Source organism: Bubalus bubalis, chromosome 12, assembly GCF_019923935.1.
Source record: "Bubalus bubalis isolate 160015118507 breed Murrah chromosome 12, NDDB_SH_1, whole genome shotgun sequence".
Classification (NCBI taxonomy): domain Eukaryota; kingdom Metazoa; phylum Chordata; class Mammalia; order Artiodactyla; family Bovidae; genus Bubalus; species Bubalus bubalis.
In genome coordinates, this window is record NC_059168.1 from 86245862 (window position 1) to 86533321 (window position 287460).

General features: G+C 46.0%; 4 protein-coding genes and 1 long non-coding RNA gene across 14 annotated transcripts; 4 read left to right on the top strand and 1 right to left on the bottom strand.

Annotated features, from left to right (window-relative positions):
* Positions 1–26000: 26000 nt before the first annotated feature.
* Positions 26001–48829, top strand: PDIA6 (protein disulfide isomerase family A member 6). The gene is made up of 13 exons (XM_006073766.3): positions 26001–26155; positions 31115–31256; positions 34816–34873; positions 35320–35446; positions 37737–37843; positions 40010–40140; positions 40542–40656; positions 41393–41533; positions 42295–42379; positions 42501–42573; positions 46721–46879; positions 47612–47708; positions 48327–48829. Exons 1-13 carry the CDS (start codon positions 26137–26139, stop codon positions 48393–48395), a joined length of 1323 nt encoding a protein of 440 aa, XP_006073828.2. The 5' UTR covers positions 26001–26136; the 3' UTR covers positions 48396–48829.
* Positions 48830–49281: 452 nt separating this feature from the next.
* On the bottom strand, positions 49282–137998 carry ATP6V1C2 (ATPase H+ transporting V1 subunit C2). Of its 10 annotated transcripts, none has more exons than XM_025261558.3 (16): positions 137865–137998; positions 110064–110243; positions 108056–108207; positions 105484–105551; positions 77848–77933; positions 76721–76750; positions 69920–70014; positions 62864–62955; positions 61402–61500; positions 60757–60825; positions 58478–58570; positions 58268–58361; positions 55505–55642; positions 54571–54668; positions 49813–49945; positions 49282–49560 (listed from the first exon to the last, which is right to left on the bottom strand). In XM_025261558.3, exons 3-16 carry the CDS (start codon positions 108182–108184, stop codon positions 49471–49473), a joined length of 1314 nt encoding a protein of 437 aa, XP_025117343.1. In that variant the 5' UTR covers positions 108185–108207; positions 110064–110243; positions 137865–137998; the 3' UTR covers positions 49282–49470. The 10 variants fall into 10 exon arrangements, with proteins under 10 accessions (XP_025117343.1, XP_025117342.1, XP_025117341.1 ...); XM_025261557.3 differs by having other exon boundaries at positions 108056–108210; XM_025261556.3 differs by lacking the exons at positions 110064–110243; positions 137865–137998 and adding an exon at positions 109521–109613 and having other exon boundaries at positions 108056–108210.
* On the top strand, positions 108612–114657 carry LOC102412770. Its single transcript, XM_044926708.1, has 4 exons — positions 108612–108625; positions 109318–110037; positions 110426–110584; positions 114299–114657. The coding sequence occupies exons 1-3, from the start codon at positions 108612–108614 to the stop codon at positions 110487–110489; spliced, it is 798 nt and encodes a 265-aa protein (XP_044782643.1). The 3' UTR covers positions 110490–110584; positions 114299–114657.
* Positions 137999–138069: 71 nt separating the features above from the next.
* Positions 138070–232813, top strand: NOL10 (nucleolar protein 10). The gene is made up of 21 exons (XM_006073767.3): positions 138070–138263; positions 142700–142745; positions 144986–145084; positions 148099–148176; positions 149404–149441; positions 150472–150608; positions 151326–151391; positions 152862–152922; positions 154860–154945; positions 156788–156866; positions 158043–158192; positions 161095–161161; positions 169866–169918; positions 193994–194120; positions 197938–198017; positions 198213–198311; positions 199348–199437; positions 210850–211023; positions 211275–211522; positions 226012–226114; positions 231963–232813. Exons 1-21 carry the CDS (start codon positions 138198–138200, stop codon positions 232080–232082), a joined length of 2067 nt encoding a protein of 688 aa, XP_006073829.1. The 5' UTR covers positions 138070–138197; the 3' UTR covers positions 232083–232813.
* A 26968-nt stretch (positions 232814–259781) lies between these two features.
* On the top strand, positions 259782–273567 carry LOC123328623. The gene is made up of 2 exons (XR_006543582.2): positions 259782–260937; positions 273295–273567. It is a non-coding gene; the product is annotated as an uncharacterized LOC123328623 (long non-coding RNA).
* Positions 273568–287460: the final 13893 nt, after the last annotated feature.

Here is a 287460-nt window from a genome sequence, read left to right on the forward strand (position 1 = left end):
GAAAACCCGCCGTCTTTAGAAGGCAGAAAGATTTTTAAGTGGTGGTAGAGTTTATTGAGAACGGGGTTGTACCCTCTTAGAGTTGAGCTCTGCTCTTACGCAGCCCGTGTGCACAGCGTCAGGGGCGTTCCCAGGCTTGATGAAAGCTGGGTTCCACTGCCTGAGGCTGCAAGGGACATCTGAGGCCGGTGCACGCCCGGGGCCTGGGAGTACAGAAGCCAGGGTTTCCGTGGCCAGGACCCACACGGTCAGCAGAGGCCAAGTGGTTGAAAACCCTGGGCCTGGGAGTACAGAAGGCAGGGTTTCCATGGCCAGGACCCACACGGTCAGCAGAGGGCCAAGCAGTCAAAGAAGGAAACAGTGAGGGCAGCACAGAGCTCTGGAAACCCAATCCAGCAGGGACTCCGGATTTCATGCGGCAAACAGCAGGATACAGTGGAAGAAAGGCGCGAGGCAGATGAATCCCTCTTATCTGCAGGGATGACTTCAACCTCTCTGAGACTCTGCTTACTTCCCTGTGCAGCAGGGGTGATGATAATTCTGTGGATTAAGAAGACAGATGACAGTGGGGTGGGGGTGGAGGCACAGATTACATCCCTACCACGATACTTATTAAATGCAGTCTTGCAACATCACAGAAACTTTGAAGAACTGTGCGGGAGGCATACTCTTACCAACCTCCCCCCTCATCTTTCTGGCTCCAGTTTATTATCTCTCAGCTCCAAATCCACCCTGGCTGCCTGCCTCTGGGATGCCAGAGCTGGACCCTGGGAACCTTTGCCCTTGCCAGCAAGTGCGAGCTGAAGCCCTGCCCCTAGAGGACACTGGAGAGACACAGCAAAGCCACACAGGCTTCTCGCCCTGCTCCCAGGCGTGGTTTTCCCTCCCCAGGCACAGCCACCGACAGGACTGGTGTGCAGGCGTCCTGGTGGCACTGATGTCTCCAGCAAATCTCACCACTACCCAGCGCACCGCTTTCCCTTCCGGGGACTAGCTCCAGCCTGCTCTCTCAGCCCAACAGCCTGGCCCTGGACACCACTCTGGCCCCTAGGCCAGCAGTCTTTGTGTTTCTGCAGGGGCCACACCCTCTCCTAAAGGTCTGAGTCCCATCTCGGGGACTCCAGGTCTGTACTCCTTTCCTTGTTTACTGCCGTCAGCCCCGGGGTGGGGGTGGTGGGGCAGTTGCTCTCTGTACCTGCTAATGCTGTGTGTGTCTTAGAGGGAGCTTGTGCCCTACTAGTGGTTCAGTTCAGTTCAGTTGCTCAGTCGTGTCTGACTCTTTGCAACCCCATGGACTGCAGCACGCCAGGCCTCACTGTTCATCACCAACTCCCTGAGCTTACTCACACGTCCATCACGTCGGTGGTGCCGTCCAACCATCTCATTGTCATCCCCTTCTCCTCCCGCCTTCAATCTTTCCCAGCATCAGGATTTTTTCAAATAAGTCGGTTCTGTGCATCAGGTGGCCAAACTATTGGAGCTTCAGCTTCAGCATCAGTCCTTCCAATGAATATTTAAGGCTGATTTCCTTTAGAATGGACTGGTTGGATCTCCTTGCAGTCCAAGGGACTCTTAAGAGTCTTCTCCAATACCACAGTTCAAAAGCATCAAATTTTCAGCGCTCAGCTTTCTTTATAGTACAATTCTCACATCCATACATGACTACTTGAAAAACCATAGCTTTGACTAGACAGACCTTTGTTGGTAAAGTCTCTGCTTTTTAATATGCTATCTAGGTTGGTCATAGCTTTTCTTCCAAGGAGTAAGCATCTTAATTTCAGGGCTGCAGTCATCATCTGCAGTGATTTTAGAGCCCGCCAAGTTAAAATCTGTCCCTGTTTCCTTTGTTTCCCCATCTATTTGCCATGAAGAGATAGGACCAGATGCCATGATCTTAGTTTTCTGAATGTTGAGTTTTAAGACAACTTTTTCACTCTCCTCTTTCCCTTTCATCAAGAGACTCTTTAGTTCTTCTTTGCTTTCTGCCATAAGGGTGGTGTCATCTGTGTATCTGAGGTTATTGATAGTTCTCCCAGCAATCGTGATTCCATCTTGTGCTTCATCCAGCCTGGCATTTCACATGATGTACTCTGCATATAAATTAAATAAGCAGGGTGACAATATACAGCCTTGACGTACTCCTTTCCCGATTTGGAACCAGTCTGTTGTTCCATGTCCAGTTTTAATTGTTGCTTATTGACCTGAGTACAGATTTCTCAGGAGGCAGGTAAGGTGGTCTGGTATTCCCATCTCCTGAAGAATTTTCCACAGTTTGTTGTGATCCACACAATGTTGACATCCACACTATGTCAAAGGTTTAGACATAGTCAATAAAGCAGAAGTAGATGTTTTTCTGGAACTCTCTTGCTTTTTTGATGATCCAACAGATGTTGGCAATTTGATCTCTGGTTCCTCTGCCTTTTCTAAATCCAGCTTGAATATCTGGAAGTTCACGGTTCACATGCTGTTGAAGTCTGGCTTGGAGAATTTTAGCATTACTTTCCTAGTGTATGAGATGAGTGCAGTTGTGCAATAGTTTGAACATTCTTTGGCATTGCCTTTCTTTGGGATTGGAATTTCCAGTCCTGCGGCCGCTGCTGAGTTTTCCAGATTTGCTGGCATATTGAGTGCAGCACTTTCATAGCATCATCTTTTACGATTTGAAATATCTCAACTGGAATTCCATCACCTCCACTAGTTTTGTTCGTCGTGAAGCTTCCTAAGGCCCACTTGACTTCGCATTCCAGGATGCCTGGCTCTAAGTGAGTGATCACACCATCGTGTTTATCTGGGTCATGAAAATCTTTTTTGTCTAGTTCTTCTGTGTATTTTTGCCACCTCTTCTTAATATCTTATGCTTCTGTTAAGACCACACCATTTCTGTCCTTTATTGTGCCCATCTTTGCAGTCAGGCTTCCCTGTCCTTCACTGTCTCCTGGAGTTCACTCACATTCATGCCCATTGAGTCAATGTTGTTATCTAACCATCACATCCTCTGCCTCTTTCTTCTCCCTTTGCCTTCAACCTTCCCTAGCATCAGGCCCTTTTTTCAATGATACATAGTAGGTGCTCAATAAATATCTGAGGACTATTGACATTTTAGAGTTTATTAGAATCAGAGTCTGAAGGATATTGCTATTACTCTCCCAGTATTTTTTTTAAATCATATTTTAATAAATAACAACAACCTGAAAGAAGCCTTGTATCTGGTGAGTTTTCTTTTTAAAATTTAGCATCTTTGTTCTCCTTCCCTTTTGTGCTGGAAAATGCCATACGGTCAGTCTTGAAGCTGACTGAGATCATATTCTGCTTTAGTGAACTTCAGTGACCCTGTCTGACTTCCAGCATGGATAAGCCCCATCCTGCCAAGCCAGACCTCCACACAGGCCTGTCCAGAAGCAGGACTGGAAACTGGAAGGTTCTCTGAGCGCAGAGGCTGGTTTCTGAGCAGCTGCAGAAGTTGACATAGAAGACAGACAGTGGGTTGTGGCTAAGGCTTTGTTTCCCAACTTGTCACCTCTGTGTCCTTGGACCACACCCTTCCCCCGGTCAGTCAGAGGTGTTCTCCTGGAAATAGTCCATATTCTCCATCTGGTTTGGGTCAGCAGACTCTGTTTAGAGGGGAATGCACCCTGTAAAGAGATCACCTACAATCTTGCAAGGTTCCAACTGGGATATGTTTACTGCCAATTAAGCTGTTTTCTAATACAAACCAACATAATCATTAACAGAACAATCTTGATGGAATTAGCATTTGCTTAAACTCCTGGGAACTGTTGACAAGGTAAAAATCTACAAATGATTAAAGCAAATTGCTCAGAGCCTGCTTCCTGGGGTGGGGTGGGTGGCTGGCAGCGGGGCGGAGGGCGGGGGTCCATCCAGATCAGACTTCTGTGTGAGGTTTCCCCAGGGAGCTTTCTTGCGGGAGCCTTGGCCTGTGTGTCAGATCCCAGCAGAGATTGTCCCAAGGGGAGTCCATTCCTGCCTTCTCCAAACTGGGAGCTCAAGAGAAGCACATCCAAGTGCTGGGAGAGTGGCCAGCTTCGGCCAAAAGACCTTTCATGTGGACCTCAGTGCTCGCCTTCCTGTGATCCTTCTGGGCCTCTATTTTTCCTCTGTGAAATGGGTCTACTAATCCCTACCTTCCTCAAGCACAAGGATGAGTGGTCCGATATGCAAAGCGCCTGGCACGGAGTGGGCCTCCATCAGTGCTGCTCTCAGTTCATCATCTTTAGGGCCTGCGAAGGGGAGGGGTCTCGGCCACAGCCCACTGACCACCCAGCTGTCCGATCAGAAACTCCTCAGCCCTTCGCTTCTCCACAACCCCGTTCCGGAATGTAAGGTCATCAGGGCACTCTGTCTTGCTCTCAGCTGCCTCCCTGGCACCCAAAACTCAGATGCGCACCCAGGGACCTCCATAAACATTTGTGGAGTGAACGGGTGAGTGAAAGAGGCGCAGCTCTCAACACTAACCACCGTCTTAGCTAATACGCCTTTCACCTTGAGAATTTTCTAGACGGATTCAGATGACAGCCCTGGGCCCCTCCATTCCTGAAATCCATGCCAGCCTATCCACGTGGTCACCTTAACCTCTCCAGAGAAGCCTCTGCCCTTCCAGCGCCCTGGAGGTGATGACACCCATGCCGGCAGAGCAGGTCTGAGCTCCCTGCAGAGACCATCCCCGGACCTCTTGTCCTTCATTCAGTATCCTTCAGGGCCTCAGTGGAAACTCAGACAGAAGTCTAATTTTACACATGCCATTGCACAGATAGAGAAATGTAAAATAAAACAATGCACATGATTTCTGAGACATCTTCAAAGATGTCAAAGATTTTTCCAGTAGTCACGTACAGATTTGAGAGTTGGACTATAAAGAAAGCTGAGTGCCAAAGAATTGATGCTTTTGAACTGTGGTGTTGGAAACTACTCTTATGAGAACTTGGACTGCAAGGAGATCCAACCAGTCCATCCTAAAGGAGATCAGTCCTGAATATTCATTGGAAGGACTGATGCTGAAGCTGAAGCTCCAAAACTTTGGCCACCTGATGCGAAGAGCTGACTCATTGGAAAAGACCCTGATGCTGGGAAAGATTGAAGGCAGGAGGAGAAGGGGACGACAGAGGATGAGATGGTTGGATGGCATCACCAACTCAATGGACATGAGTTTGAGTAAGCTCCAGGAGTTGGTTATGGACAGGGAGGCCTGGCATGCTACAGTCCATGGGGTCACAAAGAGTCAGACACAACTGAGCAACTGAACTGAACTGAACTGAACTGAAAGATACTCCTTGTTTGTCCTGTTCTAGCTCGGGGAGGGGTTTTGCCCACACCTGTGTGTGCAGGGACTCAGGAAGCAGCATGGACTGCAGGAACTTGCCCACGTGGGCCTCCCAGGCTTCGAATCCCCTGTCTGCTCCACAGTAGCTGGGAGTCCTTGGGCAAATTACATAACCTCCCTGGGCCTGGGCTTCCTCGCCTGTAAGATAAGATAATAATAGAACCTCCTCACTAGGCTGCCGTGAGGATTAAATGAATCTATATTCGAAAGCGTTCCTTAAATCATGTGGGCTTTCTGTCCCAACCTCCCATGGCTTCATCTTATTTTTTTCTCCCCCCATTTTTATTTCTCTCTGATAACCCACTTTTTGTTTTTTTAATCTTGTCATATTGAATTATCTTTACACACTGCCTCAAACACTTTGGGGAGGTAAGCAGGGAGTAAATACAGAATATATGCTCTGTTCTCCTTTTCCTGTCTCTCTCCTTGGGTATTTAGTTAAGTCTTTATGAGAATGTCCCCCCCTCCCCCCCTCGCCCAGGGGAAGGGGGTTATACCCACCACGGGGGGAGGGGGCAGCATGTTGGTGGCAGAGTTCATGCAAATGGGAGAAGGGTAACAGAAGGGAGACAAAGGACAGAGCCAGGTCCTAAACCAGGCAGGCTGCCTCCAGAAGGTTCTCCTTCTCAGCCCCAAACTCAGGTAGAGTCCAGGATCTACTGTTTAAGAGAGGCAGGATTTCCTTGTTGTAAGAGGGACATATCATTATTAACCATTAATCATGTTTAAAGATGGGGAAATGGAGCCTCAGAGAGATCTTATCCTTTCTCTGTGCTCACAGCTTGCTAGTATGGGGGTGGAGGGGTGTGGCCTGGTGGGTGAGTCTTGGGTGGGTTTGCTGGGCCCTGCCTGCTACCCTGAGGGCTTCCTTGTTATATGGAGTAAGCTATTTCTTTCTTTTTTTTCTAATCCCCATAGAACTATATGGGAATAAAAAAGGCACAATATTAAGAAAACATTCTGCAGTTAGAGAGTGGTGATGGTTATACAACCTTGTGAATATAAGAAAAACTACTGACTTGGACACCTTTAAAACGTGGATGGTATGTCGTGTGAACTATATTTTAATTTTTTTAAAAGCCTAAAAAAAATTTTGTTTGAAACCTTGGAACCCCAAAGCCCCAGTTCTAGTCTAGACAAGGGTGCTGCCGGCCTGATGAGGGGACAGTGTCCACAGCTGCAGCTACAGGACCAAGAGAGCCTTCAAGCAGTGTGGCCATCTGTGATTGAACTTTAGGGGCCTCCGCTTAGCTCTGCTCCCTGGGAGGTACCCTCAGAAAAAGAGGGCTGGCTCCCCGCTTCCATTCCATTAGTGATCAAAGTAATTTTAGTTTAGCAAAGAGTTGTATCAGTGAATGTAATGATTCGATGAGTTCTTGATGCTGGGGAAGAGCTCAGTATTTGGGTACCAAAAAAGATGCAGCTCTACCTCCCTGAAGGCAGGAGATGGAGGTGTGTCTTCAGCTGAGCTCGCAAATGTGCCTTCTTTTCAGGCTCTAATTTGGGTCCCTGGGATTTAGGATGACCAAACACTGGTGAGAGAAGAGGCCCCACAGTGCCTGCCCCAGTCCCTCTGCAGGGATTTGGGTTTGTGGGACAGAAAGCTGACCCTTGGGCCAGAGTCTCCATTCCCCAAGGCAGAGCCACTGGTCCTGTTCAGAGTGATCCCTGAATTCAGTGTGGTTGATTTTGCTGACATAAACACCCAGCAGGAAGGGGAACAGGGCTTGGCCCCAGCTGATGCTGAGGTGTAGGTGATGGGTAAGGGGAGGAGGAGGTGGTGGATTCAGGGCTCACCCTGAACATCCTTTACTTCTAAGATGAGAGTTTGGGTTTTAGGGGGCTAAAGTTCCTTCTGGGGCTTCCTTGGTGGTTCAGCAGTAAAGAATCCACCTGCAATGCAGAAGACACAGGTTTGATCCCTGGGTGAGGAAGATGCCCTGGAGGAGGGCATGGCAACCCACTTCGGTATTCCTGCCTAAGGAATCTCATGGACAGAGCAGCCTGGCGGGCTACAGTCCACAGGGCTGCAAAGAGTCAGACACGACTGAAGCGACTAAGTACACATGCACACACAAGTTCCTTCTACAGAAAAGAAGACAATTTCTCCATCCTCCCACACAAGAAGGACTGGGGTCAAGAATCTGGGGAGTCCCTTCTAGTCTAGGCTAAGTTCCCATCCAGATGCCTCAGTCAGATTGGAAGTTTCTTAAACAGACAGGTCTTTCTCCTCCAGCCCTGCGGGCAAAATGAGGCCAACAGAGATGGGCGTCTCCTCACGTCCATGGTGGACACATCCCAGCAGCTGGCTCTCCCAGGGTGCTAGTTCCTGAGGTCCCTGCAACAAAGTTCCACAGACTGAGAGGCTTAAACAGCACAGGGTGATGGTCTCACACTTCTGGAGCTAGAAGTCCAAGGTCAAAGTGTTAGCAAGGTTGGTTCCTTCTGAGGGTCCCCCTTGACAAGCACACCAGTCACACTGAATTAGGGGCTCACCTCCTCTTGTACAACCTCATCTTAGATAATTACATCTACGATGACTCTGCTTCTTAACAAAGTCACATTCTAAGGCACTGGGGATTAGGGCTTCAGTGTATGAATTGCGGGCAGGGGACACAATCCAATCTGTAATACCTGCTTGTGAGTTCCTGTTCTCAGGTCCCAAATGTGCGGGATGGCGGGGCTGGCCTCTGAACAAGTGTTGCTGATAAGCTGGAAAGTCGTCTGTCCAAAGGCCAGATTTCAGATGTGGCTTCCTGACGTCACCCTGGCTCGTTGTGAGATCAAGGCCAGGCAATGCAGGAAGCCAGAGTTTGTTTCAGCTACTGTTGTCATGGTCCATACTGACAAACGACCACCGTCACCTCATGCAGAACTCCAATCAGTTCTGTCTCACAGAAAACAGGGCGGGGGAAACAGGCCAGGGATCAAGTAACACACTTCCCTTGCCTGGGTTCACAGGATGATCTCCGGCTGGAACCATACTTTACAGTTTGCAGGCTTGGCTGAAGCCCTTACTGGACTTGAGGGCTGAGACTGCGGTCCCCAAGAAAGGCGACACTCGGCGGGAACCCAGGCCAGTGCTCTGCACCATTGTCCTCGTGAAGTGAAGTGTTAGTCGCTCAGTCATGTCTAACTCTTTGCGACCCCATGAACTGTAGCCTCCCAGGCTTCTCTGTCCATGGGATTTCCCAGGCAAGAATACTGGAGTGGATTGCCATTTCCTTCTCCAGGGGATCTTCCTGACCCAGGGATGGAACCCCAGTCTCCTGCACTGCAGGAAGATTCTTTACCGAATGAGCTACAGGGAAGTCCATGTCCTCATGGGTCTGAGTCAAATTTTGTTTAGTCCAGAGCAAAATGTTTGCTTCACGAAAACATTAGCTCAATTTCGCGTCACACAGAAATGCACTAGAAGTCTTACCTCGGGCTCCCTGCCCACCTCCAGGCCTCCGAGGTGCAGACTCCAGCGCGTCCGCAGTGCCACCTGCTGGACGATACCAGCCTCAGGCTCCCCTTCCACCACCGGCATCCGGCCTGAGCCTCGGGCATCCAGAGAGCCGAGGGCGTGGGGCTGCAAGAAACGGCTCCAGGAATGAAGCCCAGACAGCGACGGTGGGAATTGGAATCGTGTGGATTCCCTGCGGTCCTGGACGGTCAGGAACCCAGGCCCTGGAGACTGACGGACTTGGGTGTGCCGCCCTCACCGTCCCGCCCTGTGACCCTGAACCTCTGCTGCCACCTCACGTCTAAAGGCAAGATGACGTTTGGTTCACAGGCTGGTTGGGAGGCCTGCAGGACATAATCCAGGTACAGTGTGAGGTGGCCACTGGCCCAGAACACGTGCTCAGTAAACACAAAAGTGACAGTGAAAGGGTGAGTCTCTAAGTCGTGTCTGAGTCTTTGGGACCTGATTGACTGTAGCCCACCAGGCTCCTCTGTCCACGGCATTCTCTAGGCAAGAATACTTGAGAGGGCTGCCATTTCCTTCTCCAGTGGATCTTCCAACCCAGGGATGAAACCTGAGTCTCCCACTTTGCAGGCAGATTCTTTACTGTCTGAGCCATCAGGGAAGCCCCAGTAAACACAGAAGTATAGCTAATTTCATAAAAATAAAATAAAGTTGCTCAGTTGTGTCTGACTCTGCGACTCCATGGACTATACAGTCCATGGAATTCCCCAGGCCAGAATACTGGAGTGAGAAGCCTTTCGCTCCTCCAGGGGATCTTCTCAACTCAGGGATCAAACCCAGGTCTCCCGCACTGCAGGCATAGTTTTTACCAGCTGAGCCACCAGGGAAGCCCAGTTTCATAAACACACACTCTAAAATTCATTCACTCAACAAATGTTTTCCGAGTGGCCACTGTGGCCCCAGGTGCTCAGTGTCCAAGAGAAAGGAAGTGTCCACCTCTCTGTGTTTATAACAGAAGGACCCAGCAGACTCCCCGAGGCCACAGAGCCCCAGTCCTTCATCCCATCAACACGTGGTCACTGAGCACCTGGGCGGTTCAGGCTCAACGAGACCCCACCCCTCAGAGCCCCATTCTGGAGGGGCCAGTGTGTGCCCAGGGCAGTACCCCAGGCTGTTACCTGCCAGGGGTGGGGAACTGTGCCCAGGTCCCCTAGGAGGGAGCAGAGACTTTGAGCAGAAAGAACACTAATCTAGAAGGTTCCAGAATGTTCTGTTTCCACTGAGAGTCTTTTCCTCTCAAAGCACGCTGCTGCAGGCAGCATCTGCGGCCCACATAGAAACAGCTTCCCCTTGATTCAGCTCAAGATTTCTACGTCTTTAATCTCTGCTCAGAAGTGGAGCCCGAATGGAAATGGAATTGCTGCCTCCTTTTGAGATCTCGCAGCTGCCGCCGCCAGAAAGTAAGATAAAAATGCATTGCAGATTTTTCTTCAGACCTGCCTTTTGCTTACTGTACAAGCTCTTGGGCTTTCATAACAATATTGAGAAAATTCATAATACCGGGCTTAAATCTTCTTCAGAAGTTTGGGGGTTGGGAGAGGGAAGAGGAATTAATTTTAGAATTCCGTGTCTATACGGCATCATCAAAAGATAAGTGAAATACAGAGACGCACTGGTGAGGGCTGGGAGAAAGGAGAATTCTCTACAACAAGTGCCCAAGGCTTCTGATAACCATTCTCCACCCTACTCCAGGATCCTGGTACCCAGAGTTCCACTCCCAGACACTTTGTAGCTTCTAGCCCTGAATATTCTCTGGTGGCTCAGATAGTAAAGAATCTGTCTGCAATGCAGGAGACCCAAGTTCGATCTCTGGGTTAGGAAGATCCCCTGGAGAAGGGAATGGCAACCCACTCCAGTATTCTTGCCTGGAGAATTCTATGGACAGAGGAGCCTGATGGGCTACAGTCCATGGGGTCTGAAGAGTTGGACACAACTAAGCAAATTTCACTACCCTGAGGACATGGTTTAACCTTTCCAGCCTTGATTTCATTATCTACTTCTAATCGTGGAAAGCTGGCTATGCGTGGGCACTTTGCCCAGGGGATGCTCGTGGTCCTGAGTCCCCGCCTTACCATGCAGCAGCTCCAAAGTCATGTACTGGGAGAAAGAGGGGTCTGTGCCAAGGACACGGGCATTCAGGAAACATCTGAGAAGGGGCTCAGGAAAGTCCCCAGCAGACTGCAGTTACCGCTTACTTGACAGAAGTCAGGAGGTGAGTCTTCCAAGGGCTCGTTGAGTCCTGGGGCCACTGTCCTTTTCTGTGACATTACTACCCAACTATAGCACTGATTGCAAACCCCCAGTGTGGTGGGGCCTGTGCAAACTGGGAGAAATAACAGCAAAGAAGCCCTGAGAACCTGCTTCCTGGACATCCTGCTCCCAGGAATCCCAAAGAAGGACAAGGAGGTGGCAGCTGTGTGGGGCAGGGGAAAGGAGGGGGCAGACAGTGAGTGGCAGAAGGAAGGAGACCCAGAAACTCCTCAGGCAGGATCCAGCCTGGACCAGACTGAGTCTGATGTCCACCCCTCCAGCAAAGCTGGCCTGCCCACCGGGCTGGGCGAGGTGGGTTGCAGCCTTGGGTGTGATCTGAAGGCTGCTTATTGCACCTGGATCAGCACTGGTGATGCATCCTGTTTATGGGCTATGGGGCTATAGGGAGGGCTGGCAGGGATTCATCTCCACCCTGTGTACAGAACTGTCACATAAAGCATCGTATTTGCAGCTGGAAGGTGAGAGGCTGTAGCCACGCTGCCAGAAGAGGCTTTCAGCCAGGAAGAAAGTGTCACCTTCTCTGGGCAGCGTAGCTGGTTTCAGTGTATGCTCACCACACCGAGTGACTCTGCAGAGGCGGGAGAGTCCTGGCAGAAAAGCCAGGCCAGGGGTTTCCATAGGTCGAGAGGGTGCCCTTTACATTGATGCTGTTATTGTTCAGTTGCTCAGTTGTGTTCGACTCTTTGCAACTCCAGGGAATGCGGCAATCCAGGCTTCCCTGTCCTTCACCATCTCTCGGAGTTTGCTCAGACTCATGTCCATTGAGTCGGTGATGCCATCCAACTATCTCATCCTCTGTCGCCCCACTGCCCTCCTCCCCTCAATCTTTCCCAGCATCAGGGTCTTTTCCAACAAGTCGGCACTTCACATCAGGTGGCCAAAGAATTGGAGCTTCAGCATCAGTCCTTTCAATGAATATTCAGGGTCGATTTCCTTTAGGATTGACTGGTTTGATCTTCTTGCTGTCCACCAAGGAACTCTCAAGAGTCTTCTCCAACACCACAGTTTGAAAACATCAATTTTTCAGTGCTTAGTCGCCTTTATGATCCAACTGTCACATCTGTGCATGACTACTGGAAAAACCATAGTTTTGACTAGACAGACCTTTGTCAGCCAAGTAACATCTCTGCTTTTTAATATGCTGTCTAGGTTGGTCATAGCTCTTCTTCCAAGGAGCAGACATCTTTTAATTTTGTGGCTGCAGTCACTGTCTGCGGTGATTTTGGTGCCTGAGAAAAGAAAATCTGTCACTGCTTCCATTTTTTCCCCATCTATTGGCCATGAAGTGATGGGACTGGATGCCATGATCTTAGTGTTTTAAATGTTAAATTTTAAGCCAGCTTTTTCACTCTTTTCTTTCACCTCATCAAGAGGCTCTTCAGTTCCTCTTTGCCTTCTGCCATAAGGGTGGTGTCATCTGCATATCTGAGGTTGTTGATATTTCTCCGGGGAATCTTGATTCCAGCTTGTGCGCCCTTTACATAGACTACAATATGAACAGGGCCCCTAAGATTGGGCAGGGCTGTGGCCCCAGCCACATGGGTCAAGGGAAGCCTTGTGGGGGGTGAGGGAGAGTGGTCACAGGGCCAATCAACTCAAAGCCTCTCTGTCCAGCTCACCATACTCTTCCTATTGCAGTAGATTCATCTCTGGCTCCAAGTATTAAGCTGAAATTAACCCAAGTGAACTGGAAATGAAAGGAATCCAGAAAGAAAGAGGTTGGTGGTGGGATTGTTTCAGCAGGGGCCTGAAGCAGAGCAGAGGTCCCCGCACTTCCCCAAGGGCCCTCGGAGTTAACATGGGAAGTGGGAAGGACCATGGCTCAGGGAAGGGCAGAGGCTGGTTGGCGCCAATGTAGGACAGAGTCCTCAGTGACCAGAAGAGGCTGAGAGGTTCACTGGGGGAGGAATGAATATTCTCCTAAAGAGCTGCTCTGAGTGGCTCGTGTCTGGAGGAGGCCACACCAGCCGGTCCATTTGCCTCTTGAACAGTCAGCCGATGGGGATCACCTTGGGGAGTGGACTCGAGCTCTCATCTGTGCTGTGAAGTCTGTCACTTCAGCTCAGGCTACATCCTGCATATTAACTTGAACTCTTTTTCTCCATTTAACTAAACTTAGATATCTTTCACAACATTTCTTTGCCTCCATGGGCTGGATTTGGGATTTCAGAGTGAGCTCATGGATACTCCTTCCAGAAAACAATCTGGAATAACCTACAGTCCCTTTGGAATATGCTCTCTGGGCCTATTGTTGTTCAGTCACTCAGTCGTGTCCAACTCTTTGCGACCCCATGGACTGCAGCACTCCAGACTTCCCTCTCCATCACCAACGCCCGGAGCTTGCTCAGACTCATGTGCGTTGAGTCAGTGATGCCATCCAACCATCTCGTCCTGTGTTTCCCCTTCTCCTGCCTTCAATCTTCCCCAGCATCAGGGTCTTTTCTGGGTCTGCGGAGGAGGAAATGAATGCACTCTCCAGCACGGGGGCCTAGCGCCACCTGGTGGTCTTTCTAATTATACCCAGGTGCGCAGGTCACCCTGCAGCCATGAAGGCCTTTGAACTTGACAGGGTAGCCACCCCGCCAATGACATTTGATTTGTGCCAACCATTTCACCCGGCCTCTAATTAAACAAGTCCGCAGTTAGACTTTTGAGGTTGTCTGCAAATGACATTCAATATTTAGCCCCAAGGACTTACAGGCAGGGTAGAAAAAAATGAGAAGTTCGTGAAACTACTTTCGACTTGTATCCTATTATTAATACCAGGTCACACCACTTGGGATGTACTATATAGTATTAATTTTTTAAAAAATTCTACAACCATTTTGTGACTAACACAACCAGATAGTATTATGTTTTAAAATTTTAAAGCATTAATTCTGTTAAAAGTAAACATGTAAAATTTTATCATAATCTTATAACCCTGCTTTAACATATCTCTGGGTTTAGTGGCTCCAAAAATGAAATAAAGAAGGGTCCTGGGCCTCTCTCAACCTCTGGAAGTCTCTGAAAAGCTCTGGAAAGTTCTGGGGAAGGATGGAATGGAAGAGAACCAGAGGAAGGGGAAGCAAGAAGGTACATGTAATAGTTCAGGCCTGAGAACCTGGGCTGAGCCTGGATCTGTGTGGATGGAGAGGAGAAATGCTGCTTAGTTTCCAAATTTGGCAGGATTTCGTGACTGATTCTGTGCTTCCCTGGTGGCTCAGATGGTAGAGAATCTATCTGCCTGCAATGCAAGAGACCCAGGTTCGATCCCTGGGTGGGGAAGATCCCCCTGGAGGAGTAAATGGCAAACCACTCCAGTATTCTTGCCTGGAGAATTCCATGGACAGAAGAACTTATCAGGCTACAGTCCATGGGGTCACAAAGAGTCAGACACATCTGAGCGATTAACGCTTTCTGTGAAAGAGGGAAAAAAAAAGTTTATCATCCCCTGTGCTGGCTAATGAGGGCAGATCTTGGCAATCATAGGACCTTTTGTTTGGAGAACAGAAAGTCAACATCCCTGGCGTTACAGCTCTTGGCAGAGTTACGAGTAGTATCAGACAGGGGAGGTGCGGGGGCGAGAACTTGAAGAAGCAGGACACTGCCAAACTGCTCAACCAGGAAAGGGAGTGGGGATGTGAAATGTGGACATTCCAGCGGTCCTAGGGGCTGCCCAGGGCGGGTCTCTGCAGGACAGTCCCTAGGTACCAGGGGGCCCAGAAGGCACCTGTATAGTTAGCTACAGGGAATTCTGAGACCTGCTGAGGTCAGTGCAGTAATGGAAACCTAGGCCCAGGAGAGGAGAGGAAGGCATCCAGGGTGAACCCTCAGTTTCTGCCTCCGATGACCTGAATTCTTGCTGCGGAGCCAGGTTGTTGGGAGGTGATACAATCAAATATCCCCAGGCCACGCCAACCTGTGAATCTAAGCACAGTTGTCCTGTTCACAAGCATGGAGGAGGGAGTCCCAGTTCACTGATCTTGGGACCCGGGCTCAGCAGCGTGCAGGGAATTTTCCCTGCAAATTTCCCCCGGGAGCCGCCTGTGCTGGGGGGACCACTGCCAGGCCCTGCAGAGCCAGGGCAGAAGGTCATTTTGCCTTTGTGCTCTTCCCAGAAGGAGGGGTTTCCTAGGAGCATGCTTGGGCCCCCTAGTTCTCAGAGGTCCTCGTAGGAATCAGACTAGGGGGAAAAACAGAGCAAGTCTTGATCAGGCTCAACATCAACCTCCCCGGCAGCGATCAAGTATAACCGTGGCTTTCTGCCAGCCCCCTTTCCTCCCAACTGCCGTCTAGGTGCGTGGGGAGCCTCCTATGTCCTGTGCACGTGAGAAGGCGACAGACAGAGCCTCAGTGATATCAGCCAGAAGTGGGGAGAGGGGACAGTGCCTGCTAGTTTTGGCCCAGATTAGCACAAACTAACCTGAGACTCTGGAGTGTTCTTACATCAGCCCCAGACAAGCCCCAAGGGGACGCAAAGCATAAGAACAGTCCATGGCTGATACTCAAGTTCCAGAGGGAGACTGGTCAGGGAGGAGATTCAGAAAGAGAAGCCCTTGTCTCTGTCCTCAGGAAGCTCTCCTGAGTCTTGCTAGAACAGCAAAATCTATAACTAAGGCTCACCCTCTGAAGTGGCCTCCCTGTTTTTCCGTTTCAGCTTTGCCTAGAAGCCGGGCCAGATCACGAACCATATGCACTGGGTCCATATCTGAGCCTCCTGTTTGATGTGTTATAGGTGTAGAGGGTGGAGCTATCTGCTGGTCTATGAAAGGCCTCCTTAGCAAAGACACCCAGATAAGGGGCCTGTGCTCAGTTGCCTCTGTTTGCTGAACTACACTGAAAACCGTTCATTATCACCCTTGGCTATGATCTTCAAAGCCACAGAAACACCCACAGTGGTGCAGAGGGAAAATGCTTGCTGACTCCCTGAGCCAGGCTTCTGCTTCCTGGATGTTTTCTTAAGGTAGTTCAGATATGCTGAGCAGGAGGTGACACCCAAGTGCACACCCAGAGCCTTCCCCCCAGGGGCATTGGGACTGGGCCTTCACTGACCTCTCTTTCTCTTCTTGCTGCCCCTTTGGCTTCCCGGTTATCATTCACTTATTCAACACTCACTTATTGGGGGCTTGCCTTGCAGCGACTGTACCCTGTCCAGTTCCATGACAAGTGACGGTTGATTGACTAAATCTTGCCCTCCACTTCTTACTTCTCACAGGGTAATGATAGAGATGGATGGAGGGAGCAAGATGAGGTGAGTTGGGGGTAGAAGAGGGGCGGGCATTGATACTTCTAACTGAGAGAAAACCGGGGGAAAGTTGGCAGATTTCAGCAAGGCTGTAAAGGATGGGCAACATTATGTTAAGTGAAATAAGCCAGACACAAAAGATCAAATGTTTTTACGATTCCATTTATCTGAGGTACCTAGACTAATCAGGGAGAAGGCAATGGCACCCCACTCCAGTACTCTTGCCTGGAAAATCCCATGGACGGAGGAGCCTGGTGGGCTGCAGTCCATGGGGTCGCTAAGAGTCAAACACGACTGAGCGACTTCCCTTTCACTTTTCAGTTTCACGCATTGGAGAAGGAAATGGCAACCCACTCCAGTGTTCTTGCCTGGAGAATCCCGGGGACGGGAGAGCCTGGTGGGCTGCCATCTATGGGGTCTCACAGAGTCAGACACGATTGTAGCAACTTAGCAGCAGCAGCAGCAGACTAATCAGATTCATAAGACAGAAAGTAGAAGGGTGTGTGCCAGAGGCTGGGGGAGAGCAGAATGGGGTTTATTATTTAACGGGTATAGAGTTTCAGTTTGGGAAGATGGAAGATGTTCCAGACATGATGGTGGTGATGGCACAACAATGTGAACGCCATTGAATTCTTAATGCCATTGAATCATATATCTAAAAATGGTTAAAATGGTAAATTTATATTGTGTATATTTTACTACAATTTTTAAAAAATCTTCCCCTCACTTATCCTAACTGAGAACAAGACCCTGCCCTGCTGTGCTCTGAGCCTCAGAATGAATGAGAAACTCAGAGGAGCATCCCTAGGAAGACCTTCGTGCCCCCTGCAGCAGTCTGCCCCGGTCCTCTCCTTCATACATCAGCCAAAATCTCCACCATGACAATGTTAAGCCCTGTGTTAGTCAAAGCAAAGCTAAGCTGTTGTGGCCACTCAATTTCAAAAAGCAACAGCTTAGAGCTATAGGATCTTTTTGGTCCCTGGTGGTTCAGAGGGTAAAGCGTCTGCTTGCAATGTGGGAGACCTGGGTTTGATCCTCGGGTCGGGAAGATCCCCTGGAGAAGGAAATGGCAACCCACTCCAGTACTCTTGCCTGGAGAATCCCATGGAAGGAGAAACCACTCCATGGGGTCGCAAAAGGATCAGACATGTCTGGGCAAGTGCACTTTGTCACTTTCACAGTAGCATAGTTCCACAGTAGCGGCACTGAGCCCCACGGTCATTCTGAACTCATATTCCTTCCAATCGCTGTCCCACACTCCCAAGGGTACTGAGGTGGTCCGCATGGTGGAAGTGGGGGTGCCCCACATCTAAGTAGCAGGTTAGAAGAGAGAAGGGAGTCCCAGGCTAAGTCACTGAGGCATCACCTGCTCTCTCACTCCATTGGCAAGGACTTGGTCAGGTACAAAGCAGCTGGGCAGGGCAGGCAGGCTGGGCAGCCACGTGTTAGTGTTAGTCGCTCAGTTGTGTCGGACTCTTTGCGATCCCATGGACCGTAGCCCATCGGGTTCCTCTGTCCATGGAATTCTCCAGGCAAGAATACTGGAGTGGGTTGCCATTCTTCTCCAAGGGATCTTCTGGACTCAGGGATCAAACCCAGATCTCCTGCATTGCAGGCAGATTCTTTACCATCTGAGCCACCAGGGAAGCCCTGGGCAGCCATGTATCCAGCTACAATTCTATTAAGATGAAGGGCGAATGGTACAGGTTTTGGTGCTGTGCTCAATAGCAATGTTTACCAACAGTAACTCTAAAACAAGAGTCACTGCACTGGCACTTTTTTTTTTTTAAGATTAATTTTAGCTGTGGTGGGTCTTTGTTGCTGTGCACAGGTTTTCTCTAGTTGCAGAGAGTGGGGTCTGTTCTCTGTTGTGGTGTGTGGACTTCTCATTGGTGTGGCTTCTCTTGTTGCGGTCTTCCCTATTGCTCAAATGGCAAAGAATCTGCCTGCAATGCAGGAGACTTGGGTTTGATCCCTGGGTCGGGAAGATTCTCTGGAGAAGGGAATGGCAATCCACTCCAGCATTCTTACCTGGAGAATCCCATGGACAGAGGAGCCAGGCTGGCTACAGTCTGTAGGGTACAAAGAGTCAGGCACAACTGAGCTACTAACACTACTATTGTTGCTGAGCACGCGCTCTAAGGCACTCAGGCTTCAGTAGTTTGGTGCATGGGCTTAGTTGCTCTGCAGCATGTGGGATGTTCCTGGACCAGGGATCAAACCAGTGTCCCTTGTACTGCAAGGTGGATTCTTAACCCCTGGACCACCAGGGAAGCCCCACCCTGGTACTTGAGGAGAGTTCTTTGCTCTGATCCAGAAGCACAAATAGGATGTCAGAATTAGTATCTGGAGATGCTTGGGCCCAGATGGACCCAGATGGAGGTATACAGCCATGACTCTATCCACTATGTCATGACAGTGTTACCATCAATGCTAAGGGTGCGGAAAGCAACTTGTTGCTAAAATAAAGTACTCACATCTGCAAACCGTTTACTATTTGCTGTAGAGAGTAACAAGGTTAGCCTTCCAACAGCATCACTATCACCCAAGAGAAACCCCATGGGCTTCCTGAGTGGGAGGGAAAGACGCAGTGAGTTTTAGCAGCCTGGAGTCGCCAGACGTGTGTTTGCACGTGTGAGTTTTACCCCCAGGAATATCAGCAGGGAACTTCCGGCATGAAGGCCTGAAAAGGCAACGAAGTCTACCAGTAGGCAGCAAGTTACAAGGGAAAAGAGATGAAGCTGAGACTCAAGGAGCTCGGGTTCTCATCTTTGATCTGCCACTAACCAAATCAAATGAGCATATTTCCTGAAAGCCTGTGATGCCCAGAAGCACACACCCAGACGTGTCCTTGGACAGATCACGTGACAGCCCCCCCTTGTTGGTCACATCCACTGCTGCTCCCATAAATGGAAGGTTGAAACTCAATACTGAATGCAAAAGATTGAAATTAAAACTCAATATCCTCCCCAAATCAATGATATCCGAATCTGTGATGTAAAACCTCACTCCTTGTGATCTTGGGGTGCGAAATGAATGGGACAAGAAGAAGAATTCACAGAGAAGAATCAGTCACTGACGCAGTCATCCTGCCAGGAATACAGCTTGAATCTAATCACAAGAAAACAACAGATAAGTCCAAATGGGGACAGTTTTATCAACATCAAGTGGGTCAGAGGGACTGTATTTTTTTTGAAATGCCAATGCTGTACAAGGCAAAGAAAAATCATGGGAATATTCCAGATTAAAAGAGGTTTAAGACATACGCTTGCTTAATCATGTCCAGCTCTTTGGGACTCTTTGGACTGTGGCCTACCAGGCTCCTCTGTCAATGGAATTTCCCAGGCAAGAATACTGGAGTGGGTTGCCATTCTCCTCCTCCAGGGGATCTTCCCAACCCAAGGATCAAACTAGCATCTTCTGTGACTTGTGTCTTCTGCACTGCAGCGGATTCTTTACCGGCTGAACAACAGGGGAAGCCTGTTCAAGACACAGCACAACTTAATTAAACACCTGACTGTAGACTAGATTCCATAAGTGAGGGTGGGGGATTTTTTTTTTTTTTAAAGAAACATTAATGGGCCAACAAAGGACATGCCCTTCTTTGCTCCCCGAGAGCACCTGCGGTCATCAGAGCTTCCACAGAGAGAGGATGATGGCATTTGTCACCTTCTAGATGCAGGCTGGCACCAGCCTCTCCTGGCCCACTGTGTCTGGGCCGCAGTTGTGCTGAGTCCAGCCCTTTTAAGAAAGATGGCCCTCCATGACCCGCGTGCTCTCTGTTCCTGAAGCATATACAACATCAGGACTGCATGAGAATTCTGGGGGCTATAAGTAGAGTAGACAACTAGGGCAACAAGGGATGAGGCTGGGGCCTCCACAGAGAAAGGCTTGGAGGGCCACGGGGGCCAGGCCTGAGCAATGAGATGCTCCTGAGAGCATCCAGAGCCCCAGGACAGCGTGGAGTGGAGTGCATGGCCTGGAGGCAGACCAGCTTGGCAGGATCTCCTGCTCCTCTCATCACCTGTGGGCCCTCAGGTGCAGCACTCCACCTCCCAACTTCAGTCTGCTCCAAGGAATACAGGGACATAGCTGTGACTTCATCCCAGGATGGCTGCCAGTCCAGAATGAGACAGTCCAAGTAAAGCAGTCACACAGCATCTGATGCAGGGCGTACGATCCCTGAATGATAGCCCTATTATCAAGGAATGTGAATTATCCTACTAGTAAAATGAAAATGGTGCATACATTTGAGGAAGGCACTGGGCATGACATGTGGTCAGCCAGCAGCTGGGCCACGTGAGGATGAGAGAGGACTAGGCGAGCCCCCTCCTCAGTGAGCTTGTGACCAGAGCAGAAGGCTCTGAGCCAGGGCTCCTTACTGGATGTTGGAACTGCAGAAGCTGGGTGAGAATCTATGTGGACTTTATATAAATTTTCTGCCACATGTTTCCTTACCCTCCCCAGGATGTTCTTCCCTATGGGAAAATGACCCATCACTGTTACCAACTGAATTGTGTCTCCTCAAATTCATAGGTGGAAGCCCTGTGCCCCAATGGGACTGTATTTGGAGATGGAGCCTTTAAGGAGGTAATGAAGATTAAATGAAGTCATAAGGGTGAGGTCCTAAGCCAATAGGACTGGTTGCCTAATGAGAGGGAGAGACACACAGAGGAAAGGCCCCTGGAGGACACGGAGAAGAGGTGGCCGTCGACAAGCTACGGAGAGAGTCCTCAGGAGAAACCAATCCTGCCGCACCTTGATCTTGACCTTCCAGCCTCCAGAAATGTGAGAAAATCAATTCCTGTTATTTAAACCACTCAGCCTATGGTACTTTGTTAGGACGGCCCTAGAAAACTAATTCAGTCCCCACTAGTTAAACTCATGGGACCTGCTTTGGTTCTACAAGTGTGAGGACTTACAAACAGAAGGTTTTAGAGCCTGTGTGTGGTTGAGCCAGAGATCAAATTGCCAGCATCTGCTGGGTTATAGAAAAAGCAGAGAATTCCAGAAGAACATCTACTTCTGCTTCATTGACTGTGCTAAAGCCTTTGACTGTGTGGATCACAACAAACTGTGGAAAATTCTTAAAGCAATAGGAATATCAGACCACGTTACCTGCTTCTGAGAAATCTGTACGCAGGTCAAGAAGCAACAGTTAGAACCAGACATGGAACAACACTGGCTCCTTTGAAGAAAAGCTATGACAAACCTAGACAGCATATTAAAAAACAGAGACTCTACTTTGCCGACAAAGGTCTGTCTAGTCAAAGCTATGGTTTTTCCAGAAGTTGTGTACATATGTGAGAGTTGGACCATAAAGATGGCTGAGCAACAAAGAATTGATGTTTTCAAACTGTAGTGTTGGAGCAGACTCTTGAGAGTCCCTTGGACTGCAAGGTGATCAAACCAGTCAGTCCTAAAGGAAATCAGTCCTGAATATTCATTAGAAGGGCTGACACTGAAGCTGAAGCTGCAGTCTTTTGCTCACCTGATGTGAAGAGCCAACACATTAGAGAAGATGTGTTGGGAACACACATCTTCCCTGTGTGTTCCCTGATGCTGGGAACGATTGAAGGCAGGAGGTGAAGGGGACAGAAGAGAATGAGACGATGGGATGGCGTTACCGACTCAATGGACATGAGTCTGAGCAAACTCTGGGAGATGGTGAAGGAGGGAAGCCTGGCATGCTGTAGTCCATAGGGCCACAAAGAGTCAGACACAACTGAGCAACTGAACAACAACATCAGAGGCCCCTGGAGAAGGGCATGACAACCCACTCTAGTATTCCTGCCTGGAGAATCCCATGGACAGAAGAGCCTGGTGGACTACAGTCCATTGGGTCTCAAAGAGTTGAACATGACTGAGCGACTAACACACACACTAGTGTCAAACAAGGAGAGGTGAGATGATATTCCAGTTTCTTCCTCGGGGCTTTCGTATCACTCACTTCTGAGCAAATGTAACCCATGTGAGAGGTACATATTCTCATCTAGCCCCACAGCCTTCCTCTCTTTTCTTTCCATGATAGAAAGATTGCTGCAGAGATTTGGGGTTGATGGAAAAGGGCAGACAAGCTGCAATCACGGTAGCTAAGCATCAAGGGCTGGAAATCATAGAAAATGAAATGAAAAATAAGTGTCCAGTTTGTTCATCAATATCACCACCCCCACTTTAAAAAGTTCTGAAGCAAGCACATACAAAGTTATCATCTATTATTTATTATTATAGTTATTATTAGCTATATGAAGCATGATGGGAATTTGAGTCACTAACTTTGCTCATTGTTCTATTAAAAAAAAATGAGGATTTCTGGACAGTTTTCTCTTGCTACTTAAATCATCTGTTTTATTCTTTTCTGGTTGGAGATCAAACCTTTGAGGACAGAACAAGAAGAGGAACCTGCTGTACTTCAGAAGATATGATGGCTGCCCTTTTTGTCTTTTCTGGGAACAATGGCCCAAAGCTGGTGTTTGATCAGCTTGGCTTCCAGCCAAGGTCAGCAAGAGTTTTTGCAACTGTCTCCAATCTCAGCCACCCAATGCTGGAAAGCTCCATCCTTAACTGCTGAGCACCTAAAGAGCCCTACAGAATGTCAGCCCAAAGTTCTAGAATTCAAGAAATTTAGTTTTGTAAAATGCTTTAATCTTTTGTTCTTAAAACTCATAGTTTTGATAAAAGTGTCACTGTTGAGACTGGTCCCAGTCGACCTGCTATGGAGGGCTGGTCAGGTTTCTCGATGCACCACGTATTTCCCCACTTCTGTGCTTTTGGTCATGAATCTGCCCTCGCCTGGAACATCTCCTTGCCATGCCAGGAACCCTCTTCCACATCAGACTCCTTCAAGCAGAGCAGATTGATGGCTCATTTCATGACCCCAGAGGACTCTCTGTATGTACCTTCACCGTAACTTTTTATTGACCTGCCTTCCACTTTGGACTGTGAGCTCCTTTGGGCAAGGAACAGCTCTTCATTACATTAGTACTCCCAGGACCTACCAATGTGCTGAAAATAAGGGGACAGTCAGTAAATATCTGTTGAGTGAATGAGTGAGTCAACAGTGAACTTTTCCTTTGTTTGCACCTGTAACCACCAGTGTCCACCCATCAGGATTTCAGAATGGCCCTAAACCAGGGACCTCTGTGTATCTCCTACCACTTTCCTTTCTGAAAGGGACCATTTATTATGATTCTCCTGCCCTGTCCCAACATTGTACACTGGGAGTTTTGGGGTAGAGAGGATAGTTCTTCTTTCTAATTCCTGAGCTCTACACCATGAGGACTCACCTCCTGACATGGGATTGACACATCATCCAGACACCCTAACTTTAGGCTTGCTATAATCATAAAACACAGGCTTCCCGGGTTGCTCAGTGGGTAAAGAATCTACCTGCAATGCAGGAGACGCAGGAGATGCCAGTTCAGTCCCTGAGTGGGGAAGATCCCCTGGAGGAGGACATGGCAACCCACTCCAGTATTCTTGCCTGGAGAATCCCATGGACAAAGGAGCTTGGTGGACTACAGTCCACGGGATCGCAAAGAGTCGGACACAACTGAAGCGAATGAACACGCACACACAAGCATAAAATATACACTGGGTTTCAAATATTTAGTATGAAAAAAAAATGTCAATAGCTCATCAATTATTTTTTCATGATTACATGTTAAAATGATAAAATTTGGAATATTTAGGGTTAAACTGTATTATTAAAATTAATCTCTTCTTTTTACCTTTTCAACATGGCTCCTAAATTTTTTTAAATTTCGTGTATGATCATGGCTGACGTTATATTTCTGTTGGACAGCCCTGTTCTAGAGCACTGTTTCTCTACTTGGTTTTTCATCATCACCCTCTCTGGCATGCTGCAGTTCATGGGGTCACAAAGAGTCACATACAACTTAGCGACTGAACAACAATAACCCCTAAGGAAAACTTTTAGATGTCTCTTCTCCTAATTTCTTCTCTCCCATGAAATTTCTGTTTCTGTACTGTGACCCTGGTAATATCTAAGATTTTCTCATTATTCTGTGCCAAAATTTAGTTTTGCCCCCCTGGGGCAGTATTTCCCATGTTGAAAGCACATGTTTTAGGGGATGGTGTCCTTGTAGGGTGTGAGGACCCAGAGTCCCTGAATCACCACAGGAAAAGCTGGGAGAAGGCAATGGCACCCCACTCCAGTACTCTTGCCTGGAAAATCCCATGGATGGACGAGCCTGGTAGGCCGTAGTCCATGGGGTCGCTAAGAGTTGGACACAACTGAGTGACTTCACTTTCACTTTTCACTTTCATGCATTGGAGAAGGAAATGGCAACCCACTCCAGTGTTCTTGCCTGGAGAATCCCAGGGACAGGGGAACCTGGTGGGCTGCCGTCTGTGGGGTCACACAGAGTTGGACATGACTGAAGCGACTTAGCAGCAGCAGCAATGAGAGTAAGAAACAAACCATTATGGTAGAATTTCAGAGTTTTCCCTAAAATTTACCCCAACACACCAAATCCTAGATTTTACAAAAGCATCAATAAACTCAAAGAGATCTCACAGAATCAAAATTCAGGAATCTACATGGCTCAGTCTACATATGATCTTAAAGTCTCACCATGTCAAACGGCCCCTAGCACCATCCCTTCATCTGGCTTTTGCTGCCAGCTTCCTCTTCCTGGTGTCAGTTCACCTCTCTGTGCCCTCATCACTCCCTTTGCTCTCTGTGCCTTGACAGACTTTCTTCTTCTTCCAGACTTAGCTCCAGTGCCACTTCCTCCAGGAAGCCCTACCAGCCTCCACTACTCCCATAAATGCTTTGGCCAAAATCAGAGCTGTTTCATGCACTAAGCATTACAGAGAAATAAACCATGGTGATAATACATTAGTAATACAAAACCAAAATGCTCGAGTCTGCTTTAAACGTTAAGAAAGGAAATCAGAGTGGAAAGATGCAGAGATCTTAGCCTGTAATGCTGAAAATATTTCACTTTTGCAAATGTTACAAAACACATGACCATGTAAAAACTCATTGCTAGGGTCCCTCCAGGGAGGAGGAAGTAAACCCTGCAAATGAGGAGTCCTGAGGCTTCACCCCGACAGGATTTCCACAGAGAACTGAGGGCCTGTCTGTGAAAAACTTTGCAGTCTTGTGCCCTGGTCGTGGGAACTTTTAAAGTAATTCAACAAAATGAATACTTGTTGAATTGTGTTCTATACAGTGTGTGCTTAGCAAGTGTTTTTTTATAACTGAATACTTGTTCAGGCACAACGAGTGAAAAAAATTAATATGTCATTTTTAGTAAGGTCGTAGATGCGCTGATGGCCCAAAGAAACTTTTACTCCCTGGGGACAAAGAGGGTGACGGGTGGAGGATTAGGGGGGTGGAGGGAAGCAAGGGATGAAGGAAGGAAAGGGACTGGTTAGAAGCGAGTGGGGAAAAGACAGAACCGTAAGGATCCGAGAGAAAAACAATACTAACTACTTTACTCCCAAAAAGAACAAGTACGGAAAAGCAGGGTTGTGGGTACGTGAGGCACAAGGGTGGGGGGCGGGGCGGACAGCTGGTCTGCCCCGCCCTCCAGCGAGTCCCTCCTTCCGCCCATCACCCCGCCCCCGCAAAAACCCAAACCGGTAACCTCTACCCGGCCGCCTCTCATTGGCTATGCAAATGAACGAAGTCTGCCCGGACCAATAAGCCGCGGCCACGGCTTGGCGAGCGTCTTCCGGCCCGCCTCTGCCGCCCCGCCCCGCGCTTACCTCGCGAGCCGAGGGCGGTACGAGGGGCGGCGGGGGCGCGGCGCGGCGGTGAGGCGGCTGCTGGCGTGTGTGGCGGCGCGGGCGCTCAGCATGGCTCGCCTGGTGCTTGGTAGGCTTGGGCCTCCTCGTCCGGGAGGCCGGGGGGTGAGGTGAGGGGAACAGCCTGAGAGGCCCGGGGAGCAAGCGGGCGCCTGGCCTTGCCCGGGCCCCGCGCTGGCGAGGAGGGTCGCGGGCCGGGTCCTCGCGGAGAATGCCGCAGAGGCAGCCCCGGCGGCGGTGGGGGAGCTCCGCGAGCTGAGACTGTCCTTGACCCGAGCTTCCCCTCCCCTGCCCCCACCCTGCGCTGGCCCTCCAGCAGACGTGTGGGGCGCGCGGGAAGGTGAGGGAGCCCTTGGCGGGGGGCGACCGCATCCCACCTGGGCTGGGGTTGGGGGTGGAGCGTGTGCGCGAGGGAGCCCCGAGGCTGATCGCGAACCCGGGGCGCTGGGGACGGCCCCGAGCCGGGGTCCGAGTGCCGGACGCCGGGCTCTTGTGAAGGGGCGGGCGGGGTGTGAGCGAAGGCCGGGAGCTGCGATCGAGCCCCCCGAGACCGACTATGGCTCGTCCCTGACCGTGGCTGGGTATTGGGATGGGGGTGGGGCACCTGGAAGGGGGACCTTGTTCTGGGCCTCGAGTGTTCGGGGGGAGTCACAGGCTCCTCATACTGCAGCTTGCCCTCACCACTTGTTTTATGGAATTCCCACTTGTAAAAAACCTGAAATATCAAAACCCAGTCCTGAAATCGATCAGAAGTTTCCTTCAAAGGCACCATACCTTCTTAAGGCGGGTTTCACGATGTAAGAGCACTTTAGATGTGATTGAACTTTTCAGAACTAAATCGAACCCAGACTACGGTAAATGTCTTAGCGACTTCAGTAGTGAGATGGAGGATCCCCTTCCTTCCCTGGGCCCTCTTGGTCCCAATCAAGGCGCTGTAACAGTGGGTACCTGAGCACGCTGGTCCAGAGAGCAAGGTATGAGTCCCAGCCTCGGTCCCCCGAATCTACTATCTGGGTGACTGGGAGCTAGTTACTTAACCACTCTGGGCTTGTACTCCCTAGCGTTGTTCTCGGGATTAAGGAGTTTGTATATATATATATTTACACCTAAAGAGAGAAAGCAAGATAGAAATATTTGCCATATTACTGTAGAGATAATAGATGAGGAGCGAAGAACTTAGTTTCTGTTTAGTTGCCTGCAAGTGAATTCAGACAGGGCTCTGAAAGCATCTATGATTCTTTCAGTTGACTCATTATTTTAAGGTAGTCAGCCTTTTGGGGCGCCCTCTAGGTTTCTAGATGACTTTTTTGGGACCATGTACTCTTGCTAGCAGGTGAGGTACAGAGAGGTTACTAATGTAGATTTATAGCATCCTTAACTACTGTTGGGGAATAATGGGAGGCCACAGATGGCAAAACCATCTGCTCACAAAGCTTCTAGATACTTGGATGTTCCAATTTCCCATTGGTGCTCGTTATCAGTGAGTGGAATGACCATGTAAATATTAGAAACAGATCATTATCGATCAACATTGACCTACTCTTATCATTTTAAGTGGCCCGAGTGTTTTTGTAGGAGGTAGTTACTGACTGCTGTTATTGCTGTTGGGTTTTGTACACCTTTTAATGCTTTTGGAGTAGCATGTTTGATTTCCTTTTGACCCTACTAGGTCTTACTGCCTCTTAAAGAATTTAGTTATTGAACCTTTATCAAGACATTTCCACTGATACCCATTATAGTGGGAGGGTGCTCTTGTGAGATCCAGGCCACTTTATAGAAAGTTACAAAAGTCCAGCACCATTACTAGAGGGAAAAAAAGCTGAAGTTTATGTTATATTGAGTGTCATTAGGCATGCCTATCTTCCTACCACATTCCTGAGGTGAACAATTAAACAAAATCACTGTTTATAGGATGTTTTAATGACTGTTTCACTCATTAATGACTCCAACCTTCTTGGAACAGCATGAAGAGGAGAGTGCCTTCTTCACTGTTCCTCCCGATTGACAGGAGAAGAGAAAGAACCCGATTCCCCTGCATGGTCTGTAGAACGCCCCTTCTGGGGTTTACTCCTGCAGGGTCCAGTCCTTTGGTTAAAATTTGGGGATGGGTACCTAGTTACTCTTTAGTTATGTGGCCTTAGGCAAGTTACCTTTTCTGTGTTTCCATTTCCTGGGCTAAAAATGGGCATGATGACACATACCACGTAGAGTAAATGAGTTAACGGTATGTAGTGTCTTATAAGTGTTATTCTTAGTTGAGATGTCAATTTTTGGAGGCTAGTTGAACAGATACATATATCACAATGGTAGCCATACCCCATCTCCCTTGTAAGATTTTTTCTTAGGGAAATAATCAAATTTATTTGAGAATAAATAGAATTTTTAGCATTAGCCTCTTACTAGAAAAAAATATGGAAACCATCGAATTATGTCAGTAGTGGATTAGGAACATGATACAGCCATTAAAAATGGTTACATGGGGGCTACTTAGTAGAAAACGTATTTTATTTTGAGTGAAAAAGGTTACAAAAAGGAATGTATAATAAGATGACATTTATATAAAATTTTAAATCTCTGTATGATGTAGAGAGATGTCAGCTACAATATCTACCAAAATATTAGTAATTCATTCTAAGCAGGACTGTTGATAGTTTTTTTTCTTGCTTTTTTTATTTTTGAAAATTTTGCAAGGAGCTCAATATATTGAATAAATAACAATTCATACAGGTTTTTTTCTTTAAAGAAGATAAATATATTTAAAATCCATAGAAGATTTTCCAAGACCAGTTTTATTCTCAAGCTTACTGACAATTAGGATGGTCTCTACTTAGGTTCTTGATTTACTTGCTTTAGTGAATGTGTCCATCTCTGATCTTTTCTGCAGCAAAGAAAAGATTATTAAGTGGCACCACCCAGTAGAAATATAATGCTAAATTTATGTGGTAACTTAAAATTTTCTGGTAGCCATATTTAAAAGACAAAAAGAAGTCGGTGAGATTAATTTTAATATATATTTATTTATCCATTATATCTAAAATATCTCGAGGAAATCAATATCAGAAATACTGAGATAATTTGCTCTTTTCCCCATCAAGTCTTTGAGATTCAGTGTGCTTTTTATACCTCCAGCACGCCTCCCTTTGGGGTAGCCCCATGTGGCTAGTGGCTGCTGTATTGACCTGCAGTTATAAAGGGAGCCTCTCTTTGGTTGGCTTGACCTCCGTCCACACTCACCCTTCCCCACCTCTTGAAATGGAAGAGGAGTTCATCCTGTGGCAAGATACCCCTCTCTCTGACTCTGGGTTTACTCCCCTCCTCGTAATTCAGGCATTTTGTTCCATTATTCCCTGTAGTAGTCTCTGCTGCTCCACATATTTCTTCCCTTCATGCTCATATCACTCCCATCCTTGAAAAGAAAACTTCCTTTTATCCCACATTGACTTGGTGTCTCCTGCTCTTTATAAGAAACCTATTTTAAAAGATACTGTATTATTGTCACCAGCTTGTTCCCTCCTGCTTTCTCTAACCTTGTGCAGCCTTACTGCTGCTTACTTTCGCTTCTCTACCACGACTGCCCAGGGCCCCTGGGGACCTCTCTGTCATTATATATCCAGTAGGCAGTTTTCAGCCGTGGCTTCTTGACCTCCCGGTAGCCTTTGTTACTGTAGTTCATTTCATCTTGCCCTCGGTTTATGTGAAACCACTCTCCTGATAATTCTCCATCCCCTGTTCACATTGCAGCCAGAAGACTCTATAGAAAGCAAATCTGATCATACCCATTGCATGATAACCTTTAGAGGCATCACATCACTGTTAGTAGAGTTTGCAGTGAAGTTCCTACAATGTGGTAGAGTTCACGGTGAAGTTCCTACAGGGCTAGTCGTATTTGTAATTCAGATGCGGTGTTCTCAAGCAGTGTGATTGATATTAATGGCCATGGCATACTAAACCTTTTTATCTTGAGAACTGAAAAGACAACATGGTTTAATTGATAGAGCTTGAAAATAGGAGTCAGAGCTGCTCCACCAGTTTTAGGTGTGGCTGTAGATGGGCCATTTAATCTCTATCTGCCTGTGTTTCCAAAATCAGGATGATTCTCACGTTCTAGTTAGTAGTGCTGTGAAAAATCAAGTGGATCCAATGTATTTGAAAGCGATTTGAAAATTCAGAATGTCTTAGTGGAGGATTGAGCAATAGAACAATTGACATCAGTATGCACTCCTTCTTGAAGTTTACCACTGGGTTATTTAAAAAGTTCCATGTGAAATCTAAATCCTGTCTACAAAGTAAGCATATGAAATTGTGACTAAGGTGGCATATGAGTAGCCAGAGAAATATATTTGGTCCACAGTGTGGCTAAATTGTTAACAATGAGGTAGACTGTCTGCCCTCCCTTTGTCAGTTCAGGTGAACATTCAGAGCTCATCCAGCAGCGCTGTGAGTGCCTGATGGATGATATGCCATGGATAACGTTAGTAGCAAGAAAGATGCTTAAAAAAAGATCATCGTCCCTAAGAGAGTCACAGTCTGGTCGAAGAGTCAAATAATTATTTTTCCCGTCAAAAAGCTTTTAATAAAAATAGCATGCTAATAATGCATTTGAATAACGCAAGAAATAGTGAGTGGATTATCCAGGGTTTCAGAGTTGGATGGAACGTCCCAGTTTTTCAGCACCCTTGCCCAGAAGATGGCAGTAATAGCCCTGCCTCGTAGAGTGTGGTTGTACAGAATGAAGGTGTTAGCATAGGGAAAGCACCAAGAATAGTATTTAAATCTGTTCCCAACACAGCTCCAAGAGATGAGGGTGTGGGCCTTCTGTTCCCTTCTTGTTTAGCACTGCCCCAGAGAGAGTAAAATCCCAGGAGCTCCAACAGTAGCCAGGCTGAAAGTGGGGGAGTGGAGGAAGGAGGGGGCTAGGAGAGAGCTGACCCAAGCTGTCCTCTGTGTGAAAGGCCTGGGTTAGTTGAAAAGAACTTTTCCAGTCAGAGCGTGAACCCTGCTATTGATGGTACGTTTCTTGTCATTCCAGGTCTGATGAGCTGTACCCTCTTCATAACAGTTAATGGTCTGTATTCGTCTAGTGATGATGTAATTGAATTAACCCCCTCAAACTTCAACCGAGAAGTTATTCAGAGTGACAGTTTGTGGCTTGTAGAGTTTTATGCTCCGTGGTAAGTAGTTATGAAATAGTTGTCAGTTGAACCATCTTGTTTACCTAATTTACTGATGGTTTAAAAGAGGTAGAGGACATATCCAGGTAATGCTAATGAAAAGAAGTCTCATAATGGTAAAAAGTAAAAGACATAAGAGGGAAAAAGTTGATTGATTCTTACAGGGTGCAGAGTTTGAGTCAGTTACGGAAAAATGCTGGAAGTAGCTAATAGTTGCAAGAAAGAAGGAATTTTAGGAAGACACACTTAGCTGGTCTTTAGGACAATGTAAGTGGGCTGAAGATAAATTCTTCTCTTGCTTTGCATCTACTTCTGGGGGGAAAAAAGAAACCTTCTGCAGTGAAGATACAACTGTGCAAGTCACTTAAATGTGGGCTTTTTTTTTTCCCCCAACAAATTTGTACTCCATTGTTACACGATTCGCTGTGGTTGAATCCGTGGATACAGGGGGCTGACTAGAAAGTTACATGTGGATTTTCGACTGCAGCAGGTCAGCAGCACCTGTAACTCTCCTTATTCAAGGGTCATCTACACAGTCAAAATACACAGTATTGCACTGCTCATTTATGTAGTTAAAATACTTACTGAAAACAAAACCAAAGCCCCAACAAATAAACGTGTGGAAACAGATCAGTGGAATCAGTGCAGAATAGGCATGAGACTGTCACTGCTACAAACTGCAGGTGACAAGCGCCTGGAGGAGGTGGAGCACCACCAGCTGTATCTGAGGCGCGCTGGGCGCTGACTGGAGGTCCAGAGTCCTCGGAGAGGCAGGGCAGCGAGTGGGATTCGTGCAGACCGTCCTTGCGCTGGCACTTTTTAGGCAATGCCTGATGAAAGGTTTTCCTTTATTGCTTTTCAGTTTTTTCTTTGGAAAAAGAAAACAGTTTTAGAAACTTAGTACCAGTTCAGTGTAGCAAATCATGGTAAAATCCTTTACTTTAAAAGTTTATGTTACTACATTATGAAAATACTGTTCATCTTCATACCTTTTTTTTTTTATTCCTTTTGTTTTTCTTTGTTATCCAAATAAGAATTCTGTATAGGTTTGTTCATTCATTTTAGTAAAGGTACAAATGGCAGTTCTACAGGCTTAATACTGTTGAATGCCTTTGTATGCAGCTTTTACAAGTTTGATATTTTTTGTCATTTATGGCATTAGTAATTTACCTTGCTTTGGGGGAGCTGCAGTATATGAAAATATACCTCATTTCAAAACAAAACCAGTCAGCATGCTTGAGAAGGTTCTGGATCAAGTAGTTAATTATTATTGTTAACTGGCAAAGTTTTGCTTCATAGTGTCCTGGATGAGAGAATGTCTCATTAGAGAGTGTGCTTTTAACTTCTCAGTGTGTTTGAACTTTGGCAGCTTGGTGAAGACTATGAGTTCCTCCTTAGAATAAAAGTTTTACATGCATAGAATAAAAGCTATGGGATCACAAAGGAAACCTGAAATATTGGAATAAGATTATTAAACTATCAAAGTAAATCTTGATATGGTTTTGTAGTCCTCATTTACAGAGACTATAAATACCAAGGTCCAGCAGCAGATTTTAACAGCTGCTAAGCTGCATCAGCCGTGTCCGACTCTGTGCAACCCTACAAACGGCAGCCCACCAGGCTCCCCCATCCCTGGGATTCTCCAGTCAAGAACACTGGAGTGGGTTGCCATTTCCTTCTCCAATGCATGAAAGTGAAAAGTGAACGTGAATTCGCTCAGTCGTGTCCGACTCTTAGCGACCCCATGGACTGCAGCCCACCAGGCTCCTCCGTCCCTGGGATTTTCCAGGCAAGAGTACTGGAGTGTGGTGCCATTGCCTTCTCCGATTTTAACAGCTAGCTACCATAATTCCGAAATGGTGATGAACGTAAATGATGTTGAAAGAAACTTGCACCAACTATAGTGGTGGTGAGAAAACAGCTGTGATTTTTATTTTTGACAGAGTCACAAGTACTAACCCACTATGATATGTTATTACTGTTTATTGAAAGAAATCCTAAATTTTAATTATAAGTTAATGAAAATAGAGGATTTCCCCCCCATCAAAGCTTACAGAGCCCTTAAGTTTTTGTCCACTAGCCCTTTGGAGATCCGTGGACCCCAGTGAAAAACCCCTGAGTTATAGGGTATGCTGCTATATTTATATTTGTGGCATTTTGATCTGTCTTTATATTGCTTAACATTGAAATTACAGGGTGTATGTACTCTGACAATCTCTGATTTAAGTCCTTCCTTCATTAGAACAAATTGAAATTAAAGAGGCACAAAGCCCTGTAAAATTTTGACTCCTCGATTTCCAAGTAGCTTACCTGAATAGCAAAATGTACTGTGTAGGGAGTGGGTAGAATCAGCATTTCAGGGCACTTCGCTAAAAGATCTTGACTTCTAAACTATTGGGTTATGCTTAGGCCCCCATGGGAGGTGATGTTACATACTGACTAAGAGCGTGGGGTCTGGAGCCAGGAAGACTGTCGGGCAGCTCCGTCACTGGGTGACATTGGAAGGGTTTCTTACCTTCTCAGGCTCTGTTTCATCATCTGTAGAATGAAAATGACCACAAAGCCTGCCTGCAGGGTGGCTGTGCTGATGAAATGAAATCCTGTGTGAAGAACGCGCTTCATGGTCCTGGCACGTGCATTGGCTCATTAGGTGCTTAGAGACCTAATTAGAAGAAAATTGACTGTTTAAAAAAGGAAATAGTCACCTGTAGTTAAACTAGCTATGCTGTCTTCATACATGGGCATTATACAGGGATGAAAATACAGCTGCCTGTAACCTGGATGACTGATAGGTTTTTGTATATATAATTTTTTTTAAAGCACTTGTCTGTGTGTTACATTTCACAGTAATTTTTCCCAACTAGTACCTAAAAGATGAAGAGTATTTTTCCTTGTGTGTCTCTGTCCCACTCTTGTTCTTTTAACACCACCTTGTGGTGTCAAGGCTTTTCACTCCTTAGCCTTACTGACTTGAGATTGCATGTGCATTTTAACTCCACAAGCTGCCATGGGAGCTACAGAACATTAAGACGCAGGCCCCACAGATCCAGGCTCTGAAACAGTCGTATCATCTATAAAGATGAAAATTCTGGACTATATCGGGGCTATCAAACCTTAATAGATTGAAGAATCACTAGTGGGACTCATTAAAGACAGGTTCCTGAACCCCTTCTCTAGGAACTCTGATTCCTTGGGGTCTCAGAATCTGCATTTTGCTTAGCATAGAACTCAGACCACACTTGAGGCACACTCGGCAAGGTAAACACTGATGTTCCCCCTCAGGGATGGAGTTACAAATGATAGTATTTGTTTAAACTGTTTAAATATAATTTAACTCAGCAGTAATTTGGAAGGTTTTTTATTATGATTTAAAAAAAAAAAAGATCATAGTGAAATCACAACAGTGAGCTCCTTCTGGTCACCAGTCATGTCTTTTTTTAGTGCTGTTCTCCCTGCAAGCCCCCACCCTCAGTCCATGGCACTCAGGAGATCACTGGGGAGTGTTTCTCGAATTGGAATCAAAGACTGACTGTTTCCTTGTGTTTTCATCCCCTGCAAGGTGTGGCCACTGCCAGAGGTTAACACCAGAATGGAAGAAAGCAGCAACTGCCTTGAAAGTGAGTTTCTGGGATGTTCGTGTTCACCTGTGTATGTTGAAATAAGTTTAAGCAAATGGGCTTAATGTACAGTAGGAGGTCAGTTTGCATGTTGAAGCCCAGTACTCTTGTTCTGCTTCCAAGATTATGTAGGGAACAAGGGGATACTGTACATTCTAATTTTGTCTTGTCCATTTTCGTTAATTCTGTTTCTCAGTGAAGTGGCATAATTGTGCTTAGTCGGGCTATTTCTGGGAGCAGCTGAGTTTCCTCACAGGCTGACTCACCTGTTGTCCAGCCCTCCATTTAGGATTGATTTCCCAGGCTACAGCTGTCATCAATTCTGTTGGCAAATAGGACCCTGCCCTTTATTATCTCCTCTCTGAGTTTGCATCATCAGATGATGGGTTCTTGTGGAGTCTGCTCTGGTTGAAAGAAAAACAGGTATTCCTTCTGTGTTTCCCCAGGATGTTGTCAAAGTTGGTGCAGTTGACGCAGACAAACATCAGTCCCTAGGGGGTCAGTATGGTGTTCAGGGATTTCCTACCATTAAGATTTTTGGATCCAACAAAAACAAACCAGAAGATTATCAGGGTAAGAACTTTTCCTAATTACTTCATGCCCTTGGTTGGAATTTTAATGAGAGGGTAGGACCAGATAGAGAACCTGGGATTCTGTAACCTGTTGGCCCTGCTGCCTGCAAGTTTCTCACCTGCCTTGTGCCTGAATTTCCTGATCTGTAATTTCCTGCATCATCTGAGTTGCTCAGAGATTAAACGTGTCAAACAGGTGAGAGGTTTTTTTTTATTATTATTGCTTATGCTAGCTTAGACCACATGGCCTTAGCAATGATAGAGTAGTGATGTTTTGTGCTTCCCTCTTTCTCGTTAGTTTTTTTTTTAAAAAAATACTAGTTACTCAATATTTTATCTGGAGAAGGAAATGACAGACCACCCCAGTATTCTTGCCTGGGGAATCTCATGAACAGAGGAACCTCACGGACTACAGTCCATGGGGTCGCAAAGAGTTGAACACAACTTAGCAACTAAACAACAAGAAGATATTTTACTCATTACTTACTATTTAATAAGTTTCTATAATTATATAGTATTTTTAAAGATCTGCAAGTGTTTTCTTGCTCCAATTGCTCATCCCTTCACTGTTAGGAGTTCGAGCATAAGACTGGGAAAAGAAAGCCCTGTAACTGGAAAGTCATTTTGAACTGTTGATATTACCATGGAGTGTTTTGCCCATGAATCTTCAAGTCTTGTAAATATATATAGTATTTGAATTATTGAAGCTATTATTTAGTCTTTTAAACTGTTGATAATGAAGGAGTCCTGCATGTTCTCCTTTTTATAGATGAGGTAGTTATATCTGCTGTAAGGTACTGAAGCAGCTGGAGAGGACTCTGGCTCCAGACTGTCAAGACTTAAATGTTACTTTAGTCAGCTGTTCTTTTATAGAGTCGCCTGTTATTTAAGATGTCACAAATAGGTATCCTATTGAAGATAGCTCTAAAACTCCATAAAACAAAGTTTCAATTTTCTTAGTAAACACCTGCTTTTCTGCTTTGGAATATAATTTTTTAATTTTGCTAATTTGTGAAAATTGAATGTTTAGAGCAGGGGTTAGCATTTGGTCTGCTGCTTGTTTTTGTAAATAAGTTTTCAAAACACTCATGCTTTTTCACTGGTGTTGTCTATGGCTACTTCCACAGTAAGACAGCAGAGTCAAGTGGCTACAACAAGCAGTGTGGCCTGCAAAGCCAAAAATAATGACTGTTTGATCTTCTGCAGGAAGCATTTGCTCGCCTTTGGTCAAGAATGAGAAAACCCTCTCTTTATCCCTAGTGTATTTCTTGATTTTCTGTACTTCTAGGTAGAGATTTTTGGGAGGGGCACTGACTCAGAAAGTGGGCTGTCTGCAGTAGATAAGGAGCAGAAGGCTGTTTTTATGTTGAGGTCTGCCTGCCTGCCTATCTTAGTAATCGGCATGCTTGGTCACTACATCTCAGCCAGGATGTAGTAGACGATGATCTGAACACACTCTTGAGTGCTGCTGTGCTGTATTTTCTTTCTAATGTCAGGTCTGAAGTGTTAGAAGTCTTTATCTCTTCCTGGGCAGTTTGATTGGAAAACTCTAATAAAGAAGAAAGAAAAAACTTTCTGAAGAGATTTTATTAGTTTTGCCTTTGAACTCTGATAATTTCAAGGCATATATTGTCCATTTTCTTCTGAGTAAATCAAGAGTCTCCTGACTTGTTCTTGAGCACATAGCTTTTGGTAAACGTCTCAAGGCTGTTGTCACTGTTGTAAATACAGGGATTGAAATTAAGAGCAAGTTCAGCTACAGAACCTCAAAGCCCAGAATAACTGTGTTTTAAACAAGGTAGAAGGAAGTAGGTTGCTTTCCAGTTTCTTAGCTTCAGATGCCTCGTATCCTCCTTTGTCCAGTCCTTTCTGTCCATTAATCTCATTTAAATAGTTTTTTCCATTCCCCTCATTTGGTACTTTGTGTTTAGAAATTTATCCTGCTCTGTTAACTAGATAACCTTTTTCATCTGTGTACATGTTACACATTCAGTAGACATTGCAGTGAACTATTCTCAATAGTAGATGGTATTTGAGGGTGAACGGAATGTCCTTGTTCACACTAATAACCTAAAACTGAAGAAGAGGAATTAGTTTTCCCAGGGTAAAGTTTAAGCAGGAAATGACATCCTAGAAGAAATTGGTCCTGTCTTAAAGACACTCGAGTTGTTAGGTCTATTTGAACACCAGATGAAGCTGACAGACATGTCTGTTCCAGTCTTTAGCTAGCATCAGATATAGACACTCAGCCTGCCCACTGCTCTTCACCTGATGCCCCTGTCTCCCTGCAGGTGGCAGAACTGGTGAAGCCATCGTGGACGCTGCCCTCAGTGCTCTACGCCAGCTTGTGAAAGACCGCCTTGGCGGCCGGGGCAGTGGCTACAGCTCTGGAAAACAAGTAAGGCTCTGTATAATGTCAGTTTTTAACGTGTGTCACGATCTTGAAGCCTGATTGTAAACTGGGCATGAAAGTGAAAGTCGCTCAGTTGTGTCCAGCTCTTGGCAAGCCCATACATTAGTGGGCTTGGAATTCCATGGAATTCCCCAGGCCAGAATACTGGAGTGGGTAGTTGTTCCCTTCTCCAGGGGATCTTCCCAACCCAGAGATCGAACCCAGGTCTCCCGCATTGCGAGCGGATTCTTTACCAGCTGAGCCACCAAGGAAACTCTGCAAAGAAGATGATTATTTTTAAAAGTGGTTTAAATTGGTGGACTTTGAGTTTGAAAAATAATAATAATAAGAGGAGGTTGAGTCAAGTGACTGCAGAGGGAGTCAGAGCTGCTCATGTGGCCCCCTGAGGTCTCTGCTTCTTGGGGCGTCCACCACAGCTGAGCTGCAGGCCAAGAACCAGGCCCCGCAATGGCTTCCTTAGCCCTGGGCCTAAGTAGAAGAGTTTGGAAGACAGCAAGAGAGAAAGAACTTCAGGCCCCAGAAGCTGAACTCTGGCCTCCATGGTGTTTGTAGTTCCAAAGTGGTGAGAGGGAGATATGCTCTTGTCCAGGTCAACTTTGGGCAAACACGGATGAAATTTGGATGGCCTCTTGGCCTGTGTCTGGGGCAGTCAGGCTGAAATCCCTGGACGTTTTATTCATACATAATTGGATAGAGAGCCAAGGTGGTACTAGTGGTCAAGAATGCCTGCCAGTGCAGGAGACATAAGAGATGTTGGTTCAATCCGTAAGTCAGGAAGATATCCTGGAGTAGGAAATGGCAACCTACTCCAGTATTCTTCCCTGGAAAATCCCATGGACAGAGAAGCAAGCCTGCTGGGGCCAGAAAGAGTCAGACACAACTGAGCATGCGTGCACACCACACATACACAGCTGGATAGGGAAGAAGATTCCTGTTCTCTAGATGGATATATTAGATCTCCTTGTATGAAATGTGGATTTTAACCATGATGTACTTATGTTTTTGTGAAAAGGCATTGAATTCTTCCTGATACATGCAGGCACATCTCATTGTATTGCACTTCTCAAATCATTGCATTTTTTACAAAGTGAAGATTTATGGCAACCCTGCATCAAGCAAGTCTGTCGGTGCCATTTTTTCAATAGCGTTTGCTCATCCTGTCACATTTTGGTAATTCTTGGAGTATTTCAAAAGTTTTTTGTTATAATTATGGTGATCTATGATCTTTGATGTTGCTATTACAAAGAAATTATGACTTGCTAGAGACTCAAATGAGGGTTAGCATTTTTTAGCACTAACATATTTTTGAATTAAGATATTTATTGTCTTTTAGACATAATGCTATTACACACTGAATAGACTACGGTATGAAAATTATAGGCTACAATATAGTGTGAACATAACTTTTATGTGCACCAGGAAACCCAAGAAATTCATGAGTTGCTTTATTGCGATGCTTGCTTTACTGCAGTGGTCTGGAACCAAATCAACAGGATCTCCAAGGTCTGCCTGCACACATAATAAAAACAGCCCTTCATTCCTAGGAGACCAGTAAGAGTAGCTTCTTTATACAGACCTAGCTTACCAGAGATTTCATGCCTTTTATCTCAAACTTAAGACATTTAATGAGCACAGGTTGTCTTTCCAACACGGATGGCTTTTCGTCCCGGCAACAGAAAGCATTATACCAATTCTGACTGCTTTATAGGTTTAGTATTAAAGAAGATGCTTTGAAAAGATAAGAGGGTTAAGTGTTGTTTTTAGCTTTCTCAAGTAGTAGGGACTTTATCTGAACTGTAGGTATCCAGGATGAACCAGTGTGGTTCTGAATGAGAACAATGTTACTAAGGTGGTTCTGTGAGCCACGCTGGGGTTTCTCTTAATGAAGGTAGCAAAAATAGAGTTCAGGTGCACGTTACATGTGATACTCAGTGTACTGGTAATTCTTTGAAAGTAAATACTGTTTGCCAGGTAAAAAGAATAATAATACTAAGGAATGTTCCCTATCTGAGTAAAATAGTTTTCACTTGAAAGAAGAATTCAAAACTTTATTAAGATGTAGAATTGATTATTGCTATATGTATATTTAGAATGGTGATAGTGTTCTTTTTGGCCAAGTTGTAACCTAAGGTTTAATGTCACAAATGACAGGGCAGAGGTGACAGTTCAAGTAAGAAGGACGTGATTGAGCTGACAGATGACAACTTTGACAAGAATGTCCTTGACAGTGAAGATGTTTGGATGGTTGAGTTTTATGCTCCCTGGTGTGGACACTGCAAAAAGTAAGTGCTTTGTACCAGATACGTTTTTAAGTCATAGTGCTTTTAGTCTGTTCACTTGGCTCACTTCTGAAGAGCTGAATCAGGTCATAGGTGATCCCCAAGATGTTCTCCCCCAAAGTTCCGGCTCTATGTGAATGTTAACCCTCAGCATTTGTGCCAGGTGTTTCCTCTGTCATGTTTTCAGAGATGAGCAGGGAGCTGGCATCCAGGTTGGGAGGGGCATGATGGATGAAGGATGGGGAAGTCAAGGTGGGAGGGTGGGGCGTCAAAGCTTTCATAAAGCTGCACACGGAGTGTTTCCCAAGTGTGATTTCACTGGACTGGATGGAAATGTGCGCAGCAGTTAAAGTATGTGTGCCTAGAGTTGGCATACCTTTTAAAGTGCAGGGTGTTTTCTGTAGCCTAGAGCCAGAATGGGCCGCGGCCGCTACAGAGGTGAAAGAGCAAACGAAAGGCAAAGTGAAACTCGCAGCTGTGGATGCCACTGGGAACCAGGTTCTCGCCAGCCGATACGGGGTGAGTGTGCTTGGGAGGCTGGTTTCTCTGTGAAACACGCTGCTTTCAACTGTCACTCCATCGTGTATTCCTGGCCTCCCTAGGAGGTGGGAGGGGAATTTAGCCATTTTGTAATGAAGAAATGAATTCATTCACTATCTTAACCAGTAAATCTGGGACTCAAGACTGTTGAGGTTTCTTGGTTTTGCTTTCAGCATTGCACTGCCTATGGGCTTAATGTGACCCCAGGCTTTCACAGGTTACTCATACAGCTTCTGAAGTTGGTCCCTTTGTTCTCGAGCACATATATTACTATATTGATGTATGTCCAGCGTTTGAATAAGATTTGGCTAAGCCTGGCAGTGAGACTGTTAATATCCCCTGACTAATAGACCATGCTGCCCCTTAGACACTGATGCAGACCAGGGAGTGTTTTTGTTACGTTAAATTACCTATAAAGTAGTTTGAGCCATAAAGATCATCTTACTTATTATTAAATATTAATTTGATTTCTACTCTGATATTTTATTTTGGGGGCTTCCCTGGTAGCTCAGTAGTAAAGAATTCACCTGCCAATGCAGGAGATGCAGGTTTGATCCCTGGGTTGGGAAGATCTCCTGGAGGAGGAAATGACAACCTACTCTAGTATTTTTGCCTGGGAAATACCACAGAGCCCAGTGGGCTACAGTCCATGGGGGTCGCAAAGAGTCAGACATGACTTTGCAACAAACAGCAACAAAATTTTAATTTTTAATAGATTAGGGGATTCCCTACAATCAAGATATTTCAGAAAGGTGAGTCTCCTGTGGATTACGACGGGGGACGCACGAGATCCGACATTGTTTCCCGGGCCCTCGATCTGTTTTCTGATAACGCTCCACCTCCTGAGCTGCTTGAGGTAAACCTTTTCATCTCCTGTAGTAAGGAGAGCTTTTCCAGTCTGATGAAAGACCACACTAAAGAAGTAAAGACATTTTCTGTCTTTGCCAGTTAGCTCTTTCTCTTTTTTAAATTGTTCTCTTCAGAGTGTTTTTGTACTTTCAGATGGGGAGAACTTGTCTTGTAAATTGGCAGCTTTTCATAACTTTCAGTACGAAAGTAATTGCACTGTAAGCAAAAGGTACCTTCGCTTCATTAAAATTAAATCCAGTCTTTCATTTATCATTCTCAAAATAATAGCTAACATTTATTGAGCACCTGGCCATGTGATGAGCACTGTTCCTTTATGTAGATTTTTCTCATTTAATTCTCCTATGAACACTTACAGGTGGATACCGTTTTTATCTCCATTTTGCATATGGGGAAGAAGCAAAGAAAGCCTCAAATCCATGAGAATATATAATACATGTTAATGTCTTTCTTACCTGTATAAACGACTAAACGTCAGAGCGAGGCTGTGCCCAGGCATCCTGATTTCAGAGACCATGTGTGCATACAAATGGCTCACCCCCACTGCAGATAGATGGCTAAGAGATAAAAACAGAATTCTCGTTTGTGTTTCTGTAGCACACACAGGAAGTATTATTTGGGAAGAGCCTTATCTAGCTCTTGAATTACTTTGCTCTTCAATAAGCATGACGGTGACCAGTCTGTTCAAGCAGACCTGTGGGTTCTGTGTCACATGGTCTTCCAACACCCATTGTGTTCTGGGCCCCGCAGATCATCAACGAGGACGTCGCCAAGAAGACGTGTGAGGAACATCAGCTCTGCGTCGTGGCCGTGCTGCCCCACATTCTTGACACGGGTATGGCCAATGGGGGCTCGCTCTCCATTAGTTCTGTGCTGCCTGCTCTGAGAACACTTAATGGAATTACTTTACCAACTCATTTCTTTTTACCTGTAAAATCTTTGTCTGTTTAAATCAGGAGCTGCAGGCAGAAATTCTTACTTGGAAGTTCTTCTGAAGTTGGCGGACAAATACAAGAAGAAAATGTGGGGGTGAGTTATCAAACTGTCCCAGGATCATTTGGAAAGGAGAGTGTAGTGCTGCCTGAAAGTGGTTCCCTCGGTGTTTCCTGTAGTCTGTGTTCCTCTGCTCACGTTGGTGTGTTTTTTGCTGTTCGTTGCTAAGTCGCATCCAACTTTGATCCCATGGACTGCAGTATGCCAGTCTTCCCTGTCCTTTGCCATCTCTCAGAGTTTGCTCAAACTCATGGCCATCAAGTCAGTGATGCCATCCAACCATCTCATCCTCTGTCATCCCCTTCTCCGCCTGCCTTCAGTCTTTCCCAGCATCAGGGTCTTTTCAGTGAGTCAGCTCTTCACATTAGGTGGCCAGGGTATTGGAAATTCACCTTCAGCATCAGTCCTTCCAATGAGTATTGAGGGTTGATTTCCTTTAGGATTGGCTGGTTTGATCTCCTTGCTGTCCAAGGAACTCTGAAGAATCTTCTCCAGCACCACAGTTTGAAAGCATCAGTTCTTTGGCACTCAGCCTTCTTTTGGTCCAACTCTCACATCTACATGACTACTGGAAAAAAACATAGCTTTGACAATATGGAATTTTTGTCAGCGAAGTGGTATCTCTCTTTTTTAATATACTGTCTAAGTTTGTCCTAGTTTTCCTTCCAAGGAGCAAGCGTCCTTTAATTTCATGGCTGAAGTCACATTTCACAGTGATTTTGGAGCCCAAGAAGATAAAATCTGTCACTGTTTACACTTTAAAGTGATGGGACCAGATGCCATGATCTTAAGTTTTTTGAATATTGAGTTTCAAGGTAGCGTTTTCACTCTTCTCTTTTACCCTCATCAAGAGGCTCTTTGGTTCCTCTTCACTTTCTGCCATTAAGAGTGGTATCTTAGGTATCTCCCTATCTAATGTTGATACTTCTTGCAATCTTGATTCCATCTTGGGATTCATCTAGCCGGCATTTCACATGATATACTTTGTGTTTAAGTTAAAGAAGCAGGGTGACAATATACAGCCTTGACATACTCCTTTCCTAATTTTGAAGCAGTCCTTTGTTCCATGTCTGGTCCTCACTGTTGCTTCTTACCTGCATACAAGTTTCTCAGGAGGCAGGTAAGGTGATCTGGTATTCCCATCTCTTTGAGAATTTTCCACAGTTTGTTGTGATCCACACAGTCAAAGGCTTTAATGTAGTCAATGAAGCAGAGGAAGTCCCTTGCTTTTTCTGTGATCCAACAGATGTTGGCAGTTTGATCTCTGGTTCTTCTGCCTTTTCCAAATCCAGCTGGTACGTGTGGAAGTTCTCGGTTCATGTACTGCCAAAGTCTGCCTGTGAAGGATTTTGAACATGACATTGGTGGCATGTGAAATGAGCACAGTTGTATGATGATTTGAACATTCTTTGTCACTGCCTTTTTTGGGATTGAAATGAAGACTGACCTTTTCTAGTCGTGTGGCCACTGCTGAGTTTTCCAAATTTGCTGGCATATTAAGTGCATCACTTTCACAGCATCATCTTTTAGGATTTGAAATAGCTCAGCTGGAATTCCATCATCTCCACTAGCTTTGTTCATAGTGATGCTTCCTAAGGCCCACTTGACTTCACACTCCAGGATGCCTGGCTCTAGATGAATGACCATACCCTTGTGGTTATCCAGGTCATTAAGGTTTTGTATAGTTCTTCTGTGTATTCGTGCCACATTGTCTTCATTCTGTTAGGTTCTTGCTGTTTCTGTCCTTTATTGTGCCCATCATTGTATGAAATATTCCCTTGGTATGTCCAGTTTTCTTCAAGAGATCTCTAGTCTTTCTCATTCTATTGTTTTCCTCTATTTCTTTGCAGTCTTCACTTAAGAAGGCTTTTTATCTCCCCCTTGCTATTCTCTGGAACTCTGCATTCAGTTGGGTTGTCTTTCCCTTTCTTCCTTGTCTTTTGCTTTGCTTCTTTTCTCAGCTATTTGTAAAGTCTCCTGAGACAATCACTTTGCCTTCTTGCATTTCTTTTTCTTAGGGATGGTCTTGGTCATCACCTTCTGTACAGTATTATATAGTACCTCCATCCATAATTCTTCAGGCACTCTGTCTACCAGATCTGATCTCTTGCATCTGTTCATCACCTCCACTGTATAATCATAAGTGATTTGGTTTAGATCATAGCCAAATGGCCTGGTGGTTTTCCCTACTTTCTTCAGTTTAAGTCTGAATTTTGTAATAAGGAGCTCATAATCTGAGCCAGTCCCTTCCAGTCTTGTTTTTGCTGACTGTATAGAGCTTCTCCATCTTTGGCCGCAAAGAAGACGATCAGTCTAATTTTGGTATTGACTATCTGGTGATGTCCATGTGTAGAGTTGTCTCTTGTGTTGTTGGAATGGGGTGTTTGCCATGACCAGTGTATTCTGACAAAACTGTTAGCCTTTGCCCTGCTTCAGTTTGTACTTCAAGGCCAAACTTGCCTGTTACTCCAGGTATCTCTTGACTTCCTACTTTTGCATTCCAATCCCCTGTGATGAAAAGGACATCTTTTTTGGGTGTTAGTTCTAGAAGGTTTTGTAGGTCTTTGTAGAACTGGTCCACTTCAGCTTCTTTGGCATTAGTGGTTAAGGCATAGACTTGGATTACTGTGATGTTGAATGATTTGCCTTGGAAATGAACCAACATCCTTCTGTTGTTTTTGAGATTGCATCCAAGTACTGCATTTTGAACTCTCTTGTTGACTATGATGGCTACTCCATTTCTTCTAAGGGGTCCTTGCCCATAGTAGTAGATATAATGTCATCTGAATTAAATTCACCCATTCCAGTCCATTTTAGTTCACTGATTCCTAAGATGGTTGATGTTCACTCTTGCCATCTCCTGCTTGACTGCATCCAGTTTACCTTGATTCATGGACCTAACACTCCAGGTGCCTATGCAATATTGTTCTTTATAGCATCAGACTCTACTTTCACCACCAGACACATCCACAACTGAGTATTGTTTCCACTTTGGCCCAGCCTCTTCATTCCTTCTGGAGCTATTTCTCCTCTCATCCCTGGTAGCATATTGGACACCTGCTGACCTGAGGGGCTCATCTTCCAGTGTTTTTTTAGTATATAAAAATAATTACCACCTAGGAAGAAACAAATCAACGCAAGTATCTTATTTTGTACCATGGTACACTTTTTCTTATAGGAATCATGTTCTAATGGTGGTTGGAGTCCTCGGCTAGCAAGCAAAAACAATTAGTAACAGAGCTGAATTCTAAATTCTAGCACAGCCTTGAAGGCTAGATAAAGACAGAAATAGAGGCATGTTTCTTTATCCTCTTCTGTGTGAGGGCCGGATGTTGGCAAATGTTTAGACCAAAGCTCGTCTCTTGTTTCCACTGTATAATCTTTCTGTTCTATGTACTCCGTCTCCGCTGCTGTCCCAGGTATCATGTGGATACAGGTCTCACACAGAGGCCTTGCACACCCTCTCTTAGTTTTGCGTGTGCTTGCAGGAGGCCGTGTGCCCAGGTTCCTTGCCCTTCACCCTTGTATGAGTAGAGGGAGCTGACTGTGGGCAGCCTTCTCATTGCAGTGGCTTTTCTTGTTGGGGAGCACGAGCCCTAGGGACATGGGCTTCAGTGGTTGCAGCATGTAGACTCAGTAGTTGTGACAATGGGCATAGTTGCTCTGTGGCATGTGGTATCTTCCCGTACCAGGGATTGAACCTGTGTTCATTGGCAGGCAGATTCTTATCTACTGTGCTACCCAGGAAGTCTGGTTGAGCATTTTTTACATGTGTGAATTATGACATATCCTTAACTTTTTTTTTTTAAAGAAAGTTGTTACGTGCCCAAAGAACATCAGTAACCCCAAATGATACTGATAGGATTTCAGGTAACAGAGAAAATTCATCAGGTTTATTGGACAGTAATTTGGGGACTGGGAGGAGAAACGGTCCTGTAGGTAGACCAGTCCATTTAGGGTTAGGGTGTAGCAAACAGGAGAGGAACCAAGGTTACTTAGGAGCACATCTGGAACATGTTATTTAAAAAACTCATCTTTAGTTTTTAATTTTTTTTTTTCTATACCCATCTCATTCTGTAAATGATTTGATGTGTAATCTTTTGCTCTTTAATTAATGTCTGCTAATAGGGTTCTAATTAATTCAAAAGGGATCTTTACCCTAAAAATCAATCCACTTTTCTAGGTGGCTGTGGACAGAAGCTGGAGCCCAATCTGAACTAGAGAACGCGCTGGGGATTGGAGGGTTTGGCTACCCTGCTATGGCAGCTATTAACGCACGCAAGATGAAATTTGCTCTCCTAAAGGGATCGTTCAGTGAGCAAGGCATTAATGAGTTTCTCAGGTAACGTCTTCCTTCTTTGAGTTGTTTTTGTTTTGTCAAACTGTTTACTTGGTTCTTTTGTGGTAATGGTTCCAAACTAGATTATGCTAGAGTATGCAATAAGTAGAGTAATTTTCTCTTTCACATTTCAGAGCATAAATGTACATAAATTAGAGCTTTGGAATCATCTTCCTGTGCAATGGAAGTCTTTTACTTAGCAAGTGGTCCTACCGCCTCTCTCCTCTCGGGCCCCTTTGCATCCTGTGCACTTGGCATTGAGCCATCCTGGGTACCAGCCTGCATGAGTCTGGTACCCACGGGGTCTGACTGACTGTGCTGAAGCCCTCTGTTCTGCCCATACAGCAGTTCAGGGAATGGTGGGAAAGTGACTCCCTGGCCCAGAACTTGGAGAGTGGCCGCACTTGAGAAACCTTGGGCTCTAAAGTTAGTGTGGAATTTTGTTAATCAAGTATTATTCTGGTCTAACCCATGTCTATATCAACTTTGATCATTTTCTCTTACTTGTATTTTGGCAAGATATGTTTGTGCTGTTTTTCAAATTACTGGTAGTAACGGGCTTTTATCTGCCGCCAAAGCCTTCCTCAGGAATTGCATTATATTGTCATACAGTGACATTGTTGTCCCTGATGGAAAAGATAGTTCGTGAAGTACTTCTCAGGAGCAAAGAGTAGTTTCTTCACTGGCACCAACTGTTCATTGTTAACACACATCTTCTCCTCATCTTCCCCTCAGGGAGCTATCTTTTGGGCGTGGATCTACGGCGCCTGTAGGTGGTGGTGCTTTCCCCACCATCAGCACCAGGGAGCCCTGGGATGGCAAGGATGGCGAGGTGAGTCCTGAGGGCAGCTGAGCCATGAGCAGGACTCGGGGCTTCCGTCCTGCCTCTGACTTTCCCGACCCAGCTTTGCTGCTTGTGACCCAAGACCCCTCCCTCAGACCTGAACTTTGACATGAGCCTAGCCTTGAAGTGTCAGTTTCTCGGGCCTGTAGGCCCTTCATCCCATCCTCCCTGTCGTTGGGTGCAGCACTGGATGTTCATGACTGAAACAGCCAGAGAAATTCACTGAGGTTGCTTTCCCACATTTAACCTGGAATTCAGTAACTTTGAGACAAGTGCAAAATTCAGGCTTTGAAATTAAATATATTCCAGTACATTTCTGCCCATCCTCCACAAAGGACAAGTTAAATCACTGATAGTTTTCTCTCTGTATTGATAGGCAGGGTTAAAAGCAGGAGCTGGGTGAGCAGAAGCTGTTGTGCTCAGAGCACTGCTGGAAGTGTACTGCTCTGTGACGTGAGATGTCAGACTTCAGCGTCATCCTCCCTGTGGTTCTACATAGACCTTGCAGGGCCTGACCATGTGAAGTGAGACGTCAGACTTCAGGGTCGCCTGCCTGTGGCTCTGTGTAGACCCTGCAGGGCCTGACCGTGGTTTTCTGTCCCACAGCTTCCTGTGGAAGATGACATTGACCTGAGTGACGTGGAGCTGGACGACCTGGAGAAAGATGAATTGTGAGAGGCTCCGCAAAGACTTCAGCTTTCTTTTCTTGGGAGCAGATTTTCCTGTGGTGAAGGAACGTCCTTTCCAGTCCAAGGAACCTACCAGTGGCCTTTTTAACCAAGAAGTAACCCTTGACTGGTCTTTTGAAAACACTGCAGCAGTGAACTTGTGCGTCTCAAGAAAACAATGAAAAATTCTATGAATTGTCGTAGCCAGTGAAATGAGTTGTATCCTGTCAAGTAATATTTTGAAGAAAACGGATGGGCTGTTGAAGCGTTTTTCCCTCCCTCTGACTTGCTGCTTGGATGTTCTTGGAGGCTGTTTCTTACATACAGGTTTTTTAATGTGACCCTTTTCATTTGAATATTAATAGCTTTTTTCCATTAAAGAATAAAACAATATTTTGGACAATGCCAATAAATGTATGAAATCAGTGTCCACATGGTAAATTCAGAGTGCGGTGTTTAGCCTGTACATTAATATTGTGAAGGGACAACCTTGACGTCTGTCCTCCCTATAACCTGCGGCTCACTTGACACCGTCTGGATGCCTGCTGCCACACAGGTCTTACCTGTGACCCACAAGGCCAGGTTCCAGCTATAAATGTGAAATGTAAAGCGAGCTTATATAGAAGGGTGAAAAACAGTGTGGATTGTCAAATGGGAACTGCCCTCCATGCCCAGTCTTTTGTCTCTGGGCCTCACCAGCAACTACTAGGGGAAAGAGCTGGGTATACACTTAGCCCAAGGTTTTTGATATGTTGTTATTAAACCCTCACAGCATGCCCTGTTAAGACATGAAGTACAGCAGCAGGCTACCAATTGATAGGAAGTCCCCATTCATGTAAGACATTCAGAAAACGGAACTTTTGAAATACGTTAGAATATAAGTGAAGAGACAATTCAAAGGACTGAGAACATTTCTTTACTGTGACTTACAAAAAATAAATACAACTGTCTCTAATCTTTGTGAGCAATTTCTCTAAAAATCTAAAATCTGTAGGATACTTAAATTGTTCTTGGGCTAGAGGAAAGAAGTGTCTGTAGTAGTTCACAGGAATACTCAAGTTTAGTGGTACCAGCTCATCTTTCTAGTCGAGAAGACTAAGGTCGATGTGGAAGTAGACATAAGGAAAGTAGTCTTGGTTGCTGAGTTGGAGTCCAGGGATCTCCACGGATGCCTGCAAAAGATGTCACGTTAGTGCATAAGCTCATCTCGTTTTGTTTCCGTGTGAGGAAAGCTCTCTAGGCATTGGCCGGAATTTCTGCCTGCCACAGTCCACCCCAACTCAACACAGTCTCTTGTTAACCTTTCACATTTGTGAAGTGTAGATTTTTCTAATAGTCTGGCAGGTACCGTTTTGGGGGAATAGCTTCATGTGGAGAGGCTGACCTTACTGTAAAAGGCAGCTTTCTCTGGATGATATACCTACATCCAATATACTTGCAGCTGCAACTTCATCCAGATGCCTGAAGACGGAGTTCAGAACCTGTCGTAAACGTTTGGTGCATGACTTCTTATGAGGCTGGAGGAGAACCGCCTGGAAGTTCACTGGCAGTCCATATCTGTGGAGGCAGACCAAATGTGTAACGGAGTTGCTGCAGTATGGGTAAAATGAACCTGGCAGTAAATCCTAGTAAGAGTGAAACATCCGCCAACACAACTTAGGAGAAGAAAACTCAGTTGAGCAGAATGTCAAGGGTCAGGAATGAGGCTAATTATTAGATCTTTCTGCACAGAAAAATCTCTAGAACATGCTCAACAGCTTCTGATGGTGACAGTCTTTGACTAAGAGCCAAGGGGTCCCTTGGGTATGTGTGATTGTCAGGTGGTAAGGGCTCAAGTTGAGGCGGTCCAAAAAACATTTTGACTCCAAAGCCTTTGTCTAAAATGCAGCTTAGTGGCTTTACTTTTCTCCACTGGAAGACCAGCGCACACAGATCTGGTTTATCAAGATTGTTCATTCCTTTTGCCGAGTTTTGGGTGGACAGAAAGGATTTTAAATGGACTTTGGATGCCAGTGTACATGTAAAAACCACTTGCTGGCAGCTTTTCCTATTGTGTTATCTCAACAAAGCATTTACACTGAGACTTCCTGCTGGTCCAGTGGATAAGAATCCGCCTGTCAGTGCAGGATACACGGATTCCACCCCTGGTCCAGGAACAGCCCACCTGCCACAGAGAAGCCCGTGGTCTAGAGCCGTGCTCGGCACCTACCGAGTAGCCCCTGCTCTCCACCGTTATAGCAAGCCCACGCACAGCAATGGAGACCCAGTGCAAACAAAAATGTTTACACTGAGTACTATATTAAGTAAATGTGCATTTTGTAACGGGTCAGTGTTTTAAATAAATATATATATACACTACCAGTGAGCAAATGCTTGGATATTCAATACTTACCCATGCTTCACGCCCGAGTCAGGCATGTGAAAGCTGGCCTTGAGATGCCCTTTTACTGCCTAACCTGTTAGTATTACTTTGGTTTTATTTCACAATCAAGACTCATAAATTAGCCCCTGACTTTCCTGGTCCTCATTTCTGGCTGTTAATGGTGCAAAGCGTTCACTCAAGTCCTGAGGTCTCCTAGTGGGTCTATAGAAAAGTACAATCAAAGGGCCATTTGTAATTGCCTCACTGTAACCAAGCGAGCCTTAGGACACTGAGCGAGCGGGGCCCCACCAGAGCCAAGAGGAGGAGGGCCACAGGGGCCGCTGATGCTGGCGGGGAACAGCAGGAGCCCCTGGGCTCGATGGGGTGAGAGGATGGCCCAGCAGACACCCTCGTTCCTTCTCTTGTCGTCCAAGCTCCGGCTACCCAGAGGACAATGAGCAGAAGGTCGTAGTGCTTCCGGGAGAGTCCCTGTCGCTTGAGTGAGCAGTGGCTCTCACCCTGCCTTCCCTCCCGAACGTCCCACCCCACTCCCCGTGCCCTGGGTAGAGACCCCACCGCACACCCACGGCCTCACCAGCACAGCTGACCCTGCCCACCGCAGGGAAGTCCAAGCACCAGACTTCAGACTTCTCAAAAGGTGACAGTCACTGATGCAGAGCCCAGGGCACATGTGTGTCTGGAGACAGCATTCCAGCTCACAGACGCAGTAGCCAGATCATCACTCTGCCACCCTCCAACTGGGCACCCCACCACGTTCATCGCCAGGTTGCTCTGGGAGGCTGTTTACCTTTCTCCTGAACCAAGAGGCCATCTGCTGAGCTCTGCTCCCCTGACCAGCTGTGAGCTCCTTGTTCACTGTGCTACCCGTGTCTGGTGAGTAACAGACACCCCCAGCTAGACACTGGCTACAGGAATGCTCCTTGCCCCTCGCCCAGCCTCGACACTCTGGACCCCTTCCTCATCCCACCTGCCTTTTTGTTTCAGGGCTGCCATTCTCCCTAGACCCTTCCAGTCCTCTCCCTGCTAGCTGTCCCTCCTGGTCAGTTCAAACACCTACTCCATCCTGCTCAGAACAGGCCTTCCAGGTCAGCTCTCCCACTCCTTTCTCCTCCAGCCACCACCAGGCTGCCCACTTCTGGACCACTCAGTACAGGAGCCTCCGTCCCCTCGAGGCCCCCTAATGGGGGCCCTCCACTTGTGCCCTCTGTACTAAGAAGGTCGCAGTCACCACCCCTGCCTGCTCACATGCCACCATCGTGCCCTTTTCACAAATTCCCCCAGCTCTCATCCCACCTATGAGAGCATCCAGGGTCCTATGTCACCGGAGCATCCTTCAGTTACTAGTTGCTCACGCCCAGTGGTCCCATTCCAGAAACACGTCAAGCCTCAACCGTCTGCTTCCTGACTCACCCATCTCTCCCTCCCCTAGCCTCTGACATCCCCATGGGCTTCTCTGCCCCGACTCCTTAGAGGCTGGGCTCCCCTTTGGTGTACCCTCTAAATGACCCTCTGTAGGTGAGCTCATCCAAACACATCAATCGTCATTGGTGATTCTCTAACATCCATTCTCCACCAAGTCCTCTCCCAAGATCCAGACTAATTAATTACCCAGCTACCTTGCTGGCTTCTCCAGTCTCATCACCATCCCACCACTCACCCAGGGCCCATTTCCATTTTCATCTTGGGTGATTTAAGCACCTGACAATGAACCAGCACTTCCTCCGCTGAGGGCTGGTCCACTTCTCTTTGATATGATTCAGCCCACAAACGTAGAGCACCTCCTCTCTATCCGACTCCAGGCTGGGTGACAGGCAGAGAGGCAAGTCACCCCGGCCCTCCCCTCCAGCTCCCAGAGTAGGGAAAAAGGACAGAACCAACTCTGAGGAAAGACAGAGCAGCAAGGGCCAATTGAGGGCAAAGGCCGAGGAGTCAGAGGAACAAGATAATAGGTGAACGGTAGCCATCTGCTCTAATCAAGTTGCTTTAACATCTGTTTTCTTAGCTTATGTGTGCCCCATACGATGGAATATGAAAAAGTCATGAAAAAAGATTGAGTATCTCTATGCATAGTGATGAGACTATAAGTAGATGAAAAAAAAATTGCAGAGCATCAAGTATAAATGACCCAACTTGGGAAAGAAGTCTTAAAACCATTAACTGGGATAATCCATGGGTGGTGTAACTGACAGGAACTTACTTTCCACAGTACCTATTTCTGAACTTGAATTTTTTTTTTTAACAGTAGTGATGTATTACAACTATTCAGGAGAAATAAAAGTATAGGTTTTAAGAATGTCATACATTGATAGTTTTGAATAGAATTGTTTTTGCATATACTTCCTTTTTATTGAGCTTAAACACAAAATTCGGGACCTCAGTGGACCATCTGGACCTCGCTCTTGAGCAAAATGGGCCTCCAGTAAGGATGGCAGGCTTTGCTGTACTGAGCCTGAGGACCAATGATTTTCAAGGTGAGCAGGGACAGACTGGGACTGTTGATGTCTGGAACACTCTGGGTTATCCTGAGTCTGCCCTTCAGCCCATTGTCACAATGCTTGCCATGACAGAGGTCTGAGATGTCTGAGAGAGGACGAGGAGCCATGTCAGACCCAGCTTGTGTTTAGACAAAACCACGTTGGGACCCATATGAAGGATGAGCTGGAGGCAGAGGACCAAGGAAGAGCCTTTGGCAACAGCTGGGAAGGAGATGGTGAAAGAGAGAAACAGAGAGAGAGAGAGCAAGGGTCAAGGCAGGATGGAGGCTTGTCAGGGGTGCCGTGATGTGGAGGAGGGGTAAGGCCGTAAGGATGAGGGGAGGGAGGCGTCCAAGGGGGCCCTGAAGTTTGGGGAGGAACCTGAAGCCATTGGCAGATACGAGGATCAGGAGGAAAGGACTGGGAAGGAAGATGAGCCAGGAGTCCAGGGGAAGCCTCTGGGGAAATGAATAGCAGGGGGCACCCAGGAAGCCTGGGCAAGGAAAAGAGAGCGGGGCACTCCACCAGGCAGGTGTGGGATGGGGTCCTGAGGACGCCTTCGGTGTACACAGGGAAGGGGCCCAGCAAGACCACCCAGAGGGGCCAAGGGGCCACTGGACCTGCAGGCCTGAGCAGACCAAGCTCTGGGAATGGGGGTGCAGTCAGCTACATGCAGTGCTGCCAAGACCCCCCCCAACCAACAGTTCAGGACACAGATGTTCAAATGGGCTTCAGTAAAAGTTTCCTGCTTGACTCCATTTTTGTAAACATTTTATAAAAATCATGCATATCTGCAAATTTAAAAAAACAAACTCAAAAAGCCTGAAGGATGCTAGGAACACCAGCGAGTTAGCAGTGTTTCCTCTTGGTGTTAAAGTTACAGGTGATTTTTCTTCATTCTTTGTGCTTACCTGTAGTTGCCAAGTTTTCCACAAAATAGTGAACCTATTTTGCATTTGTTAAAAAAGAGGTAAAGTAAGTTTTGTTGTTGTTGGTTTGTTTGGGTTTTATATTTTGTGCTGCCTCGAGGGCTAGGCCTCAAAACTCAAGGACGGAGACAGTGCTGGTGTTTCCTGCAGGAGCCACTGGGCCCTGGAGGGCTGCAGAGAGTGGGTGGGGGGAGCAAGACGCCAGCCTGGCAGGAGACTCAGGACTGAGGGAAGGTTTGTTGGAGTCAGGAATCCCTAAGCTTGTTGCCAAGAGCCAAGAATTGCAGAAGAGAGTAGGAAGGCCAGGGCTGTCCCAGAGCCTGGCAGGGTGGGGGTGTCCTGGTTGGAAGGAGGGTGGCAGAGCCCAGGTGGCCCCAGAGCATCCCGTCTACGCACCTGAGCACAGACTCCACAAACACTCTCAGTGCCTTGATGTGGATCCAGGCAACAAAGGCTTCGCTGAAGTGGACCTTGAGCCATCGCAGCAGCGGGCCCTGCAGAGGATAGGAGAGCGGTGACCCCTCCCAGCCACTCCACCCGACGCCTGGCCAACAGAGGGACGTGGGTTTTGGCAGAACGAGCCCCAAGCCGAGAAGAAATGCCCAGTGGCCCACAGAAGCAGTAGGTCGGTCAGACAAGGCCCAGGGCCAGGCCTGGGTGCGTGTTCTCCAGGGGCCGCCTGGTGCCGGGGTGGTTCGGTGGGCCAGCCCACCTGGCACACGCACGGGGCCACCGCCGACCAAGCTGCAGGGGGCTGGGTAGCCCCTGACCCAGGGCTTTCTGCAGGCAGCTGGCAGACTTCTCTGTCTGACACTGCACTGCCAAGGAGTCCCCCTTCTGCCAGGTCCTGGCATCATCCACCAGCCACCGCTTTCAGGGGTCTCCTCACGGCCCCCCTTCACGGGGCCGCAGCCCATCAGCCACAGCAGCTATCACTAATGCTGGCGTGGCTGTCTTCCACAGATGCCGGCAGAGGTCAGGGGTGGGTCCAGCTGGGGCACCCAGGGAAGACAGCTGAGATGCCCGACCACCACCAACCCCCCGGCCCCAGCCAGGATGTGCCCCGTCACCAGCTCCAGCCACCTCCAGCCAGAACCAAGGCACCCTGGCCAGCAAGCACCCATTACTGCTGGGGGAGCGGAGGGCAGCTCCCAAGAGGCCCTGCAGATCAGGAGGAAGCGTGATTCTGGGGGTCCTTGAATTTAAGACCTCGAAAGCCACAGTAGGTAACAGGAAAGGCGAAGATTTGTTTTCTCCCAAAGGTGCCTGCGCGGGCGGGTGAGGACGTGCGAGCCGGGGAACCCCAGGGCTCCCGGGGGGGGTTGCTTACCTCACCCTCGCCCTCATTCTCTCTCTCTCTGTCGCTCTGCCCCGCAGTGGGCCTATCGGGGTTCCCTAGCGGGGTTACCTTAACCTTGTGGTCCGGGAAGGTGGATGATCCCTTTTTAAGAGCAACACAGGAAGTTTGCTAAGGGCACAGAAATGATTTATTAATCTTTCAGCAAACAGGCAGCACAAAACAGAAATCATTCTCACGGCTTGAAAAGCACGTGCTTGGCGACTCAGGAATGCCGGCCCACCCTCTGGGGACTTGCGTGCTGGTTGGACTGGAGGGCATGATGATGCCCTTGGCCCGCTGGGGGTGAGATGGGGGGGTGGGTGGCAGAGGGCACCAAAGACCCGGGATTCCACATTCCAGGGGCAGAGTCCACAGCCCCTCCCTCAGCCTGGCCGGGAGCTTTCCCACACTGGCACCGACCAGCTCCACCTGCCGGGCTGTGTGGGCTCCGTCAGGGTGTCTCCCCCAAGGTCAGCCCACAATCGCCTCTTGGGCAATCGGAGTGCACTTAGGCATGTTGCAGGCAGGAGATGGGTCAAGCACCCTTTAACATCTTTCTGTGCAAACAGGGGCAAAGCCCAGGAAAATCCCGGCCTGTACTCTCAAAGGGGGCTGAAACCCGGGACCCAACCCGGCCCCTCCGGTTAACAAGTTAAAGACGGGGACGCAGGACACTGGTCCCACCTCAAAGAAGGCTAAAGGCGGGAAGAGATTCTTAAGCTGGGGTAGGGCTGACCCCAGCTGACCCTGCTCGCGGGCGCACCGCAAGAGCCTCACAAGGAACTAAATGTTTCAGTGTGTCTCCTTTGGGGCTCCGGTTCCCCCTCCAGGGAGACTGGGCAGGGCTCCCCAGGGCAGCCATGGGTGCAGAAGTCTACACCACATGAAAAAGCGCCAGTGAGCAACCTGAGATGGAGGTGCAGGCGTCAGGTTCGGTGTATCACTATGATCCCCAGGTGGGTCTGTGCCAGCTTGGAGATGGGTGCCAAAGGCCCCAGACACCCGTGAAAGGTGACACCATCGAGCGACGCCATGGGGGCTGGGGCCAGGACTGAGGCAAGCGGGGAGAGGCCTCAGCTAAAGAGAGGGCTCGAACGTCCTTGGGTTATTTTGGTTTGGGTGAGCTGGGGTAAAGGAGGACATCCTTCGGCCTCAGCTCCGGCTGGTGATCATCCTTTCTGCTGGTGAATGTGGTCTGAGACAAGGGGCTTAGGGCTCCAGCTCAGTCCTTAGCCTCAGGAAGGGGCGCCAAGCCCTGGTGCCTCGGCCGGAGCCCAGCAGATTATAGATCTAAGTGTGTGTTCCCTTGTGTGTGCCCGTGCCTTTCTCCTTGAGGGGCGTGTGTGCTAAGTCGCTCCAGTCGTGTCCGACTCTGTGCGACCCTGTGTACAGTAACCCGCCAGGCTCCTCAGTCCACGAGATTCTCCAGGCAAGAATACCGGAGCAGGTAGCTATGCCTGCCTCCAGGAGAGAGGGGCTGAAATCCCCCACAGGTACTTCTATGTCATCAGTTTTCGTTTCCTCCTCAAAGAAGGATGGGTCGATCCGGTGGGGATGGGGAGGCCCCATTATGGGGGGCTCTGAGCCTGGTTCTCACTTGGAGGCCATGTGTCTGCAGTCCCTCTGCAAAGGTCACTGACCTGAGAGGTCAGGTGGGACATGCAGAATGCCCAGCCCGAGGCCGGAGGAGGCCCTGGGCAAACACACGGCCCGTGGGAGGCACTCGCACGTCACCCAAACACACACATAGCCTCGTGTTTACACACTGGACCTCCCTCTCCTCCCTCCTCTCGATACTAGAGGCTGAACTGGAAGCTTCTCTGAGAACCCTCCCTGGTGGGGCAGGTGGGGGATGGGGACCTGAAAACATCCCACGGGGCTCAGGCTCACTCCGAGCTGGGGGTGGCCGTGTCCCGAATGTGCCCATTTTAGAGTCACAGCCGCACCGCTCACACGTCAACAATGAAAACCTGTTTTTCTCCCCCTTGAGCTCAGCTGTCCTCACACAGGAGAAGGTTCTGAGTGGCTGCTAAGCTGCTAAGTCGCTTCAGTCGTGTCCGACTCTGTGAGACCCCATAGACGGCAGCCCACCAGGCTCCACCGTCCCTGGGATTCTCCAGGCAAGAACACTGGAGTGGGTTGCCATTTCCTTCTCCGAGTGGCAGTGGTCGGAAGTTTCTGGGAGAAGCACCCACTCTTTGCTAAAAGCCTGGGGGAGGTAAATACAGGTGCTGGTGACTGGTCACGTCCCTCCTGGAGGTCACACAGGCCAGGGCTTCAGGTGACCGCTGGCTGCACTCTGCAAGGTGGTGGCCGCTCCTGGCACAAGTACTGCTGCCTGAAGCGCCAACAGCCTCGCCCAACCTCCAGCGGCTGGCGAGGTCCTCTCCCTGGGCTCGTGCTCGCTCGCCTCTCAGAGCCTCACTTTCTCATCCTCAGGACGGAGCCCGGAGTCCCTTCCCGGAGGGCAGGGACTGGCTCGGTGAGATCTGCCGCTGCAGGGCTCACGTGCCACCTCCGGGTTACCGTGCTTGTCACTGTCCCCCAGACCTGCTCCAGCAGCCTCAGGAGGACACGTCCCTGGGGGTATGCACCGGGGGGAGGGGGATGAAGGGCACTGGGGGGTGGGGACTGGGCAGGGCCCTTGTGCTCCAGGCCTGTGGTGCATGGGTGGGAGGTAGGGTGGGGTTGTGGTGGGGTGGAGGCCACCCAGAACCTTCCTGAGAACCCTCCCGGCCGGTATCATATACTCACATATTGTTGCTTCTTATCCGACAGCAATCGGGTCATCTCTTCCCTTTCCCTTTTAATTTCTTTTTCATCATAGTAAAATTCTCGTACAGTGAACCTTAAAACAAGCAAACGAGCGGCTGTGGCTAAGAAGCTTCCAGGCGGGCCAGAAATCACCCCCTCCAAGGGCAGACGAACCAACCTCTGGGAAAACCCACCAAGGCCGGCCCTTACTTATTCTCTCTGGCTTTGGTTTTGAAATCATCGATCACTTTTCGAAACAGAGTCACGGTGAAGAGGCCGCCCTCCTTGTCCTCAGCGATCAACCTGTTGGAGAGAAAGTCTTGTTCACTGGATGCACCACCAGGCTGCTGAGCTGGGTGGGAAAGAGTCCATCGTTTCTCCAGGGGCGGTGGGTTGCTGCCAGTGGGAGCCCGGTGGTCCAGGTGCAGCGGCCCTGGAAGGAGCGAGGGCACCAGACAAAGGACGACCCTTCCTGTGTCCTAACTCCAGGCAGTGTGTTGTGAGCAACCTAACTCCGACTCCTTTCAGTCACCCTCTAGGCTAGGGCTGCAGGGGCCTGCAGGTGATCTGAACACAGGCCCTGGAGGAAAATTCTGGAGACTTGCGCAGATCTGGGCTGGTGGTCCGGACATGAACCAGCCAAGACCCAGCTGATCACAGATCTCAATCACCTGGCATGCATAGCAAGTGCCCAGCTCTCGAATGCCACGGTGCAATGAAGCAGGGCAGAGTTCCCATTGGTAAAAACCATCCCACAATGGGCATTTCATGTCCAGTGTCACACTGTTCTAATTAGACATGGCCTCCCTGGCACACCCTGACGTAGGAGGGCTGTGGTCACTGGGACCCATGTTCTAAGGGCCTTGGCATCCTGCTGACCACATGACCTGACCATGGGCCCGGGCAGGGTCTCGGATCACCTTTCCTGCTTCTCCAAGCCACCCATCGGGGCTGACCCAGGATCCAGGAACCTGTCCACAGTCATCTCCAGAGGCTCACAGGTACCCCTTGACAATGAAGGGCCTGGGGGTTCTAATCGGAGAAGCCAAGCTGCCTCTGGTAGCAGGCTCTCCCTGCATGTGGCCATGGACAGCCAGCCCTGGAGAAAAGTGAACGTTCTGGCCAAACAGGCCAGTTTCGAAGGCAGCTCCTCTGCCAGCCTGCACCCCCTCCTCCACCTCCTGCAGGTACACTGCCCCCGGCTCACTCCTCCAGCCTCCCCTTGCAACCTCAGGCTGTGACTGTCCTGTTCCCTGCACCCTTCAGTTTAGCTCCTGATTGCTATCACTTGAGAGCCTGTGACCCAGGGAGAGCCAGCCCTGCAGCAGGTGCCAGGCCAGAGGCCTCTGGGCTGCGATGGGAGTGGACAGGGCTGCCCCCACGCTGAGCTCTATGTGCGTCCAAGTGTGTGTGTGTGTGTGTGTGCGCGCGCGCGCGCGCGCACGTGTGTTAATCGCTCAGTCTTATCTGATTCTTTTCGACCCCATGAACTGCAGCCCCCCAGGCTCCTCTGGCCATGGATTCTCCAGGCAACAATACTGGAGTGGGTTGCCATTCCCTTCTCCAGGGGATCTTCCCAATGCAGGGATCGAACCTGGGTCTTCTCCACTGCAGTTGGATTCTTTACCCTCTGAGCCACAAGATTCACTGTCAAATCATTTCAAATGACAAGCTATTTCAGACACAGGGAAAGGTATAGAGAATGACAAGTATCCATGTATCCCCCCTTCCCCCATCAAGCTTAAGACACAGAACAATTTTCAAGCAATTGAAGACCCACATGCCCTCCCAACCACATCCTGCAGCCCACCCCCAGGTCATTGCTGTGCTGTTCAGCATTTCTCATTCTCAAATACCCCGTGATCCGTGCCCCTGCATCTCTCAAGTCACATACCATCTGGTTCTGTCCATCTGGAGACCTTAAATAATAAATGCCTTCATGCTGTGTGTCCCCTTCTACAATTTTCTCTCCACTTCACATCGTACAGTGAGATCTATGCCTGCTCCTGCCTACAGTGCTAAATCCTTGGTTTTCCCCACTGGGTGGCACTCATGGGTTGAATATATTCGTCCATCCCTTCTAAGTCACTTTTCCAGCCCTAACTGGCCGCTCCTGCTCTGATGCCAGCAGGCCACATGCCGAGACTCTTCCTTCCCTGCTTGTGCTCTGCGGTCATCACGGCCAGGCCCTTGCTTGACCCGCAGGTGGGGAAAAATCCAGCCAAGATGAGCATGCGGAACAGAGTGCTGCTCAGGCCTTGCAAGTGCTGAGGGCCAGAAGGTAGTCAGGGTGGGCTTCCTGGAGGAGACGGCAAGGGAGCAGACTTCTGAAAGATGGAGGGAGTCTGGCCTGTGGCTGAGTGTGTGGCTATGAACGAACATGTGTGGAGGGCTGAGGGCCCTTGCACCTCTGGGATATGTTTGGTGGCTGGGTGTCTCAGAGTGCCCATACATGGCCCCCCAAACCCAGGACCTGAGGCCTCACTTACTTGGTTGACCGTGGGACCACCATGTCTGAGAGGGATTCATAGGTTTTTTGCCATTGTACGTAACTCGGCCTGCAAGAGTACAGAATCATTCAATGATTTTTGAAGACAAGGCTGTGAGGTGTCCTGAGTGTCTAGGAAATTGCATGCCCTTTACCCTGAGGGACTGGGGGGAGCAGGGCTGGGGGCCAGACAGCGCCCCAAACATCCCCCGAGGCCCTGCCATGGACACTGGAATGCTCACCTCCCTAGGAGGCCCCAGGCAGCAGGGAGGGGCCCATGGGAAGGACTCAGTGGAGACTCCCGCTGGGAGCTCTAATCCCAGGCCTGTGTGACCTTGGGCAGGCCAGCTGAGCTCTCCAGTTTTAGGACTAGGGAACAATAACAGCCCCCAGGCTTGTGTGAGATGCCTCCTATGTATGGCTTCTGACAACAGTGGACGGATGTCTGAGAAATGGCCGCTCCTGTCACTATGACCACCACAGTTCTATCAGCTGCTCCTGAAACCAACTCCACAGCTGCCATTTAGGGCCCCGGCATCTGGCCGTGGTGGGCTCTCCCTTCCTCTCCACTGAGCAGGACGATTTCCTTTGTGATCACCAACCCAGCCCCAAACCCCCAACCCCCCTCTCACTCTGGCCCGCTTACTTGGGGACAATGACCAGCAGTGTGATCAGGTACTCAGAATCCAGCACGAAGTCTTCTTTGCTCACAATGTCGCTCAGGGTCCGAGTGAAGAGGTTTCCCCTGGATTCACGGGGGACAAAGAGGTGGGGTCAGTAGAAAGGCACATGGAGGCACCCCGGGCACACCCATAACACCGAGGGCAGCGGGGGACAGGAAGGCTTGGGACACTCCCCAGGGAGGGGCGGGGACCCTGGGCCAAGTGTCCCCCGGCTCTGTGTCTGGGTGGCCAGAACTGCAGTGGCTGGCAGGACCCCAGGTGCCATCACCAGTCACCCGAGCTGAATTCAACACTTTGGCTGCCGGCGCTGCCCGGGCACAAGCCGCCGGCGGTTGGGAGGGGATCGCTGGTGGCAGGCCGTGTAAGTTACACAAGTGGCAACAGTGGCTGGACCAAGAAGCCACCTGGGCTGTGCTGGGCAAACCAGCCCTGATGAGGGTTCCGTTTCACATTACACGCCTTGTCGTCCAGCAGCCAGGAGACATTCACCTGAAATAGCTTTGCATGTGCGTCCAGTGGAGCCTAGTCTCATTGAGGTCATGGTATTTTCTAGAACAGGGACCAAGGGTGTTGTACCAGCAATTGGGCCAAAATTACAGTTCCTGAGATGCTCTGTAGTATCAGTGCATAGTTGTCCAGTTGCTCAGTCGTGTCCAACTGTTTGTGACCCCATGAACTGAAGCACTCCAGGCTTCCCTGTCCTTCACTATCTCTCGGAGTTTGCTCAAACTCATGTCCACCGAGTTGGTGATGCCATCCAACCATCTCATCCTCTGTCGTCCCCTTCTCCTCCTGCCCTCAATCTTTCCCAGCATCAGGGTCTTTTCCAGTGAGTCAGCTCTTCACATCACTCCAATATTCTTTCCCGGGAAATCTCATGGACAGAGGAGGCTGATGGGCTACAGTCCATGGGGTCACAAAGAGTCGGACATGACTGAGCCACTGATGGCACACACACGTAAGGCCTGAGTGTAGTAGGTACATAATAATGATAGAGCCAGGAATTCCCTGGTGGTTCCAATGGTTAGGACTCTGCACTTTCGCTGTAGTGGCCTGGGTTTAGTCCTTGGTCAGGGAACTAAGATCCCACAAGATGCAAGCTGTGGCCGAAAAAAAAAAAAAAAAAAAAAAAAACCCATTGCTCAAAAAAATTAACAGAAGAGGGAGGTAGACACCGACCCACTTCACCCTCAGCTCCTTCGTTCAGTGTATATGCTCAAAGGATCAACCACTGCGACTGCTGACCTCCCCACCCAGCACACAGCTCGTGAACATGCAGGAGTGCCTCTGGCCTTCCCACTCAGACACAGACAGACACAGACCTTGGCTCGGCCAATGATCTCAAACACATGGGTATAAGCCCAGCCTGGACCCCAACTCAGCCAGGCCCTGAGGCCGCTAGGAGCCCAGAGCCCGAATACTCACATGGATTTCTTCTCCAGATTTTCTAGGTTTGTCTTCAGAGTGTTGTAGGCAGCTGTTCGGGACTTCAGGTCTATCTCGATCTGTGCCAGTTGCTAGTTGGAAAAGCACAAGAGAGTTTAAAAAGTTGGTTTAACTTCTCAAAATTGCCGCAAATTGCTCCTGGTGCAGTTAAGGAAAAACTGCACCCTGCCCATTTGCTGGAATGGCTTACATTTTTCTTCCTTCTGCTCTCACAGACTGCCGGCAACCCAGCCCTACAGAGAGCCCCACGTTGCAGACAGGAGGCTTGAGATATAAATGGCTTTTCTAGCATTACTCAGTGAGTGGAGTCTTGTTCTTATCTCAAGCCCATCTCATACTCTCACAACCCTCCAGCCCCCACTCCACATGTCTGACTCTGTGATTCCATGGATTGCAGCAAGCCAGGCTTCCCTGTCCATCATCAACTCCTAGAGCTTACTCAAACTCATGTCCATCAAGTTGGTGATGCCATCCAACCATCTCATCCTCTGTCGTCTCCTTTTCCTCCTGCCTTCAATCTTTCCCAGCATCAGGGTCTTTTCAAATGAATCAGTTCTTTGCATCAGGTAGCCAAAGTATTGGAGTTTCAGCTTCAGCATCAGTCCTTCCAATGAATATTCAGGACTGATTTTCTTTAGGATGGACTGGTTGGATCTCCTTGCAGTCCAAGGGACTCTCAAGAGTCTTCTCCAACACCACAGTTCAAAAGCATCAATTCTTCAGCACTCAGCTTTCTTTAAGGTCCAACTCTCACATCCATACATGTCTACTAGAAAAACCACAGCCTTGATGAGACAGATCTTTGTCGGCAAAGTAATGTCTCTGCTTTTTTATTATGCTGTCTAGGTTGGTCATAGCTTCTCTTCCAAGGAGCAAGCGTCTTTTAATTTCATGGCTGCAGTCAATATCTGCAGTGATTTTGGAGCCCAAGAAAATAAAGTCGGTCACTGTTTCCATTACTTCCCCATCTATTTGCCATGAAGTGACGGGACCGGATGGCATGATCTTAGTTTTCTGAATGCTGAGTTTTAAGCCAGCTTTTTCACTCTCCTCTTTCACTTTCATCAAGAGATTCTTTACTTCTTCTTTGCTTTCTGCCATAAGGGTGGTGTCATCTGCACATCTGAGGTGACTGATATTTCTCCCAACAATCTTGATTCCAGCTTGTCGCATGATGTACTCTGCATATAAGTTAAATAAGCAGGGTGACAATATACACCTTGATGTACTCCCAGTTTGGGAAAGGAGTTCATCATATACAAACATCCAGAAGTACATCCAGCATATATTTTTATTTCTTCCCTGAAAAGGAATTGAAAAAATACAGTGGAGAAGGAAATGGCAACCCACTTCAGTATTCTTGACTGGAGAATCTTACGGACAGAGGAGCCTGGTGAGCCTCTGGGGTCCATGGGGTCACACAGAGTCGGACACAACTGAGTGACTAACACACACACACACACACTGCATATAAGTTAAATAAGCAGGGTGACAACATACAGCCTTGATGTACTCCTATCCCAATATGGAACTAGTCCGTTGTTCCATGTCCAGTTCCAACCGTTGCTTCTTGACAGGTGTCTCAGGAGGCAGGTCAGGTGGTCTGGTACTCCCATCTCTTGAAGAAGTTTCCACAGTCTGTCGTGATCCACACAGTCAAAGGCTTTGATGTAGTCAATGAAGCACAGGTATATGTTTTTCTGGAACTCTCTTGCTTTTTCCATGATCCAACGGATGTTGGCAATTTAATCTCTGGTTCCTCTGCCTTTTCTAAAACCAGCTTGAACATCTGAAAGTTCTCGGTTCACATACTGTTGAGGCCTAGCTTGAAGAATTTTGAGCATTACTTTGCCAGTGTGTGAGATGAGTGCAATTGTGCAGTAGTTTGAACATTCTTTGGCTTTGCCTTTCTTAGGGACTGGAATGAAAACGGATATTTTCCAGTCTTGTTGCCACTGCTGAGTTTTCCAAATTTGTTGGCATACTGAGTACAGCACTTTCACAGCATCATCTTTTAGGATTTGAAATAGCTCAGCTGGAATTCTAACACCTCCACTAGCTTTGTTCATAGTGATGCTTCCTAAGGCCCACCTGACTTCACATTCCAGGATGTCTGGCTCTAGGTGAGTGATCACAGCTTCGTGGTTATCTGGGTCATGAAGATCTTCTTTGTACAGTTCGTCTGAGTATTCTTGCCACATCTTCTTAATATCTTCTGTTTCTGTTAGGTCCATACCATTTCTGTCCTTTATTGAGCCCATCTTTGCATGAAATGTTCCCTTGGTATCTCTAATTTTCTTGAAGCGATCTCTAGTCTTTCCCATTCTATTGTTTTTCTCTATCTCTTTGCATTGATCACTGAGGAAGGCTTTCTTATCTCTCCTTGCTATTCTTTGGACCTCTGAATTCAGATGGATATATCTTTCCTTTTCTCCTTTGCCTTTAGCTTCTCTTCTTTTCTAAGCTATTTGTAAGGCCTCCTCAGACAACCATTTTGCCTTTTTGCATTTCTTTTTCTTGGAGATGATTTTAATCACCACCTCCTGTACAATGTCATGAACCTCCATCCATAGTTCTTCAGCCACTCTATCAGATCTAATCCCTTGAATCTATTTGTCACTTCCACTGTATAATTCTAAGATTTGATTTAGGTCATACCTGAATGGTCTAGTGGTTTTCCCTACTTACTTCAATTTCAGTATGAATTTCAATAAGGAGTTCATGATCTGAACCAGTCAGCTCCCGGTCTTGTTTTTGCTGACTGTATAGCGCCTCTCCATCTTCAGCCACAAAGAATATAATCAGTCTGATTTCGGTGTTGACCATCTGGTGATGTCCATGCATAGTCATCTCGTGTTGTTGGAAGAGGGTGTTTGCTATGACCAGTGCATTCTCTTGGCAGAACTCTATTAGCCTTTGCCTGCTTCATTCTGTACTCCAAGGCCAAATTTGCCTGTTACTCCAGGTACCTCTTGACTTCCTACTTTTGTATTCCAGTCCCCTATGATGAAACGGACATCTTTTTTTTCTGTGTTAGTTCTAGAAGGTCCTGTATGCCTTCATAGAACCATTCAACTTCAGCTTCTTCGGCACTGGTGGTTGGGGCATAGACTTGGATTACTGTGATATTGAATGGTTTGCCTTGGAAATGAATAGAGATCATTCTGTTGTTTTTGAGATTGCACCCAAGTACTGATTTTGGACTCTTGTGGACTATGAGGGCTACTCCATTTCTTCTAAGGGATTCTTGCCCACAGTAGTAGATATAATGGTCATCTGAGTTACATTCACCCATTCCAGTCCATTTTAGTTCACTGATTCCTAAAATGTCAACGTTCACTCTTGCCATCACTTTTGCCACTCCTGTTTGACCACTTCCAAATACCTTGATCCGTGGACCTAACATTCCAGATTCCTATGCAATATTGTTCTTTATAGAATTGGACCTTACTTATATCACCAGTCACATCCATTTCCTCATTCTTTCCTTCTGGAGTTATTTCTCCACTGATCTCCAGTAGCATATTGGGCACCTACCAACCTTTGCCTTTTCATACTATTCATGGGGTTCTCCAGGCAAGAATACTGAAGTGGTTTGCCATTCCCTTCTACAGTAGACCACGTTTTGTCAGAACTCTCCACCATGACCCATCCATCTTGGGTGGCCCTACATGGCATGGCTCATAGTTTCATTGAGTTAGACATGGCTATGATCTATGTGATCAGTTTGGTTAGTTTTCTGTGACTGTGGTTTTCATTCTTTCTGCCCTCTGATGGAGAAGGATAAGAGGCTTGTGTCCCTCTGTTGGAGGTCAATTCTGTCTGACCCTCATCCTGGCCCCTCTAAGTACCCGCTGTGGCTGAGCCCCGACCAATGCCCAGGTCTCTAGGCTCAGCTGTGCCCCAAGTAGCCCCTTCATGCTCTGCACAGGGAAGAAGGCTCTTTTCAGTTTGGAGAGAGGTCACCAGTCTGACCATAGGGAGATGTCTCTTGTTCTCAAAGTTTCAGGAGCACATCCGAGTTCCCCTCCTCAATGGGCAGGGAAATGAGACCACCGAGGCCAAGACCCGGTTCCCCAGGTGTCTGGCCTCAGGTGCCTACCTGCTCTGGCTGTATGACCTGGTGTCAGCTGAACCTCTCTGAGCTCAATGCCACGGAGCAGACTACCCAGGAAGACGAGTCCTTTCTCCAGCAGACTGAGCCCCTTGAGGGTGGGTCTGCAGCTGGGTCAACTCTGCAATTCTGGACAGAGTGGCTGGCACTTGGCGGTGCCTCAAGAACGTGTCCAGGACCAAATACTCCCAGCCTTGTTCCTTCTGGCCTCTGGCTGGCGTGCACTCCCCACCACTGAAGGCATGTGTGCCAGGCAGAGCCTTGAGATACCATGTACCTCCCTGCATAGGGACGCTTCAGGTGGTGGAGGTACCGGGGGCCAGTGCCCTGAGTGAGTGGACAAGAAGCAGGCTCCCACTAACCACTGTGGACACTCATATGGCGAAGAAAGAAACTTTGCTATTTACTGTAGGCTGCTGAGATCTAGAGGCTTTTTAACAACTTCGGTGTGGCCCAGCCCACAGAGATGGCCGCAGTCATGGGCTGGGTCCCCATCCCTGCTCCTTTTCATTAATGGAGGTGGGTGGGCTCAGCTTTCAGCTGGCAGGAGGGTCGGGGGCCCAGCCCTGCCCGTGTCAGCATGGGGCACCTCCCAGTGGGGAGACCTGCTTGGACACCCAAAAGACACTGGTCACTTTAGAAGGGAGTTTCTCCGACCAGGATATCTCTAGTTAACTGATTTTCATTTCCCACGAGGGGAACAGGCCCGAGCCAGTGCCAAGGGCATCACTCCAGTGCTCCTGGGGCAGACACAGAGTGAGGAAGCTGATACCTAGACCCTCTGCCCGGCCTGCCTCAAGGAGCTGACCCCATCAGTGAAGCCATCTCAGGGCTGCCTCGGAAAGCAGAGCCAGGCACACACCTGAGATCTTCATCCCCCTCCCAGGGCACTACTTCAGCCCCTGCAGGGCCCAGGGGATGCCATGCCACCTCTCAGCCAACCTCCCACCTGAAGTCAGGGAAGGTGATACCTGCCCACGAGGGTATATGGGAAGTAAAAGTTCTAGGCATATAGCGAGTACTTTCAAACCAGGGTTCACTTCCCCACTCTTGCTTTTCCGCCACAGTCACTCTCTGGGCCCCCCAGGGGAGAGAGAGAGGCCAGGTTCTATCCTCTACAACAGCTCCCCAATCAGATGATGCCCCGATGTGCTCCCGTGGCCTCCAATTTCTGCTCCATGAATGAAAGTATCAAAGTGAAGCCCTCTGGGGACATCAAGGGTGTCTCCCGGCGTGTTGACTGCTGTTGCCTCCCTGAGGGTGGGCACTGATGAACATTCTGAGGTTTAGCCCGATGGTTTATGACCACTGTCCGCAGTTCCCTCCATGACACATGGAGCCCCTCATATGTCTCCTGAGGCCCACCAGGTGGCTGGGCGGGTCAGGCGGAGGAGATGGGTCTCGGGATCCACTGCTCTGCAGGTCTCCTGCTGGCAGGCTGGTGACCCAGCCAGTGTCTCTGAGAACGAGGGTGGGCCTGCAGCCTCAGAAATCTGAGTGCGGCTCACTGGGCACCCCTTACATCACAGAGGCCCCAGCCCCTCCTGGGACAGTTGGGTCCTTCAAGGAGGAGCTCTGAGAGCACCTGTGCCAGGTATGGCATCCTGGGGGACATTGTGCACCTCCACCCCCAAGCTGGAACCACTTGGTGGTGTTCGGGGCTGGCCGCTCCCTGCCTGGCTGCTGCTGAGGCCAGGCTGAGGCAGGCAGCATGGGCAGAGCTGTGCTCGGCGTCCACGGGGGATGATGCTTGCTGGCATGGCTGTCCCGGGGACACAGGCAGTGATGAGCACTGGCTGGGTCACCAGCCTGCCAGCAGGAGACCTGCAGAGCAGTGGATCCCGAGACCCATCTCCTCTGCCTGACCCGCCCAGCCACACCTGGTGGGCCTCAGGAGACATATGAGGGGCTCCATGTGTCATGGAGGGAGATGCGGACAGCGGTCATAAACCATCGGGCTAAACCTCAGAATGTTCATCAGTGCCCACCCTCAGGGAGGCGATAGCAGTCAACACGCCGGGAGACACCCTTGATGTCCCCAGAGGGCTTCACTTTGATACTTTCATTCATGGAGCAGAAGTTGGAGGCCACGGCTCACTGAGAAGGCTGAATTGTGGGGCCAGGGCTTCCCGGCTCCCCAGTGTCATCAGGGTGGCACGCTGGGCAATGCCTTGCAGGAGTTAGGGCTCCTAAGCCCAACGCTCCACTGAAGCTGATAGTTTTTGTTACGTCAACAACCACCCTGGGGGTAGGGGTGTCAGGGAGGGGCTGACTTCTCCATCAGCATCTTTCAAAGGGGGGCACAGTGAACGGACTCCAGGGTCTGGGCTCAGAACACCAAGGGGCTCAGAGTGCCCCTGGAGGGGAGTGTCCTGTAAGATGAAGCCATCCTGTCGAGTGGTAGGTTTGGAAGAGGTATTCCGGCCTGGAGAATTCCATGGACTGTACAGTCCATGGGGTCGCAAAGAGTCGGACAAACTGAGCGACTCCCACTTTTCACTTTGGAAGAGGTACATATGGTTTCCCTGTGTTGAGATGGGAAAGAATCTGTCCACGATGCAGGAGACCCAGGTTCTATCCCTGGGTTGGGAAGATCCCTTGGAGAAGGGAATGGCAACCCACTCCAGTACTCTTGCCTGGAGAATCCCATAGACCGAGGAGCCTGGCGGGCAACAGTCCATGGGGTCGCAAAGAGTCAGACGTGACTGAGCAAGTAACTTTGGAAGAGGTATAGGGGGGCAGGTGGTCGTCAACCTGTTTCCAGGGTGCCCTGAACCCCACCCCGCCTTCTGCCTCTGGCATCCTGGAAAGTGCCTCCCTGCTTCACCAGGGTCCAAAGGCCATGTAGATTCACCCCAATGTCCCCAGACGATCAGGGTCACAGATGTGCGACCCCCCTGGAGAGAAGATCCTCCTCGTACCTTTGCCAGAATGTCCACGACGCTCACCAGTGGCTGCTTCGCGGGATACTTGGCTACGTCCCATTCAAAGTGGGTCACAAAGGACGTTAGGTCAACTGCAAGAGACAGACACATCTTAACAGACAGTGGGCTTCCCATCTCTCCTGAGACCCAGGCTCCATGCCCGGGCCAATGTCCCCACTTAAACCAAGGAATTAGAGAAACTGAAGGACAGACTCGGGGCTCCCTCCTCTCTGGGAGAGCAGAAGCTGGGTCAGCCACCAGCCAGGCCTGCAGGTAGCTCACAAGCCCCTCAGAAAAGCCCACCACCCGGGATGCTGTAAGGGTGAGCTCCTGTGCCCAGACTCAAACCCAGACAGCTGCCCCAGAGCTCTGTGTGAGAGGCCCTGCCTTTGCAGGAGGTGGACCCTGAGTTAGGAGAAACTCAGACACTGGGAGAATTCCCCGCCCTTTCCAGTAGGTTCGGCCATGCCCTGCCATGAGTTATTGGCTAGAAGTACCCCAAAGGCATGCCAGAGAGCCCCAAGCCACCCTCTGCAAACCACACAGCCTGTCACAGGTGCCAGCTGCCCAGCAGACAAGCAATCTTCCTGCCTCCCACACCCAGCATTAGACAGGCCAGTGCCATGCACGTCTGCTTTAATGAAGGCATTTTCAACATTAGCAAAATACTAGTGTTCGCGTATGTGGTTTTCGCCACTTGGCACAGATGTGCTTTTGTCAGGGTATCTCCTTTGTATAAAGTCTATAGTGAGAAGAACAAATCAGTGTCTTTTCAATGTTTCCTTTTTTCCCTCACTTCCTTCAAAAGCAAACTAAACCTCGCATCCCCGGGGTGTTTGCGATTGTCTCTAACAAGCTGAGGGCAGAGGAAGGGGCTTGGAGTTCAGTGCTGGGGGCGGTGGAGCACGGAAACATGTTAGTAACCATTCTGTTTGCCCCTCAGTCTCCCTACCTGAGCAGTGGGAGCACTGGGGGAAGTCTCTCGAGGGCCCACTCTCCTTAGGGGAGGGCCCGCACTCCTCTAAGGTGCTACCTGGGGGCCAACGGCAGGTTACACCTCAGTCAGTCACCCCTTCTGTGTATGGCATGCTAAGGGGGCCCCTGAATTCCTCCAAGCCAGCAAGAAGGGCCTGGATTCTCACCCCAGGTTAAGTGGACGCGAGCCTTTCCCAGCCTACCCTCACAGAGATGGAAAGGGACTGGCCACCATCCCTCGACATTCAGGCACCATGACCGAAGGCAGCTCGCTACCATGCCAGGGTTGGCAGGTCATAGCCTGCTCGCCCTCAGTCTCCTGGGGACTCTGGTCTAAGTTGATACCCCAGTGAGATGCATGATGCGATGAGGGCAGGACTGCGGGAGGAGGGGAGAGCCAGCACCCGCCTCCTGCCCTGGGGGCTGGGGGGCTCAGAGGGCTTTGAGGAGACCCTGTATTCACATGGGTCCTGAGGGGGCCAGAGAGTTTGCCATGTGGCCAGTGAAGGAGGGGGCTGGGTGTTGACCAGGTGGACTGGCCAACATCACTTTCTGGGCACGGGGAATCCCTGGGTCAAGCTGATGGGCTGGGGACATGGACGGGCTGGGGCTGTGGACGGAGTGGGGTCAGGTCACGTCTACACCTTCTCCTATGGCAATCAAGACTCCGGGCCCGTTTACTGAGCCCCTCATGTATGCCGGGAGTTGGACACGCATCCCTCTGACCCCAACAGCAGAGCTGAAAGCTCAGCAAAGCAGGTCCAGACACAAGCCTCCAGGGGCTGCGTAGCCAGGCAAGCACACCTGTGTCCTGAGCAGTCGTCTCAGGTTTGCAATAGAGAAGGAAAAGCTTGGGGGCCCAAGCCCTGTGGGTGGAGGCAGGAGGTCTGCTTAACAGGATGCAGGGATAGTGACCCCAGGGCAAAATGGAGCCTGGGGGGACACTTGGGTTTCCAGGTTGCATGGGGGCGTGAAAGAAGGGGACATTCACTCAGCCAGGCAGCCAGGAGGTGGCAGCCTGGGCCAGAGCAGAGGCGAGAGGAGACGGGCTCAGCTCGAGATGAGCCTGAGTCGGACAGTTGGGGTTGACGAGTCGCCACGGAGCAGATGGAAATGAAGTGGGGCTTGGGGGAGGGAAGAGGTCTGAGAGCAGAGCTGTTAGATGGGCCTTAACATAAGGAAGGCTTCCCTGGTGGCTCAGATGGTAAAAACGTCTGCCTACAATGTGGGAAACCCGGATTCAATCCCTGGGTCAGGAAGATCCCCTGGAGAAGGAAATGGCAACCCACTCCAGTACTCTTGCTTTGAAAATCCCATGGACAGAGGAGCCTGTTAGGCTACCAGTCCTTGGGAGTCACAAAGAGTCAGTCGGACACGACTGAGTGACTTCACTAACTCACTCAACATTAAGGATGACGATGCTGGTGATGACCTTCACAGCCAGCTGACCCTGGTTGGTGCTTCACCCTGGCCTGGAGGCATGAAATACTGGATTGGCCAGAAAGCTCTTTTGAGTTTTTCCATAAGAGGATACCAAAACGCTTGAACGAACTTTTTGGCCAACCCGATATTTCAGTTAATTTACTTTTCAACCCTGTTGGGGCTTATCATTATCTCCAGCTTAGAGATAAGGAAACTTTGGCACAGAGTAAGTCATGTAACCCCCACCAGAAAACGAGATGAGGAACGAGGAGCTGGGGGTGGGGGGTGCTCCTTCTCTGCCCCACCCTTGGGCAGGTGAGGCAGTGGTGGAGACAGCGGGGGGTGGGGTTGGGGGGACACAGGGAAGCTGTCATGGGTTGGCGCCTTCCTGAGAACCACACACGGATACATCTGGTCTCGGGACTTAGAGAGGTCCTTCAGATTCCAAGGGCTCCCCTTGTGGCTCAGCTGGTAAAGAATCCGCCTGCAATGCAGGAGACCTGGGTTCAATCCCTGGGTTGCGAAGATCCTCTGGAGAAGGGAAAGGCTACCCACTGCAGTGTTGTGGCCTGGAGAATTCCAGGGACTGTATAGTCCATGGGGTCGCAGGACACGACTGAGCGACTTTCACTTTCTGATTCCAGTGGTGTTGAGATTGCCTAGGGTACCCCGCAGGCACCAAAGGCGAGGTCCTGGCCCAGTGAACTAAGTGCCCTTAGAAGGAGGCACGAGAGAGCCGCCCTGACCCCCGCCCCATCCTGTGTGTGTGCTCCCACCAAGGAAGGGACGTGTGAGCACACGGCGGAGGAGGCAGGTTCTCACCAGGAGCCAACCCTGCCATCACCCTGACCCGGAATTTCCAGCCTCCAGAGATAAATGTCCGCGGTTTAAGCTCCAGTCTGGGTATTTTGATATGGTAGCCTGAGTTGACTCATATGGGATTTTGGTACTAATTTGATATCAATATGGATTAGGGGACTGCCACACTAGGGCAGGGAGATGACTTTGCAGGGAGGATCCAGGCCTGCGAGGAGCTGAATTAAGGCCTGGATGATGGCAGGGGCATGGTCAGTGGCAGAACCAAAGGTCACAAAGGACTTGTCCTGTGTCAGTGGTCACCCTTGATGCTGCTACTGAACCCTACTGTGGGCCAGGCACTGGACAGGCATGACGGTCACACAGCTCCCATGCTGTTCGCTCACTGCCTGGTGGGAGCCACCAACACGTCCCCACCACAACAGACCAGGGAACATCCCCCTAGGCCAATGCCAGGCAGATGTGTGCTCTGGCGATCCCCACCACTGTCCCCTCCAGACCTCGTGGGCACATCACACCACCCAAGCCAAGCCAACCCTAGCCCCTCACTCTCCCTCTCACGGCTGCCCTTGTCCTAAACATCAGGATGGAGACCAAGTCCTGAAAGCCTGCCCAACCCTCCCTTCCCTTGCCAGCCAGAGCCTGTGGACGCTGGCCAACTCCTTCTCACTAATGACGCTACACAACCATGGTTGATTCCCCTGCTCTTTCAGGCTCCTTGAGGGCAGTTGACTATCTCTGTGTCCCCAGAGCTCTGTGACAGTGTCCAGCAAGGGGCAAGCACTTCATATGAGAATCTTCCTAATAACCCTGATTACTGTCCTAACATTAGCCAGGTTGCTTAGAAGAGGTACCTTTCAGACAAGCTCTTATCTCCATGCATTTTTTACTAACTCTGGGCTTTCCAGCATTTAGCCCAAAGAGAATGAATGCATCCTCCTGTCCACTAGAACGCCTATAATTCCTCTATGACTCAGCCCCTCTCCTCGCGAAGGCTCCCAAGCCCTTGGTTTCCATGACAGCACATGAGGTACTGCGGGTCTGAATCCTGGACCGTGAGCTCCTAGAGGGCAATCATCTCCGGATGCCCAGAACCCAGCACAGTGCCTGGTGCTCAATGGCCAAGTGTGAGTATCTGATGAAAGAGGAGGGAAGATAAGGAGACGGTGACGAGCTCCCTGCAGAAGGCTCCAGAGACCTCTGGGTTGTGACTGTGACTTCCTCCTCCGACGTCACCTCTTCCCAGTTGGGAAGACCAGTTCCAGACACTGCACCTTGCCCCTCGCACATTGCCTTTGGTGAGAGTGTGGTCCGAGGACAGTTCTCAGCCTTAGAAAGTGGCAGCCCCGGATCCTCTGGGTGCTCCCAAACCACAGCCTTCTCTCTGCCTGCTTGTAACAACAGGCTCCCCTCCCCTCCTGTCCCCTGGCTGAAATCCCAGAAGCCTGGGCTCCAGGAAGCAGTGCATGCTTGGATCGAAGGCCTGTGAGGTCAGACCATGACCCAGGCAGGCTCACTTTGAATCAAAACACGCAGACGGCTGCCCTTGAGCAACAGTGATGTCATCCAAGAACCCAAACAAAGCCTTCCCGGCAGCAGAGGAACAAAGGACCGGTGACCACACTGACAGAGGCCAGACAGCCCGACGGACCATCAGGTGGTTCCAACCCTGAGCCTTCCAGGACCCCGGCCAGACCAGGGCATGTTTGCTCAGCTCTGCTGCAATCACACACGCCTGTATCCTTCCCGCTTCAAGCGCAGCAAGAGGAAACAAAAGGTGCCCAGGCCGAGAACTGTAAAGGGATTAAGTCCATAAAGGCAAGAAAACTAAGACCCAGGGAGGTGACTTGTCAAGGTTGCAAAGGGCCAAGGCTGACTGTTCCAAGGCCGGGGCTCCTGGCCCTCCAGGAAACATAGCCCAGAAGACCTGGGGGGTAACCTCAGAGAGATCAGATTAAAATCTCACCTGCTGGGGAAACCCTGAGTTCCTGCAGTTAATTCTGTCACTAGCTCCCTGGCTGCTCTCTAGAAGAAAAATAGTTCCTCGTCCATCCGAATAATATCAAGAAAGTTAAAAGTGTTAGTCACTCAGTCGTGTCTGATTCTTTGCCACCCCATGGACTGTAGCCCACCAGGCTCCTCTATCCATGGGATTCTCCAGGCAAGTGGGTTGACATTCCCTTTTCCAGGCGATCTTTCTGACCCAGGGCTCCACCCTGGGTCTCCTGCATTGCAGGCAGGCTATCAGGAAAGCCTGAGCCAAACTGTCTCAAAGGTGTCTTGACTGCAGTACTTTTCAGAGACTTTACTATGCTGCTGTGCATGATGAATGTTCAAGAGCGGGCCATGAACGCTGCCCAAGGGTCCTTGACTTTTGTTTGCACAGGGCTGGGTACCAGACCAGCTTTGGAAAGTCATGGGGACCTGACTCCCAGGAGGCCTAGAGATAATGAAACAGATGGAAACAAATAAGGCTGGATTCTCTCCTCCTGAGAGGAGACTGAGGATGGATACGATGTAATAATGACACCTAATTTTAACTGACGTGAATTTTGAATAGAATGTAAGCATTTTGATCATTATTGTCAAGTGAGCTCAAATTCTTGAATCCTCAGTTCAGTTCAGTCGCTTAGTCATGTCCTACTCTTTGCGACCCCATGGACTGCAGCACACAAGGCCTCCCTGTTCATCACCAACTCCCAGAGTTTACTCAAACTCATGTCCATTGAGTCGGTGATGCCATCCAACCATCTCATCCTCTGTCATCCCCTTCTCCTCCCGCCTTCAATCTTTCCCAGCATCAGGGTCTTTTCAAATGAGTCAGTTCTCAAATCCTCAAGACCAGGTTTCTCAGATAGAGAAGTAGTCCTAAGTCAGCATTTCCGTCTAGGGCCCTATGAGTTACCTGCTGGGAAATAAGATCAGTTCATCAACTCAACAAAACAATTTTTTGGATTAGCACACAGGTGAGGAATCTCAGTGTAATTAACAGATTGCATTTGGGAAGGCATTTTGGCGACTTCTGGTCTGCCAAGATTTGTATATGTCCTACCTAATGGGATTTGCTGGTTCTAATTCCACCAGTCTGAGCAGGTTGGAGAAAAACCAATGCAAACAACACCTTCTAACAGGGAAACCAGAAATGGCCTGTTTGAGCACAGAGGCTCTCCCAGGAAAGGCTCGAAGAGTGTATGAGAGACCCCCATTGAGGCCACACAAAGCTAAGCCTGGCATTTAAAGATGTCAGGGTCCACCCAACAGCCAGCCCTCGTAGGCAGGAGGATGCTGGGGACGGCCATCAAGGCAAGAAGCAAACCACAAGCAAAAAGATGCCAAAGTCAATACTGAACTCCAGGAGGCATGCGGTGCTGCTGGGGGAGGCAGGGGAGACGCGAGGAAGAGGGGGAAGGGAAGAAACAGTTGCTGTCTGTGTTACATGGACACTGTGACCAAGCCACGAGGTTGTCACTTGAGAAATCCGTCGTCACCTGGTCACTGTATCCCTACAACCAGACTGAGATTCCACCTTCCCAGGGGCACGCAGGAGTCACACTGAACACACACAGCAAACGACACACAACCTACTCTTTAAACACTTCATTTTTTCTTTCAAACCTGCAACGTTAGAGGATGGAGTCATTAGACTACAGTAACATACAAAACTAAGTTCTGATTTAGGAATATGAACATTTCCCTTTATCAATTTAATCAAGCAGATGTAACTAATGGTTTCCAAGATTCCCAGATGGGAGCTCCCTAATGGTCCAGTGGATCGGACTCTGCCCTTCCACCTCAGGGGGTACAGGTTCAATTTCTGGTTGGGGAACTAAGATCCTCCATGCCATGTGGCAATCAAAAAAAAAAGGTTCTGGGGGGGAAAAACATGAATATATATGTAATAAATTTATAATATTTATATATTTTAAATATATGTGTGTAATTATGCATAATATTATATTATTGTAATGTATAACATATGTATAATAATGTATAATATTAATAATATGTACTAAATGACATATTAAATATAGAATATATGCTTTCATTTTCAGTATACTAATGCATAGAGCCATGGGTTTAATTATCTCTACAGATATTGAAACATCTAATTCTAAGGTTCCCAAAGCCTCAGAGTTTTTGTCTTGCACATTTTAAGGGCACTCAAATTGTCTGTGCCCTAATACATAGACCAAAACATGCTTGGAATCTACAGCCTTATCCTATCAGCGTAGGAGACAGAAATTCCAAATGCAAACCCGCTACACAAAGTGTTTTTGGTCTAACCCTCATCTAATTACTGGGCACAGCTAAAGAATCCAGTTGGAGGCATTCCAGCCTCCTTTGGGGATAGGATTAAACTGGTTAGGGTGTGGGGATAGAAGCGAGGCTGACAGAGAAGGTGGGTGGGCCAACTAACCCCTAAACCCCATTGAATTCATTTTCATCTCAAATTTCACTGAGGAGTTCAGCTACAGGTAAGAAAAGCCAGGTGCTTTATAAATGAGACAGAAGGATTATAAGGGAGATTGGAATCTTCCAAACAGCGGTGCCACTGTGCTCTAAGCGGCGTGGACAGCCTCTGCCCAGCGTGTCAGTTTGGAGCCTCCGTGGTGTCATGTCATTTCAGCCCTCCTGTGTGTCCACAGCTGGGACCACGAATGGACTAGAATAAGTTGGGAAAGGACCATCATAAGCGCGCTTCAGGGACCTACCTCCGTTGGCCAGAAGGTTCTCCTGGACCTTTCCCTTGGCGTCTTCCATCACTTCCACCACGCTCTGGGCCATTCTCTTTATGAGACTTTTGGGAAGGAATACAAAGCCAGTTAAGAGCAGAAAACTACCCACAGAATGCTCTCCACTCTGCCGGGGCCACCCTTTGGGGAACAACTTGGCAATATGTACGAAGAAACATAAAACGGGAACCGGTAATTGAACCAGTATTTCCACTTCTGAGAAACCATCTTAAGGAAATAGGACAAACAGAAAAAGCTTTCTGAATAAAAAGATGCTCTTTGCAGCAATGTTGCTGACAGCAAGGAACTGGAAACCACCGGATGGTCTGACAATGGACGATTGTTTAAGTAAATGATAGTGTACCCAGCTGCGGAGAAGGCAATGGCACCCCACTCCAGTACTCTTGCCTGGAAAATCCCATGGACAGAGGAGCCTGGTGGGCTGCAGTCCATGGGGTCGCTAAGAGTCGGACAAGACAGAGCGATTTCACTTTCACTTTTCACTTTAATGCACTGGGGAAGGAAATGGCAACCCACTCCAGTGTCCTTGCCTGGAGAATCCCAGGGACGGGGGAGCCTGGTGGGCTGCCGTCTATGGGGTCGCACAGAGTTGGACACGACTGAAGCGACTTAGCAGCAGCAGCAGCAGCAGTGTACCCAGCTGAGGGATTATTAGCAGCCACTGAAAATAAGGTTTACAAAGAATTTCTAGAACAAGGCATGTATTATAATGTTACATGAAAAAAACCCACAAACTTATACAGACAGTATGGCTGCAGCTATGTGAAAATGTCCCTCCTACTTTACATATTTTCTATTATAATCCAGTATTGCTTTTATAGGGCTTCCCTGGTGGCTCAGTAGTAAAGAAACTGCCGGCCAATGCAGGAGAGGTAGGTTCGATCCTTGGGTCAGGAAGATCCCCTTGAGAAGAAAATGGCAACCCACTCCAGTATTCTTGCGTGGAAAAATCCATGGACAGAGGAGCATGGTGGGCTGTAATCCACAGGGTCAGAAAAGAGTCAAACATGACTTAGCGACTAAACAACAACAACAAATTGCTTTTGTAATTAGAAAATTAAAGCTCTTTAAGTCTTCAGAAAACATACTGAAGGCTCCAGAAAGTTTAAGAAAAGATAAGAAAGTAGGAGATGCAGAGACATTTCCATTTTCTGTGGCTCTGCCACATGTACGATTTTTGGCCAAATTTATTTAATCTCTGTGATCCATAGTTCCCTTCTTTGTAAAATGGGATGATATCCATTTTGAGGAATTGTTATAAATGTTAATAGAATAAATGGCAAAGAGTGTCCACTCCTGGAAGCCCATCAGTTAGAATTGCAGGAGGAAGCAAGCCAGTCACATCAAAGTCTCCGACGATCCACATCTTTGCCTCGGGCCCTCTCCTGGTTCTCCTGGCTCCCAGGAGGGAGCGGCTGTTGGCACGGAGGAGGAAGAGGTCACTGAATTCCAAGTGGAGGACGACTCCCCAGCTGTGGCAGGCACTGGCCATGTGGCCACTCAGAGGATGGCCCAGGGGCCTAGGGTCCAACACACAAAACTGAGGCAGAGGACACCAAAAGGCCCCAGGTTAAAGGAAGAGAGAGAGAGGAGGGAGGGAAAAAAAGAACAGACTAGTGGGGAAAGCAACTTGCTTTGGTATCTAACCATTATCTGTTTGGGGCCAAAAAACTGATGAATACAAGTATAAAGTAATTAACCAAAAATGAACAACCACGCTCTCCCACCCAAAACCATGTTTCATGCGCTTCACAGGTCAACATTTTCCTTTTGTTGACCAGGTGCCAATTTCTATATCACTGTTATTGAATCATCTCAAGAATTCTCGAAGATGGGTATCATTCCCTTTTCCAGATGGGGAGACTGAGGCCCAGAGTAGTATTAATAATTTGCCTCCCAACTATCCAGTCTGTCTGTGGGGCCCACAGCTCTGGGCCACCTGGGTTTAAAATCTCCACAGATGTTGGCATTTCTTAGGATAGTAGTTCTGCCTCTTCCTAATGATAGCTGGGGCAAGGGACTGAGCTAATCTCATCCTGTTTCCTCGGCAACAAGGCGATGACACCCCTCCTCTCACAGAGTTTGGAACAGTGCATGTAAAGAACCAGGCCCCGGGAGTGTGTGATAAATACCTTCAGGTGTGCAGCCTGATGGAAACATTCAGGCTCCCTGCCCTCTGGCTCCCCAGGCAATTCAAGAGGAGACGAGGAGGCCGTGAATCCTGTTCCCTCCCAGTTCCGGTGACCCAATTCCTCTCGCCTCCTACAGCCTACAGGTGTGACAACATCTGTCCTTCTACCTGGGTTTCTGCACCATTCCCTGTGATTCTCCAACAGTCCTCACGCACTCACATGCCCCTTCATGAAGAGTCTTTCCTCAAATTATCCTAATTGGAGTGTGTTTTCTGTTATTTTTTTACAATGTATTTATTTTTGGTTGCAGTGGGTCTTGGTGGCTGCGTGGGGGCTTTCTCCAGTTGTGGCGAGAGGGGCCTACTCCTCGTGGCAGGGTGCAGAGTTCTCATTGTGGTCGCTTCTCTTATTGTGGAGCCCGAGCTCTAGGCACACAGATTCAGACGGCCTGGTGCACAGGCTTAGTTGCTCTGCAGCACCTGGACTCCTCCCAGACCAGGGATTGAACCTGTGTCCCTTGTATAAGTAGGTGGATTCTTATCCACTGTACCACCAGGGAAGTCCCAATTCTGTTATTTGTTAGAACCCTGATTCTATCAACTCATTTGTTCATTCGCTCATTCATTTAGAAAATTCCAGATATTAACCAGCTATGTGCCAAGCACGGACTAGAGTGCTGTGAATGCAGATGCTGTGAACCATACAGCCCCTGCTCTCAGAGAACTTCTTTCTGATGCTGTCAAGGGTTCCTCTTTATCATGATTATAGTGACAATGCAGGTTGCTGTCTTTTATTATCATATCCTCAGTCATGCTTTGAGTATTGTCCTTACATGAGGGTTCTAACTCCAGCCCCAAGGGCAACCTTTTGGTGCATAGCAGCTGTTCAGGAAAGGTTTGTTGAATGAATAAATGAATGTCAGAGCACCTAAATAACACACGGGCCTCCTTCTCAGTAGACCTAAAAGGAGAACCCACTTGCCACTCTGTTAATGACTATTTGCTGTTTCCAATTCTAGCCTCTGCTGCTGCTGCTAAGTCGCTTCAGTCGTGTCCGACTCTGTGCGACCCCATGGACTGCAGCCCACCAGACTCCTCCATCCATGGGATTTTCCAGGCAAGAGTACTGGAGTGGCGTGCCATTGCCTTCTCCGAATTCTAGCCTCTATGAAGTTTTTAACCATAACAAGTATGGTGGCACACCTGCCCCCAGGCATGTACACCACCACGGAACATCTCAAAACAGCATGGTCCGACGAAGCTTAACTGCTGGAAGAATTGCTTGTTGCACCTAACAAAAATGTCCCTGACTTAGCTGTGATCATTAACCACAGGCATCAGTGAATTGAGTATTGCTAAATCAGAACACTTTTCTCATGGAAAGGAATATGAGAGTCTAGATGCTGTTTAAAATTTTTTTTTCATTATACAGTTTATTGTAAAAATTTAACATGTCATGTTAGAGCTTCCTCATTCCTTTCATTAACTGCATAATATTTCATTGCAAACTTGAGTCATAACTAATTTGCTCTATTGAACATTTGGGTTGCTTATGTTTTGATGGATTTTGCAACAAAACACACACTTTGCCCATTTGTACAGGCACATAAGCAGAGACATCTCTCTGTTCACAAAGGTCTATATAGACAAAGCTATGGTTTTTCCAGTAGTCTTGTATAGATGTGAGAGTGGACCATAAAGAAGGCTGAGCACCGGCATATTGATACTTTTGCACTGTGGTGCTGGAGAAGACTCTTGAGAGTCCCTTGGACAGCAAAGAGATCAAACCAGTCAATCCTAAAGGAAATCAGTCCTGAAGATTCACTGGAAGGACCAATGTGGAAGCTAAAGCTCCAATCCTTTGGCCACCTGATGTGGAGTCGACTCACTGGAAAAGACCCTGATGCTGGGAAAGATGGAGGGCAGGAGGAGAAGGGGACAACAGAGAATGAGATGGTTGGATGGCCTCATCTACACAATGGACATGAGTTTGGGCAACTTCCAGGAGACAGTGATGGACAGGGAAGCCTGGCATGCTGCAGTCCATGGGGTTGCAAAGAGTCAGATATGACTTAGCAACTGAACATATGTAGAATAAATGGCAAAAGAATAACTACTGGGATAAAGGGTGTGAGCACTTAACAATGTTAACCGATAAGGCCAAATTATCCTTCAAGTATACAGAGCCAATGTACTGTCAAGTGCCTACCTCTTAAACCCTTGCCAACATGACACATTATGTATCTTTTTAATCCCTGCCAATCTGACAGCTGAAAAATTCTGTCACTGTTGCTCTGACTTGCATGTTTGATCATCGGTGTGGCTGGACAGCTTTTGATAGGTTTATTGACTCTACAAATGACTATTTTCTTCTGTTAATGGAGTGTTCATATCTTTTGTTGGTTTTTCTACTGGTTTCTTCATTAAAAAAATTTATTTATAAGGGCTCTTAGGAGTTTCAGGGACTCAATTCTTGAGACACTGTTTTGAGCTAGGTAACATCCCCATTTTAAAGATGAAAAAATTAATACTTAGAGAGCTAAAAATCACCTTGTATGAGCTATAAGTGTCAGAGCAGAAATTGATCCTAAATCTACATGACTCTAAAGCCTTGCTCTTCAGTGGTAGTCTGGCTAAACTAAACTAAAGCTAAACACTGGCTCCTTCCTCTAAAATACTGGGCAAAAACTTATTCTAACCCATAAGGGAAGATATATGCTGCTGCTGCTGCTGCTGCTAAGTCGCTTCAGTTGTGTCCAACTCTGTGTGACCCTATAGACGGCAGCCCACCAGGCTCCCCCATCCCTGGGATTCTCCAGGCAAGAACACTGGAGTGGGTTGCCATTTCCTTCTCCAATGCGTGAAAAGTGAAAGTGAAGTCGCTCAGTCGTGTCCGACTCTTCGCGACCCCATGGACTGCAGCCCACCAGGCTCCTCCGTCCATGGGATTTTCCAGGCAAGAGTACTGGAGTGGGTTGCCATTGCCTTCTCCAAAGATGTATGAATCATATCTTAATTAAAAAAACAAACTGCAAACGGTATATAACTTGACTGGGGTGTTGGTTAAACTGACGTACCCAACAAAATTCATCAACCAGTTAATTCAAGATGTGCACATTTCACTCTATGTACATTTTACCGGATTAAAAAATTGTTTTGATCGCCAACAGGCACATGAGAAGCAAGTGAGCGTGAAAAGATGCCCAATATCACTAATTATTAGAAAAATGCAAATCAAAACTACAATGAGGTATCATCTCACACCAGTCAGCATGGCCATCGTTATAAAGTCTACAAAAGACTTCCCTGGTGGTCCAGTGACGAGGACTCCCTGCTTCCAATGTGGTGGGCCCTGGTTCGATCCCTGGTCAGGGAACTAAATTCTGTACGAGTTTTCATGCCACAACTAAAGACCCTACACGCTGCAGCTAAGACCCGTTGCAGCCAAGTAAATAAATAAAGACTGTGAACCAAAACTCCTGAAGTCCATACGCTCTAGAGCCCATATTCTACAACAGGAGAAGCCACCACAGTGAGAAGCTTGTGCACTGCAACGAGAGTAGCCCCACTTGCTGCGATTAGAGAAAGCTGCACACAGCAGTGAAGACCCCAGTACAGGCAAAAAATAAAATAAAATAAAAAAACAAAATTATAGTTACCATATGATCCTGCAATCCCACACCTGGGCATATATCTGGAGACAGTTCTAACTCAACATAGACACTCACCCCAATGTTTGCACTATTCAATAGCCAAGACATGGAAGCAACCTAAATGTCCATCAAAAGATGAATAGATAAAGGTGTGGTCCATATATATACTGGAATATTACTCAGCCATAAAAAAGAATGAAATAACGCCATTTGCAGCAACATGGATGGACCTAGAGATTATCATATTAAGTGAAGACAGAGAAAGACAAATATGATATAATATCACTTATATGTGGAACCTTTTTAAAAAAGTGATACAAATGAATTTCTTCACAAAACAGAAACCAACTCACAGACAGAAAACAAACCTATGCTTACCACAAGGGAGGAGGGAGTTGGGGAGGGATAAATTAGGAGTTTGGGACTAAGATATACACCCCTCTATATATAAAATTATAAACAACAAGGACCTAATATATAGCACAGGGAACTATATTAATACCTTGTAATAACATATAATGGAAAATAAACCAAATCACTTTTCTGTACACCTGATATGAACATAGTATTTTAAATTAAACTTCAATCTTAAAAAAAAGAAAGAAAATTTACAACAGATACTATCTGTTCAAGTCACCAGTAATGGGAAGATGAATAGCATGTGTCTCTTGATATGATGTACTGAGAAGAACACAACTTCACTTCTGGGGTATTCCTGCAAAAAGTGCATAATCTGTATCTCATCATGAGGAAACATCAGACGAGTTTAAATTAAGAAGCATTTTACAAAATAACTGACTTGTACTTGTCAAAGCAACTCAACGTAAAAGTCAGAGTCTGAATGACCATTCCAGTTTAAACAAGGCGAATAAGACATGACAATTAATTGTGAAAAACAGGGAGACAACTTAATGTTTACCATTATCTAAGAAAAATATGAGATTTTCTTTTGTTATTAAGGACACTATTGGCTAATTGGTGATATCCAACTAAATCAGTAAATTACAATAATACTGTATTCCTGATTTTGATCATTGTATTAAGGGACAATGTTAGTGGCAGTCCTTGTTTTTAGAAAATATAAAGTATTTAGAAGTAAAGGGACATTATATCTGCCAGGAGACTTCAGAAAAAGCAAGTGAGAGAAGATAAAGTAAATGTGGTAAAGAGAAATTCTTTGAATAGTCTTGCAATTTGGAAATTAGCTCAGAATAAAACATTAAACAATATTTAAGCATGTACAGTACCTAATTCCACTTTTAAAAATTATATGTCAGTATATACCTAAATGAGAATCCTGACACGATTCTGGTAATATGAAACTGTTAATACTGGTTCCCTTCAAGATGGTAAAGTGTCCTGCCTACAATGTGGAAGACCCAGGTTCGATCCCTAGGTGGGGAAGATCCTCTGGAGAAGGAAATAGCAACCCACTCCAGTACTCTTGCCTGGAAAATCCCATGGACAGAGGAGCCTGGCAGGCTACAGTCCATGGGGTCGCAAACAGTCAGACATGACTGAGCAACTAAACTTTCTTTCTTTCTTTTCTTTTTCAGGTGTACAATAACAGGGACTTTCCCTTTAAATGTTATTTCTGTAATGTCATGCTTGAAGTGATTAAGATGTATATTACTTTGGTAAGTAGAAAGCAAAAGAAAAATAAATAAACATAGCAGCATTATTTACAATTGCCAAAAAAACCAATCCAAGTGCTCATCAATGGATGCATAGATAAATAAAATGTAGTATTACTCATATAATGGAAAATTGCTGTTGTGGTTGGTCACTAAGTCGTGTCTGACTCTTTGCGACCCCATGGACTGTAGCCCACCAGGCTCCTCTGTCCATGGGACTTCCCAGGCAAGGATACTGGAATGGGTATTCATTTCCTAATCCAGGGGATCTTCCCCACCCAGGGATAGACCCTGCATCTCCTGCATAGCAGGTGAATTCTTTACTGCTGAGCCACCAGGGAAGCCCAATAGTGGAATATTATTCAGGCTTTAAAAGGAAGGAAAGTGTGCCACATGGTACAGCAAGGCTGAACCTTGAAGTCATTATGCTAGGTGAAATAAAAAGATAAACACGGTATGATTCTGTTTATATGAGGTAGTCAGCATCAAATTCACAGAAGCAGTAAGTAAAATGATAGTTTCCAGGAGGAGGGAATAAGGAGTTATATATAATGGATTAACAGAGTTTCGGTTTTGCAAGACTTCTGAAGTGGTGATGACGGTTGTACAGTGATGTGAATGTACTTAATGGACTGAACTATTTAAAAAATGATTAATATGGCTGTAAATAGGAGAGAATTCTAGGCATACAGAGGTGTCGCAAGCACCAGGAAACTGTCTCCCCACCTAGACAACAAGGACACTCGCCGAGTCTGTCTGATGTAGCCATTTCGGAACTCTGGAAACTACTGAAGGCCAGCAACTTCCAGGGGGAAGCTCAAACCATAAAACTACAGTTACTCTTGGTCACTTCCAGCTCTTAGCACAGTGGCAGCAAGCCCTCGGAACCCGCAGCCACAGGCAGGCATCTGTGTGTTCCTGGAGCAATTTGCACACAGTTTGGGGGAGCCAGGGTGGGCAAAGGACACTGTCCTCCAAATAGTGAAGAATCTGTGCTCTGATTGCTGCTTCTGATCCCAGAGGTGCAAACAAAGAGGGCGGGCACCCCTGTTGCAACCTCCCCACGTTGTGTTGTTGCAAGCCCCTCTCCCTCCAGGTGTGAGGCAGGGCAGGGAGGGAACTGAGAAGGAAGGGGGTCTTCAGGAGCTGAGCAGGCAGAATCCAGACACCTGGAACAGCAGAGATAAGAGTCGGGAGAGACGGAGTTGCCCGTGTCCAGGTGTATGACGGACACATCCTGTCCTCCCTTTCTGCAAACACTCTGGGGCACCCCTAGCACTGCTGATTTCTGGGCTCCAAGGGCACCCAGAGTTCCCACTGCCCCTTCAGGTGGATGGTGGCTCAAGAGCTGGGAGCACCGCCAGGCAGGTGTTCTGAGATTTCTGTGTCCACCAACTAACCCTCCTGCAACCTGGAACTCATCTGACTGACCAGCATGCAGGGTCCCAGGGCTCTTCCAGGCATGGGGCTGTGGGTGGGAGAAGGCTGGCCCCACTAGACAGAAGTGGAGAAGGCCGCTGATCCCCATGCACCCGAGCACACTCCCCCTCCCCGGGGCTCAAGCCCAGATGAGATGCTTCCTAAATAGCGTCTCCAGTACAGACCGTGCACAGCAGAGCATCCCTGCGGGCCACGCTTCCATCCAGGCGCTCGGCTGGGCCATCTGTACCTACCTGCCTCACCCCTGTTCTGAAGGAGGGACTGGGTCTCCTATACCCAGTTCCCTTGTAGGGACAGCGTGGCTATCAGGTTCCGAGGTAAGGAGCACAGGTCTACAGGGACATGAAAGAGAGGGTATCCACCCGACTCCAGGGTTTTCTGGATAATTCGGGCAGTGCAGGCTAGGGTTGGTCTAGTTTTCAGAAATGACCCCATGCCTGGGAGGAGAGGGCCAACGGGTAACAGGGAGGGCAGAGGCCATTTCCATAGCCTCTGACACAGAGGAAAACAGTGGCTCCATCTAGCGAGCTGTCCTGAGTCCTCATGTAACAGGAGGGAGGGGGACAGGGCACAACTTTCTGAAAGAATGACCTAGCCCAAGGGGACAACATAAACCGATTAGAACCAAATGGGTCCAAGATGGCAGACAAGCTGACTTTAATTAGACCTTGATCCTCAACAAGGTTTTTCCAGTAATCATGTATGGATATGAGAGTTGGACTATAAAGAAAGCTAGCACCAAAGAATTGATGCTTTTGAACTGTGGTGTTGGAGAAGACACTTAAAAGTCCCTTGGACTGCAAAGAGATCCAACCAGTCCATTCTAAAGGAGATCAGTCCTGAATATTCATTGGAAGGACTGATGCTGAAGCTAAACTCCAATACTTCGGCCACCTGATGGGAAGAACTGACTCATTTGAAAAGACCCTGATGCTGGGAAAGATTGAAGGTTGAGGAGAAGTGGATGACAGAGGATGAGATGATTGGATGGCATCACCAACTCAATGGACATGAGTTTGAGCAAGTTCTGGGAGTTGGTGATGGACAGGGAAGCCTGACAGGCTTCAGTCCGTGGGGTCACAAAGAGATGGATGTGATTGAGTGACTGAACTGACTCGCCCTCTGAGATAGCCCACACTCTGTCTGTGGAGTGTGCTTCTCTCCAAATCTGAATTAAATCCACTTCGTACCTATCACTTTATCTCTCACTGAATTTTTTCTGCAATGAGACATCAAGGATCTGAGCTTGATTAGGTCCTGAAAACCCAGGAACCATGGGTTTTGGCTGGGTTTGTGTCCCAGCCACATGGGTTGAAGTCCCAAACTAAAGCCCACTCAGAGGACACATGTAAGATTCACCTGGCTCCACAGGACAAAGGAGGGGAAGCCCCAGGAGCTGAGCAAACAGGCTCAGGGAGGCTAATAACTGCTCCGCCCCCTGCCTGCTTCCAGCCTCCCCACCCTGGTCCCTTCACTGCGGGCCGTACTAACCCTGCACCCTGCCTCTAAAGCAAGCCTCCCTCCTCCACACCAGCTGCTGTCAGCACACCAGGGGCTGTCGGGACCCTCTGTGGGAGACCCATACCCCACACCTCCCCATACACAGAGCTACTGCCTGCAGCCAGACTGAGGCCCTGGGGAGAGAGGCCTAGAAGCTCCCACTCAAGCGGGCCCCCGCTGCTGACTCAGGGCCCCCCCCCCCCCCCCCCCCCGGGGCACCTCACCCCCTCCTTTGTCTCTCCACTTCCTCCTCAGTCAAGGGACATGCCCCGCAGCAAAGTCATCAGGAAAATGTGAGCAGAGCAATTCAGAGACTTTGTTTTTAGAAACAAAAGATCCCCCGTGAGGCCTCTGGGAGGTCCCTGCTCTGGGGACTCTGGCCCCATTTATGGCTTACTGTGGATCCTGTCCTTGCTTCACAGAAACTCTGAGTTTCAATAATAGATGGATATTCCCATTTTAGAGCAATTCCATTCAGCAGAGTCACCCATCCCCTCCCCCACCACTCAAACCAGAACTTGCTCTAGCTTTGGGCACCTTGATTCTCCCACATCACAGCATAGACATTCTTTGTGTGTGTGTGTGAGTGTGTGTGTGTTAGTCACTCAGTTGTGTTGGACTCTGCGACCCCATGGACTGTAGCCCACCAGGCTCCTCTGTTCATGGAATTCTCCAAGCAGTAATACTGGAATGGGTAGCCATTCCCTTCTCCAGAAGCTTTTACTGACCCAGGGATCGAACCCAGGTCTCCTGCATTACAGGCAGATTCTTTACCATCTGAGCCATCAAGAAATTATTGGTCCTCTTCAAAAAGCCAACCTACCCTCGGAGAAAATTTGCCCTCTAGAGGAACATGGAGGGGGAAGGCTCCTCGTTCTGAATTGGTGCTAAAATGCTCTGAGGTCTTATAGGAGTAACTGGGCAGTTCTGCTAATACTTAGCTGATGATGTCTAAGTTCTGGAGAGTGCTACAAGTCAACCCACCAAGGGCTTCCCTAGTGGCTCAGTGCTAAAGAATCTGCCGGCCAACGCAAGAGACTGTTAGGTAGTTAGAATAGGAAACAGGAGTCCAGAATGGCCGTGGCTAAAAGACAAGGAAGTAAAAAGCCTGGAAAATAGAACAAAGGAAGGTCTGAAGACAGCAGTGAGGACCTCAGGTAGAACAAACAGCACTCCTGGCTAGCCCAATTTACATAGGGCAGGCCCAGGGTGGGAGGAAAAAACATATAAAAAGAGGAGCCAAAGGGCCAGGGACCCCCTCTCTTCTCTTTGAGCGTCTTTGGGTCGGCATGCCCTCGTGCCTCAAGGATGGATTTTCCTGCTATTTTCTAAATAAAATTGAGCTGTAACACGACCTGTAACACTGACCTGTCTAAGAGCTATAACACAGTCTGTTCGAGACCTGAGAGCTATAACACGGTCTGTCCGAGAGCTATGACACGCTGTGGGCTCTAACGTTCATGGCTTCAAATTTTTGTTGAGACAAGACAGAACCGAGGAGGAGAATGCACTCGCCTGACATCCATAGGCAGAGGGGCCTGACGATGTCTAAGTTCTGGAGAGTTTGCTACAAGTCAACCCACTAAGGGCTTCCCTAGTGGCTCAGTGCTAAACAATCTGCCAGCCAACGCAAGAGACGAAGGAGACTCAAGTTCGATCTCTGGTCTGGGAAGATCCCACATGTTGTGGCGCATCTAAGCCAGAGCGCCACAACTACTGAACCTGTGTCCTAGAGCCTGGGAGTCACAGCAGCTGAGCCCAAGCACTCCAGAGCTTGTGCTCCACAACAAGAGAAGCCACTGCAATGAGAAGCCCACGCTGCAACAAACAGCCCCCACTCTCAGCAACTAGACAGAAGCCCAGGCAGCAACGAAGGCCCAGCACAGGCAAAAACAAATAAATTCAAACTATTTTAGAAAGTCACCCATCAAGCAGCCCAGTCACCGTGCCCAACCACAGGGATCCCAGGACTCACAAGTGAAGAGTGTCACCAGAAGGGTGCAACCCACAGCCCTCCCAGAAGACGCCAGGGCGACAGCAGAAGGGCAGATCACAAATGGGAGGATAGAAGACTCAAAACTGCCTCTAAGTGTGCTTACTCAAGCTGGTGATTGAATAAATCCATATTCAAACAATCCCACATCATTTTCATTTTGCCAGGGAAATGAACAATGGTTTCTAAAGGCACTCAATTGACAAGGGTCTGATGAAACGACCTGTTCTTGCAACCTCTCTGGAAAACAATTTAGCAATATATACAAACAACTTTAAATATGTCTCCATCCCCTGAATCAGTAATTAAACAATTTAGCAATATATACAAACAACTTTAAATATGTCTCCATCCCCTGAATCAGTAATTCCACTTTCGGAAGTGCAATTTTAGGAGGTAACCAAAAATGAAGACAGAGGTTTATGCCAAGATGCTAATTAAGGTGGTAATTATAGTAGAATCATCTGTGCTTGATTACCATAAAAAATAAAATGAAACAAGCCCTCCTCCCCCATTAAAAATCCTTAACATTAGAGTCATGGGAGTATGACCATAACATAATCTGCCCACCCAGAATCACTGCATGGAGTCACAGCTGGAAGGGCCTTTAGGGACCAAGGTGAGGTAGGGACTTGCCTAAGATCGCACAGCTCCTTGGGAACTGACCAGGACAGAAACAAGGCCTCTAGGACAGCTTGATCCTCCCTGGGAGGGGACTGCAATGGGTACTAGGTTTTCTTTGAGACAACATTCTGGAATGTGATGGTGCAAAGGCTGGACTGGGCTTCTCAGGTGACTCGGTGGGTAAAGAATGCACCTGTAATGCAGGAGACACATGGTTCAATCCCTGGGTCAGGAAGGTCCCCTGGAGGAGGGCATGGCAACCCACTCCAGTATGCTTGTCTGGAGAATTCCCATGGACAGAGGAGCCTGGTGGGCTATAGTCCATGGGGTCGCAGAGTGGGACACGACTGAAGAGACTGAGCATGCATGCAATGGCTGGACTACCTTGTAAACACACTGGAGACGAATGAATTTCATACCTTAAGGGAGTGAATGTAACAGTGTGTGAATTATACCTCAATTAAAAAAAAAAAGTCTCAGCCTTGTTCTTGGCTTCCAGGGTAGAGACCCAGCCTGGAGAATGTCAAGGACTGGTTTGGCCCCTTATGCTGGATATCGTCACCTTCCCCAGAGTTCCTTGGCTCCACCCTCTTCTTTCCCATCACCACTATATTTTAGCTACCAGAAATCAGCCCAGGCCCGGCCCTGGGTCACTGTCCTAGGCAGGTCATGCTGTCTTTGTCCAGATTTCCTCCAGCACCCCACTCTGGGCTTTCTTTGCCTCTCCCAACCCAGCCTCCAGGTGTCCATCCCTCCTACGGCAGCCAGGGGGATCTCTAAAAATACACATCTTTGCATGCCATTGTATTGCTTAAACTCTACCAGTGATTTCCCAAGAAGTTCAAATATTGACGTTCATACTCCTTAGCAGAGTTTACAAGAACACCCCGCCCTGTCTGGCCTCCTTTTTCTCCATCCTCCTCCTCTCCCTTGCCCTTCCCAGGCCAGCCTTCTGGAGCCACTTGGATGCTACTAACTCTTTCTAACAGCCCAAGTGCCCCTTCCTCAAGGCAAGGCACCCCTAACAAGTACAGTTAGCATTGGCAAACACCCCCACCCAAAACTGGTTGCTTTCTGCACTCAGCAAAAAAACATACTGCGTCCGCTATGCACCAGGCACTGTTATGGGAAACAGTAGTGAACAAACAGACCACAGCTGCTGCCTTCATGGGGTGGACACCAGGAACCTCCCTCCTCCATATAAATGATCACAATGCAAAAGTGCTCTGGTCGCCACTAAGCAAAGAGATCTCTGAAAGTTCATTACTCCCGCTATCGTCAGCTGCTGCAAAATACAGGGGCTCTGAGAAAACACACAGATGACCAGCAGATCCTGGCTGCCCAGCTGGACAAGTGCCTGAGGATATGAAGCAGGACATCAGTCCAGCGCTCCTCAGAGCCACAGGGCTCCCTGTCTTTCCTGCTTCACTCATGTCCCACCTAGGATCCAGATGGCCTCTTTACTCCTTCACCTCATCTCCCAGAATGTGACCTTTCCAAAGAATGAGCATTTCTTTAAAAAAAAAAAAAAATCAGTATTCTTGAGAATTCCCTGGTCCAGTGACGAGGACTGCCTCCATACTTCCACATAAGGGGGAAAGGGTTCGATCCTTGGTTGGGGAACTAAGATTCTGCAAGCTGTGGCATGGTAAAAAAAAGTTAAAATAAAAATCAGTATTCCTTATTTATACAAAATAGTATTCAATGCAGCTGTTATTTCAAGCTTAGTCCAAGCAAGGAGGCCATGCCCTGGGACTCCATGATCTGATCTGGCCCTCCTCCAAGCCATACCCATCCCCCAGGGTCAGGAAGCGATGCAAAGGTTTAAGGGTCACAGTTTGGGTACCAAGATCCTAGCTGCCTCAAGGATTAAGTATTTACCCAAAAGAAATGAAAATTTGTCAATACAAAAATAGCACATAATACATGGGTACTCACAACTTAAACAGTCTAAAACTGGAAATCTTCCAATGGGTAAATAAATAGACTATGGTTTACCTATGAAATGCAATACTACTCAGCAGTAAAAAAAAAAAAAAAAAAAAAGGAAAGATTAATATACATACCGCAGCATAGAAAAATCTCAAATAATGAGGCAGAGTGGAAAAACCAAACCAAAAAAAGAATACTCACCATATTGTTCCACAAGTTCTAAAATATGTGTGTACTCTGACAGTGGTAGAAAGCAGATTAGTGTTGAAGGAGGAGATGCAAAGAGCTTCTAAGGGTAACAGATATGTTCACTACCTTGGCTGTGGCGATGGCTTCACTGGTGTATATACGTCAAAACTCATCATTCAAACTGTACAGCTTAAAAACCTGCCATTTATTGCACATCATTTATGTCTAAATAAAGCCACTTAAAAAAAAAAAAAGCCCACACTACATTGAGGCTGCATTTCTTACCTACCAGGTTTGTAATGATCCCAAAATTTGACAGCACACTTGATTAGAAAGATTGTAGGAAAATGGGGGACTCTTAATTCCACTGCTAACGGAAATTCAAAATGGTCAGAGAAATCTGATAATGTCCATTAAAATTACGGAGCCACCTGATCCAGGACCCAGCAATTTACTTTCGAGAATTCATCCTGGAGATACACATGCATAATTGTATGTGCAAAGGAATGATGCAGGAGCAAGATTATACCCTGCGGCACTGTTGGTAACAGGCCCCCTTCTCCATAAAAGTGAATAAGCCAAGTGTCCACCTCTAGGGCTGACTAATAAACCTCCCCCACGTCGAATGCATGGTAGTTTAAAACCAAGAAGGCTCTCTATACACTGATGGAGAAATCTCTCCCAGGATACACTATTAAGTGAAAAAGAACCAAGATGCTAAACATAGGGATTATGACTTTGTATTTGAAAGTATGTTAGTCACTCAGTCACGTCTGACTCTGTGCAACCCCATGGATCCCACAGGCCCATCAGGCTCCTCTGTCCATGGGATTCTCCAGGCAAGAATACTGGAGTGGGTTGCCATTTCCTTCTCCATTGTATTCGAAAAGGGAAAAAATAAAAATATATGCTGGAATTTGCCTCTACTTGCATAAAGAAGCATCAGAAATGTATCCAAGCAATTCATACAAGCAGCTTCCTAAGCAGGGGCTGGGGAGGGCTTGGATGGGCAGGGTTTAAGGGAGACTTCTCATGTAAAACCTTTTATATTGTTTTGCCTTTGATACATGTGAATGTATTACCTATTCAGAAAACAAAAACAACCTTGTTATAAAGGTTGTTTTAAATATAAATATCTATATTTATATTTAAAAGATATTTTATCTTTTAAATATAAATTTAGAATCCCTGGCCTTAATATTTCCTAGAAGTACGTTAGGATCCAATGGGCTAATAGCCATATAAATGCTATTGATAACACAGGTCCTCAAAGTCAGAAGCCCACCTGACTCAGGATTACAATGAGTACTTCCTTAAAATGCAGATTCCTAGTTCCTACCCTAAATGAACCTAATCAGCATCCCTGGAGGTGATGCCCCAGGACCCATAAATTTTTCAGGTTCCCCAGCGGATAGAACAGGTGCTAGAAGAGATGGCCCACTACCATGAGATGGACGTGTACCCAGTAAATATTGACTCAGCACCGGCTCTGTGCCAGGCTCCACTCTAGGAGATGCACACAGAAATCTGACTTAGGGCAGATATTCCATTAGACACACAAACAAGGAGAGTATTAAATAGTGGTGCTTTCCAGGTGGCGCTTGTGGCAAAGAACCTGTTTACCAATGCAGGAAGTTCGATCCCCAGATCAGGAAGTTCGACCCCCAGATCAGGAAGATCCCCTGGAGAAGGAAACAGCAACCCACTCCAGTATTCTTGCCTGCAGAATCCCACAGATAGAGGAGCCTAGTGGGCTACAGTCCATGGGGTCGCACAGAGTCAGGCACGACGGAAGTGACAGCATGCATGCACACGTGGAAGGCAGAGAATTAAAATAAAGGACCTAGAGGGACTCGGCCTCTGGAGGAGGTGACATTCTAACTGAGATGGGATGAGGTCAGGGTCCGTCCCCTCCCCCCCCGCCCCCCCGCACCGTCTTCAGTGTGGAGTGGCAGGTGGGGGCCTTGTAGGCTGGGGGAACGGGTTGTGCAAGACCAGATGGAGCCAGCATCACGGGAGGTGATTGGGCCAGTGAACCTTGAAGGGGACACCCAGGATCTGATAGTTAGGGGTCTGGGAGCCAGTCAAGTGTACGTGTTTTCTACTGTGGGCACTGGAAAACCACGAGGGGTCTTCCAGCAAAAAAAAAAAAAAAAAAAAAGTCACATATTGTTTTTTAAAAAAGATAACTGGGGCTGCTGTGTGGGCAGTGATGAAAAGCGAGCAGGAGACACATCAAGGGGTTGTTGCAAAAATGCAGAAGGCGTTGAAGGTGAACTGGAGGAAGGCAGAGCAGTGGATGGATACAGGACAGGTTTGGGAGGCGTAGGCCATGGGGCTCAGTCCTCACTGGGGTCTCAAGGGGATGGTCAGAGACGAGATGCCCAGACTGTTTGCTTGAACACAGGTGCCTGGACCCCAGGAGCCTTTGACTGAGGTGGGAGAGACCACAAAAGAGGAGAAAGGACATATATAAGCTGTCCATCGAGAATGACATGAAGCCAGTGCCCAAAAAAGAACCATTTAAAGCTGCTCCTGAAGCCCCTGAAAACAAGTCTCGTGAAGAGTGTGATGTGGACAGGGCCGGGCTGAGGTCTGGAGAACCGTTGCGTCATGGCTCCCAGGAGCTGGCCTGGGTCTAAAATGAAAGGACCTGGTGCTACATTTCCCCTCCAGAGAGTCACCCTGTGAGTTTCACAGTGTTGCCTGAGGCTGGCGCTCGCCTCCTACACAGAAATCAACAGCCCTCCTTCCCCGCAGGTGACTTCTGGCTTGGTGAGAGCTGCTGGGAGCTGGCTGGCGGGCTGTCAACGCAGCGACTGTCCCACCAGGGCCTGAAGGAGGAGACAGAGCCAGGGCAGGAAGGCAAGAAGTTAACAGCCATCTGCCCAGAAGAGAGAGAAGCAGACTGACCAGGTGAAGGCCTGATGCTCATCAGCTAAGTGGCTGAACTCTGAGAACATCAGGGTTCTCATCTAGAACATGGTGAGGATCTCATGAGGGAACACAGAAATGGTGGTGGTGGTTTAGTTGCTAAGTCGTGTCCGACTCTCACGACCCCATGGACTGTTGCCCACCAGGCTCCTCTGTCCATGGGATTCTCCAGGCAGGAACACTGGAGTGGGTTGTCATTTCCTTCTTCAAGGCATCTCCTCAACCCAGCGAGGGAACCTGCATCTCCTGCATTGGCAGGCAGATCCTTTACCACTGAGCCACCAGGGAAATGGAAGGCAACGAACACAGTGCCTGGCATATGGCATACAACAGGCAACCAAAGTGTTCAGTTCAGCTCAGTCGCTCAGTCGTGGCTGAGTCTTTGCAACCCCTGTGACCTCTAGCCTCCCTGTCCATCACCAACCCCCAGACTCTACCCAAACCCATGTCCATTGAGTCGGTGATGCCATCCAACCATTTCATCCTCTGTTGTCCCCTTCTCCTCCTGCCCTCAATCTTTCCCAGCATCAGGGTCTTTTCAAATGAGTCAGCTCTTCGCATCAGGTGGCCAAAGTATCGGAGTTTCAGCTTCAAGATGAGTCCTTCCAATGAACACCCAAGACTGATCTCCTTTAGGATGGACTGGTTGGATCTTTTTGCAGTCCAAGGGACTCTCAAGAGTCTTCTCCAACACCACAGTTCAAAAGCATCAATTCTTTGGCGCTCAGCTTTCTTTATAGTCCAACTCTCTCATCCATACATGACCACTGGAAATACCATAGCCTTGACTAGACGGACCTTTGTTGGCAAAGTAATGTCTCTGCTTTTTAATATGCTGTCTAGGTTGGTCATAACTTTCCTTCCAAGGAGTAAGCATCTTTTAATTTCATGGCTGCAATCACCATCTGCAGTGATTGATTTTGGAGCCCAGAAAAATAAAGTCAGCCATTGTTTCCACTGTTTCCCCATCTATTTCCCATGAAGTGACCGGACCAGATGCCATGATCTTAGTTTTCTGAATGTTGAGCTTTAAGCCAACTTTTTACTCTCTTCTTTCACTTTCATCAAGAGGCTCTTTAGTTTCTCTTCATAGTTTAGTTTCTGCCATAAGGGTGGTGTCATCTGCATATCTGAGGTTATTGAGATTTCTCCCGGCAATATTGATTCCAGCTTGTGCTTCATCCAGTCCAGCGTTTCTCATGATGTACTCTGAAAATAAGTTAAAAAAGCAGGGTGACAATATACAGCCTTGACGTACTCCTTTCCTGATTTGGAACCAGTCTGTTGTTCCGTGTCCAGTTCTAACTGTTGCTTCCTGACCTGCATACAGATTTCTCAAGAGGCAGGTCGGGTGGTCTGGTTTTCTTGAAGAATTTTCCACAGTTTATTGTGATCCACACAGTCAAAGGCTTTGGCATAGTCAATAAAGCACAAATAGATGTTTTTCTGGAACTCTCTTGCTTTTTCCATGATCCAGCGGATGTCGGCAATTTGATCTCTGGTTCCTCTGCCTTTTCTAAAACCAGCTTGAACATCAGGAAGTTCAGGGTTCATGTATTGCTGAAGCCTGGCTTGGAGAATTTTGAGCATTATTTTACTAGCATGTGAGATGAATGCAATTGTGAGGTAGTTTGAGCATTCTTTGGCATTGCCTTTCTTTGGGGTTGGAATGAAAACTGACCTTTTCCAGTCCTGTGGCCACTGCTGAGTTTTCCAAATTTGCTGGCATATTGAGGGCAGCACTTTCACAGCGTCATCTTTCAGGATTTGAAAGAGCTCAACTGGAGTTCCATCACCTCCACTAGCTTTGTTCATAGTGATATTTCCTAAGGCCCACTTGACTTCACATTCCAGGATGTCTGGCTTTAGGTGAGTGATCACACCATGGTGATTATCTGGGTCTTGAAGATCTTTTTTGTACAGTTCTTCTGTGTATTCTTGCCACCTCGTCTTAATATCTTCTGCTTCTGTTAGGTCCATACCATTTCTGTCCTTTATTGAGCCCATCTTTGCATGAAATGTTCCCTTGGTATCTCTAATTTTCTTGAAGAGATCTCTAGTCTTTCCCATTCTGTTGTTTTCCTCTATCTCTTTGCATTGATAGCTGAGGAAGGCTTTCTTATCTCTTCTTGCTATTCTTTAGAACTCTGCACTCAAATGGGTATATCTTTCCTTTTCTCCTTTGCTTTTTGCTTCCCTTCTTTTCACAGTTATATGTAAGGCCTCCCCAGACAGCCATTTTGCTTTTTTGCATTTCTTTTTCTTGGGGATGGTCTTGATTCCTGTCTCCTGTACAATGTCACATACCTCCGTCCATAGTTCATCAGGCACTCTGTCTATCAGATCTAGTCCCTTAAATCTATTTCTCACTTCCACTGTATAGTCATAAGGGATTTTATTTAGGTCATACCTGAATGGTCTAGTGGTTTTCCCCACTTTCTTCAATTTCAGTCTGAATTTGGCAATAAGGAGTTCATGATCCGAGCTACAGTCAGCTCCCAGTCTTTGTTTTGCTGACTGTATAGCGCTTCTCCATCTTTGGCTACAAAGAATATAATCAGTCTGATTTCGGTGTCAACCATCTGGTGATGTCCATGTGTAGAGTCTTCTCTTGTGTTGTTGGAAGAGGGTGTTTGCTATGACCAATGCGTTCTCTTGGCGGAACTCTATTAGACTTTGCCCTGCTTCATTCTGTACTCCAAAGCCAAATTTGCCTGTTACTCCAGGCAACAGACTTTGACTTCCTACTTTTGCATTCCAGTCCCCTATAATGAAAAGGACATCTTTTTTGGGTGTCAGTTCTAGAAGGTCTTGTAGGTCTTCATAGAACTGCTCAACTTCAGCTTCTTCAGCATTACTGGTTGGGGCATAGACTTGGATTACCATGATACTGAATGGTTTGCCTTGGAAACGAACAGAGATCATTCTATCATTTTTGAGATTGCATTCAAGTATTGCATTTCGGACTCTTTTGTTGACTATGATGGATACTCCATTTCTTCTAAGGTATTCCTGCCCACAGTAGTAGATATAATGGTCATCTGAGTTAAATTCACCCATTCCAGTCCATCTTAGTTCACTAATTCCTAGAATGTCGATATTCACTCTTGCCATCTCCTGTTTGACCACTTCCAATTTGCCTTGATTCATGGACCTAACATTCCTGGTTCCTGTGTAATATTGCTCAAAGCGTGGTGCCTAGCAAAACAGAGAAGTGACAACCAGCAGCATCCCCAGACACTTCTCTGGGGACTCAAGACCAGAACAATATAACAGAAGCACCAGAGAACATCACAGGGAGTCATAACCATCACAGACCTTTGTGATTCAGCAATAAGAGTAGCAAAGTGCACCAAGATTAGAAACATGGACAGTGGATATGGAAATCATTGATACTTTTGCACCAACAGATATATATCAACTCTATACAAGGAAAACTAGAGACAACATCCGTATAAGGCATCCATATAGGCACCCATATAACACGTAGAAAAAGCAGCAAAGAAAACTTCAAATTTCCAAAGATAGAAATAGCACTTATCTCCTTTTTTTATTCTCTAACGACAAAGCAACAAAAGTACAAAACAAAAACAGAAACAACAACAACAAAAAACTCAACAGTCTAGAAGTTTTATAAAGGTTAAAAAACTTGCAGAACACATAGAAAAAAATTGATAATGAAAATTCCACATGCCAACAATTATGTAATATGCTGAGAAAAATCCATTACCTTAAACATCACAGAATGAAACAAAAAGAACATAAATGAATGCAGCACATAAACCAGTTATGTTTGCAGAAAAGAGCAAGAAAACAAACCCAAACAAAGCAAGAGGAAGGAATGAAGATAAACGCAGAAATGTGAAAATTAGAAATCGTAAGAGTGTAAGATTGATTTTTAAAAATTGAGGGAAAAAAGCTGCTTCTCGTAAAGAGTGAGATAGGTAAACTGTTGGATGATAGCCTATCAAAGAAAACACCAAAAAAAAAGAGAGAGAGAGATTAGCAGAGACTATCACAAAACACGAAAATAGCTGATTCTATGCAAATAACTTGGAAAAGTCAACAATGTGGATTATTTTTGAGGAAAATGAAATTTACCAAAATTGATACACTTCTCCCAAAGAGGAAACTCGAGAATCATGGAAATTTGGAGGAACAGAACTACTCCTAAAAGTGCAGCAAGCCCCAATACCTCAGAGTGACGTATTTTAAACTTTCGAGAAACGGATCATCCCATCACCATTTAAAGCAGCAGTTCTCAGTCTCAGCACCGAGACCAGCAGCATCAGTATCACCTGAGAACTTGCAGAAATGCAGATTCTGAGGTCCCGCATCACAGCTACTGGATCAGAAATTCTGGAAGGAAAGCCCAGAATCTTCCATATGATTCTGACCCACACGACACTCTGAGAGCCCCTGTTCAAATGTGCTGCACCCAGGGTAGTCTCCAGCAGCACCAGTATCACTGGGGAGCTGGGAAAAAATGCAGAATCCTAGGCTCAGCCCAGACATGCTGAGTCGGACTCTGCGTTTTGTCAAGATCCCCAGGGGACTCACGTGTCTGAGAAGCACTGCCTTCAGCTCCGGGCTTCCCAGGTGGCGCTAGTGGTAAAAGAAACTGCCTATCAATGCAGGAGACCTAAGATATGGGGGTTCAATCCCTGGATTGGGAAGATTCCCTGAAGGAGGGCATGGCAACCCACTCCAGTATTCTTGCCTGGAGAATCTCATGGACTGAGGAGCCTAGTAGGCTACAGTCCATCCGGTTGCAAACAGCTGGACACAACTGAAGCGACTTAGCACGTCTACAACTCTAGGCCAGGGCTGTGCAATAGAAACAGAACTGAACCAGATGTATCATATAAAATTTCTAGTAGCCACATTTTAAAAAATAAAAGAAACTAAATTGATTTTTAAAATATATTTTATGGACTTCCCTGGTAGCTCAGTGGTAAAGCATCTGCCTGCCAATGTAGAAGACACAGGTTTGATCCTGAATTGGGAAGATCCCCTGGAGAAGGAAATGGCAACCCACTCCAGTATTCTTGCCTGAAAAATTCCTTGGACAGAGCAGCCTGGCAGGCTACAGTCCATGGGGTCGCAAAGAGTTGGACATGACTTAGTGACTAAACAACAAAACACAGATCAACAGACTGACCATTAATGGGCGAGTTGTTGAATTTGGATCAAAGGTCTATTCCCCTCTACTCCCCCAGCCCACCCAGTTCTTTCCAGAACCTTGTGTCTGGGCATGTTTCCTCATCTGGAACATGAAAGAGTTAGATTAGATCTCTAAAGACCTTGTCAGCTCTAATATTCCAGGATTCTTTCTTCTGTTCATTCATTCAGCTGGTTTTCAGGAGCTTACAGTCTAGCTGGGAAGACAGTCTTCCAATGACACCACAAGAAAATATACAAAGGCGCCATGGAGGGTGTTATGAAGGAGGGGACAGGTGTGCTCAGTGGTACTGGGTTGGGCAAGAAGCTCATTTGGGTTTTTCTGTACCATCTTACAGAAAAACCCAAATGAAATTTTTGGCCAGCCCAATACTAGTAGAGTCTGAAGGTGGGGGCTGAGGTTGGGAGAAGAGTCTGGGGGAGCTGAAAGGGGGGAAACAGGCAATAACAGGGAGAGTAGAATGTGGGGAAGGCTAGTCATTCCAGGGAGGAGGAAGTCGGCTCACATGCAGCAGGACGACCGAGCCCTGAGGAAAGCATAAACAGGCATTCAGCTGGTATTTGTCCAGCCAATCTAAGCTGCGTCAATGCAGATAATCTTGACCTGATATTCTTGCAAGGGCAGAGAAGGGAAGTTTGGGTAACATATATTGTTTGTCTCTGCTGCTGCTGCTGCTAAGTCGCTTCAGTCGTGTCCGACTCTGTGCGACCCCATAGACTGCAGCCCACCAGGCTCCACCATCCCTGGGATTCTCCAGGCAAGACCAATGGAGTGGGTTGCCATTTCCTTCTCCAATGCATGAAAGTGAAAAGTGGAAGTGAAGTCACTGAGTCGTGTCCAACTCTCAGTGACCCCATGGACTGCAACCTACCAGGCGCCTCTGTCCAAGGGATTTTCCAGGCAAGAGTACTGGAGTGGGGTGCCATTGCCTTCTCCGTGTTTGTCTCTAGAATGCCCTTTGAAGAGCTGAGTCTCTAAGACCTGCATCACTAAACACACATCCACACTTGGATATGGAAACTTTCATCAGCCAGCCCGCACAGTCAGCTTCACAGAACCACGTGGTTAAAGAAAATCCACCAGTGACTCTGCAGACCAGGTAATGCTCTCAGGGGCAGGTGACAGTCACCAAAGCACCAAAGAAACTCATGAGGTGCCTCTGACAGCCCAAGTGCCAGTGAAATGTAATATTTTAACCAGCACCACAAAACAGGCTAAGATACAGAGAAGAAGGAGGGCTCTTTCAAGGGGAAAATCATTTGGTTTCTCAAATGTTCATGAATCAAAATGTAAACACAGGGTAAATTACCAAAGACGGTACGGGGCAATCAATCAAAAATAAAAGGAAGGCTCCAGTAAGCAAGCAAAAGCTGCCTTCCAGCTACACGGAAAAACACTCTAGTGCCCCAGGTAAATAAATAATAAAAGGATGTGGAAACAGTACACCTTGAAAACTCCTGATCCTTCTTTGCTCTCCTAACCAGAAGCAGTGCTGACGGGTTCATGCTGCCTGGGTTACATTCCCGGCTAGGCTTTATTTATCTAATAACACTTGCGTCCTTCTGACTGAAGCTGATCTCTGTATTTTATCAGTGTTTCCCATTATTTTACCCCAAGCTCCAGCATTAACCCCCAAACAAAAGTTATCTGACCTCTAGACTGGATGAATGCTAGAAATAAGAATTTCAGGGTGTTCAGTCCACACCACTTTTCTTCTCCTGATAGGAAGGCTCTTGGGAATATGTACCCCCAAGGAAAAAAATACAACAAGGCACAGTGATTGTCATTCTGCCATACCTCACTCTGTTTGTATATTAAAAGAAAAAACTCTTTAATTCACTCAGGTGCTGTTTCACAATTACAGCTTTAATCTGCCTTGCTCATTATTTTCTTAAACACAAGTCATTTGTGTAACCAATAGGCACAGGATAAAACTCTAATGCTTACTGAAAAAAAAACCAAACCAAAAAACAAACAAAAAAGGAAAGTGGAAGTGATAATAATCTAAGGTCACAGAATTTTATGAGAGGTAGAAGGGGCTCTGGTGAATAAGGAAGAACTTAAAGACATGCACCTTTTTAAGGAAGAAAACTGGTAGCAAAGGTCTAGAAAAATTAAAATGTTGACTAGCTGTCATTTCTACAGCAGGCCTAGGGACAATTCACACTTTTCCTTTCTTTTTTTCTTTTTTAACAATTTACTCTCCTTAGGCCAATGCTGCTGCACCTTCACTGCACAGCATCCTGCTGTTTGTCAGGGCTGCCAATAAAAGGCATCGCCAGCCCAGGATAGGGGGCTAGGCTCCTCAGTATTTGTTAGACCCACCTCCCCATGGGGTGAAGCAGCCGTTGAAAGGAGCTGATATTAAGGGACCAACCCACTTGTTTCTTGGATGTCAGTGATTCTTAGAACACGTCCTGGGATTTGATCACTCTTGATTCAACATGATTTGACTCCCCTTCACTCTTCCCTGAAAGCACAGAGATGATCACTACTATCCCATTTTACAGATGAGGAAGGTGAAGGCTTTCTTTCTCGAGGACTGTGAGCTACAAACTGCCTGATGATTAGGATTGCCTTTTTGTGGTTAGTCCAACATCCCACACAGAGCAAGATGTTACTAACAAAGGGCTTCTTTTTCTTCTTAGGTGATGGGTGGCTGAACAGGAAATAGAACACAGAAAATGTAATTTCTAGCCCATGGCACCAAGCTACAGATCAGAAACCTCTAGTATGATCACTAGAAATCCTAGTTCTACAATTTCCATTAAAATGAATCAGAAAAGGCCATAGCATCCAAATCACCATTCCCCTGAGAAGGTAATAAAAGCACATGTCCACAGTCCCTGAACATAGGCAACTGTGGGTGGCTCAGTGGTAAAGATTCCACCTGCCAATGCTGGAGGCATGGGTTCGATCCCTGGGTCGCCAAGATCCCACGTGCCTGGGAGCAACTAAGCCCCCGTGCCACAAGTACCGAGCCTACCCGCTGCAAATACTGAAGAACCTGTGCTCCAAAACAAGAGAAGCCACGGTAATGAAAAGGTCTTGCACTGCAACTAGAGAACAGACCCCACAAGCTGCAAGTAGAGAAAAGCCCATGCAGCAGTTAAGACCCAACACAAGCAAAAATAAATAAAATTAAAAAAAAAAAAAGGAAACCCTCTACAGAGGATCAAGCAAACCTGGTCTCCCTTGGACATGCAGAGTGGTAGGTGTATGCCCTGGTCCCTGAAGACTCTTTTGTCACCTATTTCATTTGTATTTTTCTTAGAACCAAGTGCAAATGGTTGTTAAACCACAGAGTTTCATCTATACGAAGACAAGGTAGTATTATTATTTAAAACCTACCTGAAAGATAAATTATGGCAAATCCATCTGATGTAACATTACAGCGGACTAGTTAATGGTGAGATCCAAAGTATAACATACAAAGGGAAAAGCATGTAAAATGTGTGAATCCCATGGACAGAGAAGCCTGGTGGGCTACAGTCCATGGGGTCAAAAAGAGTTGGATGTCACTTAGTGAATTAACAACAATAATGATCTAAAATATTTCCCAATGATTATGTGCCAGATTTGTAATAATTTTTTAAAATAAATGATTTTAAGGTTCTAAAATAATTATCCCACTCCTACATGCACACAAAGAAGTACAAAAAAGGAGAGTCATTACAGCGTTGTTTACAATAGCAAAACACTAGAAAACTTAAATGTCCATCAATAGGAAAATTCAAATAAATTAGGTTACATTTAGTCAAGGTAATACAGCCATTTTTTTTTTTTAATAATTACGGGCTGACATGAAATTATCTCTAAGAAATGGGATTCAGGGCGGGGAAACAAGGCGCAGGATATATGCTATCATTTGTATAAAATTATTTTTAAGAATATGCTTATATTTATGGGTACAGGTACAGACTGTCTGTGGAAGGCTTTCCTAAAAATTATAATAATATTGCCTTAAAAGAGGGAAAATAAGAGGACAGGAAACTGGAAAACAGGTGAGAAGAAAGCAGATTTTACTGGACAGCTTTTCTTTGTAATTTGAATTTTTAATGATGTGCATGTGCATATGTTCCTACAAAAACCAACCCAAACCAAAAAAAAAAAAAAAAAAAAACCAAAAAGCTTTTGGCGGGGGTAAGCTGCATCATATTTTTCTAAGTGTTTCAGCACCTTATTCCATAGTCCTCTCAATGGCAGCCCCCTAAAAAAACATGCTGCCTGAGCAAGCAAATCTCCTCAAGGTCTCCAGCACCCTCACGAAGACCCACCCAGCTCTTCCTGTGACGTCCAGGGCCAGCCAAAGCAAAAGCACTGTGTCTTCTGACAACATTGGCACATTCTCACTTGTATGTAGTAAATAAGAAATATTTTACCTTTCAGCAAAGATATCAAGCTTCGCCAGCTCATCAGAGAGGCCGACAAGGGAATCCAAGGTCCCCACCTAGAAAGATGGGAGAGCAGTCAGGGGCTCAGACTTTGTAGCAGAGGGGTGGGGGAATGCCCTTTCAACTCCAGGGCAGGGAATTCTCTAACTTCCATCCTGGCTTAGTTTTCCTTGGTCAATGGTCAGACTGGAAACCGAGAAGGGATCTCAAGAGAAACCAGTGGATTTGGGAATATTATTGTTATTACTATTATTTTATTTTTTGGCCAAGAGGATAAACTGTCATTTCAGCCACAGGAAGGAGTGACTATGTGTCCTGGTCTCAGCTAACTTTCCCCTAAGAATGGAAGTCTGGGGGACTCCCCTAGCAGTCCAGTGCTAAGACTCCACACTTCCAATGTTGGGGGCGCAGGTCTGAACCCTGGTTGAGGAACTAAGATCCCACATAACCGAGTGGGATAAAATTTTTTTAAAAAAGACAGAAAAAGAGAAAGACAGTCTGCTCTTCAGGGGATTAATCCTCAGAGCTGAGGAAAAGATGTGACAAAAAGCCAATCAAGGAAGTTACCATTTCTGAAAGCCTTTCTCCTCCAAGTTAGTACAGCCGAGCCTTCTGTCTGGCCCTCTCTGCTGTTATTAACAATGACCTTTCTGGGGCAAGCCCAGCTTTTCCTCCCGCTCTCATTTAGGAAAGTCCTTTTCTTTTCAGGATAGATTACTTATGATGACCTGTTTCTTCATGTGGAAATTGTCCAAAATCGTGTTTAAAGGTCTACTCACTGAATCGGAAGGAAAAAGTTCATTTTCACATCATCAACCACTCATCAGACATTGAGAATTAATTAGGAAACCATGAAGTCTGGATATTCCTAGAAGTGTTATTCCTTTTCAAAGGACTTGATTTTAAGTAACTTTAGGCAGAAGTCATGTCTTTTTAAAAACTTTGTACCCTGGGGCTAATACAATGCCTCACACGTAGTGTAAGCAATGAGTGGATGCTTCATTTACTAAGCTTCACATATGTGACCATGGACAAACAATGGCAGGCTGGAAAAATTAGCAAGAAATGGGCTTAGAAGCCAATGTTGCTGCTTAACAGTTCCACAGCCCCAGTCTCCTTCCTCAGCCCGTCCTGATCTATAGTGTGGGAGTGGTGACGATGCACTTAAAGATGTTGTGTACAGGCCTCCAGTGTACTGGTCCATAAACTCTAGCAAATGCAGTAGCCTCATCAACAAGGATGCAGCTGTTTCGCCAGAGAGGCAAACTGAGGTTTAAAAGAGGATTATATAGCAATTCACTAGAAGAACTGCCTCTGGGAGCTTAGCAACATCCCTCCAGAACCTGGGGCTTCCCAGGTGTCGCTAGTGGTAAAGAACCTGCTTGCCAATGCAGGAGACACAAGAGATGCAGGTGCGATCCCTGGGTTGGGAAGATCCCCTGGAGGAGGACATGGCAACCCACTCCAGTATTCTTGCCTGGCAGGCTACAGTTCATGGGGTTGCAAAGAGTCGGGCAGGACTGACTGTTAGCACACACGCACTCCAAACCCCAAGAGATATTTGTAGGGCAGAAAGACTGCCTTACGCTTCTTCTCTTGGAGGAAGCATGGCAAATAGTCTACTCTTTTTGAAGTTAAGAAGACTACACAGGGACATCCCTGGTAGTCCAGTGACTAAGACTCCATGCTCCCAATGCAGGGGGCCTGGATTCAGTCCTTGGTCAGGGAACTAAGATCCCATTTGCCACATCTAAGAGTTTGCTCATTTGAAAAAGACCCTGATGCTGGGAAAGACTGAAGGCGGGAGGAGAAGGGGACAACAGAGGATGAGATGGTTGGATGGTATCACTGACTCAATGGACATGAGTTTGAGTAAACTCCGGGAGTTGGTGATGGACAGGGAAACCTGGCATGCTGCAGTCCATGGGGGTCGCAAAGAGTCGGACATGACTGAGCGACTGAACTGAAGAGTTTGCTAAAGATCCCACAGCGTAGCCAAATAAATAAATTTTTAAAGGATTACCAAATTTATTTTTTTTTACGATTTCACATATCTTGATCCTGTCATGTCTGTTTCATTTTAAAATCTCTTTCCGCCATCTACGCAGTTATCACTGAACCTCCTTCCTTCTCTCTCCACCAGAACCAGAGGGATGCTGGATTGCCCATCTTGCTCCCAGCCCAAGAACGCAATCAAGGATGAACATCTCCAAGCCTGCACATTTAAACCATGTTGGTTTTCTTAGATGTTGAAGACAGAAAGAATCTGAGAACAACTCCTGAGGACCCAAGTGTGTAAGACACCCTTTCTACCTTTTGAAGACACTGCTAGCCACGCCCTTGTCTCCTGCTTAGTCTGTCTATGGCTCTGTGTCCACAGTTAATTTGGAACTATTCGTGAAGCCCCCACCCAGGCCAGTCCCATCCGGACCCCCCTGTCCAGCCTCACACCCAGGCTGAACCTTAGCGTTGATGCCTTTGATATATTTTTTCTCCTTGGCTTTCCAGAACACACCCACCCCAGCCCATGACCTCCTTCCTCCTCCCCAGGAAATTGTACCTTGAAGTCAGGAATCGTGAATTTGGTGTTATAAGACAGGTTAGACTTGGAGGTCACTGTGTTCATCCTCTCCAGGGCTTGTAAATTTTCCTTATCTCTGGGGGCAGAAATTAACCAAAATTCCGACATGTTTCCAGTCTTCTTTGATCCAGCTACTAACCAGGACCACAGCAACACACACAAACAGAAACCGGAGGAAACAAGTGTCAAATATCTCTACCAGTTCACCACTCCCTTCCCTCAAAATTAATCCTCTCCGCTTTTCCCACTTCCCATTTGTTCCTTCTCTGACCTTCCAGTTTAGATTCTATAGCTCCAAGGACAGCCATGTGCCCCAGGCTTATCTCCACCTGGAAAGCCCTCGGGTCTTCACAAAGACTCCCAAAAATCCTCCTTCCCTCCGGTGATTCTGACTGGTTTTGAGGGGAGGAGGAGGAGGACTGCGGTTTCTGTCTCTCCTATTTCAGAGAAAGACCCGCACCGGATATCACAAAGTGGGAGACAGTAGCCTGGGTTTGGGCACCTCCTGGACTATTTCCCTCTCCTGGGATGCAGGATGGGGGGGGGGGGGTGCGTGGGGGTTGTGTGTGTGTGCAAGGATGCAGAAACCAGACAGGAGGCACTTCCATAAAGGGCAGCCTGGGCAAACCCAGATCTTAACCGATCAACCTTGACATTGAAGCTAGTTTTAAAAGACTTCAAGGGACTTCTCTGGTGGTCCCGTGGCTAAGATTCACGCTCCCAATGAAGGGGGATGGGGCAGGGGCCTGGTGAACTACACTGCATCTAAGACCCAGTACAGCCAAGTAAATATGGAAAAAAAAAAAAAAGACTCCAGAAAAATCTCTCTTTCTGTAAACTAAGGTTCGGGGGGAGGGAAAGAGAGGGGACTATTAAAGTCCTTTTTCCGCAAGACTAGGTGTCTATTCTGCAGAGGTGGGTAACATGCTGAGAGTCTGGTTGGAAGTTTCTGCCCAGCGTCTAAAGTCGATTCGTTCTGTTCATTCAAACGTGTACACACCCACACCTTTCTCCCCTCGGCTTGTTCTTCCCTTCCATCGCCTCCCAAAGCAGCTCTGGGGATGGCCACGAAAAACCCCAGGATAATAATAGCCAGAGTCCCATCGTGCAAGCTCTTCTGGTCGACCCCCGTCTCCCTCCACTCTAAGACAATCTTCACCCCTCCTAACCTCGAGCACACCGAACGCAGTTCCTTTCGCTTTCGATCGCTGATGGCCTGGGGACAAATTGGCCCCGAGGAGATGCCACCTGCCCTGGCCCCTGGGAGGGCACAGCAGAGGCGCCGGCTCCCGGGTTCCCACGGAGAAAACTCGTGGAGGGCGCGCGTGGGCCGAGGAGGAGCAGGGACCAAGGGGACGCGGGCAGCTCGCTCTGGTCCCCCGGGTCGCGACGCGCGCCCTCTCCCCTCGCCGCCTCGGGTCCCCGAGCCGCCGCGCGTCCTTACCCGGAGCCCGCGGGCCGCGCGAGCAGGCAGCGGGCGGGTACTGGGCCGAAGCTCACGGCCGGCTCTCGGGAGGCAGCGGCTTCTGCGCGGCGCCCCGCCCTGAGCTTTTATCTGAGCGGCAGGTGGCTCCCGCCCCTCCGGGTATTTGCATACCCGGCAGCCCGCCTCCAGCCGCCGCCGAGGCCGGGGGCGCGGGGCAGCTGGGGTCACCGTGCCGCGCGAGGGGGCGGCGGATCCGTTTCCTTCGTGTCTTGGCCAGATCCCCGAACCCCGATCGGCTTGGGCTGGGGACCGGCGGGATTCTGGAGAGCATCAGACGGGGGTCCCAACCCCGCGACGGAGCAGAGCGGAAGACCGGGAGAAACACGGGAGGCGCTGGGGACCCGGACACCTGCCCTCCCTGCGTCTCTCCACTCTCTACTCCATCCCTGGACAGCAACCGGGGACCGTGTCTCAAGGGGGATCACCAAGAGACAGAACTGACCTGTCTGTTGGTGTCTGGAAAGCGCCACGACAGGTTCGTATATGTTTTGGAACACTCACCTGGGCAGAGGAACAGTCTTGCTCTGGACGTGGGCGTGAGCTTGCACTCGGTTGCCAAGGAAACTGTCCACCGCAGGGCGCGCCCACCGGACTTGACCGCCTTTGTAATTGCAGTGACTATAGTAGGAATTTATCAATAAAACTACAGCGTAGTACCGCGGCTTGAGCTCATAATCCGTGCTGTTTGAAAACAAAAGAGGGAACCCCCAAAACTTAACATGTGAGTGTTTAAAGAAAAACAAAAACACCTCTAAGAATTCATTTTCTCTGGAGGCTAGGAGGAAACTATAGTGCACCCTTCTTTGTGGATGGTATTTTCAGTGGTTTCTGGGAAATATTAAAATCTCCAAATTATTTTTTAGGGGGGAGAGGATGTTGAAGAAATTTCAGTGTGTTCCTGAGTGTGGGCTCCCCCTTGCCACCTGAAGCTAGCCAGACTGGCCACCTGCTACAGGGAATGCTTTCAGACCACTGGAAAGAAGCCTAAGGCATAAGATCCCCAGATGCAGCAGGATGAAAAGGTGAGTTTTAAGGTCACAGCAGGTGGCCCTGCAATCCTATTGTGGAGCTGGGAATGGCAGGTCGGAACTCCCTGCAGCTGTCCACTGCATCATCGTGATTGGGACATGCGGGCACATTAGTCAGTCCTTGTGACATTTCCTCCCAAGGGAGGACACCTGAAACCAAGGATGAGGAAACCCAGTGTGTACAGGAAGGTAAAGTGGCAATTCCAGGGAAGGAGTGGCCTGGTTGGACATTGACGTGGGATCTCGTATTTTGGACTTTATCTGGAATGCCATTCTTTCCAGCCAGGGAAGACAGATGCCTTAGAGTCAGGCTCCCCTGGTGGCTCAAACAGTAAAGAATCTGCCTGCAATGCAAAAAACTTGGGTTCGGTCCCTGGGTCAGAAAAATCCCCTGAAGAAGGGAATGGCAACCCACTCCAGTATTCTTGCCTGGAGAATCCCATGGACAAAGGAGCCTGGTGGGCTTCAGTCCATGAGGTTGCAAAGAGTTGGACGTGACTGAGCAACTAACACACAGAGTTGGGAGCAGACCTCTTTTATGAACAACAGCATCAATGCCCACAGATGTTGCCGGAATAGCTGGTGTCATGTGACTGACAAGTGGCAATGCTGTGAGTGGAACTCAGGCCTCTGATCCAAACCCCATGTCCTTCCGACTGCTCCCAGAAAGCCTGCAGCCTGGTCCTCACTGTGAGAACCTGTGATTTCCATCTCAGTCCAGGTTTTCCCATCCTTCCTTGTTCAGAGACCTGGCTTCTCAGAGATTGGGCAGCGTGTTTAGAAGTGTCCCCAACTTTGCTTATGAATCCTTTTCTTTTTATAAATCTGATTTCCTCTTTTTTGGTGAAATAAAAGTCTGACATGAATTAACTCCAGGATATCTGATTAAGAAAAGAATAAGGACTGTAGTCTTGCTCATCTTACTCAGAATCTGCAATCTTTCTGGTCTTTTGCATTTTTTTTTTTAAAAAAAAACACTTAATTATTTAGTTATTGTTGGCTGTGCTGGGTCTTCGTTGCTGCGAAGGTTTTCTCTAGTTACAGAGAGCGGGGGCTATCCTTGGTTGTGGTGCTTGGGCTTTTCATTGCCATGGCTTCTCTTGTTGAGAGTACAGGCTCTAGAGCTCGAAGGCTATATTTCCACAATTTAAAAATAACCACTGTTAACATTCAAATTGCCTCTGTTTTTTTTTAAATGTATATTCATATATACAAATATGGGCTTTAGGACATGACTGAGGTTATATGTTATACATAAAGTTTGGCATCCTGCTATGGATTGCTTTTTGGAGATAAAAATACATTTATCAGTCTATGTTATCACTAATTTACCACACCAGAACTTGAGTCAGATACATTTGATTTCAAAGGCAAATAAAGAGATCTTGCTGAACAACTTACATCTTAAAGAAAAAAAAAGAGAGAGACTGAGAGAGCAGAAACAACTCTTGTCTTGCCCCAGGGCTTTTTGATTTGCAGTTTTCTAGACAGTATATGTACTTATCCATTTTGAATCAAGGTGTTATTTTCCTGTTTCCCTATAAAGTGAGATCACTCTTTAACAGAAAGAGAGAGGCATCAACCAAAAGTTGTAGAGCCTGATCCTTTAGGATATTGTGAAGTGAAAGTCGCTCAGTCGTGTCTGACGCTTCGTGACCCCATGGACTATACAGTCCATGGAATTCTCCAGGCCAGAATACTGGAGTGGGTAGCCTTTCCCTTCTCCAGAGGATCTTCCCAACCCAGGGAACAAACCCAGGTCTCCCGCATTGCAGGCAGATTCTTTACCAGCTGAGCCACCAGGGAAGCCCCCATTAGAATATTAGGAGAATACAAAACAGCATTCCCATCCCATACATCAATAGAACAAAAGTGGTTTCCTTCCATATATTAGCCTGAAGCAGCATTTAACACCCATGTTCAAATTCTCCACCCCCACTCCCAAAGTCTCTGAAAACTGCACTAAGTTGAAGTGCCTTGACCAACTTTTATAAAATATCCCCAGGTTACGAAAATAAAAACAGGTTTATAGACACAGTTCTGGAAGAACCCAGGTTGCAACCCAGGTTAAAGAATGCTATCTCTTCCTGGGAAAAAAAAGGCTGGGGAGGAAATGCCATCAGCCTTGAATCATCTCTAGCGTATTATGAATTTGGCTTTGGCTAAATATTCCAGAAGTATTTCTGCAGCTGTCACTGGCTGTGCACTGAGCCAGCTAAATCACGCAGAAGGGAACAGTCCCATCAGGTTCGGAAACTAGAAGGACAAGGCTGGTCTTTTTGGTCTGTTGTCCACTGGCCTCTCCCACACGGTGCCCTCTTCCTTACTGCATGGAGACAACCCTTCTCAAAGATGCATGATTCCACCTGCAATCGGCTTGGGTGGATTTTTTTAGACTTTGCTGAGAAGGATCCAGGGAAGTTTTTCTGAAGGGACAGGTCTCTAGAGGAGAAAAATGCAAGCCAAATTGTCCCTGGAGTGTCAGCTTGGTGTTGTAGGAAGAGATTAGGCTTTGGAATCAGATTATCTGATAAACCGCTTAACCTCGCTGAGCTACAGTGTTCCTATGTTTAAAAAGGAGGGCAATTATGCTTGCCTTTCAGGCCTGCTCTGAGGATGAGAGAAAATAGTGTTCGAAGCACCAAAGTCGGAGCCTGAGAACCAGCTGTGCTCAGTAAACGTTCCCTTCATCTCTCACTCCCTCTGCTTTCTTAGAAGGTCTCTAGGGGTTCATGTTTGGCATATTATTTGCCATTATGTTTGGCATATTATAAGAATCCCTTGTTATTGCCCAACATCTTTCTCTAGGGACTCAGAGTACTTTGATCTTCATTTTGTCATATAGCCAATACCCTTGTGATTTTAAGGACAGCATCATGATGGTGTTCATTTTTTTTCTTTGAAGAAAATAAGGCCAAGGAATTCTCATGATTCCTTTACTCAAGTACACAGAGATAAGTGTTCATTTCATTTAACAAGTTTTTTTTTAAATTTTTTTCTCCAGTATCTTCCAGCCTCCGTGGAGTTTGCAAAAATAAATCAGTTTTCAGACCCATGGTAGAGCAAAACAAGCACGGTAAACAGAATTTCGAGCTGTCCCAACTCATGAAGCTATGAATACAAAACACGGAGCAGGATGTGGCACATGCATAAAAATGAGATATAAACATTCAAGAAGTGCCATGATCCTCATTTTACAGATGAGGAAACAAGCCCAGGGAGATTAAGTGAGTCGACTGAGAGCACAGTCAATGGCAGGCCTGGGACCTGAACTTCATTCTTCTGAGTGTTACACAACAATATGTAAACGACTCCTCCAGCCCAGAGAAGCAGCTTCTAACACACTATGTGGAGTTCAATTCCTGGCTCTTCCACTCATCAGCCAAGTGAACTTGCACAGTTAGGGCTCAGGGGGCTGTAAAGTGGGGATAATAATCGTTCCTGTTTTATAACTTTTTTCTGAAGATTAAACAATAGGGCTCAGCGACTGGTCCCTACCAGTCATCGCTCAAGGTGTGCTCTGAGTATCAGCCACCTTAAAAGGCACCTCTCTCTTCTTCGCCTCTTTTTCTCCTTTTGTTTCTTATTTCCAAGTTCCTTTCCCCCACTACTGGGTTCTTTTGCAAGATCCTGATTCTGCCCAGTTGTAAACATGTGACCCATCTGTCACTCCTGCGTTCAGTCACTTCTAACATGTCTTTGATGCAGTTAATCCCGGAGGAAGGAAGGAGTGGCCAGTGCTTGAGGAGGAGTCTCCCGGCTCCAGCAAAGAGAACCCACCAGCGTTTCAAGCTCTGCCTTGGACTTGAGAGGATCTGACCTCAAGTCTCCAGTTCTGTCATGGATCAGCTGTGCCCTTTCCAAGTACAAGCTCCTGTAGTCAGGTTTCCTCACCTATAAAATGAGGACATCAAGGTCCTGTTGTTTTCCTTGTGTATGTGCTTCATTGCTCAGTCGTGCCCTAGTCTTTGCAACCCCCTGCTCTGTAGCCCGGAGAAGGCAATGGCGCCTCACTCCAGTACTCTTGCCTGGAAAATCCCATGGATGGAGGAGCCTGGAAGGCTGCAGTCCATGGGGTCACTGAGGGTCGGACATGACTGAGCGACTTCACTTTCACTTTCCACTTTCATGCATTGGAGAAGGAAATGGCAACCCACTCCAGTGTTCTTGCCTGAAGAATCCCAAGGACGGGGGAGCCTAGTGGGCTGCCGTCTATGGGGTCACACAGAGTCGGACAGGACTGAAGTGACTTAGCAGTAGCAGCAGCTCTGTAGCCCACCAGACTCCTCTGTTCATGGAATTTTCCAAGCAAGACTACTGGAGTGGGTTGCCATTCTCCTCTCCAGGGGATCTTCCCAATCCAGGGATGGAGCCCACATCTCTTTCATCTCCTGCACCGGCAGGTGAATTCTTTACCATTGGGCCACCAGAAGTTCAATAAAAATGGAAATAAAAATGGCCTGTGTGTGTGTGTGCGTGTTAGTCACTCAGTCATGTCTGACTCTTTGTGGCTCCATGGACTGTAGCCCACCAGGCTCCTCTGTCCATGGGATTCTCCAGGCAAGAATACTGGAGTGGGTTGCCATTCCTTTCTCCAGGGGATCTTCCCGACCCAGCAATCGAACCTGGGTCTCAGGCATTGCAGGCATGTTCTTTACCATTTGAGCCATGAGGGAAGCCCAAAAATGGCCTGGCCAAACATTCAAATGTTTAGATGTGGAAATAAGTAAACATCTGTTGCAACCCAAAAGGACTTTCCTAGCTTTATTACAACCTTTGAAAAACATGAAGTGAATGTTTTCTTGTGTTCCATTCTGTTCTTCATTCCTTCATTTCAGTAACTTCCTAATAGCCAATCCAAAGCAAACCTTACATGTTCTACTCTGTAGCACAGGGAACTCTATTCAGTCCTCAGTCCTCTGTAATGGCCTATATGGGAAAAGAATCTAAAAGAAAAGAGTGGGTATATGTATTGATATAACTGATTCAATTTGCTGTAAACCTGAAATGAATGCAACGTTGTAAATCAACTATACTCAAATAAAAATTTTAAAAATAAATAAAATATATCTACATCTGCCTACTTGTCTTCTTTGATTCTTCTACGTCATTATCATCTTTACTCTCATCTCCTGTAGCAGATGGAATAGTGTTCTCCCCAACAGAAATTCACATCCACCCTGAATGTCAGGTGCAGAAGTTTCGTGCTCGCTCAGTCATGTCCAGCTCTTTGTGCCCCATGGACTGTAGCTGTCAACTCTTCTGTCTATGGGATGGACACTATTTAGGAAAAGGGTCTTTGCAGATATAATCAGTTAAGGATATTGGGATGACATCATACTGGATTTATCATAAGAGAAGACACAGAGACACATGGGCAAGAAGACATGCAGATAGAGGCAGAGACTGGAATATTTCACCCCCAAACAGGCCACTTTGGCGTATTGATTACTTTGAATGAAAGGCAGTTGAGACACATCAGGGGCAAGAAGGACACTGATCTTGCTCTTTTTCCTGAAAGCAGGAGATAAAGCTCCCATATGAAAGTGTCCTCCTTGATCCAGGGGGAAGAAAGACTTGCTTATCACTAGAGATGGGCGGGGTTGGGGGTGGGGCTGGGGGGTGCTGGGGACTAAGATCTGTACCAACATCCTTGTTAAACTAACCCTTATCTTCCAAGGTTACTTCTTCACAATTTACTGCCCCTCAGTACAAGCCCCTTTGTCTTATCCATTTGTCACAGGTTCCTTGTGTGCTTGTCTGAAAGATGTAAAAGCTTCCTGCTCTGGTTTTAAAAAATTGTGTGCTTTTCTCCTGTTAATTTGTTCTGTGTCCATTTAATTCTTAGGCCCAGCCGGAGACCCAAGTAGGACTGAAGAGAGTTTTCCCCTCTTACAATTCTACTTTAAGTTTATGACCATGAACCCAAGTTGAGCCCCCTATGTGATGCCACTTCACACTCACCAAGAGAGCTATAATTTAAAAAAGGAAAACAGGTGCTGATGAGGATATGAGAGGAGTTGGGGCCCTCATACACTGTTGGTGGCAATAAAAAATGGCTCAGCCACCTTGGAAAACAGTTTGGTAGTTTCTTAAATATTAAATACATTTATCGGATGACCCAGCAACCTCACTCCCAGGTATACAGTGAAGAAATTCAAACTACATACACACAAAAACTTGGACACAAATGTGAACAGCATTAGCCATAATACCCCAAAACAATTCAAATTTCTATCGACTGATGAACAGGTAAATAAAATGTGGCATATTCACACAATGGAATATTATTTGGCAATGAAAATGAGCAAGGGTGGGGAGTTCCCTGGTGGACTAGGGGTTAGGATTCTGGGCTTTCATTTTTGTAGCCAGGGTTCAGTCCCAGGTCAGGGAACTGATAACCAGGCCAAAAACAAACAGGAAGGAGTGAGGCGCTGACACCCGCTTCAATATGGATGAACCTTGACAACACTGAAGCCAGTCACTGAAGACCATAAATTGTCATGATTCACTTCAGGTGAAATATCCAAAATAGGCCAATTCATTGAGGCAGAAAGCAGATGAGTAGTTGTCTAGGGTTTGGGGGAAAGCAAGGGGGTGGGGAAGAGTTAGAGGAAAATGGAAAGCGGCTGCTAAGAGTTTCTCTGAGGGATGACGCAAAGGTGAGACTGAGTGTGGCGATGATTGCACAACTGTGTAAAAACAAAATTGTAATTTAATGCGTGAATTGTATGCTATGTGAAATATTCCTCAGTAAAGCTGTTAAAATATAGAAACCACCACAAATACCATTTACCAAAAAAGTAACCGAAAACAAACAAGGCCGCTCAAGCGTGACCTGCCGGTGAAACCTTTCTAAATCCTTGTTTGGATTCCCACCCATTCCTCTCTCAGGGTTTTCAGAACTGTGGCCGCAGAGCCTGCCATCCGTCTGTCTGTCCTCATCGCTGGACTGGATCAGCAGCCTTCACTCTTGTCCGCATCTCCACCTTCACAAGGACGGCTGCCAGTAAAGGTCTGTGTAATGAGTGAATTCTCATAATCACCTTGATACATTCTGTAACAGAACAAACAGATAGCTAATAGTTTGATCAATAAATATTCATAGCCGTGAACCTTGGCTTCATCAGCATCTGATAAACATTGCTGAACCTGAGGTTCTGAGAAGCACGCTGTGCTTAATAATCTCAGAGGTCGAGTATGTCAGATTCCCGGAGTGCTTGAACTCTGTTTTGATCTCAGCACTGTGCAGCCAACATTTTGCTGGGTTGCTGGAGCAAGTTGCTGGGTTCGTGGCTGGAGTGGGAATGCACCGGCCCAGGTGCCCCCATCCCCTCTCCGGCCTTCAGTCTGCAGCCAGCTCTGGAGATGATTTAGTGCATCCAGACCCTGTATCTGAGTCACCAAGACTAGCACTGTGAGCTCTTCTTCCCGAACTGATCCTGGAGACCTGCGCCTGGCCAGCAGGTGACAGTGATGGAGGAAGTGGCTGGTCCTGCCTCCTCGTCCTGGCATTCCACTGAGAGCCTGCGGCCGGCCCCTTGGCTGGGCCTGTGGGGAGGACAGTGTAGGCGTTCCTCTGGTTCTACAGAGGAGGCTCCTGCCTGGCAGTTTTTAAAGGGAGGTTGTCAAGGTCCCTTTGACCATCTTCTCTCTCCATAGGTTTATCTGGTGACAGTGACACCGGGATGGTATCCATTTGGAAAATGAGCACTGCGCTCCTAAGGAGTTCTGAATAAGAATGTCACAGAGGAATGAGGGTCCCCAACACGCAACCGCCGTGAGGAGTAGCATGGATTTTCCGCGAGTCTCTGTGTTTTGGAAACCTGCTGAAGAGTCAACCAGACTGATGAAGCGACACACAAAGCGGGACTTGCCAGATATTAGTGAGACTGGCTGCTGAAATCCCTTGGGAGACTGCCATGGGTCTGGGTTGGGGGATGACCCTGAGCCACATGCCTGAGTTTGGGAGGCCCTTGGGGACCTTCATGTCTTCGGCCAGCCCATCTCATCCCACCTTGGGCCCTTGCTGCTTCTCTGTGCCTTGCTCTCCTCACTCCCCACCTGCCCAGGGTGCTCCAGGTCCTCACCCTGATCCCAGAGCCTGGAGGCAACTTGGCGACATCTTCCAGGACAAACACACTGGCTGCGTGTCAACCTGCCTCCTTTGTGCTGATACCCCACCTCGAGGACACCTGGGGGGGGAAACCGGTGCGGCCAGACCAGAGGCCTCTGTGTGTGTGGAGAAGCCCCTGTGGCGAAAGCTCCAACAGGCCAACGCCCTTTCCCCCTCCCAGGAAGGGACGGGGAAAGCAGAGACGCGTGGTCCTTGGAGATGGTGGAGTAGGTCAGGGAATGACCCCTGTCTGCCTGGTTGCCTGTGAAGGCAAAGCAAATCGACAGTGAGTATTTCCTGAATGAATGAATGAAGATGAATGAGTGAAATATCATCATCTAGCCCCTCCTCCGTGAGGGCCCAAGCATCTGACTTTGGTATGGTGGTTCTCTTCAGCTCGAGTGGGGTGTCTTGAGTGTCCCATGGACAATGTCCATTCCCGGCCTCCAAAGCTCCTCCACTCCAAGGACCTTCCATCTGTCTTTTCAGCTGCCCACTCCTGTGGCCGCACCCTGCGCCTTGTCATCACCTGAAACTGCCCCACCCCGGAAAGCTTAAATACCAGTATCCCACTCTCATACCCAGCTCCCACTGCACTGCCCTCAGCACGCCCACACACACACACACACACACACACACGTACACACCTCTGCCTTCCCCTGCTCGGTCACCTCCTCCCAATGTGGCTTCTTTTCATGCCAGGCAAACGGTCTGAACTGCCTTCTCATCAGCACCTCTGATGCTCTTACGTCCTACCCTTCCCGTGAATCCACCTCACCTCATTTCAGCAAAACCCTTGGTGCTCAGTGTCCCCCCACCCCCCGGGCAGTCCAGCAGTGCCCGAGAGGTGCCACCATGCTGCCCGGCTCCACACGTGGCCTCTTTGTCTGGTTGTCCCTTCCCTCCGTCACTCACCCATCGGTTCTTTCAACAGATAGGCACTGAGTGCTGACCGCAGGCCAGGACTGTTCAAGGTGCCAGGGACTGAGTGGTGAAAGCTAGTTCTGGCCCTGCTCTCATAGACCTCCCTGCTCGTGGGGAACACGGTAAATTGACCCAAGACCATTGTGGTGACTCAGCCAGGTCTGCCTTGCTGCTCGGCTGCAGTCTCTCCTGGAGGCTTTGCAGCCTTCATTCTGAAGATGACCTCATCCCCCACTCCCCAGGAAAGTGATACCCTCAGATGTCAATGTTGCTTCTAATTCTGCCAGTCTATGGATTTACCATCTTATGTAGTCCTTCACCCCATTGCTGCCTTGTTTTTCTTGTTTAGAGGATATGACAGTTCCCCCTTTTTGAGGCTGGCACCCCCTCCCCAGCTTATCACCAAAGCCTCCCCCATCTCCTCTGTCAGTTATCTCCTAGCTGTCTTTCATCATCCAGCACACCATCATTCTACGATCCTTCCCCTCAGCATGCAAACTCAGCCTTCTTTCTTTCTGTATTGTTGTTTTAATTGTTGGCCGTGCCTTGCAGCTTGTAGGATCTTAGTTCCCTGACTGGGGATTGAACCCAGGTCACCATGGTGAAAGTGTTGACTCTTAACCTCTGAACCACCAGGGAATTTCCTTAATCATTATCTCTCTTTAAACCTCCTTCCTTGGTCCTTGAGCCCTACTCCACTGCCCGCCCTGGACTCTCTCCCCTTCGTTCTAAATGTCCAGCACTGTGTTCACATCCTGACCACCAGGTACACCCGTGTTCCCCTGCCTGAGGAGGACGTACTGTGTGTACAAGCCTGTGCTCATGGCTAGGGGAACCACAGGGGACACAAGGCCCTGGCCTCAGGCAGCTTCCATTCTAGAGTGGAAAGCAGGTCAGATGCAAGTAAACAGGTAAATAAGAATAAGAAATTCACATTTTTTTTTTAAGTTCTTACAAAGAAGATCCAAAGGGGGAGTCAGACTGAGAGTAGCTGGGAAAACCCACTTCAAATAGGGTTCTCCGTGGAGAAGTGACAGGGCCTTGAAAGTTTAGAGTGGCCCAGATTCATGAGGGATGGAGACAGGAAGAGCCGCACCTGGTGGGAGGAACCTCCCAGCTGAGCATGTGTAGGTGGGCTCTGTTCCCTCCGCAGGCCGCCCCCATCTGGCTCTGTCCTCACCACTTCCTCGAACACAATCCTCCTCTCATTTTTCAGCCCAGGGAACAGGTGTGGTCATGTTTATTAGTGCTCCCCTATCTAGGTTGTTGTTCTGTCGCCAAGTCATATCCGACTCTTTGTGACCTGATGGACTACAGCACGCCAGGTTCCCCTATCCTTCACCATCCCCCAAAGTTTGCTCAAATTCATGTCCATTGAGTCAGTGGTGCCATCCAACCGTCTCACCCTCTGTCACCCCCTTCTCCTCCTGCTTTCATTCTTTCCCAACATCAGGATCTTTTCCAGTGAGTCAGCTCTTTGCATCAGGTGGCCAAAGTATTGGACAGCTTTAGCCTCAGTCCTCCCAAAGAATATTCAGGGTTGATTCCCTTTGGGATTGACTGGTTTGATCTCCTTGCTGTCCATGGGGCGCTCAAGAGTCTTGTCTAGCACCACAAATCGTTTAACACTCTCCTCTGGAATCACCCCTTGTTGGGACTTGCATGAGTCCATTGTCTTATGTGGTCACTCAGGCTCCTTCCTGTGTATCTTTTCTCTGACCTCCCTTTATTTTTGTTGTCTCCATTCATTACCCACTGCTGTCTTGAGGTACACTGGAGGTTAATGGCTTTTGAGGGCTCACAGAACCCTTTGATCCTTTGTTGATCTCTCCTCCCAGGAAAAATATGTGTATATTACCTGTACATAGGTTTCTTTTCATATGATATTATCCAGGGGTTTGCGGGCCCACCTAGACTCTTGGATTCCAGATTAAGAAGCCTTATCTATACACTTTCCCAGAGATATTTCATCCACTTCCACAGGAACTACTTGTTCTTCATAACTTTTAAAAATTCAAGTGTAGTGGAGAGGAAGGGATGAGTAGATAGAATACAGAGGATTTTTAAGATAGTGAAACTACTTTGTATTATATAATATTTTTGTAACATCTAATGGGAAAACTGAAATTTAAATTTGAGCCAACCCAATGTTATTACTCCAGTACTCTTGCCTGGAAAATCCCATGGATGGAGGAGCCTTGGTAGACTGCAGTCCATGGAGTTGCTGAGGGTCGGACACGACCGAGCGACTTCACTTTCACTTTTCACTTTCATGCATTGGGGAAGTAAATGGCAACCCACTCCAGTGTTCTTGCCTGGAGAATCCCAGGGCCAGGGGAGCCTGGTGGGAGGCTATCTATGGGGTTGCACAGAGTCGGACACGACTGAAGTGACTTAGCCGCAATGCTATTACAATGATGAATATATGTCATTATACATTTTTGTCCAAACCCATAGAATACCAAGAATGAAACCTAATAGAAACTACAAACTTTGGGTGGTAATGAAAATCAGATGACAATATAAATTGGGATCTGTTTCTGGACCCTCTTTTCTTTTCCATGATAGATTTGTTGGTTCTTCCTTCAGAAGCTCACCATCTTGATTACGGTGACTTTATAGTAGGCCTTTAAATAGTCTCTAACTTTGTGGCTTTTTAAAAGTGTTTTGAAAATAATTTTTGTACTGCTACACATTTTAGATTCAGCTTGTTAATTTCTACCAAAAAAAAAAAAAAAAAAGCCTGCTGATGTTTTGCATTGAATCTACAGATTAGTGTGGTGAGAATGAACATCTTCTCATTTATTTATCTCCCCAACTTTCCACCCCTCCCCCACCACCAGGACCTGCTCTTGTGTTATCTACCATCATCCCTGACCCTGAAACTGGGAGGCAACTTTAACCTTGCCCTCTCCCTTAGCCCAACGACAATCATGAAGGTCTGCTGATTTTTCTCTTTGTCCCTAGTGGTACCATGTGCAGGCCTTCCTCATTACTCACTCAGATAATTGCAATCACTGCTTAATAGCTGGACCCAGCAAATATAACTCACATATCGGCCTGAGAGGCTGCTTTTGCAAATCTGACCCCACCCATCTAGCTTGACACCCATTAGCTCAGGGTGAATTTCCAGTTGGCTTAACTTGATGTATACCAGTTCACTATCTGGTTCTTTTGTACCTTCTCAGCTGCATTTCCCAATATCCACTGCCCCTTCCTTTTCCTGAAAGCCTCCCCACCCCTTGAATGAGTTGGGGCCCCTTGTTGATGCACCCATCATGCCCGGTACATGGGACTGGGCACATAAGGCAGGGTCTCTTGCTCAAAAATTGTGAAGAATTTCAAGATGCAACAGAAGAGTTTTAAACCAGGTGTAAGTGAGGCTCTTGTGAGCACAGGGCTTTTCATGACTGTACTGGGCCTTTGCATATCCCATGCTTGTCAGTGTCTCTGTTTCTATGGAGCAGGAAGCCCTAGAGCTTTGAAGAGCCCGGGCAGGTCATCTGTGAAGTAAGTTGCTTTTTTCCAAAACCAGTGGCTTTTGTTCCTTTGTGATCACTTTGAATGCTCTTAGAACAGAGAACATTACTATTATAGTCTAGCTGCTTAATTCTGACAACTGAGTCAACAAATAATTACGTATGATGAGGCTTGCTGTGATCAGGGTATTTCGAGATGAAATGAGTTTGCTTGTGGTTGCATCGTCAGCCAGTGACCCCACTGCAAAGGTGGGGATGGTGATAAACCTTCAAGCACAGAAGTCACCAGTTTTGGGGTAGTATAACCAGCCTGTGCTCATTCTCAGTAAACATCTGTTCTTATGCAAAGGATTCTACACATGAAACTCAGGTTTTCCAGGTGCCTCGCCAATGTAGGAGGCGGGTTCGATCCCTGGGTTGGGAAAATCCCCTGGAGAAGGAAATGGCAACAGGCTCCAATATTCTTGCCTGAAAAATCCCATGGATAGAGGAGCCTGGCTGGCTACAGTCCATGGGATCACAAAAGAGACAGACACGACTTAGTGACTAAACAACAACAAATACATTAAACTTTCCAAAAAAGCTCCTTTAAATAGACTGGAAATGCATGCCCATGTGTATCTGATGTTATTTACACAAAGTGTTAAGTGTGTGATTGAAGGGGGAAATGTGCAGTGAGGTAGCATCCCACAGTCTGGGGCAAGGTATGGGGTGCTTGCTGTGATCTGGTTTGTTCTCAGGTCCTAGTGAGAGTCTTCATGGTGAAGTATAAGAAGCCTTCTAGTCTGACTTACTGCCACTTCCCCTGGCTTAGTTTCTCCTGCTCTGGATGCCTTTTCAGCTTGGACTGTGCTCTATGCAGTCTTTTATCTCTAATATGCATGAGGTCTGGAAATAGGTCCAGTAAATGGCTAATGAATGGCTAAACAATGGAAAGGGAGGAAAAAAAGAGGGAAAGAATCAGAGGGGAGATTTCAGGGTTGGATTATATTATCTTGTGGAAATAAGATAACTTATATTACCCCCTACCACCACCACCTAGAGCAGACAATAAAACAAAACACAGCATTGCATAATCTAAAGTTCAGCTTAAGTTTGTCCATAATGTAGATAATAACTCATTCCGGTTTAAGATAGCTAAATGCCCATATATGTAATACTAATGAAAACAAAAAAATTTTAAAACTAGCAGAAACAATAATAAATTTATATCGATAACATTTATGAAAGTTGTTTTCTTAATAACATGTATGTAACTTTGACTTTTTAAATTTAGTTGTTCATTTATTTATTCAACAGACATGGAGTGTTTATTATGTGTCTACCTAGGGAACAGATTTCCATGATCAAACATTGTATAATTCACCATTGTCCATTTGTGGATTTAACATAATTAAAAAGGAAATCTTTTTAATAGTAAAAATATTAAGTCTATTCCTCTCTCTCTCTTTCTTGCCCAAGCTATATAAAACGGACAAAAAGCATAACACAAGGCTATGTGAAAAAGCAGGGCAGCACCAATGTGCAAACTGCGTGTGCATTCCAGAAAACTTGAACGTTATCTCATAATATTGACTCTGGAATCTGTGTGCCAATTCAGCCCACAGAGAAAGACTTACATGGTAGTATCTTATTTTCATATAATAATGTCATCTGCAAAGCATTCATAGGTGTAATGTCACTTCAAATATGCCTTCTAGAACCCAACAACCTGAAGCAGACATATGGACAAATGCCTGAACACATAGTAGTAACTCAATAGCTACATTTTTTTTTGGCTGCACTGGGTCTTCACTGCTGCGCATGGGTTTTCTCTAGTTGTGGTGAGTGGGGGCTACTCTCCTGTTGAAGAGCTCGGGCTCTAGAGCATGCAGGTTTCAGTAGCTGTGGCACGTGGGCTTTAGTTGCCCCGCACCATGTGGAATCTTCCCAGACCAGGCATCAAACTCTTGTCCCTTGCACTGGCAGGAGGATTCTTAACCACTGGACCACCAGGAATGTCCCTCAATAGATATTTGCTGAATGAGTATATGAGTGAATGTGGTTACAGGACACAAATCAAGAGCAAAGTATTAAAAGAATACAAAAATTTTATAGGGAAGTCCTAAAGGCATTTCAATCCAATAGCTGAATACACGTGTACTTAATTTAGTTTCTCAAACTCTTGCTGTATCTCGGGAGGGATTCTCTTCTTCTCTGGGTGGGAAAGACAACCTGCCCATGCTGATTGCGATGATAATGATGGTGATGGTGACGACCATACAGGCTGCACATGGTTAGGCAGAATTCCCAGATGACCCAATGTCCTTCACCTTTGCATAATTCCCTCCTCTGTAAATATTATGTTACATCACATGACAAAAAGGTTTTGCAGATGTAATTAAGGTTACTAATCAATTGATCTTAAGATAGGGCTCACCCACTCACATGAGTCCTTCTCTGTTGGATGCAGAGGGGAAGTCTGAGACCTGCTTTGGCTGGCTTGAAAGACTACAAGCGTCTATTCCACGAGTTGCCCGTGGCGGGAGGGGGAGCTGAGGTCACAGGGGAAGAACCTGTGATCAGCTTCTGGGAGCTAGGAGTGGCCCCTGGCTGACAGCCAGCAAGGAAATAATAAGGGATCTCAGTTCTACAACTGCAGAACACTGAATTCTGCCAAAAGCAAGAATGATCTGGGAAGCCGCTTTCTCCCCAGAGCCTCCAGACCAGCCAGACTGGATGACACCATGGTTTCTGCCAGAGAACCAGCCATGCCATACTAGTCTTCTGGCATACAGAGCTGTGGGTCAATATTGATACTGTTTTAAGCCACTACATCCCCTGGAGAAGGGAATGGCTACCCACTCCAGCCTTCTGGCCTGGAGAATTCCATGGACAAAGGAGCCTGGCAGGCTACAGTCTATGGAGTCGCAAAAAGTCGGACATGCCTGAGCAAATTTCACTTCACTTTAAGCCACTACGTTTGTGGTAATTTCCTATTAGCAACAGAAAACCAGTCCAGTTGTTGATGATATTTTTAAGGTGTGGAAAATTCCTGTGCAGTTTACAGGGAAGCCTGAGCGATGATTTAGAGAAACAGGGAAATAGGTGGGCTTGGCACCCTGGGCTGGGCAAGGTGCGGCCAGCCACCAGGAACTTCAGTATTCTGAAATGGAGTCTGACAGGCGGGAAGAAGACCATGCCATCAGCAAGTGCCTGAAAGACAGAGCATTATCTTTGGGAATCACTTAGAATAACATCTTCCTCTTTCATTCAACAATTTATATTTGTTCTATTCTCAGTGTTGCATGTAATTACATATATGTATACCAGTCAGATGGATAAGGTCCCTGTTCTCAAGGGGCTTCCATGCTAGTGAGCATGGAGGAACCAGAGGATAAAAAAACTTTTATCAGTGTCTGAGAGCAAAGTCATTCCAGGTAATAAATGCAAGAAAGACAACAAAGCACATGAATGTGAAGGAGGCAGCCAGGTAGGGGTGGGACTGCTGGGGTCGAAGAAGGCATCCGGGGGTGGGGAGGGACATTTCAAATGAGATCCAGATGGTGCAAAGTGGCAAGATGGTAAGGTCAGAGCATTCAGGACAGAGAGAACAGCAAGTGCAAAAACCCTGAGGTCAGAAAAGCAAGTAAATAATGTGGCCAAGTCACCGGGGAGAAGGAGGTAGGCTGAAGACAGGCGGTGGAGGATCGCATCGGCATCAGGGAGGAGCTGGGATTTAAATATGCGTGCACTGGGTTCTAAGAAGGAGAAGGGAATCATCTGATGTGGTGTTTCTAAAAGGTTGTTCTCAGGGATAAGAGTCCGGGTAGGAGTGAGAGCAGGGAGGCCAGGGGAGAGAGGCATCAAGAGTTCTCATTCTTGGGCCTCCCTGGTAGCCCAGTGGTAAAGAATCCACCTGCCAATGTGGGAGACACGGGTTCAATCCCTGATTGGGGAAGATCCCGTACACCTCAGAGCAACTAAGCTTGTGCAGCAACTACTAAAGCCCTTGCACCCTAGAGCCTGTGCTCCACAAGAGGAGTCACTAAAAAAAAAAAAAGCATGCATACCACAACTAGAGAGTCGCCCCTGCTCAACGCAACTAGAGAAAAGCTCACGCAGCAGCAAAGACCCAGCCCAGTCACAAATCAATTAATCAATAAAAATAATTTTTTTTTAAAGTATTCTGGTCCTGGTGGATAGTTGGGAAATCTGTACACGAGCCTCCTGTAATGCTCATGGAGAGAAAACGAGGAAGCAGGCTCCAGAAGAAACAGTGAAGCTCTATGGACCTAGCAGGACGATTCTTAAAAGACAAGCAGGCAAGCAAATAAAACACTTTTATTCTGAAGTAATTTGAGGTGAATTTAACTCAGATGACCATTTTATCCACTACTGTGGACAGGAATCCCTTAGAAGAAATGGAGTAGCCATTATAGTCAACAAAAGAGTCCGAAATGCAGTACTTGGATGCAATCTCAAAAACAAAAAATGATCTCTGTTCGTTTCCAAGGCAAACCATTCAGTATCATGGTAATCCAAGTCTATGCCCCGACCAGTAACGCTGAAGAAGCTGAACAGTTCTATGCAGACCTACAAGACCTTTTAGAACACCCAAAAAGATGTCCTTTTCATTATAGGGGACTGGAATGCAAAAGTAGGAAGTCAAGAAACATCTGGAGTAACAGACAAATTTGGCCTTGGAGTACAGAATGAAGCAGGGCAAAAGCTAATAGAGTTCTGCCAAGAGAATGCACTGGTCATAGCAAACACCCTCTTCCAATAACACAAGAGAAGACTTTACACGTGGACATCACCAGATGGCCAACACCAAAATCAGACTGATTATATTCTTTGTAGCCAAAGATGGAGAAGCTCTATATGGTCAGCAAAAACAAGACCGGGAGCTGACTGTGGCTCAGATCATGAACTCCTTATTGACAAATTCAGGCTTAAGTTGAAGAAAGTGGGGAAAACCACTAGACCATTCAGGTATGACCTAAATCAAATCCCTTATGATTACACAGTGGAGTGAGAAATAGATTTAAGGGACTAGATCTGATAGACAGAGTGCCTGATGAACTATGGACGGAGGTTTGTGACATTGTACAGAAGACAGGGATCAAGACCATCCCCATGGAAAAGAAATGCAAAAAAGCAAAATGGCTGTCTGGGGAGGCCTTACAAATAGCTGTGAAAAGAAGAGAAGCGAAAAGCAAAGAAGAGAAGAAAAGATATACCCATTTGAATGCAGACCTACAAAGAATAGCAAGGAGAGATAAGAAAGCCTTCCTCAGTGATCAGTGCAAAGAAACAGAGGAAAAATAATAGAATGGGAAAGACTAGAGATCTCTTCAAGAAAATTAGAGATACCAAGGGAACATTTCATGCAAAGATGGGATCAATAAAGGACAGAAATGGCATGGACCTAACAGAAGCAGAAGATATTAAGAAGAAGTGGCAAGAATACACAGAAGAACTGTACAAAAAAGATCTTCATGACCCAGATAATCATGATGGTGTGATCACTCACCTAGAGCCAGACATCCGGGAATGTGAAGTCAAGTGGGCCTTAGAAAGCATCACTGCAAACAAAGCTACTGGAGGCGATGGAAATCCAGTTGAGCTATTTCAAATCCTAAAAGATGATGCTGTGAAAGTGCTGCACTCAATATGTCAGCAAATTTGGAACATTCAGCAGTGGCCACAGGACTGGAAGAGGTCAGTTTTCATTCCAATCGCTAAGAAAGGCAATGCCAAAAAATGCTCAAACTACCTCACAATTGCATTCATCTCATCTACTGGTAAAGTAACGCTCAAAATTCTCCAAGCCAGGCTTCAGCAACACATGAACTGTGAACTTCCAGATATTCAAGCTGGTTTTAGAAAAGGCAGAGGAACCAGAGATCAAATTGCCAACATCCCCTGGATCATCGAAAAAGCAAGAGAGTTCCAGAAAAACATCTATTTCTGCTTTATTGACTATGCCAAAGCCTTTCACTGTGTGGATCACAATAAACCGGAAACTTCTGAAAGAGATGGGAATACCAGACCACCTGACCTGCCTCTTAAGAAATCTGTATGCAGGTCAGGAAGCAACAGTTAGAACTGGACATGGAACAACAGACTGGTTCCAAATCGGGAAAGGAGCACATCAAGGCTGTATACTGTCACTCTGCTTTTTTAACTTATATGCAGAGTACATCATGAAAAACGCTAGACTGGATGAAGCACAAGCTGGAATCAAGATTGCCGGGAGAAATATCAATGACCTCAGATATGCAGATGACACCACTCTTATGGCAGAAGAAGAACTAAAGAGCCTCTTGCTGAAAGTCAAAGAGAAGAGTGAAAAAGTTGGCTTAAAGCTCAACATTCAGAAAACTAAGATCATGGCATCTGGTCCCATCACTTCATGGGAAATGGATGGGGAAACAGTGGCTGACTTTATTTTTTGGGGCTCCAAAATCACTGCAGATGGTGACTGCCACCATGAAATTAAAAGACGCTTACTCCTTGGAAGGAAAGTTATGACCAACCTAGATAGCATATTCAAAAGCAAAGACATTACTTTGCCAACAAAGGGCCATCTAGTCAAGGCTATGGTTTTTCCAGTGGTCATGTATGGATGTGAGAGTTGGACTATAAAGAAAACTGAGCGCCAAAGAATTGATGCTTTTGAACTGTGGTGTTAGAGAAGACTCTTGAGAGTTCCTTGGACAGCAAGGAGGTTCAACCAGTCCATCCTAAAGGAGATCAGTCCTGAGTGTTCATTGGAAGGACTGATGTTGAAGCTGAAACTCCAATACTTCGGCCACCTGATGTGAAGAGCTGACTAATTTGAAAAGACCCTGATGCTGGGAAAGATTGAGGGCAGGAGTAGGGGACAGAGGATGAGATGGTTGGATGGCATCCCCGATTCGATGGACATGAGTTTGAGTAAACTCTGGGAATTGGTGATGGACAGGGATGCCTGGCGTGCTGTGGCCATGGGGGTCTCAAAGAGTCGGACACGACTGTGTGACTGAACTGAAGACATTAAGGTTGGTGCAGTTTTTATTAAGTAAACTACATATTGCATTCACATTTTACCAGTTTTTTCACTAATGTCATTTTCTGTTCCAAGATCGAATCCAGGACACTGTCGTGTTGCATTTAGGACTTAATTCTTTCTAGTGTTTTATTTAAGGATGCACAAATGTAAACCCAGCTGTAAGTTTATTAGGCTTTTAGCTCTTGTATTACTGTACACCAAAACAAACGCATAAGTTATTTTCACGCAAAACTGAAAAAAAAATTAAAACCAATATAACTCTAATTAACTTACTATGATGATTATTTTTTTAAACGAAAATCAATTGCTGCTTTGGTAAATGAATATGCAGCACTGCTACGGCCTGAGGGCTTTCACATTCTCTGTCCCTACCCTATTTACTTCTTCCCACCACTGTTATTGATTTGATCAACTGCAAAACCTTATTTCACACAGCAAGCCATGACATATTGGGTTTTCAGTAGGCTCAGACTCGCCCCTACTCTATTTTTTCACACTATCGCCTCTCCTTCCAACCACTGAACTGAGACAATAAAAGCAGTGGCATGTGGAACCAGTGAACTGTAAACTTAAACACAAACCTGGTGATGGTATGAGCAGTAGTACTTTTCAGAAGATGCCAATCAGAGAATTAGATATGTTTATATCAACTGTTTAAAAGGTTATTGTTGAAATAGAAAACAAAAACAAAAACAAAAACAACACCCGAGATGCTATTTTACAAATACATCTGTAAGCCCTAGTTTAAGAAACACTGCAGTGAGGTTACACATAATGTATGATGAGGATCTAGATTATTTAAAGCCTCCTGGAGATGAAGGAGATTGAGTGGGAGTTACTGAGGTACATGGGGAGGGGGTGGAAGTAGTCAGAAGAGCAGGTGCAAAGACTTGAAGGAGGCGTGAGAGAAGGTCTCACATTTTTCTACTTTTTATTGGAGTTTAGCTGCTTTGCAGTGTTAATTTCTACTGTATGACAAAGCAAATCGGCTATCAGTTCAGTTCAGTCGCTCAGTCGTGTCCGACTCTGTGCAACCCCATGGACTGCAGCATGCCGGGCCTCCCTGTCCATCACCAACTCCCAGAGTTTACTCAAACTCATCTCCATTGAGTCAGTGATGCCATCGAATCGGCTATACATATACATATATTCCACCCTTTTTGGATTTCCTTCCCTTTTAGGTCACCAAAGAGCAATGAGTAAAGTTCCCCGTGCTATACAGTAGGCTCTAGTTAGCTGTCTATTTTATCCATCATATCTATAGTGTATGTGTGTCAGTCCCATTCGGGGGTCTCATATTTTTCAAGCTGTATGTATTTCAGCCTAGAGAGTCTAGGGAGTGAGGGTGCAGATAAGAGAGGTGCTGGGGAGGGGCCAGCACCAGGTGCGGTGGCTGGGAAAGTCAGAAGGGGGCAGCCAGGTTGTTCAGATGTGTTCTTCTAGGTTTGCAGAGAACTAAAAAGTTTTGAGGTGGAGTGTTAACGTGATTGGGTTTGCCTATTAGAGACATGACTTTGTCTCCTGTGAGAGTCAGATTTGAGGCACAAAGATCAGAACAAAAAGATTTTGTTGGGCCAGGTGGGAGAGGATGAGATTTGATCTCATCTCACAGTGAGAACACAGAAGAATGAATTCGACATCTGAAAGGTAGAATCAAAAGGATTTGGGTGTGAATGGGCTGTGGAAGTAAGGAATTGGGAGAGGGATCTTGAAGGCTGCTTGAAGGTTTCTGGAATGGCAACTAATAACACAGCATTTAAGGTTATTTAGAGTCTACAACTTGATTTTTTTTTTCCCCTTAAACTGTTTTGGTTCCCCAGCATTAATAACAACTAGTGCATAGTGCTTACTATGTCAGGAAGTGTTCTAAGCGCCCCGTATATATTTTATTGACTCTAAAAGCTCATTAACTATAAGATGCACCATTATCCCATGTACTATTAGAAGAAAAATTACTGTCAATTAAATATGCTTGACACACAAGACACATCCTGATTTCAAAGTAATAGATATCCTGGACTCAATGATTTATGGCATGCACTCATTTTATCTTTATGTCAAGCCCTCTGAGGTAGATTCTATAATTATCCTCATTGTTCAAATGAGGAAAACAGAGGCAGAGAGATTACAAAACTTGTTCTCTCCAGTCTCTATCCAGGTAGTCAGTGGTAGGGCCAGAATTTGGATCCAGGCAGTCTGGCTTTAAAGTCTGTGCTCTTAGCTCCAAGGATAGGTATTGAATAAAGCACTACATTCAAGTTCATCCCACTCTAATGACTGAATATTTGTGTTAGAGATGAAACTAGAAACACCTGAGAAGCAGCACCTGCTTTGTAGTTCCACCCTATAAAACACTGGATTGAACCCTCAGGCCAGTGACTGCGGGGAGGGCGCCATCCTGGCACGGAGGACCGAGAACACCTTGTTCTATCTGGCAGAAAACACTGCATTCCTTCAAGTGTGTTTCCTGACTCTAAGCTATGACATTTCTTGTTGGAGAGACAAGGTGTATAACTGGGCATGTTTGAAACAACCATCATCTGTCAGAGAGCTGTGCTGTTTTCAATATTCCAAAGGCCAAAAGGTAGGTTACAAATAACTAGGACTTTGGGTCAGGTTGAGGAGTGATCAACTGATACATTTTTAAATCAAGAAATCTTTACGAGAGTGTGCTATGTGCCAGGCACTGGGGTAGGAAATCCAGAGATGAATTAAGCCCCAGACTTGTCATCACATCTAGATAGAAGGGGTGGTCAGACAAGTACATTACAACCCACAGAGGTAATTGTGATGGACTGACTTCAAATCTTTCAAAGTAATCCAAGGATGAGGAAGTGGTAAGGGTGTAGCTGAAACATGATGGTTCATGTGTGAATTGTTGAAACTGGGTTTTACATATATGAGTTCAATACACTATTATACTTGTAAATACATAAAACAAAATCCCCTATGATAAATGAGGTAGAAAGAAAACAGGGTGAAGAACACGTTCAAAAGGACTCTACACCACATGGAAAAAACCTAAGGGTTCATCAAGAGATAAATTCTGTATGTGTGTATTTCCATCAACACGTACAGTAGAATATCATGCAGTCATAAAAAGAATGAAACCTTGCCATTGGCAGCAACATGGAAGAACTTGGGGGGCATTATGCTAAGTGAAATAAATCAGTCAGAGAAAGATAAATACGTATGATATTGCCTATATATGTATTATGTTTATTCTAAAAACTACAGCAAACTAGCTGTAATAAAAGAAGCAGAGAGAGAGAACAAACTACTGGTTATCAGTTATGCGGGACAATAAAGGGGTGGAGGAGTGGGAGGTACAAACCACTGGGTGTAAGATAGGCACAGGATGCATTTAAAACATGGGGAATATAACCAATATTTTGTAATAACTGTAAACTACAAATAATTATAAAAGTCAGTATTTCATAGTAACCTTTAAAAATTTAGAAATTAATTTTTTAATTTTTAAAAAGAAGCCTATCCCAAGTTTAAAGAAAGGAAGTTTTATGGGCTTTATTTTTTAAAAAATGACATTTTAATTAGCCTTGAGAGATTGTGACTTAAAAGGAAAACAGTGCCTGAAGGAAACTGCCAAGAATAGGCATCTAGCATAGCATGCCATCCACATTGATTATTTATTATTTGTAGGATTTTGTGTATTTTGGTAATAAAAATCTACTAAAAAAAAGGCGTTTATTCAGTACAGTGAAAGCATAGGAGAATGAGAAAAATATTCTACTCCAAGAATTCCTAAGTCCTCAGATCTAGGCAACAGTAAAGGCAGGTCTCTAAGTAACTGGATGATCAGCAGAGAAAGGTCGTGAACCTTCTGAAAATGATACGTAAGTGAGGGGCTGTGACTGTCAATACCGCCACACACCCATCTCATATGATATCACGTTCAAATCCACTTCATTCCTGATCACTTTTCCGTTTTTTTCTTAGGACATTTTTTTTTTTTTAAATATCCTTATTTAGTGGAATTGCCAGGAAGGAAAAAAATCTACCCTTCTAGGTTCCTTTGGCTGGTTTAAGAATTGAATTGACATAAGACAGACTAATATGAGAAAAATCAAATAAAAGTGTACTAACATGAAACCACTAGACCATTCAGGTATGACCTAAATCAAATCCCTTATGATTACACAGTGGAAGTGAGAAATAGATTTAAGGGCCTAGATCTGATAGATTGAGTGCCTGATGAACTATGGACGGAGGTTCGTGACATTTTACAGGAGACAGGGATCAAGACCATCCCCATGGAAAAGAAATGCAAAAAAGCAAAATGGCTGTCTGGGGAGGCCTTACAAATAGCTGTGAAAAGAGACGTGAAAAGGAAAGATATAAGCATCTGAATGCAGAGTTTCAAAGAATAGCAAGGAGAGATAAGAAAGCCCTCCTCAGTGATCAATGCAAAGAAATAGAGGGAAACAACAGAATGGGAAAGACTAGGGATCTCTTCAAGAAAATTAGACATACCAAGGGAACATTTCATGCAAAGATGGGCTCAATAAAGGACAGAAATGGCATGGACCTAACAGAAGCACAAAATATTAAGAGGAGATGGCAAGAATACACAGAACTGTACAAAATAGATCTTCACAACCCAGATAATCACGATGGTGTGATCACTGACCTAGGGCCAGACATCCTGGAATGTGAAGTCAAGTGGGCCTTAGAAAGCATCACTGCGAACAAAGCTAGTGGAGGTGATGGAATTCCAGTTGAGCTATTTCAAATCCTGAAAGATGATGCTGTGAAAGTGCTGTGCTCAATATGCCAGCAAATTTGGAAAACTCAGCAGTGGCCACAGGACTGGAAAAGGTCAGTTTTCATTCCAATCCCAAAGAAAGGCAATGCCAAAGAATGCTCAAACTACCACACAATTGCACTCATCTCACATGCTAGTAAAGTAATGCTCAAAATTTTCCAAGCCAGGCTTCAGCAGTACGTGAACCATGAACTTCCAGATGTTCAAGCTGGTTTTAGAAAAGGCAGAGGAACCAGAGATCAAATTGCCAACATCCGCTGTATCATCGAAAAAGCAAGAGAGTTCCAGAAAAACATCTATTTCTGCTTTATTGACTATGCCAAAGCCTTTGACTGTGTGGATCACAATAAACTGTGGAAAATTCTGAAAGAGATGGGAATACCAGACCACCTGACCTGCCTCTTGAGAAACCTATATGCAGGTCAGGAAGCAACAGTTAGAACTGGACATGGAACAACAGACTGGTTCCAAATAGGAAAAGGAGCATGTCAAGGCTGTATATTGTCACCCTGCTTATTTAACTTCTATGCAGAGTACATCATGAGAAATGCTGGACTGGAAGTAGCACAAGCTGGAATCAAGATTGCCTGGAGAAATCTCAATAACCTCAGATATGTAGATGACACCACCCTTATGGCAGAAAGTGAAGAGGAACTCAAAAGCCTCTTGATGAAAGTGAAAGAGGAGAGTGAAAAAGTTGGTTTAAAGCTCAACATTCAGAAAACGAAGATCATGGCATCTGGTCCCATCACTTCATGGCAAATAGATGGAGAAACAGTGGAAACAGTGTCAGATTATATTTTGGGGGGCTCTAAAATCACTGCAGACGATGATTGCAGCCATGAAATTAAAAGACGCTTACTCCTTGGAAGGAAAGTTATGACCAACCTAGATAGCATATTCAAAGGCAGAGATGTTACTTGCCAACAAAGGTCCATCTAGTCAAGGCTATGGTTTTTCCAGTAGTCATGTATGGATGTGCGAGTTGGACTGTGAAGAAAGCTGAGCACCAAAGAATTGATGCTTTTGAACTGTGGTGTTGGAGAAGACTTCTGAGAGTCCCTTGGACAGCAAGGAGATCCAACCAGTCCATTCTCAAGGAGATCAGTCCTGGTTGTTCTTTGGAAGGAATGATGCTAAAGCTGAAACTCCAGTACGTTGGCCACCTCATGTAAAGAGTTGACTCATTGGAAAAGACTCTGATGCTGGGAGGGATTGAGGGCAGGAGGAGAAGGGGATGACAGAGGATGAGATGGCTGGATGGCATCACCGACTTGATGGACGTGAATTTGGGTGAACTCCGGGAGTTGATGATGGACAGGGAGGCCTGGCATGCTGCAATTCATGGAGTTTCAAGGAGTCAGACACAACTGAGTGACTGAACTGAACTGAACATGAATACACGGGAGAAACTCAGGGAAACTATTCAGTTACTCAACGCAGCAAAAGTTGAAACCCTCACCTTAAATACCATCATTGCTGTTGCTGCTTAGTTGCTAAGTCCTGTCCAATTCTTTGGGACTCAATGGACTGTAACACACCAGGCTCCTCTGTCCATGGAATTTTCCAGGCAAGAATACTGCTTGTTGTTGTTCAGTCACTAAGTTGTGTCTGACTCTCTGTGACCCCATGGACTGCAACACACCAGATCTCCCTGTCCTTCACTATCTCCCAGAGTTTGCTCGAACTCCTGTCCACTGAGTCGGTGATGCCATCCAACCATTCCATCCCTGTCACCTCCTTCTCCTCCTGCAAGAATAGTATGAAAAGGCCAAAAGAACACTGGAGTGGGTTGCCATTTCCTACTCCAGAGGATCTTCCTGACCTAGGGACTGAACCCAAGTCTCCTGCATTGGCAGGTGGATTCTTTACCACTGAGCCATGTGGGGAGTCCAAATACAATATTTAGCTAAAGACAAAAAATTGTTTTGCACGCTGGTTTGAGACTTCAAAGGCCAGGAAGGCAACTGACATGGAGATTAAAAAGCAAATGTTTGGTAAACAAATAAATGCTTGCTGGGTTCCTCAGGGACAATAGGACACGGAGAAGAATTTTAACAGACTTTGGTAGGTTCCTCCTTGTCCACCACACCTAGTTCATACTGTAGTTATCTCTGGTGACAGCGCCCTTCCTAGAACAGGTCCTCTGGCTACATTCTACTAGACAGAGAAGGGGAAGGTCAAGTCTCTTTCCATGTCTTTTGGACTGTGATTGTTTTCAGATGGAAATAATGCACATGCAAAAGAGACATGTTGGGGTGGTGAATTTTACTCTTCTATGGATGAATGCCAAATCCATATGAAGGGACTTTCCTGGTCCCTGCGGTGGATAGGAATCCGCTTGCCAATGCAGGATTCCATTGGGGTCTGGGAAGATCCCACATGCTGCTGAGCAGCTAAGTCCACCCGTTGGCCGCATCCACTGAGCCTGCAAGCCCAGACTTCACAAGAGAAGGCACCGCAGGAACATCAAGCATCGCAGTGAAGCCCAAGCATCACAAAAGAGCGCCACCCCGACCCAACGCCCGCAAGTAGAGAAATCACATGCAGCAAAGAAGACCGATTGTAACCAATTGATAAATACTTTAAAAAAATCCAGATTAAAAAAAATCATTTAATTATTTAATTTTCATCTTTGGCTACTCCATGCAACACGCGGGACCTTAGTTCCCCGAGCAGGGACTGAACCCGTACCACCTCCAGAGGAAGCCCAGGATGGTCGGGGCAGTCCCCCCCAATTTTTATTTTTTAAATACATCTCCAAAAGCATTTATTTCTATGGGAAGATTGCAGAAACACCGGTGAGAACAGAATTTTACTTCCACTCCGCATTTGCTCACAGGTCTCCTTCTCTACCTGGCTTCACTGACTGGGAGCCACTCGCCCCATTCCCGAAGGCTTCCAGTCAGCCCGGCCAGCCACGCCCTCCGGGGTACCTCGACGCTTCGGCCCGGGCAGCGACCCTAAGAGCTTCCTTTGTCTTCCTGCCGTGAGGAGGGAGAGCGATTTCGGCCCTCCCCATCTTCACATGGCTCCCAGGACGCTGCCATCTCTCCGAAATCCTCACCGGATCATCTTCCCTAATTCCGTCATTTCCGGAATCGGCCATTTCCCGCCCCCTCCCAACTTCCCCGGCACCCGGAAGTGCGTAATCACCCAGCGCCGGCGCTGCACAGGCGCTCCGGGACGCTTACTTAAGTTTCTGATGCTTGCTCCGCGTGGAGAGGGTCCCGGACAGGAACGGGGATTGTTCCCTCCTCGGCGCCGCCATGCAGGTCTCCAGCCTCAACGAGGTGAAGATTTACAGTCTGAGCTGTGGCAAGTCCCTTCCCGAGGTGAGTCAGGTCGGGTCCTCCTCCTCGCGGATGCCCCTCTCTCGAGACTCCGCTCCGTCCCTGGCAGTTTCTGCTCGCCCCGGGCCGGCCCCGGTCCCGGGAAGGCTCAGAGGCGAGGAATGGTACCTGGGGAAGCTGATCGGTGCTGGGAGACGACGACCGTGCTGTTAGCGCGCCAGAAATTGGGCCTCGGGGTAATCAGGATGGATGAGTTTTTCTTGAACTATTTTGGGGGAAAGTTCTCTAGACAGAGGAAGTGTCCCTTTGGACTTGTATGGATGTTCAAAACCGCTGCTACAACCCAGGAGGAAAACGTGGACAGTTTGGTTGACAGATATTTCTCCCCCGTTTAAATGCCCCTCATCAGCTTCCCTGGTGGCTCAGACGGTGAAGGCTATGCCTACAATGCGGGAGATCCAGGTTTGATCCCTAGGTCCGGAAGATCCTTTAGAGAAGGGAAGGGCAACCCACTCCAGTGTTGTCTGAGGAATCCCACGAACTGAGGAACCTGGTGGGCTACAGTCCCTGGGGTCGCAAAAAGAGCCGGATAGGACTGAGCGACTAACACTTTGACATTTTTCAGCTGTTCTTGAACTTCTGTTATATGCCAAGTTCTAGAAATACAGCAGTGAAGGGAAATGCAGGCTTTGCAGCTGCAGAATTTATGACATGGACATATTTTTGAACCTTGCTGAAGTTAACTTGATATCATTGAGTCTTTAGACGTCAAAACTGGAAGGGGCTTGGAAAGTCAGCGGTTCTCTTCCAATCTTTTCATGTTAGAAATATGCAAAGTTCCAGGGAGGGGAAAAGTGACTTGTCCAGGGGTCACACACCTAGGCTCTGACGCTTCGATGTTATTTCTTAAGAGTGATGGTCAAGCCACTGTGGAAGCACTACCAGTGAGAAGAAAATTTGGCAGAAGGTCTTTTCCACTTGAGACTACTTGTTAGACAGTTGTTTTTAAAACATGGCCCTTCCTACATCCTGCTGTTGGTCTGAGTTCTGCCCTTGGAAATCAGAATCAATTTAGCTTTTTCTTGTGTCTGACCCTAAAAGGTTTGGAGCCAATGATCAGTTTCGTCTCAGAATTCAGGTTAAATAACTCCTCCAGCTGTCACACAGCACGATCCCTCTCAGTTTGTTCTTTTCCTCCGTGCATTTCCTGGGACGTGAGTACATGCAGGCAACCCTGAGCTAAGTGTTGGGATACGTGACAAACTGGTCAGATATGGTTTCCTGTTGGAGAAAAAGGTAATAAGTAAGCAAATAGAACAACTTCAGATACCAATAAGTGCTTTGAATGCTGAGTGTCTATAAGAGAGCTCTTGTGGATGAAGTGTTGAGAGAAAGTGGTTTGGACTAAAGCCTTGAGGGCGGTCTTCTCTACAAGAGGCAACCTTTGAGCAGAAACTTGGATAATGAAAAGGATGGAGTCTTGTGAAGATAAGGGGAAAGGAAGAGTTTTTTTGTGCTGAGAGAACAGGTGTCAATGACCCGCAATGGAATGCACTTGGCACATTGGAGACACAGAAGCATCACGGTGGTGGCTGTGGAATGCTCAATGGGGTGGGAGAGTGGGGGCAGATGAGACTGAAGAGATGGGCCTTGTAGGCTCAGGTAGAAAGTTAGGGTTTTATTCTTAATGCCTAAGGAAGGTATTGTTGGGTTTCAAACTGGCTACTCCGTGTCAGATTACTGCAGTTGGGGAGAGTGAGTGGGGATGAGTTAGATGGTCCAGCTGAGAGACTGATGCTTGGGCTAGGATGGTAGCAAAGGAGATACTAAGACTTGGTGGGGTAAAGGAGGTGTTTTGGAGATAGGCTAGTGGCGCTTGCTAGTGGGTTGAATAGCGGTAGGGAGTTGAGGTGAAGGGAAGGAAAGAATCCAGAGAGGACTCTTAGTGTTTGGATCTGAATGACTGGGGGCATGGTGTTGCTGATAGTTGAAATGGAGAATTGAGCACGTTGTGGGTCAGGGGGAAAGTAGTGGGCAAAAGAGATCAAGATTTTATTTCTTGGTATTGAAGTTTTGACGTTCTAATAAACATCAGATGGAAAAGTTGAGTAAACAGGTATGTGTATCCTGTCAATGGAATCGCTGAATCTTCTTTTAAAGTAAATCTGACTTATCAACAAATTGCCTATTTTGCTCTACCTACTTCAAATGTAAGATCCACTAGGGTTTCTTTTTTTTTTTCTCCCCCCAGTGATGGCAGGGTGCCTGTCTAGTGGGAGATTTAGGTCATCAGCATCTCCGGAGCTCTTTTGCTGGGTTTCGGGTTAAATTATTTGGCATTGGTAAAGTGCCATTCTCTATTAGCAGTGATTTTATAGAACACAAAGAGGATGCCCGGAATCAGTGACAACTGTCAGGTCTTTGGTGAACTTCTAAAACTTAGACTGATTCGTTCTTGTACCGGACAGACTCTGTCTAGTGTGCTGTCCTGGAGTGCTGTCAGTTTGTACAGAAACTCCAGAATGAATTGTCTTTCCTTCCTGTCATCCCTGTGGTACAGAATTTCTGGCCCTTTAAGGTCCCAGGCTCCCATTTAGAAGGCAGTCTCCATCCCCTTCTCTTTGCCCCATGGTCATGATGTATGAGCATCCCTTATAGCATGGGAATCAGCATTGGGCTTCCCTCATAGCTCAGTTGGTAAACTGAGCTCCTCCTGCAATGCAGGAGACCCCTGTTGGATTCCTGGGATGGGAAGATCCACTGGAGAAGGGATAGGCTACCCACTTCAGTATTCTTGGGCTTCCCTGGTGACTCAGCTGGTAAAGAATCTGCAATGTGGGAGACCTGGGTTCAATCCCTGGGTCGGGAAGATACCCTGGAGAAGGGAAAGGCTACCCATTCCAGTATTATGGACTGACTAGTCCATGGGGTCACAAAGAGTCAGACATGACTGAAAGACCTTCACCTTCACTTTTCATGATGTATGAGACCAGCTGTTGAGTGAACTGGCCTCTTCTTGAGCATAACTTCTGAGAAGAGGAACCTGAATACCCTGTTAAAGGAGAAGCCCTGGTAATATACCTCTGTTTTGCTTGTCTTTTGTTGTTGTTTAGTTGCTCAGTTGTTTCCAACTCTTTGTAACCCTGTGGACAGCAGCCCACCAGTCTCCTCTGTCCATGGGATTTTCCAGGCAAGAATGTGGGAATGGGTTGCCATTTCCTTCTCCAGGGGATCTTTCCGATCCAGGGATCGAACCCAAGTCTCCTGCATTGGCAGGTGGATTCTTTACCACTGAGCCACCAGGGAAGCCCTTTGCTTGCGTTAGTTTGATGTAAAAGAACATATCGAGTGCCCAGAAATACACCTTTAGTTGAAAGATTATTGCCTCAAATGAAATCAGAACAATATAATCACAAAGACTAGTATAAACCCACAAATCAGTGCTCTGAAGACAAAGGCAGGAGGAGAACTCTGGCTCGGACTCAGGCCCTTCAAAGAGTGACACGTGTTGCAGGGTCCACCTTTCCTCAGGTATCACACATCACAGCGAGTGTCTTTAGGAGTGGGTCTGCGTGACCACAGAGCCCTAAAGATTATAATGTCCGGTGTCTAACATGGGCTGTACGTTGGGTTTGTGCTTTTAGAAATGGTATCTGTTAATCTTTCTCTTGGTTTTCTTTGATTTCTTGAGCATATGTTTTTTTTAACCTTGTGATTATTGACATTTTGGGAGGGACAGTGCTTAGCGTACAGGCTGTCCTGTGCATTGTAGGAGGTTTGGCAGCATCCCTGACCTCTACCCACTAGATGCCAAGAGTGCCCACCCTGTCCCATTGTGCCAACCAGATACGCTTTAAGAATTACCAGATGCCCTTTGGAGGCAAAATTGCCCCTGGTTGAAAACCACTGCTTTAAGGTAATTGTACTTTATGGTGCTTCATCATTGGACCTGTTCATGCAGTGGAATTATATTGCTGGCTAAAATAAGGTATAGTAATCACAGAACAAAATGTGGTGTCTGTGAATATGAGTTTTAAAAGTATCATTTCTTTATCATCAAGTCTCAGCTATTTATCTAGTTTTTTGTTTTATAAAAAATATATTTATTTGAGACAGTTTGTCCATTTAATGTCTTGCTTTTTAAAATTTCACTTCAGGTGGTTCCATATATTAGTTATAACCCATACTATTTGAGGCTTACTCCTTTCCCTTAGGTTGATTAGATGAACTAGTTTTCTCTTGTGTAAAAATATGGTAGTTCTTAAAATATATTGTCTAGTATAGGAAAATGCATAGCAGGAAAAAATCTGTATTCCAGGATGTAACAGTAGGGTTAGGATTACAGAGTATTTTCCTTTTCTATGTTACATATTTCTTTAAGTTTCAGTTTTTAAATATGAGCATGTATTATTTTTTGTAAGCAGAGAGACAGTTCAAGTAAATGTGTTTTAAAATGAAGTCTCTTCACTTTCTTTAAGTGGCTTTCTGACAGGAAGAAGAGGGCACTTCAGAAGAAAGATGTCGGTGAGTATAATTTATTTTTTTTTCCCATTTCAGCCACATTTGTGATCCCTATTATAATGCTTTTACTCACTTATTATATTTAAGTGAAGGTTCAGAAAAACAGTGGAATTCGTGTGGTGGGAAATAAACATTCTTGCCCTTTCCCTCTGAAGAAAACTTGTGTTGTGGTAAATACAGTCACCTGTGGGCCTGGGGTTTGATTTTCACCAAGTCACACGGCAGTCAGTTAAACCTCTTACTGTTTCATGGATGATGGCAGAAGTCATAAGACGCCTGGGTCAGAGACAAGGACCCCTTGAGTCGTGTGGCACAGCAGATAGCCTGAACACCAGCATTCTTCCGTCACTTCCCTGCCCAGAGTCCCATGGGGGCACTCCGGGTGGCCTGGATGGGTGCTCTGCATGCAGTAGGTTTGTGCTGCGGCTGAGGACACTGAATATAGGGGTCCACTGCCTTTAAAGTAAGCGGTAAGCCAGCTGGCTCTTTGTCTAGAGGAGACTCACTCGTAAAGCTCCCCAGCTGCATAAATAATGCTGAGAAATGACTCAGGTTAACGGACTGGCCAGGGCCTTACACTCTTGCCACACCCACTGAAACAGTCCTAGAAGGACTAGCTGTCCTAACAGTTCTGTAATCGCTTTATTTTCCAGCATATTAAAATCTTTTTCCGTTTGTTAAATCCATCTGTCAGTTTTTGAGATGTAGAGACGTTGGACCTTTTTTTTCTGAACAAAGTGATTTTATATATACAGGACATATAAACATGAACCCTGAAAGATCATTGTAGAAGATTTTGATTCTTTAAGTTATGACAGCAGGGAAGATAGGCTTGTAAGATCGGTTTTTAACTTAAATCATTTCAGACAGACTTTTATTAAATTTTCTCTGTTACAACTTGTAATGTATGAAAAATGATTAACTTCCCATATATTTTGTTCAGGTTATTTTCTACAAATCAAAGACCTAAGATAATGAAGGGGTTTCTGGATGTGAGATAAATACCTCAAAGCAAGCATCTTGGAAAAGTAGGCTTTATATAGTATCTATAAAATTAGAAAATTAAGGACCTCCCTGGTGGTCTAGTGGTTAAGAATCCGCCTTGTAATGCAGAGGACGTGGGTTCAATCCCTGGTTCGGGAAGATCCCACATGCAGTGGAGCAACTAAGCCCCTTCGCCACAACCCTGAGCACGTGCGCCTAGAACTCGTTCTCCACAACAAGAGAAGTCACAGCAACGAGAAGCCTACACACGGCACCTAGGGAGTAGCCCTCTCTCGCCACAACTATAGAAAGCTGTGCTCAGCAAGGAAGACTCAGTGCAAACAAAAATGATAAATCATTTAATTTTTTTATAATTAGGAAATTAAAACTTTAAATCAAAGGAAAAGAGCAGTTGCTGCTTTCACAGTGCTTACTGATTCTGATTTCTTCTGTTTCTCTCTTTGCCACTCCAGTGTTCAAGTGTGTAAGCAAACAGACTCAGATTATTTAGAGGAAAAACGTAGTTCACTGACTACTTTCTAACCCATCTCAAAACTATCCCTGTCTTCCAGGCTGTGTGGCCCACTCCTCCTTAGCTGGTTCGAATCTTAGGTTCAGGTTTAGTGACCGAGGCAATGAGGGGCCGGACAGTCATACGCGGTCCTTGCAGAGGGCAGATACAGCAGCCAGCCAGAAGCCACACCCCCTTGTGTTTGGGAACCCGTTTTTGAGAGTCCATCTTAGTGTTTTAACCCAGAGAGATTGCTGTAAGTCTTCTCTAGCCTGAATCCTATTGGCTGCAGACCAGTGCTGCCAAGGAGAGGCAAAAGGCAGCTTGGTACCAGTTTCTTATATAAATTTTTAAAGATTTTAAAGGTTTAAGCTTATTAAGCCATGATCCATGATTGAATAATAGTAGTGGTTTAATCTTTATTCTGTCCCCTTTAATCCGGGGCTTGAAACTGGATGCTTAATGCACTATTACAAACATTTCCTGCCCCCCCCCACCCCCCCCACCCCCGCCCCATTAACGGTGATACTCTTTGCTTTTTGAAAAGTACAAATAAAATGGTGTAGAGAAATAAGGCAGGAGCTGGGAGAACATCTTGCTGTGTGGTGCGGCTGTGTTGGTGCCTTCCCAAGGCTGAGAGGCCCTGGGTTCTTGTTGTTTATAGGGACTGCTCCACACACTCTGTCTTCCTGCGACACAGAGTAAGCACGTGGCCATTAAACCAGTTATGTATTTTCTTTCTTTGCAGATGTCCGTAGGAGAATTGAACTTATTCAGGATTTTGAAATGCCTACTGTTTGTACCACTATTAAGGTATCAAAAGATGGGCAGTATATTTTAGCAACTGGTAAGCAGCGTTTTTGTTATAATTTAACATATGTTTCATACCAGGAAATGCTTTAGAGGAAAAGGGAAAATTATTCTAATATTTTATTATTATTAAATTTCAAACATACAGAAATACTGGAAAAATTGTACAGTGAACAGCCATTTACCTCTCACCTTGATGCTTCAATAGTTCGCTGTGTTTGCTTTATCACCTGTCTGTCTATCCATCTTTCTACCATCCATCTGTCCACCCTGTGTTTTGATGCTTTTCAGAGTAAGCTGCAGATATTAGTATCTTTCACCCCTAAATACCTCAGTGTGTATGTCATTAACTAGAGTTCAATATTTGTTTATGGCTTTTTTTTTACATTTGCCTAAGTAAATAATTTTGATGAGTTTGAACAAATGTATATACCTGTGTAGCCCAAACCGCCAGCAAGATCCAGAACTTTCCTTCCACCCAGAACATTCTCTTATGCACCTCACAGTCAGTCCCTGCCCCCACTCATGTGTAGCCAGGCACCTCTCTGTGATTTACTTTTTCCCCACAGACAAATTTAGCCTGTTTTAAATAGACTCTTTTATATAAATGCAATCATGTACTATGTATTCTTTTTGTGTAAGACTTATTTCACCTAGGACCTCGTATTTCAGATTCATTCATGTCATTATATGTGTGAATAGTTCTTTTTTTGTTGCTGTTACCAAGTGATATTTCCTTCGAGGAATATGCCACACTTTGTTTATTCTTCAGTTGATGGACATCTGAGCTATTTTCATTCTTTGGCTGTTATTGATAAAGCGTTATAAATCCTCTCATACAAGTCTGTTTTGAGGACGTTGCTGGGTCATAGGGTAGGTGTGTATTTAGTTTGATGAGAACCTACTAGGTATTTTTCCAGAGTAGTCAGATCATTTTATACTCCCGCCAACAAGGAGTGAGAGTTCCAGGAAAGGTCATTTTTATCATAATGATTTTCTCTATCATGTACTAGTATTTCTTATGCTACTAAGACCTTGTGTTAGCAATAATTCATCAGTATGAAAAAGCCATAAAATATAGGGAACTTTTAATGTATTGTCCTTTACAGCAACATTACTCAACCATTTTTGGTTGTGATTTTGCTCCATGTATTCTAGGTATTGTCCACTTACTTTTTATTGTTGTTTTTGGCTTAACATTCATCTATATCTCTTTTCCAACCACTTTCTTCTTTGACAGCTTTTATACATCTCATGCTGTTCTCTTTTGTTCTGTGTCGGTGGTTGTCTCATTACTAACACTATCCATGTGTTTTAGCCTCCAGTTTTATGTTCAGGATACAGACTACAATTGTAGATCATATATAACATATATGTTACGTAGAGAGTATGTATGTGTAGATATAGTGTACTATAATGTGTGTGCTCAGTCGCTCAGTCATGTCTGACTCTCTGTGACATTGTGGACTGGAGCCCCCCCAGGCTCCTTGGTCCATGGGATTTCCCGGGGAAGAATACTGCAGTGGGTTGCCAGTTCCTACTCCAGGGGATCTTCCTGACCCAGGGATCGAACCCTTATCTCTCACGTCTCCTACATTGGAAGGTGGGTTCTTTACCACTAGTGCCACCTGAGAAGCCCATGCTATGCTATGTACTATTTTTAAGTGAGATCTTGGGCTTTGATCCATGTCAGACAATACAGAACTACTTCATCGCTTTCTTTTAGAAGTATCCTCATTGGTTTATGAACTTCCCTGATGGTCCAGTAGTTAAGTCTCTTTGCTTCCACTTCATGGGGCATGAGTTTGATCCCAGCTTGGGGAACTAACTTCCCACATGCAGTAGGGCATGGCTAAGAAATTTTTAAATATAGAAATATCCTTACTGGTTTTAAAAAATCAGTCTTTTCCTGATTGCAAATGTGATAATCTTATAAAAAATGTAACAGAAATACACAGGAGAAAATTTGAAAGGCCCTAAAATGGTATTAAAATATACCAGGTGTCTCTGTGCTTACTCCGTCGTTTTTTTGTGCAGAGGACTAGCACTGTCCCAGTCGAGTTTTACGGAAGCCGGATCGTGTTAATATTACGAGCATCGCCCTGCAGGGCTCACCTCTCTTGCTGCACTCACTCTGCGTTTCACTTCATGCTGTGTTTTGACAGCTTCCATGTCAGTGGTTACAGGTCTTTGTTATCCTCTTTATAAGTCATATAATGATTTACCATCATTTACATAACTGTTTCCCTCTCAGTGAACATTTAATTTGCTTTCGTCTTTTGGCCATTTGTAAATAATGCTTCAGTGAACATTCTTCATGTCTTTGGTACACTTATGGGTGTGTTTCTGTAGAATAAATTTGTATGAATTGAAATAAAGATTTAAGATGTAAGAATATCACATATTTTACAAATACTGCCAGATTGTCCTTCAAAGAATTTGTAACAATTTAAACTTGTCACTGTACTTTCCTGGTGGCTCAAACAGTAAAGAATATGCCTGCAGTGCAGAAGACCCAGGTTCGATCCCTGAGTTGGGAAGATCCCCTGGAAAAGGGAATGGCAATCCACTCTAGTATTCTTGCCTAGAGAATGCCATGGACAGAGGAGCCTGGTGGGCTACAGTCCATGGGATTGCAAAGAGTTGGACGTGACTGAGCAACTAACGCTTTCAAACTTTCACTTTCATGCTTGTTACCAAAGTATGAGAGTAGCTTTTTTTTTTTAATATCCACCTAAATGCAAATATTAACCAATTTCTCATCTTGGCCATTTGATAGATAAAAACTAGTTTTTAAAAAACCTACTTTGTTAGAGTATTTGTGAAGTTTATTAGTTATTTGTATTTCATTTTCTGTGTCTTGCTTGTTTATATCCTTTGCTCATTTTTCCCTTCACATGTTGGAAAGGGCTGCTTTAAATTCTTTTTGTTTGGTAAGCTTATAATTATCCTACTTAACCTCTAAACAAAAAGTATAATCAACATATTTGCAGGATATTGGTAATAAAAAGTATGTCCTTAAGGTTTTACATCCCATCGAATTTTTTATAGGAACATATAAACCTCGAGTTCGATGTTATGACACCTACCAGTTATCCTTGAAGTTTGAAAGGTGTTTGGATTCAGAAGGTAAGAGATTATATTTGAATTCACGAAAATAGTTTTTATATTTGGGTACTTTTCTCCTTTTTAAGCTGGGCATGGCTTGTGTATTAGTTACAGTAAATGTGGCAGCTTTGAAAAGTTCATTTCATTACTCATAACTTTGTTGGTGAAGTCCGTGCTGGCTCGCCTGTGTTCTGTGCTCAGGACTGACATCACGGTGTCAGCGGGATGGGACTCTTCCACAGGCCTTAGGCAGGATCTTTTTTCAAACTTACAGGTGGTTGGCAGAACGCAGTTTGCTGTGGTTGTTGGGTTGAGGTCCCGCTTGCTGCTGGCTGTGAGCCGGGGGGCCACACTCAGCTTCTGGAGGCCCCTGTGTGCCTCCTCACCTGGTCTCTGCCTCCTTCAAGCCAGCAGCAGTTCCTTGTGCCCTGAATCTGCATCTTCTGCCTCCAGCTGGAGAAAACACTCACTGTTTTTAAAGGGCTTGGGAGAATTATAAATCTCAGCTTTGCCATAAAATGTGATGTACTCACAAGAGTGGTGTCTCCTCATGTTGACAGGGTCCACCCACACTCTCCAGAGCAGGGGACTGTACCCGGGGGAAGGTCAGTGGGGTCGTTCTTAGAATTCTGCCTGGTACCAGGGGCAGGTTGAGATGGGAAAGTTCATCTCCAACATGGAGATGGCCCCATGTTTGAGGTGAGGGAAAAGACGTTAATGGAATTTGTATTCTCCTAACTTGTTTCACTCTTTTATTTTAAAAAAAAGCAATACAGACGCCATGTGCTGCTAATAGTAACTGTTTTCACTCTTCAGTTTTGTTAACAGGTGTACCATGAATGAGTGAAAAGTTACTGTTACCTTTTTTCAAGCAAACATTTTTGAGCTTTTAATGTTTGTTATTTTACTTTGAACATCTCAGAAAAACTGTGGCAAAATTTACGAATCATTATGTTTTGTGAATTTATTATCTAATTTGCTTCAGTTCTGTAGAAAATGTAGCTGATCTGTACTAAGAAACTATAAAACGTTTAACTTTCCACTTGGTGTTTTTTTTTTCCCCCCACTTGGTGTTTTGAGGGCAATATTGTATGACATCTTTCTTCTTGTTTTATGTAGATGGCAAAAAAGGAAGCAAAACCCAGCGTTTGTGTATAATATTTGTGTTGAATTAGAATCTGCATCAATTTTATATTTTTATTAAAAATACTGATAATTATATTTTTCTTACTACTTCTTATTTTTCAGTTGTCACCTTTGAAACTTTGTCTGATGACTATTCAAAGGTATGTTTTATAGCATTGGTTTGTACTGCCTGTGCTCAAGAAATGAATGAGTGGAGTTTATTTCTATGATAAGTTTTTATGGTATTTCCATTGTTAAATTTAAAATAGCTATGCAGTAAAATAAGACCTATTCTTTGCTATTAATATCTGTTTAGTTTGTCTTGTGAATGTGACAACAGGGATGGAGATAGTCTTTGGCAAGTCTAGTATCAAAATAAGTTTTCCATAGCATGTATAAATAAGATGTGACCTATATTTTTAAGAATTGGTAGCTGTCATCTTTTTAGACCATCTTATATCCTAGATGTGTGATTTTCATTATTGCATTTAAAGTAGTATTGTTTGCCAGGTTGCTTTCAGTTACTTATTCATATGTGAAAAGTACAATGGCAGGTTGTTTGTTTAATATTCTTAACTGTGCGAGTAGGTGGTTGTGGTATATCCTGAAGCAGTTCAAGACACAGCTTATATGTTTACATTTGCTTTTTTTCATTTTTGGTGCCATTAATGCATCTTCCAGCTCTGTGGTCATTTTCAGCAGTTACAGGATTGTCAGTAGAAGTGCCTTATTAAATTCAAAATGAAAAATTTTTAGTGATGTCAGGTGTTACTGTGAAGGAAAATCGAAATTTCAGAGCTGGTGTGTTTTATATATAGTCTTCAGTTCTGGCAACTATGGAATACAGTTTCCATAGTCTGTGGCAGCTATTTATCATATGTTTCGGAATATTCAATTTTATGATAAATTTTCTCTAGATACTGATAAGTTTGCTTGTAAGTTTTTCAGTTACAAGGTAAAGTTTGCCAAAAAACCTATCTAGAATGCAGGAAGGCATTAAGTAACTAATGGAGAGGTTGATTCTTAACCTATTTCTTAGCCTTGATGGTGAGTTGTGTTTATACATGTGTGTTTACAGAGAGCAAGAAAAGACAAAATGAGAGTTTTTCTTGCTTTGCCAGTTTCAGAGATGATGAAATAAACACTTTATCTAGAAATCTAAGCAAACTAATTTTCTTGTTTCATTTTCAGATTGTCTTCCTGCATAATGACAGATACATCGAATTTCATTCACAGTCAGGTTTCTACTACAAAACCAGAATACCAAAGTTCGGGCGAGATTTCTCTTACCATTATCCGTCCTGTGACTTGTACTTTGTTGGCGCAAGGTATTGGGTCTCATCACCCTTTGTTTTCTCCTTTCCAGATTCCCAAACGATTTCTGTTCTTAAAATGGAGAAGAGGGATTAAAAGAAGAATAAGACATTATCCCTGCCTTCTGGTTGCTCAAAGGGTGTAGTTCCAAAGTGACTGGCTCATTTAAGGGTCACATCCTTGACTTTCATTGGCACGGGGCTTTAAATCTAGAGACATGGTAACCCATGTGGTGGTGGGAAGTCAGTATCTTAGCCCCATTGCATGCGTTGTAAAGCATTTTATTCTTAGATGCTACCTTCTTTATGATTATTCATTTTAGAAAATTGAGAAAACATGAAAAAGAATAAAGAAGAGAAAAGTCACCTATCCTATAATTATGCCACGCAGAGGAAGCCCTTATTAGTATATTACTGTTATTTCATTGTAGTCTTGTTCTTATATACACTTACAGATGCATTTTGGATCTCGTATTCTCCTGTTATTTGCAAATAATATTCTACTTAACAACTTCATAATTTTTCCTTGGCACATGGATGGTTAAAATCACTCTTATGCATGAACAAATTTACAAATAAGGTGATTATCTTTTAGGTTTAGAGTACATTTTTGTATCAGTTTTACAAAGGGAAGCAATGCCTTATGACAGATATATGTTTCTAAAAATTATACTTACTTGAAGAAAAGTTCCTTTAGTTTACTGGATTTTTAACTCTTTTATTGTTTGGCAGCTCTGAAGTTTATAGATTAAACTTGGAACAAGGACGGTACCTGAATCCTCTTCAGACGGATGCTGCGTGAGTGTTGTTATAAGAATCCTGCTGTATTTATTTCTGCCAGGAGGTGGAGCCAGACTCCCAATTTGTTGTCACACAGCCTGTGTTGCATTTAATCAGAGCTCTCTGGGCAGCTTAGGTAAAAGAGTAACATTAAATTTTCTCCTACACACACAAAAATCGCTGAAAGACCTAGTGATGTCTTAAAATTTAAAAAAAAAAATTGTTTTTTTGATCTACCCGAAAAGGTTTTAACTCAGCCCAGAAATTCAGTTATTGTTTTTTGCTGTGTTCTTTAAATTTTCATTCATGATTTAATTTTCTGATATTTTCTCTTGTAGGGAAATTTTTTTTTTTTGGAAGGGAAATTTTGAATTAACTCAGAGTACCATTTTTTTAAATTTTATTTTTTATGTTTTTGCTAGTGGACATTTAAGATTTTTTCACGTTTTCTTTTTATCATGTGTTACAGTCTTTACTTTTGTTTTATTCATAGAGAAATATTTTAGGAATGAATCTGTCATAATATTAATACTGAGTAGTAGCAACAGCAACACAGTAGTGAATGCGCTTACTATGTGCCAGGCTATATTCAGGATTTTGTATATATTTACTCATTTGAAGCTTATAGCAAAATTTTACAGTATAGGTACTATTATTACCACCATTTTACAAATAGTACAGCTGAGACTCAGAGAGGGTAAGTAGCTTGTTTAAGGTCACACAGCTAGTATGGAGTGGAAGCTGGATTACTTCTCATCTAGGTATATAAAGAGCTTGCTAGAATTTCCTTATTGCTTTGAAAGGGATTTTTTAAGGTTGGATGAACAGGTAATGATAAAAACCAGTAAACTCTCATTATCTTTTTTTTTTTTACATTGGTTTGAAGTATCAATTTTATTTTCTTAAATTGTAACACCATGATGCATCCTTGAATAATGAAAGAGTTATCTGCTCTTTACTTCCAGAATTTCCTGTTTATAATAGCAACTTATATTTATTGAGTATCTTATAAACTCTAGACATTGTGCTGAGCATTTTATAGTTTTTTCATTTAATCCTCATGATGACCATATGAAGTTGGTGAACACCGTTTTGCAGAGAAAAGAAAATTCAAGCCTAGCACGGTGGACTCAACAGGCTGGTCAAGCCTCCGGATTGGTGTTTGGTAGCCTGTGTTATTTTGCTTTGGGAGAAATTACTGAGAAATTTGTTCTTGTGGCAGTAGGATAGTGGTTTTGAAGCGAGCCCTTCCGTGTCTCACCCCCTGGCAGGTAGAGTGTCACCCCGCGGTCTGACACTCCAGGGAGCTTGTGCCCAGTACTGAACCGTGTGCTGCCTTGGTGCTTTTCATATGCAGATGATCCAGAATCTGCTGGCTGCCGCCTGCTCCGAAGCAGTGGGTGCCTGTTTGTTAAGGAAGTTTAGGGGAATGTCCCTCCCCCTAAAGCAGATGCTAAAACTCTCTCCCTTATCACTTTACTGTTTTAGGGAGAATAATGTTTGTGACATAAATTCAGTGCATGGCTTATTTGCCACAGGAACGATAGAGGTAAGCATACATTGACTTCATTTTGAAAAACATTTGCCCTGCATTTGCTAACAGAGTTTCATGTAAAGACAGGGTTACTTGGTTCCTAAGAGCATGGTGCTGATGGTGAGACAAGCCCCTGGTTTGCTTTTCATGTGATTGGTGGGTCACGTTCCTGGGAGACACAGCTGTGCTCTTGCTGCAGACTGTGCCCCTCGGGGCTGGATTTGGCCTTGGGGGTGGGGGGCCGTCATCACTGAGGGTGAGGTTGATAGTCCCCAGCTCGTGTGGCGACCACTCTTGCTCTTCACCAGCTCTCTGCTCTTTGTTAGTTTTATGACTGTATTCCTTTCCCTGAGGCTTATTTTTCTCATCAGTGAAATGAAGATGATAAAACTTACCTTGCCAGCTGTGTGGAGGCGCTGTGCTGGTGAAGATCACATGGAAGAATCTACATGAGAGTATTATAAACTAAGGGGACGTGGAGTGTGATTGGGACGTCCTGTAGAGTAGCACTCAGTTATGCACATTTTCATTTTATTTTATTTAATTTTTTTTTACGTTTTCATTTTAAACTACGTAACACCTTTGATTCAATGTCTTTCATATTTAGGAGTTTTTCTAGATTTGATTTTTTAAATTACAATATTGTTAAATACAGTAAAAAAAAAAAAAGGTAAATATGTCAAAAATGTATTGTTAACAAATGCCCTTCTGTACCTTCCAGTCATCAAGTCCTACACCAGAGGTGACTCTTTAATGGCTTGCAATATTCTTTTTTCGTTTTTGTTTTTCTTTGTATATGCAGGTATGCATATGTGTTAGTAACATGTTTTTGAATGTTGTTTACAAAATTGAGATTATGCTGTGGTTCTTCATTTGCCTTTTTTTTTTTTTTTAATGTAATGCTATATAATGTACATGTTTATACACTGATGCTTGTAATTACTTGTAAAACTAAGGTAAATGTTTAAAACTGGTGGATAAGATTCCATTGTGTAGATGTACTGTAGTTTATTAAACCAATTCATATGGATGAAATGTAGATTTCTTTACTCAAATTATTTTTAGGTTAAAAGATTAAGATTTGAAATGGATTGCCTAAGGTTCATTTAATGGAAATATATAAAACTATGTTGACTGTGTTATAAAAACTAGTATGCCAAAGTTAGGCCAGTGAAGCATTATCTCACTAATTATTTTTCTTGAGATTACCAAGGGGAAATTTTAAAGTAATTTCCTTGAAAAATTTGTTTATTTGAATAGAGTCCTTACAGAGCAAGCTAGGCTAGACATCAGGAAACATGCTGTGTAAGAGAAGTTGTGAATTAGAGCAGGCTTCTCTTTCACCAACTGTTAAGACCAGTCATGAGACTTATTGAAGGGGGCGCAGACCACCCAACTCAAAGGCTGGGTTCCTGAAATTCCTTGGGTTCCTTGATTACTGTGTGTGTGTGTACGCAGTCATATTCAACCCTTTGTGACCCTGTGGGGATTTGATATTTGATATGCATAGTCAGACCACTTTAAAATTCATTTTTACATTAGTTTTGATATTATATGTTGGATTTTGATTTCTTCTGTGACAGTCATTGTGGTACATATATTAAATATTTATCATTGATACAATAATATTTATATTTAAATTTTGCCAGTTACACCAAAATATCTTTCATAACTCCTCTCCCCGCTACCACACCAACCAAATCAAGGTCCAGTCAGGTATCATGCATTGCATTTTGGACCTTTTTTCCCTTAACCATCATTTTTTATTTTTCCTTTTTTAAATTATAAAAGAAATGCAGTTGAATAAAAGGTACAAGTAAAAAGTTGAAAATGTTAAGTTCTTAATCTGCACACGATAACCAGTAAGGCTTTTCATTTTCTTTTTAGGGAGTATTTTTCTAAAAATTTCCTAGTAGCAGCAGTAATTTACAATGATTGTTCTGTTTGTTTAGGGCCGAGTAGAGTGTTGGGACCCGAGGACTCGGGGCCGAGTTGGTGTGTTAGACTGTGCGTTGAGTAGCGTCACGGCTGATTCCGAGTAAGTGGAAGTGAGTTTAAATACTCACCAACTTCTGATTTAAACAGATGTATCACTGCTGAGATGTTGGGAAAGACTGACGGCCAAAGGAGAAAGGGGGTCGCAGAGCGCAGCACTGACTCAATGGTGCGAGTGTGAGCAAACTCGGGGAGACAGTGGGGGACAGAGGGGCCTGGCGTGCTGCGGTCCATGGGGTTGCAAAGAGTGGATTATGACTTAGTGACAGAAGAACAGCAACAACAGTGTCAATACTAAATTAAAAGCAGTTGCTGAAGGATGAAACTCTTAATCCGAGGTTGTGGTTTTGTGATTGTTTTATGGAAAAATCCTTTCCTGCGGAAGCTCAGTAAGTGGGGAAGCTAGTGGAATTCCTTGTTTATTTAGTTACCGTGGAACTGAGTTAAAACGTATACGCTGCAAGAATTTATATTTCCCATTCTGTAGGATCTGGTGGTGGAATCCAGGGAAACTGCACAGTTACCTATTGAGTGTTATTACATTTTCATAAGAAAAACAGTGAACTTATATGTATACTGGGAAGAAATCTGGATATGTTGTAGTGTTGAAAGTAGCTTTACCTGTCGATTTAGTTTTGGGTGATTTTATTTATGACTTTTTTATGCTTAGCTTTATTTTTTTCCAACACAAGTGTTATAAGCTGTCACCTCTGTTATTGGACATAGGTGACCTTCTGGAAGGAGAAGCCAATACAGTCAAAGAAATATGAGTTAAATATTGGCTAGGGGAGGACAGGCTTTGTTGTTTACAGGTGATGTATGTGATTGTGTGCCTGAGAAACCCAGTAGAATGAACTGAAAAACTATAAAAGCTAGTATGAGATTTAAATAAATTGGTTACAAAGTAAATGTACAAAATCAATGGCTTTAATGTTTAACAGCAAAGTCCATGTAGAAAGATACAGTGAAAACCAGTTCTCATTTATAACAAAAATTGTAAAATATTAAGGGTTAATCTTGATAAGTAACTATCTGAAGGACAACATTTTATTAATAAACAAACAGGTTTGAATAAATGAGGAAAAACAGTATCACCTCACCAAGAAATGGTTCTGGAGTTCAGTTTGAAAAGTCAGTGACGGAAGTCGATGCTAACGAGAGGACCTGATACTTCAGCGTAGTTGCAGGCTGAGGCTCTAGGTGGCGTAAGCGGCCTGAGGATGCCAGCAGTCAGCCGCCTGGACTCTAGGTTCTGGTCCAAGGTCATGGAGACAACAGCTGTTGAAATCAGGATTATGGCCCGCTTCTGACTCGTCATCTAGGACCCTTCCCACCCCAGAGTTACTCTTGGTTACTGAGTGAGAAGTATATTCTAGATTAATAGCTGTAAACATCCATTGTTCTGTTACTTTTAGAGATTCTAGGCTCTCATCTGGGGACTAGTCTTTTTTTTTTTTTTTAGCTTGACATCATTGACTTTAAAAGTGAAAATGGGTATACCCATGTTTGAATATAAAACTGTTTCCTCGTAAGCCAAAAAAGGGTCATTTCTGTAAATACCTCATTCTGGCTTAATCAAAATGAAAGATACTGTCATACTGGTCCTTTTCAGTTGGTTTTATATTTTCAGTAACTTTTATTGCTTGTTGTTACTTTAAGAATGTTTCTTACAGTTTTAAAAGAAGATAACCTGCAAATTTTTTCAGGTAGGTTACGTTTATAAATGAAGGTTAGTTTTCATTTTGACTTGGACAGTTTGGATACAGTTCTTTTAAATAGGAAATTAGAAATGTCATCCTCTCCATTAGAAGTGAAGAGTAATAATTTGTTCCTTGGAAGGAGATTTGACCATATATGCAAGGAACACAAATATTTTGCCTTTCAGAATAAACAGTTTGCCAACGATCTCTGCTTTGAAATTTAATGGTGCCTTGACCATGGCTGTTGGAACATCCACAGGGCAGGTAAATATGTTTCAGTTGGAAACTTCGCTCTTAAGTTACTGTTTCAGAGGTGTGTGTATCGCGGGAAACACCCACTCGTCTGTTCGCCGTGTGACCAGACACTGAGGCATTACTGTTTTGGCCAGCGCGGAGAGGGTACTCAGATTGCCGTGTTCCGTCAGGACCTTGAGAAGCTCTGCTTCTGGCCCCAATGGTGGGTCTGAGAGATTCTCAAGCTAGAAGCTGCAGTGGGGCTACGCCTCAGGTGTCCTCTTGACTTTGGTTTAGAACAGTGTTTTCTCGAGTATGTGGAACAGAGTTCTATGGAAAAACAAAAATTTGGGATTCTCCAGATTCCTATCTTTGAGGTTTATAGCGCATTGAAATCTATAGTGGAGGCTCTGAGAATCCCTGTAGACAAGAAATGTGCTGAGTCGGTGTTTCCAAAAGATATTTGTCCAAGGAGCTTTTTTTTTCCCACCCAGCACTGTCTCCCACATCCTGTGCAGGGAGTGGTCAGTGGGACATGCCTCAGCGAAAGCTGACTAGTCTGAGGAGTATGAATGAAATAGCTTCAGAGATTTAAATTCATCTTTCCCCCTTTCCTTCAAGGCAGAGCCCACACACTTAAGTCTGTCCAGACCTCAGCACAGGCGGGAGCCCTGCTTCCAGCAGAGTGCCTGTGTCATCTGTCACCTGGATCTGAGATCCAGCTTCCCCATGCCCCTCACCTATCAGGATAGAGCTCAGAAGAGAACCCTGCCCTCCACCCACCCCCCAAAGTCATAGCCTTGCCACCAGCGTCTGACTCTAATCTACCACCCCTGCCTTCATGATGATTCTTGTTCTTGTTTCTTTCAGCCACTGGGACAGTGCCTGGTACATACTAGGCCCTCAGTGCTTATATTTATTAAATTCATAAATGACACAAATTCTTGTGCACTTCTTTCTTTTGGTTCCTTCCTTAATATATCCAGGTAGTTCTCAATCTTAGTGTGCCTAAAAATTACTCTTAGGGTTGAATCCATAGAGCCATGCCCTGGAAGGGTAATTGAAGACATTTTTCTGGAGTATTTTTGCTGGCTGACACTTACTTTAGAGTCTTTGTACTCTGAGTGAGGATGTTCATTTTTAAAAGTTTCTTTGTAAGATGAAATATTTTATTTAAACAGAAATACCTTTTTTTTTTTCTTTTAGGTTTTATTGTATGATCTTCGATCTGATAAGCCATTGCTAGTTAAAGATCACCAATATGGGTTGCCCATTAAATCAGTTCACTTCCAGGATTCCTTAGATTTGATTTTGTCCGCTGACTCTCGAATTATCAAAATGTGGAATAAGAACTCAGTAAGTATTTTTTGTTGTTAAAATGACTTACTTGCCTATTTTCCTTATGTTCTTTTTCTTTCCAGTTGCTTTGTTTGAGTTATGTGGGTTCTTGAGAAAAAAATACTAAGTATCCATTCAGGCCCTTCCCTGAAAGTTAGTTATTTCCAGGTCCTCAAGGTCATTTTTTCCTGTTAATAACTTTTCCTCATTTGCTAGAACTGGCACGCATTTTTACATGTTCAGTTAGGTAGATATAAATCATTATTTTAAAAAAACTTGATCCATGAGAAACCCCCCAGATTTTGGGGCTCTTTTACAACCTTAGGAAACTTTTTATGAGCTACTACTAATCTTTCCAGGCTTCCCTGGTGGCTCAGTGATAAAGAATCCGCCTGCTAACACAGGAGATGCAGGCTCAATTCCTGGGTTGGGAAGATCCCCTGGAGATAGAAATGGCAACCCACTCCAGTATTCTTGCTTGGAAAATACCATGGACAGAGGAACCTGGTGGGCTATAGTCCATGGGGTCGCAAGAGTGGGACACAGCTGAGCACACACGCACTAATCTTCCCATATCAGTGTTCTTATGCATCTCAATTTCATACCCTTTCCTTGTGTCAACAAATAGATTTTAGATATGATACCTTTACAGGAATTTCTTACATGAAAAGTGAAAGTCGCTCAGTTGTGTCCGACTCTTTGCAACCCCATGGACTTTAGCCCACCAGGTTCCTCTGTCCATGGAATTCTCCAGGCAAGAATATGGGAGTGGGTAGCTGTTACCCTCTCCAGGGGATCTTCCCAACCCAGGGATCAAACCCAGGTCTTCTGCTTTGCAGGTGGATTCTTCATCATCTGAGCCACCAGGGAAGCCCAATTTCTTATATAGTGTTTTTCTTAAAAGCAATTTTTTCTTAAGAATATTTGATATTCTGTGCCCTTTTAAATGTCGTTTAAAAAGTAACAAAACCCTATGTTGTTGATTCTTGTGTTTGGAGAGAGTAGTAAAAGGTTAGTTCATCTACTGGGACAAAATTCATTCAGTGTAGCAATCGCTTTTAAGAGTCTTTGCATTTATTGATTTCAGACTTAGCATCTTTAAAGTGTTACTGTAAATAGAAAGATTCATTTTTGAGGTAAAGAGTGTGGGGGGCCTAGAGCCTCAGCATTAGTTGCTGGAGGGCAAGCGTGAGTCCTTCCTGTGGGGCTCCCCTACACAGGGCAGAGGGGCCACCAGCAGCCTTATCACAGATCAGCTGGTGATGGGAATCCCTGGCTGCTGGGACAGCTTGTCAGCTCTCAAAGTACTGACCTTACTCTCCTCCCTCTGTGTTTTCCTCTGGATCTTTGTGGAGACTGAGTTATCCCTGGGGCATGTCCTGTCTCTCAAGCCCCATCACTTTCTCTGGCCCTCCTGAGACTTCCTTACAGAGAAAAGGAAGGGCCTCTGGCTCTCATCAGTCCTCGGAAGAATTCCCCTGACACTTTATTGCCCAGGAGCCGACTGTCTCGCTTTGAGTTGGTAGGGTTTTGAGGGCTTTCTTGAAGATTCATGGTGTCTTAGGCCTGGATTTTTCTCTACTCTTTTCTGACAATCCAAACTAGTGTACTTTATTTTATTTTTATTTTATTTTTTTTTTATATTTTGTATTTTATTTTATTTTTATTTTATTTTTAAACTTTAGTGTACTTTAAAACAACATTTCTTTTTACCTCTGCAAATGCAGATTTTCCATGTTTGAAAGTTCCTAACACACTGGTAGAGTAAGTTTTCCATGGTCTGGCTCCCATTCTGCCTAAAGGTGATGAGTAACCAGTCGGAATGCCCCCTTCCCAGCCCTCCAGTGGGCATAGTTTTCCCCAATGTGGATTTCACGATTTCTTTTTTGTTCTGTGCTATTGTTATTCTGATTTCCCCTTCGTTTTTCCTCCTCTCTTTCCATTTTTCGTTTCATTGGAAACTTGAGACAAAAGGGAGGTAACTGTGTGAGCTTCACTGTCTGTCTTGAATTAGAACCTTGCTGCTGTTTTTCATGGAGCACGAAATTAGTTTTTTAATACCCCCCCTCCCCCGCCGCCATGGAGCCTCTAATAATGGGTTAATAAATGCAAAAGCTGGCAGACATTTTCAACATCAGTTCTTGAAGTCATGTTGTAGTTGCTACAGTAAGTTTTACCTTGGCGTTGTTGTAATGACTGAATACGCCCTCTTGACCAACACCCAAATTACTTGCTTTTGCTTGACTCACTCTCCTTGTTTATCTTTCTCATCATCCTTTCCCACTCCCATCTATTGTCTTCTTTTTTCTTTCACTTAATTTCTGTTAATTTCTTAAATTATGGCATATTTTCCCCTACATTTAAAATACAATATTTTACCCTTCACTGTATAATAACTAGCACCTTATGTATTTATAGCATTTTGTTAAATTATCTTATATTCATTATCTTATTTGATCCTCCTCAAATCCTAGCAATGCAGGATGGCAGATACCAGCCTCATATTACCATATTGACCACCTCTTCTTTGTTTCTTTGAGGACAAGTTTAACTAGGGTGTGTCTTCCAGATTGTGGACATTTTTAAGTTGACGTACAGTTTTATTTTAAACTTTACCCTTGCCTGTTGTGTAGACATTATCTTTAAAAGTTCGTATTTATTTTCCCAATAAAGTCAGCTCTCCCTACTGAGCCCCGGTTTCTTCCTCTCTAAAATGAGAGGATTTGATAAATTGATAAAAGAAATTCTCTAAGATTTTTTTTTTTAACCTTAAATTCTGTGATTTCTGTTAGGTGATTTTATTTTCTCACATAAGCAGGATATATGGAGTTATGTCTCCAGCTTACTTCCTGTATATCACATTGCCAAAAGTTGTCTTCCTTTAACTGTTTTAACAGTTCACTTTTGCTTACTTCTTTAGGGAAAAATATTTACTTCCTTGGAGCCAGAACATGACCTTAATGATGTCTGCCTCTACCCCAACTCAGGTATGCACTACGGAGCGGCAGGCCATTTTGTGAGATGAATGTAGGCTATGCTTTACAGGGTTTTAAACTCATTTCATTTCTTAAGACAGGGTTTGGCTCAGTTAAGACAGTTTTTAGATATTGTATTTACTTGAAAAATTAAGAACAGGAAGTGATGTGGATGCTTCAGAAAGTGACACGCTCAGTGACTCAGTCCTCAGCCAGCCTAGCTGTTAGGAGAAGCTGGTGGCAGTCTGTGGGTCGGTGGCAGGCGAGGTGCTATTTTAGTGTGCGCTTTAGCTCTTTTATGGGATTAGTAATTTTGTGTAGATTGAGGCTAGGGATGTGGAGGAGCCTGGAGTTGCCTGATGATACACAAGGCTGGCGAAGCCACGCGTCGAGTATATTCTGCGTTGCAGGCTCTTCTGTAAAGTACCTGGTAGATTTCGAGATTTAATAACACCTTCAAGCAAATCTGAAGAATTCTGGGGAAGGAGAGAAAATGAGAACACTTCTCACTCTCCCACAGGGTTGTGTCCTGAGGACGGACACAGACAGATATTTCTGATGGAGTGATACCAGGCAAAACAGGAGAAGTTCTGCTACGGAGGTGCACGCTGGCCCTGAGACGGCAAGAGAGCGAGGGGCTCCAGGCAGAGCAGCGAGAGGAGGGCGGAGGGGAGGTTCTCGTTGGCTCCGAGTGTGGGTGCTGGGTGAGAGACATGCTGGGCAAGATGAGCCCCATGTGCCAGAGTGCAGGGTCTGTGGGAGGAATGGGGTGGGAAGCAGGTGGTGCGTGGGGTGGGGGCCCTGGAGTGACCACGCTGAGTGCCTAGGTGCTGTCTGTGGTCAGGACCGATGCAGACCATGCTCACAGAAGGTGGTTCTGTCCACTGGGCAGAAGGTAGATCAGTTTTGAACTAAAATGAGTAGGAAGAGATACGTAGAGCTGAGATCGGCCGCACAGGAGAGAGGGCAGACTCGGAGAGAAAGATGGTGTTGTCTTCTTTGAGCATCTGAGTCTGAGGCGGCAGTGAGGCAGTGATGGTGTCTGGCAGGGGGTCTCCAACCTGCCTGCCCACCAATATCACCTGGGGGCTTTTTAAGAAGTACAAATTCCTCAGCTGCCGGGGTCCAGCCCCGGCTGATCCAGGGTCTTCGAAGGAGAGACGGCTAGGCGGCCTATTCAAATGTTAATTAGATATAATAAAGAGGAATAGAATGAGGATAGCTCAGTAGGAAAATTCAGTGGAGAAAAGAAGCTGAGTGGCTTGGTTTACGCGGAAAATCAATATAACCCGTGACACCAGGTTAGCTCTGACCACGGAGGCCGCAGGCGCCCTCTCGAATAGCGGAAGGTGCCCCACCTTAGACACCTTCTCGAGTGAGTCTTAGAAGCCCAGGCAAATAAATGGTCGCAGAGGACATCCACGCTCCAGATGGACACTCAGCTAGAAGTTAAAGGGAAGAATGACATGGGGAGACCAAGCGTTGGTGAGCAAGGCCCATAGCTTTATTTTCAACAGGGGCTTTTATACCCTAAGTTACACATAGAGGACAATAGGGGATGCAAATCAGCAGTCTTTGATGCTTATCAAAAACCAGGGTTTCTTTCCTGCAGATTTATCGTATACAAATGGTTTAGGTGATTTACATCATCTTCTGGCCAGAGGCCTATTAACATTTTATGACTCTTGACAAGGACTTATCAACAAAGACTTATTTTCTCTAAGAGTAATTATTTTAAGGTTTGGCGCCATCCTCCGAAGATAAGATTACGTTCCTATAGGGTGGATGTGTAATGGGTTTACAAAGGAAAGAATTTACTACCTTAAGGGTCTAAAGTTACTAACACCAAGGCCACTACTTATTTTTTCTACATACCAACTATATTAATTAATGCACATTCAAGGATACAATTCAAGGGATGTGAAAACTTGGCAACAAACATTGGCTCATCAATGAAATCTTTTACTAGCTTTATTCTGACAGTTTCTAATTCTCTGAGAGGCTCTAAGCTATTTGAATATCTTAAGCTTCCCGTGCCTCTGGAGGCTGGGAGACTGTAAACAATCGTATGCATAGCTGTAGGTGTCCGGGTAAACTTGTCAGGCGAGTTAGAGAGCCATCTGAGGGGTTTGGATTTAAACACTCCTAATTGCCCAGGAACTTTATTAATTGGAGCTATAAGTTAACTCTTTGACAGAGAGAGTGAGATGGTGGTGGGGGACAGCCCCCAGTAAAGTCAGAGGTGAGAGCACAAAGCAATAAAGTAGGCAGACTCTGGTTTTTTGGGGGGTAGATGCTCGAGAATATCCGGGGGGCACTCCCGAGGCTCGATCCCGCCTTTGCGTATGCCGAGCCCCCTTCCTCATGACCTTTGTCACGAGTGGAATGTCTCTCGCCGGCTCCCGGCACTCAGCCCCATACCAGGTGTGCAGACTCAGAGCATCTGGGGGAGAGCCCCGAAATAGGTTATTTTTCACCTGCTTCCCAAGTGGCTGTGGAGCCCCGCCCTGACCTACAGCCTCATCCTGGGAGCCACGTCCAGGGCACAGTAGGCAGCGTGGCCCAAGGAAAGCAGGTCTGCAGACATAAAATTTTAAGACATGTAAATAGAGGTCATTGCAGAAGAAGTGGCAGTGGAGGCAATTACCGATGGGGAAAGTGGAGAGACCGCAAGACAGCAGGACCTGAGTATGGAAAGGGAGATGAGAGGGAAGAGCCAGTGGAGAGGCCGACAGAGTGACAGTGAAGGAACCGGCAGCTATTGAAGTAGAGAGAAGTGATTGCCCGGGCATTGCTCAGTGAGCAGAGCATCGCAGAAGTGGAGGCAGGAAGGGGCAGGAAGGCCCTGTGCTGTGGGTCTGGATGTCGTAGTGCTTGTCACTTAATCCTCATAACGTGGGAGACTTAGTGACTCCCTTACCATTCCTTTCCTTCCTTCCCCCTTCCCTTCCCTTCCCCTCTCCTTTCCTTCTCTTTTACATCTTTGGAGGTGAGGAAACTGAGATACGTGCCCAGGGTTGGTCACCCGGCCGCTGTGTGGCAGAGGCTCCGTTGGAGCAAGCCTCCCCTGATCATGGAGCCTGTGCTCTTTCTTAAGTTACAGGGTACTCTCCTGAGAAAGACGAGAAACCCTGAACCTTTGTAATTAGCTTTTCATCTGTGATCGTTGGCAGAATTTTCTTATAATAGGAATGAGTCAAATTGTGATGAATTCAGAAATTAATGAAGGTGCTGGGTCCTAGGTTGAGATGCTGAGTGGTCTAAAATGGGGTTGGGACTAGGTACAAAGGTGAGTAAAATCGGGTGAAGCTGAAGTTAGAACAAGAGGTTAGTTGGATTGAAGGAGTGGGGGTATGAAGGGTACAGGTGGTGACGAAAGTTGTTGACCTGTGTTCTGACTGGTTTGTGCTCACCTGTGGCCACGGAGAACTTGCGGAGTAACTAATCTGAAATATGTGCTCTAAACATAAAATACACACCAGACTTCAGATGTACCAAAAAACAGGAAAGAATGTGAAGTAGATCATTAATTTTTATATTGATTACATATTAAAGTGAAAATATTTTAGACTTACTGGTTAATAAAAATATACTCAAATTTACCTGTTAAAAAATTTTTTTTTTAATGTGTCTACCAGAAGATTTTTAGTCACTTATGTGGCTTGCATGGTATTTCTGTTGGGCAGGGCTAGTCCAGACATGGAGGGCTTTGATAGTATAGAATACTGATAAGGTGCAAGGTGTTCAGAGTCAACTGCAGGCATGGAATGTGACTGTAATCTCACCAGAGTAGAAACCTTCTGGTACCAAAAATACCGTTACCCCATGTAAGAAAGCAGTCCTTTCCTAATAATACCTTTACTTTTTCACATTCCCCTGCTTGTCCACCAAATGCCTTTTTAAGCCCATTTATCTGAAACTAGTCTATCACCAAGTTTGTGGATTACATTTAGTAGTTGTGTTTTCCACTTCTTTCAATCAGGAATTCTCGCCCATCCTTTCTTCCCCTTCCTCCATGGCACTTGAGTTTTCTACATCAGGGTTGTAGTCTCGTAAGATGTTCTGCATCCTGGATTCCTGTGATTATTTTTCATGGTGTCCTTTACTTGTTCTTCCTGCCCCTGTATTTTTTATTGTTGTTGTTCTAAAATAGAAGTGAAATCTAACAGCCCAGTGCACTGTGGGTTAAATATTTGGGACAAGGGTGGTGCTCAGGGCTGACGGGTTCTCCATGTCATTTCCCATCCTTTTGGTCATCCCAGAACGAGCAAGGAGAAGCGTAATGGCTCTGCCTTGATGGCCAGCAGTTCTCTCTGTTACACAGGATGCTTTCCTGGCAGGTAGAACCTTTAAGATGGTGTTTTGGTCAGAAGAGTGCCTTTATTGTCAGGTAGCTTATAAGAGCTTAATCAAACACAAACACTAGCCAGATGATTTATTTCACAAGCTGGCGAGCCCAGAAAGGCAAGTCCCTCCATGGCGGTCTTGGGGTTCGAACCGAGCATGATTGGTTCACAGGTTTTGCTGTCTTTCCCTTGCTTTACTCTCCTGTCCCGTTCACATTGCTGGTTAGGTTTTTTTGCTTCATCACTATGAGCGTAAGCATTCTTTATTTTCTCACTACTCGTTTTGGAGTAATTGAAGCCAAATCATGATTGCTTGCTGTTCTGTCGTGTGTTTCTGATACTCAGACTGCTCAGAACATTGAGAAACGGTTCTGCCTTAGTGGCTGCCTCAGCTTCTAGTTGCTCGTGCAGAGTCTCCACGTCAGGTGCTGCCCTGCAGGTTGGGAAACTGAGGTCGCAGCCCCACGACCCCGGTCTGCAGTGCTTGCTGAGCCCCAGCCCGACCTGTGGAATCCAGAACCACTGGGAGAAGGAAAAGGAGATGTCCACGCAGAAAGGCTACTCAGGCTTCAGAATTGTACCAGTGATCCAGGCTGTTTTTCACTGCTTTTAGGCCTGCTGGAGGCGGTCTGTATCATCAGACCTGAAGTCGCCTTTTATTCTCTCAGTAGCCTCCCAGTAGCCTGCCTAGAAATAAGATGTGGCCCATCACTAACCTTGGCGCCATGTGTAGTAAAACGGCAGGCTCCCCACTTTCTGTAGGAGTTGACCGCACGAAAAGGCGTGTCCTGTCCTTTCCAGCACAGGGCAGTTCCGCACAGCTTGTCTGCTCTGAGCCGCTCCAGCTATGACCCGATGCCCTCCGTTTCCGGGCAGTGATTCTCAGATGTATCTGATGAAGTACCAGCCTTTTATGTTTTTTGTTTTGTTTTTAAATTTCCAATCCATTGCAGGTGGATACTTTTGTCAAATATCATAAAGGTGAATTAGTAGAAAAAGGGTTACACGTTTGGAACTCGCTGCAAGGTCGAGTTGCTATACAGGTTTCTAAATTCTTCAGTTTCTACACTCACCGGCAAGCTTGATGGCAGTTTTCAGACTGGCCTGGGAAGCACGCTTTGAGTCGTTCTGGCTTGAGCAATGTTTCTGATTTCGAGCTGTGACCTTCCTTGAGTCCTTCGCCCCCAAAGCCTGGACAGATGAGATTTGTTCTCTGCGTGTCTCTGGGGAGCACGTCGTGTCCTACGCTCTCTGTCCACGCTGGAGCTGTGTGCTCCTCCTCAGTGCTGACGATCTCTGCCTTCTCTTCCAAGGTTCCCATTTTTATTGTTGGTGCTGTTGTTCAGCTGCCCAGTCGTATCCAACTCTTGGTGGCCCTGTGGACTGCAGCACACTAGGCTTCCCCGTCCTTCACTATCTCTCAGAGTTTACGCAAACTCATGTCCATTGAGTCGGTGATGCCATCCAACCATCTCACCCTCTGTCGCCCCCTTGTAAGGAAATTTAAAGGAAAAGCCATAATCTCACAATCTCTTCACAAGTGTCATTACTCCTTCCATTAGAGGAATTCTTTTTGGGGGGCCACGCTGAGCGGCCTGTGGCATCTTAGTTTCCCAGCCAGGGATCGAACCTGCACTCCCTGCCTTGGAAGCGTGGAGTCTTAAACACCGGACCACCAGGGAATTCCCAGAAATTCTTGTCTTAAAAATCACTTTTTCGTGTGTTTTAAATTGTCACCATGTGTAATTGTCTTTTGCTTTTCAGTTTGACATTGTTATTAAATACATTTGTCATGTTACTGTATGGTGTTTATATCTGTGTGTTTTAATGATTTATTTGATCATGCAAGAAGTCTTTTCACTTTATCTTAGCTGTAGTTGGAGTTTTAGAGTCCCATGTTTCACGGGCTTTGGAATCAGTCCAGTATCAGCTGGCTCTGTGGTGACCTTGAGCAAACGGTCTTGCTTTCCCGAGCCACCTTCTCACCTGTGGAGGTAGAGTGCCTGGTCCGGTACTTCACTTTCTTCTCGCCTTTTACCTGTGATTGTCTTAATTTCTGCTGAACTAACTCCATCCCTGGGTTGACTTTCCTGCTTCCCTCTTGTTAGAAACTCCTCGTGTTCCCTGGGCTGTGTGAGGTTGCTTTCTCTTTTATAACTTGTTTTGGTCCTAACTGGCCCGACTCGGTTTCTTGGTAGGTCAGCTTGTGTTGTTGGCCATGTTTGGTCAGGGGAGGTCCTGCTTGTTGTAGGAGACAGTCTGCTGCGTCGGGCCTGGATTCTCCTGTGTGATCAGCGCCGGATGTGCTGTGTTTCCCTGTAAAGCGTTTGCTGTTGAGTGTTCAGGGTTGAGCCAGGGAGGCTGGGCTTAGGGGATGTCTTTGTTGGGAGCCTTCTTTCTGATTGTAAGATGTCTCTTCAGTCTCCAGACCTTCTTCTTTAACCCTGTCTAAAGGTCCGGGAGAAGTTCTGATGGTGCTGTTAGACGTGGGAAGCGCAGGTCAGTAGAGGTGTTTCTTCCTGTGTGAGCTTCAGTGAGCAGTTGTCTCCAGGGCCAGAAAAAGTTCCCACATGAAAGAGTTTGTGGAGGCTACAAGCTATGAGAAAGTGTCTGGTTTTTACTTGACTTTCATTTAGACGTACATTTCTTGCTTCCTCGAGTGAGTGTGTGTGTGTGTGTTGTGGTGAAGATTGTGTGTGTGTGTGTGTGTGTGTGTGTGTGTGTGTGTTGCTTCCTCGGCTGTGTGTATATGTTGTGGTGAAGGTTGTGTGTGTGTGTGTGTGTGTGTCTCTTGCTTCCTCGGCTGTGTGTGTATGTGTTGTGGTGAAGGTTGTGTGTGTGTGTGTGTGTGTTCTGGTGAAGGGTGTGTGTGTGTATGTTCTGGGGAAGGTTGGTTCCAACTCAGGACTTGCTCCCTCTTTGGACTTGATGTGTGTAACATGGCTTTGCCGGCAGAACGTTGAGCTCCTGCTCTCTATCAGTGAACCTCCTCTACCTCAACATCATATTTCTGTTAACAGCATTGAAGAGCATCCCTTTGGCAAGCTTTTGTGTTAACTGAAGAGCAGCGCAAAAGTACTTTTTAAATCACAGAATTACATCACCATCCTTAGCATTTGGTGTACTTAATTAGGATTGTGAGCTTCCGTGGCATCTCAGACAGTAAAGAAGCTGCCTGCCTTGCAGGAGACCTGGGTTTGATCCCTGGGTCGGGGGTCTGGTAATCCAAATGTGTGCTTTCTGTGGATTTTTCTGTTGTATTTTACAAATAGATTTTTTAAATGAAGGTAATGTAAGTTGATATGTAAAGGTATTTAAAAACAAGAGCTCTTGACTGAAATTTTGCTCTTAAGTTCTGTAGCTTGTAATGTTCTGAATGTTCTGCTCAGCACTTGTAACTCAGTACATATGAGCTTTATTTTTTGATCTGTAAATAAGGATGATAGTCCTTACGGCAGAGAGTTGTCGCGTCTTCACCAAGATAAAGTACGCAGAAGTGTTTTGTAAATTACCAAGGCCTGACCTCAGTTTTGCTTCGGTGCGTCGTTCTGGAGCAGGGCAGAGAGGCTCAGAGCTGCCACGAGAGCCCCTGCGGGGTGGGGTGGGGGGCGGGTTGGCTGTGTGGCAGAGACCTGAGCCCAGGGCTGAGCCGGCTGAGCGCCCCGGTTCTGTGCTGAAGTGCAGTGGATTCGTTACTGTTGCTCCTGGGGCTTGAGGGGAGCCATCACTGGATGCCACAGGCTGTCCCTCACTCCATTCTCGCGTTCTGAGAGCGCTGATCCCTGGACTAAATTATCAGCCACTCTCTGGGTGAATCATTTTGGTAAAGGCTGTCAGATTCTATCTGGATCTTTTCTAGTGTAGCTACACGTAGCATTCCTCTTAAGCCATTTTGTTTTCTATTAAGGTGTAAAGTTTAATTCAAACATGAGGAACTACTTTGCTATGACATTTTGTGGGAAATGCTTTACTTTGGTTCTTTGATTCCTGATTAACAGAAAGATACCTTTCTTAACTTTCATAATACATAATAGTGCATCGAATCTACCTTTTATTGGTGTGTCTGAAGATTAAAACTTAACCCTTAAAAATGGTGGCCCTTCTCTGTGGGAACCACTCAATCACTTAGCTGATACAGCCTGAGTGTTTTGCAGATGGGGAAGCTGGTCTTTCTGATACTTCAGATGCCCCATCCAGGAGGGTCAGGGACCACAGCCCACAGCCTGACTCGGAGGGTGCCTGGCTGCTGGTCTGGCTCTTCTCCTGTTCATCATGTTCTGAGCATTTCACTCATTTCAAAATATAAAGCAAGTAGGAAGAGTATTTTTCTTTTCCCTTATGTTTACCTTTTTCATTGTGTTTATTTTTAGGAATGCTTCTTACCGCCAATGAAGCCCCCAAGATGGGCATCTATTATATTCCGGTAAGTGATACAAAAAGGAATTATGGTAAAAATAGAACAAGGAAAGACACTGTATTTTTAAGCTGGCTGTGTCGAGGGACTTTGGGCCTGCATGTGGCTGTGTAAATTAGACACAATGGCTCACTTGTCAAATCACTGTGCTTCCTGGAGCCAATAAAGTAATAAATGTTTAACCATTCTTTTATGGGAAACTACTTAACATCCCATTAAAAGTCGTCAGTAGAAATTCATCTTTATTCTTCAGATTTACATTTGTTTTTTGTTTCAGAATGTTTCAGAAACTTCCGGCTATTAGTGATCAAGAGACCTAATCCTCTAAAATAAAAGTCTAGGACTCTTTCGGTCATCACATTGACTTTTAAAAATGGATTCTGTGTATAAGAAACCATCTTAGATTGCCACGATCCGTGATGGCATGCAGCTTACTATCTTGTCCCTTTTTTTTTCTCCTTCCTTAAAGCATTCTTCCATTACATATGCCAGACACTTCCCTACCTGTACCTAAACAGAAAAGCCTGTACTGCAAAGTTGGCCTTAGATTCTGGTCAGCACACATCTCCTTTTCTGAGATTTGCAGAGAAGAGCATGGGGAGTGTGGAAGATCAGATATTTGGGGGAGTAAACGCTCTGTGATCAACGTTAGCCTCCATTATGAAGATTCTTCATATTTATGATGGTTCTTTTGAAATAGTTCAACCGTGTGTATGTTTTGCCCCCGTCCCCCCCCAAAAAAAAGATATTCTGTTCATGTTGACTTTCTATGGCTTCAGGAACTTGATATGTTGTTGAAAGCACTTTGGGATGTTTCTTTTGGTTGATGGTGAAGAAGGTCATTCAAACAGCAGCTTTTCCATTTTCCTAAATTGTCATTTGTTCCTTTTCTCCCCAGCCTCTCAGAGATGCTGCTTCCGTCTTCCTGTTAGTTTATGTGTCTTTGTCTACATTCAATCGGTAACTGTTTATTGATTTTATCAGCTGTGTCAGGCCCAGTGCTGTGGGTTGACAGTGTAACAGTGGATAAGGTACTACCCGTTTCCTTGCAGAGCTCATTATTAGGAAGTAAAACAAGAAAGTAGACAGTTTCCGGTCAGCGTGATGAACACTCTTAACTGAAGTAAGGAGCCTGGAACTGGAAACTAGTGGGAAGTATGGCAGATACTTGGAGGATACTTGGCAGATACTTCCAGAGGAATTGATTTCCGAGGAGCAACTGGAAGGCTGGTTCTGTGTTCTAGATGAAGGGGGTGGGGTGCAGAATGGGAGAAGGGTCTTGGAAGTAAAGGGAACGTTGTCTGCCAAGATCCAGAAGAAGGTAACACACACGGCTGGGCATTTGCCCTTGAGGAACGAGGTAGCTCAGGCTGAAGGGGTACTCTGCAGCCAGGGTACGATGATCCTGTGGGCTGGGTGTGGTGGTGCAGCTGCAAGAGTGATAGGATCAGACCTGCATTTCTGAAGGATTATTAACTTCTGGCTGCCACCAGGAGAAGGGATTAGATCAAATCTAACCCAGAAGCAGCAAGAACAGGCTGTGGTGATCTGCAGGAGAGACAGGGTCCCTGTGTTACCCTTGCCAGACCTCCCCTTTAGAAAATGGGGCTTGGGAGGTTCTAGGGTAGTTTCAGAGAAGTCTGATCTGGCAGGCAGTGATTCCAGGGGGTTATCTTCCTTGAATAGCCAGGCAGTGTGTCCAGAGGCATCCGCCGATAAAGACTTGTGTCTGTCACAAGAAGAGCCTTCCCTCAGTCCAGCGCTGAGTCTTCTCACAGCGTCAGCCCATCTGGGCACGTCAGGAGAGGCCGACTAAATCAGCTTGCCCCTCTCCAAACTTCTCCTGGGAGAGGTCTCACTCTGTCTTCCTCTCAGGAGGGTGTTCTGCGGTTTGATCTTCAGCATCTTCAGCATCTGCCTACAAGTTCTTGATGTCTCGTGTCAAAGAGCCCTTCTTCGTGTAAGAAGTGTGTAGAATCCACCAGTGGGAGGGCAAACGAGCACTGAGTAGGGCGTGGAGGCCGGATCAGGAGTCTGCTCAGCTGATGAGGAGCCTCTGGCTGGGCATCCCTCGGTGTGGAACGAGGTGGGGCGGTTCTATTTTTGCAGGAAGGCCATTTCACCAGCTTGTGCAAAGATGGTGGCAGTGGAGGCAGAATTGGGACAATTGACAACAGTTGTAAGATAGGCTTGGTCATTGCCTGGATGTGGAGAGGAAGGGAGAGGAAAGAACCACAGGTGACAGCCGCTTTCTCCCTGGTGAATGTGTGGACACGGAGGTGACTGCTTGAATCCAGGAGGAGAAAGGGGATGATAGAACTGGAGGAGACCCCCGTTCACTTCTGTTTGTCTGGATCCATTTCTCAGGCTGGGTTTTTTTTGTTCCAAGCACTGGGAACTTCACACAAGAGGGGGCCCGTTGCTGGCCAGGTGGTGAGAAGCAGCTTTTTTGATCAGCGTTAGCTTATCTTAGAAGATCTTTTTAGTTTCAACTCTGTAGCTCAGATGTAACCAAGCGAAGTCAAAAAGCCACCCAGAAACTGCTCCCAAGTGGCTAAGCACATGTGGACGGTCAGTGCGGAGTTGTTCGTGCTCAGCTGAGCATTGTGTGGCAGCTTGTACCTAAGTGTTCCTCCCTAACCTATCTTTCTGCCCTGCTGCCTTGTACACCGTGAGGGTTTATGGCGCCGCTTGTCTTTACTTGGAACCTGTTCTCCGTGACACTCCTTCAGAGCAAAAGAGCCCAGGGGTCTGAAAGCCTGCCGTCTTTGCTAAGATTTTATCAAACTCACCAGGCTGACATTTTTCACAGAGATTTATTTGAGGCCTATAGAACCAGAGAAGTATGTGTTGAATATGCAATTCATGCCAAATATAGGCAGTTTGGACAACGATTTGTATTAACATCTTATAAACCAGTTATGAAAACCCTTTTTTTTCCCCCCTGCTTTGAGGCTGTGCTGAAAATGAAGACAGCTTAATGTTCTTTCAGCCTGTTAATTTTTGCCTGTGTACTCTATACCATCTTTCTTGGGCACTTGAAATCTTTTTAGAGTAAATGCACTTCCTGATTTATATAGTCTCTGCCACTTACTTATCCCAATAGCTAGCTAGTCTTTTACGACCAAATGGGTTTTCTCCAGCTCTTTCCCCATTTTCTCAGTGTTCTCTTTTTCTGTCTCTGAGAGACCAGGATCTATTCTTTAGTTTGTTTGCTTTTTAAATTCCAGGGCCTAATTCAGCTGAAGCTTTCAGGACTAATGCCAGAAACAGTTTTTCAAGTTTGGGTTCCTCTGATATATAATTTAATCGTAGGTTAGTTCTTCCTAATTAACACCTTTGGCAACTGCACGGACTCCAGAGGGAATCCAAGTCCTGTGGCACCCGGCCCAAACCTGCCAGGGTGCCGAGTACTGTTCCTGTTGAAAATGCTACTGGGCTCCAAGGCCCCATGGGTCAGTGAGCTCTGAGACCACACATGACGGACACGTGATGACTGGCATGCTTGATAATGTGTATGGATGCGTAAGGGCTTCCCAGGTGGCGCTAGTGGTAAAGGACTCACCTGCCAGTGTAGGAGATGTAAGAGACACAGGTTTTATCCCTGGGTCGGGGAGATCCCCTGGAGGAAGGCATGGCAACCCACTCCAGTATTCTTGCCTGGAGAATCCCGTGGACAGAGATGCCTGGAGGGCTACAGTCCATGGAGTCAAAGAGAGTTGGACCCGACTGAAGTAAGTTAGTGCGCGTACACACACACGTGAATGCGTAAACGTGAGAAAAAGAATAATTACTTGTTTATTAGGAAGCTATTTGAATTAGAAGAATAAAAGTCAATTAATTGAGGATGTATGATTTTTTTTTTTAAACACGTAAGTTTTTTAAATTTGGAAAGTACTCCTGGAACCAGAGTACCTGCACGTAGGGCAGAGTTAAACACAGAGTTAAACTTACTCACACCAGTGCTCCTGGTTTTTTTTAAGAAATAACACTGGAACTTACTCAGCATAATGCATGAAATGTACAGAACTCTTTGAAAAGAGAGATGACTGTGTATTAAGAAGCATAAAACCTCAAGGCCACTTGTTTCACTTAGTTGTAACACACAAGCACACATCCTCCCAGAGGCATTGCTGCTTGGGATGGGAGTGCTCAGTCACTCAGTCGTGTCCAACTCTGTGTGACTCCATGGACTGCCTAGCCAGCCAGACTCCTCTGTCATGGGGATTCTCCAGGCCGGAAAACTGGAGTGGATCACCATTTCTTTCTCCAGGGGATGGATCTTCCTGACCCAGGGATTGATCCCGCATCTCCTGTGTCTCCTGCGTTGCAGGAGGATTCTTCACCCACTGAGCCACCAGGGAAGGCATTACTGCTTGGAATGTTTTGGCATGATTTTCCAGAAGGCTCAAGGACATAGTTACATAGTGCTTCCTTGCAGTTACCTTCACCTCTTAAGATGGTAACATTTTTATGAGCTGTCTGTTTGGCAAATACATTATTTTAGTTTAGCATTAGATTTGACAGTACCTTACAGAGTATTTAGTGTCTCCTTTTTATATAGATACTTTCTTCCTCCTTTTAAAGTTTGGGGCTAGGGACTTGGTCTTCTATTTTGTCTCATGATTGCAGCGCACTTCTGGGGGCAAGATGGTGAAAGACTGGTCTCTCTCCCACAGTCTCTGGAGACGAGGCAGGCGGCAGAGAGAACTTTGGCCGACAGAGGTTCTGCTTTTCGTGCAGAGTCCATTGTGCAGGCAGACGTGCTTTCTCCCATAAAATAGATCTCTTCTGCAGATCACTTAGGCGGCGTTTAGCCCCCTCGGCCAGGCCATGCTGGCTTCTGGAAGCCACATTGTCCTGGTTGTCATCCTGTCGCCTAGGTAGCCTTTCCAGTCAGTCTGCTTTCGTGGCTTTTCCTGCTCTCGTGGCCCAGTGATTGAGCCTCGGCACTCTCCCTTTGGTGCCGGGGCTTAGTCCTTGTCTCTTTGTTCTCCCCTCAGGGAGCTCACTTGTCCCCCAGGCTCCGTAGGGACACCTGTGTGCTACGGACTTCCAAACTTCTGTCTCTAGCCTTTCCTTCCCCTCGGAGCTGCAGAGTCACATACCCACCAGTCTGCTGGGCCGTGGAGGTGGAGACCTCTCCACTAGATGTCTCATTGGTGCCCTCTAGTTATGTGTCCACAGCAGAATTCCTGGTCCCAGCTCCCCACCCGCCCTACTTCTCACTTCGTTGCTTACTCAGTTCCTCGGCCCAGAGCACAGGCACAACTGTGTTTCCTTGCCCGTCCTCTTCGCGTGTCCTTGTCCAGGCCATCTGAACCTCACATCAACTCTTTTTCCAGTATTGGTTCAAATCCAGCCATTTTTCAGTACTTCTGCTTCTGCCACGCATCTGGGTTACCTTAATGGCCTCTTACTGGATCCTTCCTCTTTCCCTTTGTCTCTCTTGCATTCTGTTTTTCATACAACAGCCAGGTTAATGTAAAATATAAAAATAGGACTTCCCTGGTGGTTCAGTGGTGAAGACTCCATGCTTCCACTGCAGGGGGTGCAGGCTCCACACCTGGTCAGTGAATTCCATATGCAGCCTAACGTGGCCAAGAATAGTGATGATAAAATATAAAAGCAACCAGTCAGAGTCTAGCACTCTTCTCCTTGGCAGCTTCCAAGGGCTTATCATTTTGCTCAATAACATCTTAGCTCCTATCATTAACTTAGAATGCCCTACAAAATGGAAAAGTTTAAAACACTGGAGACTCCGTTTTCTCTAACCATCAGAGAACAGATCTCTGAAAACCGTTTATCCATTTACAGAGATCGACAAGTGGTTAGAGCAAAAGACCAAATCCCTCGTCATCGCTGCCAGCAGCAGGGAATAACTTACAGGTCGTAAACTAATCCCAAACACAGAATTAGTAGAGAGGAAAATTAAAGTTAGAAACAGAGAGTCCATGCAGCTCTCCTTTGGATTCATCTGGTGCCAAGGGAACAAGCTGTGCTTGGCAGTTCTTCTTGGTGCTAAAGTCTCCCTGACACTTTCAGGTGAGTCCATTGTGTGTCTTATGTCGAGATGGCAAAAACTGTTGAAGAATAATTTTCAGAAAAAAGGAAAGTCATGATTTTCACATAGATCTCAAAAAAACATGTTAAAAATTTCATTCAACTTATTAAAGGAATCAGGCATGTGTCATCAAAGGTGAAGTCTAAAATAGCCCAGATTTACGTGGAATAAGGTGATACTGAGTTGGGAATGTACAAATGAATAGATTGGCTTTTCCGAAGGTATGGAGGGTTATCTGTCCATGACAGAATTCTTTCGCGTGACTGTTAGCAATTAATCTTGCATTGCTGTCAGTTACTTACAGTTCACACAGTTGTAAAATGTATCCCATGGAATCAGAATCAGGTAATCTTGAAAGGCATGCTCTTAGACCAGGAGTTTGGCAAACTAAACACCTAACTAAATGCCCACTCCCTTGGAACAGTGCAGCCATTCATTTATGATGTGTTGTCTACAGCAGCTTTCTGACCAAAAAGGTAGAGTTGAGTAATTATGATAGAAATACCCCGTGGTCTGCAAGCCCCGAAATCTTTAAGAAAAAGTTTGTGGACCCCCTACTCTTGATTATACATAACTTTCCATTGAAGCACAAAATCTTCCTTATATTTATTTACTTATTTATATATTTATATAAATAAAAAACATGAATAAATATGTAATGAATGTGTATTTTTCTTTATTATGATATAAAAAACATGGACACAGGGATATTGTTTCTTTTTTTCCCAGTTACATTCCCACCACCTAAAGCAGTGCCTTTTATGCTGTAGGCATTCGATTAATATGTGCTGAAAAATTAATAAAACATATATGAGATAATCAGATAACTGTAATTTGAAGATATGTTTTGACAGTGGCTGGTTGGCAGTGATTTTTAGCTCTTATACCACATTTGAATTTAGCATCTGCCTTTTTCTGCTACCATTAGTGAAGTTAAAAAGTTAAGAACATGACTCATAAGTGCTAGACTGTAATTTTTATACAGCAGGATAAGAATCAGTTCCTTTGCTCTGACAGTATGTTCTAATCAGAATGATCACAGAATCTTGGGGTCATGCAGTCCTTATGCATTTCTGAACTTCCCTGGTGGTTCAGATGGTAAAGCGTCTGCCTATAATGCAGGAGATCTGGATTCAATCCCTGGGCCGCAAAGATCTCCTGGAGAAGGAAATGGCAACCCACTCCAGTATTCTTGCCTGGAAAATCCCATGGATTGAGGAACCTGGTACGCTACAGTCCATGGGGTTGCAAAAAGTCGGACACGACTGAGCGACTTCACTTTCACTTTCAATCATTATGTTTGTGAAGGCTGACGGATTTCTAAAAGAAATGCCTCATCCAAAAGATGTATGACTGGTGCTGTTGTGAGATAAACTCTTTCCTAAAAAAATATAGAAGGAGATATGAAAGTAAGGACGTTGAGCTTTTGTTGTACCTCTTTTGAAATGTGTGGGGGAACTTTGTCTTTGCATCTAGGATCAGATCAGATCAGTCGCTCAGTCGTGTCCGACTCTTTGCGACCCCGTGAATCACAGCACGCCAGGCCTCCCTGTCCATCACCAACTCCCGGAGTTCACTGAGGGGCTATCGAGTCAGTGATGCCATCCAGCCATCTCATCCTCTGGCGTCCCCTTCTCCTCCTGCCCCCAATCCCTCCCAGCATCAGAGTCTTTTCCAATGAGTCAACTCTTCGCGTGAGGTGGCCAAAGTACTGGAGTTTCAGCTTTAGCATCATTCCTTCCAAAGAAATCCCAGGGCTGATCTCCTTCAGAATGGACTGGTTGGATCTCCTTGCAGTCCAAGGGACTCTCAAGAGTCTTCTCCAACACCACAGTTCAAAAGCATCAATTCTTCAGCGCTCAGCCTTCTTCACAGTCCAACTCTCACATCCATACATGACCACAGGAAAAACCATAGCCTTGACTAGACGAACCTTTGTTGGCAAAGTAGTGTCTCTGCTTTTCAATATACTATCTAGGTTGGTCATAACTTTCCTTCCAAGGAGTAAGCGTCTTTTAATTTCATGGCTGCAGTCACCATCTGTAGTGATTTTGGAGCCCAGAAAAATAAAGTCTGACACTGTTTCCACTGTTTGCCCATCTATTTCCCATGAAGTGATGGGACCGGATGCCATGATCTTCGTTTTCTGAATGTTGAGCTTTAAGCCAACTTTTTCACTTTCCACTTTAACTTTCACCAAGAGGCTTTTGAGTTCCTCTTCACTTTCTGCCATAAGGGTGGTGTCATCTGCATATCTGAGGTTATTGATATTTCTCCCGGCAATCTTGATTCCAGCTTGTGTTTCTTCCAGTCCAGCGTTTCTCATGATGTACTCTGCATATAAGTTAAATAAACAGGGTGACAATATACAGCCTTGACGTACTGCTTTTCCTATTTGGAACCAGTCTGTTCCATGTCCAGTTCTAACTGTTGCTTCCTGACCTGCATACAGATTTCTCAAGAGGCAGGTCAGGTGGTCTGGTATTCCCATCTCTTGAAGAATTTTCCACAGTTTATTGTGATCCATCTAGGATAGGATGGGCTTATGCATTATAATGATTGGAAATGCATCGTTTTTCTTCCTGTGCTTTTAGCTGGAGCTGCTGGAAGTGCCGTGCCTGCTGCTTTCTAAGATTTGGCTTCTAGTATGGACCATTGATCCAGTACGATTCAAAGCCGAGACTGACGGCTCTTATGTTTACTAATCTGATACCAGAGATTCCCCAGATGTGAGTTCTCTTTGACCCACTAGTATACGCTGAAATGGCCCTGAATATGTTAGTGTTCACATGGAATCCTAAAAGTGATGGATGACATTTTCCTCTCAGATGCTCATTTAAGCAGAGAGCTATTAGAGATAGTGACAGAAGTAGTTTTGTTAGAAATTCCTATTCTTTTTTTTTTTAATTGAGAAATTCCTATTTTCGAGTGCCAATTGCAGCATATTTTCTTGGTTTAAGGAGGCAGTACCAGATGTATCTGGGGAAATTTCTAGCATCAGAGGACATACAAGACAGAGCATGAACTGGACAGATAAATGCTGAAATGTTTTCCACAATAAATGGTTTCTCCACAGGCTGCAAAGGAACAGGGGAAGCTTTTGAAGCACAGAACACTAGAGCACGTCAGGAGCTTTGGGGTCATCTAGTCCAGCCCCTTAATTGATAGCTGAGAAACCGAGTCATTTGTTCAAGGTCAAATGACAAGCTAGTTCCAGAGCTGGATTGTGAAGGCATTTCGTCATTCCGAGTTGGTTATGGAAGGAATTTTAAAAATCATCTGACCTGAGTTTGAATTCCTGGATTGCCACTTAGGCGAATTTGGTGACTTCGAACAAGTTACTTATCCTGACTGAGCCTCTGTTTCTTGAGCTACAAAGGAAGAATGATTTTGTGAGACAGCTGTGTGCAGTAGACACTTAGTCATTTATCATGGTGCTTGCTGCCTGACAGACGTTCAGCTGATTATTGCTGTTGTACGTTTTTGCATTGAGTAAAATTTGATGGGTCCAGTGGCAAAGAGTATATTTAGCATTATATGAATGTGGGCTTTTATGTAGCTAGGAAGAATGTGGTATTGAACAAAATAAATATATACTGAAAAAGCTGTGACAAAATCACAGGTGTGAGTGAAGAAAATGATGTGAAAAATATGATTTGATACTGTTCGGTCTGTTACAGGTCATGTAAACTAGAGGTGGAGAGAGCACTACTGAATGCCATTGGTTTTGCTGTTATTGAAACAGAAAGCAGTGATGAAGTTTGGTTGCTTAAATTAAAAATCTGAGTTTTAAAACTAAAGTCCATTTCCCACATTCTATTATCAAAAGCACAGTATAGAAAATGGCCAATAAAGACAAGTAGAGAACTCACTCTTCCATTAACCAAAGTGAAAGTGAAAGTCGCTCAGTTGTGTCCAGCTGTTTGCGATCCCATGACTATACAGTCCCTGGAATTCTCCAGGCCAGAATACTGGAGTGGGTAGCCTTTCCCTTCTCCAGGGGGTCTTCCCAACCCAGGGATTGAACCCAGGTCTCCCACATGGCAGGCGGATTCTTCACCAGCTGAGCCGCAAGGGAAGCCCAAGAATACTGGCGTGGGTAGCCTATCCCTTCTCCAGTGGATCTTCCCGACCCAGGAATCAAACTGGGGTCTCCTGCATTGCAGGTGGATTCTTTGCCAACTGAGCTGTCAGGGAAGAGCAAACACATTTTAACATTTTGCTCTATTTTTTCCATTGTTTTTAATTGATAATGATCTAATACCTTGCTTTTTTCTCACTTCTTGTTTTTCTATGTTATTATAAACTCTTAGAGATCACTTATTATGTGTTTGAGATGAGGCATGCGATTTGAAAGGGACTGCTTGAGTGTTTTCTTCAAAAGATATTTGTTCCCAATATCTCTTATAGCATTGCCATACTGAGGATGGTTCTGGTAATTTAAGATAAGAGTTTTTGGTGACAAGGCCCCTGGCTGCAGGTTGCCCACTGTATCTGATGCTGGTCAACACCCGAGGCACATGTGCTTTTTTAGACTTACTGAAGGGCAACCTGAAGGATTTTCAGGTTTGACTTTAATTGCTGCTGTTCTGTGCTCTACTCAGTTGTGTCCAACTCTTTGCGACCCTGTGGACTGTAGCCCGCCAGTCAAGAAGTCTAGAGTAGGTTGCGTTTCCTCCTCCAGGGAATCTTCTGACCCAGGGATCAAAGCTGAGTCTCTTGGGTCTTCTCTGTTGGCAGGCAGATTGTTTTGCACTATCTTGTTAATCTTAGCTGCTTGACTTTAGAACCTGGTCTCTATGTAAGAAGTTAAACCAGTGAAATTACAGCTCAGAAGTATTAAATACAGTGGTCAGAGTAGAAGAAAGGAAAGAAATTTTAAATATAGTTAGCAAGTTCAGAATGAGTGAGATAGGGCTTTGCAATGGTATCTGTGAAAACGGGGTCGGGGGTTTTGTGCAGCTCTAACTCAAAGGAATAAATTAAGCAGGGTGTTGGCAGTGATTCCACATGTGAGGGGCTGGGGAAGGACAAGAGATACAGTGAAGGGGTGTTCTTGAGGTTGTTAATATGCTTGTTCATTGAGAAATATTTCACAGATAGAGGATTAGAGAAAGCTCAGAAAAAGAGTTCAGGAATTATGTTATCAGGCACCATCTAGAGAAGGCATGTTTATAGGATTTAGGAAAAGAATAAGTTGATAAAAGAAAGACACCCCATGGGAGGTAAAGAAAATGATGGCACATTAGACTAAGGAAGAAACTTTTCATTATTGAGTGTGTGGGAAGAGCTATCAGAATACATGAGGCAGTGGAAAAGGAAAGAGAAGACAAATGTGAATGAAAAACCTGATGCATTTTAAATTGAGTTCAACTCTGAGTTCAGAGATGGGTATTTTTTAGATGTCTCGATTCATGATAATGTAGATGGAACATACATTTAATTTTGTTCTCTAAGAAAAGCATTTAAAAGATAAAGCCAAGCCCATAGGAAAGATCTGCGGGGATAAGACATCTTATGGAAGGTGATAGACCTAACTTTATGGAGAAAAATAAGCGAGGCACTTATAGGCAGAACAGCAGGTTAGTGGCAGTTAATTCCAAGCTCCGTGTATTTTCATTACTTTTTCTAATTAACAGAAAAAGAGAGGGATGAAAAGCAGAGTGAACTTCTTTTCTAACTTACCCAGCCTCACAGCAGATCTCTTGTAATTGAATTTTCTCTTATGCATGAAATTGCTTTATAAGGTGTTGTGTTCTATTTGTAATCTTTCAGTTATATGTTCAAAATTGTGAAATAGGAAGTAAGGCATGAGTGTCAGGTGGCTAATAAAGCATTCTGTTTTAATACAAACAAGTTGTTTGTGTCTTTACAAGGGGGAAATGTGGACTTCCTATTTTAATCTAAACACTTTCAGGCAGTAACAGTATCTTTGGCATTTTTCTCAACAAAGGAAATCCTCTCCATTTCCCATCACATTTTATTGGGTCACCAGAATAGCAGACGCACAGAGAGCATTAATGTGTAACACTCAGGAAGTAATTTTCTGAACATCCTGTCACATTTTCAAAAGTTAATTTCAGTTCCGGCAAGGCAGAAATGAACATAATTTCCATATGGAAATATTTGACGCACGTATGACATTAACTTGATTCTGTTAATATGTTTTTAGATGATACTTGTTTTTGCTAAAACGGTTGCACACCTGGCATGCCTGTTTGCTTGAAAGCTTCCTATTCAGATGCTGGTTTAGTTTTGAATCAAATATTGACCAAAGATCATGCCTTTCCAGCTCTGGTGATTCCTTCCTTCTTGGTGCTCACCAGGTTCATCTCTTTACCATTCTTGTTTCGGGCAAAAGAGAGATGGGAACACTCTGGTACTCCAGGGGCCTGTTGGTATGGTCACCTAGACGGTGGTGGTAGAAGGTCGTGCTTACAGCCAGGGGTCGGTTTTGAGTTTCTGAGTTTGCCTGATAGTCTGAATCCTCTGGCACTTTCTTTGACAGATGTGCCTATTACCTACTGTGGAGTTGTTTTGTTTTGTTTTTTCTTTTTTAACCTTAAAAATAGAAGACAAGTTATACAGATAGGTAAGAAATTTGGGCTACATTCTTTTAAAAGGCCAGGCTAATACAGAAAACAGAAAGTTCTAAGACTTGGACTTGCTTTTACTTGGATTTGGTGTCCTCTCACATTCCAGGCAAGTTTGTCTTCCAGTGCACATGTGCCTGGATGTCAGCACGCTCAGGGCATGACTTTTGTGTGTTTTACTTTCTGCTCTATCCCTGGTGACGAGAACCGTGTCTGGTACTTCGTGGGCTCTCACTGAACACATGCTGATTTGAAGGAATGAGTATTTGACACTTCATTTAAAAAATTTTATTATGTGTATGTTTCAAATATGCATAAGAGTAAAGATGGATATAATGAGCCTCCATCTATCCATCTCCTTGCTTCAGTGTCATCTGCTTTTCCCCCATGCCCTTTTGGGTGGTGATTGTGGGATTGACTTGTGTTATTAGCAGTTTAAATTGCCTAGAAGGTAGTTTTGAAAATTGTTGTTGTTGCTGTTCAGTCACTCAGTCGTGTCTTTGTGACCCCATGGGCTGCAACATGCCAGGCTTCCCTGTCTTTCACTATCTTCTGGAGTTTGCTCAAACTCATGTGCATGAATCAGTGATGCCATCCAATCATCTCATCCTCTGCCACCCTCTTCTCCTACTTCAGTCTTTCCCAGCATCAGGGTCTTTTCCAGTGAGTAGGCTCTTTGCATCATGTGGCCACAATTACTAAATGGAGGGAATTCCTTGGTGGTCCAGTGGTTAGGACTCCATGCTTTCACTGCCAAGGGCCCAGGTTCATTCCTTGGTTGGGGAGCCAAGATCCCATGACTTCCCTGCATTGCACAGCAGATTCTTAACCACTGGACCACCAGGGAAGTCCCTGTACTGAATCTTGAAGGATGTGTAGGAATTAACCAGTGAAGGGATAGAAAGAAAGAGAGAGCTTTCTGCACACAGGAATTGAAATTAGAGCCTCAGATCTGTTAAGTGCACTGGGAAGGAGCTTAGGTTTTCCAGGGGTAGGGAGGGGCAAGAGATAAGTAAAACTGGAGAGATAAAAGGGCCTATCTCTAAACCTTTGTACAGTGTTTCTGGTTTTAGTTTAAAGTGGTGTGGCATGCTTTTGATGGGTTTTATTCAGGGGTGTGAGATCAGATATGGGGATAAGATTATTCTGCCTGTAGGAAGGGGTGACTTTGAAGCAGGGGTTATGCCTGTTAGTTGCTCAGTCCTGTCCAACTCTTTTCGACCCCATGGACTGCAGCCCTCCAGGGGATCTTCCCAACCCAGGGATCGAACCCAGGTCTCCTGCATTGCAGGCAGATTCTTGACCGTCTGAGCCACCAGGGAAGCAGGAGTTAGGATTGTAATTGATCAGGAAAAGTTCTGTGAGCTCCCTCTGAGATACTGGCAATGGGTGGTGAAGGAAGACACAGAAGAGGCAATAAGGAGGTAATACATTCTTAGGGCTTGGTGATCATTAGGTCATTGTTCAGTGGTTAAGTCATGTCTGACTTTTTGTGACCTTATGAACTGCAGCATGCTAGGCTTCCCTCTCTTTCACTGTCACCTGCAGTTTGCACAGATTCATGTCCGTTGCGTCGGTGATGCCATCCAGCCTTCTCATCCTCTGTTGCCCCCTTCTTCTCCTGCCCTCAATCTTTCCCAGCATCAGGGTCTTTTCCAGTGAGTTAGTTCTTTGCATCAGGTGGCCAAAGTATTGGAGCTTCAGCATCAGCATCAGTCTTTCCAATGACTATTCAGGGTTGATTTCCTTTAGGACTGACTGGTTTGATGTCCTTGCAGTCCAAGGGACTCTCAAGAGTCTTCTCCAGTACCGCAGTTCAAAACCATCAATTCTTAGACACTCAGCCTTCTTTATGGTCTAACTCTTACATCTGTTCATGGCTCCTAGAAAAACCATAGCTTTAGGATTGACTGGTTGGATCTTCTTGCAGTTCAAGGGACTATCAAGAGTCTTCTCCAGCACCACAATTCGAAAGCATCAATTCTATGGCACTCAGCCTTCTTAATGGTCCGACAACATCCGTACATGACTACTAGAAAAACCATAGCTTTGATTGTACAGATCTTTGTCAGCAAAGTGATACCTCTGGCTAGGCTTTTTAATACACTGGCTAGGCTTGTCATAGCTTTCCTTCCAAGGAGCAAGTGTCTTTTAATTTCATGGCTGCTGTCACTGTCCACGGTGATTTTAGAGTCCAAGAAAATAAAAATTGCCACTGTTTCCATTGTTTCCCCATTTGTTAGCCATGAAGTGATGGGACCGGATGCCATGTTCTTAGTTTTTTGAATATTGAGTTTTAACCCAGCTTTTTCACTCTCTCCTTTCACCTACATCAAGAAGGCTCTTTTTAGTACCACTTTGTTTTCTGCCATTAGAGTGGTATCATCTGCATTTCTGAGGTTGTTTCTCACAATGAAAGTTGTGAGTGAGTTAAGTTCTTGAATTTCCTGGAGAGAAAAAAAGAGCTTTTGTCTCTCGTAAAGGTCTCTTCTCAGTCAATATCACAAATCCACTAAGTTCACTAAGGGCCTCAACCCTGAATTATAGGCTGGACCCCTGCTTCTTCGTAAAGATCATCTGAAACAATTGATGTTTCAGTTTGATGTTGTGTGGCTTGTTGATCAGTTGGTAACTCCATCTGTATGTGTGCCTCTCTCCCTTTGGGAACGTTGTTTTACTTTAGGAAAAATGCTCTATTAAAAAAAAAAAATCAAACGTATAAACCGAAGAAGTCCTTCATCACTGCCGCTCCCACTACTGTTGTTAACAAGATGCTGCACATTGTCTTTCCCTCCAGGCCTGCCCTGCAAGCCCTGCCCCACACCAGCTGTGATTTTGCAGAATTGGCATCTCATGATGCATACTGTTCTGAGAGAGATTTTTGTCGTGTAATGGTATATCAATATTATTCTGATCAGATCAGATAAATATAAAGTAAACCCATTCTTTCTAATGGTTCCGCAATATTTCGTTACATAAACATGTCATAATTTATTTGCCTAGTTTCCTATTAATGGGAATTCACCACTCATTTCTTTGAGTTCTCTAAACCAGTGCCGTTCAGAAAAACTTCTGATGGAGGCATTCCAAGATCTGCTCTGTCCAACATGTCCGCAAATAGCCATGTGTGATTATTGAGCATTTAAAATGTGCTCAGTGTGCCTAAGGAACTGAATTTTACATTTTATTCCATCTTAGTTAAGTCTAAGTAGCCACATGTAGCTAGTGGCTACTGTATTGGACAACAGAGTCAAGTTAGGTCATCAAGCTGTTTGCTTGGATCACGTTACTTGGACCTTCATAAATTACAGTTTAATGCTTCTTTGATGTTTAACAGTCATATGAAGTTTCTTTTGTAAACCTGTTTTAAAGAAATACTGTCCAGTTAGAGTTCCTTAGAGAGAGATCTATGAAATGCTTCTCAAGTTTAGTTCTAAAAGAGAGCTTCTCTTTCCAGACATATCAGTATGCTTCTTTTATCAAGTAAATAATGTCCCTCTACCTTATTATACATCACTTTTTGCCTTGGTTGCCATGAGTCCGATTTTTGGAGTCCAGTTTTTGGTTCTGCTACAGGGGTGATCTTTTCCCTTTTATCACTCCCCCTACCAAACGACATAGCTTTCCTTTCATTCTGAGTTTGAAGATTTCATTATGTGTATGCTTTTCCTTGTAAAGCGCTTCTCTTTTTGAAAATGATTAGATTTATGTCAAGTTTTTGAAATCTATCCTAAGACTTCACTAAAAAAAAAAGATTAATACAATATACATACTGCATCCTTCCCACAACCTTGTACATACACACACATACCGTATATCCTAGTAGGGCCATTATGTTGTCATTTGTAGGAATCCGGTCTGTCATCATAGTGGGGAACACGCATATTTAAAATCTGAAATAGACTTTCCACCTGGGTTGTAGAAAATTACTTAAGTGCATTATGGTTGGTTACATTTTATTCAATTATGAATTGAACTTGGGTTCTTTTACCCTCTTTTGCTCTGTCAATATAATGCTCTACTTTGGCTTTCTTTGGGAATATATGGAAAATCTTCTTTTGCTTGAATTTAAAGTGCATTCTTCAGGATTTCCTAGTTCCACATTGCACCTTGTAGATAAATATTAACTGCTAAATGTTGGGGCAAAATATTTTTTGGACCCCCCCCCCCAAAAAAAATAGCAGTGTTGAGGAGTGTAACCTTAATTTTAAAACATTTTACTCTTCCTATGTCTCTGCCAAGTTTCTTCAGGATACCTTTAGATTTTACATGGACTTTAGAATTAGAAGGCATCAGAATATGCTGAAAAATTTTTAATAAATTCCTTTGCCTGTAAGGAAGTAGAATAGAACCAGGAAACTGCTGATGTGGTAACCAGGATAGCACACTAAAACCATCTGTGTAACTCCTGGCAGGAATAAAATGACAAAACAAGATCTTGGAGAGTGGGTGTTACCAGGTGTGTGATGAAAAAGATAAATACATTCTCAAATGATTAAATTGGCCAAGTGCCTTTAGCACCCATGGGGCTGTTGCGTGTATTCTTATGTGCAGACATAGCCGTCAAGGTTGAGCATTTTTAGCATAGTTAGGAAATTGGGACCGGAAAAGACTGGAAGCAGAGGATTTTAACATTGCTTGAAGTCTTTGGAGCTGTAGACTCTGGATGTGAACTTGAGGAAACTGTGTGGAATTTCAAGTGTAACCTGATAAACATCCAGTGATATTTGCTGCAGAGCCACAGTCAGGCTGTCTAGGATAGAATGAAGAGGGCAGCACATATAGAATGGAGAGGAGACCCTACGAGAGCATGTTCGTCCCATTGAACAGTGGACTTTGAAAAAGAGGGACCATGTTAAGATTCTTCCTTTTTTCTTGGGCATTGAAGGGAGATGGAAGCTGAGGACTTTTTCATACTATTTAATGACTGTTTGCAATTTTTGGAAAAAACAAAAATGAACAGTTTTTCATTCTAACTCAAATTAGAAATATTTAGGTTAAATATAGTACAGCTTTGAATACTTAAAAGAGAACTTGAAGATATTTGGTTTATGAAGGAATGTCGTGGTTTTGAATAAGATTTTTGCTCTCTTGAATTGGCTGTGGTTCACTTGAGAGTAATTCTTTTAGGCCCTTTTCCTCAATTTAGCCGGACTATTTGGTGTTCACTAAGCTTGCATGTTCTGAATATCACCAAGCTCAAAGTCAGTAGATCTCCAGTGGATATATGCATTTAGTTTTCAGTGCATATAAAAGATATGTTTACATTATACTATATTGTGTGCAAGAGCATTATGTCTAAAAAATGTACATATCTTAATTTTAAAATATTTTATTGCTGAAAAAGAGGGGGGCTTTCCTGGTGGCTCAGTGGTAAAGAATCCACCTGCCAATGCCAGAGATAAGGTTTGATCCCAGGGTCAGGAAGAATCCCCTTGAGAAGGAAATGGCAACCCACTCCAATTTTATTGCCCAGGAAATCCTGTGGATAGAGGAGCCTGGCGAGGCTACAGTCCATGAGATGCCAAGAAAGCAACTGAGCACGCACACTCATACTTAGTTGCTAAGTCGTGTCTGACTCTTTGTGACCCCCACGGACTGTAGCCTTGCCAGGCTTCTTGTTCATGTGATTTCCCAGGCAAGAAAAATGGAGTGGGTTGCCCTTTCCTTCTCCAGGGGATCTTCTTGATCCCAGGGATCAACAGCTCGTCATCTGACAACGCAGGGTTGTCATACACCTTCAGTTTCTAAAGAACATAGTATCAGAAAAGTGCAATAAAATGAGGTCTGTGCCTGTATTGGAGAATTCCCAGATAGGGACATTGGGAAGGCTCTCTTTGGGGATCTTTAGTTTTCTATAGAGAATCCACCAGTTTCTCACCAGGAGTGTTGGGGGTTTCGACTGGCAGGGATGGAAGCCCAGCAGCACAAGTGTGGCTCCTGGCCTTCCGGGAGTTTGTGTAGGCTGCCAGTTAGTTTGCTGATTCCAGCCCTACAGCTCAAGTCACCACTGCCGGGTATCCACTCACATGGAGCAGCTTTCCTTCACTCTCTCCAGGGAATGATCCTCTGGTTTCTTAAGGGGCCTCATCAACTCTGTCATCTCCCCTGTGTTCAGGCCCATCTTCCCAGATACATGGAGCCTGGGAGTGCTGGTCTCAAGGACTCTAAGGAAAGAATCTAGTCGCCTCTTTGTTATTACCTCTGTAATTTATACTGTGTTAAATCTGTTAACCACTGTATTTTCTTCTTTTGTTCTTTTTGTCCTTGCGGGTTATTATCTTTTATATTGATTTACTGTCATTTTAACTAGGCTTGGGAGGGAGAGGAGGTAATATATAGTTGGTGTGCCACTAAAGTGTTTGTCGGCTGATGGTGGTAGGGTGGCATAAGTGATCTTACTTTTTCCTTTTCACCTGGCCTTACTTTATGATCGAGCTTCCCTGGTGGCCCAGGGGTAAAGAATCTACCTGCCAATGCAGGAGATGTGGGTTCAATCCTTGGGTGGGGAAGATGCCCTGGAGAAGGAAATGGCAACCCACTCCATTGTTCTTGCCTGGGAAATCCCATGGACAGAGGAGCCTGGCAGGTTGTAGTCGGACACGACTTAGCAACTAAACAACAATTATTTTATTTTATTATCATTTTATCTCAGTGGCTAAACCTACTTTTCAAAAAACGGAATGAGAATTGAAACCATGGCAGACAATAATTTTTCTCCTTTTTAAAATTAATATTTTTAAATGTTAAAATTAAATCACTCTTTTGCTAATCTGATTTTTAGGAATGAGAGAACAAAGCACTACCAGTCAGGTACCTTTAAATGACTCATAATTACTCATGCAAATGCATGTAAACTTGGCTTTGCAATTAGGCAGCTCATTATGTTGCAAATGCAATTACCTGCTCAAATTCATGGTCACGCCCTTGGCTCACCCAGCTGTCTCTTGTCTTAGGCTTATTTATGATCGGGTATTAGTAATCCCCAGCTGTCAGAATTTGAACATACATGCTGGTGCTAGTGGTGTCATTCAGCTAATAATGGAGGGAAAGTTTGAAAAGGAAGCTTGCCTTTGAGTTTATGTATGCAGGGTTGGTCGTCGTAGTTGGCAAAATCCATTCCCCTTCTGAAGGTACAGGCTTTCCCTTTAGAAAAATCATCATTAATAGTGGTTAATGATATTTACAGTACAGTATACTCCATCATCTCTGATCTGCCATTCTGAAGTCCAAAAAGCTCTTAGTTGTTTTTTTGTTTTGTTTTGTTTTATTATAACTCATTGGCGGCAAAATCAGAAATGCTTCATTAGGACTCAAATCTGACATGTAATGGCAAGAGCCTTTCTAGTCTGTTTATCCAGATCACTAGCATGAAGATGTATGGATTTTGCCTCAGAAAACCTTTAATGTGTTTAGTTATGGACCACTGACCCAGACACCACTGAAGACTTTACATAAATGCAGTATACCTACTCTGTTACCTTTTGAAAATGCCTAAGGTTCTGAGTGAGTTTCAGATGCTTTTTGGCCCCAGCTGTTTCTAATAAAGAATATTGGCCTTACAGTGAGAGTAACAGAGTCCACATTAGATATGGGTTAAAATTCTAATAGGGGAAAACTTTAACTGATATATGTATTAGACCACTTGGGTATTTTACATACAGTTAGTTTCCCATTTTGATTCAGAGTTACTGTGAAAAAAGAAAGAAGTTATTTATTGTATGCTGATATAGTTCTACTAAATGGAGTAAACTAAAGTTTTTTAAACTGTTTTGTAGATAATTAGTTTAAAACTCAAGATAACAATTTCATATTTAATTGCTGTTCTATATTGTCAGTGACTTTTAGATTAATAGTAGGAAATACTCTCAGTGTTGTTATAAGTAAATGGAAAAAACTGTCATCTATAGTGAGTTAGTACAGTTGGTTCTTTGTCTCTAATATTGTCAATAATTGTTAATCACCCTTGATGTATTAAAACCATCCATCCAGTAATACTCAATGCTTAGTTCTGCCTTAGCCCAGCTTTAGGTGAGGCACAGTGGTTTTTCAAAAGAAGAGGAAGGGAAGGGATACCGTTTTCTGTTAACTCTCTGAGAATTTTACTATTCATTGCCTTTCCTCCCCACTCTTCATCATTTTTGTCCATTTCCAGAATATACGAGAATTTTGAGGTTTTAAACTAGGCGTATATGGTTAACCTCTTACAGGTAGCTTGTAATCATGCAGACAGATAATCTTGGGCACGTGGCATGTATTTTCATGTACCTTCAAATTGGTTCTTTTGCCCAAATGGATTAGAGCAAGCAGATACTTGGCTGCATTTGAGTCAAGGGCGTCCCATAGCAGGCCGATAAAGATTCTCTCCTCTTTTGGAGGACAGGTATTTCTGTTTAAATTGGTTGTCATTAAAATTGCCGAGAAACACCTCAGTATCCTTTATATCAGTTTGTTGAGTCAGTTTCCAGTTCTGTACTTTTACTGACCTGTGACTTTAGAAAATTCTTTATGAATAAACAGTGGAAGATCATTGACAGATCACTGAAGTTTAAAATAGAAGAATCTTCACCAAGTTTCTGAAGCAAAACTCTTACAGTGCATAAAAATGTAGATCATCAAAGAATAATCAGTTTTGACTGCAGTAGAGAATATAACAATATGATACTACAGAAAACCTAGAAACTTTTGAGATAGTAGTAATAGTATGTCGGTTGTTAAAAAAAAAAAGATGTTTTCTTCAAGTTGTGAGGCATGAATTTTAAGAATAAGTTAATTTATTTTAAAATCTTAGTTGAAGGATTAACATTTTATGAGTAAGGACAGTGAGGAGTTTTTACACATGAATTAATACTGTGGTCATTACAGATACATCAGAGCTGTGCATGATGTGGTTAAACCCTCTTTGTTGGTTAAGCTGACCACTGTTTTTGCAATTTATTGGGGGTAGACCTTTGTGGAAAGCTCTTATGTGGATAAAACCTCTAGTTAATGCCAGCTAAATCAGAAATTTCAACTTTGTTATCATCATTTTGATGTTTTTTTCTCTGAGTAGGAAGTAGGGAAACGTGATTAATAAAATCAGCCCATTAGACTTTCTTGTTTTTGATGGAACTATTTCCTCCTGTAAAATTTGATGGTCGTGAATTTGATGGCAGAGATTATTTACCTAGCCAGACTTGTCCCTAGAGAGGCAATCTGAAACAATTCCATTAGAATCCAGATAACGATCAAGAAACATAATAAAAAAGAACCACGTGAAAGTAAGTTCAGATCTGGTCTGATATTTTGATACTCCTACATCTCCTCCCCCAAGAATAGTCAGTAAACAGAGTAGTATCTTTTCATTGTCTTTGAACCTCATGTTTATGACTGATTTAAGGTTTAAATGTGAAACTATTGTGTATTTAAAAAATACTTTTACCAGACAAGACCCTTTAAGTCTTGTTTGGAAATCTTAAATGCATTCATATGTGTTTTATGTATGACTCGATTTATTTATGAAACACTTAACACCTGCTACTTGGCAGGCAATGTTCTAGGTACTGGAAATTAAGCACTTAAAACAGGTGAAGTTTGGACCCTCCCGTGAGAACCTACCTTGGATCTTACGTCCTGGAAAAGTGCTAATAGTGAATACACCTTGTTCCTCTCTGAAAGAGGAGACTGCCGACCTGGGTCATACAGCAGCACGTGGTAGAGCGGCACTTTCACAGATTTGTGACTGATGGAAAGCAGATTCCTCTGTAGCTCCGGTGCCTAAACTCTCACTCTCGGAAGATGCCCCGTAGTTGTCCCAGCTTGCTCACATGTTCATTCCAGCCGGAAGTCCTTTCAGATATACTTAGCCCAGCCCAGCCTGTTTCATCTGGCCCTCACTTGTCTTCCACATGGACTGAGTGCAATCTCAGTCCATTGCTATAAGCAGCTGAGTGTGTGTGCATGTGCATGCGTGTGCACACACATACACGCTGTCTGCTCCAGTTAGGTTTTTTTAACTCCTTGGGGGATAAGACCATGGTCGGGGACTTTGGTTTAGCACAGTGTTTTATATCTAGTAGTAATTAATATCAGTATTCGTTGCTTCAAGCAACTGTCCTAAAATTGCTTAATTTTAGAACAGTTTCTTTAAAGTGGTCTACACTGGATTTTTTTTTTAATGCCTTGCATTTCTTAAAAATTTGTCTTTTATGGTTAGTCAAACCACTTAGTATATCAAGACCTTTCCTTCTGTTTTTAAGAATTATATAGATTATGCTAGTAAGAAAATTCTCAGTGGTACTTTTTAATGGTCATTAAGAGTTGTTTTTCTTGTTCATGAGCCCCATAGCCTTTGGCAGGAGTGGTGGGATCACTCTCTTTCTAATCAGGCAAAATAATAAGACTAAATTAGTATGGTTATATCTAACATCTGCTTTTTTCTTTTTTTTAATGGTTGAAGAGGATATTAGGGGCCATTTTTCTTTGATGTTAACTCTCTTCCTCCTGCCTTCCTTTCTCTAAAAAGTTTAAGCGAAATTTAATAATTTCCACTATGAGTTTTGTTTTTTTTCCCCCCTGTTTAATTGATTACAGAATACACAGGCAGGTAGATCCATTTTGTAAGAGCCCAGAGGTCTCTCTTCTGAAAGCCTCTACCATGAGCTTGGCTTTCCCGCTGAGTGTTATTTCCTTTGGGATAAATGTTGACCTCAGTGGGTGAGGCATCTGGTGGGAAAGATTTGTATCAAGGGCAAAAAAGTGAAAAACAATCATTATTTTATGGAAGTAATTGGGTTACAAATTGAAGTATCCATATTTTATTACTTGGTTATAAATTCTCTTTAATCCTTTGTTTCTCAGCCTTTCGTTGGGACTAATTGTGGATCTTGGGCACCCCTTTTAGGTTAAATCTGAAGAATTCTATACACAGGATTTTAATTTTTTCATCAATTAAATGAAATGGACCATACAAGATAGAATGTAATTATCAAGTCATTAGTTGAAAACTCTTTAAGAAAGGGTGATTCTCCTTTTGTTTAGACTTTTGTTTGTCATGCATGACAAATTTAAAAAATCTGCTATGCCAAGTGTATGCCTTTGTAAATTCTATTTATGTTTTGAATGAGAGAAGTGGTGGAACTATGTAGATGGATGTTATTCTTAGTATCTGAATTATTATTTATTTTTCATAGTTCTCATGTAAGAATATTCATTAATATCATTGTATCCCAGACTGAGATTTTTTTTCCCTTGTAAGCCTAAGCTTCTTCCTGCTTTGTTTATTCTCTTACATTACAGACTTGATAATGCATTTTGCAGTTATTTCTCGGTACTTCTGATGGAATCAAGGATTTTAAAAGTATATTTATGGAAACTGGTTGTAAAATAACTGGCTCTTAGTTGATACGATGAGGGTATACACTTGCTAACTTTTCGTCAACCCGGCAGGTTTTGGGTCCTGCTCCCAGGTGGTGCTCCTTCTTGGACAACTTGACAGAAGAATTAGAAGAGAACCCAGAAAGCACAGTTTATGATGATTACAAATTTGTCACCAAGAAAGACCTTGAAAATTTAGGTAAAAGAAAATTATGATGAAATGTTTATAAAATTATTTCTACTTGTTTTGAATTTTGAACATCAAAAGTGATGGAGTAAAAAAAAAAAAGAAAAAAGTGATGGAGTCACATTTATCTGATGTTGCAGAGCTTCTCTTTCTGACAAATCAGGTATTAAACATAGTACATACAGTGTCTGCTTAGAAGATTCAGATAAGTTCAATCTACTGAAGTGTTTTTGTATGTTAAGTGAGGAACAATTTTTTAGCCTACCACCTGTGTATAGGAAAATACCAGTCCAGGAAGCAGTGACTTTCTTTCAAGTACTATTTGAATGTAATAAGATTGTGAGAAATCTCAGAGACTGCACGTAAATGATTTTTGTCTCTCTTGTAGGTTTGCTTATTAATAGACCTAATCCGCAACTTAGAAACCATGAGTTGAATCCTCAAATATGTAGAACCTTAACTGTTATTTGGGTTTAAAGAATACAAACCAAAAATGCTTCTTAATAATGGCCAACATTAAAACATTAAAATAGGGCTTACATGTGCCCATGCGGTATTCTGAATGTTTTATATATATTTTATTTAATCCTCACACCTGTGGTGTGGATATTACTATGATTTCGTTTTATAGGCAAAGAAACTCTGGCATGGAAAGATTAAAGTAACTTCCCAAAGGCTTCAGTGGTGGTAAATGTGAGGGTTAGAATTTAAATCTAGAGTCTGTGCTCTTAACTAGCCTCAGCCATACTGATACCCTGAAGAACATACTTGTCTTAGTTGACTAGCACTAGTTTGCAGGATGAGAGTAGGTTTTGTTAATCTTGTTCTCTTGGGAAAAGGCTGCATAGCAAATTATTGAGAATAGGAAAACAGGATCCATTCTCCGCAAGCCTAGGCAGCTTAGTTGTCTTAGTTGTCTTTAGAACAGAGAGATATACAATAGCAGTTGAAAGTTAAAAGAAAATAGACTCATGTAACAGATTAGATGAGAGTCTTAAACTTCATATTTAAACCATATAATTCAGGCAAAATTATTTTCTGCCAGCTACCACCAAAATAATTCCTTAAATTTTAATGTGTCTAAAAAGAAAAGAGTTGTGTTTAGCCTTTAGAAAAGTGACTTATGGATGAAATAAGGTAAAACAGATCTTTCTATGGAAATGCCTTCTTAAATATCTCCAGCATAATTTTTACAGTATGGTTGTGTGACACTCACCTACATTCTTATACTGGAGAATAAAAAGACATTTTTATTTTGTGAATTTTTAAAAACTACTGTGTTTAGTATATTTTGGGTGCTTTTTCAGTCTCTTGACTATGTTTATTTTGGCTGAGGAAGGCAGTTACAAAGATTTAAATACGTTTCGTTAAAATACATTCATGCTGCCAATTTTTTTCTTCAGATGCTTGTTTTTTTATGCATTTATTTGACTGCACAGAGTCTCAGTTGCAGCACACAGGATCTTTAGTTGTGGCATGTGAACTCTTAGTTGCAGCATGTGGGATCTTGTTCCCCAACCAGGGTTCACATCTGGGTCCCCTGCATTGAGAGCATGGAGTCTTAGCCACTGGACCATCAGGGAAGTTCCCACACTGCCTGTTTTTAAGGCTATGGAAATAGATATAATAATCAACAAAATAAATTATACTAGAAATCATCTTCATGTAGATTATTATCTTTTAATATAAATTAGCCATTGGTTATATTGGTTTAACATAAGTAGCTTGTGTTAAAGTAAAAATAAGGCCATGTAACTGACTTCTCTTATTTCTTAAGATTATAGCATTTGAAAACTTGCAAGTTCTGTCATTTCCTAGCTATGGCCTTTAGCAGGTCCCGTACCGTGCCATTTCCTAAAATGTGTTTCGTGGACCCCTGCTTCTGTAAGAAGTGCTAGGTGGGCAGCTTAGTGGCTAATACAGGCTTTAGAGAGGCTGACATGGGCTCACACCCCACCTCTACCACGTAATAGCTCTGTGACTTGACCAGTTTACTTAACTACATTGTGCCTTGGTTTCCTCGTCTATAAAATAATAATGACACCTACCCATTGAGTTGCTTAGAGAATGAATCAGATCATGCCTGAAAATTACTCAGTACAGTATTTAAACAATCCATAATGTTACCTATCAAGAGATTTGGGGCAAATAAGTTTGAGAAATGTTCAGTTTAACCAAGTTAATTCAGTTTCTCTACTGTGGACTTTGAGCCTTTAATGTCATTATACGCTGTAAATCACCAGGAGGGAGGAAACTTACTTAGTCACAGAACCTTGTCTTCCTCCAAAATCTGTTGGGACTAGTGTTGTCTGGAGCTAAGGATGAGAAAACCTGATGCCAGATCTCTCCTTAGAATTGTTTTAATATGAAAAACTTCCTGCTGGATTTTATTCATGACCTAACTTGGAATGGGAGTAATCCTGGGCCACAAATATAAGTTCTGTATACTTAATAGAGGAAATAAAAAACTATAAAACACATGTGCAGGTACCTCAGTGCAGATTGTTGTGCGTTTGGACATTTCATTAAGGCTCAGCCCGCCCCACTGCCCCTTTAAGTTTCCACTGTGTGAATTCAAACAATGGAGTTTTATCGACCTAACATTCTAGGAAAGTACTTTTCTGACCAAGGCTTATAATTACCTTATGAAATTATCCTAAATTTAGGTTTGCCTTTTCATGTTGTTCTATTTAGGTTTTGTACACCTATGTGATTTTTACCTAGACATTATTTGTAGCCCTGGAGGGTTGTTTATTTCTAAAATTTGGAAATCAGGGTAACGCTTTCCTTGGAACTTTAGTCACTTAGTATTATACCAACTAAAGCTGCTGTTCATGTGAATTATTTCATAGGCGATCTTATTCTGAAGATGAATATTCTCGTAACCTTTCTCTGTGTAAATATTTGCAGTTAATAATTTCTATGACATAGGCAGGGCATCCTTATGTGACCCCCAGCACCACTAATTGTAAATGAAATCTGCTAAATCTTGGGAACCCTGTGAAAGATACTCTTTAAAGCAGGGCTGCTAGACACTCATCGGCATTGGACTTTTCATTCATCCATATGCAGTATGTGTGTATATAGTACATGTGTTGGTATACATTTGCCAGTTATTCTGTTTTGGGGGAACACATACCCTTTCTACATTATTGTTGTGACACAGTTTTTCTTTTGTTTTTGGAAATTACGGGCCATCTCCTTCCCCCACCTCACTCCCGCCCCTACCCTGGCCCTGTTCTTGCTTGGCAATATGAAAGTTGACAACCTAGTGTTGAATCTCAGTATTATTTTTAGATTTAAAACTGGCTTATAAAATAAAAGGCTTCCCTGGTGGCTCAGAGGGTAAAGCGTCTGCCTGCAATGCAGGAGACCTGACTTGATCCCTGGGTCGGGAACATTCCCTGGAGAAGGAAATGGCAACCCACTCCAGTATCCTTGCCGGGAGAATCCCATGGACGGAGGAGCCTGGTGGGCTACAGTCCACAGGGTCGCAAAGAGTGACACGACTGAGTGACTTCACTTTCATGAAATGAAAAAAACCTGAGAACCAGTAGTATAGGAAGCCCTTCTTTACTAGTCTGTTATAGCTCATGAATACCTTTCCATCATTTTTATGCTTAGTACAATGTTACATTAAAAATATGTAAGATAATGTTGCTGAAGTAGATTAAAATTTTCTTTGCAGTTATTAAAGAAGATTAGTGGTTCTAATCCTTACATTTTTACTTAGAAGTGAAATTATAATCAAATTGTAGACCATGAAAAACTGCTGAATTTTAATCAGGATTTCATAAAGGTCTGCCCTCTTTTGGTTAACTTCCCCCAGGGCTCACACATCTCATTGGATCACCTTTTCTTCGGGCATATATGCATGGATTTTTCATGGATATAAGGCTCTACCATAAGGTAAGTATAAAGCTACAGTTACTTAAGGTGACTGACAATCACTTTGTGGCCATTTCTTCTCTACTTATGTATATTTTTATAAAACATACTTTAGATTTGTAAAATATCTATCCTTTGGCATAATATTCATGCTGTATATGAGACATGCTACTAAATATAGTTCTCTTGTGTTTCATTTTCTTCTACTTCAAAAAGGTGAAATTGATGGTAAATCCATTTGCTTATGAAGAATATAGGAAAGATAAGATCCGGCAGAAGATAGAAGAAACACGAGCACAAAGAGTGCAATTAAAGGTAAATATTAGAGTCAGCATTGAAACTACTAGAGAAAGGCTCTTCATTTTTATTTTACTATTCTGAGAAGCTTGCCATCCATTTCTTACTTTTCCCATTCTTAGTTTACATCATTCACTAATATTTTTGACATGTTTTATGTGTCGTGAGGGTGGATGTTCTAGTTCATCCTTATGGTAAAGGTAACAGTGTTGTGGCAAGTAATGCCAGGTGAGCTGATACTGTCAGTCCTACCAAGAAAATATGATGCTGCTTTCAAACAGGTGTTTTTAGACTTTGGAGTGCTGGGGCTTTGCTATTCCCCATTTCTTGGTGACACGTGGGAGTGCCTTAGGCTAGCTGCTTGGATCATGGGAAACAGTCATCAGACTATGCCAGGGCCCAGACAAGAATCAGGCCACACTAGTTCTATTATCAGAGAGAATTTAATGTAAAAGAATTGTTACCCGGGTATTAGAGAGATGAAGAGGCAAAAACACTGCAGTACTCATAAAGGAGGCGGTGGCTACAGGGAGCAGCTAACTCGCCAGGACCGGGCAGTAGGAGACAGGCGGGCCTAGAGACTCGGACCTCGGAGGAGGGTTGACAGCTGGCGGTGGGGCCCTCAAGGTAGGACGAGGCTGTTCCCGGGAGTGTGGGGGAGCCACAGACTGGACTCCCTTGCTCTGCTGAAGCCACGTCATTGCTGCCAGGAGACAGAACCATTGACGCATGACACCAGCCCTGCAGCCAGCAGAGGGGAAGCGGAAACCCCGTCTCCTCCTGCCTTCCCGGCCTGATCGAGATCGGCCACCAAGGGATATGATCGTTTCCAACTGTACATTTTGTAAAACACACACACACACTTTCAGTGCAGAGACTAGTAGCAAGCTTTTCCTTTTTCCAGATTATTAGGTGCAAGGAGTGAATATGTGTGTGTGTATTGGCCAGGGCAGTGTAGGACATAGAGTCCCTTTGTCCCTGCTCTTTGCTTTAACCTTCGAAGCTCAGTTGTAGGTATTGCAGTACAACTTTTTATTTTTTTCTCCTCCACTAGAAATTGCCAAAAGTTAACAAAGAGTTGGCACTTAAATTAATTGAGGAAGAGGAGGAGAAACAAAAATCTACCTGGAAAAAGAAAGTTAAGGTAAGATTTTATAAGGCAAAGATAATATTGATAAGTTATTTCTCTGTTTTCTTGATAGTAGATTATATTCTTTTACTTTGAAAATGTGTTTGGTTTTCCTTGTTCCCTCTGCTTATTAGATAGTATATGCTCAATATGGGAAGTTTGTAAAACAGATAAAGAGTATAAAGAAGAAAGTCACTCATGTACTTCTTTTTTTTTTTTCTTCACTCATGTACTTCTATCCAGAGAAAGGCATCATGAATAGTTTAGTGAATTTCCTTCCTGTCTTATTTATCTTAAAATTATAAACTGTAATAAGATACTACTATATATATATATATAAAATATTTATCTTGGGTCTGTAAAATGACACGTGGCTTCCCATTTTACTAAACAGTCTTTATAAATATTTTGAGAGCTGATTTTGAGAGCTGCATATTTTATCTTGTGGATATATTTTAAATAACCCTTTTATTGTTAAATAGTTTGTTTATTGTTTTTCTCTGTAGTCACTAGGTTTGTTTTTAACTGAAAAACTAACCAGCTTTTGTTTAGACTTGGCATTACTGGGCGCATGCACTCTAAGGAATAACTGCTTTCTACCTTCCATCCCTGATGTAAAATGGACAAAGGTCAGTCATAAATTAAGTAAGGGTCAGCTGGTGGTGTCAAGACAGGAGGCGGATTTTTTCTCATTTTCCCACAGAAGTGAGAGCTTCCTCGTTCCTCTCCGTGCTGTTTCCCCATCAGCTTAGATCAGGCAGGCAGATAAGTGGGCCGGACTCTTCTCTGGAATGAGTTGTAAAGATACCATCTCTCCTAAGAGCCTGCAGGACTTGCCTGAGTAGATGGCCAAACTGTGTATCTGGGCCAGCTGTGTCGAGCTGTCCAGAGAGTTTTGTTAGTGTTTATTCTTTCTCAGTTCTCTCTTTAGTTTTTTAACCAGGTAAGTGAATGGAGACAAGTGAGCTCTTCGTGTGTTTATTTTTGTACGACTCTCTTCAGGAGTGTCAGGGGGCTGCCACTGAAGAGTCTCGTGTCTGGTCCCCCTTGCTCAATAATTGTGGGTGTCATTGTGGGTGACCCTGAGCTTCACTGGGTCTAGCTTGTTCTTCTCTAAGATGAAGAGTAGGACTGCGGTGGGGACGGGGGGCCTTCTTGGTGCTGTGATTGTGTTTGTGGCTGTGTACCTTCCTAATTTCATCAGCGTATCACATGTATGTGTAGAGCTTTAAATGTTCAAAACTAAGTGCTTCCAGCTCCCTTGACGTTCTCTTTGGCATGCTCCCAGTGATTTTCTTGTTAACCCAGCCCGAGAATGGTTAGGGAGATAACTTGTCAGCTTTATAGGTCATTCCCCAAGCTTCACGGATACGATCTTTGGATTTACACGCCTGGAAGCTGCAGTGGGAAGGGAAAGGAGCTGGTTTACACCGCAGAGGTCTTCTTTCCTGTCTACAGTTTATGCATCTGAGTCCGTATGACATTCAGTGTTACAGAGAATATGACACAAATTACTGTTTAATTTTGATACTTTGTGCAGCATGGTTTACACAGTGTACGGGAGCCTTTCTTAAAGGTCTTATGATTATGAAGATGCGGGGGAAGCTCCCTTTCTCTCTGCCCACCCCCCGCCTTCTTCACACTTTTGCTGAGGTTAGAGACGGCTGAAGGAGATGGAGAACACAGTTGGTGTTTGCTGTGCCCAAGGGTGCAGGATGGTAGCAACAACCCCAAGAGCTGAAAACATGCAGTGTGACCTGTGGAGTCCATGGGAAAGTCATGGTTGTCTGTGCCTTTAAAACAGTTTATAGGGTTATCCTATAAAGAAGCATCCAGCTACGTGCTGTTCATACTGCAAGTGCAAAGAGGAAGAACCTGAGAAATCCCTCTCTTCTTCCATCAATTTCCCTTCAGCTGTTGGAAGCTGGAAGCATGGTGCTTATAAGTGGTGTGAACTCTAGAATACTGCTAGAAAGGGGTGTTTGTCATTGACTTTTCAGTGGCTTGCTGACCCAAGTCAGGTCTCATTATCGGAGTTCAGTTTCTTTCCAGAAATACTTAATTTAGGAAGATCCCCCAGAGAAGGAAATGGCAACCCACTCTAGTATTCTTGCCTGGGAAATCCCATGGACAGAATAGCTTGGCGGACCACAGTCCATGGGATCGCAAAGAGTCAGACACCGCTTAGCTACTAAATACTAAACAACAGCAACAACAAAAAGTCTGTTGTTAGAGAGCGTGTCTAATTTGTCATTTAACAGTTTTATCTAATTCAAATGACCTTGGAACTTCCCTGGTGGTCCAGTGGTTAGGACTTGGTGCTTTCACTGCTGGCACCTGCACTGCATCCTAGGGAATTAAGATCCTGCAAGGTGAGGCCAAAAATAAAACAACAAAAAATGACGACTTTAAAAACTGTTCCTGAATTAAGAAAAAAGTCCTTCATTACAACTGTAAAGAATACTTGAAAGAATTGTTAAATCCATCAGCACTTCATTAGTCTTGTCTTTGAACTCAGCTTTTCAGACCCTTAAGAGCCTGAATAGTTCTGGTAACTTCTGATTTAAAAGTCAGTACGGTGCAGTTATGGCCTGCTTTGACTCCAGCTGAAATTTCATGGAGGCAGACAATGAAATATGTTCCCAGATACTGCTCTCACTGATAACATAATTAAATTCTAAAAAGATGTTTACCATTCACTTCATGTTAGATCTCCAATGGCAAGTGACCCACCACATAATGTCGGGGAGCAATTATCTGGACTTTATCCAAACTTAGAAATGTGGTGGTGTTAATTCTAATTAAGAATCAATTCATTTATTCTTTCAGCTAATATATATTGAGCTCCCAGTAGGTACAGCACTTTGGGAGAGGCAAGCAAATGGTGATCCATTTGATCTATAAAGGTATGCGTTGTAGCTAAGCCACTTTCTTACAAGGGCCATTTCTTGCCCGTTGGCCTTTTCTGCCAAATTTTCACCATTGCCTTAAAGTCTTGTATGAAGGTACTTCTCTCGAATTCTGCAGCAGCCCAGCCAGGCACTGTCGTGCATGACATCCGTAGGCAAGGTATGTTCTGTGGTTCAGAGACCGTGGGAGAAGTATCCTACCAGCCTTAAGGATTCTTCCATACCAGCATCAGCTTAGATGTTAAGTAATTATTTATCTCCCCAGGGAAAAGACATAATTATGCATAGACCCTGGGTTGGATCAGATGAATTTAAACATCCAAAATGTTATGTTTTAAAGCTTTTCGGTACCAATTAAAGATTGTGTGGTTTCTGTTGTTGTTACAGTTCTGTACACAGAGTTTTGAAAACTAAGTATTTCTCCAAGGTTTGTTAGGAGTGTTGCCTGCCCTTCTATCCTTCTATTCACCCTCTTCTTTCCCCTCTCCCATTTTCAGCTCCCCTGACACTCTTGCCTTTTTAGTTCATTATTTTGGTCTAAAACTCTGTCCCTTACTGCTGGCCTATGGTGCTACTTCTTGATTTTCAAATGTCAGGAATTTTCTTTTCTTTCTTTTCTTTTTTTTTGTCTTTAAAAATTTATTTAAGCAATAAACTTGATCACCTCACAAGGACTCTTCAGTAACATAGCTCTCAGTTGTCTGAGAATATGGAGGCGTTGTCTTTTGATAACCTTTCCTCTCTTCTAACTTTGGGTAAGTCAGTATTCAGCATTTCAGTGAGTTCAGTTCAGTCGCTCAGTCTGACTCTGTGATCCCATGGACTGCAGCATGCCAGGCTTCCCTGTCTATCACCAACTCCCGGAGTTTACCCAAACTCATGTTCATCATGTCGGTGAGGCCATCCAACCATCTCATCCTCTGTCGTCCCCTTCTCTTCCTGCATGAGTCAGTTCTTCACATCAGGTGGCCAGAGTATTGGAGTTTCAGCTTCAGCATCAGTCCTTCCAGTGAATATTCAGGACTAATTTCCTTTAGGATGGACTGGTTGGATCTCGTTGCAGCCCAAGGGACTCTCAAGAGTCTTTTCCAATACCACAGTTCAAAAGCATCAATTCTTCAGTGTTCAGCTTTCTTTATAGTCCAACTCTCACATCCATACATGACTATTCAGCATTTGCTTTGTTACAAAAATGCAGATACTCTTTACATCTCCTCTTCCTCTCCCTGAGTGCTCTCTTGTGTTTGACTCTTTGCAACCCTCTGGACCGTTGCCTGCCAGACTCTTCTGTCCATGGAATTTCCCAGGCAAGAATACTGGAATGGATTGCCATTTCCTTCTCTAGGGGACCTTCCTGACCCAGGAATTGAACCCATGTCTCTTGTGTCTTCTGCGTTGGCAGGTGGGTTCTTCACCACATCTCCTACATGACCTTATTTGGTCTTATTTCCTGCACAACCTTAGTCGTCCCTGGACTTAGTAATTGACTTTTTGTTAGTTTTCTATGTACTTATCTGCCGGGGTCCAGCCCCGGCTGATCCAGGGTATTCGAAGCGGGGATGGTGTCGGCGACCTATTTAATTATTTATTCATCAAAGATATAAAGAGTAATAGAATGAGGATAGCTCAGTAGGAAAATTCAGTGGAGAAAAGAGGCTGAGTAGCTTGGTTTACGCGGGAGACCAATAAAACTTCAAGACAAGAAGTTTGCACCACTTACGTAGGCCGCAGGCGTCCTTCCGTTCTCCCGAAGGAGAGGAGACACTGAGGCCTCCCCGGTCGGATCTTAGAAGCCCAGGCATAATTAGCAAGCATGGTGGGTTCCGCGCTCCAGATGGAGACTCAGCTAGAATTTGGGAGAGAGAGTGACATGGGGAGACCAAGTTTCAGTGAACAAGGCCCGCACTTTATTTTCCAAAGTAGTTTTTATACCTTAAGGTATGCATAGAGGATAATGGGGGAAGGGGTGGAGTCATGCAAGGACAGCAGTTCCTGGTTCTAATCTAAGCCAGGCTTTCAAACTTATCATATGCAAAAGTTCAGGTGATTGACATCATCTTCTGGCCCGGAGGCCTGTTAACATTTTAAGAAACTTATTTTTCTCTAAAGGTGATTATTCCAAAGTCAGGCACCAGCCTCCCAAAAAGCATTGGACAAAGCTGCATTTTACATTTCTATACACCCATTATATCAATCAATACACTGCCAAGGACACAGTAGGTAAGGAGTATGGAGACTTAGCAGCAAACATTGGCCCAACAAGTGAAAAACCCTTCACCAATACAATTTCTAATCAATCTTTTAACTACTCAAAGGAATCTGTGTTTAGGCAGTTTAGAACATCTGCCTCTCACAGTTGGGAGGCTCTGAACAATCACATGTGGCCGGAAAAACCCATTCAGGCAGGTTAGAGGATTTCCAAAGGAGTTTGTAGGTTGAAACACTGTCACATCCAAGAATTATTAACTGGAGCTGTGAGCTAACTCTTTTTCCAGAGAGAGGTAGTGGGGGACAGCCCCCCATAAAGTCAGAGGTGTAGGTGAAAGCACAAAGCAGAAAGTAGGCAGACTCTGGTTTTGGGGGTAGATGCTCGAGAATTTCCAGGGGGACTCCTGAGGCTCGATCCCGCCTTTGCGTATGCCGAGCCTCCTTCCTCATGACCTTTGTCATGGGCGGAGTGCCTCACGCTGGCTCCCGGCAGTGATAGAATTCCAGTTGAGCTATTCCAGATCCTGAAAGATGATGCTGTGGAAAGTGCTGCACTCAATATGCAATATGTACTCAATATGCAATTTGCACTCAATATGCAATATGCACTCAATATGCAATATGCACTCAATATGCAATATGCCGGCTCCCGGCACTTATCAGTAGTCAATACTCAGTTCTTTGCCACTTGTCTAAATCTCATCTTTTCATAGTTACGTGAAGATCACCAGTTGTTATATAAAACTTGACTTTCCTGAAGAAGTCTCTTCTACATCATTCTGCTCAGCTCCATTCTGGAATGGTCCCCTTCAAATCCTGGTTCACAGCCAGCATCCTGGTGGTTCACTCCACCTCACCCCTGTGACGAACCCAGAATTATAAGGACCTGCAGTTTTCTGAAGGAGTGTTTCCAGCCCAGACAGACAAGCAGTCTGTATAAGGTGTAGTAAAGAGATCCTTACACCCCACAGTTCTCAGTAGCAACAACAGCAAATCATTCTTACATGCGGCTTTTCCTCAGGAAGTTCCTTTAGGTTTTCTCCTCCAATGTGAGAGTAAGGCAAGAAAGAGAAAGAGTCCAAGGAAGTCTCTGGACCGGCCCAGGGCCATTCTGGGGGCCATCTTCCACCAGAGATCTAGCCTCAATGCTGGCCACCTTGGGGCCTCCTCAGTCCAGGAACTCAGGTGCTGGGAAACAGTCTTGGGTAAAAACTGTACGTAGTTTTTGCCTGCTGGGATGCATAGTCCTTGGTTTAGATTTAAAAGAGCGGAAGACATAAAAAGCTGAGTGGAGGCCCTGAGGTGAGACAGGGCACCTCAGTCCTGTGTGCTGACCTGGCCAATCTGTTTGTTTGGAAACGCACCAAACGACAGTGTCTTTCAGCCTCTCTCTTCCGGTCAGACTCTGTTGCTCAGAGGGTGACGGCCTGGCTGCCAGCATTTCGAGGACTGGGAGCTGTCAGCAGGAGGGTGGGGATGTGGGGTGAGGCGGCATCTCCTCCTTGCCTGCCTCCCTGGGGGCCAGGTGCGTCCTCAGCGTGCCGTGGCCCCTGCCGGATGCGTCCCCCTCCGGAAGGGCCTCTGCTTGGGGATGCCGGGTGCTAGACCTTCCTCTCTTGCTTCTGCAGCCTCATTGCTCCCATCTCCTTTCCTGGCCTCCTCATCCTTAGGGATTTGTGTCCTTTTAAAGCCGCTCTTCTGTTCCTTAGGGATTCGTGTCCTTTTAAAGCCCTTCTTCTGTTGCTTTAGTGGTGTTTTAGCAGAGATTGGAAGGAGATGCTCCTGTTCAAACTGTCTTTACTCAGAAGTCAGCATCACCTTAATTTCATAGATACCATTGCGTTGCAAGTGTTGATCTGTTTTAAATGTGGAGTATTCCTCATGTATATTGCTGTGTTGGAGCACAGCATGGATAATGAGCATCCCCACTCAGATCTACCCAGAACACCCTTCTCTGAGGCTGGGTTACAGTGTGACAGTACCTTACGACGTTTCCCAGATTCCAGTGGCACGTGTTTGGCATACATACACGTATATTTATAGGGCAAACTGCTAACCAGACGTGTGTAAACTACTACAGGACATCACTAGCTACATCTCATCCTACTTTTTTTTTTAAGACAGCTGTGAAAACAACAATTAGACTAGGAAAACTCTCTGGGGGAAATATTTTTACAGCTTGGTTATAAGAGTTTTTACTTTATATTTGTTCATCCAAGGCATACTTGTCTTTGGGCAATGCAACTTGTTTTAAATTAAGGGAAAAAAGAGAATACTAGCCAACTTACTCTTTTTTTTTTTTTAAACATGTTTCTCTGTTATTTATTAAATGTGATAATACAGTAGGATGTAGAAAAGATTTCCCTTGGGATTTGTATATTTACATATGTATATGCATATACATTGGCTTCCCTTGTGGTTCAGACAGTAAAGCATCTGTCTGCCTGAAATGCGGGAGACCTGGGTTTGATATCTGGATTGGGAAGATCTCCAGGAGAAGGAAATGGCAACCCACTCTAGTACTGTTGCCTGGAAAATTCCTTTGATGGAGGTGCCTGGTAGGCTACAGTCAGTAGGATCACAAAGAGTCGTACGAGACTGAGCAACTTCACATACATATACGTTATACATTTTATATCTAAATATACATTTTATATACATATACATTACATTTTACATCTAAGTATATAAAACCTGACAATATATAACTATAAAACCTGAAAATATATACTTAGCAAATAGCTGTTCTTCTGGTCTTGGGCAGTATCACCTGCCCTGTGTTTACAGGTAACTCCAAAATGTATCCAGTGTAGCCCTCTCTTCTCTCCTGAGCCCTGGTGCGTGGTTTCAGATACCTGATGGCATCCATCAGAATCCAGGCATACACTGAGTTAACCAGTCTTAAATGGAACATAATTTTGTTTTTTTCTCTGTTTAACCTCTCTCATTCACTGGATTTTTCTAAAGACACTTTTTAATAACAGTTTTACATTCACAGCAAAAGCGAGAGGAAGGTACAGAGATTTCCCACATACCCCCTGTCCCCCACACGTGTGTTACGTCCAGCCCCAACCCACCTCGCTGTTAATATCCTCCACCAAGGGAGGATGTTTGTTACAGCTGATGAACCTACATTAATATGTGATAATCCCCTGAAGCCCACAGTTTACATTAGGGTTCACCCTTGGTGGTATTCATGCTGTGGTTTGAGACTCGTGTCCACTATTAGAAGGTAAAGATATTTTCGCTTCCTCCATACCCTCTGAGCTCCACCTTTTCATCCCTTCCCTGGACCCCTGGCACCCACTGAGCTTTTGCCTAAGTCCATTGTTTTACCTTTTCTTCAGTGTCATTTAGTTGAGATCGTAGCCTTTTCAGATTGGCTTCTTTTGCTTAGAAAGGGTCTCTCTCTGTCTTTTTGTAGCTTGATACCCTATTTCTTTTTAGCGCTAAATAATACTCTGTTGTCTGAATGTATCATGGTACACTTATGGCCACTGGGGGACGTCTTGGTTTCTTGGGTACATAATTTTTGCCCTTTATTCCACCCTATGTCTTTTTTTTTCTGATCGTCTCCAATGATAGATCCGAACTTAACGGTATTCCCCAGCTTTCTAGTCACTTTAACTAGACATTTGGTATAAATTTTTAACAGTATTTAAAAATTTTTTTTAAATACTATTTTTCAGTATTCCTCCTCCCATCTCCTCCATAGCGATATCTGTCAATTCTAGCTTACTCATGTATCTTTACCTTGGGTTCTAGTTGCCCTGATTCAGGCCCTGTCCTTGTTCCCATTTCCTCATGTGGCCTCTTTTGTCTTGCTCGTGTCTGAGTTCTGTCTCAGTAGCCCACCATGTACCATGCGGCTGCAGAATCACAAAGCAGCTTTCTTTGTTGTGAAATTCTTGACTCACTGTTCTGTTTGTCACCTTTCTCCTCCTTATCCTCTTTTTCCCTAGTCATTTCCCCTTACCTGCAGAGTGAGGTCACGGCATATTAAATCTTTTACAATCTGGCCTGATGAAAAATTGTTTTTTTCAAATTTTGCCACTATCCTTGCATTATCAGACTGCTCACCACTCCTCAGGAGGCTGGAAATGCTCTTCCCAAATTCCTATCTGTTGCAGAGTACCCTTCTTTCAAGCCTCCTCTCTGATGTGCTCCCCTCCCCCCTCCCCCTCCCCACTGAGATGTCTTTTGTTGGAATTACTTTTTACCCCTCTACTCCTAGAGTACTGTCATGTCTGCTTAGCATCCTTCATAAGGTGCCTTGTAGCATAGAGTCTGGTTTGTTTTTTACTCAAGTTGTGAATGAGTGAGTGCCTTGGGGTCAAGAACTAGGACATATCTCTTTGTTTCTAAATCTGTCTTGGAAATGATAATAGGGAAGCCTTCAGTGTGTCTCAAATATTAATTCAGCATATCACAGAATTTTAGTAAAGGTTAGTCAGATATTAGGTACATACAGGTAATAAATAGCCCAAGTTCCTTAGTGTCTCATGGTTTGCCAATTTTTTTGTGTAGTTCAATTCAGTTGCTCAATTGTGTCCAACTCTTTGTGACCCCATGGACTGCAGCACACCAGGCTTCCCTGTCCATCACCAGCTCCTGGAGCTTGCTTAAAAATCATGTCCGTCTAGTCAGTGATGCCGTCCAACCATCTCATCCTCTGTTACCCCTTCTCCTCCTGCTTTGAATCTTTCCCAGCACCACGGTCTTTTCCAGTGAGTCAGTTCTTCACATCAGGTGGCCAAAGTATTGGAGCTTCAGCTTCAGCATCAGTCCTTCCAATGAATATTCAGGACTGATTTCCTTTAGGATTGACTAGTTTGATCTCTTTCCAGTCCAAAAGACTCTCAAGAGTCTTCTCCAACACCAGTGTTCAAAAGCATCAATTCTTTGATGCTCAGCTTTCTTTATAGTCCAACTCTCATGTCCATACATGACTACTGGAAAAACCATAGCTTTGACTAGATGGACCCTTGGGCAATTTTTTGTGTAGTTGTTATACAAAAACAGCATTCTGACTCAACAGCTTAGAGCCGTATTTACTCTCAGTAGTGGAGAAGCAGAAAGTAAGATAAAGTCTGTTAGGTAGATTCAGGGGCCACCACAGACAGGTTCATTTTTTCCAGCCTGTTCCTTAGGCTGTGTGCAAACCCTGTCAGGCAGGTTAGTTTATCTTGTTTCCAAGCCTACTGCATATAAGGACAGTAGGAAGCCCGGAGTGTGTACAAGTATCATCTGTTTAAGTTTATGGTTGGGCTACAGTGATAGCTCAGTTGGTAAAGAACCCACCTGCAATGCCGGAGACCCTGGTTCGATTCCGGGGTCGGGAAGATCTGCTGGAGAAGGAATAGGCTATCCACTCCGTGTTCTTGGGCTTCCCTTGTGGCTCAGCTGGTAAAGAATCCTCTTGCAATGTGAGAAACCTGGGTTCAATCCCTGAGTTGGAAAGATCCCTTGGAGAAGGGAAAGGCTACCCCCTCCAGTATTCTGGCCTGGAGAATTCTATGGACTGTATAATCCATGGGGTCGCAAGGAGTCGGACATGACTGAGCGACTTTTCACTTCACTAAGTTTATAGTACATTTCTAGAAAATGTTCTGTTTAGAAGTGATACAAATAAAAAGGAATTCAGTGTCAGTCTTAAGCTATCCAAATGGGTCTCAATCTTAAAGCTTTATTATGTTGAAATCTCAGTGGTACACTGTATCCTTTGAGAACAATGCAGTGGCCTAGGGTGAAATTGATGAGGCTATCCTATAAGGGAAGGAAATATCCATTATGTTTCCAAGTAACTCAGGCTCAGTAAACTAACACTGTCAGCTTCCCACCCCATGTCAATACTTTTATTATTGGTGCATGCTTCCTCTCCCAGTTTTGGAATCTGAAGTTGACAGACTCGCTGATTCTCATTCAGCGTAGTAGCCATGCTTAGAAAGCCATGTTTCAAAACCATGTATTTCCTTGAGAAATGTTTTTACATCAAAAAAATGTTAACTAAAGAAAATTCTTTCCAACATATTAAGCATAAAGTTAGCCCAAAAGACTCATTCTTAGCTCATTGTGTGCAGCAGCCAAGTAATACATATTTGCTGTGAAACAGGTTAATAGGGTTTGATTGTGGGTAAGAAATAAGCAAGAAGGAAGGCCTGGAAACTGGTTAACAATTTCATAATAATTTAATAAATTGTGCCTTAAATAGCTTTTTAATAAATTGTTGAGTAAGATGTTTTTAAGCTATCTTCCTGGGCAGATTTTATTCTAATATTAACTTTAAATTTTGATATTCTTTTTGTTACAGAGCCTTCCTAATATTCTCACCGATGATCGATTTAAAGTTATGTTTGAGAACCCTGACTTCCAAGTAGACGAAGAGAGTGAAGAATTTAGGCTTTTGAATCCACTTGTTTCCAAAATTAGTGAAAAAAGGAAGAAGAAACTGAGACTCTTAGAACAACAGGAACTTCATGGAAAAGTAATGTACTGTTTATCATTTAGAATTTGTGTAATATTTAGTTTTCTGTATAGGTTAGAAGAGTCATTGAATAAAGCTGTAATTTGTTTGACCTTCAGCTTAGGAATATACCTTCTTTTATTAAAGACATTTTTTTCCAATGCATGCAATGTCTGATAGACTCTGATAGGCTAATGCTATTTAAAAGGAAATAACGGGTCAATGTTTTTGGCAGAGGGAAAGGAGCAGCTTCTTACTATTTTTATTTTCAGGAAGAGGAGGAAGAACCAGAAGGAAAACCAAGTGATGCAGAAAGTTCTGAGAGTTCAGATGATGAAAAAGACTGGGTCGCAGAGGTCAGGAAACAGCGCCGGCTTCTCCAACAGGAGGAAAAAGTGAAGAGGCAGGAACAGCTCCGGGAGGATCAACAGACGGTCCTCAAGCCGCAGTTCTATGAGATCAAAGCTGGCGAGGAATTCAGAAGCTTCAAAGATTCGGCCACAAAACAGAAGCTGATGAAGTGAGTAATGCTGCCCCGATGTTGGCTTGCTGGATGTCCAGCCTTGCTCTTCCTGGCTGGCCCTGTGCCCTCAAGGGGTCATCTTGATCTTTGGAGTTCATGTGACAGCTCAAGGCCAGAGGGCCGTGCACTGGTCCTTACTGTGGTGATTCTGAACCACTTTTTGAGGCCTAGTTTACATAGAGTAAGATGCAGGGTGTGGCCCCAGGAGTATTGGTAAATACGTACATTAGAGCACTTTGGTTCTGCAAAACCCACACTCTTAAAAATGATGATGGCAATTAAAGAGGTAACAGCTGCTTTGACAAAAAGTTATTTTAAAAATATTTCAGTTATGTTTACTCTCATTGTAGGTTATCTGAGTATTTAAAAGGTCATTTGGAAAATTTGCCAGAAATTTTTTTAGCTTTATGTAGGAAAACAAAGAGATCAGAAAGAGTGGTATTCTGGAATAGGTGAGTACACAGGGACAAAAAGTGGAATGGTGGTTGCCAGGGTTGGGGGCTGGGGAGACACCATTTAATGAGCTATGGGGTTTCCATTTGGAAGGATGAGAAAGTTCTAGAAATGGATAGTGATAATGGTTGCACAACAGTGTGAATGTTCACTGAAGAATAGTTAAAATGGTAAGTTTTATGGTTAAATATTTTACCACAGTAAAGATAAAAAAAATAAAAGTCATCGTTAAAAAGAAATGGTATTATTTGAACAGTCTCAGTTGTCAGGTGTCTAAGTAAGGAGTTAGGTATTTAAGCCCCCAGTGTTTATAAGCTCTAAGTCACATGAGAGTCACATGAAATTCTCTGCTTTGAGAATTTCTTGGCCAAGTGTTGATATACAGGATCTGGATGTGATAGAGTAGACAGTCTTGTAAGACGAGCCTAAAGGTCTGGGGGGCCAGAGGGAAAGGGCGGGGGGAGCCAGGCAAGGCAGATGAGGCGTCAGACGGGGGCTGTACCAGTTCTGTACCTGTGCTTACCTAACCCCCAGCTTCCTGGTTTAAAAATTGTGCTTTTTCAGACAGAAGAAGAGGGGAAAGGTGGGGAGGACATTGATAGATAGACTGAATTGTTTCTGGAATAGAGAGATGCCTGTTTATCTTTATTTTGCCAGTTTCTAGCAAATGTCTGAGACATGAAATGTTGAAGGAATCCTTCAACTTAGATCCAGGAGCATCTAGAAATTCTGGCTCTGCCTAACAGAAGATACATCAGTAGACAAACAATCTAGTAATAGGTTTAATATCTCATGAAGAGATTTTCTTTACCTACCAACCTCACTTTTTTTTTGGTAACAAGTTTCTTTAAATATAATTTACTTAACAGTCACATACATAAAGTATATAGCCCACTGGTTTTTGGTATAGTCACTGAGTTGGACAGCCACCACCAGAGTCAGTTTTAGAGCATTTCATCACAGCCCCACAAGCAGAGTTCCTTACCCCGTCCATCAGTCCCATTTACTCCACCTCATCTCACCCCAGGCAACCACTGATCTGTTCTCTAGCTCTATAGGTTTGTCTTTTGTGACATTTCATGTGAATGTTATCATATATGTGGCATCTTGTCCCACTGCCTTTACTTGGAATGATGTCTTTAATGTTCATCCATGTGGTAGCATGTGTGAGTATTCCATTCAGTTTTATTCCAGGGTATGGGTAACACTGTATTTTATTTGTCCATATATCAGTTGATGGGTATGCATGGTGTTTCAACTTTCAGTGCTGCCGTGAACATTCGTATATGTGTTTGCATGGACATATGCTTTCATTTCTCCTGGCTGCATACCTAGGAGTGGGACTGCTGGTCACACGGTAATGTTATGTCTAACCTTCTGAGAAACTGCCAAACTTTTTTCCAGAAAGACTGCTTCACTTTATGTCTCCATCAGCAGTGTGTGCAACCCCACTTTTTATGTAGCTGTCATTCTTAGATTTTTACCTGGAGTCCTAGTTAGAAGCAGAGGGAAGACTGCTTGTTTTCAGTATTCTGTTTCTATGGAGTGAATTTCTTTGTTAGATTATCTCGTGTTTTGTCTTGCATTATTTACTTTACCTCTAGCTCCTGAATCTGTATCTGGACCCGAGTAGGCACTTGATAAATCCTTGTGAGGGTGTGGATCTTCTATGCACTGACTCCTTGTCAGGCAGCCCTGGAAGTTACTCTTCCAAGATCTGCTGAAAAAGAACTCATTTACCCAAAAACCACTGACCAGGACAGTCCGGGAGCAGTTTTCAGTGTATGGTAACAGGAAGCTGCAATTTGAGGGTGGGAGACATGACCAAACTGTCTCACATTCTTGTTTTGCCTGTGAGCTTTGGTAGGATATTTAAGTAGAAAACAAAAGGGATGTACATTTAGTATTTAACAATAAATGATAGCCAAGCTAATACACTGCAGCTACACATTCTTAATAAGTTAAGTGTCAAAAAGTTAGACAGTTGTTTTGAGAAGAGGAGCTGTACGAGTGATAATCCTTACACAGGCTTAAAAGTCCCATTGCTTAAAGTAACCACCCTTTGGTAGGAATAGCCCGAAGTTTGCTGGCGTTTGGGCGCACACTCCTTGTTGAATTCTAGTCTTGACTGGATTATTTTGGCAAATCCTGAACTTGTAATGTTCTAATATTATTTAATGAAGCATTGCACCATTATCCTTCAGAGAGCTAAAGTGACTCCTTATGTTTATTCTTGGAGTTACCACAAGGCAATCAGCAAAACGCAGCATTGGAGTCAGGTGGATTATGTTTGAAAGTTCACTTGGACTTGTTCAGCTTTAAAACCACTTCAGTTTTTAAAACCAGAGCAAGTTCTCTCCATTGCTTAGCCTGGTAACAAGAGCTGCACGTAAACACACATGTCTGTCAGCACATTCTTATGTACCTTCCAGTGCGCTGTGCTTTCCTCCTGACTTTATTCATCCACCTGTCAACCTCTCCACCCAGCCATCCATCAGTCAGACAGTCGTCTGGTGCCTCGGGTGAGCAGAGTGCTGTCCTGGGCCCCGGGGGTGGGAAGGAAGGGCCCGGCTCACATGCCGGAAGTACCGCTGTTCTCTCCGGGGCTCTGTGAGCCGTCTGGAGGCCCTGGGAACATGTGCGAGGAAGAAAGGGGGTGGATTTTTAGAGGTTCACTGAAGTCTTAATTAGAGGTCATATTGAAACTGGTCTTTTGAAAGAAAAAGGATGAACATGGAGAGCAGGGTGGGAAAGCTGGCTTTCTTGGCCGAAGGGGCCATATGAACAGGACTGCTGTTTGGAGGCGAGGGAAGAGCTGTGGTTGTGCTGCGAGAGCACAAAGTGAGCGGCAGGGAGCGCAGCCTGGGAGCCAGGGAGGCAGGCGCGTGAGGCCCTGGCCCTGGCTGAGGTGCGGGCGAGCCAGGGGAGGTTGGGGCTAAGATTATCGTGATCAGATCTGTTCAGTCCCTCCTCCCAATTATGTAAATATTTAACACAGTAAAAGCAGTACATGTTTGTTGTAGAAAATAAAAGCATAGGCTTAACAAAGCCCTATTTCCCAGAAACTGTTAGTGAAATACTGTTTAGAGAGAAAATGCAGGGAGAAACTGGGCCCATGAGATCAGCTAGCCAACTGTAATAAAGCAGTCCCAGGGGCAAGTGATGAATGCCCGACATGGGGTGGAGAGCAGCAGACAGACGTTGAACCAGATTACTCCTGAGCATGTCCAAGAATAAGACGCACACTACAGCGCCGTTTGATTACTAACTTAATATCAAAGGAGTTGGGGCGATGTTGAAATGTCTAGCAGTGTTGCCACTGAGATAAAGGATACAGAATGAAAAACAAATTTAAGGCTCAACGTATTGAGCTGGGTATTCAGCACATTGAGTCCCCAGGACCCATGTGTCCTCCTGGTCATGTTCGGCTGACAAATGGGAATGTAGGAGGTAGGCCAGAGACCCTGGTTTAAGAGATACCAGCCTCCCTGTGGGATTGAGACCCTGGCATAAAAAGACTTTGCAGAAGTGCGTACAGGGAAACAAGGGCTCAGAATAAAGCCCTTGGGAACAACAAATGTTTTTTTTTAAGTCTATGGTGAAAACCGTAGACTTCTCTAAAAGCATACAAGTTCATGCAAAGTAATAGATACGGTTTTAGAGGTGTCAGGAATATATTGCTGGCCTGGGGCTAAGAGGTCTGATTTAGAGGGCTGAAGGAGAAGGTGGGCAGTAAACAGTACTAAGGAGTTGCCCAAAAGGTGGGGGGGAATCTGGAAAGAGCCGAGTGTGGAGAGGATGTCACAGAGAAGGGCATGGTACCGATGTCGGGTGGAGGGGGGTCCCCAACATGGAGGCGTGACCGTGGGAAGAGTGTCAAGATCAAGGAAGGAATGGGAGAAAAAAGAACATTGTGAACAGTTAGTGTAGATGGTTCCTTCAGGGTACTGGCAGTGAAAGGAAGGAACCAAGGCCAATAGCTTGACAGGAAAGGATTTTTAGGCTTGAGAAGTGTCTTATTAATATGCAGAGAGGAATTAATCATGGAAAGGGCAGGGTGGAGAAATGACTGGACTGAATTGGCAGCGCTGTACTGGGTGAGCAGTCAGGAGTGAACTGGTGGCCAGGAGCCACCAGTTAGAGAGATGGTCCATCTTCAGAAACCAGGGAGACAAGTCAGGATGGGTGAGAGTGACTCTGTTTCTAGGTAGAAAGAGAGGATGTTCACCCTGGCCTCTGTTGGGAATCGGGGCATGTGACCCCCTTCAGTTACCGGGGTAGCCTTGATCTGGGGCACCTGATGTACATGCTGGAGGTGTCTGTAGGTAAACCCAGGAGAAAGAGTCCTTAGGATAGCTTTCCAGATTTCGGTAACAGAGAATAGTTCCTCTTCTTAGGTGATAAATACTACATGCTGGGAGCCCCGTTCAGCTCAATTCATGAAAACATTCTTTGAAGCACCTACTCTGTGGTCGTTGTAGTTGTTGTTCAGTCACTAAATTGTGTCCAACTCTCTGCGAAGAGATTTTCTGCCTTCAAGGAACTCATCTTCATCAGGTACTTTGGTATCTCGTGGTGAGTTGCTTATCATGTCTGCAACCTTATCCTCTTTGAATCAAACAACTGTGGCCAGCTTTTCCTCGTCAGCTAATTTCCTTCTCACTGATAGTGGATACGAACTACAAGTCTAATTCTGAAAGAAGTTTCATTTCAAACTTCCTCTTTTTTTAAAAAAGAGAATCTTTTATTACTCCAGTAATCGGTACTCCACTGATACACAAGCATGTTATCATCGCTGTATGTATGACTTTATTATCACAAGCATGCTATCGCTGAAATACAAAGGTAGGATGGAGGGTAACAGTCTTCTCTCCCCCGACACTCCCTCCCTGAGGTCCTGAGTGACCTCCTGGTCACTCCCAGGTATGCACACACTCATGTGTACACTTGTGCATTGCACTAATCTCATTGCCAAGTCACATGTTCTTTTCATTGAGAAACAAGTTTTGAAATGTTTTCTTTGTAAGTGCATGGAGGTTTGCCTTATTGCTGCATAAGTATTTCATAAGGTGGATGGGCCGTAATACCTAATTTTGAGTGTTTAGGTTGTTTCTTGATTTTATCTTCCATTTTCACAGTTATAAATATGTATCCACGTGCAAGAATATCTTTAGACCATATTACCTGACGATGGTGTTTGCTGGGTCATAATAGGTGTGTGTGATCAGTGTGGCCAGGTTGTCCTCCAGAAAGGCCTCATATGCCTGTCTCCCCTACACTGGCAACGACAGTGGACCTTCTCAGATTTTAACTGAGCGAAGGTTGAGCTAACACCTAGTGGCTGCCTGAACTTATATCTGCTGCAGTGGAGACTTGGAAGCCATGTGTGCAGACTGGAAGGACTCAGAGTTTTCAGTAACCTTTATGTGTTACAAAGTTACATGTTTAAAACAAAGTACTTAAAATTCACCATTTATCTGCTGATTTATTCCTCTATTCTCTTTGTATCCTCTTTAATGCAGACTATGAAGGGGTGATCCCTTTATTTTCCATCAGTTTACCTCTTCTCTTCTGTGTATTCTTGCCACCTCTTCTTAATATCTTCTGCTTCTGTTAGGTCCATACCATTTCTGTCCTTTATCGAGCCCATCTTTGCATGAAATGTTCCCTGGGTATCTCTGATTTTCTTGAAGAGATCTCTAGTCTTTCCCATTCTGTTGTTTTCTTCTATTTCTTTTCATTGATCGCTGAGGAAGGCTTTCTTATCTCTCCTTGCTATTCATTGGAACTCTGCATTCAGATGCTTATATCTTTCCTTTTCTCCTTTGCTTTTCGCTTCTCTTTTCACAGCTATTTGTAAGGCCTCCCCTGACAGCCATTTTGCTTTTTTGCATTTCTTTTCCATGGGGATAGTCTTGATCCTTGTCTCCTGGACAATGTCACGAACCTCCATCCATAGTTCATCAGGCACTCTATCTATCAGATCTAGTCCCTTAAATCTATTTCTCACTTCCACTGTATAATCATAAGGGATTTGATTTAGGTCATACCTGAATGGTCTTGTCTTTGCTGACTGTATAGAGCTTCTCCATCTTTGGCTGCAAAGAATATAATCAATCTGATTTCGGTGTTGACCATCTGGTGATGTCCACGTGTAAAGTCTTCTCTTGTGTTGTTGGAAGAGGGTGTTTGTTATGACCAGTGCATTCTCTTGACAAAACTCTATTAGCCTTTGCCCTGCTTCATTCCGTATTCCAAGGCCAAATTTGCCTGTTACCCCAGGTGTTTCTTGACTTCGTACTTTTGCATCAAAATTCTCCAAGCCAGGCTTCAGCAATATGTGAACCGTGAACTTCCAGATGTTCAAGCTGGTTTTAGAAAAGGCAGAGGAACCAGAGATCAAATTGCCAACATCTGCTGAATCAGGGGAAAAGCAAGAGAGTTCCAGAAAAACATCTATTTCTGCTTTATTGACTATGACAAAGCCTTTGACTGTGTGCATCACAATAAACTGTGGAAAATTCTTCAAGAGATGGGAATACCAGACCACCTGATCTGCCTCTTGAGAAACTTATATGCAGGTCAGGAAGCAAGAGTTAGAAATGAACTTGGAACAACAGACTGGTTCCAAATAGGAAAAGGAGTACATCAAGGCTATATATTGTCACCCTACTTATTTAACTTCTATGCAGAGTACATCATGAGAAACGCTGGGCTGTAAGAAACACAAGCTGAAATCAAGATTGCCGGGAGAAATATCAATAACCTCAGATATGCAGATGACACCACCCTTATGGCAGAAAGTGAAGAGGAACTCAAAAGCCTCTTGATGAAAGTGAAAGAGGAGAGTGGAAAAGTTGGCTTAAAGCTCAACATTCAGAAAACGAAGATCATGGCATCTGGTCCCATCACTTCATGGGAAATAGATGGGGAAACAGTGTCATACTTTATTTTTCTGGGCTCCAAAATCACTGCAGATGGTGATTGCAGCTATGAAATTAAAAGACGCTTACTCCTTGGAAGGAAAGTTATGACCAACCTAGATAGCATATTCAAAAGCAGACACATTACTTTGCCAACAAAGGTCCATCTAGTCAAGGCTGTGGTTTTTCCAGTGGTCATGTTTGGATGTGAGAGTTGGACTGTGAAGAAAGCTGAGCGCCAAAGAATTGATGCTTTTGAACTGTGGTGTTGGAGAAGACTCTTGAGAGTCCCTTGGACTGCAAAAAGATCCAACCAGTCCATTCTAAAGGAGATCAGCCCTGGGTGTTCTTTGGAAGGAATGATGCTAAAGCTGAAACTCCAATACTTTGGCTACCTGATGCGAAGAGTTGACTCATTGGAAAAGACTCAACTCAGATGCTGGGAGGGACTGGGGGCAGGAGGAGAAGAGGACGACAGAGGATGAGATGGCTGGATGGCATCACCAACTCAATGGACATGAGTTTGGTTGAACTCCGGGAGTTGGTGATAGACAGGGAGGCCTGGCGTGCTGCAATTCATGGGGTTGCAAAGAGTTGGACAGGACTGAGCAACTGAACTGAACTTACCTCTTCTCTGTGCCTTAATGGATTTCTTCCACTCTCCCCCTCCCTTTCCTCACAAAATGATTTTAAGAACTCCAAGAAGGAGCATTATTTGTAATTAAATATCAGTGCATGTGTGTTTTAGAGCCTCAAAGAAGTAAATCATTCAGCTATCCTGGAGCATCTATTAAATACCTTAGTATTTCCCCCTGGCGTTTATACCCACTCTTCTTTCTTCTTATACAGCCGTACTGATCATGTAGGTCTTGACCCCATGTCCACTCCATCCTGTGCTGAGTACTTCTCTCACTTTCCACCTGCTATAGCCTGTGTTGTATCTGTCTTCTTGGCAGTCCCCGCAGTCATCTCATGAAAAAAGCTTTTTTTTTTTCCCTCCTGAAATTCTTAACTTGACCATCAATTACAAAGTAGCCAGAAGCCAGCTGACCTGAAGCCTAGACAGGGAGGGGCGTGGGACTGGGAGGGCCAGCCGTCCTGGGCGAGCATGAGGAGGACAAGCACCGAGGCTCCTGCATTTTCTTCTTTGTTCACAGTAGACAGTTTGCAGGTGTCTGGCCGGGTCTTCCATCGTCTCTGACCGAATTCACACTCGGGTAGCAGGCTCGGGGACTGCTGGTTCGCAGCCACGTTCGCAGGCTGACTTTGAAGGGAGGAAAGTGGGACCTGCTTTACTGCAGAAGCCTCTGCCCTTGGCCCCCGCGTCTGATCCTCTGCCACGGCTCCTTCCAAAGCTCAGGTCTCTCCAGGGAGCCAAGACAGGACAAGTCTCTACAAGCGCACGGCCAGGAACCCGGAGAGGAGACCAGAGCCGCGCTGCCCTGTCATGGAGGAGCTAGGTCATCCTGAGAAGAGTAGTAATTTCCCACAATTTACTTGAAAAGTCTTTTTCTTCCCAAATTAGTATTCTCTATGTACCACCTTGTCTCAGTGGCTCCATAGTTATTCAGAATTCCTGTTACCTGTAAAATCTCAGCGTTTATAGCCCTGAAAAGAAAGAACAAAAATGAAATGAACAACCAAAGGCATTTGCTGAGGCTGACATGAGTCACACATATGCTGGAGTCGGTTTACACTTTACTTTTGAATTCTGGTTTAAAAAAAAAAGAAAAGGCGAAACCAAACCTTCATTTCACTCAGTTTGTCATGTGGAAGCTTGTCATTTAGAATATTTAATGGACACATTTCCTGAAAAAAACTTTATAAATCAAGCATGGTCTGACACACGCCTGGAAACCAAAAATTCTTAAATTGGAATCCTGGTTTTAGACTCGAATCCTTCTGTGGCCTGGGGCAAGTCATAGAATATCTTACCTCCCTTTTGCCATCTATATTCTGTCTCAGGGATGTTGAAAGGATTAATTAGTTAGTCTGTTAGGAACTTTGAAGATGAAAAGTACTTTAAAAGTGCTTCTTAATAGCATTATTGCTTAGAAAAGAGTTGCCACTTTTATGCTAACCACTTTATGTCTCAAATTATATAAGGAAGGTATATTTAGTACTAACTAGTAGTCGTAAACTAGAGGTAGAGCTTTCAAAGCTGTGAACATCAAACACTGGCTTTCAGAATTTCAAAGGAGCATCACTTTGTCTCGTGGAGCTGTGTTCTCAGTAATTAGTCCCAAAGATCCTATTTCAGGAAAAAGACGACCCTTTCATACAATGTACCACCACCACCACCACCAGTCTCTTTAAAATTCAGCCAAGCTTTTAAATTACAAAAGGGTGCATTTAGTTTTAAGTTGGTGCAAGGAGTATTGGAAGTGTTTTTACTTTTTTTTTTTTTTGAGGAAGGAACTGAATAGAAGAGATAACCTTATTCTTTTTGGTTCCCTCTCCTCTGCTCTCCCAGTTTCATCCCAGGGATGTGAGGATATTGCTTTAACCTTTTCTAGAGGGCTTCCCAAATCCGCCTGCCAAAGGAGATGTGGGTATGATCCCTGGGTCAGGAAAATTCCCTGGAGGAGGAAATGGCAACCTACTCCAATATTTTTTTTTTCTTTTCAAATGAAGAATAATTGCTTTACAGTATTGTGTTGGTTTCTGCCACACATCAACGAGAATCATCAGATCAGATCAGTCGCTCAGTCGTGTCGGACTCTTTGCGACCCCATGAATCGCAGCACGCCAGGCCTCCCTGTCCATCACCAACTCCCGGAGTTCACTCAGACTCACGTCCATCGAGTCAGTGATGCCATCCAGCCATCTCATCCTCTGGCGTCCCCTTCTCCTCCTGCCCCCAATCCCTCCCAGCATCAGAGTCTTTTCCAATGAGTCAACTCTTCGCATGAGGTGGCCAAAGTACTGGGGTTTCAGCTTTAGCATCATTCCTTCCAAAGAAATCCCAGGGCTGATCTCCTTCAGAATGGACTGGTTGGATCTCCTTGCAGTCCAAGGGACTCTCAAGAGTCTTCTCCAACACCACAGTTCAAAAGCATCAATTCTTCAGTGCTCAGCCTTCTTCACAGTCCAACTCTCACATCCATACATGACCACAGGAAAAACCATAGCCTTGACTAGACGAACCTTTGTTGGCAAAGTAGCATCTCTGCTTTTCAATATACTATCTAGGTTGGTCATAACCTTCCTTCCAAGGAGTAAGTGTCTTTTCATTTCATGGCTGCAGTCACCATCTGTAGTGATTTTGGAGCCCAGAAAAATAAAGTCTGACACTGTTTCCACTGTTTGCCCATCTATTTCCCATGAAGTGGTGGGACCGGATGCCATGATCTTCATTTTCTGAATGTTGAGCTTTAAGCCAACTTTTTCACTCTCCACTTTCACTTTCATCAAGCGGCTTTTGAGTTCCTCTTCACTTTCTGCCATAAGGGTGGTGTCATCTGCATATCTGAGGTTATTGATATTTCTCCCGGCAATCTTGATTCCAGCTTGTGTTTCTTCCAGTCCAGCGTTTCTCATGATGTACTCTGCATATAAGTTAAATAAGCAGGGTGACAATATACAGCCTTGACATACTGCTTTTCCTATTTGGAACCAGTCTGTTCCATGTCCAGTTCTAACTGTTGCTTCCTGACCTGCATACAAATTTCTCAAGAGGCAGATCAGGTGGTCTGGTATTCCCATCTCTCTCAGAATTTTCCACAGTTTATTGTGACCCACACAGTCAAAGGCTTTGGCATAGTCAATAAAGCACAAATAGATGTTTTTCTGGAACTCTCTTGCCCTTTCCATGATCCAGTGGATGTTGGCAATTTGATCTCTGGTTCCTCTGCCTTTTCTAAAACCAGCTTGAACATCAGGAAGTTCACAGTTCACATATTGCTGAAGCCTGGCTTGGAGAATTTTGAGCATTACTTTACTAGCGTGTGAGATGAGTGTAATTGGGCGGTAGTTTGAGCATTCTTTGGCATTGCCTTTCTTTGGGATTGGAATGAAAACTGACCTTTTCCAGTCCTGTGGCCACTGCTGAGTTTTCCAAATTTGCTGGCATATTGAGTGCAGTGCTTTCACAGCATCATCTTTCAGGATTTGAAATAGCTCAACTGCAATTCCATCACCTCCACTAGCTTTGTTCGCAGTGATGCTTTCTAAGGCCCACTTGACTTCACATTCCAGGATGTCTGGCTCAAGGTGAGTGATCACACCATCGTGATTATCTGGGTCATGAAGATCTTTTTTGTACAGTTCTTCTGTGTATTCTTGCCATCTCTTCTTAATATCTTCTGCTTCGGTTAGGTCCATACCATTTGTGTCCTTTATGGAGCCCATCTTTGCATGAAATGTTCCCTTGGTATCTCTGATTTTCTTGAAGAGATCCCTCGTCTTTCCCATTCTGTTGTTTTCCTCTGTTTCTTTGCATTGATTGCTGAAGAAGGCTTTCTTATCTCTTCTTGCTATTCTTTGGAACTCTACATTCAGATGTGTATATCTTTCCTTTTCTCCTTTGCTTTTTGCTTCTCTTCTTTTCACAGCTATTTGTAAGGCCTCCCCAGACAGCCATTTTGCTTTTTTGCATTTCTTTTCCATGGGGATGGTCTTGATCCCTGTCTCCTGGACAATGTCACGAACTTCCATCCATAGTTCATCAGGCACTCTATCAGATCTAGGCCCTTAAATCTATTTCTCACTTCCACTGTATAATCATAAGGGATTTGATTTAGGTCATACCTGAATGGTCTAGTGGTTTTCCCTACTTTCTTCAATTTTAAGTCTGAATTTGGCAATAAGGAGTTCATGGTCTGAGCCACAGTCAGCTCCTGGTCTTGTTTTTGTTGACTGTGTAGAGCTTCTCCATCTTTGGCTGCAAAGAATATAATCTATCTGATTTCGGTGTTGACTATCTGGTGATGTCCATGTATAGAGTCTTCTCTTGTGTTGTTGGAAGAGGGTGTTTGTTATGACCAGTGCATTTTCTTGGCAAAACTCTATTAGTCTTTGCCCTGCTTCATTCTGTATTCCAAGGCCAAATTTGCCTGTTACTCCAGGTGTTTCTTGACTTCCTACTTTTGTGTTCCAGTTCCCTATAATGAAAAGGACATCTTTTTTGGGTGTTAGTTCTAAAAGGTCTTGTAGGTCTTCGTAGAACCGTTCAACTTCAGCTTCTTCAGCGTTACTGGTTGGGGCATAGACTTGGATTACTGTGATATTGAATGGTTTGCCTTGGAAACGAACAGAGATCATTCTGTCGTTTTTGAGATTGCCTCCAAGTACTGCATTTCAGACTCTTTTGTTGACCATGATGGCCACTCCATGTCTTCTGAGGGATTCCTGCCTGCAGTAGTAGATATAATGGTCATCTGAGTTACATTCACCTATTCCAGCTCACTGATTCCTAGAATGTCGACATTCACTCTTGCCATCTCTTGTTTGACCACTTCCAATTTACCTTGATTCATGGACCTGACATTCCAGGTTCCTTTGCAATATTGTTCTTTACAGCATTGGACCTTGCTTCTATCACCAGTCACATCCACAGCTGGGTATTGTTTTTGCTTTGGCTCCATCCCTTCATTCTTCCTGGAGTTATTTCTCCACTGATCTCCAGTAGCATATTGGGCACCTACTGACCTGGGGAGTTTCTCTTTCAGTATCCTATCATTTTGCCTTTTCATACTGTTCATGGGGTTCTCAAGGCAAGAATACTGAAGTGGTTTGCCATTCCCTTCTCCAGTGGACCACATTCTGTCAAATCTCTCCACCATGACCCGCCCGTCTTGGGTGGCCCCACGGGCATGGCTTAGTTTCATTGAGTTAGACAAGGCTGTGGTCCTAGTGTGATTAGATTGACTAGTTTTCTGTGAGTATGGTTTCAGTGTGTTTGCCCTCTGATGCCCTCCTGCAACACCTACCGTCCTACTTGGGTTTCTCTCACCTTGGGCATGGGGCATCTCCTCACGTGCGTGAATCATACCACTCTAATATTCTTAACCTGGAGAATCCTGTGCACAGAGGAGCCTGGTAGGCTCCAATCCATGGGGTCGCAAAGAGTTGGAAATGAATGAGCACACACACATGCAGGAAGGGCTAGAGCTAACATTAAAACTTACTAAAAATATCTATCTTTAGTCTTAGTTCTGTTTTTTCTCTCTAAAGCAAGTTAACGCTGATCTGCTTTTATAATAAAGCATTGTTATAAGAACACGTGAAAGTGAAGTCGCTCAGTCATGTCCAAATGAAGTGTTATATAACTGGTACTAAATCTAAATTCAGAATCAACATCTTGACTGTCGTAGATGCAGTGAGTTGCCAGGCACAGCAGACCATAACAAGGACAAAGATTATAGAGAGAGACTTTAGAAACATGGTCAAGAAACGAAATTTGAATTGGGGGTAAATTGTGTCAGAAAGCAAGTCAAGTACGAAGTTTAAAGGAGAGATAGCCCTGAATCAGGCTAAGTCAAATCCCCAGTGTGATTGCTTTTGTTTTCTCCGTGTCATCAGATGATCTCATGTGTCAAGTTGCTTGTACTCTGGGTAATGAGTGTGGTCGATAAGCTAAGACCGAGTGAAGGAAAAGTCAGATTTCTCATAGCACTTCTCTGTGGCTTGACCCGAAAGGCTTTGCTTGTGTTCACTGCTGTGTAGAAGGTGAATGAGTTGCTGAGATGCTCACATACCTAACTGGTGCCTGGATTTAATATAAAATGCTTTAGCAGCTTAAGTGCCTCTGACCGTTACAGTAAATTACATGCTTCAGAAATATGGCTCCTTTGCATTTTGGCTTCAGAAATGTGATTTAGTAACATAAATAGCAAGCACTGAAATATTTGGAACCACCACTTAAAATACTTAATTAGTGGGTGTTTGGGACAGCCATTGTTTCTACTGCATATTTGCTGAGTCTGAGTAATGACGGTTTGAGTGTCTGCAATTCTGTCCATTGATTGTGTTAAACAAATGCCATTTTCTGTCTTTACCACATGTGTAAAAGGTCATTCTTTGTGTGATCGATTCTAATTAAAGCTTGTTTCTAATGGGAAATCAAAACATAACCCTAATTAATGTGTCATTCTCTTAAATTTCCTGCAGTAAAACCCTTGAAGACCGGTTGAAACTTGAAGCGAAAAACGGAACATTGAGTGTATCCGACACCACGGTTGGCAGCAAACAACTGACATTTACATTAAAGAAGGTAAGTTGCTTTCTCGTGTTCTTTTTTAATTCACAGAAGAAGACAAGGCTTCCAGCAGTGTTGTGTGTGTCTGACCTCAGAGCTGCCTTCCAAGCTTCCCCCTGTTGAGGGAGCGTGTGCTGTTCGGGCATGTTTTCCCTGCAGCCAGAGCCCCTCCTGGGTTGCAAGCACATTGCAGGGCAGAGCATTGGCAGAGCCAGGCGTCCGTCTGGTGTCCCGAGGGAGGCAGGCCCCCCGTGACCCCAGGCTCGGTACTGTTGGTGAAGAACCGCAGCATGGTTTCGGGGTCGCTGGGCCACCTGAGGTGGGACCTTGTAAAACAGAAGTCCTGACCATCCACCACTGTGAAAGAATAGTTCAGGCTCACATGGACTAGAAGATGATCAAGAACTGGTGATTTCTAATGTGTTCATCACAGTGCAGTCAGCTTGCCCAGGGTGGATAGTTTCAGGAGGCGAATTACTTTATCCGCAGTAGGTCCCATTCTAAACTGACTTAACCACAGTCATTTCTAAGCCACCTTTGATGACACCTGACATACAATGAAGGAGGAATAAGCTGCTTTAAATATTTGCTATGAACAGATGAGTGAAGAAGCTCCATGGTTTTAGTTTTCAAAAAAATTTTTTTCTCATTTAGTCACTCTCGCTTAATATGTATTGTCACAAAAAGGGAAAGAATGACAAAGACTTCACTTCTGATCCTTTTCTTAAATTGAGATATAATACAAGTATCTAAAATCCACCCTTTTAAAAATATACAGTTCAGGGTTTTTCAGTTCAGTTCAGTTCAGTAGCTGAGTCGTGTCCGACTCTGCGACCCCATGAATCGCAGCACACCAGGCCTCCCTGTCCATCACCAACTCCCGGAGTTTTTAGTAGTCGCCAAATGCTGTGCTCAATTATCACCATCTAAATCTGGACCATCCTCATCACTCCAGAACGAAACCCCACCCTCTCATGTCCCAGCCTATGGATTTGCCTGTTCTGGACATTGTGTATATATATAGAATCACACAACGTGTTTTCTTTTGTGACTAGCCTCTTTTACCTTAGCATGTTTTTAAAGGCTAATCCATGTTGCAGCGTGTACAAGAGCTTTATTCATTTTTGTGACTGAGTAATATTTAATTCTATGAATATACCACAGTTTTTTGTTGTTCAGTTGCTAAGTTGAGTCCGACTCTTCTGCGATATTATAGACTGTAGTCCACCAGGTTCCTCTGTCCATGAGATTCTTTGGGCAAGAATACTGGAGTGGGTTGCCATTTCCTTCTCCAGGGGATCTTCCAGACCCAGGGATCAAATCCATGTCTCCTTCAGTGGCAACGGATTCTTTACCACTGAACTACCTGGGAAGCCCATACCACAATTTGCTTATCCCTTAATCTGATGGTGGACATTAGGGTTGTTTGTTGTTTTAACTTTTTGAGGAACGACTAGGCTGTTTTCCAAAGCGATGGCACCATTGCCCATTCCCACCAGCAGTCTGTGAGGGTTCTGTTTTTCTCATCCTTGCCAATACTTGTTACTGTTGGTCTTTATTGTAGTCATCCTTGTGGGTGTGAAGTGGTATCTCACTATGGTTTTGATTGACATTTTCCTGATGACTAACAATGGTAGAGCATTTTTTTATGTGCTTATTGGCCATTCATACATTTCCTTCGGAGAAATGTGTTCACAACGTCCGCTCATTCATCTCTGGTTGTTGACAGTTCTTTCTGATGTCGTCAGAAGGCCTGCCAAATGATAAGGATATTTTTTACTTAGTTATCATTCATTATCTTATATAGATACAAAAAAAAAGGCAGAAAAAGAAAAAATATTGTTTTTTTCTTTGTGATGAGAACTCTAAGGATTTACCCTCTGAACAGCTTTCCTGTGTGTAATATAGCAGTTTTGACTGTAGTCTTCATACTGTACATCACACCCCTAATACTCCTTTATCTCGTGACTGAAGTTTGTACTTTTGATCACCTTTTCCCAAATCCCCCTCTTCCCACTCCTCCCATTAGAACTTTTTTATTCTGTGTGTAAGAAGCTTTTCAGTTAACTCTGTCTCCATTTACAGCAAACTTGCATCTTACATTTCTCATTTAAATAAGCCAAAACTGGCTGTGTGTTCAGACTAACTCATTGTGCCTAGTTTCTTAGAGATTCTCTGTACCCTCGAACGTTTCCTAATTCCCTCTGAAGTTCACGATGCTGAGGGGGCGGCAGGCGCAGGTCTCCTGTAGGAAGACCTCGCAGGCTCCCAGCTGCCCAGCCCAGGGCTCCCTCTGCCACACGAGGTGAGCTGGGAGGACGCAAGCACACTCCTTCCCCACGTTTCCCCAGTTGGAAGGTACTGAGGTCAGTATCAGTTTATGATTTGTGGTAAACTGGAAATAAGATGGCTCTGATTCCCCCACCCCCACCCCCAAAAAACAATAGAGGGCTACCCTGATGGCTCAGCGGTAAAGAATCGCCTGCAATGCAGGAGACGTGGGTTCAGTCCCTTCGCCTGGAAGACCCCCTGGAGGAGGGATTGGCAACCCACACCAGTATTCTTGCCTGGGAAACTCCTTGGACAGACAAGCCTGGTGGGCTGCAGTCCATGGGGTTGCAGAGTTGGATACAACTTAGTGACTAAACTGCAACACAAAAATGAAACATTTAAGTGAAAATACTTAAAACAGCCTTGAGGTTGAGTCTAGCAGAGGCTTTGAAACTAGGGAATGCATCAGTTTGCGTTTGTCTTGTGCCTGTTTCATCCTTTGACTAATAGAATTTCAACTATTAAATCTTAGTTTTATATAAGAATTTTTATGGAATTATTGTTGTGGGTTTTTTTTAATACAAATTCTTTTATACTAGGTATGTGATATATTCAGGTAAAATCTTGAGTTTTCCAAGTATTTTCATATATACTTTCTAAAATGTTAATCAAATCGAAGGAGAAAAACCTATGCTTTAATATTATTTAAAATTGTGTAGTGGCAAAACTAGGATTAGGTCCCAGATTCTACTTTTAAATACCCTGTAGTTCATTCCCTCAGGGGCCCTGGGCCAGCCGGGTACTGGTGCAGGTGTGGGCTTTGCATTTAGCCTCCCCTGTGTCCTGAGATAGGACTGCCATGGATGTGGGGAAGGAGTCAGGACAGGAACAGGGAGGAGAAGGAGCTGGTTGGCTCTTAACTTGTAACGAATTGGTCACACAGTGGCAACATCTTGCAAATACAGCTCTTCTCTAGATTGGGGATAAGAACAGTTTTTTTTTTTTTCTGGACATGGGCTTCCCAGGTGGTGCAGTGGTAAAGTAGCAAAGCCTGCCAGTGCAAGAGATGCAAGAGACCCAGGTTTGATTCCTGGGTCAGGAAGATCCCCTGGAGTAGGGAATGGCAACGCACTCTAGTTTTCTTGCCTGGAGGATCCCATGGACAGGGGAGCCTGGCGGACTGCCCATGGGGTCACGAAAGAGTCAGACACAACTGAACACACACATGTTTTTGGACAGAGGTTTTTCTGCAGGGATCGCTGCTACCTCTGAGCTCACGTGTAGACACCTGCCTTTGTGAGGACTCCACGGGCCAGGCCTCGTGGAGTGCACTCCAGGAGACGGAGGGGGGGCTCCTGGAAGCCGGCTTTGCCACCACATCCCCAAGGGAAATCCATGACAGATGTCCGTATCAAAGACGCAGAGCAGCTCATGACTTAAAAAGCCCCAGCACTCCCTGTTTATCTTTATTTAGTACCTTATTTCCCAAAGTTACTTGGGCCAGAGGCATTTTTAAAGGGATGCTTCTTAATATGAGTGTTTCCCTGGTGGCTCAGAATGTTAAGCGTCTGCCTGCAATGCAGGAGATCCCTGGGTCGGGAAGAGTCCCTGGAGAAGGAAATGGCAACCCACTCCAGTATTCTTGCCTGGAGAATCCCATGGATGGAAGAGCCTGGTAGGCTACAGTCCACAGGGTCGCACAGAGTCGACACTTCAATTTTCTTAATATGAAGAAACAGAATATTAAATAAGCAGTGTTCAGGGGCTTGCTGACACACCATTATCTGGTCTGCTAGGGAGCCTGCAGTTTCCCTCGGGTTTCTGAGTTCTCCATTCACAAAGGAGCCTCAGCCTGCTCTCTGCCACGTGCTAGGGACACACAGAACAGACAGACGTGGCCGTGGGTGCCGCAGTCCCATGGATGGAGGGAGATCACATACAGTCACCTCATCGTAATGTGGGACATGCCCCTGGAGGCCCAGGGCTGGGCGTGTCAGGGGCCCGGCCCAGTGGAGGAGTGAGGGACAGCTGGGCGAGGGGCAGGCAGCGCCCTGAGGGGCGGGCAGGGTTCCAGCCTCCAGCCTCGCTGTGGGGTGGGAGTGAGCCTACGCGTGAGAAGCATAGCCGTCACAGGGCTGCCAACTGTGGCCTCACACGTAGCTGGAAAGGCACGTAGAGCTGTCCAACAGGGCCGTGTCCAAAGTTAAATTTTAACCGTGGTCTTAAGAACCGTGGAAAGCGGTTGAAAAGGTCTAGTTAGCAGGAGACCGGCATACCGTTTCTATTTTTAAAGAGTCACTGTGGTCCGTTGCAGGAGGAGGCAGACTGAAGGGGGCTGACAGAGGTTCCTCATCCTGTAGTGAGAGGTCAGGCTGGCCTCAGGCAGGAAGGACCGCGCCCCGGGCTGGGTGGGGCCAGGGGGTGACCTACAGAGGAGCACACTGGGCAGGGTCACTTTGAAAAGGCTTTGAAAAATGGTACATAGGAAAAGTGCTCGATTCTTCAGAATCTCAGTCCAAGGGTTTCCTCGAATAGGAAAGAGTCATCAGTTTTTGGTCTTACAAATCGTGTTCTTTGCTCATGATTCCGTCACCTCCCAGCTCTTTCACTTTACAGAAGTGGAATGATCCCAGCAATAAGTGAACACAGAGACTTGTTCTTCAAGGTGGACATATGAATGAGTACCCCCAGGTGCCTGGAACCGGCGGGTCACAGGCCGCAGGCCGTGCAGGTGTCTCTAAGGCGCCATTTTGCAACTTTGAAAGTGGTTGCCCCGCCACTGCTGTCAAAGTTGGACTTTCTTTCGGTTCCACCAGCTAAGAGTTTTATTTTGAGCTTCACAGTTAGGGGTTAGTATTCTCCAAACCAGACTCGGTGGAACGGAGCTGTATTCTTAGAACTCCGAAGCTTCTCTTCCCTTCAGCGCAGATTCTGCACTGATGTAGCTCTCTTCTGTGAGATTAGTGACACTGTTTGGAGGAGGTCTGGTTTTCTCACCTGAGTGTTGAGAACAGTGCCTTCAAAGCAGCCATCCCAGAACTCATGTGCCCTTCCGGCCGTGAACTTGCGATTGACTGATGTGTCTGCTGAGCCTTTATCAGTGTTTAGTGGTAGCTCTCTCCCTTTCAAGGGAGTTTGATTCTCTTTGGAACCAGTTCCGGGGGACTGCATTGTTAATCATGGGTGGGTTATTACACAGTTTGGGAGCACAGAAGGACTTTTTTTGTCTTTAAGACAATGTGAGTAAACTGATGGATAGCTCTGGCTTGTCAACGAAGGACAGTTCCTCAAGAGAAGTCGTGGGCGTTTGGAAAGCCATCACGTCTTCCTCAGGCTAGCTCCCCCGTGAGGGGCTGTGTGGCATGTGGGCTGAGGAGCCAGCCTCGAGCTGCGTGGTTCAGGCCGCGCCCCGGCCCCGGGGGTTTAAGGCTCTGGGCCTCACAGTGACCGTGGCGCTGGCACTGGTCCTGCTGTCCCTGCCGGAACTGGGCTGAGAGTGCTGGTTGTGCCGTTGGCATTCCGATGGCCCCTTGGAAAGGGGTGTTGGCACGTCCTTTCTCTTTCTTTCCCCTCATGTACTCTTCTTTCTCAGTCGGAGCAGCAAAAGAAGCAGCAGGAGGCTGAGAAACTGCACCGGCAGGAGAGGAAGGCTGTGCGCCGCTCGGCGGGCCATCTCAGGTCCCGGCCCCGGCGGGGGCGGCCATTCCACTGATTCTGGAGCAGGCCCTGCGCGTGACCCCGAGGAGCTCAGTGCATCTCCCCCGCCGGATCGTCGTTCATTTGTGCGTGTTAGCCACAGCCGGGGTTGGGCAGCCCTCAAGTCCCCGGGAGCCCTCGCATCTGCAGAGAGAAGTCCAGACTGGGCCATGGTCCCCAGGCCTCTGGTCAGACTCTGGGGCTGGGCCCGCTGGCCACGTGGCGCCCTGGGGCACCTCTGTGCCGTGTGGCTCCCTGAGAACATTATTCCTTCCCCCTGGTTTTAATCCAGTGTGAGAGGTGGTTGTCTTCGAATACTGTAAGAGGTGCCCCGTGAGCTGAGAGGGTCTCCTGGGCTGCAGACCAGGGCGCGGGGTTTTCTGGAACTGTCTGCCCTGCCCGCTGCTGCCCACACCTCCGCTTTGCCCCCACCCCCACCCCCACCCCAAGAGGCCACTCCCGTCTCTCCCAACTATGGGCTTCGGTCAGGTTTGTGTTTTTAAGAATGTGCCGGTAAGTGTGTTTATGTGTTGGTCTGGGATTTTTTTAAACATATTTTTATACCAAGGGAATGTAAATTAAATGGTAATAGCCATTTAAAACAGAAAGTGGAAGCTACTGGATATTCTTTTAACTTGGCAGAGGATTAAATACAGGTTTTTTTTTCCCCCAGTGTCTTAAGTGCAATTAGAGATATACTGGCTGGAGACAACGTTTATAAAAATAAATGCTTTCATTTGAACAGCTTCTTGGAGAGAAACCCATTCCTTGAGTTAATTTGAAAAATGACTTTGGTTTCTTTGTATGCGAATGTGTGAAGAGTCCCTGAGATAGTGACTCTTGGGGTTGTAAATGATAGAGTCTAAGTTGAGATGTCAGGAGCAAAAAGACAAAGGCTCTAATGAACACAGCCAGGCTGGAGAGTAACCGCCTCAGGCCACTGGGGTCCAGGCCTCTGCACCCAGGCCGGCCTCCTCCTTTCTCGTCTCCCTCCTGTTGGGACCTTGCTTCTGACTCCTCGGTCTCCCCTCCTGTCTTCCTACAGCCCCACCCCCACCACGTGTCTCTGCTGCCCTGCAGACTGGGAACAGCACAGGTCAGGCTGTGATCTCTGTGGTCTGAGAGGGAGAGATGTTTCCAGGAAAAAAAGGAGAGAGAGAGACAGAGTGTGTGTGTGTGTGTGTGTGTGTGTGTGTGATGGGGTGGGGTGGGGGGGGTGTGTATACACAGACACGTCACCAGAAAGAGACTCCTGTTACCTGGGTTGTGTGTGTGTGTGTACGTACACAGACACGTCACCAGAAAGAGATCTTGTTACCCAGAGGGTCCTCTGTGGTCTGAGAGAGAGAGGATGTTTACAGGAAAAAAAAGAAGAGAGTGTATGTGACTGTCTGTGTGGTGAGGTGGGGTGGAGTGTGTGTGTGTACACAGACCCATCACCAGAAAGACTCTTGTTACCTGGGCTGTATGTGTGTGTGTGTGTGTGTGCGTGCGCACAGACATGTCACCAGAAAGAGCCTCCAGTTACCTGGGCAGCCAACACGACTTGTGTTGTGATACCAGAGGGCCCCCACCATGCCTTTCTCGGCCTGTCCCCTGGTCTTTTCTCAGGGCTCCAGCTTCCTGTGACTCTTGTGTCTCCCACATCGTTTGAGAAGAAGGTAAAGAAGGATGCTGCCGGCTGGCGTGTTTCCCTGGGGTTGAGGGACCTATTTCCAGATCTGTGTCCTGGGGTCAGGCTCTTCTGCACCTATACCTGGCTTTCCCGGCACCCCCCCCACCTTTTCCTTCTTTCTTTGGGGGTCCTCCCTGTGGTTTGGGGAGCCAGTACACCTTTTGGGGAGTTCGCAGAAGCAACGCTGTTTCTGGCCAAGGGGCTTCGCTCGCCCGTGAAGTGAGGGCTCGTCTAAGTCTGGAGCCTCAGCAGGATCAGGGCGATGGTGCAGGCCCGTCCAGAATGCCTGAGCCGGGGGCATCGGGGCCAGCCTGTGACCCGGTGGGCAGTCCCAGCCCTGTTGCTACCACCTGGGCGTCCACTGGCTGTTTAACCTCTCTGGGTCTTGTTTCCTCCTGAAAGTGGGCCCAACCCTTCCTTTGGGTGAGGAGTGCGTTGGGCCCGCGCATCCGTGTGTACCTGGCACAAGTGAGGCTCTGCAGTGCTCCGTGAAGTGCCATCAGCACCGTCCTGCCCCCACGCTGCACGCCCTCTGAACTCAGCGTGTTCCTTAGCACCAAGGTGTTCCCAGGGTGAGGGGTCCCTCAGCGTTTGCTCTGGGGGATTCCTGAAAGGGCAGATGGAGGCCTGAGCTGAAGCTGTGAGGGACGTTTAAGACAACTTGCCGAATAGATAGAAAGCTGCAGAACGCATCCTCCAGGCCCTACGGTTCCCCTAGGGACTCCTTGAAACAGCCCCTCCTCTTCAGAGTGGCTGTTCCTGGAGCACCTGCTATAAACCCCACGTTATCTTCGAAGTACCTTGTGTTTTTAAAATGTCACATGAGTTTTGTGCTCCATGATTTCTGATCGCTTCCTCACAAGCCTGAGAACATGACCGCGCTTCTCCTGGGCTTCCACCTAGAAGGTGCTGGCAGGGTGTCCACGAGCCAGAGGCCCAGCCTGAAGCTGGGGGCCTGGGTTTTACCATCAGGACCATCCTGGGGTTGTTGTTCAGTCACTCAGTCATGTCCGACTCTGCAACCCCATGGACTGCAGCATGCCAGGCTTCCCTGTCCTTCACTATCTCCTGGAGCTTGCTCAAACTCATGTCCACTGAGTCAGTGATGCCATCCAACCATCTCATCCTCTGTTGCCCCCTTCTCCTTATGGAAAATTTCAAACCCAGACCAAAGCCAAAGAGAGCTTAAAGAGCTTCCGTGCACCTATTCATTGTCCAGCTTCAATAATTAACAACATAGACTCCCCCTGGTGGTACAGTGGATAGGAATCCACCTGCCAATGTAGGGGACATGGAGACACAGGTTTGAGCCCTGGCTCAGGAAGATTGCACATGCCACAGAGCAATTAAGCCCACATACCACAGTTACGGAGCCCCCGTACCGCAGCTAAAGCCTGGGCCCTGCAACAAGAGACGTCACCGCAATGAGGAACCCGTCCACCGCAACAAGGAGTAGTCCCTGCTTGCCACAACTAGAGAATGCTGGCTCACAGCAACAGAGACCCAATGCAACCAAAAAAATAAAAATAATTTTTTTAAAAGTTTAAAAAATGATTAATGACAATGACGCAAGCTCGTCTGTTTTCCTCTCTGCTCCTATCCATTGGCCTTTTATTTTAACTGTTTTATCCCAGACATCATGTCATTTTACCAGAAACATGCATAATGCTTTACTAACATTGTGTGTCCCATCCGCCCCCCCCCCCCCCCCCCCACATACCAGAATGTAAACTCCATAGGAAAGATAGGAGTGGGTGTTTTTTTTTTTCCCCTTTTCTGGTCTGTTTTGCTTACTGCTATATATCAATCATCTAGTACAATGCCTGTTACACAGTAGCTACTTAATAGATATTTATCAAATGAATAGTTGTGTCAAGTTAGACGAGGACTGTAGGTTGGATTTTGGATTAAAGAAAAGGGGTGATTCTTACTTGACAAGAGCTTTTTCAGAGCTGAAATGCCTATTTGAATAGCTCTGGAAAAAAGAGGGGAAAGAGAATCAGAAATAGTGACTATAGAACCGTTAGTAGGAATTTCAGTGTACAGAAGAATAAAAAATGTGAGATCAAGAGTTTCTGAAAAAGAGATTCCAGCACGACTATACACCTCTGGGGATAATCCAGAAAAGGAGACAGTCATGTCGGACAGGGGATGGTTATTGGTCTGAGATCCATCAGTAGGCAGTTCCTATTGCTGTGTAACAGATTATCTCAAAACATAGTAGCTTAAAGTAACAGCTGTCCAGCAGCATCAGGGGATCAGGAACTCAGAAGCAGCTTCGCAGGGTGGTTCTGACTCCTGGTCTCCACAATCAGCTAAAGGCTTGACTGGGGCCAGGGGAGCCCCTTTCCAAGTTCACACACGTGGCAGTGGGCAGGAGGCCTCAGCTCTGTGCCACATGGGTCTCTCCATAGGGCCACATGGGTGTCCTCCCCTCACCCAGAGCCAGGGATCCAAGACAGCAAAAGAGACCGAGACCAAGGCCACAGTGCTTTTTAGATCTGGTTTAGGGCTGGCACGGAGAAGGCAAAGGCAACCCACTCCAGTACTCTTGCCTGGAAAATCCCATGGACGGAGGAGCCTGGTAGGCTGCAGTCCATGAGGTCGCTAAGAGTCGGACATGACTGAGTGACTTCACTTTCACTTTTCACTTTCATGCATTGCAAAAGGAAATGGCAACCCACTCCAGTGTTCTTGCCTGGAGAATCCCAGGGATGGGGGAGCCTAGTGGGCTGCCGTCTATGGGGTCGCACAGAGTCGGACACGACTGAAGCAATTTAGCAGCAGCGGCAGCAGCAGCAGGGCTGGCACGTCATCACTTACCTTTTCTCTGATCCGTCGCTGGTGAGTCACTAAGTACAGTCCACACAAAGTGGAAGAGAAATTAGGTACCATCTTTTGAGAGGATGGAGTATCAAGTAGGGTTGCCAGATAAAATATAGTTACATTTAAATTTCAGGCAAACATAACTTGGTATAGATATGTCCCAAATATTGCATGGGGCATATTTACCTTAAAAAATCATTTATCTGAAAATCAGATGTAATGGGTGGCCTGTATTTTTATCTGCTAGATTTGGCTACCCTGGGAAGCATCTGTAGACATATTTTAGCAAGACCTCACTAGCCAAAGAGGGATAGGTTGGAGTGCACAGAGGCACGGACCTCACCTAGATGACACGGGGCAGAGGATGCAGGCAGTTCAGATCGGCAGGCGGCAGGGAAGCAGGTGGCTGTTCTAATTGCTTGTTTTCTCACTGGGCTGAGGTGAGTTTCTTCCCCCGCTGACCGTGCCCTGAACTTCCGTGCTTATGACCAAGCTCACCCTTGATTTCAGAGCCTTTGTTCTCTGTGAATCTCTTAATCCCCAGGAACTGTCCATCCGTTTCCTCTGTCTCCTTCGTACCCCTCCACCCCCATGAGCACCTTTGGAGAACACTCATCGCTTGTTCAGAGTAATGAAACAAAAGACATCGAGTTGAGTTGAGAATCCTGGGCTTTTGCTTTTCCTCTGATTTTATTACCCCTCTGAATTTCCATAATTCTACCTCAGTGTTTTTCAAATGTTTTTTTCACTGTGTCCCATAGTAAGAAATACATTTGACCCTGGAGAAGGAAATGGACAGTATTCTTCCCTGGAGAATCCCATGGACAGAGGAGACTGGCAGGCAAGAGTCCATGGGGTTGCAAAAGAGTCTGAGAAGATTTAGTGACTAAACAATAGCAAATATGTATAAATACTATAAGTTGACCCTTGATTGTTTCTTCAACATCCCTGTCCAAATGAGCAGAATTTTTTTTTTCTTCTCCTTGGCAAAATATGGTGCTGCCTTATATTTGGAGTTGCCTTTTAATTAGGCTGATACAGTGGCTTGATTTAGAATCTGCTCAGTCCCACGGTTGTGTCCTACTCTTTGTGACCCCATGGACTGTAGCCCCAGGCTCCTCTGTCCATGGGATTCTCCAGGCAAGAACACTGCAGTGGGTTGCCATGCCCTCCTCCAGGGGATCTTCCCAACCCAGAGATCAAACCCACATCTCTTGTGTCTCCTGCATTGGCAGGCAGGTTCTTTACCACACCTCAGAAGCCCAAATACTACACACCTTTTTGTACATGTAAGGAAAATTCCAGTCTTAACAGTTTTGATTTTTTTTTTTTTTTTTTTTTTTTTGGCTGCACTGGGTCTTTGTTGCAGTATGCCGTTTTCTCTAGCATGTGGGATCTTAGTTCCCCAACCAGGGATCAAACCTGCGTCTCCTGCATTGGAAGGCAAATTCCTGATCACTGGACCACCAGGGATGTCCCCATTCCTAATAGTTTTTATTCTTGAAATTCATTTTTTTTATCCACATGTAAATTTTCTAAAATTAGTGCAATAAAAGTCTAACAGATTTGAAAGAATTCTTTTGGGAATTAGGGTCCTGCCTCCTACTTAAGACTTAACCTTCATCATCAGCACATCCTGGGTGAATGGAAATTTATTAGAAAACATTCTGTCCTTGCCCTTGAAGATACGATGTCCTGGAGCCAGGTTTTGGGAGGGACACATCTCAGGGTGTTTGTGGGGTGTCCTGCTGCTCAGACTCCTGCAGAGGCTGGAAATCACCCATGGGCTCCAGGCCTTCCTGCCTACCAACCCCCACTGCCCCCCAACCCCTCCCCTCCACCCCTCCATACACACGTCTTAATTGGGCAGGAAGTTGTTGTTTTCTGACGGTGCTGGAATCCAGACCCGAGCCTATTATGGAAACCCAGATGGCACTTCAAAGTTGGAGGGCCATACACTTTCCTGTTGGGTGGGAGGAAGGCCAACTGTATTTTCCTAGTAGCCTTGGGTTTCTTTCAGACTCAGGGCAGCATCACGAATCCTAGGCTCTCGGAATTTGATGGGACCGACCTTGACGTTCAGCAGGCCCTCACACCTGCCTGATTGGATTTCCCCTGTCCTGTCCCTTTGAACTCAAGGTCCAGCTTCTGCCGACACACCCGGCTGACCAAGGGCCTTCCTCCTGTTTCAGATGCTCCAATTGTGAGTTAAAATTTGAGTGGAAACCTCCGTCCCCCAGCCTGGGTTTCTGAAAGGCGAGTTGAGGGTCCCCCTCCCTGCCTCCCTTCCCCTGATGTCCTCCCCCACTCCTCTACTGAAGCCCTGTAGACCAGGGGGGCTCACCTCTCAATTTTTCCGCATCTTAGACCCTCTCCTCCCCGCTGCTTGACTCCTTTGCGTGTTGGGCACTGTCTGGCCCTTGGCTCGTCTTCACCCACCTGTGCAGGTGCAGGCGCGCCCAGGTTTCCTCCTTCTTTCTCAGGACCATGTCCCCTACCAACAGCCTCTCACCCTTCATCTGTGTGCCTGCTAGAGTCTCAAGTCAACACACCCAGAACATGGCAGGGACCCCCTGCCCCTTGTTCCTCCCCCTTGTTGCTCATCCAATAGCCTGAGTCAGAAATCATGGTTCCTATCAGTATCTATTGATGACACTGTGCAAGGGTTACCTTCTTGCAGAACTTGCATTTTCATGGAGGGAACAGACAATACCTCACAGGCTTTGTGAAGGTGATGAGAGCCATGAGGGCCGGCTCAGGGAGAGACAGGGAGTGAGAAGGGGCCGTCACTGGGCTGATGAGGCTTGGTCAGGATAGCCCCTGTTGAGAAGGTGAGATCTGAAAAAGGCTTGAAGGAGGGGAAGAACATTCCAGGCAGAGAGGCTGGAGAAACCCTCAGAGAGCTTGAGAATCAGATTGTCTTTTGGCGGCTCTGAGATGAGCAGAGCCCCTTGGTTTCTGACATCATAGCTGCTCCTCTGATCTGGGCCCCCTCCAAGAGCTGCTGAGCAGAGGCCCCAGCACAGGGTTTCTCTGGGATGTTGACGGTACAGCCTGTTGGCCAGTGTGGCTGGCACTGTCACTCTTGTGACTGAAGCGGGAGCCACTTGGTGTCAGGCGTGCCCTGAGGCCCCAGCGCCCCTGGCCAAGTGTGTGAGCCTCCCATGCCTGTAGATGTTGGCTCCACGGGCTGAGAGTCCGGGTAGCAGCGCCTCCTGCAGACCCCCAACAGCCCTGCCTCTCCTCTCCCCACCCCCCATTCCTGCCATCCTTGAGCCTCCCGGGCTGAGCAGATTTTTCTGCACAGGGATGGTGGCAGAATCTGGGGTACCCCAATCACGCTCTGGGAAACTGAGCCTTTCACGATGAAGGGCTTACAAAACCCCCATTGGAGACGGATGAGTAGAGAAAACAGAAGGAAACGAGGAGACGTGGGTCTGGCCCAGGCTTGCTCCTGGTTAAGCTGCCTGTCAGTGGCCAAGTCACTTAACCCATCCATGCCTTGGTGTCTATGTCTGTAAAATGGTTTAATAATATCTGTCCCCTAAAGACTTCAGAGGATGGAGCTTAATGAATGAGGTCCATTAAACTCCTCAGAAGAAAGGTGTAACTAAATATAAAGCACTATTGTAATTAGCTCTCAGGCTCTTTAAACCTTGTTGCATCTTGTTTTAAGAGAGTTACCATGACAACAAGTTTGTTTGAAAAACACGTAGAAGAGGCATGGCTATAACTCGCACAATAATAAGTGAACTCTATTTCGCTGGTTTCTGTTGTAACCAAGAAGCTCCCTACTCCCTAGTTGCCTTAGTGGTCTTCTGTGGACATCCAGCTACTGCTGCGACTGTTAACTTCTGTGTCTGTGGCGAGACCTGTGTGGTTATTCTCCCGTGCACACAGCAGGCACTTAATTAATGATTCTGAGTTAATGAACTCCACAGGCTCTGGGTGTTTGTTGGGCTGCATAAATTGGAGACATGGTCACGCTATTAACCATGCTGACTCTATTAGTCAGGGTTCCCCAGAGAACAGAACCAATAGGAGATTTTACATCTACATAAAGAGATTTACTATTAGCAGTTAATTGGCCCATGTGATGATGGAGGCTGACAAGTCCCAAGCCATGCAGCCAGCAAGCTGGCTTGGGTCTTTCCCAAGAAGAGCCAGTTTTTCAGTCTGAGTCCAAAGGTCAGAAAAAGACCGGTGTCCGAGCTCGCAGTCGGGCGTGAGGAGTTCCCTTTAGTTCTGCCTTCTTGTTACGTTCAGACTCCAGATGACCAGACGAGGCTCACTCACCCTGGGGAGGCCCATCTGCTTCGCCCGGTCTACCCCATTCGAACGCGCGTCTCAACCAGAGACAACCTCACATACACACCTGACCGAAAGTTGGTACCCATGGCCCAGCCAAGCTGACACTCAGCCCTCCTCCCTAATTAGAGCTCCCGGTTGGCAGACATGGTGGCCCTCAGTAATGGTAGATGGTTCCAGATCCGTGGGCCTCTCTCTTCAGCCACCAGGATGGCGGGGGTGGGGGGTGGGTGGCATTCCTGCTGCCAGTGGGAAATGGGGCATGGATCTTTGAAGAGTCATTTAAGAAACGTCTGCTAGAAAATAATTATTTCCCCTGAGGGTTTGGCCTGGAAGTAGGGTCTTTGCCTTTCATGTAGTCAAATGTAGCCCCACATGAAGGGAAACCAGCATGTTCTCCTTTCTTCAAGGAGAGCTGAGTAACAGACCCTCCATGAAACTATATGAAAAACCTCAGGTTGGGGGCTCAGACCCACCCGCTCACCCTCAGGGTAAGTCCCCAGGGGCCACACCATCTGAGGCTTCTGTTCGTGTCTCCTCACTTTCTGTTCTTCCTCAGCTTTTATTATTACTTTTCTTCTTCTTTTTGGTTGTGTTTTAAATTTAGCAATATCCTTTTTTAAATTTTCATTTACTGTTTTTGGCCCTGCAGCATGGCATGTGGTATCTTAGTTCCCTGACCAGGGATCAAACCCAAACACTTGGCATTGGAAGCACAGAGTCCTAACCACTGGTCACCAAGGAAGTCATGTTATTACTTTCTAAACCTTGGTGTGTCCATTCACAGGGCCATCTATCGTCTCCACCCTAAACCCTCCAATTAACTCACCCAGCTCTGGCAGCCCAGGAGATGGGCTGTGTCCACCCTGAGCAGCCCTGTTTTAACTGATGCTGATAAAGGGAAAGGGAGCTGGACAGAACACACTGCACGTCTCCCCCTGTTCTGGCTCCTGTTGGACCCTCTAGAGACAGTGGTGACATCAGGTAAGGCCGGGGGTTGGGGGGGCACCTGTGCAAAAAGGCCATCAGATTGGCCTGGAGCTTTGCAAGCTTTATCAAACACGTGGGTTGAGCTCCTTCCTGCTACTGTTAACCATAGCAACACCTTCCTGGGGCATGGACTTTGCTCACAGCGGTGCCTCCCACTTTCGGGTCCCCAGGTACTACCAGCTAAGGAAACAGCTGGGCTTGCAGGTTACCACATCTAGAAATGTGCTGGATTTCTTTCTCTGTCAAATGGACATACATGTTTCTGCCTCCCAAGGCCATTTAATGAGATAAAGTGCATAAAGAACAAGACTTATGTTGTGACCCCATAGACTATACAGTCCATGGAATTCTCCAGACCAAAATACTGAAGTGGGTAGCCTTTCCCTTCTCCAGGGGATCTTCCCAACCCAGGGATCAAACCCAGGTCTCCTGCATTGCAGGTAGATTCTTTACCAGCTGAGCCACAAGGGAAGCCCAAAGAAGCAGACACTGCCTAGAAAATGATAGGATCTGGTGGATGTTAAACATCCACGGGGTTTCCTTGGTGGCTCAGTGATAAAGAATCCACCTGCCAATGCAGGAGATGCAGGTTCGATCCCTGGGTTGGGAAGATCCCCTGGAGAAGGAAATGTCAACCTACTCCAGTATTCTTGCCTAGAGAATTCCGTGGACAGAGAAGCCTGGCAGGGTACAGTCCATGGGGTTGTAAAGAGTCGGACACAGCTTAGTAAGTAAACAACAACAAACACCCTCCCCCCTTCTCTGTTCTCCCCTCTTCCCTCGCCAGTCTGGCCAGCACAGTTGGCCCAGTGTGGACCAGGTAGGTGACGTGAAAGGAGCAACACTGCAGGAGCGACCTTCCGGTGGGTTCTGCCCACAGGACAGCCACCTGACTGTGTGACAGGGTGGCACCATGGTGGAGACTCGGCCTCAAATGTTAGTGAAGTGGGATCCATGCTTGGGTCACAGGCTCCATCACCATGGAAACAGTTGGTGGAGTCCTAGGCTTCACTCCCCACTGCCTGACCCCATTTGTGCCACCACTGATTCATCAGCAGGAGCCAAGTCCTCACCAGTCCTCTTCCTCGTGAGTCCCCTGTGCGCTCAGTCATGTCCTACTCTTTGCAGCCGCATGGACTGTAGCCTGCCAGGCTCCTCTGCCCATGGGATTTCCCAGGCAAGAACACTGGAGTGGGTTGCCATTTTCTCCTCCAGGGGATCTTCCCAACCCGAAGATTGAATCCACCTCTCTGGCGTCTTCAGCACTGATAGGTGGGTTCTTTGCCACTATTGCCACTGCCTCTGTTTTTGAAGGAACATCTCAGAGAAGGCTCTGGATAAAGACCTGAGAACTCACTTCCTGAATCTCTTTCTTCCCGCTGCCTGGTGGTCACTGGGGTCTCCCTTCCCTTGCTTGGGATGTTGCCAAGACCCCAAATAGGAAAATGCCTTCTGTTCCTTTCTGTGTGGTTTTCTTGATGAGAATAAAGCCTGAGTTTTGGGTGAATTTGAAAATCTTTCCTGCACACATTCATCTCTGTCCTTTCTCACTTGGATTTCAGAATCCCAGTTTCTTTCTAAAAGCATATTTGCAGTTTAAAGAATGACACACAATACTTATCAATAAATCTGACTTCCAGCTCAGCAGTTTTCAAAAATATTTCCATCATATCTACGCTGCAGAATGTCTGGTGGAAAAACCTCATTGTTCGCCCACTTCTCCCCGAGGGCCCTGGCTGGGCAGATGGTCACCAGGTCAGGGCTAATGCAGATGGCAGCCAGGTGGGCGTGGCTGTGATGGGTTGGAGGAGAAGCCCCCGAAGCTGAAGGCAATCCGGCCCTAGAGACCTGGCTTATTTTGCCTGCTTCCCTTATTAGGACATGGTCTCTAAACAGGGCTTGAGGCTTCAGAGTTTCTGTCAATTATACTTGAAAATACTTGTTCCATCAGTTTACTTTTCGAACTCTACAGGCAAGGTGTGTTCGAGCCCTCAAGTGTGTGCCTGGCATTGCCCCAGACAGTGGATGGGAGATGGGGGACATGTAAGAGACAGATAAGGCCAGGTCCTTCCCTCCGTGGGGACACAAGTGAGCCAAGAAAAGCAGGATGGGGCTAGGCAATGCAGGGCAGGGTTGGGGTGAGGAGTGCCAGGACGCCCTGGAGAGTGGGGAATAGAGTCTGAAGTCTCCAGGCACAGACATGAATGACAGGCAGCAGCTGTGCTGGGAGGTGGAAGGCCTCGTGGGGGGCACGGTGGGGTGTGGGTGGGGGGGTGCCTCGATTCTGGAGCAAGGGCGACCTGGCAGCATCTTGAGCCCAAGTGTGACTTGGCCACCTCAAGCGTTCCTTCCTCCATCACCGCATCGCCTCGCTCATCCCAACAAGGGTTTCTTTTCAGAAATGGAATATGGGGACCCGGAATGCTTCAGGAGGAAACTGGGTTGTGGGCATGTGTCAGATTTCATTCATATCCAACAGCTTTGAAGTCTTTGTCTTTCCGGGCACCTTGCTTGGGTGAGGACTGGAAGGAGCCAGCCCACTGTGCTCTGGGCTCCTCTTGGACCTGCTGGTCACCCCAGGCAGCTGCCCCATATCTGGGGCACCAGACTCTTCGTCTGTCAAGGGGGTGACATCTGGGCACCTCCAGTGCTGAGAGAACCTGCCCAGGCTGTGTTCTTAAACCGTCAGGCCCCAACTTGGAACCTGACTTTACCTTATTCTTTCTAATTAGGAGAGAAATACATGCTGATTATTTAAAGTGCTTTAAACATTATAAAGAAGGCTGAGTGCCGAAGAATTGATGCTTTTCAACTGCAGTGCTGGAGAAGACTCTTGAGAGTCCCTTGGACTGCAAGAAGATCAAATCAGTCAATCCTAAAGGAAATCAACTCTGACAATTCATTGGAAGGACTAATGTTGAAGCTGAAGCTCCAATATTTTGGTCACAAAGAGCTGACTCATTGGAAAAGACCCTGATGCTGGGAAAGATAGAAGGCAGGAGGAGAAGGGGATGACAGAGGATGACATGACTGGATGGCATCACCGACTGGATGGACATGAGTTTTTGAGCGAGCTCCAGGAGATGGTGAAGGACAGGGAAGCCTGCTGTGCCGCAGTCCATGGGGTCACAAAGTGTCGGACACAACTTACTGACTGAACAACAACAACAAAACGTTATAGAAATGTAACAAGGAAAGTGAAATTCCCCCAGAACCCCGGTTCTCCAGAAATGACTGCTGTTGTTACTCACTTGATCTTATTGTCTGGACGTTTGCTAGGAGGAAACAGCCACAACCCACGGCCGAGGTTCCAGGCACAGCCCTTCCATGTCTCTGGGCCTCTTGATGGGCAAAGCACATTTGAGGGTACTGTGAGGGGTTGGGAGGCACTTTTTGCCATTAAGGAGCTTCCAGTCTAAGGAGGGAGACAAAAATCCAGGTGAAACTTAAGCCAAGAGGAACCTAAGGAGACATGGTGCTAAAGGTCATGTGGTGACCTGGCTGGGGTCCTGGCACAGAGAAAGGACTTCAATTTAAAAACCAAGGAAATCCGGGGCATCCCTGGTGTTCCAGTGGTTAAGACTCCTCACTTTCACTGCATGGGGAGCGGGTTCAGTCTCTGGTCGGGAAACTAAGATCCCACGTGCCTCGGGGCCAATAAATAAATAAAACCAAGGAAATCTGAGTAAACTTTGGACTTAAAGATAACGTACCCACATTGGGGCGTGAACTATAACAAATGTGCCATGTGGATCTAAGATGCTTCCAAGAGCAGAAACCGGTGCAGGGACACCCTGTATCATATTCTCAATTTTTTGGTAAACCTGAAACTATTAGAAAACACTAAGTGTATTAAAAAAAAAAAAAAAAAAAAAAAACAACAAAGCCATAGAACAGGCAAAGTAGTGAATGGTTTTTGAGGTGGAAGCTCAAGAATTTCGGCTCTGCAGGCTGGAAGCACCAAGGGCTCTCGCTCGGGGACCACCTCCCAGCCACGTTGGGGAGGGTGGGGCTAGAGGGAAGCGAGCTGGATGGCCCATGAGAGAGTAATCAGAGGCCCCATCCAGACACCGGTCCTCAGCCTCCCCCTGAGAACCTGGAAATGCCACATGAGAAAGGGGACAATTAACTGGCATCAGGTGGGGAAGGCTGGCCTTCCTTCCTCCTCTGCCAGCCTCTCGGGGAGGCCCTGCAGGTGCCGGTAAATAGATGCTCAGTAAGTCTTCTGATTCCTGTTCCTGTTTACAGTCATTTCATGGCCAGAGATCAAGTCCAGAAAGCAGCGCAGAGAGTCTCTCGGCTTCCTGACCCTCTCGGTTGGCCTCCACCACCATGTTCCTGTTAAAACACTCAAGGCATGTTGGGGCCAAGGGAATTGACCGGCAGGCCTGGAGAAAGCCTGCTTTCTTCTGGTTCCTTCCCCTGGACGTGTGTTTATGAAGGTCTCTGCAAACGCAACTGCTTGGAAACATCTTGAAATAGGAAGCAGAGTCCCAGCTGAGTGTCTAGGTGAGATGAGAGTCAAAAAAAAAAAAACAAAAAACTGAAAATCATTTCCTCGGCGGCTGCCAAGTTTGGAGGCCCTCCACGGATCTGTGTACATCCTGCCGATGACTCAACTCTAGGCTCCCCTCTGTCCTCCGCGCTCTTGGCCTGCACTAGCACAGCCGGGACCTGAGGGAGCCCGCAGCCCAGCGGGGGCCCCGAGCCAGCCTCCTACTCTGTCACAGCACCCACTCTTCCCCAGCCCAGGCTCAGGCCCTGATGCCCGGCGAGGCTTGCTCTGCCAAAGGCTCACGGAAGATGCCATTCTCAGCACAAGCGACAACGTCCCGTGCTGTTCACGGGGGAAATTTCTCTGCTCTGTTTTATTCTTTGTTGCTGTGCAGGCTTCCCACTGTGGTCCTTTGCCCATTTTTAAATTGGGTAGTTTGGGGTTTTTTTGTTGTTGTTGTTAAGTTGTAGTTTTATATACTCGATGCATGTCTGAATACTAACTTGTTTCGGTTGTTTCTGACTCTTTGTGACTCCACGCTCCTCTGTCCATGGGATTCTCCAGGCAAGAACACTGGAGTGGGTTGCCATGCCTTCCTCCAGGGGATCTTCCCAACCCAAGGATTGAACCCGCATCTCTTACATCTGCACTGCAGGTGGATTCTTTACCACTAGCACCACCTGGGAAGTCCCCAATATACTGGATCAGGTCAGTTCAGTCGCTCAGTCATGTCTGACTCTTTGTGACCCCATGAACCCGCAGCACGCCAGGCCTCCCTTTCCATCACCTACTCCCGGAGTCTACCCAAACCCATGTCCATCGAGTTGGTGATGCCATCCAACCATCTCATCCTCTGTTGTCCCCTTCTTCTCCCACCCTCAATCTTTCCCAGCATCAGAGTCTTTTCAAATGAGTCAGCTCTTCACGTCAGGTGGCCAAAGTATTGGAGTTTCAGCTTCAACATCAGTCCTTCCAGTGAACACCCAGAACTGATCTCCTTTAGGATGGACTGATTGGATCTCCTTGCAGTCCAAGGGACTCTCAAGAGTCTTCTCCAACACCACAGTTCAAAAGCATCAATTCTTCGGCACTCAGATTTCTTTATACTGGATATCTACCCCTTATTCTATTTGATTTGTATCTGTGTGTACACACATACCTGGGAACAGAAATCAAGGTATGCACATACCTCTGCTGACTGCTGCTGCTGCTGCTGCTAAATCACTTCAGTCGTGTCTGACTCTGTGCGACCCCATAGACGGCAGCCCACGAGGCTCCCCCGTCCCTGGGATTCTCCAGGCAAGAACACTGGAGTGGGTTGCCATTTCCTTCTCCAGTGCATGAAAGTGAAAAGTGAAAAGTGAAAGTGAAGTCACTCAGTCGTGTCCGACTCTTAGCGACCCCATGGACTGCAGCTTACCAGGCTCCTCCATCCAAGGGATTTTTGAGGCAAGAGTACTGGAGTAGGTTGCCATTATTCTTAGGCATTTCATGCTCCAGGAAAGGGGATCTGGGTTACCCAGGTGTCTCATGGTGCCAGACTGGGAACAGGAGGAAAGGAGAGAAAACTGGAGACCAGAGCTGGATATCTGCATCCAGGGTGGCTTACAGCTCCAGCCTCCAGTCCCCGATCTCTGCATAGCAGTATCTGGAGGACTCTTCACACACAGGTGAATTTGTGATTCTTCACTTGGAGTGGAGCCTGTGCAATACCATGACCACTGCCCCCCCCACCCCAGTCCTATTGAAGGTAACTGCACGTCCAGTAAAACCAATACATCTTTGGGCAGTCTGGTCTTGACACCCTTCACACCAGCCAAGGGAACTCTACTCACAGGGCTTTTCTTGTTAGTCTGTCAGGCTCCTCTGTCCATGGGATTTCCCAGGCAAGCATGCATACTGGAGTGGGTTGCCACGCCTTCCTCCAAGGGATCTTCCCAACCCACAGATTGAACCTGGGTTTTCTGCATTTCAGGCAGATTCTTTACTGTCTGAGCCACCAGAGAAGCCCCTTTCTTGTTACCCCAGTTAAATCAAAAGACTTGATTATAAAAAACAGAGGCATCCCAGTAAGTAGGAAGCCCACTTCGCCCACTGTGGCCTCAGGCTGGCTCCAGGCAGAACCCTGCCCTCTGCTCCATGCCCCTGTGCACCAGCTGAGGTCACGGTGGCTTTTCATACCACAGGACCAAAGCTTCTAAGTGAAGGGGACCACAATTCTCAAAGAGAGTCCCCTCAGATGGGAGCCTGTTTCCTTCCCCTAAAAGAGGAGAACACGGGGTGAATAGTGACTAGAGAGTCCGTGCACCGCAGTGTGTAAAGGAACTTGTAGTCACATGACCACAGATCTGTCTGCTTGCTTCCACATTCATCTTTCTAGCTCTGCTGCAGGCTCGAAAATGATCCTCGGATTCTGAGCACCATTGTCTTTATGCAATAATTTGCATGCAGCATATCTTATCAACTTAGATGGCATATTAAAAAGCAGAGACATTACTTTGCCAACAAAGGTCTATCTAGTCCAGGCTATGGTTTTTCCAGTAGTCATGTATGTATGTGAGAGTTGGACTATAAAGAAAGCTGAGCACCGAAGAACTGATGCATTTGAACTGTGGTGTTGGAGAAGACTCTTGAGAGTCCTTGGACTGCAAGGAGATCCAACCAGTCCATCCTACAGGAGATCAGTCCTGAATGTTCATTGGAAGGACTGATGCTGAAGCTGAAACTCCAATACTTTGGCCACCCGATGTGAAGAGCTGACTCATTTGAAAAGACCCTGATGCCTGGAAGGATTGAAGGCAGGAGGAGAAGGGGATGACAGAGGATGAGATGGTTGGATGGCATCACCGACTCAATGGATATGAGTTTGAATAAACTCTGGAAGTTGGTGATAGACAGGGAGGCCTGGCGTGCTGCAGTCCATGGAGTTGCAAAGAGTCAGACACGACTGTGCGACTCAACTGAACTGAACTATCTTAATTCAGTGCCACTAACCAGATAATTTGGGAGGTTGTGAGCATAAATAGCAAACTTGATAACAAGGCCTGTTGCTGGCAGGGCACCTAGAATATTCCAGACACGGTGCCAGTGCTTTTCCACTTGTGGAAGCCCCAGGGTCAGATTCCACCGTTTTGCAGAAGTGAAAGTGTGGAGGCTCTCCTAGTTGTTCTGGACCGTTTTCTACTGAGAACTGAGGGCAGAAGACCAATTCCTGTTATCTGGAAGCTCTGATAACTCGGGGCCAATGTCCTCAGTCTTGAGAACTTGAAGTTGACCTCACTTTGTTGGCTTGACTGAAGGACATGAGCTGTTGTGAGATTGCCGAGGTGGAGTGAGCTGGGGGCCACCATGGCCCCTCTGGCCCAGAACACTGTGCTCCTGCTTTGCTTTGCCCACCATGCACGTGCGTCTCATGAACCCCCTCAGCCCCCCTGCACCCCCGCAGACCCACGTTGCCTCCTTCCCTTCCTGCACTGCATGTGCCTCCCTGCACCCACCAGCACCCATCTCCCCTCTCTGGGAGGAATTTCGTCTGCAGTGCTTGATGGATCTCTGTGGATCCAGTTTCGTCATTCAGGGAAACAATGAGTATGGATGTTAAATACCAGTTATGAGAAAAGAGAGCAAAACCCAAGCCAGTGTTATTGCACAAGGTGTGGTGTATTCGAGGGACATGGTAGACCTTCCCATCTGAGCCACGGCCCGTCTATTTGTCAGATTCCTCCAACTGTGCAGACATCCCAATTCTTCCTCTTGTGGGTGTTCGTCACCCACAGTCAGGCTCCATAGATTAGGCTCCTTGTCACCACTTGGTGTTTTCAACGAGTGAACACACCTGTAGACTCTGCAGAAACTCTGAAGCAGCGGTGAGCCGCACGTCCTAGGGAAGATGCAAGCCAGACATGATGGATCCAGGTCCCGGACTGGAACCGGGTGCTTCATGCCGCTTAAGGGGCTGCTGGGGTCTCTGTGGCTGCCAGGAGTGAGTGCCAGCTTGATCCCTCCGCTCAGCCTGGCCGTGCCACCAGAATGGGGCTGAGAAAGCCCTGAGCCACTGGGCAGAGATGCAAGGACCCCCATCTCCCAAAGCTTCTGCTTGGCCCTAATAACTGCCCCTTATATAATCACATCGTGATTCACCGTCTCCTCAGCCACGGTGGAGCTCAGCCCCTCGGTACAGAAGAACTTGAAGGAGTTCAAACCACAACTGGTGTCATCTGTTTGAACAACTTTCCTGTCATCATCCCTGGGGAGCTGCTCAGCACAGTGGAAAATCTGTATTTCTAGAACACTGGATAGAGCGGTATGCTCCGGCTTTCACTGAGTGGAGAAAGCTCCGAACGCAGGTGGCCCATGGCCAGGCCGCCTGCATCTTCGAGACGGGGCAGCTGGCTGTGTGGCCAGGGCTGGGGGGACCTGCGGGTGCCCCTCGAGTGAAGGGAGCCTCCAGCCCGCCAGCCTCCCATGCCAGCCTCTCACCTTGAGGACGGAGGGGTTCACTTCCCCGAAGGGACCCAACAGGTTCAATGTGGGGACTTCAGCACTTCCCCTGCCCTTACTCACCAGACTCTCTGTGTCCCTCGGGCTCCCCGTCGTTACCTCGCCATGGAGTTCACATTTGCCTCCCTCTTGTTCTTCCTGGATAACTGCCTGTAGCCCAGGACTGAAACTGCAGCCTGCACCCTGGTGGGCCTGATAGTCTAAGTGGCTAGGGGGCCTATCTGCCATGTGTGCTGAATCCCTCAGTCGTGTCCAACTCTTTGCGACCCCATGGACTGTAGCCCACCAGGCTCCTCCGTCCGCGGGATTCTCCAGGCAAGAATATTGGAGTGGGTTGCCATGCCCTCCTCCAGGGGATCTCCTCGACCCAGAGATCGAAATGGCATCTCTTACATCTCCTGCATGGCAGGCAGATTCTTTCCTCCCTGAGCCACCAGAGAAGCCCAGTTTATCTGCTATTGTGGGTTAAATTGTCCCCACTCTCCCCCCAAATCCACATGTTGAAGTTCTAACCTGCAAGACCCATGAGTGTGACCCATGAATGTGACCTTATTTGGAGATGGGGTCGTTCAGAGGATCAAGTTAAAATGGGGTCCTTAGGGTGGATCCTAATCCGAGATGACTGTGTTCTTACAAAGGGTGAACTTCGGACACATGCAGACCCAAGGAGAGGCCGTGAGAAGATGGAGGCCGAATCCCAGTGTTGCTTCTCCCAGGCAAGGAATGCCAGAAATTGCCAGCAAGCCACCAGCAACAGGAGGTGGGAGGCCTGAGAGAATTCTCCCTCACAGCCTCCAAAGGAACCTGCTGACACACGGATCCTGGTCCTCCAGCCCCAGACTCATGAGCTGATGAATTTCTGTCATTTAAGGCATTCGGTTTGTGGTGCTGTGTTACGGTAGTCCCTAGGCAACCAAACAGCCGACACAGAGTCACTTGGTTTGAAAAAATGTACCTAGGAGGGGCCGGGGCAGGGGGCTGGACCCATCTCCGCCCTCCCGGGCCCAGGCCTCGACAGGATGCACTGCAGGATCAGATGGTATCCGTGATCTTTCCTGTAGTCCTCAGGAAGAGCGGACAGAAAGACCATGTGTGGCTGACGGAGCTTGCCTTGTAATTCCGGTCAGAAGGTAGGGGTCCCTGGGTGAGACAGGGCTGCAGCAAGGCTGCGTGTATGCAGGAGGGGAGACGCATGTGGCCGGCCTGCAGACCTCCATTGCATCTTGTTTGCTGGAGGAGCAGGGCAGCAGTCCCCTGGGGACTGCTGCAAAGCCCATGTTTGGGGACAGATGCGCTGTGAAGTCGTTTTCACGGACTGGAGGACTCAGCCACTGAGAAATCAGTGATGCCACAGTATTGCTTCCTGCGGGCTGGGCTTCCTTCCTGTGAGCCGCAGCTCCCTCCCTGGAAAAAGGCTGCAGACACGTGTATCCCGGACAGCTGGCGTTGAGAGTATTTCCTCTCGGTTGTGCGGAGGAACTCTCAGGGGTCAACGTGGGAAAAGCCGGCTTGTGCAGGCAGCTGCCTGACCCCTGAGGCCTGGCTGGTCCCCCAGGAAGTGGCCATAGGGCTGGGCTGTCTCCCTGCTCTGGGCCTTTTGTCAGATGATCTGTAGGGCTGCTGGGTCTGACGGGACAAGGGGAGCATCATTTCAGGGGTGCTCGGGGGCTCCCCACTGCCTGCGGCAACGTGGGGATCTGGGAAGCTGGGCAGGGGACACCCCGCCCATCCGGCTCACCTCAGTGGGGCCACCACATGGGGCTTGCACCCAGGTGTACCCCAGTACTAAAGATTCTCACAGACCAGCGAGCCTGGGGTAAAGCCCACCCCAAGCCTGTCTCTCCCCCCTCATCTGGGCAGCCCCCTCCTGGCCTCCTCTCACTTCTGAGTGGGAGGGGAGACCCTTCCTGACCACCCACAGGACACACACTAAGCCCCGAGTGCCCGGAGGTCTCTGTGCACACTAAGGAGTCCCCTCTCATGGTCTCTTCATCCCCCACCTGGCATGACACCCATACCCCCATTCGGGTCTTAATTTAACCTAATTATTCCTGGGTAGAAATTGGAAAACCCCCTGATGCTGGGAAAGATTGAAGGCAGGAGAAGGGGACAGCAGAGGATGAGACGGTTGGATGGCACCACTGACTCAATGGACATGAGTCTGAATAAACTCCGGGAGTTGGTGATGGACAGGGAGGCCTGGCGTGCTGCAGTCCATGGGGTCGCAAAGCTTCAGACACAACTGAGTGACTGAACTGAACTGAGAAATTGTGGGCTTGCTTAAGTTCAAGCTACAGAAGGACCACTGAAGTCAAAGAAGTGAGAACTGCCTTGGGAGGAGATGACGACATGTCACAGGTCTGCTCAAACAGAAGAGGGGCAGCCACATGAGCGGCCACCGATGTCACTAGGAGGTCTGAAGTGGGAACAAGTGTCCTCCAGGCGTTTCGGCCCGAGGGTCTCAGAATCTGTATAACCAAGCAGAGCATACTGTGGTCTGTGTGCGCTAGGCATGGTGTCAAGGGGCCTGACAGCCCAGCTTCTCCCAGGTCAGTCTCCCAGACCTTCACACTTCCTTCTGCTATCACAACATAGTAACCACAGCCCCAAGACCGCCTCTTCCCATTGGCCAATAGAAATCCCAAACGCTAGCTAGCACATGCCCTTCTGGAATAAAGACTACCCTTCCCAGACTTCCTGGAGCTAGGTATAACCATGTCACTAAGTTCTAGACAAGGGAATATGGCATCAGGAAGTGCCTGGAGTGGGTTGCCATGACTTCCTCCAGGGGATCTTCCTGATCCAGAGATTGAACCTGTATCTCTTATGTCTCCTGCACTGGCAGTTGGGTTCTTTAGCTGTGCCACTTGGGCAATCCAGCTAGCACATAATAAGTGTTTGTTTTTTTTCCCACAATATAACTCTCCATTTATTTAGATTATCTTTCATTTCTTTCACAATGTTTTGTAGATATTAGGGTTTTTTTTTAATAGCTTTTGTCAGAAATATCCCAAGTGTCTCATATTTTTAAAAAATATTATTGAATATATTTGACATATAACTGCAAATTTAAGGTGTACAACATGCTACTTTGGCACATTTATATATTATAGTATGGTTGCGGTTGTAGCAATATGTATCACATTATATATTTTTGATACTATTGTAAATGGTATCCGTTATTAGTATGTAGGAGTTAGTGTTTTGATTTTATTTCATCCAACCTTTCAAAATCCTGTTCCTTAGGGAGTAAAAAAATCTATACCGTGACTTCCTGCTGTGTCCAATAACCCTTCTCTTTTTTTCATTCTGAAAGCTCCCTATTTTAAGTTCCAGACAGGCCCTTTGAGGGATGTCAAGCTCACTTTTGACCCAGTTTCTGCCGATGGCAGACCCGGATGACCTCACTTCTTAGCACTAGTCTTTCCAGATGGCAGGTTTCCTCCAGAGGCTGCTGAGTGAAGCCTTTGGCCCCAGCCATGTGTGGGTCAGCATCCCGGAGAGGAAGGGCCTCCAGGAAGGAAGGTCTGGGGTCAGCTGTCCGGGCCTGGGCAGGGCTCCTGGTGCGGTGGCTGTAGTGCCTGGGGACAGGGGACAGGGGCCACCGGGTGAAGGGAGCACACGCTGCCAACACAGGGGAGGAACTGGAGCTGGAGGGCCAGGCCAGCCCACAGCCAGCCTGGGGGAAGAAACGTCTCGTGTAGGGCAGGGCGTCGGGGCTGCGAGGCCAGCTGCCTTTGCAGGGAAAGGCAGCCGCTCTTTTTAACACAGGCAGTCCTTCTGGCTTGGGGTAGGCGGAGGGGAGGAATTTTATATTTTCCTCTGTACACATTCCTATTGTTTCTAGTTCTTCAAAGCCAGTTTGCCTACTTCTGCCATTGAGAAAGAAACATTTTAGATAGATTCTTTAAAAAGAAACTGTTGTTTTCAATATCCTGTGATAAACCCTGATAGAAAAGAATACTTTTTAAAAAAAGCGTATATATGTGTATAGCTGAGTCACTTTGCTATACAGCAGAAATTAACACAACCTTATAAATCAACTATGTTTCAATAAAAATAAATAAATAAACCTATTATATATAGAATGCATCAACAACAAGGTCCTACAGTACTAGCACAGGGAATTATATTCTATAACCTGGGATAAACCGTAGGGGAAAGAACAGAAAAAAGAATATATATATATGCATAACTGAGTCAATTTGTTGTTCAGTAGAAATTAACATAACATTGTTAATCAACTAAGCTTCAATAAAAATAAATAGATAAATAAGAAATCTTTAACAATTAGAGAGAAAACCCTAGGACGATCTCTCGAAGGCTTCTCTGACAATGAGGCTTGTTTCCAACCGTGGGGTCAACTAAAAGGGTCACTGGTGAGAAGAGCTTTGGGAATTCCAGTTGCTACAAGAACCTGGCTTTGGGGAGAAAGGTCAGAGTGGAAGCCGCAGTCTCAGACCACAGGGACGTTGACGTCCCTGCCTCTGGGCACCAGGGGGCTTCGGATCCCAGCACCTCCCTGTAGTCCCTTGACCTGGAGCCCAGCCTCACACTTTAGTTTTTTTCCAGTTCTTTTCTTCCTGAGAAAAAAAGAGCCAGTCAGCAGTGGCGGGCATGTGGCTTGGGTTGGGGTGAGGCCAGGGTCTTATGACCGTCACATGGCGTCCACAGGGAAAGGACCCCACAGAATCTCTTTCTTGTTTTCCACACTCAGTTTGTTCCTGCAGCCCCTGAGTGGGGCTCCCGTCACAGAAAGCCAGGGACAGCGGAGCTCTGGGGTGAGCATCGTGGCCAGAGCCCTGGGTTGGGTGGGCAGCGGAGGCGCACCATCACCGCGGACTATGTCCAAGTCCCCCACCCACTGTAGACTTCGTGCCTTTAAGTGCTGCAGACTGTGGGGCATGCGTCACATGTGGTGTCCAACTGCTGTGCCCAATGACCCCAGAAAGCCTACAGCAGATGCCCATTTTGTAGATGAAAAACTCGAGGCTGACCCATCAAGGTCACATAGCCACGGAGGGGCCCAGCTGGAGCGTGACCCAGGGCTTCCTAGTCTTCAAGGCTGAGGTGTGTCTGCTCCAGGCCTGGGAGCCCCTGACTGCTGACTGGGCTGACAGACACAGAAAGTGTCTCCTTAATTGACTTACAAAGGCAGGGGTTCTTAGGAAATGTACCATGGTTCATGCATATTTTTTCTTTTTTTTCTGCTCTGGATCTTAACTGCGGCATGTGGGATCTTAGTTCCCTGACCAGGAATCGAATCCAGGCCTCCTGAATTGAGAGCGTGAAGTCCTAGCCACTGGACCACCAGGGAAGTCCCTGTTTATGCATTTCTGCATTTCCTTTTCAGGCCCCTGCTGTGCAGGTGGTCTAGGGTAGAGCTCACAGGGGTTTCAGGGACACACAAGGCCAAGTCTTCCTTCAAGAGCAGGCCCTGGAGACTGAGAAGCAGGGTGCACACACAGGGGACAGCCCAGCGTGCTGCATGCAGATTACAAGTGCTGAGGGACCCCAGGAAAGAGAAAGCCCCCTCTGGGGTGTGATCCAAGAATGCTTCCTGAAGGGAAGGTTCGAGCTGAGCTCCAAGCATGAGCAGGGCTTGAGTTGGTGGGAACAAGGGAAGAACATTCCAGAAGGGAGAAATAGAATGAGCAGTGGGTCAGAGGCAAATATGTGAAAGGCATTTTGGGCAACAATAGGTTAGCCTGGCTGCAACAGTCAAGGGCGTGGTGGTGTCTAGAGGGAGATAAGTTTGAAAGTTTCAGTTCTGACACCTGGTACAATTAGGAGACATTATGCGAAGTGAAATAAATATATAACAGTAGAGTACAAACAAACAAATAAGGGCTTCACTTTCTAAATTCATGCTTCTCTTCTAAATCCACCAGTTACAAGGACTTCCTTGGTGGTCCAGTGGTCAGGACTCTGCGATTTCACTGCTGAGGACATGGGTTCAATCCCTGGTTGTGGAACTAAGATCTCACAGGCTGTGCAGTGAGGCCAAATAAATGAGTAAATAAATCCACCAATTACATAAAGATCCTTTTTTTGTCATTAAAAACTAGTGAACAACTTTCCATCTTCCCTGTTGTATATCTGTTGTTGTGGCAAACTAACCAGAGGCTTTTGGTTACACTTTTAATAAATATATTCAAAACCCACCAGGGCTCTTTATAGGGATGGTTTTAAAACAGAGAATTGTGTTCCCAAGTGTCTTTGCTGTTGTTCCCAACTCCACTTTTTGGAGTGTGCAGATATGGAAGTTTTTTTTATTGATGACTTGATCATCAGTTATCCCTCTCAAAAATCACAAAGCAATGGGAACATTTTCAATTTTCAAATGCTCAAATGCACAAACTAAAGCAAGCCCTTTCTTAGAATTATCAGGACAGCACGTTTTTTCCTGAAGGGACGCATTGTGTGCACACGCGTGTCTAGGCTTGAAGTATCTGCTAAGTGACGGTCATGTGATCAGAGAAAGTCTCTCTACATTTTGGACACTTGCTTTTTGTCTGTTCTCAGTTCAGTGGGTCTTTTAAGCGTTTTGTCACCTGATCACTTTTGGATATCTGTGGAATGGAAGATTTTGTTCACTCTTATCTCATTGCAAATTATTGAAAATCTTCTGCTACGTTTAAAAGTTTTGTTTTTTTTTTTTTACAAAATTAACCACTTTTGGCTGCCTTGCTCTTTGGTGTCACTCTCTGCCTTCCTTAACGATAAGGGCAGTGAGTTCCCTGCTTTGCTATCTTTGTAACCTGATTCTGAATTTTTTTTTTTTAATTCCAAGTAAAATGCAACTCCAATTGCTCACAGAGTTTTTCAATAGCACATTGTTTTGAAGAGGTCATTTAGGGTTGAGAAAATACCTTCCCGGGTAGTCTGTCCTTTGAAGGCTCAGGAGAAAATAGTAGCTGTTTGTGCACCTCGTTCTTAAAACATGACCTTTTCCAGAGACAGAAGCAATATCCATAGTTTTATCCAATTGTATACAGTAAGCTTACCACTGAGTAATTTGTTCTAATGATTGTCTGTTCAAATTTCCACTCATGTTTTCTAGGCATTTTCCAATGGTATTTGTTGACAAAGGGATGTATTTTTGTTTGTTACCATCTTGTATTCCATTATTTTAGCCATTTAAGCATTTACACACTGGTAATAGATGGGGAAACAGTGGAAACAGTCTCAGACTTTATTTTCTTGGGCTCCAAAATCACTGCAGATGGTGACTGCAGCCATGAAATTAAAAGACGCTTACTCCTTGGAAGGAAAGTTATGACCAACCTAGATAGCATATTCAAAAGCAGAAACATTACTTTGCCAACAAACGTCCGTCTAGTCAAGGCTATGGTTTTTCCTGTGGTCATGTATGGATGTGAGAGTTGGACTGTGAAGAAGGCTGAGCGCCGAAGAATTGATGCTTTTGAACTGTGGTGTTGGAGAAGACTCTTGAGAGTCCCTTGGACTGCAAGGAGATCCAACCAGTCCATTCTGAAGGAGATCAGCCCTGGGATTTCTTTGGAGGGAATGATGCTAAAGCTGAAACTCCAGTACTTTGGCCACCTCATGCGAAGAGTTGACTCATTGGAAAAGACTCTGATGCTGGGAGGGATTGGGGGCAGGAGGAGAAGGGGACGACAGAGGATGAGATGGCTGGATGGCATCACTGACTCGATGGACGTGAGTCTGAGTGAACTCCGGGAGTTGGTGATGGACAAGGAGGCCTGGTGTGCTGCGATTCATGGGGTCAGAAAGAGTCGGACACGACTGAGCGACTGAACTGAACTGAACTGAATTCCTCCTAGGGGCTTCCCTGGTGGCTCAGTGGTAAACAATCTGCCTGCCAATGCAGGAGATGAAGGTTCCATGCCTGGGACAGAAAGATCCCCTGGAGGAGGAAATGGCCACCCACTCCAGTATTCTTACCTGGGAAATCCCATGGACAGAGGAGCCTGGTGAGCTGCAGTCCATGGAGTTGCAAAGAGTAGGACGTGACTGAGCAACTAAACAACGTCTCTTAGGCTTTTTCTACTAAAATAAAACTCAAAAGGAGCTTCTAGATATTTTTCATTACATTTGCAAGAGTTTGCAAAGAACTAGATTGAGTAAAGAAAAGTTTATAGAGAAAAGTTTGAGGTGTGTCTTGGGCTCTAGGGGCTTAGTTTTCAAATGGGTGGCTACTTAAAGAAGTGTCCCACAATAACCATGAACTTGGAAGGAGGCTTCTTGTCAGCAAGAGCGATCGATATGAATCCACATTTCAAATGGTCTCGATGGTTTTTAAAGAATGGCTGATTTCCCGTCACAGATCACTAGGTCTGCACTGTTTTTGCTGGGTGTCTGTCAGCTCTGCACCTATTATGCAGTATTTTTTTGCCATCATTTGTGGAAAATGATGGCAAAATGCTGTTTTTTTTCCATACCAATAACTAATTCTCCAATTCTCTGGTGCCAGTGGAGAGACAGGGTGCAGGGCACTACCAATTCAGTCCAATTTTGACGTGATGTACCTTTTTTTTTTGGCCAAGCTGAACGGCTTCCAGGATCTTAGTTTCCCAACAAAGGACTGAACCTACACCCTCAGCAGTGAAAGCGTGGAGTCCTAACCACTGGACCACCAGGGAATCCCTAGATGGGCCCCATTTCAGATGCCAGTCACATACGGGGACCCCAGGTGGCCCACGAATTGGCCCCAATGCCTATATAAATTCAGGTGTTTCCCACAACCCCCTCCCCACTCCACAGTGCCTGGGATTGATAATTAAATTCAGAACTCAGGAAATGCTTTACTTACTCTCACAGTTCATTGTAATGGGCACAAATGAACAGCATAGACCAGGTCTGGCATAGCCTGAACACAGGGGCCTCCTCCCTGTGGAATGGGGGTCCATCGCCCGCTGGTACAGGGATGTGTTTGCCAAACCCCATTGGTTAAGGGTTTGTAATGGGGGTCCCACTACATAGGCACAATTGATTAAACCATTGGCCATTGGAGGCTGACTGGTGAACTCAATCTCCAGTCCTCTCCCCTGCTTGTAGATCAGGGGTTGCAGCTCAAAGTTCCAACTCCCTAATCATGGCTTAGTCTTTCTGGTGATCAATCTCCATCCTGAAATGATCTAGCAGGCCCTTTAAGAGTCATCACATTTGCATACAAAATATGCATCATACTGGACACTTGGAACACTTTAGGAGTTCCAAGCCAGGAACTTGGGACAGAGACCAAATCTTTATTTTTTTCATACCGTATCTATTCACTTGGAGCTGTATATCAGGATTATTTCCACTTTGAGGTTTTTCAGGGGGTTTTGGTTTTGGTGTTTTTTTTTCTTTTTTTTTTCTTTTTTTGGTTGTTTTCTGGGATATTTAAAACCACTTCTGCATTTTAACACAGTTACTTCAGTTAATATCAGATTCTGTAATCCAGATATCCATATGAATTCTCTGGATACCAAGGATTTGCAAATGTCACATGATGCTAAAAAGGGACAAAATGTGGGATAGAACGTGGATGAGAGCTCCCTGTATACTATGCGCAGGACAACCTTCTGACATGCAGGCTGTGTGGGACCAGCGTCAGCTAGAACAATCAATATTTGTACATCTTACTTTCTTTGGATGATCGAGTCAGTGGAGATTCTCGAGGTTGAGTGACTCATTCACCCATTCATCCCACAGGCATGTGCTAGGAGCCTCCTGAGTTGCAGATGCTGGGAACAGGCTGAAGCCACGAGGCGCGGTCCTCGCCTTTGAGAAGGGCAAGTGCATGGTGCAGCCATCAGTCCAAGGGACAGACAGTCCCAGTGTCCGTGTAAGTACCACTGGCTGATGACGAGTGCTGGAACCTGTACAAGCGGGCACCTACATCAGTCATGAGTCATGGGAAAAGAGTCGAAGATAAACTTCCAGGAGGAGATGAGGTTCTGGCTGAAGTTATGATATCTGTCATGGCAATTAAGATTCAGGAAACTACAAGGAATGCAGTGAAACCAGAGGGAAGTTTCCTGGGACTGAGTTGGGCGGAAGAGAAGTTAGCAAGAGCCGAGGCTAAGGAGTTTCGACCTTACCCAGAAGGTAACAGGGGCCGATGAGGGGCAGAAGAAGGGAGGGGCCTGGTAAGCATTGAGGTTTGGGGTTTGTGTTTTTTTAATGTATTTTTAATTTGAAGCCTCCTCTCCTTTTAAAAACATTTTATCGATTTACTTGGCTGCCCCAGGTCTTAGTTTCGGCATGCAGGATCTTTCGTTGCAGCATGTGAACTCTTAGCTGTGGCATGTGGGACCTAGTTCTCTGATCAGGGATTGAACCTGGGCCCTCTGCATTGGGAACACTGAGTCTTAGCCACTGGACCACGAGGGAAGTCCCAAGATTTGGGTTTCTGAAGTAGGTTGAAAGATGGCACAGAGCAAAGATGAGACAGAAGTCAGGGAGCCAGCGAGAGGGGTGCTCTAACTGGTGGGGTGTTGTGGAAAAGAGAAAGCCTCAGGAAGGGATGCTCCCTGGGCTCAGCCACACTCAAGGTTAAGTGCCCTGACTCCACGAGACAGACCTCATTTTAGACCAACCGCAAGCTCAGACCAGCTGGCTATAAACTCGGGGGTTCCCATAGACTCTTTCAGGTCTGATAATCCCTAGAGTAGCTGAGTGAACTCAGGAAAGTGCTAGACTCTATGGTTACAGTTTTATGACAGCAAGATATGAATTAGAGCTGCCCAGAGGAAGAGGCGTGTGGGGGTGAGGTCAGAAGGGCTCTGAGCCCAGAGCTTCCTTTATCTTCGGGTCATGGCATTCCTCCAGCAGCCAAGTATGACAATTGTCCAAAAGTACTCCGACTCTCACCCGAGCTTCGGAGTCCAGCATTTTGGGGGGATTCCACTCCCTAGGCATGATTGACCCATGGGTGTGTGGTCAACTCAGCCTCTGCAAACCCCTCCCACCATCACGCCCCAGCTTGAATTTGGTATCTTGTGGCTCAAGTCACACAGCGGTTGTCTTCCTGTGACCAGTCCCTGTCCTGAACCATTGGTTTGCATAAACCATCAGAATGGTCCGAGGGGCCCACCATGAATAGCAAGACACCCTGGCACATGGGAAATCCGGAGAGTTTCAATGTTCTTTCCCCCTGGGCAGACACAATACCCAGTGGGAAGAGTAGGATACAGGAAGTGCTGGAGGAGGGTTTCTGAGTGATGGTGGTGGGAAGGACTGCTGGGCGGGCATCAGTGGGAAGAGATGGGGGAGAGGGGGGGCGGTGGGGAGTGGCGGCTGGGAAAGCAGAATCTGTTTTTGTTCACCCATCACTGGCTCCGGGGCCAGTGTCTCCAAGCCAGCTTTGCCTGGCATGGCCTTGCAGTGCTGGGGGACGGATGGGGTGGGAGGGAGAGGGGCAAGGATGCTGAGCCCTGTCCTCAAGGTACCCTCTTCCCTGCCACTTCCTCTGAGGGCTCCCAGACCCTCTCTCCGGGCCAGAGGTCTGGGGTGACTGTGGACAGTCATGCTAGGACAGTCCTGGGCAAACCTGGACATCTTGCCCCTACGTCAGCATCACCTCACCCCCTAGAAATGAATGAAAGAATCTGCTCCTGTTTTGGAAATCACCGACCCCCAACTCCAGTTTGTCTGCAGAGCCTCCCTTCTCTAAGCATGCTGGAATCATCTTCACCAGTTCAAGAAAGAAAGATTTTCCAGAAACAAGATCAAAGACGAGACATCAAAAGAATATTAGGTTCCAAGGAAAGGAGTTTCTAAACCACCAGGCCTGATGGTTTTCGCATCTTGAAGGTCCTGATAGGAAAAGCCCTTTCTTTTCTTGCTGGCCTATCGGTGGTAACAGAGCTAAGCAAATAGCAGAGAGCGGTGGTGGCCAGCACACGAGGACTGGTTGGTGAGCCACGGCTGGGGCTTGACTGGGGAGGTGAGGGGAAAGCTGGCCTCGTCTTTAATAGCAGAGGAGCCGTCAGACAGGAGGCGCCTGTCTATCTAAGTGCCAGGAAGGAGCGATGCCAAATCTGAAGCAGTGGCCTGGCCGCCGATGACGAGACTGGAGGGTGTGTGGGAGGCCTGGCCGCTGCAGCCCAGCTCGGCTCAGCCCACACCGGGTCTGGGAGCTCGCCAGCTTCCTATGTGAGGAAGGGTGCCTGGGAAAGACCAGGCCTCCTGCCTATGAAGCAGGCCAGGGCAGGTGGCTCTCTCTGTACGTGCTAGGACTCCTCATCACTGCCATCCCTGCCTCTGGGTTCTGGTGGCGGTCTCTCCATCCCCCGGGTGGCCTTTGACTGGGGTTCAAGGTCCAGGAAGGCCATTCCAGGTGTCCGTTCCAGGACCCAGTTCCGTGCACAACATCCCTATATCTGTCCGCCAGGTGTCCCATCCCTGGGGTGAAGCCCTTGCAGCTTGGAGCTCTGCAGCCCCCTCCCTTGGTTCCAACTGCCAGCCTCCACCCCTCAGGGTTGCTCTGCAGAAGCTGACCCCTTCCTTCCTCTGACAGCTGTGCTCCAGAGGTGACATGTCTGGCTCTGGGTTGGGGTCGGGGATGGAGGTGGAGTTTGCTTTGGACCACGCCCCTCCTCGCCACCGTGCTCAGGCCCTGCTACAGAATCTGCAGGTAGATTTCAGTATTTAGGGCAGACTCATACTCCCCACCTGGGCTCGAGTTGTGAGATCAGGACGTCACTTGTGCTTCTGACGGATCCCCTCCTCTGATTAATTTACTTGCGTGGCTCGAAGAACCCAGGGAAACAGTTCACCTGCTGTTTGCTGGTTTATGATGAAGGGATGGGATCAAAGACGCAGAGGAGCATCCAGATCCAGGAGCTGTTTAGGGCAAGGAGTGTCGGGGAGGGGGGGTGGGTAAGAAGCCACCCCTCCCCCCTGCACCCCCACCTGTCCTTCAACCCGGAAGTCCTCTGAACTCTGTACTTTTGAGATGTTTATGGAAGTTTTTATCGTGCAGGCATGATTGATCATTAACATCTCCAATGCCTCTTTCCTCTCTTGAGAAGGAGCTGGGGAGGTGGGGCTGAAGATTCCAAGCTTCTAATCATGGCTTGTTCATTCATTCTGGATGGGGGGTGACCAGCCCTCACCAAGGAATCATCCAAGAGTCACCTCCTTTGACCAAAACACGCCTGTTATCACCCAGGAAGTTCCAAGCTATTTAAGAAGTCGTGTCAGGAGCGCGGGATCAAAGGGCAAATATTGGAACAAAAAACTCTCGAAAAGCTCTTATCACCATCTCAAAGGTCTTAGGAGCTCTGTGCCAGGAACCAGGGCAGAGATCAGTATATATATTTCCTACTCTCTCACACCAGTCCAAAAAATAAAAGAGGTAAAGCCCTTATTAAAACATTGTTATGAATTTCAGGATGGCAGGAAAGTGAAAGTGAAGGTGTTGGCTGCTCAGTCATGTCAGACGCTTTGCAACCCCATGGTCTGTCCATGTAATTCTCCAGGCAAGAATACTGGAGTGGGTCGCCATTCTCTTCTCCAGGAGGGAATCTTCCCAACCAAGGGATCGAACCTGGGTCTCTTGCATTTCAGGCAGATTCTTTACCACCTGAGCTACCAGATGGCAGGAACAGAGCATTAAACCAGAGCAGGGTCACAGGGTGCCCATCCTGGCCAATCCTCAAGGATGCCTTCTGGCTTGTCAATGTCCTGCTTGGAGGACAGAGGTCAGGCTCCTTTGGCTGGACAGGGTGGGCAACCTGTCCGCTGTAGCAACTTGTAGGCAGAGAAGTGACCTCTGTCCTCTGAACAGGGTGGGTCCACTAAACCTCCCATTCTCCTCCTGAGGCTGCTGCTCAGCCCATCACCCATCCTTGGCACAAACAAGCTTTTTTCTGACCTTCTTTGTAAGAGCAGAACCTAAGCTTTCATCACTTGCCAGGGAGAGAAGCAGAGATGGCCTGAAGGAAGGCCACCCAGTTGCCCCAGACGGGAGGACACCCTGGGACTTGGGTCTGTTCAGGGCTCTCGCCATGTTCCTGGGAGACCAGACGTACCAGCAGAGCCACCAGGGCCCAGGACAGTTGAGAAGGAGGTGTGGATGTCAGAACACACTCAGGTGGAACAGACACGGAGACGCTTGTTTGCAGCCCTGAAGCCTTGCTGGGCCCCCAGAGGACCTGGACTGTGGCCTTCCTTCAAGGCCCTTCTCTTCCCCCATCTCCTATCCTGATTTTCCTTCTTAGTCCCCAAACATGTTTCCCATCAGTTCTACACAGCTCAGAGCATGAAATCTGCCTCCCAGGGACTCCTGAAGCTCTCAGGACCTCCTGGATCCAGAGCCTGAGAGAGAGCCCCAAGGCAGCACTGCCTGAAAGAATTGGGAGGCCAGGAACAGGGTCAGAAAGAGGCTCTGGCCCCCACCCCTGCTTTGCTTCATGCCAGGGATGAGTGCAGTGAAAGAAAGGTTTCCATCACTATGTGCCAGAGGGCAGGCCCCCTGAGTTGGCCCAGCCACATCACTGCACAGGTGAGGAGATTCTCCACTCTCCCTTGCTCTCTGACTCCTTCCAGTCCAGAATCCTGGAAATGACCTCCTCCTGAGACTGCATTGCTGGGCTCCTTCCCTTACCCAGAGTCCCAGTGGGTGGACGCCCAGGACCCCACACACACGCCTTGGTTTGCTCTTTCCTCTAAGCAAGGACCCCTGGAAATAATTCTAAAGCTCCTGAACCTCTATACACGCAGCAGCTGAGGACACCGCTTGGAGATAGCCTCTTTTGAATCCTTTAGTAAAAACCCTTCTAAAATAAGGCAGCAGTCCCAGAGTTTTCTTATCTGCTTATCTGGATTCTTATGCCACTAACTTACAGAGCATTCTATGGGAAATTGTAGAAATAAACCCTGGAGGGAATTTTGTTCGTTGCAGATGGAAGTGCTTTCAATATTAAAAGAAACATCATTTTAAACAATAAGGGGCAAGGAAGCCACATTTTTTGGTTGTTAGGTGTGATGCTGCTATGAACATCCATGTACAGGTTTTTGTGCTGACATGTGTTTTCATTTCTCTGAGACCCAGACTCAGTGGTGCCTGAGTGTCTGGTGCCTGGTGTCTTTCCAGGATCTGGTCCCACTCTCCTTGGGAGCAGGTTGGTGTCTTGCCAACTATTAGGGCCTTTAGGCATGGAGAAAACTGTTAAGAGTCAGTTGACTCTTGGGGTCTCCATGAAGTTCCCTGGGTGGGGTCTCCATGAAGTTCCCTGGGCCCTTCCCCCACTCGTTCACTGGCATGAACCCTGGGGAGGGAGCCTGGGAGCAGGAGAAGGGGACGAGTCCCGCCTGGAGAGGCCCTCACCCTGCCGCGTGGGCAGCGCTCTGTCTGCCGCACAGACACGTTACGCTGCCCTTGGACACACACTCTGACGGAGCACGGCCCGGAATCATTTTCTCACTGTTCACCTTCCAGGGGCAGTTTACGGCCCCTCGAGAGAATCATTCTCACCCCTTCAGGCCCCCAGATCTGGACACTCCCCAGCGCAAACCCCTGTGTCCTCACCAGACTCGGTGTGGATATTCCCACTTTGAAAGTTGTTGTTCAGTCACTCAGTCGTGTCCAAATCTTTGTGACCCCTTGGACTGCAGCACACCAGGCTTCCCTGTCCTTCACTATCTCCTGGATCTTACTCAAACTCATGTCCATTGAGTTGGTGATGCCATCCAACCATCTCATCCTCTGTTGTCGTCCCCTTCTCCTGCTCTCAATCTTTCCTGGCATCAGGGTCTTTTCCAATAAATCAGCTCTTGGCATCAGGTGGCCAAAGAATTGGAGCTTCAGCTTCAGCACAGTCCTTCCAGTGAATATTCAGGACTGATTTCCATTAGGATTGACTGGTTTGATGATAGTTACCTTCTGCAAAGAGCAGAAGTTCCTGGAGAGGCAGCTCCTCAGAACTGATGGATGGTACTATAGGCAGCACTGATACAGCCTTAAGCCGATCAGAGGCAGTGGCCTCCGAGTTGAATTTTCCAAGGTTCTGTAGACCCACTGTCTGGTCTGCTCTTTGCAATAACCTCTGAACTAGAGATTCTTGTCCCACTTCTACTGACAAGAGGTGGAAGCTCAGAGGGGATGGAGGACTTTCTGAAGCCACACAATGACTGAGCTAAAAGCCAAGAGCTGAACTGAGGTTGGTCTTGGACCAAAGTCTGGAGTCAGAGATGACAGAGGTGTCTGGTGTTTGCTCCCAGCGCTGGGTTGACCCGAGTTCTGGCCTTCTGTCTGCATTGTTGGGAAAGGGTTCGGTAGCCTCCTCATCACCCCATTGCCATTCCTTCTTGTGGAAGACAGTTTCATGCCCACCGTCTCATTGTGCCCCTGACATCTAGGGGGTGTCAGTTCCGTTTTTCAGGACCAGAAAGTGAGACATCACATAGGATGCCAAAAAGAGGTCAGGTGAGTCTAAGGAGCAGTAGATGGCAATGCCTGGGTCCCTGGGAGAGGTGTCACTGGTGCCGCCCTCTGAATGGTTGCAAACTGAACCTTTAGGGACAGAAGTTCAAGAAGGGAACAGCCCAGGGGCCAAGTCTCCAGTGGCCATAGGAAGTGCCCCCCCACCTGGCTCCTCCAGGCCACGTCCCTCCAGGCTGTGCTCCCAAGTGGCTCCCCAGAGGGGTCCTTAGGGCTGAGGGGTCCAGACCTAGGACCTCAACACTGACTGGGTGACTGGGGTCAGGTCAAGGTGAGGCAGGAGATAGATGGGGCCCAGGCTGAGAAGCTGGAATCTGTCCCCTGTAATGGATATACCCTTAGCAAGAGCAAGGAGGAACTGAATCCTGCTTAGATGAAAGATAAAGAGACCATGTATTTCTCATTCTTCAGGTCAAGGAGACACTCCCCCCATCCTCAACTACACATGCACAAAAAATTCCTTAGAGGTCAGAGAAGGCTTGTGCTAGAAAAAACCCTTCCTCTCCCACCCCACTGCTCGTCCCTTTAGACCAATAACCCAGCAAGATACAGGAAGATGAGCATGGTCTTCTGGAAATAGAGCATCATCCTCTTCTACCAAAAACCTCTGCCAGTTTGTTTTGTTAAAAACTTGGGGAATATATATGAGAATGGACTTGAGAAAATTAGACTAGGAAGAAAGAAATAGAATTTTAGATTGCTGATTTTTATTAATGTGGTTGCACTGAGCAAAATTTTGGAGTCCCTGGGCTAGCCCGGGCACTGGGAACAATGCTGTTGGCTGGGTCGTTGACTGGGAACTAGACCCAGTGTTGGCCTGAGATAAGCATTTGGAGATTCCTTGCACTAATGTGAGACTACCCAGTGGGTAATCTGCCTTGTGAGGCCCCCCACCCCACCCCTCACTGTCCCCTCTGAGGACGTAGGGGAGCCTCCCTTTACCTGCTGTCTGGGCAGTGCCAGCGTCCTGAAGAGAGATGTCGTGAATGCCTTCCCCCAGCTGCTTGGGCAGCTGTAGGATTTGCTGTTGCTGAGATGAGCTCTGATTTCAAAGGAAATTATGGGATATCAAGTAGCAACACCTGACTTCCGGCTATCCTGGGACGCCTGGGACACAAATAGATGAGCAGCCCCTGAAGCCCTCCTTGGTCTGTGTGACCGAGGACATGTCAAGCCTGACAGGTGGAGACTGGGGTTGAGTCATCAATATGCAGACTCACAGTACTTCATCAGCCCCCACACACCACAGAGCCCCTGAATTTAGAGAGAGGAAACTCCTTGAGGTAAACCTGCCTAAACATCACCCAGGAGGCCATGGCCATTAACAGGGGATTGTGGAGGGAGCTCAAGGAGATCCAACCAGTCCATTCTGAAGGAGATCAGCCCTGGGATTTCTTTGGAAGGAATGATGCTAAAGCTGAAACTCCAGTACTTTGGCCACCTCATGCAAAGAGTTGACTCATTGGAAAAGACTCTGATGCTGGGAGGGATTGGGGGCAAGAGGAGAAGGGGACGACAGAGGATGAGATGGCTGGATGGCATCACTGACTCGATAGGCGTGAGTCTGAGTGAACTCCAGGAGTTGGTGATGGACAGGGAGGCCTGGCGTGCTGCGATTCATGAGGTCGAAAAGAGTCGAACACGACTGAGCAACTGATCTGATCTGATCTGTGGAGGGAGCGATTGGAACCAAGATTCTAGGGGTTTGTCCGACACTAGTTCTGAGCTTTAAGGACTAAGGACCAGTTAGTAGGATCTAGTGACTTCAGCCCTCCAGTCAGAGTACTGGCTTCTGAGGGTCAAGTGACAAAACAGGTTTTTGACTGATTCCCTCATATAAGGGCCTTGTGGATCTGGGACCCCATGGATAGACAGTTGGAATCCGCACTGGCTTCCCATCTCCCAGGATGAGGATGGTCACACCAGGAACCAGCTAAGTGCCTGTAGCTGAAGGTCCCTCTTCTTACAAAAAGTATCAAAGCAAGATTGCATCCCTGGTCAAGTCAGAGAGGTAATTTTCACCATCCAAGACTCAAATGATGCAGATTAATTATAGAGACCTCATCAAATTGCCAAATTCCATTGGATCATAGAAAAAGCAAGAGAGTTCCAGATAAACATCTACTGCTTTATTAATTATGCCAAAGCCTTTGACTGTGTCAATCACAACAAACTGTGGAAAATTCTTCAAGAAATAGGAATACCAGACCACTTTACCTGTCTCCTGAGAAATCTGTATGCAGGTCAAGAAGCAACAGTTAGAAATGGACATGGAACAACAGACTGGTTCCAAATTGGGAAAGGAGTACATTAAGGCTGTATATTGTCACCCCGTTTATTTAACTTATATGCAGAGTATATCAGGCGAAATACCAGGCTGGATGAAGCACAAGCTAGAATCAAGATTGCCAGAAAAAATTTCAATAACCTCACATAGGCAGATGACACCGCCCTTATGGCAGAAAGTGAAGAGGAACTAAAGAACCTCTTGATGAAAGTGAAAGAGTAGATTGAAAGAGCTGGCTTAAAACTCAACATTCAATACCCTAATATCATGGCATCTGATCCCATCACTCCATGGCAAATAGATGGAGAAACAGTGGAAACAGTGACTGACTTTATTTTCTTGGGCTCCAAAATCACTGCAGCCATGAAATCAAAAGATGTTTGCTCCTTGGAAGAAAAGCTATGACCAAGCTAGACAGCATATTAAAAAGCAGAGACATTACTTTGCCCACAAAGATTTATCTAGTCAAAGCTATGGTTTTTCCAGTAGTCATGTATGGATGTAAGAGTTGGACTATAAAGAAAGCTGAGTGCTGAATAATTGATGCATTTGAACTGTGGTGTTGGAGAAGACTCTTGAGAATCCCTTGGACTGCAAGGAGATCCAACCAGTCCATCCTAAAGGAAATCAGTCCTGGGTGTTCATTGGAAGGACTGATGCTGAAGCTGAAATTCCAATACTTTGGCCACCTGATGTAAAGAGCTGATTCATTGGAAAAGACCCTGATGCTGGGAAAGATTGAAGGTGGGAAGAGAAGGGGACAACAGAGGATGAGATGGTTGGATGGCATCACCGACTCAATGGACATGAGTTTGAGTAAGCTCCGAGAGTTGGTGATGGACAGGGAAGCCCGGCTTGCTGCAGTCCATGGGGTGACAAAGAGTTGGACACAACTGAGTGACTGAACTGAACTGAACTGAACTGATGAGATCTCAGGATCCTGAAGGATGACAGTGGATTTTTGAAGTTTAATCAGATTACTTAAACTACAGCTTCTGTTCTCACTGTGCTCTTTCTGATGAAGTAAACTTCTCCAGCTATGGCATCTGTGGGCAATTATTGACCTGGGCAAGGCCCTTTCTCTGTTTACACATGCAGAGGGCCCAGAGATGGTCTGTTACCTGCTAGGTCTACAGTGTTCTTTTGCCATGAGACTGCTGTCTGAGTCCTCGCATGATTTGGTCACAGGGACTGTTACCAAACCAAACTTGGGTCTGCTCATCCAACACATAGTAAAACCAACCTGTTGACATGGGTTGTTGTGAAGGAAAGTACAGTGTTGAAAGCAAGGCGCTCAGGGTGGGGCCAAATGAGGAGAATGGGCAACTCATGCACGAAAAACCTGAGTTACCCTATGACTTCTGGGGAAGGGTTTGCAGAGGTCAGGTGAGAGAGAGGGTCTTGGGGTGCCTCATCAGCTCGTGGACACTCTTTGATTGGTTGGTGATGACATTTCAGTTCAGTTCAGTTCAGTTGCTCAGAAGTGTCCGACTCTTTGCAACCCCATGAACTGCAGCATGCCAGGCCTCCCTGTCCATCACCAACTTCCAGAGTCCACCCAAACCCATGTCCATTGAGTTGGTGATGCCATCCAACCATCTCATCCTCTGTTGTCCCCTTCTCCTCCCACCCTCAATCTTTCCCAGCATCAGGGTGTTTTCAAATGAGTCAGCTCTTTGCATCAGGTGGCCAAAGTACTGGAGTTTCAGCTTCAACATCAGTCCTTCCAATGAACACCCAGGACTGATCTCCTTTAGGATGGACTGGTTGGATCTTCTTGCAGTCCAAGGGACTCTCAAGAGTCTTCTCCAACACCACAGTTCAAAAGCATCAATTCTTCGATGCTCAGCTTTCTTTATAGTCCAACTCTCACATCCATACATGACCACTGGAAAAACCATAGCCTTGACTAGACAACCTTTGTTGACAAAGTAAAGTCTCTGCTTTTTGATATGCTGTTTAGATTGGTCATAACTTTCCTTCCAAGGAGTAAGCGTCTTTTAATTTCATAGCTGCAATCACCATCTGCAGTGATTTTGGAGCCCAAAAAAATAAAGTCAGCCACTGTTTCCACTGTTTCCCCATCTATTTGCCATGAAGTGATGGGACCGGATGCCATGATCTTAGTTTTCTGAATGTTGAGGTTTAAGCCAACTTTTTCACGCTCCTCTTTCACTTTCATCAAGAGGCTCTTTAGTTCTTCTTCACTTTCTGCCATAAGGGTGGTGTCGTCTTGGGACTCTCAATCTTTAACCTTCTGGTTCCAACTGGTCTGGGGCTACATGTTGGTGGTCATCACGTAGCTAATTTCTCCACTTGATGCAAGGGTTGCTGGTTTAGTCACTAAGTTGTGTTTGACTTTTTTTTCAACTCTGTGGACTATAGCCTGCCAGGCTCCTTTGTCCACAGGATTCCCCAGGCAAGAATACTGGAGTGGGTTGGCCATTTCCTTCTCCATGGGATCTCCCCAATCCAAGGATTGAATCCCCATCTCCTGAAATGGCAGGTGGATTTTTTAATACTAAGCCACCAGAGGAGTTAGTATCTGTAAAACAACTCAAGACTATGGCTCAGGATATTATCTACAGCTTTTGAGGAGGAACTAAAAATCCTTGCCTTTTTCTTAATGGCTAAACTATTGTTCTTTTGTCCTGCTTGACTGTTTCCCTTTGTTTCTGCATTTTCTCATTTCTCTGATTAACTTTGCTGTTTGGAATTTGGGGAAGACCTAGAAGGCGAAAGCTTTTTTACCAACAAGAGGCCAGAGATGAGGGGGGAATGAGGAGGAGGAGTCTGTCCCTAGGAAGGCTTCACAGAGTCCTGCTCAGTTTTAGGTTTTGAATTGTTCCAGAAATTATCAGGCTGGACCATTACATTGATGGGACCTGGTGGGCAGGAAGGATCAGGTGTCATCTAGATCCTTTAGGAAAACACGTGTGTACCAGAGGATTTGACAAACCCCTCCTGTCTGAGCAAAGTTTCTGGAACTGGTAGGCACATCCACTCCACACTGAGAAAGAGGCACAAAGCATGGGGAATCCCTATGGATTTTGGAGACAACATATATTCCATTTCCACGGGCTACTCCATCCCACTTACTGAATAGCCTTAACCACAGGCTCTCAGTGTTGTGGCCAGAGTAAAACAAGGCTTCTTGGATGACTCAGGCCTCCAGGCAGGGAATTCTGCCATTTGGCCCTGAAGGTCCAGCAGAGTCAGGGATGCCCAAGTGTCCGTGTGACACCAGAAGGCGTTGAAGGGTCCTAGACCAGCCCTGATGGAGGAACCACAGCACAGATGCCGCATTTCAGAGCCAAGCAATGCTCTCATCTGTCATCAGCAAGTAACTGTTCGTTTGAGAAACAGGTCCTAGGCTGAATGTCAGCCACTGGAGATGCCAAGTAACCATGAGCCAGCACGAGGTATATTGAACTGAGTGTGGTCTGAGCCATGGAGCTATAGGTTGGGCGTGCCCAGCAGTAATTAATCATCAGGGAGGTGGTTGTACACGACTGGGCTTGAGAAGATGCCGGAGGCGCAGGTAAGTTGAATGGACAGGTGGCTACCCTCCCAGGGCACCAGCTGCTGCAGCGCTACTGCCTCACCCCAGGCCCAGCCCATGTCCCACTGGGGGGTCCCTGTGGCCAGTCGTGCTCCTCTCCCAGGGTGGCTGTAACAAAGAAACCACAAACTAGGAGACTCAAAACAACATAAATTTATTGTCCCACAGATCTGGAGGCCAGAAGTCTGAATCAAAGTGCTCCTTCTGAAACTGCAGAGGAGAATGCTCCCTAGTCTGCTCCAGCTTCTGGTGGTGCTCGGCAATCCTCATCTTTCCTCGGCTTGGAGATGGCAACCTCTGCCTCCAACATCTGCCAGCATCACTCCAACATCTGCCTTTGTGGTCCCCTCGTGTGCCTGTGTCTCTCCTCCTCTTATAAGCATCCCAGTCATTATTGGAGGAAGGGCCACCTTCTTCCAATACAATCTCACCTAAACTAAATACGGGCTTCCCTGGTGGCTCAGTGGTAAAGAATCTGCCTGCCAAGCAAGAGACGCAGGTTCGATCCCTGGATCAGGAAGGCTCCCTGGGGAAGGAAATGGCTACCCACTCCAGTATTCTTGCCTGGGAAATCCCATGGACAGAGGAGCCTGGTGGGTACAGTCCACAGGTTTGCAAAAGAATAGGACACGACTTAGTGATAACCACAAAACTAAATATGTGGGTTAATTAACTTATTTCTAGACAAGTCATATTCTGATGTTCTGGAGGTTAGGACTTTACAGTATCCTTTTGAGGGTGGACACTATTCAGCCCAGGACACCAGTGGACTGAGAGGGGATGTCTGAGCCTGGTTTAAGGATGGCTCGGCCTGACCAGCTGATGCCAGCACTTGCCAGAGTAGAGTCCTTGGCACTGTAGATTTCCGTGGGCAAAGCCCTGAAGGCAGGGGACCCCATGTGCAGGGAGGCTGAGCAGCACACCAGGTGGTCCCCATCAACAGCGAGGCTAGACCCATCCAAGCCTGGTTCCCTGGTTGTCCAGAAACCCACTAAACTAGCCAATGCCCTGTGATAAATATCTTTGTGTTTGAACTAGCAAGAAGAATCAGTGTTACGGCGACAAAGAACCCCATGATACAAGTACTCCTTTGGAGATCAGGAAAAACAAATAAATAAAGATACATCTAAGAGCTTCCTAAGGGGAGCTGAGGCCAGAAGGAGGATCATAGGGGAGGTAAAGGAGAAGGCCAAGGGGACAACAGTCTGTGGGCCGATTTGTACATTGGCTGCCCTGTTTTCACCCAAGCCGCCTATTTGCAGAGAGAGGAAGAGAGAGAAAACGCAGGGTTTAGAGCTGGCCTGGTTTTCTGAACCTCTCCGAGCCTCAGTGCCTTAGCCAATGAGAGGCCATGAATTCCAGTTGAAATATTGCTCACTGGACCCATCTCCTCCAGGCCATGCTCCTTGGTAGCTGCACACACACAGAAGATGGGCAGGATCCAGGTTTCTTGGGGCTTGAATCATACTCAATCTGGGAAGCCCTACTTGAGAAGAAGTTTAACACAGAACGCTGAGTCCAACATTGTGGGCTTTGTTCTGGAAAGTAGAGAAAGCCCTGGGGGAAATGCAGCTGGAGAGAGAACTGTGAGAAGTCAGGTCCAACCAGCAGCCCTCGGAACACTGAGGGCGCAACCCCTGGGGCAGGGGAGTGCGTCTGGGACCACAAGATCTGGAGAGGGCCTGCAGAGGGGCTGGTGTGTGTGTGTGTGTGTGTGTGTGTGTGCGCACGCGCACGCACGTACCACCTGGAGGTGCTGGACCCTCTTGGGTACTCACCTTTCCCTCAGGGAGGGGAGGAGAGAGCCAGAAAGGGCCGGATCTGGGGGCCTCGGGTCTGAGGGAGCCAGCCCGCTGAGTGATTACAGGAGAAAATGATTCTGGCTGGAACACGGTGAGTAAATTAAAGGGAAAGCAACGCAGTGAGGCAGGAAGTCAGAGAGGCTGGCTCCGGCTGCCCTGGGCATGATGAGGAGATGACACCGGCCCAGGCCGTAGAATGCAGCTATTATACCCGATGGGTGGGTGGGGGGAGGTGGGAGGGGATGGAGGGGAGGGTAGGCAGAGCCTGGTGGCAGCCCCAGCCATCTGGGCCAAGGGGAGAGAAGAGAATTCCATGTGTGGGATCAAGGAATCTGCAGGGGAAGGGGAGGGGGCACCAGACAGAGTGGGGAGGAGACGGCAGATCTGTCCTCATCAGGCCCTCCCATCCATTAGCCACGATCCCTCAGGATGCGACATCAGCTCACAGGACCAGGCACTGGCAGGTCAAAGATGCTTTGGAACCAACTCTAGAACATAGAGCTGTCATGCGGCTTCTCTCCCCCCAGCTGCTGTTTTCGGAGCTCCACAGCGGGGCTCACGCCCTTCTGCTTGTTTGTCTAAAGTGCCTTTTGCCCGTTTCAGCCACTTAAAAAAAAAAATCTCTGCATCAGAGGCCACAGCGGTAGTGCTGGGAGTGGTTCCTGGGGCTGGATAATAGAAGGAGGACTGTGAGTGGTCCCCCAGCTGTGCTCCCAGAGAAGGACATCTTTCTTCACTGGGGGCAAAGGTGTCCTCCATGGCTGAGCCGGTGAGAGGTGGCCCCGTCCCAGGAGTTCTTTCTCGTTTCCAGACTGGGTGACCACCTCAGCCACGCTCGAGGTCCTCTGACCTGTATGCACCCCAACTCCACTCCCCCCAGACCACCCCCCACACTCTCTCCAGCTTCCCTGTGCCCCGAGTCCTAAGGGAGAGCATGGCCCACCCATGCTTCCCCAGAAGGGGAAGGAGCAAGGTGAGAATGTAGGAAACAGCTCTGATTAGGCCAGGGGTCACCCCAGAGTGAACCCTCCAATAGATCTGTTTCTGAGTCCAGGCATTCTGAATCCAGGGACAGGCCAGCCTGAGTCTGCACTGTTCCAGCAGGAAGAACCTGGGAAGCATAGCCCTGTGCTCCCACTGCACAGGTGGGCACACTGAGGCCGGAGCTGGGACCTGAACCTCGCACTTCTTCTCAGCCTTGCTGACCTTTCTGAACACTTTTACCTCCCACCCCTGGGGTTTCAGGCTGCCCATGGAGCCTGCATCCTTCACTGCAGCCCCAGTGCTAGTCGCTCAGTCTAGACTAGCCACAATTTGTGGCTAGTTGGACATGTGCACAATGTCTGACTCTTTGCCACCTTGTAGACTGTAGCCAGGCTCCACTGTCTATGGAATTCTCCAGGCAAAATACTGGAGTGGGTTGCCATATCCTTCTCCAGGGAATCTTCCCAAGCTCCAGATCAATGGGTCTCCTGCATTGCAGGGAGAGTTGCAGGCAGATTCTTTACCATCTGAGCCACCAGCAAGCCCTCTGTGCAAAAAATAAATCAGAAGCCCTGCACCCAAGAGAGAGAGCAGAGCACAGCCCTTGGTGAGAGCTCTCGAAAAATGGAGGAATTGCAGTAACGCAGAACTCACTAAACATCTGATCTGACATTCAGTTAGCTTACGGACAGCACAGCCCAAAGTGCTGGACTCTCATGAGAAACTGGCAGCGAGATGTCCTTCTGGCCATGGCTTCCCATGACCTGTAGCTGCAGTGTCCATCTTCCAACTGGCAGGAGGTGTAGCTGGGTCCCCAGGGGTTTGTCCCAAACCCAAAAGTCAGCCCGGGGCAAAGAAGCACAGGTCTCACCCCTCCTCTTCCTGCCTCCACCTGCCCTGTTGGGCCGTCTTCTGGGTACCGTTCCCTGAGCACCACTCTAAGTTTATAATTCAAGTGCTTTTATGATTATGAGAGTTATCCGTGCTCATGAGAAACTTGGAAAATAGAGAAAGTGAATGAAGGAGACAAAGATCACTCATAATTGCACATGTGAGCAATCACAGTAGAGGTGTAGGGTCTACCTCTAGTTTCTTTGTTTTTCAGTGTATAAAGGTCACTTTTTAAAAAATCATCTCTTGGTAAATGTCACATTGCATTTGAAAATATTTGGGTTATTTTCAAATAACTTCTGATATTGATTTCTGACATAATTCCACAGTGATAAGAGAATAGACTCTATATGATTTCAATACCTTTAGACCATGGAATTTTTGCACCTTGTTTTATGTCCTTGGGTACGTGTCTCCTAGTTTAGAGTCTATGGGAACTTGAATAGAATTTGTATCCTGCTGTTGTGTAAAATTTGTATAAATCTTAATCATGCTGAATTAGTTCATGGTGCTTTTTAGGTCTGCCATATCCTTCTGCTTTTCTGTATATTAATTCTACTAATTTTTGAGAGTTTGTTTCTGAAATTCCAACTAAAAATCTTAATTTATCTACTTAAAAATAATTGTAATATATAGTAAAATTCTATGAAACCTTGTGCTGTATTTTCCAAGTCTCTTGTAAATGTGTTATCGTACTTGCACAACTTAAAAGTAAAAAAGAAAGAGGAAAAAATAGTCACACTGAAATCACATTGCCTCCTGTTTTTTATGCTGGGTTTTGTTGTTGTTGTTTTGTTTTTGGTAACTGAATATACTATTCTGTGGATTTTCCCACATCAATAAACATTATCTAAGAGCAGCATTCACTTAAAAAAAATCCTAAATTTTTGGAGAGGTTATGGTACCTGTGATGCCTGGCACATGGTAAATCCCCATTGCCAGATAAATGCCTACATAAAAGTGCCACTTGCTCCCTGCATTCCACAACTTCCACCTCTGAAAGCTGGCTGGTCTCAGGCTCTGACTAGGGCCAAGGAAGTCAGACACGAGAGATGTGGAGGCTCTTGTGTAATGAGGGGGGCTGAAGACACTGATTTAGGGATACATGTGCATTATCCCACACAGCCAACCTGTCATATGGGGCAACAGATAAGAGATGGCCTATTTCCCCAGTATTTGTCTCCCTTCTTCCTTAGCATTGTTGTTGCTGTTCGGTTGCTCTTTCTGACCCCATGGGCTACAGCACATCAGGCTTCCCTGTCCTTCACTATTTTTAGGAATAAGGATCCTAATTTTATCTGGACACACAGTTGCTGCAATCAAGATTATGTTCCTCAGAATCCCTTGTTGCCAAGTGAGGCATGTGACAAATTCTGTCCAAAGGTTTGTAAGCTAAAGTGTTATGTGTGGCTTCCTGGAAGTGTCCTTCAGTGAGAGTCAGAGAGCCCCTCTGTGATCCTTACTCCTCGCTAACTAGAAACAGGGCATGATGGCTGGAGCTTGGCAGCCATGTTGGGCCTTGAGGTGAATACGTCTTGCTGAGGATGACAGAACAGCAAGAGAGAAGGGATCTGGGTCCCTGAAGGCTGTGAAATCACCCTGCCAGACTGGGACTACTTACCTGTAGAATTTTACATGAGAGAGACATTTCTATCTTGCTTTTTAAAAAAAGTAGTGGCAAGACTTTTGGAGCCCTGAGCCCTCTTTGTAGATAGTTCCCTGGTATTAGGGAATGTTGTTAACATTTATTGATGTCGCCAGGCATATTATATACCTTCTTCAATTAAGTTGAATGTAATTTAGCTTAATTTAATTTTCCCAACAAACCTCCAGAGTTAGTATTATATAAGTATTCTAGAGATGAAGAAACTAAGATGCAGAGAAGCTGAGGAACTTGTCTAAATCACACAGACAATGACAGAGCCTGACTTCCAATTTCTCTTCTCACTCTCCATTACTGCTAAGTTCTCCTGGATTCATTTAATTTTGCTTCTGAAAAGAAGAGCTCTACCTAAAAAAGTCAAGTTCACTAGTGGTGACTTTATCTTCTTATTTTCTGCCAGCCTCACATTTGAGATGAGGTTGCAGAAACTGAACCAAATTTCAGGGGTTTGAAGGAAAACTTGAATCATGTTTTAATATTGGTAAATTATTTTCTTTCTCTACTTGAGAGAAAAAAAGAAAAAAAAGCCCGTCGTCATCTATAATAAATCCAACTCAATTACCCTTATTATAGTGATTACTGTTCATGCCACTCTAATTGGCTTCTCTTGGCATTTTCATTAAGAACCTGTATCTTCAAAGGTTTATAACGCAGACACATTTTTACCTGGAGCTGAAATTTGACTTTGACGGCCAGGTTGGGAACCCAGGCGCCGGAGGTGCTGCCGCCGAAGAAGCAAGCCTGACATCCAAGCCAGCCCCTGCGCCTTGGATGGTGCTAGCAGTTCTGCCCAAGGGCTGGCCTCTCTGCATGCTTGTCTCCACACAGGTCTGAGTCTTGGTGGGACAACCCCCTGGGCTTGTCGGAGAGCAGTGTGGCCTTGGCCTGGCTAAGGTCAGGCTCCAGCAGGGAGCTAGCAGCTCATCTTGCTGTGAAACAACCCCTCTGTGGGACCCACCCCGTGTATTGGAAGGAGGAATAAGAAAGCCTGGGTGCAGTGCTCTCTCTGCTGTGATCTCGGGTACCTAGTGCTTGGCCCTTTGGATGCCTCAGTGTCCCCATCATCAGAGTGGACAATAGTTGTCATGAGGCTCAAGTGAGATGATTTCTATTTTATTTATTTATTTATTTGGCTGCACCAGATCTCAGTTGCAGAATGTGGGATTTCTCATTGTGGCATGTGAGATTTATTAATAGTTCCCTGATAGGGATCGAACCCCATGCCCCCTACACTGGGAGCATTGAGTCCCCACCACTAGACCCCCAGGGAAGTCCTTGAATGAGATTCAACATGGAAAGCACTTAAGGAAAGAGCTGCATAAATGTTGAGTCTCTATTATGGACTCCAAGGCTTTTCTCTCTCTCTAAAGAGGGAAGCTAGGACAGGCCGGTTTTCTGAGCCCACAGAGACATAAACGAGAGTCAGTTCTGCCACGGGGGCATTAGGCCATCAGGAGAGGCAGCCTGCTCTCAGGTGTAAGGTTCCCAGACAGCCAAGGGACTCCTGCAGAGCTCTGGCAAGGCTGGGTGCTCCGCCCTGAGTTTGAATCCCGCCACTCCATTTATTCTGGGCAAATCATTCAGTTTCTCTTAGACCCACTTTCCACTTGCAGAAAAAACTGCAGATAATAATATTCACTTGTATAAAATACAGGCTGGCACAGGCTGGCCCGCGCCACAAAAGACCTATTGTGAGTAGCGATGGGCAACGTTGCTGGATTCAGGGAGACTGGTGAGCAGGGCAGGAACCGGCCCTGCCAACACTTTGATCTCAGCCCCAAGCTCGTCTGGGACCTCTGGCCTCCAGACCTGTGAGAATAACCTGGGTAGTTCAGGTGGTAAAGAATCTGCCTGCAATGCAGGAGATCCCAGTTCGATCCCTGGGTCGGGAAGATCCACTGGAGAAGGGAAAGGCTACCCACTCCAGTAATCTGGCCTGGAGAATTCCATGAATTATAAATCCATGGGGTTGCAAAGAGTCAGACATGACTGAGCGACTTTCACTTTCACTTCGAATCCGGAGTCAGTTTCTACTGCAGCGAGAGCAAACTGATCCAGAGGTGACGTGGACTCACTGGGACCACAGGTCAGTCTGCTGGGGTGGGGACTTGACCCCGTGTCAGTGTGCACCCCCCCATCACCCCTGCAGGGGTCACGCCCTCTGCCACTACTCCCCAGACCCAGGAGTTGCTATGCGCAGCCCACGAGTTGCAGCACCCTCCCAGCAGGCTGGACTTGCTACGAGAAGCCACCAGCACCTGGTAAGATGGGCCCCTGCAAGAAGGGCCTTACGACGTCCGTGAGGGGGGGTCTGTCCCTTCCAGCACGGTGCCTTTGACCTTAGCAATGATCCCAGCATCAGCAGCCACTCACCCTGGGGCCTCAGTTCTCCACCCAGGCCGCGGCACTGCCTGAGTCTCCTGGCCTCCACTCTGGTCATTCCGGACCCCCCAACTCCGCTTCCCCCACCTCTCCCTGTGTGTTTGCCTCCCCTCCTTCCTGCTAACTCCCTCCATCCTCCCCTGCCCACGCTGGGGCCTGGAAGCCCCTTCCTGGCTTACCTGGCCTCCCTGGATGTAGCGCTTCATCCCAGGGAGATGCCCGCTTTCTGCATGCCCACCCCCCTTCTCTCCTGAACCCTCAGTCCCTCCAGGGCACCGACTCCCAACTGCTTGAGTAGGGGGCCCCACACCCTCACTCCTTCATTCGTTCACTGGTTCTTCATTCAATAATGTTACCTGAACACTCACCCCCCTGAGCCACAGTGTCTCCATGCTGCAGATACATCTGTGCGCATGACGAGAAAGATCCCTCCCCTTGGGGAGTCCCGCTCCAGCTGGGGCAGACCTGTAGCAAAGTCCCAAGGAATGGCCAGCCGTGGAAGATAGAGGGGCCAGAGCAGGTGGGAGGTGACAGGGCCCGCATGGGGTCTCAGTGATAAGATGGCTCGTTACGTCGACCTCGAGTATAAAGGATAAAATCACAGTGATCCGTGAGACTGACCAAAGTACCCAAATGGCATCCTGTTATCTCACTGGTGCCTATCTTCTCAAAGCTGTGCAACATCCAGATTCCAGACCTCTGGCTAGGTGACCATCCCTGCAGAGAATTCTTCATTGGTAGGGTATAAGGAGGACTCCACCAGAAAGGGAGAACATTGATTCTCCTTAAGAGCCAGTCACCCTCTCTTTTCCCTCTAATAGATTTCCCTTTTCTTGCCTGACTGCCCGGCTTGCTCTCTCTTTCTCCGCCCTTGCCTTCCTTGGAGAGCTGCTGGGGAGAGGGGGGCAGCATCGAGAAACAGGGGTCCTGGCAGAGCAGAGGTGGGAGGTGGGGAGTGAGCCAAGGCAGTGTCTGGGGACTGTCATGGAGGAAGGAGCATGATGCAAAGGCCTGAAGGCTGCCCGTGTGTGTGAAGGACAGAAGAAGGCAGGTGAGAGGCCCATGGGCAGTCAGGGGGCCTACGAGTTATAGGCTAGGCTGTGCGGCCCCTGCTGCTCCTGAAGTGACGCTGACCCATGTGGAAAACAGACGGGAGGTCCCTTCTGCACTTCTCCTGTGTTCCAGCCTCCCAGGGCCAGAGGCAGTATGGGGAGTTGGGGGTGTAGGCACAGCGGCTGGCAGGGTTCCCACTCCAGCATCATCAGAGCCGAGTGTGGAAGGGTGGTCAGGGAGCTGAGAGGGGACAGGAAAGGCCCTGACTCAGCTGCAGGCCTCTTTCCAGGCCAGCAACAATAATGGCTAACCCTGGAGGAGGGTTGCTCAGAGAGGGCCTGCACCAGGCCAGCACCCTCACAGCAACACTTCCAGAGGTCTTATGCTTTTTGAGAATGGGAAACAGGAACAGCGGAGAAGGCAATGGCACCCCACTCCAGTACTCTTGCCTGGAAAATCCATGGACAGAGGAGCCTGGTAGGCTGCAGTCCGTGGGGTCTCTAAGAGTCGGGAACGACTGAGCGACTTCACTTTCACTTTTCACTTTCATGCATTGGAGGAGGAACTCCAACCCACTCCAGTGTTCTTGCCTGGAGAATCCCAGGGACGGGGAAGCCTGGTGGGCTGCCGTCTATGGGGTTGCACAGAGTCAGACAAGACTGAAGTGACTCAGCAGCAGCAGCAACAGGAACAGAGAGGTTGACCAATTTGCCGGGATCACAGAGCAGGTAAGCAGAACTGAAACCCAACCCAAGGGCACAGGATGGCGGTCTTTTTTTTTCCCCTAGATCTCTGCATCACATGTGACTGTGTGGACCACACTGTCTTTGTCTTCTTCTTTTTAAAAAATAATTATTTATGTATTTGGCTGTGTCATGCAGGATCTTCTGTTGAGGCACATGGGCTCTCTACTTGTGGGGCACGGGGTTTCGGAGTGGGTGGGCTCGGTAGTTGCAGCACTTGGGCTTAATTCAGTTCAGTTTAGTCGCTCAGTCGTGTCTGACTCTTTGAAACCCTGTAGACTGCAGCGTATCAGACTTCCCTGTCCATAACCAGCTCCCAAAGCATGCTCAAACTCATGTCTATCAAGCTGGTGATGCCATCCAGCCATCTCATCCTCTGTTGTCCCCTTCTCCTCCTGCTTTCAATCTTTGCCTACATCAGGGTCTTTTCCAATGAGTCAGTTCTTTGCATCAGATATTGGAGCTTAAGATTCAGGACTGATTTCCTTTAGGATGGACTGGCTGGATCTCCTTGCAGTCCAAGGGACTCCCAAGAGTCAATACCAATACCAATACCACAGTTAAAAGCATCCATTCTTCTGCGCTCAGCTTTTTTTCTGGGGCTTAGTTACCCCTAGGCATGTGGGAGCTTAGTTCACCAGCCAGGGATCTGAACCTGTGTTCCCTGCATTGCAAGGCACGTTCTTAACCACTGGAAAACTAGGGAAGTCCCAGACCACACACTGTCCTGAGAGGAGGACTTGCCCGTCCCCTTCCTATTCCTTGGGTCATTCCAGCTTTATCTTCTTATGCCTCATCCTCTTCAATATTCCAGCTCTGGGGCTCTGTCTTGAGCCCACGGGTCCTCCTGATTTCTGCTCAGGCTCTGGGGTTCCTGCCTGCCTGCCAGTGATTCCTGAACCTCCATGTTCAGATGCTACTTGGTCCCCCACAGTGGTGTCCATTCCCTGGGCAGCTGGACATCCCCACATGGACGTCCCACCCACACCACAAAAACATCTCTTCCAGGACTGCCTCTTGACATCTCCTCCTGTCGCAGGCCCTCCCACTAACACCCTCTGAGCCAGGGCCCTGGGGGTCTCCTTGCCCGTGGACTCTCACATGCAACACCCAGGCTATCACCCGTCCCTCCCAATTTTGCCTCCTAAATTTGAGGGATCTCTTCCTATTTCCTTCTTCCCTTTGGCTTCTCCTACATAGGTAATTACAACAGCCTCTACTGTGCTCCCTGCCTTAGGGCTCCCTCCATGCCACTGCCCACGGGTCCGTCCTCAGTGCCCGTGCATCAGTCGGGACCTTGCTGGAATGCCCCCCCTCAGGCCAGTACCCAGAACCACCCAGATGTGCCCCCTGCCCCCTCCAGGGTGAGTGCGCTGCCTGACAGGGGCTGGTCCACGCCCCCAGCCTCAGCTGGCCTCCCCCCAACAAGAACACCTGGTCCTGGCTGCCTGCCCCGTCACATTGTTCGTGCACCTGCGCCTTTGTTCAGGCAGCCCCCAGGCGACATGCCCCTCATCTCCTCCCTCCGAGTGGCTGATAGCTACTCTGCCTTGGACCAGGAGCACCTCTCTCATCGACCCTCCCGCCTTCCCGGGTAACGCCAGCTGTGTTCTTCAGCAGGAAGCAGAGTGCCAGGGAGCCCGGACTGGGCAGGCTCTGTACAATGGGGGCCGGCCCGAATTAGTCTCCCCAGGTCCACTGGGTGCCATCAGGGCCAAGCGTTGTGTGATGTCTGGTTATAAACTCACGAGGGGATGGATTTGCCAAAACCACCCCAAAGGCTGTGATAACCCAGGGATCCTTGGACCACCTGTGGGTCTCCTTCTTCCCAGTCCTTCCTCCCCTGGGCGGGGTCTTTCCAAAGTCCTTCAGATGGCGTGAATTTTCTGCTCAAAAGAATGGTCCACAACTCTGCAGGCACCAAGCCCAAGGCTTGGCTTTCAGGCCCTTATCATCTGGCTCTGGCCCTTCAGGCGGGCCTTGCCTCCGCTCTCCCTGCCACAGCTACACAGGCTGTTTTCTCTTGCCAGGAGTGCCCTGTCTGGCTCCTCCATCCACTGGGGCATCCCTACTGGGCAACCAGCCCTGGGGTAGGCAGTGCGGGTGAAAAGTTGAAATTTTACATAACCTCCTTCTCCTTCTGCCTCTGTAACTCAGCTTGCCCCTTGCAAAGTCTAGATCATGTAGGTCACGTAGCCTCAGAAAGTGGGGACTTGCAATACTAGGAATTGGAGTTTATCTCACTCACCCTTGTCCTACTGTTTGCAATCTCCCAGCCCCTGCAAACCTGCTTAATCATGCCTGTCCAGGCCAAGCATCCCCTTCCCCATCTTGACTGCTGTTCCTGTACCTGCAAAACCCCTTAGTTTAAACTAGCCTATTAACAACTAGTATTGCCCACTACCATCTGTCTATAAAAACTCTGTAATTCCTTTGTTTGGGGCTCAGAACTTGGAGTGTTAACTGCTCTGGGACCGCCAGCATAATAAACCTGAGTTCTCCAACTCTCTGAGTGTGATGCTTGGTTTCTCGAGTACTGGTTTCTGCAACAGGGGTAAATTGTGACCTAGGCATGGCCCTGCCCTGGAGACTCAAGAATCCAGGACCACTGTGCTCTGCACTGTATTGTTTGTGTTTATTCACTGAATCAACGAGTGAATCAATTGATAAGATAAACAGATGACTGAATTCAAAGAAAGTGCCCTTCGAGAGCAGGCAGGAAGACATTAAGGAGTGTATAAGCAATGTGCTTTGGGGCATCCCATGGCGTGGGGAATGGAGTGGGGGCAACAGTATAATTTGTGATAGAAAGAAGGTTTGAATGCAATTTGTTACAGAAGAATTGATGGTTTTGAACTGTGGTGTTGGAGAAGACTCTTGAGAGTCCCTTGGACTGCAAGGAGATCCAACCAGTCCATCCTAAAGGAAGTCAGTCCTGGTGTTAATTGGAAGGACTGATGTTGAAGCTGAAACTCCAATATTTTGGCAACCTGATGCAAACTGCTGACTCATTTGAAAAGACCCTGATGCTGGGAGGGATTGAGGGCAGGAGGGAAGGGGACGACAGAGGATGAGATGGCTGGATGGCATCACCGACTCGATGGACGTGAGTTTGAGTGAACTCCAGGAGTTGGTGATGGACAGAGAGGCCTGGCGTGTTTCGGTTCATGGGGTCGCAAAGAGTCGGACATGACTGAGCTAACAAACTGAACTAAACTGAACAGACTCAAGGTCCTGTCACCTCTCCACCCAGATTCTTATGTTGAAGCTCTAAGGGCTCCTCCACAAAGGGACAGTATTGGAGCTGGGGCCTTTGGGAGTAATTATGTTTAGATGAGATCATGAATGTAAAGCCCCCCACGATAGGATTGGGGTCCTTATTAAAAGACAGACTATCATTCTGTCTCCATCAGTGAAGCCAGCAAGAAGGTGGCTGTCTACAAGCCAGGAAGTGGGCCCTCACCAGGAACTGAATCTGCCAGCACCTGGATCTTGGACTTCCAGCCTCGAGAACTGTGGGAAATCAGTCTGTTGCTCATGACACCCTGTCTACTGTATTTTGTCGTAACAGCCCATGTAGACTAATACACGGGTGAAATGCCACCGTCACACAAGCTAACAGACAATGGCCTTATATGAAGCACACCTGCATCAAGTGGACAACAGGCACATACATCCCCAGATATCCTGGGAATGTGCCCACAATGGATGCTCCGGGCTCTGGGGCTGACCACGCCCTGGGACCTCAGAGGGACCTTCCAAGGCTTCATGCCCTTTGCTGAAGCTGTCACGCGGACTCCCAACTTCCTCCTCCATCCATCCTCACTGACCTGATGCAGCTCTGACCTTGATCAAACATGCCCCAAGCTTAACTCAAGTCTCCTCATAGCCAGTCCATTGAGGGACTTCTTTTTTTTTTTTTTTTACTTTTGAGAGCAAAAACGTACATTACAGAGAATTTGAAAATTACAGAAAAACATTAAAATTACTTGTAGTTACACAATTTGGAATTAGTTATGGTTAAATTTTGTTGTATTTCTTTCCATTTTGGTTCCATTATTTTCCTATGGGCATTTCCCCACAAATTGTGTCATGCTATAGGTGTGATGTCATGCTGCTTCATTCTTTGGTGTGATTGTTTAGCTTAACTTGTACCGTGAGTGTCTCCAGCATGTCAGTAGCTGTTCTTCCTTCTGTGGATTTTGATGTTTCACTCCATTCATTCAGCAAAGGCACATTCTGGACCAGCTGCGCTTGTGCTGGACTCTGATAACCATCAAACAGATGCGGTTCCTGCCCTTGAGCAGGTTCCTGTCCAGTGGGAGAGCTGAGCAGTACGTGGTCATTTGAAGGGTGACAAGCATTATGATGGTGGATGCTCTGGGTGCCGAGGAGAGGCACACCCACCTGTCAGGAGCTTCTGTCGGGAACCAGTGTTGAAACTGAGACCATCTGGAGGCTGTGCTGTATTAGTCACTCAGTCATGTCTGACTCTGCGACTGTAGCCCTCCAGGACTCTGACTGTAGCCCACCATGGACTGTAGCCTGCCAGGCTCCTCTGTCCGTGGGATTCTCCAGGCAAGAATACTGGAGCGGGTTGCCATGCCTTTCTCTAGAGGATCCTCCCAACCCAGGGATTGAACCTGGATCTCCTGCATTGCAGGCAGATTTTTTTTTTTTTTTTTTTTTTTTTACCACTTAGCCACCAGGGAAGGCTGTGGGGAAGTATCTAAACCAGTGTGTGCCTGGTAGGTAGCCCAAGGCCTGGGATGTGCATGGTGCGTAACAGGGGCCAGTTGGCCCCCTCCTCCCTAGA

What these genes read in the sequence shown, in the direction of transcription:
- PDIA6 (XM_006073766.3), top strand. An exon ending in TGGTGTGGACACTGCAAAAA is followed by an intron (nt 40,141 to 40,541) that starts GTAAGTGCTTTG and finishes TGTTTTCTGTAG; the next exon opens with CCTAGAGCCAGAATGGGCCG. An exon ending in GGCATTAATGAGTTTCTCAG is followed by an intron (nt 46,880 to 47,611) that starts GTAACGTCTTCC and finishes TCTTCCCCTCAG; the next exon opens with GGAGCTATCTTTTGGGCGTG.
- ATP6V1C2 (XM_025261558.3), bottom strand. Translation starts at nt 108,184, where the DNA reads ATGTCGGAATTTTGGTTAATTTCTGCCCCCAGAGATAAGGAAAATTTA. An exon ending in TCACGATTCCTGACTTCAAG is followed by an intron (nt 105,552 to 108,055) that starts GTACAATTTCCT and finishes CCATCTTTCTAG; the next exon opens with GTGGGGACCTTGGATTCCCT. An exon ending in ACCAAAGCCAGAGAGAATAA is followed by an intron (nt 58,362 to 58,477) that starts GTAAGGGCCGGC and finishes GCTTGTTTTAAG; the next exon opens with GTTCACTGTACGAGAATTTT.
- LOC102412770 (XM_044926708.1), top strand. An exon ending in TCTGGAAAGCGCCACGACAG is followed by an intron (nt 110,038 to 110,425) that starts GTTCGTATATGT and finishes ATTATTTTTTAG; the next exon opens with GGGGGAGAGGATGTTGAAGA.
- NOL10 (XM_006073767.3), top strand. Translation starts at nt 138,198, where the DNA reads ATGCAGGTCTCCAGCCTCAACGAGGTGAAGATTTACAGTCTGAGCTGT. An exon ending in ACTTCAGAAGAAAGATGTCG is followed by an intron (nt 142,746 to 144,985) that starts GTGAGTATAATT and finishes CTTTCTTTGCAG; the next exon opens with ATGTCCGTAGGAGAATTGAA. An exon ending in GAAAGACCTTGAAAATTTAG is followed by an intron (nt 194,121 to 197,937) that starts GTAAAAGAAAAT and finishes AACTTCCCCCAG; the next exon opens with GGCTCACACATCTCATTGGA.